The 223437-nt window shown below is 48.7% G+C and overlaps 7 protein-coding genes, 1 non-coding gene and 1 pseudogene across 27 annotated transcripts in view; 5 read left to right on the top strand and 4 right to left on the bottom strand.

Moving 5' to 3' along the window:
* B4GALT7 (beta-1,4-galactosyltransferase 7) overlaps window positions 1-5806 on the top strand; it is a 9701-nt gene extending 3895 nt beyond the window's left edge. For 5 of the 9 annotated variants that reach the window (XM_067732656.1, XM_067732659.1, XM_067732663.1 and 2 more), the window contains 5 exons: window positions 1-293; window positions 3147-3390; window positions 4079-4162; window positions 4429-4533; window positions 5056-5806. The exon at window positions 1-293 is cut by the window's left edge and continues 70 nt beyond it. In XM_067732656.1, the coding sequence (XP_067588757.1) occupies window positions 1-293; window positions 3147-3390; window positions 4079-4162; window positions 4429-4533; window positions 5056-5211 (882 nt within the window). In that variant the 3' untranslated portion in view covers window positions 5212-5806. Of the gene's footprint in view, window positions 294-3146; window positions 3391-3794; window positions 3898-4078; window positions 4163-4428; window positions 4534-5055 lie in introns of those variants that run through there. The other 4 variants (XR_010942251.1, XM_067732658.1, XM_067732661.1 and 1 more) reach the window with 4 other exon arrangements.
* Window positions 5807-19321: 13515 nt separating this feature from the next.
* On the bottom strand, window positions 19322-62124 carry LOC137222026 (glycine cleavage system H protein, mitochondrial-like; annotated as a pseudogene).
* LOC137222866 (small nucleolar RNA SNORD58) lies at window positions 19552-19616 on the top strand. The gene has a single exon (XR_010942643.1). It is a non-coding gene; the product is annotated as a small nucleolar RNA SNORD58 (small nucleolar RNA).
* A 68-nt stretch (window positions 62125-62192) lies between the features above and the next one.
* N4BP3 (NEDD4 binding protein 3) lies at window positions 62193-74306 on the top strand. Of its 2 annotated transcripts, none has more exons than XM_067732654.1 (5): window positions 62193-62349; window positions 67575-67925; window positions 68424-68939; window positions 69384-69611; window positions 69736-74306. In XM_067732654.1, the coding sequence occupies exons 2-5, from the start codon at window positions 67605-67607 to the stop codon at window positions 70261-70263; spliced, it is 1593 nt and encodes a 530-aa protein (XP_067588755.1). In that variant the 5' UTR covers window positions 62193-62349; window positions 67575-67604; the 3' UTR covers window positions 70264-74306. The 2 variants fall into 2 exon arrangements, with proteins under 2 accessions (XP_067588755.1, XP_067588756.1); XM_067732655.1 differs by having other exon boundaries at window positions 62213-62349; window positions 67578-67925.
* Window positions 74307-77635: 3329 nt separating this feature from the next.
* RMND5B (required for meiotic nuclear division 5 homolog B) lies at window positions 77636-92143 on the top strand. 3 transcript variants are annotated; one of them, XM_067732650.1, is made up of 11 exons: window positions 77636-77653; window positions 77812-77933; window positions 82095-82257; window positions 85253-85398; window positions 85527-85667; window positions 88152-88252; window positions 88435-88601; window positions 89559-89724; window positions 91141-91243; window positions 91335-91489; window positions 91577-92143. In XM_067732650.1, the coding sequence occupies exons 3-11, from the start codon at window positions 82119-82121 to the stop codon at window positions 91638-91640; spliced, it is 1182 nt and encodes a 393-aa protein (XP_067588751.1). In that variant the 5' UTR covers window positions 77636-77653; window positions 77812-77933; window positions 82095-82118; the 3' UTR covers window positions 91641-92143. The 3 variants fall into 3 exon arrangements, with proteins under 3 accessions (XP_067588751.1, XP_067588753.1, XP_067588752.1); XM_067732652.1 differs by lacking the exons at window positions 77636-77653; window positions 82095-82257 and adding an exon at window positions 77662-77683; XM_067732651.1 differs by lacking the exons at window positions 77636-77653; window positions 82095-82257 and having other exon boundaries at window positions 77818-77933.
* An 898-nt stretch (window positions 92144-93041) lies between these two features.
* On the bottom strand, window positions 93042-97045 carry NHP2 (NHP2 ribonucleoprotein). Its single transcript, XM_067732653.1, has 4 exons — window positions 96746-97045; window positions 96464-96533; window positions 94059-94164; window positions 93042-93396 (listed from the first exon to the last, which is right to left on the bottom strand). The coding sequence occupies exons 1-4, from the start codon at window positions 96903-96905 to the stop codon at window positions 93271-93273; spliced, it is 462 nt and encodes a 153-aa protein (XP_067588754.1). The 5' UTR covers window positions 96906-97045; the 3' UTR covers window positions 93042-93270.
* Window positions 97046-120821: 23776 nt separating this feature from the next.
* Window positions 120822-127431, top strand: HNRNPAB (heterogeneous nuclear ribonucleoprotein A/B). Of its 3 annotated transcripts, none has more exons than XM_067732647.1 (8): window positions 120822-120918; window positions 121162-121398; window positions 122136-122304; window positions 123029-123187; window positions 123362-123493; window positions 125609-125729; window positions 126402-126542; window positions 126826-127431. In XM_067732647.1, the coding sequence occupies exons 2-8, from the start codon at window positions 121184-121186 to the stop codon at window positions 126894-126896; spliced, it is 1008 nt and encodes a 335-aa protein (XP_067588748.1). In that variant the 5' UTR covers window positions 120822-120918; window positions 121162-121183; the 3' UTR covers window positions 126897-127431. The 3 variants fall into 3 exon arrangements, with proteins under 3 accessions (XP_067588748.1, XP_067588747.1, XP_067588750.1); XM_067732646.1 differs by having other exon boundaries at window positions 120830-121078; XM_067732649.1 differs by lacking the exon at window positions 126402-126542 and having other exon boundaries at window positions 120831-121078.
* On the bottom strand, window positions 127132-153130 carry PHYKPL (5-phosphohydroxy-L-lysine phospho-lyase). Of its 7 annotated transcripts, none has more exons than XM_067732639.1 (13): window positions 153021-153130; window positions 151859-151977; window positions 150547-150706; window positions 147234-147308; window positions 146381-146468; window positions 146187-146303; window positions 144550-144632; window positions 144070-144295; window positions 131837-131991; window positions 131341-131430; window positions 129352-129482; window positions 128257-128334; window positions 127132-127796 (listed from the first exon to the last, which is right to left on the bottom strand). In XM_067732639.1, exons 1-12 carry the CDS (start codon window positions 153077-153079, stop codon window positions 128285-128287), a joined length of 1353 nt encoding a protein of 450 aa, XP_067588740.1. In that variant the 5' UTR covers window positions 153080-153130; the 3' UTR covers window positions 127132-127796; window positions 128257-128284. The 7 variants fall into 7 exon arrangements, with proteins under 7 accessions (XP_067588740.1, XP_067588741.1, XP_067588744.1 ...); XM_067732640.1 differs by lacking the exon at window positions 144070-144295 and adding an exon at window positions 139601-139751; XM_067732641.1 differs by lacking the exons at window positions 127132-127796; window positions 128257-128334 and adding an exon at window positions 139601-139751.
* Window positions 153131-157672: 4542 nt separating this feature from the next.
* Window positions 157673-223437, bottom strand: part of COL23A1 (collagen type XXIII alpha 1 chain) — a 352859-nt gene continuing 287094 nt past the window's right edge. The window contains exons 4-27 of the mRNA XM_067732638.1: window positions 203961-203968; window positions 202361-202387; window positions 183164-183190; window positions 181710-181736; window positions 180320-180346; window positions 176853-176969; window positions 175966-176001; window positions 175523-175549; window positions 173747-173800; window positions 172693-172737; window positions 171184-171261; window positions 169082-169135; window positions 168410-168454; window positions 167436-167525; window positions 166067-166129; window positions 165710-165766; window positions 165420-165446; window positions 164444-164506; window positions 164306-164359; window positions 164088-164114; window positions 161496-161549; window positions 161117-161203; window positions 159142-159180; window positions 157673-158739 (exon numbers count right to left, since the gene is read on the bottom strand). Of these exons, the coding sequence (XP_067588739.1) occupies window positions 158737-158739; window positions 159142-159180; window positions 161117-161203; window positions 161496-161549; window positions 164088-164114; window positions 164306-164359; window positions 164444-164506; window positions 165420-165446; window positions 165710-165766; window positions 166067-166129; window positions 167436-167525; window positions 168410-168454; window positions 169082-169135; window positions 171184-171261; window positions 172693-172737; window positions 173747-173800; window positions 175523-175549; window positions 175966-176001; window positions 176853-176969; window positions 180320-180346; window positions 181710-181736; window positions 183164-183190; window positions 202361-202387; window positions 203961-203968 (1136 nt within the window). The 3' untranslated portion in view covers window positions 157673-158736. The remainder of the gene's footprint in view (window positions 158740-159141; window positions 159181-161116; window positions 161204-161495; window positions 161550-164087; window positions 164115-164305; window positions 164360-164443; window positions 164507-165419; window positions 165447-165709; window positions 165767-166066; window positions 166130-167435; window positions 167526-168409; window positions 168455-169081; window positions 169136-171183; window positions 171262-172692; window positions 172738-173746; window positions 173801-175522; window positions 175550-175965; window positions 176002-176852; window positions 176970-180319; window positions 180347-181709; window positions 181737-183163; window positions 183191-202360; window positions 202388-203960; window positions 203969-223437) is intronic.

The raw sequence follows: 223437 nt of genomic DNA, 5'->3' as shown, positions 1-223437 counted from the left end.
CTGGGCTTCCTCTCCCTGCTCTGGCTGCAGCTCAGCTGCTCTGGGGACGTGGCCCGGGCAGCCAGGGGACAAGGACAGGAGACCCCGGGCCCATCCCGGGCCTGCCCACCAGAGCCACCCCCTGAGCACTGGGAAGAAGATGAATCATGGGGTCCCCACCGCCTGGCAGTGCTGGTGCCCTTTCGAGAACGCTTTGAGGAGCTACTGGTCTTTGTGCCCCACATGCACCGCTTCCTGAGCAGGAAGAAGATCCAGCACCACATCTATGTGCTCAACCAGGTGGATCATTTCAGGTAAGGACCACCTCCTGAGCCAGCACCCACTCACCTGGGCCTGCCCTGGTCTCTTGGGGCCTGCTCCCTTTCCCGACAGCAATCCAGTACCAGGTGGCCCAGGCCCATGAAAGGCCAGCCAGGGCAGCAGTGAGAGGGTGGGAGGTGCTAGACCCCTCTCACTGGGTGTGACAGGAATCTGGGGGGAGGGTTTGGGGCTGGGGAGGCCCCTGATCTGGTTTCCATTTCACAAAGGTCCCTATGGCTGCTGTATGTATCTGGGCCGTACCAGGACAAGAGGGGAAGCAGGGAGACCTGTTGGGCAGTCATTGCAGTCACCTGAGCTGATGGGGGCTCGGGCAGCTTGGCAGAAGGGGTGGAGAGAAGTGATGTGGAGGAAGCGCAGACAGGGCTTGCTGATGGATTGGCTGCGGAGATTAGGGAAAGGGAGGGTCAAAGCCACGGCTTAACTTGTTCTGGCATTAACCTAAAATCCTTGCCCTCACCAAAAACTGCTCCCCTCCATGATCACAATCCAAGCATCTCACACTCCACCCCCACCTCCTTTCCCTCCAGCTCTCTCCCACTGGGAGACGTGGACCCAACAATTCTTGGACCCTGCCAGGCCCTTTAGTCCACGATCCTCCCGGTGTTCTCCATCCTCCTTGTCCTTACTTTCTCCTGATCTAACTTGGATTCCATGGTCCTTGGTGAAAGTCACTCCCTCACATGCACCTCAACTCCCTTCCACTTTCTCCCTGGCACAACTCCCACCGGATGAAACTCGACTCTGCCTGCTACACACCTGCACCTGGCAGCTGGATGTAGCTGGAGACACTGTTCATCTCCCTGACAATGAGCTCTGGCCCAGGAGGGCTCTCATTCCTCTGGTCTGCTGCCTCTCCCCTCCACGGCAGCCTTGCACACCCGCTCCTCTCCTCACTCCTCCCTGTCTTCACCTTCAGCCAATTACTTTGCTTCCTATTTGAGAAAACAGAATCAATTGGAAGAGAACTAATCCAGGTCCCCACGCCCGGACTCCTTTCACAGCTTCTGTGCAGGTGTCCTCAGTTTCCCACCGCCTTTCCCGAGGATGACCCTCCAGGGCCAGCTCTCCTACTCGGGCACTGGGTCCCTTTTCTGCTCTTCTACTCAAGGACATCACTCCAGCCATTGGCTCTCTTCTCTCCTGCATGATCAATTTTCCCCCCTCCTGGAGTATTCAAATCAACAAACATACTGAAATAGCCCCCATCTAAACAGAAAAAAGAGAACCCCGCTTGATCCCCTATCGCCCACATCTATTGCCTCTTTTCTTTGCTCCCCTTTCTAGCAAAACTCCTTCCCTTTCTCCCCCCTCGCTCTCTCTTGAACCTATTCCACTCAGACATTTACCCTCATCATGACATTGAAACAGCTGTTGTTGACATCACCAATGAGCCCACCTTGATAATCCAAAGCCCAGTTCCCAATCTTCATCCTATCGACTTCCCGGCAGCATTTGCCAAGTGGATTACTTCTTCCTTCTTAAAACACCTCAGTTTGACCTTTGGGACAGTGCTCTGCTTCTCTTTCCTCTCTGGCCACCTCTCCCCACCTCCTTTGCTGGTTCTGCCTCATCCCCCTGATCTCTCAGCCTTGGTGTTCCTTGGGGGTCAGTGCTTGGGCACCGTCTTTTCTGGCTCCAGTCGCTCCCCAGGGGATCTCATCTAGTCTCAAGACATCAAATCTCATTTCTACCCTGATGACTCCCAAGTCTGTATTCCCAGCCCAGACCTCTCTCCTGAACTCCAGACCCATATATCCAGCCAGCTGCCTGTGCAGCCCTCTGTTTGGTGGTCTCAAGAGGCATCTCAAGCTTAACATGATTAAAACTGAATTCCTGATTTCCCACCTGTCCCTGACCTTCTCCTGCCCCCTTCCTCATTTCAGGAAATGGAAACTCCACACTCCCAGCTGCTCAGGCCAGAAAGCCTTCAGGTCATCCTCAACTCCTTTTCCCTCACACAACACGTCTAGTCCATCAGCAGAATGCATCTAGAATCTGCCCTCTTCTCACCGTCTCCACGGCCACCTCCCTGAGTTAAGGCATCATCATCTCATGCCTAAATTATTGTAACAGCCTCCCAACCTGTCTCCCTGCTTCCACCCCTCACCTTCCAGTCTCTTCTCAACACCCCAACTAGAGTGATCCTATTAAACGCTGAGTCACAGCACATGATGCCTCTGCTCTAAGCCCTTCAGTGGCTCCCCATCTCATCCAGGGTCAAAGCTCAAGTCCTTCAGGGGCCTGTCACCCTCTGACCTCATTCCCTGAGACCTCTCACTCACTCTGCTTCATCACCTTGCTATCTGCTCCTGCCTCGGGCCCTGGGAGTTGCTCTTCTCTCTGCTCGGAGCCCTATTCCCCTGATTTCCATAGGGCTCATTCCCTCAGGCCTTCAGGTTCTGCTCACGTGTCACCCTGTTACACAGGCCCTCCCTGACGACCTCCTCTAAAAGGACAACCCCCACCCCACAGCATGCTTTATCCTCGTCACCCTGCTTTACTATTCTTCTCAGCACTTACCACTCCCTGGCTTGTTACATATTTACTTACTTGTTTATTTTTGTCTCTTCTTATTAGAATGTCAGCTCCTTGAGGGCTTTGATTTCTCACTGCTGTATCTCCAGTGCTCTGAATAGTTTCTGGCACATAATAGGGTCTCAGTAAACATTTGTGAGATAAGTGGAGGGGCAGATGTGCAGCTGGGAAGACCCACAATGAAGTCAGTGTCAGGCTGGAGGGCAGCATGGGTACTGGGGGTGGGTGCTGTGAAGGATGGGCTCTCATGCAAAGATTGGGGGAGAGCAAGCTCACTGCCCCTGGCCCAGCCTCGGTGCCCTGCACAGGTTCAACCGGGCAGCACTCATCAACGCGGGCTTTCTGGAGAGCAGCAACAGCACAGACTACATCGCCATGCACGACGTGGACCTGCTCCCTCTCAATGAGGAGCTGGACTATGGCTTCCCAGAGACCGGGCCCTTCCACGTGGCCTCCCCGGAGCTCCACCCACTCTACCACTACAAGACCTACGTCGGTGGCATCCTGCTGCTTTCCAAGCAGCACTACCAGCTGGTGAGGCCTGGCGCACCTACTCTGCTGAGAGCCAGGGAGCACCCACCTGGATGGGGGCAGTGGCAAGAGGAGCAGCATTTCTAGGGCCCAGCAGATGGAGGGTCCTGCTTGGGGAGCCCAGGAGCAGCCAGAGGCATGAGAGGAGCAGGACCAAACAAGCCTGTTAGGGAGGGTTCTGCCACAGCAACAGAACCCCTGGGCAAACTGGCTTCAGAAGCCCTGGGGTTTGTTGCCTCTCAAAATGGAAAAGTCTGGGTAGGGCTGTCTTGCCCAGCCTCTCAGATGATGTCACCAGGACACCATTTCACCTTCCATCTCTCAGCTCTGCCTTCTCTAGACTGGCTTTATTTTCAGACGTTCAGGATGCAAGGTGGTGGTTGTAGCTGCAACCTGCATCCGTCTAGGCCCAAGTCCAGTGGAAAATGGAGCTGCCCGTTTCCAACAGCCCAGACAGGAGACCCGCAGCTGCCCCATGCTGGCTCTTGATTGGCCTGGCTTGAGTCACAGGTCTATCCCTGAATCAGTCACTGTGGTAGGGGGTGGGAGTGGGTGGTGGGGTGGGAAGCTGGGGAGGAGGAGGAAAGGGGGTCTGGCCTGGCCCAGCTTGGGCTAGGGACTCCCAAGTGGTAGGAGACCAAAGAGCACCCTGGGAGGATGGGGCAAGTGACATTGCTTGTCTTTGTGTCAGTGCAACGGGATGTCCAACCGCTTCTGGGGCTGGGGCCGTGAGGACGACGAGTTCTACCGGCGCATCAAAGGAGCCGGGCTCCAGGTAATGCTCCCCCGCCGCCCCACCTCTTCAGCCATCATGGCTGCCCTGAGGTTCCTCTCTGCCCTCAGATGAAGTTCCTGGGGCTGGGAGATGGCACCCCTGGTTCTGATCCCAGCCCTGCCCCCGACTAGCACACCTCTCCTGAAGAATGGGAATGCAGGCCCCTGCCTGTGGGCTATGGCAGGCAGTGGGACCCCAGAGGACTAGAGGTGAGGGCCAGGGCTCCAGGAGAGGCAGCCTGATCCAACTTCCTTTGGTCTCTTTAGCTTTTCCGCCCCTCAGGAATCACAACTGGGTACAAAACATTTCGCCACCTGCATGACCCAGCCTGGAGGAAGAGGGACCAGAAGCGCATCGCGGCTCAAAAACAGGTACTGGCTGGTCCCTTGATCGGGGATGGATAGGTGGTATATGGGGAACCACCAGGCTCAAGCATTTCATCAAGTTCTCCTTGGGCCCAAGTGGCCCCATCCTCCCCTGCTTGGCCCAGGTCAGTCGTTGGCATTCTGCTTGGGCACCATGCCCTCCTCTGGTGGCTGCCATGGCCCCTGGGCTCTGTGGGTCAGCCGAGACCTCAGGGTCCACGCAGGCTGTGTGTGTGGGGGGGAGTGGGGATGGGACTCAGCTGAAGGTGCCAGAATCCTAGGCAGACCTGGGATACAGGAGTCCCCATCCCTCAATAGCCTCTTCTCTAGGAGCCAGATTAGTTCAACTGGAAAACCCCTGCTGACGAGGATGTGTAGCCATGGGCGAGAGACTTCCCATCTCTGAGCTTCCCTTTTCCCTCTCTTCTGTGGGGATCACAGGACCTCTGATGACAAGGTCGTGGGGGATCAGTGGACAGCTGGGACCCACAAAGCCCTGAGTACATGCTCTCCCCCTTTCCTTCCCAGGAGCAGTTCAGGGTGGACCGAGAGGGAGGCCTGAGCACCGTGAAGTACCGCGTGGATTCCCGTACAGCCCTGTCTGTGGGCGGGGCCCCCTGCACTGTTCTCAACATCATGTTGGACTGTGACAAGGCTGCCACCCCCTGGTGCACATTCAGCTGAGTTGGCTGGACAGCAAGGAAGCCTGTGCCTACAGGCCATACTGCTACTCAAGCCCAGGACAAAGCCTCAGGCCCTGGGCCCAGCTCCAATAGGACGTGGAGTGGCCTGAAGCAGTGGACAGCAAGCCACGTGTTTGCAGCAGCCCGGCCCCCAGAGGCAGGCTTGAGCCAGGAGAGGACACACGCAGGGTGCCTGGGACGCTGCCAGCAGTAAACAGTGATGGAGAGAGGCTGGGACATGGTTTCCAACTGAGACTCTTCACTCTGCCTTCCTGCTTGCCCTGCCCTACCTTCCTTTGTGTGCTGAGATCTGCAAGATCTTGTTCCTTCTCCTGGACTGCCAGGCCACTGATGTGGGTGCCAAGGGCCATCAGGAGGGTTAAAACTGCAGAGACCAGTGTGCAAGCCCCACAGAAAGGGAGCAGCTGAGACCAGCTCTAGCTGGTTGTCACCCTGAAGGAGTGTGGGCCTGGTGTTGCCAGATCTTCTGATTTTTCAAAAGAAAGTAGAATTCTGGATTCTTGAGTGAAATTGGTTAATTTAAAAATGATAGCAACTAATTCAAACTTTTAACAAGTATGGTAAGCCAAACCAAATGTGTTTTGAACCACCAGTTTGTCACCTGTGGCTGAGGGGAAGGGGATGGGGCAAAAGATGACACTTCTCTTAGTTATAAGCTGGCAAGGAGTTGGGGCAGGGCTAGGGAAGACGAGGCCAGGGGAAGCTCAGGTGGGAGAGAACCCCAAGGCACAAGGTCCCTACTCCCTCCCTCAGCACTCCAGGCTTTTGCTGCCCTTCTGGACAGTCTGACCACTGCCAGGCTCTGGTGGGCTCCGACTGGAAGGGGTGCTTCATCCTGCCTCACTGAGATGGACAGAAATAGATTGCAGGACTGGACTTACGGTAGGCAGGCTGCATCTGCAAAGACTCACTGGGTCATGGCTCAGGGAGGGAAGACCATGTTTCTGAGGCGGGAGGAAGATGAGAAGTAGGAGAACCCCTCGAGTATTCCCACAGCACGAGGGGAGACTACCAGTGGTCACCAAATGCCACAGAGAGGTGAGGGAGGGGAGCCAAGGGAGCTGGTGGAACTGGGGAGTCATCTTGGAGGAACCATCTGGAGGTAAGCCCAGGGCCAATGAGAGAGGGAAGTGATGGGCCCTGAAAGGTAAATCACTCCTTCAGGGCATCTGACTGCCAAAGATTTGGGGCAGAAGTCAGAGGAGACTGGGACCAGTTATGGTTAGTTTGTTTAACAATAAATAGGACACCTGAAGTGCAAGAGGAAGGACTGAGGTCCCCGATTTCAGGAGGGTAGAATTCAGCAGCTCTGCTCCAAAAAGACTCCTCCAAGGATGATCTTAGGGCTGCTGTGTGCAGTTGTGTGGGTTGTGCACTGTACAACCTGAGCATAAACCAAGAGATTTAAGCAAAGATGAGTGGAGGGAGTGAAGAGCTTCAGGTTCCATGTAACTATTCAAACTTATAAGAGAGGGTCCTTGCGATCCTCGCCCAGCAGTTCAGTTTTACTCTCTACGGTGAAGGGCAAACAGACCTTGATTACAGTGCAAGGGTATTCAAGGGACTTTCTCAACTTGAGGCCCAGGAGAGGGGAATGGTGTACTTTCTGTTTGCTGGTCTCCTGAACAACCCTGACTGTCATCTTGGACTTGGAAAACATGAAGCCTCTTGGAGATGGTGGGAATAGATGTGACAATGCCTCCAGCTCTGTACTCACCTGGTAGGTATGAAGACCAAAAAGATGGGGGATTCCTTCCTTTCCATGTGCACTGGGAATTGGGATGAGCAGGAGAAAAGCAGGATCAGCCAGCTCAGCCTGGGCTGGGGTGCATTCCTAACCCTACGCTCTCACACTCCCCCACGGCTGCTGCCACCACCTCCATCATCCAAACACCAGAAGGCACCCCAGGCCAGGCCTGATGCAGCTTGAATCTTCAGCCCCCATCACTCCCCAGTGCGGGCCTCCCCCAAGCCACTCTGGGAGAGTGGGAGAAGGCTGAGAGGTGGTCAGTAATGGGAAGAAGCAGACAGCCCTTCTGCCTCCTCAGCACCGTGGCTGCTTCTCTGTGGCATGGAACAAATGTCCCTGCCTTGCTGGTCAGAACCCAGGATCTAGAAGCACCTGGCACACGCTTGGCCAATGTGGTTGTAATGATAACAACCAGCACTTGTTGATCATTCACATATACAAAATTTAATATATTGCTTTATTTCATGTAGGCCTTCACCTAAGAGCTAGGCCTTATTTATTGACCTGTTTTTTAAATTTATTTATTATTTTTGGCTGCGTTAGGTCTTTGTTGCTGCCCACGGGCTTTCTCTAGCTGCGGTGAGCGGGGGCTGTTCTTCGTTGTGGTGCGCATGGTCCTCATTGAAGTGGCTTCTCTTGTTGCGGAGCACGGGCTCTAGGCACGTGGGCTCAGTAGTTGTGGCTCGCGGGCTCTAGAGCACAGACAGTAGTTGTGGCGCACAGGCTTAGTTGCTCCGCGGCATGTGGGATCTTCCCGGACCATGGCTCGCACCCATGTCCCCTGCATTGGCAGGCAGATTCTTAACCACTATACCACCAGGGAAGTCCTATTAACCTGTTTTATAGATGAAGACGGTGAAGCACAGAAAGGTAAGAAACTTGCCCAAGGACACAAAGCTGGTAAGTAGTGGAGCTTGGGATTTGGACCCCCAGAATCTGCCTTCTGAGCAGAAGAAAACATAGGAGAAAATCTAGGTGATGTTTGCTTTGGCAGTAAGTTTTTAGATACAATACCAAAAATAAGATCCATGAAAGAAATAATTGATGTTAGACTTTATTAAAACTTAAAACTTCTACTCTGTGAAAGCAACGGTTAAGAGAATGAAAACACAAGCCACAGACTAGGAAAAAAAACTTCGTAAAACATATATCTGATAAAGGACTTGTGCCCAAAATATACAAAGAATCTTAAAATTCAACAAGACAACAAAAATCCAAGTGAAAAAATGCGCAAAAGATCTGAACAGACACTTCAACAACGAAAATATACAGATGGCAAATAAGCATATGAAAAGATGCGCAACATGATTTGTCACTAGGGAATTGCAAATTAAAACAACGACACACCACTACATACCTGCTAGAATGGCTAAAATCTGAAAAATGACAATACCAAATGCTGGTGAGGATATAGAGCAAAGGGAAGCATTCTCACCATTAGTGAGAATGCAAAATGATACATCCACTTTGGAAGATGGTATGGTAGTTTCATACAAGGCTGAACATAATCATGACATATGATTCAGCAATCTCACTCCTAGGTATTTACCCAATCGATTTGAAAATTTGTCCTCACAAAAACTTGCATGTGAATGTTTATAGCAGATTTATTCGTAATCACTAAGTACAAGAAGTGACCAAGATTACCTTCAATAGGTGAATGGATAAACAAACTAGTGGTACATTTATACAATGGAACATTATTCAGCACTAAGAAGAAATGAGCTACCAAGTCATAAAAAGACATGGAAGAACCTTAAATACATGTTGCTGAGTGAAAGATGCCAGTCTAAAAAAGCTATATAGGGAATTCCCTGGTGGTCCAGTGGTTAGGATTCTACTCTCACTGCCAAGGGCCCGGGTTCGATCCCTGGTCAGGGAACTTAAATCCCATAAGATGTGTGACATGGCCAAGAAAATTTAAAACAAACTTTAAAAACTGTATAGTATATGATTGCAATTATAGGACATTCTGGAAAAGGCAAAACTATAGAGATAGTAAAACTATAGAGACAGTGGTTGCCAAAGGTTTGGGGAGAGGGAAGGAATGTTGAATAGATAAAGCACAAGAGATATTTAGGGTGGTGAAACTATTCTGTGTGTAATGGTGCACACAGGGTAGTTGATGTGCATGACATTATGCATTTGTTAAAACCCACCGAACTTTTAGCATAAAGAATCAGCCTTGGGAATTCGCTGGCTGTCCAGTGGTTAGGACTCTGCACTTCCACTGCAGAGGGCATAGGTTTGACCCCTAGTGGGGGAACTAAGATCCCGCAAGCCACACGGCGCAGCCAAAAAAAAAAAAAAAAGTGAGTCAATGTATGCAAATTTTAAAAAGTCATTTAGTAGGTAAGGGGATCCCAGGAAGGAATGCAGACTATGACAAGAAAATCTAACTACATTACAATGTACAAAACTACCTCACTGAAGGGGATGGGGGATTAGGTGCTGACCTAAGTAACACTAGAAACAAGTGGAATCTGTAAGACTAAAGTCAAAAGGAAGTGCACATATGCACTATCCTCTAGTTGTTTCCCATGGGGATATGGGGTGTGGTATAACAATTCTGTATATTAGGATTGAGCAATTAAGTGAATGGATGGTGGGAGCCAGGTTTCTTACTGTTGGAGTGGGAATTTATGAATAAGCAAAGGGCAGAAGGCTAGAATGAAGAATGTGATGATGGATTAGAGTTGGATAAACCAGTATGAGTTTACATTAAGCTTAATTATACAGAGAAATATTTACATATGTGTGTATACACACGTATCACACACACATATATTTCCTTGTTCTGTCAGCTGAGAGGACCTAGCAGCAATGACACTCCAGGGCAATGAGCACAACTAGTGCCCAGATCTTGGTTTCAAATACCATCCTCCAATGAAAGGAACCACGGCTCCTTAGACAAATGGTTGAGTCAAGGACTGGGGTGGAAAATATACAAGATGAGTCTGGAGCATCTTTTAGTTCCAGAATGTAAGGAAATGTTTTTTAAAAGTTGATGGGGGGCGCTTCCCTAGTGGCACAGTTGTTGAGAGTCCGCCTACCGATGCAGGGGACATGGGTTCGTGCCCCGGTCTGGGAGGATCCTGCATGCCGCGGAGCGGCTGGGCCCGTGAGCCATGGGTGCTGAGCCTGCACATCCGGAGCCTGTGCTCCGCAACGGGAGAGGCCACAACAGTGAGAGGCCCGCGTACCGCAAAAAAGAAAAAAAAAAAAGTTGATGGGGGTATTGTCAAAGGAACACAGGAGCCAAATTAAAGAGCTCTCAATGGCCAAAACTGGAACAATTTGAGAAAAAAAAAAGAAAAAAGAAAGTAATATTGGGTTATAACCCAATGCATAAAATAAAAATACATGCATCCATACTGATAAATATCAGTAAATAAGTGGAGGAGAAGAGACAAATGTCTTATGCAGAATTATTCCAGATAATTTATGTCGATACTCTGCCCTCAAGGAAGGGGAGCATAACTCCCCACTCCTTACCTGTCAACTGCGTATAGTGACTTCCTTCCAAAGAGGACAGTGTGGAAAGGGGGTGAGGTGGGGAGAGTAACTGTACAATGGGAAAACGTGACAAACACTACCCCAGCCAGGTGATCAAGGACAACATCAAGTGATAAATCATCTTGATAGTATGTATGCTTGACATGTTGTGATGAAAATGATACTTTATGCCTGTGGTCTTCTTCCCCCAAATCCATAACTCCAGTCTAATCATATGAAAAACAGCAGCCAAATTCCTATAGAGGGCATCTTACAAAACATCTGACCAGTGCTTCTCAAAACTGTTGAGGTCATCACATACAAGGGAAGTCAGAGAAACTGTCACAGCCAAGGGGAGCCTTAGAGACATTGCAATAAATATAATACGGTATCTTCAATGAGATCTGGGAGCAGAAAAAGGACATTAGCTAAAAACAAAGGAAATCTGAATAAAATATAGTTTTAGTTAAAAATACTGTGTTAGCATTGGTTCATTATTTGTAGTAAATGTACCTTACTAATTGAAGTTGTTGATAATAGGTGCAGGTAGATGGGCACTCTGATTAATATCTTTGCAATTTTTCTCTAAATCTAAAAATGTTCTTAAAAACAGTCAATTTTTTAAAAAATATTTATTTATTCATTTGGCTGCACCGGGTCTTAGTTACAGCACATGGGATCTTCGTTGCTGCATGAAATACCTTCTTTGCAGCATGCGGGATCTTTAGTTGCAGCATGCAGGATCTTTTTTAGTTGCAGCATGCGGGCTCTTAGTTGCGGTATGCGGGATCTAGTTCCCTGACCAGGAATCAAACCCAGTCCCCCTGCATTGAAAGTGTGGAGTCTTAACCACTGGACCACCAGGGAAGTCCCAAAAATAGTCTATTTTTTTAAAAGGGGGAAACAAAACTGTATGGTGGGAACCAAGAGGAGGCAGCTTTTGAAAAGTCTAAGTAGCCCTGTTTCATGGAGGTTGGGGTAGGGGTGGTCTCAAAGGCACACGCTTTCCTCCCACTGGTTTCCTCTATGTGTCTGCCCAGCCCCCAGCCCCAGCCCAGGTTTTACTGTGGCTCTAGAGTTCAAGCAGAGAGACTTTAGCGCAGGGGGTGTTTGGCAGTGTCTGAAGACCTCTTTTGTCATCACAACTGAGGTTACAACTGGAATCTAGTTGGTAAGAGGCCAGCAATGTTGTCATAGGAAACTCCCCACAACAAATAATTATCCAACCTTAAGTTCAATAATGCCACTGTTGAAAACCCTGGGTTGAGGAAAGGGCTTCTGAGGATGCTGGGATGCAGGCAAGGCAGTGGAGAGATGAGTGTGAGGAGGCCTTAGCAGGTGCCTGGGGATGCTGGTCTCCCTCAGTGCAGGAACTTCTGAATCAGAGAGGTCCTCCCTGGGTTGAGGGTGGAAGGGAAGGTGGCTAAGTCAAGAACTATCTAATTGGATTACTCATGTGGGTGAATGTTTAGTTCCAGAATTTCAGGACCAAGCACAGGAGGCTTCTAGAAAGAAGCTGCAGAAGGACAGCCCAAAAGCTTCAGACAAGATACAAAGCAAGGAGTACTGGGGGCCAGCAGGAATGGCTGCCCTGCGGACACTGACAGGTTATCCAAGGGCTCCCCAGCTACGGGACAGGCCTACTCCACTTTGGGAAGAAATATTGTTACTGGGTCTGGAGCAGGGCCAGTACCAGTCCTCCCAGAGGTTAAGGAATCTTTAGGAAGAGCAGACAGGCAAGTTTGAGATGGCAGAATCCCCCAGAACCCACAAACCATACAGAGATGAGATGGTGGGTCTATTCTTGAGTATTGGTTGGGGTTGTTACTTTCACTAGAGAGCCAGCTGCCAGTTGGAGGGACTCCCTGATGCCATGTCACAGGTCCCATCACCTCATGCCGTGGCTGTGTGAGAGTAGTTCTTCTACACACCCAGAGGTAAATTGGAGGCTTAGCTCTGGACTGAACTGGTTCTTCTGGACCTTCCCATGCTCTTCTGGGTACATTTCTCCATCCAGCCTACAGTTCAAGTGTGGAGTTTGATGGCAGAAGAGGAAAAGGAACCCTATGAGATACTGTGGTCAGCCTTGACAGTGAGTAAATCAGGTGTAATAACCAGGTGTAATGTCTGGGTTAATCCAGAGACACAGAACTAATAGGAGATATATATATGTGGAATTGACTCATGTAATTATGAAAACAGGCAAGTCCCAAGATCTGAAGGGTGAGTCAGCAAGTTGGAGACACAGGAGAGTCAATTCTTTTGTTTCATTCTGAGTTTGAAGGCCTGAGAACCAGCAAAGCCAATGTTGGAGTTCCAGTCCAAAGGCTGGCAGACTCAAGACCCAGGAAGAACCAATGTTTCAGTTCGAGTCTGCAGGCAGGAAAAAGCAGGTGTCCCAATTCAAAAACAACCAAGCGGGAGGAATTCTCTCTTACTAGGGGGAGAATTTTTGTTAGATTCAGGCCTTCAACTGATTGGATGTGGCCCACCCATATTAGGGAGGGCAATCTGCTTGATTCAGTCTACCAATACAACTGTTAATCTCATCTAAAAACACTCTCACAGACACACCCAGAATAATGTTTGACCAGAATGTCTAGGGTCCCTGTGGCCTAGGTCAGGTTGACACATAAAATTAACCATCATTTTGGGATTCCTGAGCTACCAGCTCTGCCAGGGAGCTGGTAGATCCAGTAGGGCAAGGATCCTTCACTTACTCACCTCCTTGGATCTCACCCTTCTGATCAGCAATCTCCTCCATGAGGAGACCTGAAAGGAAATACAAAATTTCTCTGCATTTCTGGCTGTGGCAGCTATTAAACTGTACTTTGCTCAAACTCCTACTACCAGAACCCTTAACTGGCTGAGGGCTCCACCTGCCACACTTAAAATCCATCACATGGTTTACTGAGAGCCCACCTCCCACAGGTTGCTCTAGTCATCCACTCAGAAAGGATTCCTTTGCTGGCACCCAAACATCTTTCTCCCTCTCACTCAGAGTCAGACTCTCATGGAAATCTGACAACTCTCCCTACCTCTTCTGGCTCCCTCCCTATTTCAGGCATTTCCCCCAGTAAAATAATTGCATGGTTAATCACATGGTTAATCATGTCTTGGCGTCCACTTCTCCAAGGAGCTAGACTAACACACTGACCTCCTCCTTCAAAGAGACAGCATCATCTAGAGAGCACACATTTCAGAGTCAGACAGACCTGGACTGCAACCTGAATTTCCCCCACTTACTTGCTGTATCATCTTCTTCAAGTCACAATGTCTCTGAACTTCAGTTTGGCCAGTTGTTGGATGATTAGATAACATATTAAAAGATAAGTAACATGAAATCCAAATTTCTTTCAGGAATTTAGTATCTTAGTGTCTGTTTGGGCTGCTTTAACAAAAGCATCATAAACTAGGTAGCTTAACCAACAAACATTTATTTCTCACAGTTCTAGAAGCTGGAAGATCAAGATCAAGGTGCCAGCAGATTTGGTGTCTGGTGAGGGCCCTCTTCCTGTTTCATAGATGGCTATCTTCTTGCTGTGTCCTCACATGTCAGAAGGGGCAAGGGAGCTCTCTGGGGCCTCTTTTATAAGGTCACTAATCCCATTATTCAGGGTTCCACCCTCATGACTTATTCACCTCCCAAAAGCCCTCATCTCCTAATACCATCACATTGGGGGTTAGGATTTCAATATATGAATTTGCGGGGAGAGGGGCACAAACATTCAGTCTATAGCATTTAGTTATGAGTATTGTACTACTGTCAACTTCTTAGTTTTGATAAATGCACCATGGTTATGTAAGATGTTAACCTTTGGGGAAGGTGGGTGAGGGGTATACAGGAACTTTCTACAATATCTTTATAATTTTCCTGTAAATCTAAAATATTTCCAAAGGAAAAAAAATTAAAGATAAGTTACAAATGAACAATGTAGTAGTTCCTCAATAAGTGATAGAATCCTCCCCTGCCCTTCAGGCTGACAGAATTGAGAACTGCCTCTGCTATTGTATCTGTATGAGCCATGCCCCCTCACCCACAAATAAGGTTTAGTTGTGGACTCCCCAGGCTGTGATACTGGATTAGAAAGTATTGTTTTATTTAATAGAAAGGTATTTTGTTGTCTGAAAGTGCAGCACTGAGTATTTCCTCACCTAGGAAGGGAGGAAGAAGTTTGTCCTTGATGACCATCCCCAGTGTGCCCCACTTCATAGGGGCCTCCCTGACTACCCATTCCAGAGTTCACACATGTGCACACACATACACATCACCCTGTTTTACTGCCCTCACAGCTATTACCATTAACTGAAATCATATTTATTGTCTCTCCCCCTCCTCCCCCCATCCCTCTAGAACATTGGATACCCCAGGCTCAGAGCTGGGGTATCAATGCTATAGCCTCAGTGCCTAGGACGGTGCCTGCTGCCTTGTAGGCTCTCAGTTTTTATGGAATTTAAGTTCTCTGGTGCAGGTTCCAGCCCCCAGCTTCAGCCACTGTTGTTCAGGCCTCCTCTGCCCTAAAGGCTGATGTCCTGCTCTTCTGTCCTGCCCTGAAGACTGGCACCACCCCTTCCCCACGCCTGGGCTCCATCTTTGTTCACTGGCCCTTTCCACCCTCTTTACCTGTCTGCCAGCAGCTGCCACGCTCCCTGCCAGCCTTAATTCTGCTTAATTTAAGCTCATTTGTACCAATTTCCTTTTTAAGAACAACCATCACAGCCCCCTGAAGAGCAGCACCTGTTCTGGGCAGCCCATTTCCCTTTTCCTAATTAGCCCAGAGCCTCATAGAGAAGGTTCTCCTGAAATGACGGTTCCCTCCCCTCTGGGAGATCGCTGGAGCAGAGCCCAGTTCACAGGCCCAACAGCAGGTATCTCCTGGGAAGCCTCTCTGCCAGGACAAGAGGAAGCCTAGAGAGACTCAGAGATGCTCAATTCCTACCAGGTTTGCAGTCGGTGGAACATTCTGTGAAACTTCTGAATGTAAGGAGACGGGAAGTCCAAAGTGCTTTGGGGGCTGACCTGCCTCCTGAGGTGACTTTTCCTCCCTCACAGTTATGACCCACCCTATATACTCACTGCAGGGGCTTTAGACCTCAGACAGTCCTGGGGGCTACAACACAGGAGGAGGGTCAGTTCTACTCTCGGGAAATTGGAGTGAGAAGGAGGTTCGGGAACAGCGTCCCTGTCCCAGGGAATATTTTTGTTTCACCCTGACAGCTGGCAAAACCACAAGGCCTCACTGACATAAATTTTTGCCCAACCAGAACTACCCTTTCTGTGTAGTGTTCTAGAACCTCACCTCAGCATGGGATGAGGCAGGAGATGGGTGGGCCCCAAGCTAGACATCTACAACTGGCCTCCTGTTCACACTTCTTGGGGTGAGAAGATGGGCTCCAGGCCGGACATTCATTACCAGCCCCCTGTTTACATTTACTGAGGCAAGAGACAAATGGGCTCCGGACTACATATTTATGACCGGACTTCTATATTTTGGGATCTGCACTTCGATATAAGAAACAACAGTAATAGGGTAGATAACTGGACATGGGACACTTTTATGGCAGGAACAGAGAGGGGCTAAACCCTTGTTTGAGGAAAGGATCAAGAGGTCACATATTTCCCATCCTTGGGGAAAGGGAGACACTGCACATGCACAGAAAGCCTCCTTGAGGGTCAAAAAGAGGGGGCATCACCCCAGAATATGTGATGCTGCCCCGCAGGCCTCTGGGCTGGAATCCATCTTGGAAAAAAGTTGTGCATGCATGTTGGGGAGGGCCCTAGGGCAGGTCAGGTGTGGAAAAGGAAACGAGATAATTGGCCAAAGGAAAACAAAGACCGGGAAGAACTGCCCTATGTAAATGACTTCACCGCCTCTTTACTGCGCTCCCCCTCACTAGTGAGGATGCCCACACCCTTTCTCTGCAGGTGCTTCCATCTTCATTAGAAGGAAGGTGCTTCCTTCTGCCTTCTGCAAGGCAGAAGGTATCTCTGCCTTGCTTCCATCTTCATTAAACAAACTGTTTCTCTGTGTGCTCTCCCACTTGTTGTGCTATGTCTCTAATAATAAAGTTTGTACCTGTTTTTACAGTTTTTGCCTCTGTGAGAAATGTATTTTTCAATGGGGGCAAGAGCCAGGGGGTCTGGTGGCTAGGATTCCTGGTTTTCATCCAGGCTACCCAGGTTCAATTCCTGGGCAGGGAATTAAGATCTCGCTTCACGCCACTTCTCACTGCTGCCTCTCCAAGATCAGGGAGACCAGACTGTCCTAGCACATTGTCACATCCCCCTCTCACTTTCTGCTGCAGAAGACTCATTAGCATATAATTAATTCATCTTGCATTTCATGGAAATGAAGCCAAGGTGGGAAGTGGGGAGGCAGAAACAAAAGGGCCCAGGAGAGGGCCCTTTTTCTCCACCCAGAAGAGGAGAAATTGCTGGGGCTAGGTCGGCCAGGGTGACAGGACTGGAACTTTGGCCTCAGCCACATGAGGTGTGAGTCCCATCTCCACCATTAATAATTCACTGTGACCACTGGCAAGTCACTGAACTCTCTGAGTCTTGGTTTGCACATCTCTAAGGTAGAACTTTTAATACCTGCCTGCCTTACACAGCTGCTGAGAATAAACAAGATAATGTCAGTATCTGGTATAGTATATGGTATTGATATCTGATACATAAGGAGTACCCAATAAATGGTAGCTTTTATTACCACTGGAAGGCTTCAAAACAATGAATGAGGCCACCTTTATCTTATTTCAGAGAGCATCACATTACCTCATCATGTCAACAATTCTAACCTAAAAGTCCACTGGAGCTTGCTGAGGATTTGGAGGGCCTCACAGATATACCTTGCAGAGAGATACAGGCCATTTCCACAACTACACATGAGGGACTTGGCCTCAGACCTTGAACTCACTGACTTTTAAAACTAATTGCTATTAGCTAGATTGTGTTCCCTATAACATTTGTAGTGGTCTAGATTCAAAAGCAAAACAAAAACAAACCACCCACAACTAAAAAAGAAATGGGTATTTTCTGGGCTCTGCAAGTGTGACACAGAGAATGGGGGCTGTGTTCCAACCATACAGATTCCAGGGTCTGTCTCCTCCTAGGTAGTCTACATGGGGATGGCTTTCTGGTGCAAAGGAAAGTTGATGGCAAGATTTGAACAAAAGCAGAATGTAGGGCTTAGAATTAAATAATGCATTAAGAAAATAAGCTCTGTCTGAGAACTAATTCAACCTGGGCTTTACCAGTTCACCAGCCAGTGTTTCTCAACCTTGGCTGTGCATCTGAATGTACTGGAGAACTCTAAAAAATAGTGATTTCATGCACTCTTCCCCAGCCAGGTAAATTAGTCGGGGGTAAACTCTGAGCATCTTTATGTTGTAGAAGTTGAGAACTACCGCTCCTGGAGGGTCAGTGTGCCCACCTGCTTCCCAGCTCCTCCTGTCAGAGCCTGAGCTCTGAAGGCCTAGTCAGTGGCCCTGTTGGTTCTTCTGGGAAGTATGAAAACTTAGAGTCAAAATCACACAAAGTGGAGAAATCACATGAGACTAATGTCCAAAAGAGATCATCACAGGGGAGCTGGAGGCCTAGCGGGACAAATTCTAGATTCCCGAACTACAGCAGTGGTTCTCACCCTGGCCACCCACTAGAATCACCTATGGAGCACTAAAAATGATAGTGCCTGGTTCCACCTCCAGAGGTTCTGACTGAGTTGGTTTGGCATAGTGCCAGGGCCGCCAATTTTTAAAAGCTTCCCAGGTAATTCCAATGAGCAGCCATGGTTGAGAACCCCAGGTCCAGAATGTCCTTGGCCTCTATTTCTTTGTCCCTGGAATAAATTTACAAAGGACTGCAGAAGGTTGGACAGGGAAAGAACAAGCTTCCTCCTCTATGGAAATAGTACACATTTCAGAAGACAGGAAGTTAGTTGTGGTCGTAAGAGCCAGTCTTTACCAGGAATGTGAGTGACCAAGTTCAGTTAAAGTCACAGCTCCAGACAAAAAGCCTAAACAGCGAGGGCAAGACTGGTAGCAATTGTGGAGGGCCCTGCCATTCGCTTAGTGGCTTTCATGCCCTGCCGTACGTCCCAGAGGGTGTCCTGGAGAAGGGAATCTCAGGGAGGAAGCGAATAGGTCAGAGCGGCACTGGGCAGCATGCTCTGTTGGACTGCCTTCTTGCCTTGGTCTCAGAAAAACTCCAATCCTGGGCTTCCCTCTCCCTTGGACACTTTAGGGTCCTTGTGGGGGATGGGATCACTCCCCTCACCAAGTCTGGGGGTTCCATGGGAGTTGGCAGGGCAAGGGAAGGAGGGAAGGTTGGGTTGGACTTTGAAAGCCAAGTTGTCTGGCAGAAGTCGTCGGGGTGTTGGTTTAAACCTTGGAATATCACTTGGCTGGGGTGTTGGAAATCCAAGGAGCTCTTCTTCTCTGGTGTTCCAGTATCTCTTTCAGAATCCTCTATGACCAATGATGCTGATTGGTTACAGAAAAGGAAAAAAATTCAAGGAGTGGGCTAGAACAATGAGAAGAAATTTCTTCTATGAGAAGAAATTTGCATCACAGTGTTTGGTTTGTGTTTACTTCCTATGGAAGCTTCTATTGAGGTTATCAACAATTCTGGGGGAAATGATTATGGACAGAATGATCATTACAATGATCACTACACTTCTTTTTTTTTTAAGTAACAAATTGCTTCTATTGCTGAGAAAATCTCAAACATTCTGAATTGAATTCTTAAAATGTATGCCAGTGTGCTCTCAGAGAAATATAGTGTGAGCCACTTATGTAATTAAAAAAAAAAATTTAGTAGTCACATTGAAAAATATATAAAGGCACAGTTGAAGTTCATTTTAATAATATGTTTTACATAACTCAATATACCCAAAATACAGCATTTCAATATACAATCAATATATACATTTCATTAATGCAGTATTGGAAATAACACACGTGCCCAGCACATGCACCACAATACAACAGTACCTAACAGGATGTAATGTTAAGGTGAAATGTAGTCCGACCAAAACTGTACATTCCTTCAGTTTTTATATTAAAATTAAAAATTCACTGCAGTGATGCGTTTCTTAGGACACCTTTGGATCTTCTGTGAAAATAAATCGATTCTGAGCAGCCACATTTTGGTCAGTGATCAACAGTATACAATGAACACTCTGCATTAGGATTTGTGGAATTGGGTAAAACTACCAGAGAACTGCTTGAGAACCTAGCATACAAATCAAGAACACTCATGAAACTGCCCAGGCCATTAAGGGTATGCATCTCCAAAAAGCCACCAAGTATCTGAAGGATGTCACTTTACAGAAGCAATGTGTACCATTCCGCCGTTACAATGGTAGAGTTGGTAAGTGGTCCCAGGCCAAACAGTGGTGCTGGACACAGGGTTGGTGGCACAAAAAAAGTGCTGAATTTTTACTGGACAATGCTCAAAAATGCAGAGAGTAATGCTGAACTTAAGGGCTTAGATGAAGATCCTCTGGTCACTGAGCACATCCAGGTGAACAAAGCCCCCAGGATGTGCCACAGGACTTAGAGAGCTCACAGTCAGAGCAACCCATACATGAGCTCTCCCTGCCACGTTGAGATGATCCTCACTGAAAAAGAACAGATTGTTCCTAAAGCAGAGAGGAGGTTGCACAGAAGAAAAAGATATCCCAGAAGAAACTGCAGAAACAAAAACTTACAGCACAGGAATAAATTCCACAAAAAATAAATGCAAATAAAAATTAAAAAAAAAATTCGGTCCTTCAGTCATACTAGCCACATTTCAAGTACTCAATAGCCACCTGCAGCTAGTGGCTACCATATTAGATAGTACAGGTCTACACTAAGACCCATAATCCATTTTCTTGTTCGCAAGTTTAATGCTGTCGTCATCACTGTCATCATCACCACCACCACAAGGGCTTACTGAGCATGTAAGTGCCAGGCATTGTGCCAGGTTCCTTTGTGAGGGATGACATTCTCTGGGATTAGACTCACTGGATTTGCACACTGGCTCTTCCATGTACTGTCTGTGTTACCTGGAGCAAGCAACCTCAACTTCTTCGCCTGTAAGATGGGGACAGTAATGGCAGCGCCTTCTGAGGGCTGTTGTGAGGAAGACAAGGCCATGCTGGGCCGGGAGTCAGCTCCTGATAAATGATAAGGAGCTCTGACTCATTTTCTTGCTTGAGGGGTCCTACCACGGCTGAGATAATGTTTAGGCCCTATCTCAATGCAGGGACGCATCTCTTCCTCATGAGGGTCTTACCCTCTCCCTGGAAGCGTATGTCCCAAAGCACCAGAAGCAGCCACCACAACTGACTTCTCAAAGTCAGTGGCCTGAGTGTAGGTGGACAAAGGACACAAACCACAATTTGACAGGTGGTTGTCTGTGTCCTTCCCAGCTCTTATTTGATCTCAACTTTTCTGTCCTAAATTCATTAGTCTGGGGCTGAAATCTAAAAGTGCCTAGTGTGGGAAAGTGGCTTTCATTCAGATTTTAGTCCTCTGAGATGTTTTTTTGAAAGGTGACACTGTGGTACAGCAGAAAGGAAGTGAGGAGGCCTGGATAGGCAGGTTACTTTGGCCCTCTGAGCCTCAGTTTCCTCATTTGTGAATTGAGGTTAATGACATGTACCTGGCAGTGTTGCTTTGAGGTTAAATGTGAAAGTGTATTTGAGAAAGCCTCTAACACACTCTGTCGTCCATGTTCAATAATCAATAACTGATGATGAATCTATGTATTAGATAATTTATGTTGGGATGCTTTTATTTTTAAATATATATTTGTTTATTTATTTATTTAGCTGCATCAGGTCTTAGTTGGCACGTGGGATCTTCGTTGCAGCATGGGGGATCTTTCATTGTGGCACGTGGGCTCCAGAACGCGAGGGCTCATAGTTGCAGCACGCAGGCTCTCTAGTTGTGGCGCACGGGTTCTAGAGTGCGAGGGCTTAGTTGTCCTGTGGCATGTGGGATCTTAGTTCCCTGCCCAGGGATCGAACCCATGTCCCCTGCATTGGAAGGTGGATTCTTAACCACTGGACCACCAGGGAAGTCCCGGGATGCTTTCTTTTAAAATTGAACTATAGTTGACTTACAATATTATATTAATTTCAGGTGTACAACATAGTAATTTGATATTTTTGTAGATTATACACCATACAATGTTATTATAAAATATTGACTATATTCCTTGTGCTGTACAACACAGCCCTGTAACTTATTTTAAATTATTTTATAATTGGCAGTTTGTACCTCTTAATCCTCTTCACTTATTTTGCCCCTCCCCCCTTCCCCTCTGGTAACCACTAGTTTGTTCTCTGTATCTGTGAGACTGTTTCTATTTTGTTGTATTTGTTTGTTTTGTTTTTTAGATTCCACAAATAAGCAAAAACATACAGTATTTGTCTTTCTCTGTCTGACTTATTTCACTTAGTATAATACACTCCAGGCCCATCCATGTTGCTGCGAATGGCAAGATTTTACTCTTTTATATGGCTGAGTAATATTCCATTGTGTATATATCCTACCACATCTTCTTTATCCATTCACCAGCTGTCGATGAGCATGTAGGTTGCTATGTGGGATGCTTTTGAAATCTCTGCTGTGGTGACCTCAAATCCCTTGTGCATAAAGCCCAGACCCTCCCATAACTGATAACCTGCTCACTTTGACCTTGACTTGGGTAAAATTTTTCATAAACTTTATGATTATCACAAGATGTATATTAGCTTAAGCATGGTAAAAAACAATGAGGAAGATGAAATCCTCCCTTAGTGTTTTCTAATAGGATTATTAGCTACTCCTTAAGTAAAATAATTATTTACCTGTGGTACAGCAGAAAGAAAATAGGGTTTGGAAGTCAGAAAGACCTGGGTTTGAATCTGGCTCCACCCCCTGACTAGAGCACAACCTTGGGCAAGTTACTTAACCCCTCTGAGCCTGAGTTTCTCATATCTAAAACTGGGATGATAACCATCTCAGTGTTGTTATGAGGCTCTCAGGACATTTTAATAGTTTTTTGTCCCCTACAGATATTCTCAAGCTTGTCTTTTATTCTTTTAAACATATTTGTGTTGGGACTTCCCTGGTGGCGCAGTGGTTAAGAATCCACCTACCAATGCAGGGGACACGGGTCCGATCCCTGGTCCGGGAAGATCCCACATGCCGCGGAACAACTAAGCCCATGCACCGCAACTACTGAGCACATGAGCCACAACTAGACAGCCCACGTGCTGCAACTACAAAGCCCACATGCTCTGGAGCCCGCACACCACAATGAAAGATCCCGCATGCTGCTACAAAGATCCCGTGTGCCGCAGCTAAGACCCAATGCAGCCAAAAAAAAAAAAAAAACACCACACAGAAACAAACAACAAAAACCCCAAAAGACACAGGAAATCCCACTAGAAAACAAAGCACAATTTAAGCATCCAAAAAAAAATGCACAGCATAAAACATATCAAGTAGATAATCTCTGACACTTAGGATGGTTCAACTTAGGATTTTTCAACTTTATGATGGTGTGAAAGTGATACACATTCAGTAGAAACTGTACTTCAGGTTTTGAATTTTGATCTTCTGGTTTTCACATTCAGTACAGTGTTCAATAAGTTACATGAGCTATTCAACACTTCATTATAAGATAGGCCTTGTGTTAGCTGATTGTAGACTAATGTACGTGTTCTGAGCACATTTAAGGTAGGCTAGGCTAAGCTATTATGTTCAGTAGGTTAGGTGTTTTAAATGCATTTTCAACTTAAGATATTTTCAACTTGTGATGGGTTTATCAGAACATAACTCCATTGTAAGTCAAAGATCTGTATACATAACATGTGAACTCATACTCCAATGCAGGGGGTGGGGAGGAGTGGGGAGGAGAGAGAGAAGGAGAAGTTGATCATTGGTTACCATTGGAGATAACCAGAGAAGGCACTGAATCTTTAAAAAATTGGCAAGTAAAGGAAAATATTTAAGCATTTATTCTGTGTGTCTTGTATGATCAGTCTTACGTAGTAATCAAATAATGCTAATTGATGAGGGAGAGGTGATCTTTACAAAGAATGACAGAAAATCATTTTGCAACTCTTCATGAAGTAGTTCATTAAGGTAAATCCATCAGTGGATGAAACCGTTGGACAAAAGTTTGTTATGGAACTTTTCTTTTTTTAAAAAAAACTGTGCTTCCCTGGTGGCGCAGTGGTTGAGAATCTGCCTGCCAATGCAGGGGACACAGGTTCGATCCCTGGTCCGGGTAGATCCCACATGCCGCAAAGCAACTAAGCCTGTTCGCCACAACTACGGAGCCTGCGCTCTAGAGCCCGCGAGCCACAACTACTGAAGCCCACGTGCCTAGAGCCCGTGCTCCGCAACAAGAGAAGCCACAGCAATGAGAAGACTGCGCACCGCAACAGAGAGTAGCCCCCACTCACCGCAACTTAGAGAAAGCCCGTACGCAGCAGTGAAGACCCAACTCAGCCAAAAATAAATAAATAAAATATTTTTTTTAAAAAAGAAATAAATCTAACAAGCAAAAATTACATAACTTCATTGTAAATATTAAGAAAACCTAAATCAATGGAGAGATAAACTATGTTAATGACTCAAATAATACCATGTTAACAACTCAGCAGGATAATGAATTAGGTTCTCCCCAAACTCATCTATAAATTCAGTGCAATTCCAGGCAAATTTCCAAAAGGGCTTTTCACAGAACTTGATAAGCTAATTCTAAAATTTACATGGTAAAAACAAGGCAAAGAATATTCAAGGCACTCCTGAGAAAGTACAGAGTGGGGAGTTTGCTTACCAGATATCAAGATTTATTATAAGCCATGGTATTACAGTGTAGTATTGGCACAGGGATAGACAAACAGACTGATGGAACCAAAGAGAAAACCCAGAAACAGACTCATAAATGGAAATATGATATATGACAGAAAGGGCACTGCAGTTCAATGAAGAAAGAAAATTCAATAAAAAGTCTTGGAACAACTGGTTTTCATATGGAATAAATGAAAGTGGATCTGTATCTCACATACTATATAAAAAATAAATGACAGATAGCTTAAAGATTTAAAGTGAAAGGCAAAACTTTAAAAGCCAATATGGAGAAATATCTTTAAGATCTTAGGGTAGGAAATAATTCACTAAACAAGATACAAAATGTAAAAACTGCAAATGAAAAGTTTGATAACTTTGGCTATATTAAAATTAGAAATATCTAATTCATCAAAGATTCCATATGTGTTCTTCTTCGTTTTATTCCTTTTCTCCTTCTTACCACTTCCTTTCCCTCTTCTTCCCTTCGTAAAACATTCAGTACTAAAAAGTTAGGTGAGGACAAGTCAGATAGTTTATCCCATTGGAGGGTGAAGGGAGAACAATCGTGGCACAGAGGGGACATCAGAGTCCAAGCAGCATGGAGGCATCTGCACAGGCGATGTATCAGAGCCTGAACAGCGTAAGCAGGGGAACTGTACAGGGGCAGAAGCCTGGAATGGGCAAGCACAAGGCAAGTTAGAGTACAAGGCAAGTGGGGAAGGCATCCAGACAGGGGGTGCATCCTTTCAAATATACATATGAAAATATATGATGTCTGTGATTTGTTTCAAAATAATACAGGAAGTGAAGGATGTGTGTGGAAGAGGCAGGATCAGCCAAGGGTTACAGTTTGGTAAGTCTGGATGATGGGTACATGGGCTGTATTAGTCTATGTTTTCCTATGTCCAAAATTCTCCATAATAAGCATTTTTTCAGTGTAAACACACACACACCATAATGAAAATGAAAACATAAGCTACAAACCAGTATAAGAATTGTGCTACGCGTATAACTGATGTAGGATTAGAATCCATAATATATAAAGAAAAAAAATCCCTCTATGTCAACAATAGACAAATAATCTGCTTCTCGGAAAAGGAAATATAAAGGCCAAAAAACCTGAAAAAATTCCTAACTTCATAGTAATCAGAAAAATGCAAATCAAAAGCACAATTAGATACTAGTTTATCTTCATCAGATTGACACAAATTAAAAGCCAATGATACGCTGTGTTGTTAAGTCTCATGCACTGCTTGTAGGAGTGTAAATTCATCAACTGTGTTTTGGCATCATTTAGCCAAGTATAAACTCTTACACGTGTGCACCAGGTCATGGGAGTAAGAAGACTTAAGGTAAACTTGTTTGTAATTTAGAAAACAAAAGCAAAAACTGGAAACAAGCCAAATGTCCAACGGAGCAATGGATTAGTAAACTGTGATACACAATGAAATGCCATAAGCAGTGCAAACGTACTGCATACATCAACATGAATGAATCCTGCAAACATAAGGTTGAGTGAAAAAGGCAAATCACAGAAGAATACAAAAAATATAACACCTTTTTATAAAGTTCAAAAACAAGCAAAACTAAACAATGTATTCTTCAACAACACACATACATACATATGTGGTAAGATATAAAGGAAAGCAAGGAATGATAAAAATTCAGGGCAGGTTTGTCGTGGAGGGTGAGGATGGAGAGGAGGGAGAGGCTTCAAAGATATTCTTAGAGTTCCATTTCTTAAGACTGGATGTTGGGCACATAAGGGCTCATTTTATTATTTTTATATACATATAACAATACACACTTATACATATATACACATTTATACATATATAAATGTGTATATATACATTTATACACATTTATACATACATATGATTTGTATTGACAAAATATAAAATCTCCTAATAAAAATTTTTAATCGAAACAGAAAGAAGACTATTGATATCTGTAGTAGTTATGAGCAATGAAGATGTTTTTGTCAGTGCTCCATGACAGCCAGGGCAAACACACATGCAGTTTATGCCTGTGGTCTCAGCATCCTCACATGCACCCGCTTTTCACTCAGAAGTTCTGCAGATGGGATATACTAGCAAGAGGACCCTGTGCTCTTGGTGATGGCTGCTGTCACCATTGCTTATCCCAAGATAAACAGAAATGCTAAGGAGAAACAAACGTGGTCTGTGGAATCAGGTAGGTAAAACCTTCCGATTAAATAGTCACTTCTACTTATTTGGAAAGCCTCCCTCAAACTTATTTTCATCATCTGTAAAATGGGCATAAATGTTACCTTGTTAGGTTGACATGAGAATTAAATGAGATTATCTATGCTCAGGATGCAAGGAATGGAAATCTCCTTTTTCAAATTACATTAGAAGAGCTCCAGCATTTGGTGGGAATCTGCTATTACCCTGGGAGGAGGGGAGCCCCACCCTGTTTCTACATCATCCTAAGACTGTCCCAGGCTTACACAGTTATGAGCAATGAGATTTAAACAGACCTAAGAGAAAAATAAATACGATACTATAGCATGTCAGATAGTGAAAATGATAAGAAAAAGCAGGAAAGATGGATAGGAAGTTGGGAGGATTATGGGAGAAGTGGTGGTAAACTGTATCTTCAAATTATGATGTGTTCTATGTAAGATAAGCTTAGATAGGTCACTATCAGTCAATTTTTTTATTCCTTAAAGGGAATAAAGATATTTGAACTATTTGAATTCAAAATCAATTGAATTCAAATATTTGAAGAGTGAATATTAAAACACAGATTAATTGTAAACAAAATAAATCTTTATTCACCTTCTCTCCAGATGGACAGGAAATACTTACATAAAGATGATCAAGAAAATCTGCACTTTGACCTGAACCAAGTATCTTGCATGGTAGTTGGAGTGCTAAATGTGCCAGTTGGCTGAATTGTCCAGCTAAATTTATTTTTTAAAAAAGAAGAACACATCTTTGGAAACATTGTTCTCATCAAACATTAAAATACTAAAATGTTTTTTAAAAAAGAGAGAGCGAGACCTAAGAGACATATCCACCAAATGTAAAATGTGGATTTTAGGTGGATCCTGATTTGAACCAATCAACTATAAAAATATACTCTTGAGAAAATGAGGAAAACATGAATAAGGACTGGGTATTAAAAGATGCCAAAGTGTGATAATGGTATTGTGACTGGATTAAAAAAATTCTTATCCTTTAGACATGAAGCCTAAAATGTATGGATAAATGTTATAACAGCTACAAGTTGCTTTAAAATAACCCAGTGGTGGGAGAGGAGGGGAGGGATAAAGATGGAACAAGAGCAGTCCTGAGATGCTCACTGTAGCTGACTGGTAGGTACAAGGGTGCATTGTTCTCTTTGCGCTACTCTTATTCTGTGTGAAATTTTCCATGGGAGAAGGGAAAGATGGGAGAGGAGGATGGAGGGAGGGAAGCAGGAAGGAAGGAAGATCCTTGGAACAATGCCTCGTATCTCTCAGAGCAAGGGTCCAGCTCTGAGAGTGGTTTCTGCTGCCCTCCTGCAGGAGATAACATCACTGGCCAACGAGAACTTCAGAGGAGGGTGGTTTCACACACTATGCCAATTTCACCATTCTGTTGGGGCCAAAACCTACCCAAAGGGCTGCTGTATCAGAATGCAGGGTCTGAGCAGGCCCAGGCATCCATCCCTCGTGGGTTTCACAACCCTGGCCTTTCTCAGTCCCAGGAAACCATGCGCCAGAAGTGGGGCCACTTTCCTTTTTAAACCTCCTGAAAGATCAAACCAGTTCTGATCTTGGGTAGCCTCGACCTGCAGCGGCTTGAAGCAGGATTTTGGTTCCCTGGACAGACCACCAGGGCCAGTGGCCAGAGACAAGGCCCTGGTCCGTCAGCTTTGTAGAAATGAATTCCCACAAAGAGGTGGAAAGTAGTGAAACAAGTAAAGTGTTTATTAGGAGGAAAAATGGTACGTGTGGATAGACACACATGCAGGCTCAGAGAAACAGTCGCACCCTCGTGGTAGTTTGAATCACTATTTATATGGGGGCATTTCTTCTGGGTTTCCTCTGGCCAATCACCTTGCTTTGCCTGGCTCTGAGTCCACATTTGGTTTATCTCAGGGTCCTCCCCTGTGTGCGTGCGCATCCCTTAGCCAAGATGGATTCTAGCGAAGAGGGCTATGGGTAGGTTGACATCACCTACTATGGGGTGGCGCCCCCTCCCTTTTGGCCACCTGAGGAGCCTTTCTGTACGTGTGTAGTCAGGAAGGTCTCCTTAACCTCGAGAATGAGAAATATGTGGTCTCTCTATCTTTTTTCTGGGCAGGGCTCAGCTCCTCTTTCACTCCTGCTATTATCTTCATCTTGGAGTATCTGTCCACAGGGGACAAACTCCAGCTGCTCAGCTTGGGGCCCATCTATCTCCTCTTGAAAAACACCAAACATTTTCATTCCACTCCTTCTGGCACAGCCTGACATCCCTTGAGAAGGAGTTTGGAGCTAAGAACAAGAGCCTGGCCACCCCACACCCAACCCCAGGCCTCTGCCTCCTCCTGGGAAGGGGAAAGACATGGTGTGGACTCTGGGTGGGGATAATTTTTCCTGATAGTTCCTGTTCCTCCCCTATTCTACTTCCCCCAACCAATACAGACAAGGAGACATCTCACTATAGACGTGCCAGGATAAAAGTTAAGTGCCCTTGGGTCCCTGTGTTATAAGTAAAGGGAAACTTTCAGGGAGACTCCAGGTGCTGAATGGGGGCTGTTCATTCCCCCTCCCAACAAGAGCTCCTCACTCAGCCACTGGCTTTTACTGCCCCCTTGTGGTGATTTGCTTCTTATAGACAATCCTGCATTACAGATTTCCCACCCACAAAGCCAAGTCGGTTGGTCCCCTGCAAACCTTGCATTGGGGCAGTCTTCATTAAAGATCAGACATTTCGCTCAGTAGTGAGAAAACTTTCTTCCAAAGAAAGTAAGTACATGAGTATCTTGCAGACAATTTCTTTGCTTCTTTTTTGGGGGGGACCATGCCCTGCAGCTTCTGGGATCTTTGTTACCTGACCAGGGATCGAACGTGGGCCCACGGCAATGAAGGCGCCGAGTCTTAACCACTGGACCGCCAGGGAATTCCCTCTTTGCTTTTTAAAAACGTTAGCGGTTGAAATTTTTTTTTTTTTTTTTTGGTGGTACGCGGGCCTCTCACTGCTGTGGCCTCTCCCGCTGCGGAGCACAGGCTCCGGACACGCAGGCTCAGCGGCCATGGCTCAAGGGCCCAGCCGCTCCGCGGCATGTGGGATCCTCCCGGACCGGGGCACGAACCCGCGTCCCCTGCACCGGCAGGCGGACTCTCAACCACTGCGCCACCAGAGAAGCCCAACAGTTGAAATTTTTTAAAACAAAAATTTGGGGAGAAAGAAACCTCATGAGGTGGCTATAGGGAAAGGGGATCAGGAAAATGTTCCCTGCCTCCATATGGGTGAAGGAAGCTCTGTAATTCCTGTAAAAAAATGATGCCCCTCTGGACACTGTGCTTGTTCCTGGCAGGGTCGTGGCTGGATCTAACTTAAACTGAGTCCCCCTAAAACCAAGTTTCCCTGTCAAGTTTATGATTAACCTCTCTATCCAAAACAGTATTCCCTTTCTTGTCCTGACCCTGTTCCTCTCAGGACTGAAGAGTATCAAAGAAAAGGGGAGACTGAAACTGAGCAGGACCCAGCAGGACCCTCCCAGGTACAAAAGGCCCTCTGTGTCCCCCGTTTCTTGTTTGTAGAAAAAGGCTTTAGTCCCCTACGCCTTCCCTGAGTTCCAAAGAGCAGACTCAAACAGTTACTAATTAGGGAAGTGAGGGAATGCAGAAACAAAGGAAAAGCAGTAAAGAAACAATAGTTCAGTGATAAAGCAGAGTCCTAGCTTCTTCTCAAGGGATATACATAACAATCTGACACACACCTTTGAGCTGTTCTGTAGAAACTAAGACCCCTCCCCCAGGTGGAGGATAGTGACTACTTGCTGACCACCAGCACTAGACTCCAGACTGGTTGGAACCAGAAGGTTGATGATTAACATTCCAGAAACATCACCCTATTACCTCATCACCAACCAATCAGAAGAAAGTCATACACCCTAGAGCCCTCACCCCAAATGTTGCCTTTAAAAATCCTTCCCTGAAAGCCATTGGGGAGTTTGGGTCTTTTCAGCACAAGCTGCCCCTTCTCCCTGCTTGGTGTCCTACAAATAAATGCTGAACTTTCCTTCACTACAAGCGGGTGTTGGTGATTGTCTTTGGTGAATGTCAGGTTAAAACAGGAGGGAAGGAGGCAGGATACAACCTTTAAAAGAATGACATTACCAGAGGACATGACATAAACTGATTAGAACCAAATAGGTCCAAGATGGCGGACAAGTCAACTTCCACTAGACTTTAAGCCTCAGGATATGCTCATTGTAACACATCAGCAAGCTAAATGACACACCCACAGGCAACATGACAGTTCCAAGGCCAACCATAAAGGTCAAAAAGTAGGCAGTGGGGACATCCCTGGTGGCACAGTGATTAAGAATTCGCCTGCCAATGCAGGGGACACGGGTTTGAGCCCTGGTCCGGGAAGATCCCACATGCCGTCCGTGCACCACAACTACTGAGCCTACGCTCTAGAGCCTGCGAATCACAACTACTGAAGCCCGCGTGCCTAGAGCCCGTGCTCTGCAAAGAGAGAAGCCACCGCAATGAGAAGCCCATGCACTGCAACGAAGACCCAATGCAGCCAAAAATAAATTAATTTAAAAAAAAAAAGTAGGCAATGGCCTAATTTCTGGAAATCCCCACCTCTTCCCCAAAATAACTGGAATACTCCTCCCACTCATTAGCATATGAAATTACCCACCCTTATAAAAACTGACAACCCCATACCCTGGGGCCACTCTCACCTTCTGAGAAGGCCCACACTCTGTCTGTGGAGTGTGTTTCTCTCTAAATAAATTCACTTCTTACCCATCACTTTGTCTCTCACTGAATTCTTTCTGACAAGACATCGAGAACCTGAGCTTCATTAAGTCCTGAGACCAGGTGTGTGATCTCAGTTAAAAGACCGTGGGTTCAAGTCCCAAAGTGAGTTACATGGTTTCAGTTTTAGACCCCAGGGTGAGGACACAGACAAATGATTTGATGAAACCTGTTTATGGTTTGCTGCTTTCTGTCCTGTGTGGGCTGGTTCTCAGAACACCAAAGAGCAGGACTATCCCCGACCATTCCATACGTCTTACGCCTGAGCAGATAGTGCCAGAACATTGCGAAGTATTCCAATTTACACCCAGAGGCCCTCAACTAGAAACACATCCATCTTCTTCATAACCGTAAGTTTAAGTATCTGATAGTTGGGTTCTTTTTATTTTATTTTATTTTTTTGTTTCAAACTAGTTTATTTAGGGGTTCCATTTTCACTCCTCAATAGATTTTATGTATTTCTCACATGCTTTTTCACTCATTAGTTCATCTAGTTCTGAAGGGTTACTGAGTGTCATCTTCATCAGCCAACCATCTTCATAACAAGATTTGTTGACAAGTCCTGGATTTTCTGCTAGAGCTTCATTAATTTCAGTTACTTCTCCTGATAGAGGAGACTAGAGTTCACTAGCAGCTTTCACACTTTCCAAAGCACCAAATTCCTCTTGTTTGTTCAATTTTGTCCCAACTTCAGGCAGACTACAGTAAACAACATCTCCCAAAGCTTCCTGTGCAAAACTGCTGATTCCTACTGTTCCAACACCGTTTTCTGTTGTTACCCATTCATGTTTGTCTGTGAATTTACGACCCGACAGCAGAACGGGACCGGTGCGCAGCGCCCGGACGGCGCCCGCCCGCAGTCCCCAGGGCCGCGGCAGGCAGGGCGCGTTGGGCACAGAGATGGCGCGCGGGCTGCAGACAGCAGACCGCGGCCCACACGCTCCGCGCCCCTCGCAGCGCCATGTTCGCAGGGGTGCAGAAGGTCTCCGCACAGCATCTAGAGCACCCCCGGCTGGAGGGGGCGGGGCCCCCAGCTGGGTTCTTTTTAAGTTGTAATGCAAGTGCCTGACTTAAGCTCTTGATTGCATCCACTCCAAAGACTGCCATGTGAACATATTGCCAGCCACACAATTAGATGAAGATCTAGGCTGACCCCATTAAGTTCCTCTGTTTTAAAGATCTTTGGTTTGGCCACTTGCTTTTCTCTCCCTGAGTTTTAATTCCTGCTCTTACGTTTTACAGTCACTACTAGGCCCCCACCTTCAACCCCAATAAAAGCAGAACAAGCCCATTCTCTCTCTCTTTCTCTCTCTCTCCCCCAACGACCTTCTGTGGCCTCAGGCATGCTGTGTACCCTCCAGAACTTGTAAGTAATAAACTTGGTTTACTTGTTTCATAGTTTCTTGATGGTTATGGCTGAGGGCGTCTTGCACTCATAATAAGAACCACAAGGGCTGGTCCAGCCACATTAAGGATAGAAAGCAGAGACCTGCACAAAACAATAGCTTTGCCCAAAGGTGACTTCTCTCTAAGCTTCTGATATTCACTATGAACACTGTGTGCGTGTAAGCAGTGCTTATCCATGACTTGGAGGAAAGCTTCCCTTTCTGACTCTTGCTGCCACAGCAATCTTGGAGAGACCAAGCTAGAGAGACTGGAGTCTCAGGAGGGAGCCCAGTAAAGTGGAAACACTCAGGCTGGGCAGCTGGAGAGTCCCATATCATAACTCCATGTCCTTGGGAAACCAATTTAACCTCAGAAGGCTCTTTCATCATCTCTAAACGAGACAAGACACCAGCACCCACCTCAAGGAGTGCTGGGGTGATACACGTGAGGATGGTTGAGATCTGCTCACACCACTGCTTAGACATGCAGAGAAAATGTGGTCAAGTACATCTTCTACACAAGTCATGGGGGTTGGGGTGCCAAGACTATAGTTTGGCATCTCAATCTCCTCTGGTCCAAACCTTCTCTTCCAAGTTCCTTTCCAAGTACAACTTTGGGTTTTTTTGTTTGTTCGTTTGTTTGTTTTCCAAGTGCAACTTTGAATCAGGAATTGTTTAACAGTCTCTTTTGAACAACAGTCTGTTTCAAATGAATTTTCTGTCACTTGGATGGAAACGATACTGTATCCCATCCTTGTGCACCTCTCCAAAATGGTACCTGGGTACACATGAATGTGGGAGAAGGGGCAGGGATCCACTGGAGGTCCCCGGGTCCATGCTGACTCCTGCAGTAAAGAGTCAATCTGGTTTGGTCTGGCCGTGAACAAGTGACCACTATAGGGTGACTGGTCCCATCTGATCTTTGGGCCACTACTGAAGTCTCTGTGTCCAGTCATTTGCCTGTGACAATGAAGGCCATGCGCCTTGCAGCCCTTCTGTCCTCACCCCAGACCTTTGCTGACCCACTTTGCTGACTATCAGGCTCCCCTATTGTGGTTTCACCCTGAAAATGAATTAAACAAAACATATGCCTCTTAAGTCCCTTGCCTCTCTCTGCCCCTCTTCGTCCCTCATTCTGTGGGGGCGGGAGGAAAGGACATCCTGGACCTCCCTGGTTATAGGCCCTTCTGCCCAGGAGTCTTAGTGGAATCTCTGTGCACCATGGAAGAACCTCTATGATCTGGCCCACCGTTTTCTAAACTGAGACTGTTCACTAAGTATTCCCAGCCCTCTGCCTTCCAGGAGCACACTTCCTGCCCTCTGTGCTGAGTAGGCCATGTGACTATTCTGGCAGCAGCAAGACCAAACATGTGTCACTTCCCCTCACAACTCAGAACCACCCACCAACCCATAATGGATGTCAAGTGTGAGTGAGAAACCTTTGTTACAAGCCACTAAGTCATTGGGATTGTTATTATAGCATAGCCTAGATGATCCTGACTGATACACTTATATAGCTCCTAAAAGAAGCTTTTAAAAACGGTGTGTACCCTCTTGCACACTTTTAAGATGACATCTAAAAATTTCACTAAACATTTAAATGGTTGCAAGGGATATAATTTCCATCTATTGTAAATACTAATATTTTAAATAAAAACTGTTACATCAGCCTTCTAAAATATCCAATGGAATCTAAATATTGAAACACTTTCTTACCCACTATCATCAGTTGTTTAAATCCATGAACAAGCTCTTCTTCAACATTTGGAAATTTTACATTTTTTCCTTCTTCTCCTTGAATTCATGTTTCCATTCCACATCCTCTGTATATCTTCACCATAAGGCAATATATTTTTAGGCTTTAAAGTCTTTTATCCACCACCTTATCAAACTTAGCTATAACAAAAAAGGCATGTAAATTGAAATTTTGAAGTTTACTTTATTCCCTGTCAACCATAAATCCTAAGTGTTAAACATATCTTCTGAATTGAATTATTATTACAAATAGAATTAATACAAAATTGACCAAAACAATATAAATATAAGTTTTGATGAATAATTCTTAAACATAGAAAGCATCTTTTAGCAGGGAGGGGCAAGATAGATGGAGGGGATTAAGAGGTACAAACTATGTGTAAAATAAATAAGCTACAAGGACATATGGTACAGCACAGGGAATATAGCCAATATTTTATAATAAATGGAGTATAATCTTTTTTTTGGAGTATAATCTTTAAAATTTTTGAATCACTATGTTGTACACCTGAAACTTATATAATATTGTAAATCAACTATACCTCTATTAAAAAAAAAAGAAAGCATCTTTTGTTGATGTATATACAGTCATCCCTCAGTATCTGTGGGAAATTGGTTCTAGGATGCCCACAGATACCAAAACCTGAGAGTGCTCAAGTCCCTTATATGAAATGTATTTGCATACAACCTACGCACACCCTCTATCCTCCCTCCCATATACTTTAAATCATCTCTAGATTACTTATAATACCTAATACAATGTAAAGGCTATGTAAATAGTTGCCAATGCAGCAAATTCAAGTTTTGCTTTCTGGAACTTTTTGGAATTTTTTTTACCCTGAATATTTTTGATCAGTAGCTGGGTGAATCTACAGATGTGCAACCCTCGAATACAAAGGGCTGACTACACTGCAAAAAACTAATTGACCTAGTGCTAAAATTCTTTCTTATAATAGAAATAGAAAATACCAAACATTTTATAAGATGAAGACTGTAATAAGGCTATTCTATATGATTTGATAAAACAGGTGGACTCCATTTTTTAATAACACAAAGAATCTGAAAGAAATATCATAGAAATATCATCCATGAGTTTCAGCCAATATGTCCTGAAAATGTTGGTATTCCCGGAGAACATGAGCATGGCTCAGCATCACTGCCCCCTGCTGTGCCCGCTGTTCACAGGCTTGTCCACCAGCTGAGGACGCTTCTAAGGATGAGCACTGAGAACACAGGAGCTGCTTCCCAGGGAGGCGTAATTCCTACTGTGCTCTCTTTGCTTCGCTCCTGGGGGATTCCTTCAAGTGCAAAGCATTTTTAGGCAAAAGGAGAGGTGGATAAGAGATGGAGAGATCTTAAATGTTCTCATCACAAGAAAAAAGAAATTGTAACTATGTATGGTGACAGATGTTAACTAGACTTGTGGTGATCATTTTGTAATATATATAAATATTGAAATGTTGACACCTGAAACTAATATAATGTTATGTCAATCATATTTCAATTAAAAAAAAGAGAGAGAGGGGCTTCCCTGGTGGCGCAGTGGTTAAGAATTCGCCTGCCAATGCAGGGGACACGGCTTGAAGCCCTGGTCCAGGAAGATCCCACATGCCACGGAGCAACTAAGCCTGTGCACCACAACTACTGAGCCTGCGCTCTGGAGCCCACGAGCCACAACTACTGAAGCCCGTGTGCCACAACTACTGAAGCCTGCGCGCCTAGATCCTGTGTTCCGCAATGAGAAGCCACCGCAATGAGAAGCCCTCATACCGCAACGAAGAGAAGCCCCCACTCGCGGCAACTAGAGAAAGCCTGCTCACAGCAACGGAAGACCCAATGCAGCCAATTAATTAATTAATTAATTAATTAAATCTATTTAAAAAAGAGAGAGAGAGAGGTGGAAAAAGCAAAGAGATTAAAAATCGCCACAACTCCCTGAACCCCAAGCTCGCATACATCTTTCTCCAGAACTTCCCAATATGACCAAAATTCCTTACTTTATATTTAAGAGAGGTATGTGTAAGAGAAGAAGCCCTGCAGAACCCTTGAGTAATCATCAGAGGAGCAACCCCACAGAGGGAGATCTGGGGTGGGTGTCACATGTGAGAGGAGTAGTCACCTCAGAGGCTTTTACAGGCAGATCAACTTTAGGAAAGAAGTCATATGGAAGCTGAGATTCTGAATACTGACTCCCTTGAAACTATCTATGTACCTGGGATACAATTTAGGTACATAAAATATGATGTGATTGGAACATTTTCTGGCACTACCCAAATTTTCAAGATACAATGACTAAAAACTCATGGATATATCTTTTACAAGAGTTTTTTCAGATTCCACGTATTAGTTGAAGTAGTGAAAACTATTTTCTGGTTTCCCTGCCCACACTCCCTCCTGGAAAGACTCTGTGCACCCCAGGAGTTTTGTGCACCTTGTTTGAAGACCTCTGAACTTGTCGACCTGGCCTGGGAACTAAAGAAATTTACAAAATCCTTTTTCCTTTCTACCTGCTGGCTCTCAGCTCCGGGCTGGACTTAAAGCTTTGCATTCCAGCAGCAGGACCAAGGCAAAAAATGTCTTTGGCAGTTCATATTCAAGGGAATGCAAGAGGAAAAAAATCACAATGATACAATTCAAAACTCTTGTCCCCATTACACCTGTAAAGTGCTTCCTGCAGTGAGTGACAAGTAGAAAGTAGTAAATAAAGGACAGCGTCAAGCAGACACATCTCACATGCATGCACCTCAGTCCAAGCCTGGCTCTAGGTTCAAATGCTATTGCAGGCATTTAGGAACTTGGTGCAGAGTTGCTGCTGCTGAGCTAACAAAATAAGGCTCATAAGGAAAGCCTTTCTCCCCAGATATGAACTGTGTACCTACCACATGCCAGCCCCAATGCCTGTTCTGTCGTCTAACTGCTCAAGGACATCACTGTGGCTTCAGGCTCTATGACATAAAGGTGGAAGGTCCATGGTGGGTGGGCTGGGAGGCTGCCAGCCATCCTGGGTGGTTGCTCAAGTCTTCCTTCCCAGGTGGGAAGCTGAAATCTAAAGAAAAGGCAGAGAAAGGTTCAGAGAAGAGGAAGACCTCCCTTCTGCCCAATCCAGCTAGAAGTCCCTGGAGAGCGGGCCACCTCTTTGCTAACCCCCAGCATCCAGCAGGTGAAGGAACTCAAGATCTGGAGTCAGGCAGACCTGGGTACCCACATGGCCCTGCCTTGCCCATCATCATGACCAGGCCAGTCACTGACTGCTCTGCCGTGGAGGTCTGCACTGGCACATGGGGATTAGACACACCTTGTCTGATTATCACAGCCATTGACCCAATGATTAAGCAGGACACCCAACAAAGAGCTGCCACCTGGCTCATCCTGGCTGCTCCAGATTTGTGGCCCCCATGCCCTCTCACCTTGGTTTTATAACCCAACTCATGTTGAGACAGCCTCTTCCCATATCTGATTTCATCCTCACCACCATCTGGAGAGCTACTTTTCCATTATCTCCACAGGATGAAGGTGGGACTCTCCCAGGTTAAGACATCTGTCTGTAAACTATTAAGAGGCAACTCTACCCCTCTAACCTCATTCTGTCCCACTGTGGAAACTGTCCTTTCCATTGGCCCATAACTGAATCGTGAGAAAGACAAAGACTTTATGAGTACAGATATTTTCTCCCGTAAAATCTGGGGGAAGGAGGAGGATCCGAGTTTTGGTGTTAGTAAAACTGTAACTTGTAATAAATAACACAAGAACTGTATGAGGGGGTGGGGGAGGCAGGCGCTCAGCAAACATCATCCTGCAGGAGGCGCTGTCCACTCAGGGACATGCAACCGCCTTGCGGCCGGCGGTGGGGGGCTGGCGGTGATCAGGCAACCCAAGTGCTGCGTTATTTGGTGTGTATCTACTTATTAAAATGTTTGCTTTGCTATAAACAGTCCCAGAGAGCTCAAGCAAATAACACTCCTTTAAAATCACAAGATAATACATGTATCCTGCACACACACAGAACCCTTTCAGAAATACACCCCAAATCACTCCTTCAACAAGCCTCCCAAGCAAAGGTGAGAGTTTCTGGTCACTTCTTTTTAGCCTTAGAAAATGTCCTGTTATTGGCTTCAAAGTTGCTTAAGTGTGTGGTGGTTGGTTATGTTATTCATTTGATACATAATTGGGTGTAATTTTTATTCGTATTGTTTCAGGTTTGTTTTTTTTAAATCTTTTTCAGTTTAACTTTACTTTTTGAATATCTAAAACATTTTCATGATTCAGAAGTTAAAACTATATAAAAATGTTAGGGGAGCCACTGACCCAAACTACCTGCCCTGGCCAGGCCCGATGGTAACCAACTTCATGAGTTATCTTACAACAGGAGGTCCTGGTAAGGAACCCAAAACTAACAAGTTACCACCAACTGGAAGAATTCAGGAAAGGTCAAAAGGAGAGAGGAGACACCAGTCCATATGTCCTACCAAACCCCCAGAATCCTTCTCGCTGGAATCCATCTTGGCTGAGCTATGCGCACACCACCAGGAAGGACCCTGAGTCAGAATGATTGGCCAGAGAGAACCTGTAAACTAACCCCATTACCATAAAACCCAGACTGTGAGCAATGTGGCAGAGCAGTTCTCCTGGGTTCCCTTATACCCTGCTGCTCTCTACTCTGGTTCCCTTTCCAATAAAGTCTCTTGCTTTGTGAGCACGTGTGTCTCCTCAGACAATTCATTTCCAAGTGTTAGACAAGAGCCACTCTAGGCCCCTTCCTGCAACAAATGGCGAGGCTGGTGGGACCTCTTCTTTGTTATGAGTCACATCCTGTCTTGTGAAATGGGAAATTCTGGTTCTGTTCCACTGTGAATCCCTCTTGGGCAAATTCTGACTAACTGGAAACATTTTAGCTATGAGCCGGCGACTAAGAAAGAGATGATATTTTATTATAACATTGTGTGGCCACCATATTGTTTAGACTCCAGAGAAAATTGGTGTAGGTAAAACTCTTCAAAATTCCAAAACTGGTTCTTCTTGCATATACAGTTACAAAAGGCAAGCTTGATAAAACGTCTTTTCAGAATTCCGACCCTGAGGGAATAAGTCCTTCTAGGAGAACTTGCTTTTCTCGCTCCCTGCCTTGAGACCAGGGCTCTCAGGATCACTTATCTTATCTAGACCATCTTTAATTTCTGAGACTGAGGAAAAAAAAAAAAAATGGTAAGAAGCCTTTTTAAATATTGCCTATTTCAACTATTATTTATAAGCTAGTGAGTTTTATATTTTAATACCTGATTCATGACTAAGTTTAGAAAATGAAGCTATGAGATCTCTGGTATTTGTCTATATGTCTGTGTGCATTGTATATATGTCCTTTGGACGGTATTATCAAAATTAATTCAATGAGCTCTACTTAATTGGCTTAAAGGAAGTTAAGTGCTTATACAAATTCTCAAAAATATAGAAGTTAACTGGCCAGAATTAATTTCAGGTTCACATGAACTGGGAAATACTCTGTATTAAATTAATATCTGGTATTAAACTTATAAAGTTTGTTAATTTAATTAATATAGACACATCTTTAGGGTCATCAGCATTAAGTATAATACCTTTATTGTAACTAGGTTTAATAGAAGTCAAATAAAACCTTATTATATCTGTTACAAATCTGTCAACAAGAAAAGTTAACTCAAGAAAAAACTTTTGAGGAAAGTAAATGTAAATGAGATAAGAACTTTTAGGTAAACTCTATGGGAATAATTATGTTTTTGGAATGCCTACTTGACAATGATCTCTCCAGATATTTGGTAACATAAAATTTTAGAGTAACATTAAATTAAGTTAAATGATGAAAGTTTGTTGAATAACTGGGTCATTCCGAAGTAAAATAAGATACTGAGACATCAATTACTAAACAGAAAAACTAAAGGCATTTAGGACTACTAATTAATATGTTTGGTGCCACCCTGAAATGTTTTCTGTAAGAAAGCAAATGTTTCTAGAAATTATCACTGGTATTTATGTTCACCAATCTACGGAATGCTAATGTAAAAAACAGTACATAATTGCTTACTACTTAGTTTTCACTAGAAATGATGGTTTTTAAGAGTTGAAGACTCTAAACAGGTAATTAAAGCTAATAAAAATAATAAAGGAAACATTTCAGTATACAGTAGGGAAGTAGGATGTGTGTTTTCAGTGAAGAAGGTATGAGGGATGGAATTGCATTTTAATAAGGGAAAAGAAAGTGAGTCTGCCATAGAACTGGTTGTTTCTGGACGGAGACGAGAATGGGGGACAGATTAATATGGATACAGAAAGGGATGGAGGGTTTGTGGATGGTCAGGACTGGCTAGGTTTAGATTGAAGTTAACTGAATAAATGAATTTTAAAAGTAAGCTGGTACAAAACTTGAATATGGCTTTTTTTTTTTTTTTGCCGTGCGCGGGCCTCTCACTGTTGTGGCCTCTCCCGTTGCGTTGCACAGGCTCCGGGCGCGCAGGCTCAGCGGCCATGGCTCACGGGCCCAGCCGCTCCGCGGCATGTGGGATCTTCCCGGACCGGGGCACGAACCCGTGTTCCCTGGTGGCGCAGTGGTTGAGAGTCCGCCTGCTGATGCGGCGGGCCCCGGTCCGGGAAGATCCCACATGCCGCGGAGCGGCTGGGCCCGTGAGCCATGGCCGCTGAGCCTGCGCGCCCGGAGCCTGTGCAACGCAACGGGAGAGGCCACAACAGTGAGAGGCCCGCGCACGGCAAAAAAAAAAAAAAAAAAATACTGTATGGATAAATGTTATTAATATACGTATTCTAGAAATTACATGGAATTCTTAAAAATATAGTATGTACTAGTAAAATGTTATCAGTCAAAATTCTAGCTATTTTAAAATGTTGCATGTCACAGCAGTAAGTTTCTTTTGTCAATTACATTGTGATCAGATGTTTAATAACCATGACTTTTTAAGTCTTTCTGTCATTTATAGACAGTTATTGTTGTACTTTGATAAATCTCAGATTGTACTGGGGAACTGGGTAAGATTTGTTTTTTTAATATTTTTTTTATTTATTTATTTTTGGCTGCATTGGGTCTCTGCTGCTGCGCATGGGCTTTCCCTAGTTGCTGCGAGCGGGGGCTACTCTTCCTTGCCATGCGCGGGCTTCTCATTGTGGTGGCATCTCTTGTTGTGGAGCACAGGCTCTAGGCACGTGGGCTTCAGTGGTTGTGGCTCGCGGGCTCTAGAGCGCAGGCTCAGTAGTTGTGGTGCACAGGCTTAGTTGCTCCACGGCATGTGGGATCCTCCCGGACCAGGGCTCGAACCCGTGTACCCTGCATTGGCAGGCAGATTCCCAACCACTGTGCCACCAGGGAAGCCCTGGGTAAGTTTTAAAGAATCCTAAGGAAAAACCTGATGGCTTCATAAAACTATTAACGAAAGGATTAGTTACATACGACTGAGTGAACTGGTGAATACTGATATAATTTTTATGGTTTCTATCTGAAAAATTACTGGTTTAAATCTGTGTTTTCCAGCTGTAAGAAAAACCCTTCCCTTCAAACTAATTATGACTTACAGTAATTTGGTAAATTATACCTTTGTAAGCAGAATTGAAATATTTATCTTTGCTCTCTATCTGTACCCTCCAGAAACTGGAAACTTTTAGGTTCCCAGCAGCTTTATCAGATAAATTAGGAAGGCCACCTCCTAACAGGTGTAAGAATCTTGATATTTTTGGGGACCTCTAAAAGCGAGAAATTCACCAAGGCAAAATTTGATGACGCACTCTCGGCATGGATTTCCTGGCCCAGAGAGGCCTTTTGGGGAATTCAGTCTGAGACTCCTGAGAAATTACACCAGAGTCAGTGTGGAAGAGCCTATGTGGTTGATGGACCAGATTTACTTTAGAAACAAATTAATCTTAATTTGGCTATATTTGACAAAAATGAGGGTAATTTTAGAGAGAGAGAGAGATTTCAATGGATATCAAATTCTAATTCTGTTTATTGAGGTCTATATTCACTAAGACTCACTTCTCAGATAATTCCTTGCTATTATGTTATATTGTTGCAAAGTTAAATTGAATTATTAATAGGCCACTCTAAGTTTGTTTTTGAAACTTAACTCAGTAATCTGTCTTTGGCTGAAGATCAAATGGTCCATGATCTGCAACCAGGAAGTTAATACCAGGCTATGGTCATTTAAATTTAAAGGCTCCCTTATTTGGGGAGCCAAATAAGGGAGTTGGGGTTGGGTTGGGGACAATTAAACCATACTAGGGATAACCAGCCTGGTAACACTAGGAAATTGGGCTGGGTGCCTCATGGACAATACCAATATAAAACTTCCCTTAAAGATAAGGATTGGTACAGAACAGACTAAGTCAGATGACCTGGGATATACTGGGCTGCACCCAATGGAAGTTCTTGACTTATACTCTTGCTTATGACCTTACTAATACTGCTAACAGTACTATATTTATATTGCCTGTTTTACAAAATTGCTGTTTCTTGAATTACCAAATGTGTGACTGAGCCTCTGATAAAATGATGATATATAGTTCCATATGAGATCAATGATTGTAACAGTGTAACTCTAGATATGGAAAGAAGCAACAAGAGGGAATATTTTCCTGGACCATAAGAAACTAGTAAGACAGGTGGTCCAGAGACTTTTGGCTACTGTTAATAAGGCCTAGTCCAGTAGTAGCACATTGAGTGGCCTATCAGCAAAATCTTTGCCAGACCTAGGAATGAACATTCCTAGCACCATGAGATGAAATGGTCATGAAATGCCCCCTAAACCATGGTCAAATTTATGACCCTGAAGGGGCCCTGCCAACTGAAAATTGGCACTTGCCATCTGCCTCTGCAAGGATTAGGTCAATGGCCACTGCAGCCACTGACCTTCAACACACTCTGAAAGGAGTTCACGGTGGAGATCAGGAATGAGGCACTCTGTGCTCTGGAAAAACTGGCAGAACAGGCCTTCAGATAGTTAGATACTTTCAGGAAAAGACTTTATGAGTCCAAATTCTTGCATCTTCTCATATCTAGAAAATCACTAAAATCATTAATGGTGACATCTGCTTTGGCCATTAAGGAGAGAAATGCAATTGAAAGTCAAAATGCAGTAGCTGTGGTTCAGACATCCAAGGTAATACTAGGTGGCATTATGGACGTGATTTCAGACAAGTCCTCGTATTGCTAAGAACTTGAGTTTTCTGAGCTGTGTCAGACTTGGGATGCCACCAGCCATTCTCAAAACAATGTCTGCTGGCAGCTGGTAGCTGCAACCTTATGGTTTCAAGATATCCTGTTGTAACTGTTAAATTTTCAGAAAATGAAATTGCTTTAGATCAGATAGTAGGAAAAGGAGACGTGTAGTGGCCAATAGCTCCTGTTATGTATATATTAATACCACATTGGAAGTTAAACCTACTTAGATAAAAGCAAACAACTGGCTACCTGGCTACAAGTCTCCTCAAGGTGTGCGGTTCCAGACTGGGTTTCAGACTTATTCTTCTGAATTCCTCAGGGAATGAGATTTATTTTGTCTATTAAAATTCTAGTTGTCACTCCTCCAACTACTTTTAATAGGGTCTGTTACACCAAAATGGCAGGCCAAGGGATTGAGATTTTGATCATACAAGACTCAGATACAGGACTTAGAACTGAGAAATATTTCCAATTCAGTGTCTATTCTCCAAATTGAGGCAGCACTATGCCCCATTTTAGCAGAAAGTGGCCAGAGCCGTTGTCATCTAGTTCCCTGAATTGAAACTGAGTGGGACTCTGTGGGGCTCCGGAGTACAAATCCTTTCGGTGTCCCCTGTTTCCTGTTTGTAGGATATAGGCTTCATTCAGCCTCTTTGACCTTCCCTGAGTTCCAAAGGGCAGATTCAAACAGTTGCTAACCATGGAAGGGAGGGGATGCAGAAACAGGGGAGGAGCAATCAAATGGTGGTGCACCCTTGTGGCAGGGTCCTGGTTCCTCTTCAAGGAGTATGCATAAGAATATCTTTGAGCTCTTCCACAGAGCTGTGGCCCCCACCAGGTGGAGGATGGTAACTTAAGGCTGAATTCAAGGTTCCTGGAGCACCACTCTGTTACCTCACCACCAACCAATCAGAAGAAACTCACATACCCTGAAGCCCTCACCCCAAATTTTGCCTCCCTTTTCTGGGCCCAGCAATGACCATCCTGTTAGGCCTCATGTTAGGCCCCTGTCTATTTCAACTGCTTACAAGGTTCATGTCCAACAGGGTCCAACAGTCTCAGGCTAAACTGCTGTTATTACAAGGGTGAATGCCAGTTTTGGACACAGAATACCTCGATTTAGATCAGGTGGAGAGAGACTTCTACTCTACTAGGCAGGACTATCTCCACTCTCGGCAGGAAGTAGTCACAGAAGAAAGAGACCTCCGCCCCAATTCCCAAGAAGTATCTTGAGTATGAAGTCTCTTAGCAAGGAGTCGGGGGAACCACTAACTGAAACTGCCCGCCCTGGCCAGGCCGACAGTAACCACCTGCATGAGTTATCTTACAACAGGAGGTCCTGGTAAGGAACACAGAACTAACGAGCTACCACCAACTGGAAGAATTTGGGAAAGGTCAAAAGGAGAGAGGAGATGCCAGTCCATGTGTCCTACCAATCTCCCAGAATCCTTCTCGCTAGAATCCATCTTGGCTGAGTGATGCATGCCCCACCAGAAAGGACCCTGAGTCAGAATGACTGGCCAGAGAGAACTCGGAAACTAACCCCATTACCATAAAACCTGAGACTGCGAGCAACGTGGCAGAGCAGTTCTCCTGGGTTCCCTTACCCTGCTGCTCTCTACTCTGGTCCCCTTTCCAATAAAGTCTCTTGCTTTGTCAGCACATGTGTCTCCTCAGACAATTCATTTCCAAGTGTTAGACAAGAGCCCACTCTAGGGCCCTGGAAGGGGTCCCCCTTCCTGCAACAAAAAGATGAACTTAGGGAAGTATATGCTCCTCCAATTCTGCACCCCAGTTCCAACGTGTGGGTTTTTCTCCCACATCGCCAACCAATTGATAAGAGAAATGTTCACATATTGAGGTATGGGGAAGTCATTCTGGCTTGTACATGAGTTAACTTGAATTTTATGCTAACTAGAATAACCTGTTTGTGGCCTATCAAACATACATTGTACATCTGCTTTAATTATTAAAGAAAAGGGCACACTGACCAGAAGTAAAGAATGTTCATGTTAAAAATAAAGATTAAATGCCTCCCTTCCTGGGACGCCAATGCTGGTACTCCTTCATGATAAGACTCCCCTCCCAGGTGCTAAGGCCATACTGACTTGCTGTGTACGTGCTGGTCTGGTTTTTTTGAAACCTTCAAGAAATGTATCCCTGACTTGTTTAATGTTCTTTGTTCTGCCAAGAAGTAAAGCTGTGCTGAAAACCATGCTTCTCTGGAGCAGTTTCTCAGAGTAATCTGGGAGGCTGGCTTCTGGTTTATAGTCCTCAGTTTGGCTCAAATAAATCTCTTTTTTTTTCTTTTTTTTTTTTTTTCCACCACAGCTTGTGGGATCTTAGTTCCCTGACCAGGGATTGCACCCAGGCCCATGGCAGTGACAGCACAGAGTCCCAACCACTGGACAGCTAGGGAATGCCCCAGGGAAGGGTTTTTAAAGGCAGTATTTGGGGTGAGGGTGGCAGCTCATGGACTTTCTTCTGACTGGTTCATGGTAAGGTAATAGGGTGATGTTTCTGTAATCTTAATCACCAACCTTCTGGTTCTAACCAGTCTGGGGTGTAGTGCTTGTGGTCAGCATGTGGTCACCATCCTCCACCTGGGTGGTGGGGGTGGGTGTTAGTTTCTGCAGAAGAGCTCAAAGATATGTGTCAGATTGTTATGTGTATCCCTTGAGGAGCTAGGACTCTGCTTTATGGCTGAACTGTTTTAGCTATCTTTACTTTCCTTGTTTGACAGCTTTTCCTTTGTTTCTGCATTCCCTCACTTCCCTAATTAGTAACTGTTTGAGTCCCCTCTTTGGAACTCAGGGAAGGTCTAGGAGACTAAAGCCTTTTTCCATAAATAAGAAACAGGAGACAAAGAGGGGCTTTTGTATCCAGAAGGGCCCTGCAGGGTCCTGCTTGGTTTTGATCCCCCCATTTCTTTGATCCTCCTCAATCGCGAGGGAAACAAGGGTGAGACAAGAATGGGAATAAAGTTTTGGATAGAGAATTTAATCATAAACTCAGCAGGGGGGCTTCCCTGGTGGCGCAGTGGTTGAGAGTCCACCTGCCGATGCAGGGGACATGGGTTCATGCCCCGGTCCAGGAAGATCCCACATGCTGCGAAGCGGCTGGGCCCGTGAGCCATGGCCGCTGAGCCTGCGCGTCCGGAGCCTGTGCTCTGCAACGGGACAGGCTACAACAGTAAGAGGCCCGCGTACCCCCCCAAAAAAACAAAAAAAAAACAAAAACAAAACTCAGCAGGGGAACTTGGTTTGGGGGGCATTTGGTTTCACTTCTGACCAACTGGCTATATCAAGAGATTCCCAAGAACCTCTCCTTGGATTCAATTAATTTGCTAGAGTGGCTCACAGAACTCAGAAAAACATTTACTAGATCACCACTTTATTAGAAAAGGATATAACGGACTTCCCTGGTGGTGCAGTGGTTAAGAATCTGCCTGCCAATGCAGGGTACACGGGTTCGAGCCCTGGTCCGGGAAGATCCCACATGCCTCGGAGCCACTCAGCCTGTGTGCCACAACTGCTGAGCCTGCACTCTAGAGCCCACGAGCCACAACTACTGAAGCCTGTGCGCCTAGAGCCCGCACACCGCAAGAAGAGTAGCCCCCCCACCCGCTCACCGCAACGAGAGAAAGCCTGTGTGCAACGAAGACCCAACACAGCCAAAAATAAATAAAAAATTAAAAAATAAAATAAAAATTAAAAAGAAAGAAAGAAAGAAAGAAAAGGATATAACTCAGAACAGCCAGATGGAAGAGATGCACAGCGCAAAGTATGGGGAAGGAGCTCGGAGCTTCCACACCCTTTCCGAGCACGCCACTCTTCCCAATCTCCAGGTGTTGACCAACCCAAGAGCTCTCCAAATCCCATCCTTTTGGATTTTTATGGAGGCTTCACTACCAAGGAATGATGGACTAAATCACTGACCAGTGCAACTGACCAAACCTCCAGCCCCTCTCCCCTCTCCAGAGGTCAGGGGGTAGGATTGAAAGTTCCGATCCTCTAATCACATGGTTGATTCTCCAGGCAAACAGTCCTCATCTTTAGGTGCGACCAAAAGTCACCTCATTAACATAACAAAGGACACTTTAAATCTCTCTTATCACTTAGGAAATTCCAAGGGTTTTAGGAGCTCTGTGCCAGAAACAAGAAGACCAAATATATACTTATCATTTTAAATCACAACTCCCTTTCCCATTTAGGAAGTACGCTTACAGCAGCTGCCTTCAGGAACCCCCAACACCCACTACTCCGACTCCTACCCTGTCCCTCTTGGACAGAGGGCCTAGCCATCCAGACTCCTATCAGGGCATCGGGTGGCCTAAGCAGGCAGGGTCCCTGGAGGTCATCCAACATGCCTCTCCTCTTACAGACCCAAATGGTCTGACCCAAAGCTTTTCATGCTGCACCACAGAAAATGTACTATCCTGCCCCTCCTGCCACTCAGCTGCAGCCTAAATTCCCCGCTTCTCCCAGCAGCAGCAGCAGCCACATTCAGGCTTCCAGGACAGCTACATAGGAGCCAGTTTAGCTATTCCCTCTCCCTCACCCGGGCATCCAGTCTATGGGCACAGAATCCAGCCCTGAAGGGCTGAAGAAACCGTCAAGAGCATGCAGTTCAGCTACACACGCAACACTTGGATACCCTCTGAATGGCTGAGGCGAAACGGTTGTCCAGGCTCAGCCTGTACATTGCTCCCACCTCCACTCAGGGAGTTGGCCACTTCCTGACATTACCTGTTACATCTTGAAACAGTTATGATGCTGAAAAACGGCCTTAGGTTGAGCTGAAAATTGCTTCCCACACACACATTTTCACTGGTCCTAAGTTTTTTCTGGGGTTTCACAGAACAGACCTGCCTCCTCCGCCTGCACCTTAGCCCTTTAAACATGAAGGCTACAATCACACCTCCAGAGGGTAAATATCCCCCATTGTTCTGGCTGGTCTTGTATAACATGTTTCAAGTCACTAACTGATCTGTCCCCTCCTCCAGACATGCTACAGTTTATCCATATCAGGTGTTGCAAACTCAGTGCCTACAGGGGCCAAGCCAGTGACATCAGTGTGTGAGGTGGATGGAGCACAACAGAGAGTGGCAGCGACTGCAGCAAAGAGAGTATGTACCTCGGTTACTGGAAACAATTGGTACCTCAGTTACTGGAAACAAGCCGGTTGTTACCATGCAGAAGTGGGGCCCCATTATTGCCATTTCTCTCACTTTCCAGTAGAAACAGGAAATCTGGATTTGTATTTGAAATGTCCTGATTTTTTAAGTTGGTAATTAATTAAAACAAAACACTATATGAGTCAATACTGTGCAGGCATGGGGCTTTCCTGGTGGCGCAGTGGTTAAGAGTCCGTCTGCCGATGCAGGGGACATGGGTTCGTGCCCCAGTCCGGGAAGATCCCACATGCCGCGGAGCGGCTGGGCCCGTGAGCCATGGCTGCTGAACCTGCGCTCTGGAGCCTGTGCTCCGCAACGGGAGAGGCCACGATGGTGAGAGGCCCACGTACCGCAAAAAAAAAACAAACCTATGGACACCAGTATGTAATCTCTGGTCTACAGGCATCTATTGATAAAAATGTGTCACCTAAAACCGAATGTGACACTCAGAGGTGGTTGCTGACCTATCCCATCCATCCCTCTTGATGTCTGCTGTTTCAGGTCTTCACCATCTCTTACCTGGACCAGGCCTGCAGTATGCTGACCAGCAGCCATCTCTCCCTCTCCTGCCTCCTCCTCACCACTGCCCAGTGCACGCCCATCACCCCAGTCCCCGCCCTAGGACCTACTGTGGCCAGACTTCAATCAGCCAGGTCTGGTTCCTCCAGAGAGCCGACAGGCCAGGGCCTTGGTTAACATGCCCCCCTAGCCTCTGCCCCTCTTCTGATGGAAGCCCCACACTTTTTTGCCCAATTCTCCACACCTTTACTCAAACCAGGCCTCCCTCCAGGAATGCCTTCCTCCTCCCCCACCCACAGGCTCCTCCCAAGGCCTTCCCTGGCAGTGTCAGCCCTTCCCCATCCCTTATACTTTACCACGTCTGTAATATGGAGAGAGTGACAAACCAAACTCAGAGGGTGTTTGAGGAATAAATGAGGTGACTCATGTCACCTTGTTACTGAGTCCAAGCTCACTCTGCTGGCCGCATGACAGGCCAATAAGTTGGGAGATGAGGTGTTGAGACAAGGAATAGCGGCTTTATTCAGAAAACTGTGTGTCCAAGAAGATGGCAGACTAGCGTCCTAGAGTACCATCTTATGGGGTCTGGATGCTAATTTCTTTTATAGAGCAGAGTGGGGAGGAGGTGAGGAAGTAAAGTAAAAAGGCCATAAGTCTTGCAAAATATCTCCTGGTTTTGGCCAGCCTGGGGGAGGGGATGTGTTAAGTTCTTCTTTTCTGCAGCCATTCACAGGTGGGCAGGGTCAGGGTGTTTCCCTGTGAGCTGAACAAAGGCACTTTGGTTTAACATTCAGGCAGAGGGGCAGGGTTCCCTGAGGCAGGCCATTATGTATGCCTATAGCTATAGGCAGAAGAAAAGTAACAGAAAGCAAAGGTCAAAGTAAAAGAAACAGATCCAACATGGAGTCAGATTTTGTTCTTCCCTGTTACAACCTGCTTGGAGCAGTACCGGGCACTCAGGAAGTGTTCAGTGAACATAAGCTGTGACCATTAATACCTGCTCGGCACAGAATCCACAGGCCGCGGTGTGCCTTTTCACATTTGCTACTCACATCTTTCCAGCTAAATGATGAAAGAAGCCTGGATGTGGACACTGGCAGACCTGGGTCTGAATTCCATCTCTCCCACGTTTTACCCTGGTGAAATCATACAACCTCTCCTGGCCTCTGTCTCTGCAACTGTGAAATGGAGCTAATGGTTCCCACTTCTCAGGGCTGTGATAAGGATCAAATGAAGCAATGTCTGCAAAAGCTCTAAGTAAACTGGGAAGAAATGTTGTAAGAATGACCCGTTTCTGGAGGAGGAAATTCCAGACCAGCCACCATACTGCTGGAGACAAGAGCACGTGGCTCTGTCTTTGAGTAGACCTAGAACATTCTTTTGTTGAAAGTTCAACAAATAGTTCTTGAGCAGCTACTCTGGGCCAGACACCATGCAGAGTTGCTGCAAAGATGAAGGCCCAACCCTCAGAGTAAAGGCAGTTAAGTCACCTTAGAGGTGGCCCTACCAGCCCTCTGCACATTCCCCCTGTCCATGCAGACCCTCACCTGGGACCTGGTGCTCCACACACCTCCTGACTTCCCTTCCCAGGCTCTTCCCATTCCTGTCAGTCCTCTCACTGCGGCCAGAATGACCTTCGTGCAACACATTCATTCACTCATTCACATATTACATAAATATTTATTCAGTAGTTACCAGCCTTCTGAAAATAAATCAGACCAGAATCCCTGCACCTCATGGGTTTTACATTCTAGTAACTCTAGTAACTCATTACCTAATTTCTTTGCTTTAAAAGCTCCACTGGTCTTCAATTACTTATGCTAGAGTCAAGTCTTGAGCTTGGCTTTTGGGACTGCTCACATCCGGCTCCACTGCTTCCAGCACTTTCCCCCTTCCCCATGAAGTCGCTCCCACTGGCTCCAGGTGGGCCACACCCCTTCAGGCTCAGTTTCCTGAGTTTCCTGGTTGTTTCCTCAGTCTGGGAAATTCCTCTTCCAAGTTAGAGGCAGCTGAATGTTTTCTTGGTAGGAGAATCTGTTCTCAGCCCTGCCCATTGAGCTCTGCCACACCTACCTGGGAGCTTGCAAAGGTCATTTTCCTTTTGTTTCCCCAGCATCTACAGAGTGGATGCTCAGCCATGGGGATCTATTCGTGTGTATGTGTGTTGAGAAAGAAGCTGGCAATGAACATAAATGGTTTTGTGGATGGCCAGAGAAGAGACGCAGAGAGCACCTTTCAGTGGGGAGGTAACAGAGGGCATCTCAGGGAGGCTGTCCTTGTTGCCCGGGCCAGGATGCGACCACAGGAAGGGGGATCACCTGTTAGGCAGACGGGTCAGTAGGTGCAGGCACAGTGTGGCCAGGAAGGGACAGGCTAAGGAGCCATCCAGTGTTCCATGGGCCAGGAGAAGAAGGTAAGAAAAGGAATGGAGGAAGAAAGAAGGTGGGAGAGAGATGTCTTCTGAGTTGGAAAGGTCTTGAATGTCAAGCTTGGTAATCTGACTTTAGCAGATCAGGGGTCAAAAGCTCAGATGGAACAAGGGCAGGTTAAGGAAATGAATGTGGCCCACGAGACGCAGGGGAAGTGCAGACTAGGGCCTTTCTGAAAGGGAGAGGCATTCTTGGCTCCCTGTGATAGAGGCAAAGGTGGAAATCTGGGCTCAGGGCTGCCATAGCTTCACATTTAAAAAAAAAGAGAAGCCAAAAATCCAGTCTTTATAGTGAAATGTTATGATGGAAAACACCACCACCACCACCAAACATGTTTATGGGTCTTGAGTTTGCAGCCTCTGGGCAGGGTTTTAGGTGGCAAGATCAGAGATGTGTGTTGGGTGAGTAAACTGGTGACTGGTGTGGAAAATGGCCCAGGGAGGGCCAGAGTAGAAGCAGCTACAGAGGATTCGAGGGGGCTGCAGTAGTTCAGGTGGGCCTGAGTCAGGGGTGGGGATGGAAAGGAGGGGAGAACTGCAGGAGGAGTGTAAGGTTGCCAGACAAAACACTGAAACCCCCAGTTAAATTTCAATTTCAGACAGATTATTTTTTTTAGTATTAAAAAGTGGTATAAAAAATAACTCATTGTTTACCTGAATTTCCAATTTGCCTAGGAGTTCTGTGTTTTCATTTGCTAAACCTGGCTGCCTTACAGACAGGTCCCAGGTGGCTCAGGGCAGGGCAGCAGCACCTGGCTGGGGGGCCTGGTGAGGGTGGCTCAGCCCTATGAACCCAGACCCGACCCACCATTCTGGATCAAAGAGCCGGTAGAATCCCAGACACCTGCACCCCTGCTTCCTTGCTCCAGTCCAGTCTCTGCAGGGTGACCCTCAGGCTGGGCTCATGAACAGTGAGGAGATCCGGGGCGCCTGGAGTTGCGGAAGAACAGCAGGACTCCGTCCTTGCAGGGGCCTCTCCCTTCAGCACAGCAAAGCACTCGCACCACGCGTCTTCCCATTAGGTCAGCTGAGCGGGGCTCCCTGTCACTCTACCTTCCCGACGGACTGCATGACGGGCAGGGCAGTGTGTGCACACCTGGGCCCAGCCAGAGCCGGAGGGCAGGCGGGAGTCCGAGCCAGGTTTCCTCCTCCCTCTCTGAGGGTCTCGCTGGCTCCTCATCCTCCTTGACTTGCCTTCACATCTGGTAGTCCCACCAGCCTTGATCTTGAGCCCCGTTCTCTCTCCAGAGAATCTGAACCTCAGGGCTTCAGTGATATACAGAGGGCGACAGCAGGGCAATTTTTTACCCTGTCTGTTTAAACCCCAAGGGTATTCTGTCCTGCTGTACCCTGCATGCTCTGCCGTCTCCCCAAATCCTCCGTTTCTCCCTCCCCCTCTCTTTCTGCCCCGCTCTGCCCTTTCTCCTCTCTTCCTTCCCTCTCTCCCCATGTCCTGGTATTCCTCAACTATTCTATTCTCTCACTCTCCATTTCTGTCTTGATCACAAAACTCCTCAAAAATTTCTCCTGGATTCCCTAAGAAACAGAGACAAACTATCACCCTTCCACTGAACACCACCAAATAAAACTGACAACAGCTGAAACTGCATTGGCAAAATGTATGATTGGCTCTAAAATGTTGGAAAAATTCAAATCTTCTTGACATAGCTTAGATCTGCAAAACCTGATCCAGGAGATTGGACTTGATAGACATAACAGTCGCAAAAGGAAATGCTAACTGATTGATGAAGAAATTGATTTTATTTTAAAATTAGATTGAATAAAAAATTGAAAAGCAGTGATAACCATGAAAATAATTTTTTGCAAAATAAACTTTAAATGCAAAAAATAAGAAGTCGTTTGACTGTTCTGTATTTAAATTTTTTCATCAAAATAATTTGCTTTAATGCAATTTATTCAAAAAATGCTTTACTGACCCAAGAAAAAATCATTAGTGTTGGCAAAAATTCTAATTAAAATATTTCCATTCAAGAAAACCACAGGGTCAAAGTGCCCCCTTCCTACTGAAGACTCACAATGTTATATATCACTGCCTGAACTCCAGACCCAAATATGCAACTGCCCATGGAACATTCTCTCTTGGACATCCCAAAGCCTCATCAAATATACATACCCAAAGCCAAACTGTTGATCTTCTCTTCCCAAATTGTTCTTCCTCTCAGACACCTGTTTCTGAGACTGGGACTATTACATTCAGTTACTCATGCCAAACACAACAAAAAACCAAGCCCATCATCTCAACATCCAGAGTAGCTCTCAAAATCTGTCCTCTTTCCAGTTCTGCCTCCAATGCCCTCATCCAAGCTTACAGCATCTCCACATGGATTAACATGACTTGTCTCCCCAAAACCACTCTTGAACTTTCTGATCCACCCTCCACACTGATAGTTTAATAGTTTAAAAGGCAAACCAGGTGGTCCAGTGGTTAGGACTCGGCGCTTTCACTGCTGGGACCGGTTTCGATCCCTGGTCGGGGAACTAAGATCCTGCAAGCCCTGCAGCGCGGCCAAAAAAAAAAGGCAAACCAGGACCTTTCTTCCAGTAAAGGCAGTCTAGATATTTTGGACAAAACCTCCTGCTGAAGACAGCTAAAGGAGCTGGGCAAATGCTCATACAATTCTTACACACACACACACACTTTTTTTTTTTGGGACGGCCCCGCAGCACGGCTTGCAGGATCTTAGTTCCCTGACCAGGGATCGAACCTGGGCTCCATGCAGTGAAAGCCTGTAATCCTAACCACTGGACAGCCAGGGAATTCACACACACACACACACACACACACACACACACACACCACACACTCACTTACTCACTCTTAAAAGCATCAAAGAGCTAACGAGATATTGAGGAACTGCTACGCTGAGGTCCCAGAGAGTACAGGATTCCAAAGAGGTGACCCTGATACCTGATGTTGTGGTTGCCCCCAGAAACTTTTGGCAATTGGAAAGAAGTGGCTGAGAGGTCAAGCTCACCTCTAGTGGCCTTGCATGCCTAGAGACAAAAATCAGAGTCAAGGGCCTGCCAAGGCCAGGGGGTGGGGGGGACTGACAAACCAGCCTGACACTGTATTCAGCTCCAAAGGACTGCACCCCAGAAGTAAGGGTTAACTGAAAGCAAACCAGCCCTGCCCTGAATGACAGTCAAGCTCTGATTCATCCAGGTGCCCCAGGAAACATCATGCCCTAAGTATGAACTAACATGATCTCAGTTTGCTAATCCCTCCAGGCACCTGGCAAAAGCAACAGCAAATTCTCCTTGAATGACAAAATCACCCCATTTCAAATTATCTCTACAAATAATTTCACAAACACAATATTCAACATACAAAAGTAACCAGACACAGGAGGAAGCAAGATTCCTTGAGCAAAAACCTTTGGAAATAATAATCAACAGAAATAGAGCTGGAGGAACTCCAGACTATAAAACAAATTATACTATGTTTAAGAAATTAAATACTAAAATTGAAAATTTCAGCAAGGAACTGGGAACTCCATAAAATTATGTATCATATGCAAAAACAGAATAAATAGAAACTCAAAACTCGAAACTCAAATTATAAACTGAACGGATGGGTTTAACAGCAGATTTGACATGGCTGAAGAATGAATTAGAGAACAGGAAACCTGCTCAGAAGAAACGAACCAGAGAGAAATATGGGAAGGCAAAAAGATGGAAAATACAGAAGCTACGGAAGTTACAAGATCTGACATATTTCTAATTGCAGTTCCAGAAGGAAAGAAGAAAGAGAGACCAGAACAGAGGCAACATTCAAAAGATGGGTGGAGGGGACTTCCCTGGTGGCTCAGTGGTTAAGTGCAGGGGACACGGGTTTGATCCCTGGTCTGGGAGGATGCCATATGCTGCGGAGCAACTCAGCCCATATGCCACAACTACTGAGCCTGTGCTCTAGAGCCTGCAAGCCACAACTACTGAAGCCCATGCACCTAGAGCCCGTGCTCCGCAACAAGAGAAGCCACCTCAATGAGAAGCTCCCGCACCGCAACAAAGAATAGCCTCCACTCACCACAACTATAGAAAGCCCATGCGCAGCAATGAAGACCCAACGCAGCCAAAAATAAAATAAATAAATTTTTTAAAAAAGATGGGTTGAGAATATTCCAGAACGGATGGAAGATATTAATCTACAGATTTGAGAACTCAAATGGATCCCAACCAGAATAAACAGAAATCCATGTCTTGACCCAACATAGTGAAAATGTAGAAAATCAAAGACAAATAGAAAAATAGTAAAAGCATCCAGAGGAAAACAGGTAATAATGCTGGTTATTTACCTCTTGTCTCTCAGGTCTCAGCCCACCCTTCCGTAACCTCCTCTGTGATGTTGGGGCGAGGGTCTGAAAACCATATTTCCCAGGCCCCCTTGCCAGCTGACTTTCTGTTCCGTTCGGCCAACGGGAGGCACTAAAGGGAGATTAACAGGTGGAAGAAGGGGATTCCTTCCTGTAGCTTCGCTTCAGCAGCCCCAGCTCCTTTCAACGCTCCCAGCACCAGCCACACCAAACCCCCTGCCAGGTAATAGCCCAAGCCAGCAGGGTCCTTCTCATGGTCAGAGTCCCAGCTGCAGGTCCTCCTTCAAGCCCATAGGTCCTGCTAACCCTGCCTCTTCCCTTTTATCCTCCCAGGCCAATGGGTGGCAGCTGCTTCCTGTAATTACTAATATCTGGGTAAACTCAGCATCCTCTTTTGCTCCTGCAGCCTTCAAAAATCTGTGTAAACAATCCACCTTGTGTATTATATTCCCTTGTTTGAAAAAACAAACATAGTTTATATTTTCCTGGGTGTACCGTAAGTGCTACAGAACTCTTCAAAGAAGCCACAGTGTGGTAGATAGCATTACTGTCCCCAATTACAGTCATCCCTCAGTATCCACAGGGGATTGGTTCTAAGATGCTCAAGTCCCTTATATAAAATGGTGTAGAATTTGCATATAACCTACACACATCCTCCCATATACTTTAAATCATCTTTAGATTACTTATAGTACTTAATACAATGTAAATGCTAAGCAAATAGTAGGCAGGCACAGAGCAAATTCAAGTTTTGCTTGTGGAAGTTCCTGGAGTTTTTTCCAAATATTTTTGATCTATGGTTGGTTGAATCCACAGATGCAAAACCCTTGGATATGGAAGGTCAACTGTATTTGCCACCAATCCCCATGGCAGGTTAGTATTTTTCCACCCTGCTGAAGTCAGGCATTGACCAATAACATGTGTGGATAAACGACATGTGCCACCACTTCTCAGCAAAAGCTTTACAAACCATCACATGATTTTGCCATGGTTCTTTTCCCTCTGCTAGAAGACTAGCATGTACCAGGTAGGAGCTGCAGCCAACACTTGCAGGACATGGAAATGAAGCTAGAAACAAACCTATGTTGTTGCAAACCAAGGAGATTCAGGGGCTGTTTGTTACTGCATCATACTCCAGCAAAACCTGACTGATTCACAATATTCGACTACATCTGGCTCCTCAACAGCAAAAATGGAAGCCAGCAGATGGCTGAACAATAGCATCAATGTACTAAAAAGAAAACTAGTGCCAACTTAGAATTCTATACACAGAGGCACTATCCTTTAAGAGGAAACATTAAATATACACATTGTCATAAAAAACTGAGAGAGTATGCCACCAGGAGACCATTATACATTGAAGGAATTCTAAAGGCTGTTCTGCAGAGAGAAGGAAAATTATCTGAGATGGCAGATCATGGATGCAGGAAGGAATGAAGGACAAAGACCATGGTAAATACGGGGGTCAATCGAACTGAAGATTGGCTGAGTGAAAGAACAATAATAAAGTCTGTGGAGGGACTTCCCTGCTGGTCCCGTGGGTAAGACTCCATGCTCCCAATGCAGGGGCCCCGGGTTTGATCCCTGATCGGGGAACTAGATCCCTCATGCATGCCGCAACTAAGAAGTCCACATGCTGCAACCAAGATGTCCGCATGCCGCAACTAAGACCCGGCGCAGCCAAAATAAATAAATATATTTTTTTAAAAAGTCTTCAGTTATACAGAGAACAGTACCTCGGAAATCAAAGGGTAGTAACTGGAATTTAAGTGTTCTAAGGTCTTTGCACAGTCACCAAGTCAGGAGATACACTAATATCTTATAGCCCCTGATACGCGCTGAGAAGGCACACATCTCTGTGGTACCCTTCCTCATGCTGCTCAGCCTCAGATAAACACAAGCTGAGGATATTCTACAACACACCTGGCCAGTGCTCTTCAAAAAGTGAGGTCACAAAAGATGAGGAAGGATTAAGGAAATGTCAGAGCCTGGAGGAGACTAAGAAGACATGACAACTAAACGCCTTGTGGGGTGCTGGGCTGGATCCTGAACCAGAAAGGGGACATTAGGAGAAAAACTGGTTGAATGCAAATGAAGTCCACAATTTACAGTACCGAACCGCTGTTAACTTCTCAGTTGTCAACACTGTACCTGGTTATGTTTGACATTAACGTGAGTGGAGGCTGAGTCAAGGGTATAAGGAAACTCCACTATTTTTGTAACTTTTCTCTAAGACCAAAACTATTTCAAAATTAAATCTAAAAACAAATCACCCAGAAACACTGACTGTTAACATTTCTGGTGTATTTTCTGCCTGTCCCTTATCTTGCACGGGGTGATGTTCTACGCTCCACATAAATAAGATCATGTCAGACACGTGGTTTTATTCTAAACCAGGCTTTCGGAGATGTTACCATGTTACAAATAAGGAAATTAAGGTCTAGAGCAGGTTAAAGGTCATACAGTTAATAAAGGCCCAGACTCAAGGTGAGTGCAGGTCCCCTGATGCTAAATTCCAGAATCGCACTAACCCAATTTTTGAAGGGTAAGTTCATCCACTTGTTCACGTATGCATTTGACCATACCCCGCACCTGCTGTGGGGAGACAGTCTAGGAGACCATGATCCCACCATTAACCTGCTTCCATGCTAAAGGTTTTATACTGCAGCCCAGGGCTCCCAGCCACACAGCCTGCCTGGTGTGACTGGGTAGGACAAGGTGATGTGCCCCTGCAAGAAAAGACTCATTGGGCTTCCCTGGTGGTGCAGTGGTTGAGAGTCCGTCTGCCGATGCAGGGGACACGGGTTCGTGCCCCGGTCCGGGAAGATCCCACATGCTGCGGAGCGGCTGGGCCCATGAGCCATGGCCGCTGAGCCTGCGCGTCCGGAGCCTGTGCTCCGCAACGGGAGAGGCCACAACAGTGAGGGGCCTGCGTACCGCAAAAAAAAAAAAAAAAAAAAATTCTAATTGTGGTAAAATACACGTCACACAATTTACCATCTTAACTATCTTCAAGTGTGCAGTTCAGTATTAGGTACATTTATATTGGGGCACCGATCTCCACAACGCTTTCATCTTGCGATGGACTTCCCCAGACTTCTCTCAATCCTTCCCCCTCCCTTCCATACTTCTCCACTGCCTGCCACCCATAAATCACTATAACCAAGGGACTGGAGCCCAGGTCTCACAAGTTCCAGGGCAAGATTCCCTGCTACCACCCTGGGTGGCAGCTGGGCCTGGGCCTAGCTGTGGGGCCAGTGGGCTGGCCAGGCAGCCTGGACTTCCGGACAGCTTTCACACTGCAGTCCTGCTGCCTCCTGCAGATCGGAGTTCTCTGCCCCAGGGCAGGCACCAGAGCAAGCCCAGGCAGCTCTCAGCTTCCACCTCCTGTTTGCCTGAGGTTGCTCCAGGTCACCAGGGGAGGGTGGGCAGGGAGGGCAAGAGAGGTGAACTCAGGCTCCTCCCGAGCACGAGTGACTCAAGGAGGGGAGTCCAGGTCCCAGGAGTCCACTTTCATCCCAGGGCGTGGGGTGCAGGCAGGTGAGCAGGGTCCTACTCCCTCCACCCCGACAGCCACAATGCCCTGGTCGTGACACAGCTCTCAGGTTTAGAACAATCTTGGACCTGGCAGAAGCTACAGCGGGCACCAGGGGTTACCTGTTAGCCTGCTCTTGCTGTGGTCTGAAATCTTCAGTTGCTGCCTCTCCAGGAATGGCCAGCTCTCCTCCCTCCTCCCTTCACCCTCGGGCTAGGGCCTGGCCCCAGTGGACAAGAGAGGACAAAGGAGGGCAAGGAGTGAAGAGCGGGTGGGCGGGGGCCACACAGCTGTGAAGCCTCTGTAAGTGCCAGGTTCTTTCCCATGGGTTAAGCCATTTCATTTATGACCTGGTTCTGCCTGTTTACAAGTGAAGAAACTGAGGCTCAGAGAGGTCACCAGGAAGTTACAGACTCGGGATTAGAGCCAGGGCCGCCTTTCTTCATCCTCTTCCTCCTGGTTAGAAAGCAGTCATGAAGTGGCTTTTTTGCAGATGGTGGGTTCGAGCTGAGCATGGTCAACCGTCAGGTTTGGGGAGGCACTGGGGGACATGGCCTGGAGGCTCAGAACTCGCTGTCTCCTGGGGGTGACTGCCAGATGACCCACAAGTGCCAACGCACTGCATCAAGCACACTGCCCCAGTGACAGAGGATGGGGGAGTGGTTTTGCCTTGGCGGTGGGAGGAGGGGCCTTGGGCACAGTGGATGCCCTTAATGGATTTTCCCAACAACAAGCACTCACAGATGAGGACACTGAGGCAGTCCCCAGCACAGAGGTCTGTGAGGCAGGGGCCAGAGCTGGGCCTGAAGGAGCTGTGGGACCAGTCCTGAAGATGGGACGCCACCTCTCAAGCAGAGGAGAGTGGAGACATAATGCATAGGCTGGAAAGTGCCCTCCAGGGCAGAGTGGGGAAAGGCCAAGAGCAGGCAGTAGGGAGCCCAGGCAGACTGCTGCAAAACTCAAGGAGAAAGGTGATGAGGCCAGAGGTGGCAGCCAGAGAGAAGGGGAAAATTCCAAGCCTCCATTGGTGGCTCCAGGGTTTTACAGTCTTGGCCACTCACAAGTAGCATGGATGCACATACTACCCAGCCCAGGGAAACTGACCCAAGACAATGTGAGTGCGTGCTGGGTGCGGGTTAACAGCCTTCCCAGCCACTTTAAGTCAGGCTCTGTGGCAAGCATTCTGACCTTCTGATCAACCTTCCTCATAAAAAGGAGAAGGACAAACTGACATTTACAGATGCCTACTATCTGCCAAGATACTGTGCTGCGCATGTGCTTCACAGATGATACTTCATTTAATCCTCCCAGCCAAATTATGATCCCCTTTTTGAGATGAGAAGACCAAGGTGAAGAGAAAGAAATGAAGTTGTCCAAGGCCAGCCGATTCAGGAAGTGGGTGCACCCAGGGAGCTTCTTTCCCTTCCCCAGCCTCAGGCATTAAGTGCCTTGCCCCTTGACATCTGGGCAGTGTGGCTCCTGAGCCAACTCCACAGGGATGCCAAGTCTGGGGGCAGGTGGCCCAGGCAGAGGTATCTGCCCTGTGAGCCCAGGAAGGTGAGCAAAGTTCACTGCATACAACCCCCACCCCCGCCCACTCTGGCCTCTCCCACGCTGTCCAGGCAAGCAGGTAGAGGGGGACAGAGGCCTGGTTCCTGTCCAGCCCACCTTCTTTTTTTTTTTTTTTTTTTTGCGGTACGCGGGCCTCTCACTGTTGTGGCCTCTCCCGTTGCGGAGCACAGGCTCCGGACGCGCAGGCTCAGCGGCCATGGCTCACGGGCGCAGCCGCTCCGCGGCATGTGGGATCTTCCCGAACCGGGGCACGAACCCGTGTCTCCTGCATCGGCGGGCGGACTCTTCAACCACTGCGCCACCAGGGAAGCCCCCACCTTCTTTTTTTGTTTTGTTTTGTTTTGTTTTGTGTTTCACTGAGGCTGCTGGCATTTATTTTTTCTGGCATTTATTATTTATTATTGTAACCACATCAACTCTGTGGTTACCCATTAACCTTGGGTAAATGTCTCCACGCCTCTCGGAGTACTGTTTTGCTCAGCCTTCAAAAGGGAATAATACTGCTTACCTAAGAGGAGGCGGCGAGAATCAAGGAGGTGATGGACGGAACGCGCCTCTTCCGAAGCTGTCGGGTTCTGGAAACCGAGACGGGCGAGCGAGGCAGGAGGAGAGGAGACGGCAGCGGAGGAGCGGGACGGGCTGGGCGCCCTCTGGGAGCATCGGCCACGTTTCGGGCTGCGGACTGGCCCGGGTCCGAGCTGGCGCACACCGGGCGGCCGCGGCGCCCAGCGCAACCGGCAGGGAGCTCAGGCGCCACCGCCGCGCGGGATCTCGGCAGGCTGGGTTAGGCTGGAGCCGAGAGCCCGGGCGGGGCTCAGGTTGGCACGCAGTGGGCGGGGGTGGCCCCTGTCCCCGCCCCCCACATCCGGGGGCCTGGGCCTGGCTGTGGGCCGGCCGCGAGCCAGTGAGTCAGGCCGGGTTTTCCCTCCGCCTCTGGGGAAGGCTAGGGAGCGCTGCCGAACGAATTGGCGTCCGTCTCTCGCCAATCCGGCTTCGGCGCCCGCCCGCCCGCGTTTTTCCTGCGCCTGCCGCCTGGCCGCTCCATCCTGGTTCGCAGTCTCTGCTGGAGCCGGCGCCCTGGAGGGAAGGTTCAAGTCCGCGCAAGGGAGCTGCAGCGCGCGAGAGGTACAGAGCGGAGCCGGCATGGTGAGTGGGGCGCGTAGCGGCCTGGGGCCGGACTCGGGCGGGTGGGGCCGGCCGCCGAGGTCTAGCTTACCCGGCGACCTTGGCCAAGCCGGAGCCCTACGCCGGCCGAGGTTCACGGCTGAGAAGTGAGCGAGGGTGGCAAGATGCAGTGTGCGCCCAGGTACCCCTTGCTTCCAGATACCGAAGCACTGAGGTGCGGGATCGGGGACCGTCCGCGAGCAGGGACGCTCTGCTGGGAGGGCGGGCGGCAGGTTACGCTGCAAACGCGCTTTCCTTGGGGCAGCTCCTGGGACCCCTGCACCACTGCTGGGGTGGTGCAGTTGCCCTTGGCGCTGGAGCCTGACCTCGGCTTCCCTGCCCCCAGGCTATCCGCTCGGGGCAAGCCTTAGAGAGGAGCCTGGAAGAGACATCCCCTTCCGCCCCTCAGGTAGCTGGAGGACCTCCCGCAGTTCTGGGGGAGCCCTCGCCTCGGCCACAGCCTTCCCCGGGGAAATTACATGGAGATGCCAACCTCGCCTGCCCCTCCACCTTACCCACGAGACCCCTCTCCTGCCCTCTCCCGCCCCCTCCGGGGTCCCCGCTTCCTCCGCTAACCCCCTACCCTGTACGAGCGGCAGCTGCCAGCCTGCTGCCAGGGGTCCCATGAATAGGGGACGCTCCCAGGTCTTGAGCACCATCCCAGTCTGGCCACAACCTTTGGCCAAAGTGAGGGCCCGCCTGGGGTCGGGCGGAAATCGGGGCCCTGACTGCGTCCAGAAAAAGGACTGGGACCTGTCATCTCCCACCCAGCAATCTCCCCGCCTCCACGAGCAGATCGGGGCTCTCCTCGCTTGCACCAGGAGCTCAGCCTGTCCCTCGGCCTCGGTGCTCCCTGCCCGGCCTAGGGAGGGACAGAGGCAGGAGGCTATCCTGGGCCCGGTGATCGGCCTCCTCCCAGAGCCCTCTTAGGCAGGGCTTCTCTCTCTATCGGCTGGCTGTGTGTGGGTGTGTATGTGCGAGACTGAATGAATGCAGCCAGCCTGCTCCCGCCACCGCCTATAGAGCTAGCAGCTTCCAGGGCTCAGAGTCCAAATGCAGCCGTGCTTCCACTATTTCTTCCTGACCCAGGGGCAAGGAGGGGGGATTACAGGATAAGGGGACGGAGATCCAAACCAACTTGGTTGCAGGTGCCCTTGCGAGTGTGGGGAGCTGAGCAGATATAATACACAGCAGTGTGTGCCCATGGAGGGCAGCTGGGACAGCCTGGAGCAGAAGAGAGGGCCTTGCCTGGGCAGTTGGGATTGCTCTTCGTGTGGGATCTTAGGCAGCTCACCTCTTTCTGGGCCTCAGTTTCCCTAGCTGTAAGATGGGGTAAGGGTAACTACTGTCTTCCCCGCCTCCATGAGGCTGTCGTGGAGATGAGATGATGAAACAAAAGGGCTGATAAAAACTGTAGAGTGCTGTGCAACTGTAAGAGACCATATAGTGATACTAAGAATCACTCCTGCAGCATTTAGACGCTGGACTCTGCCTTTTCACAGGTCGAAGTGGGACTAGGGAATGCCAGCCTCTCCCATTCCCTCCTTGGGCCCCTCTTACTGACTGCCGCCTCTTTTGGAGCTGGGACATTCCAGTCCCATTCCTCAGGGGCAGCTGCAGTCATGCCCCTCAGCAAAGCTGATTCCAAAGCAGGTGGTGGGACCCTCCCCTGGGGCCAGGGCTCAAGAGGGGCTAAAGGCAGCCAAGGCCAGACTGGGAGCTTCCTACCCGAGTACTCTGGGTGCACCCCAGAGGAGATGCACAGTGGGGTCAGGGCAGGCTTCTAAACGTGGGGAGCCTGTGTACAGTTTCCTATGCAGCTGAACGTGACCTTAGGCATGTTTTACCTCCTGGGCCTCAGTTTTCTCTTCTGAAGTGGGGGATGACAATATTCCCTTCCCATGTGTGTTGTGAGCACGTGGTAGGCCCAGCAGCAGGCTGACTCAACAAGGCACCCACCAAGGGATACTGGGATGCCTCCCTGAGTGTCCTCTCTTTTTCTGCTTCATGGCCAGGGTGGTCCCCCAGCCCTGTTCTCCTGTCTCCACCAAGGGTTCGTCCAAAGGAGATGCTCCCAGTGTCCAGGCTCTCCGTGTTTCTGGCTAATCTTGGAGCGGGTGGAGGGGGAGGTGGAAGCAGGAGTAAAGGGGCCCTGTTGGGGCTAACCGGGACCTGTGCAGAATAGGACCTATGTGGCCCAGCCGAAACCTTGCTGGCAGGGTGGTGGGGTGGTGGTGGTGAGGTTCAGCTCTGTGCAGAGCTCTGGTCCCCAGGCACATAATGAGTTCTGGGCGGGGAAGCCCAGGCACTTGGAGGAGGAGGCCCTGTTTTTCGCTCTGGCGGTCCCAGAGAGGCTGCAGGGCACTTGCTGTCTCTCTCTCCCTCCTCCCCCCACACATCCTCTCCTGCACAGCTGCTCTGGCCTGAGTGGACCAGTCCCTGGGCTTCCAAGCAATGGGAAGGCATGTGTGTATTGGGGGTGTGGGGGAGGCAGGGGAGGTGGATGGACTCCTTTAGGAAAAAGGACTGTCCCCAGACTGAGACCTGGGCAGGGTGGAGCCTCCCAAAAGCCAGGGGCCTTGGCCCTACTGGGGGGGCTAATAATATAGCCAGAGAAGTTATCTAGGAGGGGTGGAGGGTGGAGGGTGGGGGTCTTAGGGAAAGACAAAGGGAAGGGCTGTTTTTGCCCCTCCATCTAGCTCCATAGTTATTTCAAATTGCTCAACTCACTTGTGGAGAAAAGCCGATCGTGTGTGTGTGTGTGTGTGTGTGTGTGTGTGTGTGTGTGTGTGTGTGTGTGTGTGTGTGTGTGTGCGCGCGCGCGCATGCGCACACACACACATACACACACTCCCCTACATCTAGCAGCCTTGGGGCTAGGGAGGACAATATGTATTCGTGCGTTATGTGTGTGTCTGGAAGGTGATCAGTGCTGTGTGGATGACCTTGAGCGTGACTGTGTCTGCTGTTGGATCCTCTCTGTGTCCTCTAATGGAGGAACTTATGTGCCGCTGGTGGCACTGACTGGACTGCCGTATGTGTGTGGTGTATGTGCTGTTTTGGCCCATGGCTGCCTCTCCCCTGGACCTGAGACCCTTTGTGGGGATTATGGAGTGTCGGTTATTGCTCCCTGAGATAGGAAATGAGGCTCTGGCCAGCAGACGTGAGGCACTGTGTGTTTGGGATAAAGTGGGCATATTTGGCACCACTGCCACCATCCCAGCCACCATGCTCTCACCAGGTTTACAGTTCACAAGCCCTTTCACCTCCCCATCTCTGTGACTGTCACAGCAACCCTATAAGGATGGCAGGGCAGGTAGAGTCTTTCCTACTTTGGGGAAAGGTGGGGAAACTGAGGCATGGCGAAGGGAGGTGCTTCGTGGAGAGATGGTGTGAGAGTGTGCTGGAGACCACATTCTCTGCTGTCTACCTCCCCAAGAAGCAGTGACAGGAGTTCAGTGGGCTGTGTGACACAGCGGTGTCTGTTGCTGGGTGGGCTTGTCATGGTGAGGGGGTGTCAGACTGGGGGGCAAGATGCTTCAATTCCAACTCTTGGGCTGTGGGTGACATCCTGGGTCCCCACTAGACATTTGGCAGTCGTGTTACTAGAATCACAGGCATCCTCACTCTGACCAGCTCTGTGACCTTGGGCAAGCCACTTCACCTTTCGGAGCCCCCAGTGCCCTTACCTAAAAAACCAGATAGTTAACCATATGCCAGGGCTCCGTGAAACCCCTACGCAGGGCCATGTCACTGTAGGTGCCCAGCACCTGTCATTCCTTATCTGGATGACTCTCTTAACCCTGTGTGGCTTGTGACACCCCCAGAGAGGCTGAGCTGTCTGGGGGCTGGTAGGGGAGGGTTGGGAAGGTTGCTTTTGCCCGGAGTGAGATTGAGGGCCACAGGGTGTGGGGGCAGGGCTGTGCCCTTCCACCCCCCTCCCTCCTTCCCACTCCCTGTGAGCTTTGTGTTCTACAAACACAAAACCTGGAAATGGTTGAGGAAGATGGAACCTCCTAACCATTGTTTGGAGTGGGAGTCAGTGTCCCGGAAGCATATTGGGTTGTGGGGCAGGGCGGGGGGATGGACTGGCAGCTGCATTGTGCCTGCTGGGTGTCTGTCCGTGAATGGGAACAGCTGGGTGGGAGGCAGAGAAGGTGGCATTCATTCACTTGGCAAGTCCTTTCTGAGCACCTACTGTGTGCCAGGTGCTGGCCTGGATCCAGCGGGGCACTAGGGACAGGCCCTGCCCTCCACAGTGTGGTCCCAGCACAGGTGGGAGACCTGGTCGCTCAGGAACTTGCTGGCGGCGTTCACGTGTCTACCAGCTAAGCTCAGCTTCAGCCAGCCTGTGTTGATCCTGGCTGTAGGCCAGGCCCTGGACTGGGCGTTTTGTCCTCTAATCTTAGTCAGTCCTCCCAGCATCCCTGAGTGATAAGAGTTGTCATGGCCATTGTCCAGATGAGGAAGCCAGAGCCCACACACTGACTGGTTCCACACATTGGGTCAGGATTTGGGTCCCGCTGCCTGGTGGTGGGCTTTGGAGGGGCAGCATATACAGGGGCTGGCAGGGCTCCAGCTGCCCCTTCCCCCTGCCTCGCACCACTGCCCCAACATGGACACCTGTTCCGGAACTTGTGGCCATTGTTCCCACCGTCCTTCCCCTCGGGCCCTTCCTGTTTGTATCCGTCGTGCGGTAGCCCCCAACCCCACCCGTGCCAGGTGTTTCCCTTGGGAAAACTCTGACCCTCTGCAGGAAGAGGGGTTGAGTGGGGTTTTCCCCCTCCCAAGGGAAGAAGGAATGGAAATTCTGAGGCCACCAGCCCTGGTTCTCTGGTGCCCTCTGCCCACCCACAACATTAGGTGCCTGGCAAGAGAATGAACAAAGTTAGAGTCAGACAGCGATGGAGTCCTCAGCTGGCCCAGTCCTGGGAGGGGCCCCTATCCTGCTGCTTCAGGTCCTGGTCCCCCGTGACCCCAGTCATACCCTGGCCCCTAGTTGGAGCTGGAGCACTAGACAGGTGGCCTTGGGACCTCTACTCCTTTCTCTAGGAATCCTGTCCTGGATTCTCTCTGGAACCCACATCTGCCACTCCTGGGTGGGCCAGGTGGGGAGCTGACACAGAGAGCAAGCACTTGGTTTTAGGGCATCAGGGGAGTTGGGCAGCAAGCGCCTACCTGCTCTGATGGAGCCTCCCGACCCCCAGAAGCAGCCGCCTGTGCCCTGGTGAAACTTCATGGCCACAGCCCCAGGCCCTGCTGGCATTGCCATGGGCAACGTGGGCAGCCTGTTGGAACGGCAGGACATTTCCCCTGAAGAGCTACGGGCAGCACTCGCAGGGTCTCGGGGCTCCCGCCAGCCTGATGGGCTGTTCCGGAAAAGCTTGGGCCAGCGCGAGCTCTTCAGCTACCTGCACCTCCCCAAGAAGGACAGCAAGACCACCAAGCGGGCCTCTCGGAACGAGCCTGCCGACTATGCCACCCTCTACTACCAGGAACATCCTCGGGCCGGTGACTTCAGCAAGACTTCGCTGCCTGAGCGGGGTCGTTTTGACAAGGTGTGCCTCTGCCGTGCCCCTCCCTACTGTGGTAGTGTGGGGATGGGGGCTTCCTTGGAGACCCTGATGCTGGGATGGGATGTGAAAGTCTTTTTTTTTTTTTTTTAATAACATGCGGAATTTTTTTAAAATATATAATTTATTTATTTGGTTGCACTGGGTCTTAGTTGCGGCAAGTGGGCTCCTTAGTTGCGGCACATGGGCTCCTTAGTTATGGCAGGTGGCCTCCTTAGTTGCAGCATGCCTGTGGGATTTAGTTCCCTGACCAGGGATTGAACTGGGGCCCCTTGCATCGGAGCGCAGAGTCTTAACCACTGCGCCACCAGGGAAGTCCCATGAAAGTGTTGCTATGGGCAGGCTTGAGACTTGGTCACTGCCTCTTGGTGACATGTCCCCCATGTTCTCAAAGAGGATTCCCAGGGGCTGCGGGAGGGAGCATCGGAGGGCAGAGCAGAGCAGTCAGCCCAGGGTCTCATTCCTGCCCTCTCTTCCTGGCAGTGCCACATTCGCCCATCAGTATTCAAGCCGACAGTGGGCACCGGGAAAGGCTTCCTGTCCACGCAGAGCCTGGCGGCCCACAAGGGTCAGAAGCTGTGGCGCAGCAATGGCAGCCTGCACACGCTGGCCTGCCACCCTCCCCTGAGCCCAGGGCCCCGGGCCAGCCAGGCCCAGGCCCGTGCCCAGCTGCTGCACGCCCTCAGCCTGGATGAGGGTGGCCCTGAGCCCGAGCCCAGTCTGTCCGACTCCTCCAGTGGAGGCAGCTTTGGCCGCAGTCCCAGCACTGGTCCCGGCCCCTTCTGCTCCTCCCTGGGCCACACTAACCACCTCGGGGGCTCCCTGGACCGGGCCTCACGGGGTCCCAAGGAGGCTGTGCTGAGCTGCTTGCCTGAACCACCACCCCCCTACGAGTTCTCCTGCCCCACTGCCGAGGACATGGTGGCCGTGCTGCCCGACACCTGCGAGGAGCTCAAGAGGGGCCTCAGTGATGAGAATGGCACCAACCCCTTCACGCAGGTGAGAGCAGCCCCTGCCTTGGTGTGCTGTTCTGTCCCTTGGCATTAGAGTACAGGGCAAACAGAGGGTCACCAGCCAGCTCTCCCACATGGCTCTGGGCACAAGAGAATAAGGAAGAGAGAGGTGATTTGGCTCCTCTCCCCAAGCCCCACGTGGTGGGGATGTCATGGCATTGGTGGTCCTTGCTGGGAGTTGGGTGGGAGGGAGACTCCCTGGGAGGGCCATGTGTTGAGGACACTTCACCTCTGGAGGACATCGTGGGTTAGGGCACATGTGTGGCCAGAGCATTGGACCCTGGACCCTGTGGTGTTGAGGCACAGGATGTTAGAAGCAGCTGGAGTGTTGGATCTGTGGGCCAGCCATGGGAGTGCAGGCAGTCGGTGTCCGGGAGGCAGGGCCGTGTGTGGATATCAGGGCATGGCAGGTGCCTCTTCCTCTTGGCAGGTGCTGGAGGAGCGCCAGCGTCTGTGGCTGTCTGAGCTGAAGCGCCTATACGTGGAGCAGTTGCATGAGGTGACCCAGAAGGCCGAGCGTAGTGAGCGCAGCCTCCAGCTGCAGCTGTTCATGGCCCAGCAGGAGCAACGGCGCCTACGCAAGGAGCTGCGGGCACAGCAGGGCCTGGGCCCAGAGGCCGATCCCAGTGCCCGATCAGAGGAAGAAGCCCGATGGGAGGTGAGAGACTAGGCATTCAGAAACTCCTGCCCTCATTACTGTCATCCCATCCTCTAGCTGCCTTCCAACTGGTCCCCCCTTACCCTGCTTTGCTTGGCTCTTGCCCATCCCTGTCCCCCTTCAGGTGTGCCAGAAGACAGCAGAGATTAGCCTCCTGAAGCAGCAGCTGCGGGAGGCCCAGGCTGAGCTGGCACAGAAGCTTGCTGAGATCTTCAGCCTGAAGACGCAACTTCGGGGCAGCCGGGTGCAAGCCCAGGCCCAGGACGCAGAGCTGGCCCAGCTGCGAGAGGCTGTGCGGAGCCTGCAGGAGCAGGCCCCTCGGGAGGAGGCCCCAGGCAGCTGTGAGACCGATGACTGCAAGAGCAGGGGGCTGCTGGGGGAGGCAGGAGGCAGTGAGGCCGGCGATGGTGCCGAGCAGCTGCGGGCTGAGCTGCTGAAGGAGCGGCTCCGGGGCCAGGAGCAGGCGCTGCGCTTTGAGCAGGAGCGGCGGATATGGCAGGAGGAGAAGGAGCGGGTGCTGCGCTACCAGCGGGAGATCCAGGGGGGCTACATGGACATGTACCACCGCAACCAGGTGCTGGAACAGGAGCTGCGGGCACTGCGGGAGCCCCTCGCACCCTGGAGCCCTCGGCTTGAGTCCTCCAAGATCTGAGGCCAGCGGAGTGAGCTGACAGCAGAAGCACTGTCAGAAGATGGCTTGCACAAGCCCACTCTGAGACGGCCAGCTCCTTCCTTACGTTGGTCTGGGGCAGAATCTGCTGTGACCAGCCAAAGATGGAGAGGCTCGCTGAGAGGAGGGATCCAGTGGGGCTGTGGGCTGGATGGGTGCCAGCAGCAGGAGCCAGGGCAAGGCCCTACTGGCTGAGGAATACCCAGGCAGAGCCCAGCCCTGCTCTCTGAAGTAGGTGTGGCCCAGGAAAGGAGGTTTGGGAGTGAAGAGCCCTGTGATGCAAAAGGGCCAGTGTGAGGGAGGGAGACTGAGGTGGGAACATTGGCCTCCCCAGAATAAAATCACATTTTCTACGAGGAGGCACCAGGTGATGATGTTGGGCCTGTCCCTGACCTGAGTCCAGAGGATCGTGGACGGTCAGGGTTAGGGCTGTTGTCCCAGGCTGTAGCTCCACCATGTTCATGGTCAGTGGGGAGGGTATGCCTTGTGCCTCTGTGTGCAGCTGCTGGACATGCACGTTGGGGACTGGAGGAATCCTTGCCCTGGCACCACAGAGTTCCTTAGCTGCCATGTGGGATGAAATTCCTTTCTTTCGCATCAGTGGGACTTTTCAGAAGGCAAGTCAGCCAAGGTATTGCTATAACATGAAACAACATCCTCTTTTTGGAAAGGCTGGGCCCCAGGTTCCCAGGCCCAGCTGGATGCGGGGCCGGCCTAACACAGCTTCTGCTGGAGAACCTTAAGCCTCCAGGAGGGGCCCTGCCCCTCCCAGAACATACCTCCCACCTTTCTCTCTGGCTTATGCACCCCTCCCTCCGTTGGGATGAGGGCCCTGGGAAGGTGCGGGAGATGAGGCAGAGAAAGCTTGGTAAAGGGCCAGAACCACAGCCCTTTACCACAGAACCACAGGGAATGTGGACATTTCCCTGTAGGCATGGGGGGCCATGGGGTATTCTTGAGCAGGAGTGAGATATGATCTGATTTGTATTCTGGAAAGTTCTTTCCTGGAAGGAAGCACCCCCATCCCTGGCCCTGCATTTGGCTCCGTGACCCTTGCTCTTAGCCAAGGCTGGTCCTTGGCCCCTAAAACCCACTCCCATCCTTGCCCTCTCAGACATCTGGCTTCCCCTCTGGCCCATTGCTCCGTCCTGGGTGGGTGATCTGGAGCGCAGAACAAGTCTGGCTGTGCAAGAGGCATCTCCCTAGCCCTTGCTCTGGAGTTTGGTGTCCTTACAGATGCATCCGTGTAACTGCTGCCATGCGTGGAGCGCTTCCTGCCTGCCTGGTGCTGTGTTAGGCTGTCAGGGCATGGGGGGGTTAGGGTTGAATGAGATGTGCTTCCTGCCACAGGGGAGCCAGCACACAGAAGTCTCCCTCCCAGGCCCAGTCATGGTGGGGCAGTGGCCACGTCTGAGATCTCTGCAGAGACCCCCAGTTGGTTCCCTAATGGCTGTGATCAGCTCCTTCCCTGGCCACGCCTGGCGGCCCCCTCAGGCCCCAACAAGTCGGTCCTGGTGGTGGAGTGGAGTCGCTGTGCAGGGGTCTGGATGCAGCTGTGGAGTGTGAGCCAGTGTGCCCCGCCTTTTTAGGGCAGAGCAGGGTGTGTGTTGTCTGCCGTGGGGGTGGTGTGTTTATGTGTGTGTCAGGTGTGTATAGTAGAGATGTGCTGTGGGTGGTGGGTGTGTCTAAGGGGGTGTGTTTGGGGTTCCTGGGTTGGAGGCCTGGAGGGCTGCTTCCTGGTCCCTCCCTCTGTTGCATTCTTTCCCACCAGTCTCAGCCCCTTTTAGCACTGACCAGGCTTGCCTGGAGCCTGTGGCCAGGGCAGACCCCTGGGCCTAGCTGAGACCCATCTGGGCTCACCCCTGAGCCCAGGTCCTCTGCCTGGGGAGGGAAAGCAGGGACACTTGGGTTAGGCTGGCCTGTCCATGACAGGCCTTGATACCCATTTCACACACCCCTTCTAATCGAGGTTTCTGGGTCAATGGTTCCTCCGAAGGGCCCTCCAGAGCTCAGTGCTAGCCTGAAGACTGAGTCACCCCCAGGGCCTGGAGCTGGTCAGGCTGGGTGCCCACGTGCCCCACAGTGGCTGGGGTCCACCTTTTGGTGTCCCAGCTCTGCAGAACAGCTCCCCACCCAGCAATTAGGGAGCTGGGCTGGCCAGTATAGCCAGCGGGGAGTGGGCGGGCGGTACCAAAACTTGGCAGCTGTGCCAGAAACCAAAGCCAGGCCCAGATGTAGGGGGAGGGCACGAGAGAGCCGAAGCTGGGGTGGCTCAGAGGGAACCAGATCCCTGTGAGCTCATCCCTGCTGGGAAAACCAGTTCCCTGTCCCCAAGCCGGCTGGGTGGCTCTGGGGCCAGCCGATCACAGGTGACACTGTAGTGGCTACTGCTTGGGGCAGCCCCTCTGTCCTGCCCCTGGTGGACCCCTCAGCTCCCCAGCTGTCCTCAGACCCCCTCCCCCAGCAGACTAGGCCCAAGAGCTAATTCTCTCCAGACTGAGACTAGCTCCCTACACTGGGCTCCCTGCCCTTGGTCCCTCTTGTTCTCAGCTCAGATAGCTTCACACCCTCCAGTGGCTCCCTGGGCCCCTTAACCTGTCACTTGAGGCCTCTGACAGTCTCCCTCCAGGGTCACTGATAGTGGTGCCTCTCCTGATGCCAGCAGCCCTCTGGGCCCTCATTCTCCAGATGCCCCCTCACAGTGCTCAGATCTTGCCTCCTTAGGAAAGCCTTCCCTGCACTGACACCCTGCCTAGGCAATTCCTCATTCCCTATGCCCACATCCCCTCCGTCTCTCCACCAGCTTTTTCTGTGCTGTTGGAATTGTCAGTTTGCCTCTGTTTCCACTGGGCTGTGGGCATGGTTGGGGCAGGGCCGGCTCTTCTGTTTTCATCCCCAGAGCCTGCCCTGGTTCCAGCCCAGCAGACACTGGGGGGCTTTGGAGTCAAGAGAGACCACACCCCTCCCCTGACTAGCATATGGATTCAAGCTGGTGGGGCGGGGGGAAGATGGTGAAGGCTCCAGCTCCAAGCATTCATTCACCTTTCGTGCCACCTGGTCTGAACCAGGTCTGTGCCAAGCACTGCCATTCACTGCACAGTGATGTACTGAGTGCCTCCCTCGGGGAGGAAGCCAAGGTGCTCAAAGCCTCTGCCCCCGTGGCCCTTCCCGGAGGGTGGGGGAGAGAGACAACACACACACAGGTCCACAGTAGTGACTGGGCCAGAAAAGTGCGAACATACAGAGGTGGGGACAACAGAGGCACCTCCACAGTGGTGAGCAAGTCAGCAGATCTCGGAGAAGGCAGAGGGAGCCCATCTGGGGGATGGAGAGTAAATTTCTTTGAGACTGGGGGAGCTGCAGGTATTAGGGAAACTTTTTCCAAAGAGGGTGCAGGTGACAATTCAGATTGCATAACCCACCACCCTAGTAGGTGGGGGCTTTACCCCTCTGTATTGGATTCAGGAAAGAAAAAGAATGTGCTGTTTCTTGAAACAAAAACAAAAGTGGAATAGGTCATGAGAGGTGAAGGTTGAGTGCCATGGGAGTTCAGAGGAGAGCTGGCTCACTTATCACTCCAGGTCATAGTGGGGCAGGGGGACAGATGTTGACCAAACTTTGGTCGGCCACTTCCGAGCTTTCTTTTTCACTGTGCCTTCCTGTGTCCTTATGCAGTCCAGTTCTAGCGAGAATCCTGCTAACTTAGGTTAGACAGAGTTCTCCCATCCTCCATATCTGATCACCTTCCATATCTAATCTGGTTCCTCAGCCTCCACCATCTCCAGGGTTATGTCTGGTCACTCTGGCCTGCCTTCACTGAGAATCCTCTGAAGTTGTTTAGCCAGTTCCCCCTGCACCTTGAGGTTTCCTCTTAGTAATTTTCCATCTGCTGAGCTCCACCCTCCTTGGCTATGAATTCAACATTTCCTGGTTATATTTGGAGTTGAGGCCACTCTCTGGCCCCTACCACAAAACCCCATTCCAGTAGCCCCCTTGAATAAAGTCTTCCTTACCATATTCTTTAACACGTGTCATGAGTAATTTTTTTCTTTAACAGGGGTAATCTTCTCAGAGGAGGGGAAGTTGTGGGTATTTCCTCTGGAGTAGGGTGAGATGAAGGCATTCCAGGATGGGCCTGGATTTGGTCACGGGGAAGCGTGTGGCAGGTCTATGAGAGGATCTTGTCTGGAAAGGGGTGAAAGGAGGGAAGCTGGACAGCCTGGCAAGCTGGCACAGAAGGACTTCACCTCCTGTGACTGTGGGTGGGTCCCTCAGGCAGCCAAGGGGAAGGGCCAGAACCAGGACCGGCTTTGTGTGTGTGTGACCTGTGTAGTCACCAAGGGCCCCACACTCAGAAGGGCCTTAGACTTGGTGCAATGCTCTGCTGTCATCATCCGGAAGTTAATGATGTTTGAACAAAGGGCCTCGCATTTTCATTTTGCTCTGGGGCCTGCAAATGATATAGCTGCTCCTGGCCTGAACCAAAGCTTTGCAAGGAATGGCAGGGGTAGGGAGAAACAGGAGACTGGTTGGGAGTCACCTGGAGGGTGGAAGGAAGAGCAGAGCCTGAGCGGGCAACTTGAACTGATGTTGAGCCCTGATGCTCCCAGGTTCTGCAGAAGGCAGGTGGTGGCTGCACTACCCGCTGTTGCCCCCCATCCCCCCAGCTATTCATCTTTTCCTAGCCTGGCCTTCCTGGACACACTCTGGGAGGCAAGGAAGGCTGTTTTTCAGGAGAGCACTCCAGGGCTTGTCCTCTCTATCAAGAACCTTTCTTCCCTCCCTCCCTCCCTCCCTTCCTTCCTTCCTTCCTTCTTTGTTATCTAGTATGCTCTTTGTGTACTGGCCTCCCTAACCCCTGCCATTTTTTTTTCTTTTTTTTTTTGGCGGTACGCGGGCCTCTCACTGTTGTGGCCTCTCCCGTCGCGGAGCACAGGCTCCAGACGCGCAGGCTCAGCGGCCATGGCTCACGGGCCCAGCCGCTCCGCGGCATGTGGGATCTTCCCGAACCGGGGCACGAACCCGTGTCCCCTGCATTGGCAGGTGGACTCTCAACCACTGCGCCACCAGGGAAGCCCACCCCTGCCATTTTTAAGGTATAATTTACATACAGGAAAATTCACTGCTTTGACAGTACAGAGAATTGTACAACCAGCCCTACAGAATAGCCAAGATACAGAATAGTTCCATCATCCCCCCCAAATCCCCGTGTACCTCTGTAGTCAGCCATTCTACCCCACCCTCAGGCAACCAATGATCTGCTTTCTCAATAACCTTGTGTTTGTTTTTCTTTTTTGCCCTTTTTGTGAGCAGTGTTTAATCCCACCACATATTAGAACATATTACAAAGTAGTGAGTAAAACAGTATGACATTCGTATAAAAATAAAACTGTGCCTCAGTGGGAAGAATGAAGAGCAAGAAATAGATTTCATTTTGTAGAAAAATCTTAATATTATGGTAACGGGCTTCCAAATGAGCGGGTAACGAAGATTATTTTTTAAGCAGTTCTGGGATAACTGGACAAAAATATGGGAAAAAAAAAGTCATATTTTACACCACCCCCTGCAAAATAAAATGGACATGCATTGGGAATTAAATTTTAAAAATCAAATCCTAGGAAACTAGCAAAAGGTAAAAAGACTGTTACTGAGTTAGTGGAGAATAGCTAAGTTTTTCTGCTTTGAAGCAGCCACCCTCCAACAAAATAAAACAAAACCAAACCACACAATCCCAACAAGGAAAGATTGACAAAATCAGCCATGTAAGAAAACATGGTGCAACCTGAAAAGTAACGAAACCATGATGTAAGAAGAGCCACATACTGGGGGAAACAATGACAGACAGAGGTGAAGGAGCCTGACGTATGAGCTGGGCATTCTAAGTTCTGGCAGAAGCTAGGCTTTGCTCACACCCAGTGTAGCTGAGAGGCAGGCTTCCCCAGAGGAAGTGGGGAAGCCTGGGGCGTTCGCGAAACCCTGTGAGGTCCTGCTGGCTTGGACTCAGCCGCAACCTCGGACTGTAGCCCCAGGCAAGGTTCACTCAACCCTCCGACCCCCACAACTCCCGCCTGGGCCAGGACCACCCAGGCTCACGGTGCACGGACAGGCCTCTTCGCCCCCGCGGGCTGCTGGACGGGCTGTGGACCGCCCTCTTGCTTGCGTGTTTCATCAGGTTTGAAACCGGGGTTTCCCCATTCATAAACGGAGGATATCGGCTACTTCAGACTATTTCTGCGCAGCTACTGTGTTCCAAGCACATAGTGTTGGGGCTACAGCAGCGGTGAGTACAAACTCCTGGCCCCAATGGAGCTTTTATCCTAAAAGGGAGGGGGGGGAGGGGGGAGGTTAGGGGCAGGAAGACAGAATAAACAAATAAACGCTCAAGATAATTTAAAGTCAAATATTATAAGGAAAACAGGGCTGGATTGTGCAAGGGTGTTTTGTGGAGGTGGGGAGGAGGTATGGAGGGTTGTAGGGTAAGATGCCCTGGAATGAGACTGGCCCTAAAAGGAAGCTAAAGTCAGGGAAAAAGAGACAGAGTCTTTTTTCTTGGGCTGTTTCTAGTCCAAGTCCCTGAAGCCTGAGGAGGGGGCGGGAGGCTTCTCTGCCCCTTCCCTGCAGAGCAAGGGGGCCTTGGAGGGTCGTGAACTCAGCCCTGGCCTGGGCTTGGGGTCACCATCTCCTCTCACCTCCTTCCTAACTCTTACCCTTCCTCCTTAGGGCGGTTGTGCAACCCCTGTCTCCCCTCCATTCTGGAAGGAGAGCGACAAATTTAGGGCAGCAGGGCAGGGCCGAGTCCCTCGCAGCAGAATTTAATTGCCCAGTGTGTTAAGTATGGACTTAGGGGAGCAGCAGGGCTGGGGTAGAAAAAAGGGGACTTCTCTTTTAAACATCATTTGATGTTTCAAAAAGGGCATCAAGGAGCCATCGCGGGAAAGCCTAACTGTTGGACCTTACATGCATTGTGTTGTTCTGTATTGTCTTTACTTTGAATGAGGGTGGGAGGGCGCGGACCGGGGGAGGCAGAGTTATTGCTGGTCTAGGGCTTCTGAACGCGGAGCCGCCGCGCGCACCCCCGCTAGCCAGCGAGTGGGTCGCTCCGATTCCTCCCATCAGACGTGCAGAGTCGGGGCCGGGCCGGCGGCCTCGGGCTCCCGGGGGAGCCCGGGCGCAGCCCCGCGACGGTCGGAGGTGCGGTTTTCAGCTGCCGCCCTGACCCTGCGGGCGACTCCACTCGTGCGCAGGAGGGGGAGGCTCGGCCACCCCTCCGCGGAGCCGCGAGTGGGCGAATCCAGAGCCTCGGAGCAACTGTCGCAGGTTCCGGTTCCGTTGACAGCGGCGCCGGAAACCAGGCCACGGGCTGCGGGACCAGGTGAGAGCCGGCTGGCTTCCCTGCCGGGAGGTACGGTAAGAGGGCGGAGCGCGGTGGGCGGCTGCTCGGCTACGCAGGCTCCCAGGCCCCGGGTCTTCTGTAAAGCCGCGGGACTAAGCCCCCTCACCAGTCCGCCCTTGGGTTTGTTTTCTCCTCAGACGTCGGCCAGGGCCGGGAGTTGGACTGCTACATTCTCAGAGACCCTTCGGGGAGCCGCCCCTACCTGGGGAGTGGCTCGAACTCACACGTCCCATCCTATTGCGACCCTGCCGAGCCGGAGGTAACCGTTGCGGACGTGGGAGCCAGGCAGGGCATTCGACTAAGGTCTTTTGAAGGATGAGTAGGAGTTTGCCAGTAATATGCATGCTAATGAAGGTGAAACTCCCAGCAGGGGCTGTAGTCCAAGAAGATTGGTGGGCTTTTTCCTCCTTCCAGGTTTGGTTAATGACAGAAGAAAGATTTGAAAATTGAAATAAAGATGTGCAATGAAGAAAAGGAACAGGGTGATATGATAGACTAATAGTTACGGGGTGGGGCAGAGGGGGCAACATTAGATACTGTGGTCTAGGAGAGCATCTCTGAAGAAATGCGTTTGAAACCCTAACAAGGACCCAGTCATAGGGAGATCTGAAAGAGTGTTCAGGCAGAGGGAAAAAGCCCTGAGGTAGAAATAAACTGATGTTCAAGAAATATTAAGAAAACTAGTGTGGTTGGAATATGGCCATTAAGGAAGAGAGTGGTAGGAGATGAAGTTGGAGACGTGGTTGGGAGTTGACTCACATAGAGCCTTGCAGACCCATCTCCCATACTTATTCTGAGTATGTGGAAATCTATTGGATTTTAAGCAAAGGAGTGATGTGTCAGGTGAAGACTGGATAGAGATGGGGGGTGAAAAGATTAAGTGTTGGGTCGGTGGAGGCTGTCCAGTTCTGTGTCAGGCAAAGGGGACCTTTCTGTGATTTGCGCAAACTTCCCTTCTTCTCCCCTGGCCCCAGAAGGGGCCCTCTTGTGTTAGGATGTTGAAGACTGGGGACAAAACCCCGATGCATGCCTTGGTGGGGATTTCAGTATTGCACTCATGTCTCTTCCTGCCCAACTGAGACAAGTTTGAGCTCAGGGCCCCCTAGTTAGGAAATGGATGTACCCCCCGTGGACCAGGCCCTGGGCTGGGCACTGAGGGGACAGAGGATGAGATTGGACTCCAGTCCTGAGCAGCTCAGTCTAGTGCGGGGAGACAGACGTGTGAATAGGCAGTTTACTGTGCCGCAGTGCTGAGAACTCAGATGTGTGTGGTATAGGCGCCCTTGACAGAGGTTTGGTTTGTGAAGCAGAGGAGGAGGCAGGGAGATTTCATTGAGAGCTTCATGGGCTTCATGATTAAACAGCATCTTGTGTTCTCCGTGCAGAGAAGCATGGAGGGCACTCTATACACAGGAATAGCTTGTGCAAAGGAAGTAAATGTACAATTGCAAAGGGCATGTTATGTCAAACCGTGGCAGTGATGCATAAAGGGGTGACAGGATCTGATGTGTTGTATTGGGGTGATCACCCTGGTAGATAATTTCTGTCCATGTGAGACCTTGGGGAGGAGGGCTTAGGATAATGGAAATGAAACTCCCTGGATTAATCCTGAAGACAAACTCACACTCATCCATCCTTGTGCCTGGTGAAGATGACCGGCTGTGATTAAGGGAGAGTGGCTAACCCTGGACAGGCCGAATTGGCCTCTTGGGCTTTTCGGATGGAATACCTGCAAGCAGTTCTGTTTTCCCATCTCGTTTATTTTATTAAAAAAAAATTTATTGAGGTAATCACATTTATCAGTTCAGTGTACATTTAACTGGTCCACACAGGCCCTTTTTCTCCTTTGCATTTATTTACATATTCCCTTTTATCCCCATTTTCCCCATTCCCTCCCCCCCCACCCAACTGCAGCAAACCACTCTGATGTGTTTGGTACATATCCTTTTATTTGCGTGTGTCCTTGGTTGTATGCATATATTTTTTAAAAACATAAGTGGTATTCTGCCTGGACTTCATTTTGTTTCTTTTTTTTCCCTTCAGTACCGTGTTTTGGGATCTTACTGATGTTGCTGTGGGTATATCCGGAACATGGTTTCTCAGTGCTACCCAGGTTTCCATAGGTGCATCTCCCACATTTTACTTGACTTATCACTTCCCGTAGGCCCCTGGGTTGTCTCAAACTCCCTGCCACAACACAGCACTGGGATGAAAATTCTTGTACCCATCTCCTCCCTCAGCTTTTTAATACAATTTCAAGATGCTGACTTGGGCTTCCCTTTGATAATCCTGGTATTAGTTGATGCCTGACAGGGCCATACTGTTTGACCTTGGTGAGGTTGTAACCTTTCTTGAGCAGTGTTTATTTTCAGTAAATTGTGATTCTGGTTCCCACTCTTGGCAAACATTCTTTTGTACTGCCATCTTTCCTAGCTGATCATCTCACAGGCTCTGTGGTTACTTTCCTGTTTCTTGTCATCATTAATCATTGCTGTACACTCATTCCAACCACAAATATTGGCTGCTTTCCTTTCCTGGTGAGATGGTGGCCTGTTAAGCTGGTCCAGAGAGGACTGTGCTTCAGAGAAGGACTCTGGAGCCTGGAGCCAGACTGCCCAGCTTCGGTTCCAGGTCCTCTACTTCCCAGCTACGTGACCTTGAGCAATTTATTTAATCTGAGTTTCATTTTCTCATCCGTAAAGTAGGTCTAATAATTGTACCTACCTCATAGTGCTTTTGTAAGAATTAAGTGAATTAATGCATGCCAAGTCATTAGAACAGCACCTGTCACATAATAAGCCCCTATAAAATATTAACTATTCATAGCAATAATTATTATTATATTATTTCCAACAGGTATCCCTGTTATATTTTGCCTGTAGTGGTTCATATTCCAGTTATAGGGTATTTCCTCAGGGGGCATGAAGAGGGGGGCATGTCTTCTAGACACCATGATTAACAAATTCTACTGTGATAGTGTCAATCATAGGAGGGAGGGCATAAATACATCTCAAGGCCCTGGGTACCATTTCTCCATTACTCATCCCCTGTCTGATAAGGAGATAGTGGCTATAGGTTGGACCAAGATGATGGGGCCAGGGCTAACAGTACTGGTGGGAATGGGAAGAGAGGCTGGTGAGACTGGGAGAATCCCAATGGTCACTTTGGACACAGAATTCTCTTTGTGATGTTACTCTGTACCCTTCTTTGAGAGAATGAACAACTGGCTAGATTTGAACGTTTGAGAGATGCATTTGACAGAGCCCTCTCACTTTAAATCCCATAGATGGAAAGATGGGGAGCAAAATCAACTCTATCACCAGCATTTTAAGGATTGTCCATGTGTTCAGTGTCAAAGGCTGCTCTGAAATGGAGGGGAGCAGTGGCCCAGTGTTGAAGGGACTTAGGAATGGGACCTTAGTGGTAGGAAAGGTGGGACAAGAAAAGTCAACTTTCTTCAATGGTACCATGAGGAGGAAGAGTTTTACAACCAGAGATGTTCTAGTCTAGTGGGGGAGGCAAGCCCTCAAACAGATCGTTACCCAGTGATCAAAACTGAAATAGAAGGGTGCCAAGTGAGAGTGGAGGGAGCCAGGTGAGAGCAGGCTAGGGACAGCTGCAGAAGGAGATGACCTCTTAGCTGCCTTGGAAAGGATGGGCCAGATTCTCAAGTAGTCCAGGAAGTGAGGGGTGATGGAGAGCATACCAAGGCACGGAGCTGTGAAGGAACAAGGGAATATGAGCTGCCTGTCTGTGGGCAAGCGGCAGGGAGGCTGAGGTAGGAGTGGTGGGCAAGGCCTCTCAGGCCATTGTGGTCAGCATTTGTTCCATAGGCTGTGCTTTCAAGCATCAGCCATTCAAGGACTGCCTTCATGGCTTCTATCACTATAGTATATGGAAAACCAAATCCACTAAGTGAAGAGGTGGCCATAATGAACATATGAAAATACATGAAACATTAGAATATGCGATGTATGTATGGATTTCTACTTAGATAGCATAGATAGTATTGCCTGCTGAGGGCTCTGCAAGGCCTGCTCTCTTTTCCGATTAAAAAAGAGATGAGGGGAATTTCCTGGTGGTCTAGTGGTTAAGACTCCGCGATTCCACTGCAGGGGTCATGGGTTCAATCCCTGGTCGGGGAACTAAGATCCCTGCATGCTGTGGCACAGCCAAAAAAAATTTTAAAAAGAGATGAACAAGGATTCTAATGAAAAGAGTTGAAAACAGAGTAATTTTCTCACCATGATTCAGAAGACCCGTCCTCACGCCTACCTGCACCTCCAATGGGCACCCTGGCTGGAGGTGATGGAAGCTGTGTACAGATATGTTAAGCTGGGAATTTCTAAGCATTGATATATGATATGGGAATGGTGAGGTGGGATCTGGGAGCCCTCCTCACTGTGCCCCTCTGGCCCAGGTGGGGCCTGACACAGTGGCTGCCATGGAGCAGTGTGCAAGTGTGGAGAGAGAGGTGGACAAGGTCCTGCAGAAGTTCCTGACCTATGGGCAGCACTGTGAGCAGAGCCTGGAGGAGCTGCTGCACTACGTGGGCCAGCTGCGGGCTGAGCTGGCCAGCGCAGGTGGGTGTCCCCCCACTAGAGCCCCACACCTGCCTCCCTTGGGGCCTAGGAGACCCCAAGGCTGCTTGATAATAGGGTTCTGGAAGGACGATGGTTAGGGCATTGATACATGGATCCCTAGGCCTCTTCAATGGGGAACAATGGAAGTCTCTGAGCTATTTCAAAAAGCCCAACGGAAATTATTAATTTACCTGAGATTATTTTCACTTTCATTTTGTTTTCAATTTGCTTTTCTATTTTGAGTCTTTAAGACACTTTAAGATAATTTCAAGTTTACAGAAAAGTCCTAAGAACAGTATAAAGAGCTCATATATACCCTTCACCAAGATTCACCAACTGCTAGTATGTTGCCGTATTTGCTTTATCAGTTTTCTTGCATATTCTTACTTTTAAAACCATTAGAAAGTAAGCTGCAGATATCATACAGCTAAGCCTTTGGTGTGTATGTCCTAAGATCAAGGGCATTCTCTTACGTAAGTACAGTATAATTATTAAAATCAAGAAGTTAGACATTAATATTATGACCTAATGAATATAGCTCATATTTCAATTTGCCACTATCCAATAATTTTTGTAAAACATTTAAATTTTATTTTCCAGTCCAGGATCCAATCCAAGATCAAGCATTGCACTTAGTTTCTTGTGTCTAATCTTTAGTTTTTTAAATCTGGGACATTTCCTCCACCTGCCTTTGCCTTTCATGACATTGACATTTTGGAAACATTAAAGCCAGTGATTTTGCAGAACGTCTCTCGATTTGGATTTGTTTGCTGTTTCCTTATTTTTTTGCATTTTGGGCAAGAGTACTTCAGAACTGATGTGTTTCTCAGTGCATCACATCAGGAGGTACAAGGTATCAGCTTGTTCCATTATGGGTGATGTTAACTTTGATCAAGATCTTTGGTTAAGATGATGTCTGCCAGGTTCCTACACCCTAAGGTTAATATTTCTTTCTTTAGAGTTAATCAATAAGTAATTTGTGGGGAGGTACTTTGAGACTATATAAATTTCCTGTGCTTTATCAGACTCTGCCCACTGGTTTTAGCATTCATTGATGATTCTTGCGTGAACCAATCATTACAAAATTAGTTGCAACATGGGTGATTTTTCCTGGTCTATCATTCCCTATACACTTATTAGTTGGCATTTAACTATAAGAAAGGAGCTTTCCCTTCCTTCTTTCTTCCTTCCTTCCTCCCTTCCTTCCTTCCTTCATTCCAAGTTCATACTCATAAATTCTTACATTATTCAATGGGTTATAATCCATTACTGTTATTATTTATTTTGGTGATCAAATTGTCTTAGATTTGACCAGAGGTAACCCCTAGTTCCTTTTTTTTTTGATTGAGCTATAATTCACATTAAAATTCACCCTTTTAAAGTGTACAATTTAGTGGGTTTTTAGTATATTTCCAGAATTGTACAGTCTTTACCACTATCCAATTACAGAACATTTTCATCTCTCTAAAAAGAATCCCCCACCCATTAATAATCACTCCATTTCTCCTTCTCCCCCAGCCCCTGGCAACCACTAATCTACTTTCTCTCTATGGACTTACCTATTCTGGACAGTTCATATAAACGGAATCATATAATATGTGGCCTTTTATATTCTTTCACTTAGCGTGTTTTCAAGGTTCATCCCTATTGTACCATGTACTTCATTCTTTTTTTATGTGCTGGGTCATATGGTAACTCTCTGTTCAACTTTTTGAAGAAAATGTTGGCACACTGTTTTGTGTGCACACTGTTTGGCACACTGTTTTCCAAAGTACCTGCAACATTTTATATTCCCACCAGCAATGTATGAGGGTTCCAGTTTCCTCACATCCTCACCAACACTTATTATCACCTGTCTTTTTGGTTATAGCCATCCTAGTAGGAGTAGGCCCAGCCACCACCTCCTGTTTGTATTTGTCAGGACTCATTCAGTTACAGGTGACAGAAACCTAGTTCAGACTAGCTTAAACAAACAAAGGGGGTATGGTTGCTGGATTTATAGATTCAGGTAACTGAAAGGTCCAGCCCAGTTGGATCTAAGTGCTCATGTGATACCTTCAATCTACACTGGCTTCATTCTCAGAGCAGTGCTCCCCTGAGGTGGCCATGGTGCTCCAGCAACTCCAGTTCACTTTTGTTTGTTTAGCAACCTGGCAGAATGCTTCTCTCTTCCAGGGCTTCTGGTCTTGGAGCTTGAGACGCTCCCTGGCCCTATTGGGTCACGTTCCCTTCCCTGGGTTGTGTTTTCTTCCCTGAACCGAGGTGCTGCCATCTAAAGAAGGGACATAGATGCTGGGCTGGAAGAAGGGACCCGTGCCCTGTCTGCCCTCTCTATTCCAAGCCCCACGTGCTCTTGGTAGTTCATGTGGCTCATCCAGCCATGGGGGGTGGACACCACTGTAAACCTGGCATCCTGAGCCAGAAATGTCCTTGTGCTTCCCTGGAGGACGCTGGCCTGCCTGGTGTCCTCTGGGTTAATTAGAGGCATTAACATGGGAACAATACTTTACGGTTCAAAGCCTTCCCACAGGGTATCTCCCTCAAGATAATAAGGAGCCATCTGGGTGGTGGTGAGGAGCCTGGGCTTCAGATCACTGCTGTGACATCTGGCAAGTTACTGCCTCAGCTTCCTCAGCTGTAGTACAAGATACTAACAGTGCCCACTGCATAGAATGGTGATGAGGATTAAATGAGCTAAAACCAAATACTTGCCCACAGTAAGTGCCAAATCATCTTCATTTCACAGCAACCTACAAGGCCAGTGCTATCACCCCCATTTTGCAGATGAGGAAATGAAGACTCTGAGAGATGAACCGGCTTGTCCCACTTGACCAATTCCAAGTCATGTAGTTAAAAAGTGGCAGGACCTGTAGTAGAAGCTTTCACTTTCGAGTTCAGGGCTGCTTCCCGGCCTCCATGCTGGCATTTAGAATAAGGAGGCAGGGACAAGGTCTTCTCCTCTGTGTCCTGACTCATTGCCAGTGTTTCTCTGCAGCCCTCCAGGGGACCCCTCTCTCAGCCACCCTCTCCCTGGTGATGTCTCAGTGCTGCCGGAAGATAAAAGACACCGTGCAGAAACTGGCTTCAGACCACAAGGACATTCACAGCAGTGTCTCCCGAGTGGGCAAAGCCATTGACAGGGTGAGCATGTGGGTGGCCCCGGACTGGGGGCGGGAACACCTGCTGCTAGTGTGTAGCAGGGCTTCTCAGGAAGCCAGTGTGAGAAGTGAGACCCTGAGTCACAGGGCCCTGTCTCTTATCCTCGTCAGAACTTTGACTCTGAGATTTGCGGTGTAGTCTCCGACGCAGTGTGGGACTCTCGGGAGAAGCAGCAGCAGATCCTGCAGATGGCCATCTTGGAGCACCTGTACCAGCAGGGCATGCTGAGTGTTGCTGAGGAGCTGTGCCAGGTAACGAGCCCGCTGGGAAGGCACTGGTACCTGCCTGTTCTGCTTTCTACTTGGTAGTTTTCTTTATATTAGGACCCCGTTATTATTTTTTTCTTGTATCCAGACAGGTCGGCTTATTTACATGACTCAAATATGTATGTCATCAGCTCTGATTGTCTGATAGGGATACCTCTTCCCAGAGACCTGTTTCCAGTGGACAGTTGGCCTGGCAGGGCATCCTCCCCTCTGGACTGCACATGGGAAGTCCAATGTTTCCTCTAAGATCGCCCCTTAACTTTGCTTCCATTGTAGACCAGCTCCTTTCTGTTGATGCATTCTTTCCTTAAATGGGTTAATAGCTATTTTAAAAATTGTATTTAATTTATTAAAACTAAAAAAAAACAAAAACAGTTCACCCATTTCTCCCACACCCTACCCTGCACCTCTGGTAACCACCAATCTGTTCTCTGTGTTTATGAGCTTGGTTTTCTTAAAAAAAACTTCTTTAGATTCCACATATGAGTTCATATGGTATTTGTCTTTCTCTGTCTGACATTTCATTTAGCATAATGGTCCATCCACAATGTTACCACAAACGATAGGATTTTCCTACTTTTTTAATGGCTGAATAATATTTCATTTTACACACACACACACACACACACACACACACCATCTTCTTTATCCATTCATCCATTGATGGGCACTTATGTTGTTTCCTTATCTTGGCTATTGTAAATAATGCTGCGATGAATATGGGGGTGCAGATATCTTTTCAAGTTAGTGTTTTTATTTTGTTTGGATAAGTACCCAGAATTGGAATTGCTGGATCATATGGTAGCTCTATTTTTAATCTTTTGAGCCATACTGTTATCCATAGTAGCTGCACCAATCTACATTCCCACCAAAGGTGCACGAAGTTTCCTTTTTCTCCACATCCTTGCCAACACTTGTTATTTCTTATCTTTTTGATAATAACCATTCTAACAAGTGCAAGGTGATGGCTCACTGTGATGTTGATTTGCATTGCTCTGCCCTGATGATTGAGGTGGAGAATCTTTTCATGTGCCTGTTGGCCATTTTGATGTCTCCTTTGGAAAAATGTCTATTCAGATCTTCTCTCCATTTTTTAAGGGTTTTTTTTTGCTATTGAGTTATATGAGTTTTTATATATTTTGGATATTAGTCCCCTATCAGATACACAATTTGCAAATATTTTCTCCCGTTTGGTAGGTTGCCTTTTCATTTTGTTGATGGTTTCCTTTGCTGTGCAGAAGCTTTTAATTTAGTTTGATGTAGTCCTGCTTTTTATTTTTTGCTTTTGTTGCTTCTTTAAATAAATTTTAGAAATCAGTGCCCCTGATATAAAAAGAGAGTAGCTATAAAAATATATACAATGGGGCTTCCCTGGTGGCGCAGTGGTTGAGGGTCCGCCTGCCGATGTAGGGGATGCGGGTTTGTGCCCCGGTCCGGGAAGATCCCACATGCCGCAGAGCGGCTGGGCCCGTGAGCCTGCGCATCCGGAGCCTGTGTTCCGCAGCGGGAGGGGCCACAGCAGTGAGAGGCCCGTGTACCGCAAAACAAAACAAAACAAACAAACAAACAAAAATATATATATACATATATATATATATACACACACACACACACACACAATGGGGGCTTCCCTGGTGGCGCAGTGGTTAAGAATCCGCCTGCCAATGCAGGGGATATGGGTTCAAGCCCTGGTCCGGGAAAATCCCACATACTGCGGAGCAACTAAGCCCGTGCGCCACAACTACTGAGCCTGTGCTCTAGAGTCCGTGAGGCACAACTACTGAGCCCACATGCCATAACTACTGAAGCCCGCGCACCTAGAGCCTGTGCTCCGCAACAAGAGAAGCTGCAATGAGAAGCCCGCGCACCACAACCAAGAGTAGCCCCTGCTCGCCTCAAGTAGAGAAAAGCCCACGTGCAGCAACAGACCCAACGCAGCCACAAATAAAATAAATAAAATAAAATTTAAAATATAAAAAAATATATATATATATATACACAATGAAAAGTGAAGTTATTAATTTCTAGGTAGAGTTGGTTGCCAGCCAGAGGTCTGAGTGCCTGGTAATCCCTTTCTTAAAAAGGAAGATTAGTAAAATGACGAAGTAGCACTTGTTAGGTGTTAAAGACACACTAGAAGTGAAAATAAAGGATACTTTCCCTTAATGTAATTAGGGGGATTGAAAAGGAATAATTTTCTCTCCATGCTACTCAGTGTGGGTCTCCAGTACCCCAGCAGGTGGGGTGGGGTTTGCAGTCTGCTCTCTGGGAGGCCAGCATGTAGCACTCAGCCTCCCAGAACTGAACTGGGAATAAGAGGGGTCCAGGTGTCTGGCAAGAGACCATGGCTTCTCATGTAAAACCTGGCCCTCTCTAGCTTGTCTTTGGTGGATGAGGTTTTATTAGGTGTAGAGCAGAGAATTTTGGAAACGCTGTCCTCCAGTGGTGAGTTGTTCTCTCTCCCTCTAGGAATCAACACTGAATGTGGATTTGGATTTCAAGCAGCCTTTCCTGGAGTTGAATCGAATCCTGGAAGCTCTGCATGAACAAGACCTGGGGCCAGCATTGGAGTACGTTGGCCCTTGGGTGGGCCCGCGGGGGACAGGGCTTGTCTGTGCTCTTCACCTCACTCAGCGTACTTGACACGTCTCCAGCTCTGTCTCACGGGCCTCACATAGGCTCTTGGAGGCTTTTCCAGGGCCCCTTCTCTCGCCCCACCAGCTCCACACTCAGCTGGCCCCTTTCTTCCCAGATGGGCCGTCTCCCACAGGCAGCGTCTGCTCGAGCTCAACAGCTCCCTGGAGTTCAAGCTGCACCGACTGCACTTCATCCGCCTCCTGGCAGGTGGCCCTGAGAAGCAGCTGGAGGCCCTCAGCTACGCCCGGCACTTCCAACCCTTTGCTCGGCTTCACCAGCGGGGTACGTGCCCCGAGTTCCAGGGTGGGCAATGCTGGGCTCTGGCGGATATCACGTCTGGGATTGCCCGTCCCTGCCCCACGTGGGGCTGCGTGGGAACCCCTCCCCAATTGTCGCCCAGGTGAACTACAAACTCAAGGCCCTTCCTCACCGCCTCTGCCATACCCTTCTAGCTTCATCTCACACCACCTCTGGTCCCCAGCCACGTGCCACACCCCCACCCAGAGCTCATCAGGCCTGCCCACGACACGCGTGCCCTCATGCTGCTCTGCCTCACAGTAGGAATTCCAAACCTCAGTTGTTTGAGCCTCACCTTCCAGATGTTCACAATTAGTAACCACCCGACTACTAGTAACTTTTTTCTTTAGCTCCCCTCACATTTATTACTTCACATTTTATTTAGAGATAAACAACATGAAAGCCCAGCAATGTTATGAAATCTTAGCTAGATACTGCTGCCTCCTGAAAGCTTTTTAAAAAGGGAGATTAGGGAATTCCCTTGGAGTCCAGTGGTTAGGACTTCACACTTTCATTGCATGGGGCATGGGTTTGATCCCTGGTCAGAGAACTAAGATCCCTCATGCCGCAAGGCGTGGCCAAAAAAAAAAAAGGCGGGGGTGGGGTGGGGGGATTAGCTAGTGTTGGAGAATAGAGACATGAGCGCTGGCCTGAGCTCACTCCTTGATGCAGCTGAAAGGATGGGAAGGAAACTGAAACCCCTACCTACCTCATGCTGTGGGGTCATGATTGCCACAGAAGCAGGCCTGAGACCCCACTTCCTCACTGGATTTTAGGGAAAACTGGTTTTGCCAGAGGGCATTTTAACCCCCATTTGGTCAGGTCTCGGGCCTGGAAGCCATGGGGCTCATACTGCCTCTGCAGCCCTGCCACCACAGGGCTGGATGCGGAACCCTGGGAAAAGGCTGCCTCCTTGTACCCTGATGCCCCCTTGCCTTGTAGAGATCCAGGTGATGATGGGCAGTCTGGTATACCTGCGGCTGGGCTTGGAGAAGTCACCCTACTGCCACCTCCTGGACAACAGCCATTGGGCCGAGATCTGTGAGACCTTTACGCGCGATGCTTGTTCCCTGTTGGGCCTTTCTGTGGAGTCACCCCTCAGCGTCAGGTACAGCCAGCCCTGTGGGGGCAGCACAAGTGGGTGGGTTGAGGGAAACCCAATTTGCCAAGGCCCTGCCACGTCCAGGAATGGTGCTTGGTGCCTTCACAGACCTAAACTGGCTGTCTTAGTCATTCTTCCAGATAGGAATTACCTTTCTTTCTACAGTTGGAGAAACAGATTTAGAAAGAGTTGTGGCCTGGGATCACCACAAGGTCAATGGCAGGGTCAAGGTTCCCATTTTTTTTTTTTTTTTTTTTTGTGGTACGCGGGTCTCTCACTGCTGTGACCTCTCCCGGAGCACAGGCTCCGGACGCACAGGCTTAGCGGCCGTGGCTCATGGGCCCAGCCGCTCCGCAGCATGTGGGATCCTCCCGGACCCGGGCACGAACCCGTGTCCCCTGCATCGGCAGGCAGACTCCCAACCACTGCGCCACCAGGGAAGCCCAAGTTTCCCATTTTATAGTCTCTTGAGTGAGGTCTGTTTCTCCTGCACCTCACCCCTGGATTATCACAAGACCCTCTGACAGCCTGGCCTTCTTGCCACCTCATCTCTCAAACACAACTTCCCTTCAGGGAGACTTGAGTGGCTGAGTCATATGTGCTGAGAGTTTTCACTCAGAAGACTCCTTTATAGTTAATATTCTTCTCATGGCTTCACAACGAACCAAGGAGTTAGAGGTACTGTTATCCTCATTTTACATGAGAAAACAGGCTCCTAGGGCCTCACAGGGACTAAAGGTCACCTGGACCTGACCCCACCACATACCGCACCACAGTGGTGTATTTTATTTAGGCTGGCTGTGGAATCTCACGCCTTGCCCCACTGTGATAGGCTGCACCCTCCAATTCGTTACCACAGACTCTGGTTATAGAACAGTCTTTCCCAGTGGGAACACCGGTGCCTTAGGACGGTTCTGTTGCACACAACTGCCCTACGTGTTGTAGGCGTTTGGTACCCAAGGCTCCAGCCAGTCGGCTCCCCACCCCCCGCCCAATCCTTGTGAGGACTGAATCTGCTTTTTCCTGTATCTAAGTGCCCTGGTTGACTGCAGTTACAGAGGTGCACTGTGACAATGGAATGGGGTAGACAGGCAGGATGGGGCCCTTCCAAACATCACTGTCCCTGTCACACCAAGGACTTATCAGTGCTTGGGATGAACAGATTATCTCTCCCCTGGATTTTCCTTTTGTGTTTATTATAGATTCTCAAATTTGGGGGTGCATTAGAATGACTTTTTAGAGTTGGACGCATGATTACATATGTGGCTTTATGTGTTACCTGAGAGATTTTTAAGTACCGGTTTGATCAAGTGCCACTTTGAAACCTTGTCCCAAGTCACATTCCAACAATGTGCTGGTCCTTCTGTCTGTCTGCTGGGTTCTTGGTCAGGGTCACTCCAGCCCCTGCTCTTTGTTCTGCAGCTTTGCCTCTGGCTGTGTGGCGCTGCCAGTGCTGATGAACATTAAAGCTGTGATCGAGCAGAGGCAGTGCACTGGGGTCTGGAGTCACAAGGATGAGTTACCGGTGAGGCCTGGCAGGGGGAGGTACAGCAGGAGGTGCTGGGGAGGACAGCCGCCATGGGAAGTGGGACTCACACCTCTGCTGGCCTCCCCAGATTGAGATCGAACTAGGTATGAAGTGCTGGTACCACTCAGTGTTCGCGTGCCCTATCCTCCGTCAGCAGACGTCGGATTCCAACCCTCCCATCAAGCTCATTTGTGGCCATGTCATCTCCCGAGATGCACTCAACAAGCTCATTAACGGAGGAAAGTAAGTTCCATGTGCTCTGCTCCACCTTGGCTTGATCCTTCTGCTGGCTGGCCCCCTGAGACATTCTTGGTTCTCCTCCCTTTGTAGGCTGAAGTGTCCCTACTGTCCCATGGAGCAGAACCCAGCAGATGGGAAACGCATCATATTCTGATTCCTGCCTGGGAGGAACTTTGCTGAAAGAGGTTTTTCACCCATGAGCCTTGGTCTGTCTCCGTGGGGGTGGTTGGCTTCTGTGGACTGTGGTTCATTTCAGAGCAACTGGCTGAGGAGTGCCACCACAGGCAGGGGCTGGAGTGGCCCTGTGGCAGAGGCCAAGGAGGGAGATGAAGCAGCCTACATCCGGCAGCTGGCTCCTTGGCTCTAAGGGCAGGGAGACTCTGGCCTCTGTACTCCTGCTCTGTCTCCCCTTCATTATATTTGCTGTTGACTTAGTAGCAACTGACAGAGAAGCAAAGGACTTGGCGGGCACAGCAGATGTCCTCCATCCTGCCCTCAGCCAGGTCTCTTACTGCCACACCAAGGCTTGTGTCCATTCCTCCCACTGTACAGCCTCACAACTGTATGCATCAATTTCCCACTGTAAATAGTCTGGGATAGAACTGAATGCCGTTGTTTTATAACTTTGAGCAAATATATTCACGGGCCTTCTCCTTACTTTGCCCACCTTTAGCTTCACAGGCTAAGAATTACCACGTGCCCACTGCACACAGGTACTGGGCATGGCCTAACTATTGCTGCTGGTTGGGAGCATGGCAGCCACAGAGCCCAGTCTAAAGAACCCAACCTGCATCTGATTGGGAGAAAAAGCTAGGAGATGGCAGACCCTGGGCAAGGTGCTTTTACATATACACATATAAAATCGTATTACCTCCTTATTAGAGATGAGTGTGAAGGGATGTAGGAAGATGAAGTGACTTGCCCAAAAAGGCTCACAGCTTATCAAGAAGAGAGCTTGGAGTTTAAACCAGATCCAACCCTCAAGCCCAAGGTCCTTCCAGTTTATTCCGGGGTGCCTGAAGCTTGGCTGCTGTGTGTACTGGGTCCTGTGCTGGGCCTTTGAAAACAGGAAGGCACCATAAGTCTAAAATGTTTGAAGGGATTAGGTTATGGGGCCATTATGCCAAGCAGGAGAGATGGCCTGGGGTTCTGCAATTAACTTCATATATCTATTTAAAATTTACTGTGTGGGTGGGTACATTCCTTCTGTCAGCTTCCCAGTGGCATTTAAGTCTCTTGGGGAAAAAGAAAAGAGGAATGGGGGTGTCCCCGACATAGGAGCTACAGGCTTAGGTGAAGTGGGGCCTGGGCTCAGCTGGCTCGTCCTGCAGCTCCCAGCTACTCTGGAAGCGGGAGTGGAAAGCTCAGGGTGGGCAGTAGGGTCTGTTCTCAGCTTGAGTCTAGCACTGGCTCTGGTGGCCAAGCACTAGCACTGAACATTCTTGAAGTCCTCGGGTCCTCTGAGGAGAAAGGCTGCTTCTGCTCTTTCCTCCCCACCAACTCCTCAGCCCCACCAGTAGCTGCTGCTTAAAAAAACACCCACAGACTCAGCACATTTTAGTTTTAGCATTTATTTCTCCCACGTCATCTTCATTGAAGCTCAACAGAAAATAGCACTGATGGAGAAGATGCTGGCTTTGCTGCCGTGAAGTAGCTGTTGGAGCCACCTGGGAAGAACACGTGCCTCAGGGTACCAGAGAGATGCCATGAATGTGGGCAGCCAGCTGGTGCGCTGCCAATGCAACAGCTTCTGGAGCAGGTGCCCAGGTTGCTGCCTAAGTCCTTCACATGGGCGGGGGCAGGGCCTGTACCTCCTCCAGGCACTCGTCATAGGCCTCCTGGTATTCCTCATGGGGCTTGACCATTATCACACAGGTGGGGCGCTTAGAGCCGGCGGCTGCACCCAGGTCCTGCAGAGAAGGAAATAGAAGGGCTGTTTGGAAAGAAGGCCGCACAACCTGTATACCAGGGAGTCACAAACTGATGATCCACCAGCCTAATCCAGCCCACAGACTAGTGCTAGTGTCAATGTTAAGACATGTGCTAGTCAGTCAATGTTAACATTTTGCCACCATTTAAACTCAGCAAACTTTCGAGTTGTGGTCCAGCAACACTGGGCCTACAGTTTCACATGGCAACTGTGAAAGGGCTCCAGCCCAGCAGGGGCTGTCCCCTTGGGCAGTGCCTATGCTTTCCAGGTCCCTGCCATCCCCCACTCCCTGGACCCCAGACCTGGCCTCTGCTGTGTAAGGGTAAGGACAGCTTCAGGTCCCTAGAACATCCCCTTTGAAACTGTACCCACCTAATAGGACTTACATATCCAAGTTCACCTTCTGTTTCATTCCCATAGTCCATGGAGAAGGGGATTCCCATTTTACAAGAAAGAAATGGAAGTGCAGAGAGGTAACTTATCTGCAGTCCCTCGTCTAGGAAGCAGCAGAGCCAAGAATCCATCCAGGCCTGTCTTAACTCCAAAGCTCATGCTCCTTCCCACTATGGCCTGCTGCCACATACCTGATCCCAGACACCCTCCCTCCTGTGCTGACCAAGATCAGGCACACGTGCTCCTTACCGTCTTAGAGGGGATATAGACGTACGGCAAATTCCGGTCTTCACACATAACTGGGAGATGGCAGTATACCTCAATGGGTAATGTGTCTCCTGCCAAAACCATGATCCTGAAATAAGAGAAACCACTGTCATTTCCAGCTTGCTTTTTCCCTCTTTCAGTCGTAAGTGTTGCCTCTGAGCTGGGCCTTGGGGGTACAGAGATGGGTAAGCTGCCCCATGACCTCAAAGAGTCCAATTATTAATGTGTGTCTCCCAACCTTTAGAAATTCATGCAGGTTGGTTTGGTGAGTGCATTCCTCTGGAGAGGTAATCTCTATTGCTTGGCAACAAGTAAATGCCACCAAGTGTGACAAAGCATACCGCGCTGGGACAGATGAGGTATGAGAGAGATGCCAAGGAGTAAGAGCTCAGCTCTCCTTGGAAGATCAAAAAATGAATCAGGAAATGATACTTGAGAGGAAAGCTGAATGATGAACATGTCAGGCAGCCCGTGGAGGGGCTGGAGACAGGGAAAGCATTTAAGGTCGAGAGAATCAGAAGGATACCAGATACACAGGGGCTGGCTATTGCTGGGGAGCCAGGGATGGCTTTGGAGTCCAGGATGGGGATGGGGCAGACAAGATGGCTAGAAAAACTAGTCACATTTAAGGGCCTTGAGTGCTTCCAGGATCATTCCCAGGAGTGACAGGGAAACAGATCCAATGAAAGCTTGCCAGAGAATCCCCAGCTAGGGCTCTTAGCTGGGAAAGTGTTGGGGTTCTGGGACAAGGGCCTCAGCAGCCCTGATGACACAGAGGGAAGGGTCTGTTCCCTAGGGGAGTGAGAGGAAAACACAAGGAAAAAGCTCTTGGTTCAAAGCACTGCATCCACACTCCTCGTTTTCCTTTTGCCTCATATACTCTCCTCCTCTGCAGGCTCCTCTTCCTTTGAGTAGCCTTTATTTTATTTTATTGGCTGTGCCTCACGGCTTGCGGGATCTTAGTTCCCCAACCAGGGATCGAACCCTGGGCCCCCTGCAGTGGAAGCACGGAGTCCTAACTGCTGGACCGCCAGGGAATTCCTCAGTAGCCTTTAAATGCTGCTGTTCCCACAGCCTGGTCCTTGGCTGCCCTGTCAGTACTTTCTCCCCAGCTGACCCCATCCATAACCAAGGCTTCAAGCACCAACTATGTGTTGACAACTCCCAAATCTATTCTTTCCAGCCTGACCCTCTCCCAAACTGCAAACCCTTATAGCCACTTGCCTGTTTGACATTTCTGCTAGGGAGACGGTTCATATGTCTAAAAGGCACCTCAAAAACTTGTCTAAAACCAAACTCATGATCTTCCCATACAAACCCAGCTCCCTCCACTATTCACTATTTCAGTGAGTGTGCCCTCTGTCCATTCGCCTGGAATCCACACCTCTTCACTCCATATCGGAAAGTCCTCTCATCCATCCACTTTAATTCTTTCCATCTCGCCATCACTAACCCAATCAAAAATTGCCCTCGCCTCTTCTATGCCACAGTAGCCTCCTATCTCAATTTCCCCATCTATTCTTCCACCTCTGATCCTTTCCAAAGTTGCCAGAAAAATCTTCTTAAGGTGTAAACATAATTATGTCACTCCCTGGCTTTAACCCTCAGTGGCCTCCAAAGCTCTGAGTACAAAAACTAAACTTACCATGGCTTACAAAAACCCCATGCGAAGTTAGCACTTCTGTCCACTACTACCCTCTCCTGCCCTGAAATCCACTTTCTTCTGGCAGAATGTCTCCCCTCCCCCCCAGCCCACAAACTAATTCCTATATCTTCAGACCTCAGCTACCCCACCTAGGTCAGACTCCATAGAGCATCAAATCCCCCCAGCATTATTTATCTCTGGAGCACCTACAATGTACCAGACACTTGTGAAAGTAAAGCAGTGAGAGGCTTTTTCCTATTCTCAAAGAGCTTACTTTCTGGCCCTAGTGGGAGATACAGGGAATAAAAATGCAAATAAGTTTCAGGTTCTGATAAATGCCAGAAAGAAAAGATGTAGGATAATAAAGTCATTCTCACTGCACCCTGTACTTTTCCTTCATGGTTACCTATGACACTTGTAATTTTGTGTGTATTTGATTACTGTCATTGTCTCGCCATAGTATAGTGCCTGAAAAAGAGGAGTCAGTAAATAGTCGCTGAATGAATGAAACTGGGATCTACCCTAAGTGAGCTGGCTTATACGATTCGCTTCCCCTGGAATTCACTTTCCCCATGGTGTCCCTTTGCGCTCGTGTAAGTGATGTATCAGCATCTGTACGGAAGGGAATTTACCTTCTGCACATGAGGGGGAGTCATAGCTCTTTTACCGACTACCTACTAAGTAGCAGGGATACCTTCGTCATCGTTTAGAAATGCAAAATCCGGCGGGAGGGGGTTCTTACCCTTTCTCGCCTTTGTTGATAAATTTCTGAACTTCCTTCACCCCGCGCCGAATCTGCTTCTGCTTTACGGCTGCAACGACAGAAGAATCGGTCGAGGGGACCTCCGCCCGCCACCCGCGCCCTGTCCCGACTCACCCCGGCGTCCACCCGTACCTTTTTTTTTTTTTTTTTGAAGACGCCACGCGGCTTGTGTAACTTCCCCACCTAGGGGTCGAACCCATGCCCCCTCCACTGGAAGCGCAGAGTCTTAACCATTGGACCACCAGGAAAGTCCCGCCGCACCTTTCTTGATGCATTTGTAGAGCTTCCGCGTGAGGCGGCGAGAAGCCAGAGGCTGCGCGATGGGGTTCAGATTAACCAGCAGCTCATGGTAAGTGCGCTCCCCGCAGCACGCGTCCGCCTGAGCCTCCGGCCCGTCTGGATCTGCCTTTATTTTGGTCATGGCAGCGATCGCGGCAACCGAGTGCCCAAAGTACTAATCCACGTGGCCGGCGCTTCAGGAATCACTTCCGGGTCATGCCGCTCTGCAGGAAGCAGGCAGTACACCATAACCAATTAGGAACTCAGGTCTCCGACTCTGACCAATTCTTGACGCTCAGCTTCTTAAATATACAGCACGGAGGGGCGGGGCCTCGGCCGTAGGGGCGGGGCCACTCCCATAACTGGGGCGGGGCGGGGCGGAGTGGATTAGGGCCGGAGTCAGAGGGTTCAGGAGGCAAGGGGCGGAGCCCTGAGGGATTCGGGGCCTGGAGGAGGTGAGGAGGCATTGGGACCCAGGCTTGGGCTCTTCTGAGAGTTCGGCGTCACAGAATAGGCGGCGGGAGGAAGAGGAGGAGGAGGAGGCTGTACCTGTAGGGTCGTGACCACATTTAAGGCGACAGGATCCTTGCCTAAAGCGCGGGGTCTGCGACCGGACTGGAAGAATGGGAAGGCTGCTCGGTGTGATTCCAAACCTCCTTAGAATCTGATCCCTTAGGCAGTGCCTAGCCCGGTCAGGTCCCAGGTCCTGAACTGGTCCTGGCTGGTGTAACCTAGGTGCCAAGGTTAAGGTAAAGCCTGACACTGCTAACGATTCCTTCGTTCCAGCACGATTTTTCACACTCTGCTTTCTCTTTCCTGGCAAGGGATGGACCCACTCACTCACTGATTGCCTCGGTCTTGACCGCTGTTCCCCAGAGAGCCGGTGGCTCGCTCCCACCCTTCCCGCAGGAATCTGCTCAGATGTTTACCACGGGAGAGGTTCTCCTGACCAAAGTATCTAAAATTGCAGTTCCCGCCGACCTCCCAACGGCATCCCCTAACCCTCTGTTTTCCTTGTAGTTCCTACCGCCGCCTGGCATCACGCCCACGCAAGGCATGGCGGAGACAGCTGGCGGGAGCTGAGAGGGAAGACAGCATGAACACTGGGGTTGAGACTTCGGGGTGTGGTGGGGCAGAGATCTGAGTAGGCGCCCGGTTTGCAGTTAACTCTAGAGGATTAATGGACTGTAACGCTGGGGAGGCGAGCAGGCCTAGACGGGGTGGATCTTGTACCTCTGACTTACTTCATGTACCCTGTCTTGGAACACTGGATGAATATTAATTAGATCATTGTTACAAATTAGTTGCCTTTGATTATAGGATTGACAAAGGCAACTAATTTGTCAATTAGTCTCGTCATTTTTGTGGTGGCCAAACAGGCCAGAAAGTGGAACTTTAGAAGCCTGCATGTGGCCTTGCCAGCACAAAGCAGTTAAGCCAGCTGAAAACTGACCTTTTAACCCTCTAACCAAGTGCAGTGGTTACATAAAAAACAAGTAGCTTTTAAAAAACTTAGTATTTTAATAAGAAAAAGTAGGATGCAATCCATACTAAACTTAGACCCCAAATAATTTCACAAATAGAAAAATATATCAGTTGAACAATGAGAATAGTTATATAAGCAACAAAAAATAATTTGAAAATAAGCAAAGTTTGTATGCACAATGTAACCAAAAATTGACCTTTTAAATGTTTGCACTTTGGAATTTCTTGAGAAAAGATAGTCCCTCCTGAGCTTTAGGACTGGTGGCTACTGTCAGCTTTGCCTTACTGTCCACCACTTTGCTGTACCATTTCTCACCCCAAACCCTCCCCCACCTTCTCCCTCCCCCTAGGTCCTGCAGTAGAAGTTCTGGCCCTCCCTAGGGAACCCTCCCCAAGTGGCACGTGAGGCTGTGAGAGCAGAGCTCCTCTGAACACACAGCTGGCAGGGCTCTGCAGGGTGGTTTTCTTTTCTTTTTCAATCTTAGTATTTTTTTTTGTTTTATTGGAGTATAATTGCTTTACAATGTTGTGTTAGTTTCTGCTGTACAATGTATACGTATATCCCCTCCCTCTTGGACCTCCCTCCCACCCACCCCCATCCCACCCATCTAGGTCGTCACAGAGCACTGAGCTGAGCTCCCTGTGCTATACAGCAGGTTCCCACTAGCTATCTGTTTTACACACGATAGTGTATATATGTCAATCCTAATCTCCCAATTCATCCCACCCTCCCCTTCCCCCACTGTGTCCACATGTCCATTCTCTACGCCTGCGTCTCTATTCCTGCCCTGGAAAATAGGTTCATCTGTACCATTTTTCTAGATTCCACATACATGCGTTAATATACGATATTTGTTTTTCTCTTTCTGACTTACTTCCCTCTGTATGACAGACTCTAGGTACATCCACATCTCTACAAATGACCCAATTTCATTCCTTTTTATGGCTGAGTAATATTCCATTGTATATATTTACCACATCTTTATCCATTCGTCTGTCGTTGGACATTTAGATTGTTCCATGTCCTGGCTATTGTAAATAGTGCTGCAGTGAACTTTGGGGTACATGTGTCATTTTGAATTATGGTTTTCTCAGGGTGTATGTCAGTAGTGGGATTGCTGGGTCATATGGTAATTCTATTTTTAGTTTTTTAAGGAACCTCCATACTGTTCTCCACAGTGGCTGTATCAATTTACATTCCTACCAACAGTGCAAGAGGGTGCAGGGTGGTTTTCTATTCCTCTTTTAGCCTTGTTGGTTGGGTGACAATGTGTCAGTGTTGCAAAGGGGAAAGGTGCTCCCAGATGTGTGCACTGGGCATGATGAACTCCACAGAGAATTATCATCCCCAGGAAACCCAATTCAAGCAAATGTGCTTGACTGACCTCACCAAGGTCTCAGTTATGAAGACCTCTCAGTTCTCAAATGGAAGGAGGAAGGAATTAACATTTATATGCCAAGCACATTACATGTGATATCTCATCCAGTGCTCACAAAGAATACCTTTATTATTCACAGTTTTCTGAGGCTCATAAAGGTAATAGCTTCATGCAGCTCACACAAAGCTGAATTTGAATCCTGGTCCGCTAATGTCCAAGCTCACGCTCTGCTCATCTCCTGTGACTCGGTATTCAACTTTAGCTCAAAGTTTGTGAAATGTGGCTGGATAGTGAAAGTGTGGGAATCTTGGCTTGGCCAGGTCACAAGTGTCAATTTTTTGAGCCATAAGACAATGAAGTGCCAAGAACAAATCTGTCCTCAGTAAACCACACCGTGTATTTCTAACACCAGTCTCAGAGATCTGTGCCAGATCCAAGGTGGTTTGTGTGACTTCACTGATTTTGTGTGAATGGCCACTCCCACTCACTTGAAGCAGGGTAGAATGGGTGAGAATGTAATGGCTAATGGGTAGTCAATCAGGGTTCTAAATGACAAATGACAACCTCTCTGGGCTTCAGTGCCTCATCTATAAAATGAGAAAGTTAGACCTAGATGGACTAAGGTCTCTTCTTTTAGAAAACTGGGGTAGATAATTTTTTTAAATTGAGATATAATTCCTGTATCATACAATTTGCCCGTTTAAAGTATATGATTCACTGGTTTTAGTGTATTCACCGAGTTGTGCAGCCATCACCACAGTCAATTTTAGGACATTTTCATCACTGCACCCTTTAGCTATCACCTCTGACCCCCTCATCCTCCCTAGACCTACGTAACCACTAATCTCCCCTTTGTCTCTATAGATGTCCCTGTACTGGACATTTCACAGAAATGGAATCATATAGTATGTGGCCTCTTGTGTCTGACTCCTTTTGCTTAAGATGTTTTCAAGGTTTGTCCATATTGTAGCATGTGTCAGTGCTCCATTACTACATAACATTCCATTGTATGGGTATACTATATTTTATCCATTTATCAGTTGATGGACTGGGTTGTTTCCACCTTTTGGAAACTGTGAACATTCATGTACTGCTGTGAACATTCATGTACAAGTTTTCATGTGGGCATATGTGGTTTTTTTAAATTAATTAATTAATTTTGGTGGGCAGCATTGGGTCTTCTAAAAAAAGTCCCTGTCTTTTTTTATAAATAAAGTTTTATCAGAAACTCCACACCCATTTGTTTACATACTGCCCATGGCTGCTTTCATACTGTAACAGCAGAGTTGAATAGTTGCAACAGAGATTGTGTAGCCCACAGAGCCTAGAATATTGACTATCTGGTCCTTAACAGAAAACGTTTGCTGACTCATCTAAATCAAATGGACTCTGACACCCAAGTTCTCCCTATCAAGCCCCAAACACTCTCAACCCAGTTTCCTCCCCAGTCTGCTCCACTCCAGCTTGTCTGCCCTCCTCTCTGTCCCTCTTGAAGAAAGAGAAAAATAGATTCCTCCTTCCATGTGTAGAAAAGGAAGGCCCAGATGAAACCGAGTATGGTCAGGTTTCTGTTCCTCCTCAGCAGTAGTGGGGGCACAGGACTAGGAAGGGGACCACCAGCTGCTCCCTGAATCCCACCTCTCTCCACCCCCAGCTAAAGACTGACTGAGGGAGAGGGAAGCCTGGTCCCTGATTTGCTCTGTGGTCTGGGAGAAGTCCCTGCCTCTCCAAGCCTCATCATTCCCCTCCTGTTACCAGAGGAGAGGGAATAGACAGATCCCAAAGATGATTCCAGTTCTCACATTCTAGGACTAGGAGCATGACCTCCATGCCCCTCTCCAAAGGCAAAGCAAGAAACCAGCTGTTAACAGAGCACGGTAATAAAAAGTTCATAAGCCATAGCTGGCCACAATCAATCCTGGTAATTCCTCACTTCTCCAGAGGGTAGGCATACACTCAAAACAGAGGAGATGTGAGCCTGGTCAGACAGGGCTGGACCAGCCCACTTGACAGACCCCAGGCCCAGGGGGTACAGCAGAGCTTGGGCAGTGGCAATGTCACCTGCTTTCTCCATCCTATCACATCCCATGGAATCAACAACTATGGGATAGGTTCAGTGTCTGGAGGCAGCGGCCCTTCTGCAGTAACTCCCAGATCTCCACCTACATCTGGGACCCAGGTCTCCCCACAGTTCCAGCCACACCCACAGTGGCCAACGTTTATCCAGCACTTACTTTCTATGCATTTGATCCTCTCCACAACCTGATGAGGTGGGGATGCTTATCATCAACTCCAACTCCTCCTGGGTGTCTTTTCTCAGCTAGCCTGTCTGACCTGCCCCTCTACCTGTGTTTTCAATTCAGTGAATGATTCCAGCAATTGGTGTGTTCATTTTCTATTGTTGTTGTAATATATGACCACTTAGTGCCTTAAAACAATATCCTTTTATTCTCTCCCAGGTTTGCAGGTTAGAAGTCCAGGATGGCATGGCTGGGTTCCTTGATCAGTGCTTACAAAGGTAAAAGTCAAAGTTTCCAACTGCTGTGATCTCATCTGGCACTTGGGATCCTCTTCCAAGCTCATTCCTGCTGTTGGCCTGTTTCTGTTCCTTGTGGTTGTAGGATTGGGATCCTAGCTTCCTATTGGCCAGGGATCCTTCTCAGCTTCTTACAACTGCTCTTTGGTCCTTGTAGATGGCCTCCTCCATCTTCAGGTGCTAGGTTCAAATCTGATTCCCCTTCAGCGAACAGCAGAGGAAGCTGCTCAGGCATACTGTCCATTCCCCTGTTTTCCCACAGTTGCCTGAATGATCTTCCAAAATCATAAAACTAACCAGGTGAACCTGAACTTAAACTCCTGCTCCCCAGTAGCCTCAAGATCTAAAGAAAACTCTGTGAAGTTCATTCATTCAGTTGTTTTCTGAGCACTGACTCCCTGCCAGGTACCAGTTCCACAGACAGTCTCTGCCCTCCTGGAGCTTTCTGTGTTGTGAGATGGAGGGACCCCAACAATGAACATGGCTGCGGTAAGTGCTGAGAGTGGCCATTCTATTGGGCCCTGCCACCAGGCTGTCTTCAGCCCTGCCCTCCCCCTTCTTCACCTCCAGGCTTTACCAGCACCCCCTTCCCCCAGCCATTCCACAAATCTCAGTAGGAAGCAGCTTTTTCCCAGATCTCTTCCTAGGTTCCAGTTCTTAGAGTTCCTGATGCTTCCCAGTCATGGAACACAGCAGTAGAGTTCATTTGGAACCCCTGGGGAGGCAAGGACTTTCTCTAGCTCCCTCTGATGCCTGGCACGGTGTTTGACACATACTAGATGCTCAGTACATTTTTTGGAATGAATGGAGAGTCCGATAGGCAATGGTGGAGACACAAACCTCCTCAGCATCTTCTCTACTCCTGACGGTCTGCGAACTCCACAGAAAATGCTGGCAGCAAAAACTCCAGCCGCTCAGAGTTCTAGCCCATGGGTGCCTACGCTGGCATCCTCTGCCCTGGCCTTAGCTGTAAATTGCAGCTGGAGCCCCAGGATGTTGCTGCTTGGGGATCAGCTATTTCAGGACCAGAGCTCACTCCATGGCACGAAGTCTGGCAGGCATGCCAGTGTCAAGTCCAAGGAGAGCAAGGGAGAAGGATGAGATTTTCTGGGCACAAGAACAGAAAATGTGCCCATCAAGCACTATGCTCAAGAATCCCGTTAAGCAGTGGGAGGCAGCTGGCACTGTGGAGACAGGGCAGGTTTTGCATGCACGTGCATGCACCCAGAAACACACACACACACACACACTCACATCAACACATCACCAACTTCTACCAAAACAGCAAAGAAAACAGGAGAGTCTCCAACAGAGGAGAGATTTCCCTGATTTTTGAGAGCATGCAAAGCCAATGGAAGAGGGTAGCAGATGAAGCGGGTTGGCAGAGCTGCAGCCCAGGAGAGGCTTCGGGGGTGGCGGGGGCACTGCAGAGGGAACTTGCCTTGCATGGCACCCACAGGCCCCGGGACTGTGTGAGTGGGAGTCAGAACTGAAACAGTGGCAGCACCGGCCCGCACCACCTCCTCCTCTCTCCAGGCAGCCCCAGACAAAAAACCCATCTGGGAAAAGCACGGGCTTTCAGTAGGTGTTGGTGGCCCAAAGTAGAGTCTGCCTCAGGCTGCGATTGGGGATCCAGGGCTGACAACGGACTCAGTGGCCACCCTCCCCCTCTCCCCACCACCAACTGGAGCCACAGTCCATGGCCCACAGCAGCTGCCTCAGCACAAAGTGCCCAACCATAACACAAAGTGTCTCGTGGAACTGTCTCAGCTTCCCATCTGTTAAATGTCTGGATTAGGTGGTCGCTAGGGTCCCTTGGACTTCTAAAAATATCATCCTCCCCACTAGTTTTATCCCTGCCAGAAATCAAATCCACATGCCACTGGCCGCCCCAGGTCACTGGCTGGGAAAGTGGGAAGGAGGGAGAGTCAATGCTGATGCCCTACATTAACCCTAACCCTAACCCTCCTAAGGGCCAGCATTCCCAGTGTCAAATTGTGTCCCCCAAAGCCATCTGTTCAAGTGCTAATCCTTGGTACCTGTGCACATGACCTTATTTGGAAATAGGGTTTTGTAGATGTAATCAAGTAAAGATGAGCTCATTAGGGTGGACCCTAATACAATATGACTGGTGTCCTTATAAGAAGAGGGAAAAATGCCATGTGACAATGGAGGCAGAGATTAGAGAGATGTGTCTACAAGCCAAGGAACACCAGGGATAGCAGTGACACCAGAAGCTAAGAGAAAGGTACAGAACAGATTCTCCCCTAGAGCCTGCAGAGAAAGCACAGCCCTGCGGATACTTTGATTTTGGACTTCTAGCCTCTAGAATTATGAGACAATAAGTTTGTATTGTTTTAAGCCAAGCCAGCCCTAGGAAGCTAACACACCGAGCCAGTCCCCAGGATATGCTTATTGAACAAATGAATACCTCTCCTCCCCACCCCAATCTATCATCATGAGGGAATAGAAAAGGAAGCAGACCCACCCCTCAGATTGGAAGGGTTCAGGGCAAGAGCATAGATGGAGTCCTGTTCCCTCCTCCTCTATTTCCACCTATCCGTCCCACCCTGTTCTGTATAGTGAGGGACCCACACTCTGTCCACGAATTCCCCCCCCCCACACACCTTGGCCTCCCTTCAGGGACAGCTCTCTCTCTGAATAGCAGATCGAAGGAGAGGTCTGGGCAGGCAGTAGTAATGGACTCAGGGCTGACTGGGCAGGGAATTCCTGGACCTGGAGGATTGGGGGTGGGGAGACACACCCCCTTGATCTTGCAAATGCCTCACCCCAGCCCACTAAAGCTCAGGCCCAGAAGTGAACAGCCACACATCCAGCATGCACCTAACAGCAGCAGGGAGCCCTTTCCTGGCAGCATCTCACTCAATCCTCATTCTGTTTTAAAGGCGAAAAAGCTGAAGCACAGTAAAGTTGAAGGATCTGTCCAGGGCTAAAAAGCTGATAAACTATATATCTGGGATCAAATCCTGATCTGTTTGACTCCCAGACACTTCCTTTCTCCATATAACATGCTTTTCCCTAGACCTGGTTTAATTGGTAAACTGCCAAAACCTTATAAAATAGTTTAAAAACAAACAATTTTTTAAAAAAACAAGCCATCAAAGTAACTTAGTACTAGAGAAAGAATAGAGAGGCTGGAAATAGACCCAAACACATATTAGAATCTAGTATATCACAAAAGCTTTTTAAATAAATGGATGGAAAGGGAAAGAATTCAATAAATGGCATCAGGACAATGGCAAGCCATCTGGAAGAAAGCAAAGCTGGAGCCCTGCCTTGTCGCTCACACTCGCCAGTAAAACTGATGATCAAAATTTTTCATATAAACAATAAAACCACAAAAGCACTAGAAATTTTTCCTTAAAATACAAAAAGCTTTTCCAAAGCACTAAGAGACAACTCTATAGAAAAACTGGACAAGAACAGAACAGAAAGTTCACAGAAAAAGAAACATAAATGACCTATAAAAATATGAAATGTCAGCCTCCTTCTGAACTAAAGAAATGTAAATGAAAACAGACACAACAACCTCCTCCCCCTGAAAAAAGATTGCTAAAACCCAGTCTTTGAAAGCGATGGAGAGACACTGTTAGAACAAGTGTAAACTGCCCCTCTTTAGAGGACAATTGGACCATACTGCATCCATCAAAACATAAATGTTAGGGATTTATCCCCGGAGAGACTCACAAAAGTACCAAAGATAGTGCACAAGATTCACTGCAAACTTGCTCAAAATAGCAAAAACACTAAAACTAAAGTCCTTCAGTAGGGGCTGGTTAAATACATTATAGAAATCCATACAACATGATATGACAACACATTAAAAGAATAAGATCTATCTATCTATCTATGGTGAATAAGATTTATCTCTATCTATGGTGAAATCTATCTAGATTTATCTCTATCTATCTCTATCTATGGTGATTTATCTCTATCTATAGAAATCCATACAACATGATATGACAACACATTAAAAGAATAAGATTTATCTATGGTGAAGTAGAAAAATTTCCCAGCTATATTGATAAGTGGAAACAAGTTGCCAGAACAATATGTTATTTAATGTACATAAACAAACAAATATATATGTATATATTTGCATATATACACGAAAACTTAATAGTGAATATCTCTGGAGAGCTTAAATCAGGGAAGAGGTGTTAGGGAGGAAAGACATTTAACTTTTGCTTTATACTCTTGTGTACTATCTGAAAATGTTTTTAACATAAATATTATCACCTTTAAAATAATACATTTTAAATTCCAAAGCCAAAATCCTGACGCTATAGAAACCCAACTTTCTGAAGAGCCAAGCTGACTTTTCTAAGCTCTCAGCTTTACACAGTAAGGTTTCTCCCAAGCAGTTGTGTTTGAGGAAGCTTCCATCCTCTGGAATCCCACTTGATGATCCCTCTCTCCTTAGCCTCTGTTCTGAAATCTCAGGCTTCACTTTTGGGGAGATACCAACTGCCGCTAAGGCAACTGAACTTCTATTTGAACTTCAGCTCCTAGAGTAAGCATCTAGCTTGATAAATAAAAAGTCAATTAAAAACTCATCCTTAATTTAAAAATGGGCAAGTAAACATTTCTCCTAAGGTATGCAAACAGCCATTAAGCACATGAAAAGTTGCTCAGCATCATTAGCCATCAGGCAAATGCAAATCAAAACCACAGTGAGATATTACTTCACACCCACTAGGATAACTATAATGAAAAAGTCAGATAACAGCCAGTATTGATGAGAATGAGGAGAAATTGGAACACTTGTACGCTGCTGGTACGAATGTGAAATGGTGCAGCCATTTTGGAAAACAGCCTGGCAGTTCCCCCAAAAGCTTAAGAGTTACCACGGACCCAGCAATTCTATTCTAGGTACATACCCAGAGACGAATCAAAAACATATGCCCATATACCCTGAGAAAACCATAATTCAAAAAGAGTCATGTACCACAATGTTCATTGCAGCACTATTTACAATAGCCAGGACATGGAAGCAACCTAAGTGTCCATCGACAGATGAATGGATAAAGAAGATGTGGCACATATATACAATAGAATATTACTCAGCCATAAAAAGAAACGAAATTGAGTTATTGGTAGTGAGGTGGATGGACCTAGAGACTGTCATAGGAGTGAAGTAAGTAAGAAAGAGAAAAACAAATACCGTATGCTAACACATATATATGGAATCTAAAAAAAAAAAAAAAAAGGTTCTGAGGAACCTAGGGGCAGGACACGAATAAAGACACAGACGGAGAATGGACTTGAGGACATAGGGAGGGGAAGAGTAAGCTGGGACGAAGTGAGAGAGTGGCATGGACATACATACACTACCAAATGTAAAATAAATAGCTAGTGGGAAGCAGCCGCATAACACAGGGAGATCAGCTTGGTGCTTTGTGACCACCTAGAGGGGTGGGATAGGGAGGGTGGGAGGGAGCCGCAAGAGAGAAGGGATATGGGGATATATGTATACGTATAGCTGATTCACTTTGTGATGCAGCAGAAACTATAACACACAATTGTAAAGCACTTATACTCCAATAAAGATGTTAAAAAAAAAAACAAAACATATGCCCTGAGGGCTTCCCTGGTGGCGCAGTGGTTGAGAGTCTGCCTGCCGATGCAGGGGACACGGGTTCGTGCCCCGGTCCGGGAAGATCCCACATGCCGCGGAGCGGCTGGGCCCATGAGCCATGGCCGTTGAGCCTGCGCGTCCGGAGCTTGTGCTCCGCAACGGGAGCTTGTACTCCGCAACAGTGCGAGGCCCACATACCTCAAAAAAAACCCCAAAAACAAACAAAAAACAAAAAACAAACATATGCCCTGGGACTTCCCTGGTGGCACAGTGGTTAAGAATCTGCCTGCCAATGCATGGGACATGGGTTTGACCCCTGGTCTGGGAAGATCCTACATGCCGTGGAGCAACTAAGCCTGTGCACCACAACTGCTGAGCCTGTGCCCTAGAGCCTGCGAGCCACAACTACATTTAAGCCCATGTGCCTAAAGCCCGTGCTCCGCAACAAGGGAAGCCACCGCAATGAGAAGCCTGCGCGCCGCAATGAAGAGCAGCCCCCGCTCGCTGCAATTAGAGAAAGCCCACACGCAGCAGCAAAGACCCAACGCAGCCAAAAATAAATAAATAAATAAATAAATAAATAAATAAATAAATAAATAAATAAATAAAAAGTTATTTATAAAAAAAAAAAGACAGCGGGCTAGATTTGGTGCATGGGCTGTATGTAGCTCACTGTAGTTCCTTGTTTGGATGGTGGTGGCGGTGCTGGTGGTGGCAGCAGCGGCTTCCCCTATCCTCACCTCCTTTTTATCATCAGTACCATTATTTGGAACCCAGTTATGGAAGGTTTTAGACACCTAAATAATTTGCTGACAACACAGAGCCATTAAAATATTTTTAAAAAATAGAAATATGATTGTTTTCAGTTTTAAAAAAATTTGAATAAGTAATATATTCACATGGTTCAAAATTATACCGAAAAGTTATACAGTGAGAAGTGTCCCTCCCACCCCTATTTCAGTTACCCATTTTACTAACCAGAAGCAACCAATGAGACCCATTTCCTACTTCGCCTTCTATAGATAGACCATATCTTGTCTATATACAAATGCTTTTCCCATTTTTATAGAAAAAGTAGCATGCTATGCGTAATATTCTGCACCTTGCTTTTTTCAATAAGAGAGTGTTCCTATTAAATGTTTGGTGTTTCTATTAAGATAGCATTAACAAATTATTTTATCACTGTTTACGAGAGGTTTGACATCTTCCTAATGTTGAATCTTCCTATTTGCTCAGATATTTTGTGTGCTCAATATTTCAAATTTTCTTCATCTTTATCTTGATAAGTATATTCCTAGGTGTTTTAGGTCCTTCTTTTATATCTTCTGATTGTCATTGGCATATACAAAAGCCACCGTACTGACTTCTTTTATACTTTAGAATAGTGTTTTGGGCTTTGGGTTTTCCATGTTTATAATCATATTATTTGCAAATGATGATGGTTTTATCTACTCTTTTCCTGTTTTTATACCTCTAGTTTCTTTCTCTTGTCCAATTGCATTGGTTGTACCTCCAGAAAAGGTTAAATAATGATGGAAGAAGACAACTTTGTGTTGTTTCTTACTTTAATGAAAGTGCTTCTGGAAGATGATGTTTGGGTTGTTTTTATAAATGTTTACCTTATTCTATTTTATCAAGAATGTTTACTAAAAATATGTGTTGGGTTTTATCAATTGCCCTATTAATATATATTGATAAGACTTTTCCCCTCATTTTCTCTATTAATATGGTGCTTTATATTAGCAGAGTTCCTAATATTAAACCATCCTTGTCTTTTTGGAATAAGCCTTCCTTGTTGATTTAAAATTATTATTAATGTGCTGTTAGATTGTGTTTGCTTACACTTACTAGCATTCGTCCATCACTACCCATAACTGAACTCAGACTGGTTCTCTTGTATTGGTTGTGTCAAGCCTGTTGCCTGAGATGGACAAGTGGAGGGAGATGTGGAAGACGTTGTGGGACCTGTGTGTCTGGAGCTCATGGGAAAGGGCCGGACAGAGAGATAGATTTGTGAGTCATTGCATATAGGTGGTATTTTGTGTCAAGAGACTGGATGAGATCACCCAGGAACTGAGTAGATAGAGATGAAGAGAGGAGGAGGGCTGAGACTTGGGGTGCTTCAACATTTTGAGATTCAGCCTCTGACAGGGAACCAGCAAAAGAAGTGGAAAATTATTTGGCAATAAAGAGAAATGAGGTACTGATACACACTATAATATGGATGAACATTGAAAAGATTATGCTAAGTGAAAGAGGCCAGACACAAAAAGCCACATTTTATATGATTCCATTTATATAAAATGTCCAGGCAAATCTATAGAGACAAAAGCAGGTTAGTGGTTGTGGGAGCTGGAGGGAGGGTTGGGATAGGAATGGTCAGGTTAGGAGTTTCTTTTTACATGATGAAAGTGTTCCAAACTGAGATTATGGTGACCAACTCTGTGAATATGCTAAAACCATTGAATTGTACACTGTAAGTGGGTAGGTTTTAGGATATGCCAGTTATAGCTAAACAGAAAATATGGGGGAGAAAAAGAAACTGAGAAGTGTCTAGAATGTAGAAGGAAAATCTGGTGACTGGCATGAGGAAGCTGATCCCACCATGGGTCAGGGCTCAAAGCATCACCAGTGGGAGGCTAGTTCTCACCTTTTTGGCAAAATGCAGGAACATTAATTGGGGACAAGAGTACTTGTTGGCAACATGTTCAATTCCAGGACATCGTTCTTTATTGCTGGAAGTAGTTCTGACCTAACAGCCAAAGGGAGGGTCAATTTTAGAAGAAACACTTCCCCAGGAGGAAAAGATTTACTGGCAGGATGTGACAAGGGAAAATATGTGGGCCCTGGGCTAGAGACTAGACTAGCCTAACATAAGCCGGTGACCAGAACGACCTTGACTGGTGAGAGAGCATGAATGGAGTTGGTTCTGGAAAAGCAGAGCCGTTAGGACTGGGCCAGATGGGTAGGGGTGTCCCTGGGAGGAGGCACCGCTGAAACAGGGAGACATCAGGATTAAGATGTCAGATGTCAAAATTGATGAGATTTGAGAATTGATGGAACTCGAGGGGGAAGCTGGCCCAAGCCTCACTAGGCCAGTCTGACGTATTTGTTGAGCCCTTGTGTGTGCAAAGGGCTACTGGGGCTGGGCCTGTAACAGGTCCTCACCTGGAGGGACCAGAGCTGTGCGCATGCCCAGATCACCTCTCGGGCGTGCCGGAAGTGCTGCTGTCAGGCCCGCGGAGGGGCAGAGCTGTGAGCCAAAGGGCACTGCTGGCCGTGCGGGGGTGTCATCTTGGAGGAGACAGAATTTGGTGAGGAAGACGGGAGGCTATTCCAGGCAGAAGGAGGTTTGTGCTGCCAAAGTGATTCAGAAGTCACCAATATGGGGCTCCTGCCAGTGGAGGTAGAGATTGCTGAGGATGCTGGGGGAAGGTGACTGGTGCAGGCGTCACCTGGACGAGGTACTGAGTGAGGTGAGGGGGACTCGGTGGACAGGTGTTGCAGCTGGAGATGTGAAGACTGGAAACTGGAATGAGACTGGAGGACTGGAAACGAGTGAATGAGTGACCAGCTCTATGGTTGGCGCTGGGTTTTCACCCTCTTTACACCCACTTGAGTGCTGACCCGACTTTCAAATGAAGAAAAATGAGGCTCATAAAGGGGAAGTGACTTGTTCTAAACCCCAGAATTGGGACACAGGGGAGCTGGGATTTGAGCTGGCCTTTTGATTCCAAAGCCAAATCTGGAGCTCCTGTATTGGAGTCTAGGGGGCAGGTGAATGGTCTAGAATAGAGCTGGGCAAACTTTCCCTGTACAGGATCAGATAGTAAATATTTCCTGCTGTGTGGGCCAAGAGGCAAAATTTAGAGGGTATTAGGAGATAAGTAAAAATATAAGAAGAGATGAAACATATTTCCATACATCTTTATTGACAGAATTAAAACATTACTTATGGACACTAACTTTTGGGTTTCATAGAATTTGTGTCATGAAATACTATTCTTTTGATTTTTTTTCAATCATTAAAAATATTAAAAAATCACTCTTGGGAATTCCCTGGTGGTCCAGTGGTTAGGAGTCCGAGCTCCCACTGCAGGGGACTAAGATTCCTCACGACTCGTGGTGTGGTGCCCCCCACCCCCCCAAAAAAGTCACTCTTTGTTGAGGAGTCATACAAAATCAGACAGTAGGCCAGCCGAATCTGGGCTGTGGGCCATGGTTTGCCAACCCCTGGTCTAGATCTGTGCTGCCCAGTATAGTGACCATTGGCTCCATGTGGCTACTGAACACTCGAAAGGTATGTAGTCTGGATTGAGATGCACTGCAAGTGTAAAATACACAGTGGATTTAAGGCAATCTAAAAAAACCAGCAAAATATCTCAATAATTTTTAATGTTGATTACATGTTGAAATTATAATATTTTGGATAGATTGGTCTAAATTAAATATTATTAAAATTAATTTCACCTGTTTCTTTTTACCATTTTACTAATTGTCTAATAGTCTTTTAATGTGGCTATTAGAAAATGTTAAATTATCCATGTGTTTGCATTTGTGGCTTGCATGTATTTCTGTTGTACAGTGTTGCTCAAGAAGTGAGACTGGGGACATGGGGTGAGATGGCCCCTCCACTTGTGTTGAGGGAGGTGAGAGGAAGTGCAGCCTGGCATTCAGGAGTGGAGTGTGGGGCCATGTTGGGGACATTGGATTTCATTAAGAAGAGGTGGAAGGGCAGGGTGAGGTGGATATGCAGACCAAGGAGGCTTCTGCAGGACTAGGTTGGAGGTGGTGAGGGGGCTTCAGGGAATAGTGGGGTTGAGCTGTTTGGGGGGCAGCTGTGAGAAGCTGGGGGGCAAGGCAGCTGGCAAGAAGCAAGAGGTTCCTGAGCAGTCAGCCAGGTGAGTGTGGGATGAGGACCCTGCCCTGAGGAGCTTCCAACTCTCAAACCCCCTGGATCAGGAGACAGTATGAACTTATCTTCCATTCTGAGCCTACTTGGTGAAGTGGTTTGGCTAGTTCACTGGCAGAATGTGGAGATAGAATGATAAGATGCAGCATTCACCCCCAAAATCCTTGCTTTTCACAGCTGGAGAGGGCTCGTGGCTAGAGATCATTCCTCTCTCCTCAGCTATGTGGGCCCCCTCTGCCCAGCATTGGGAGTCCTTTCTACTCTCGCCTTGTGCTGGGAACAAACGTGACTGTCAGAACCTTGGCTCCTTGCACTTGGTGTTCATGCCCAGGAGCTGGCTTTGCCTTGCCCTCTGGAAGGAGAAAGGGGTGGGAGGTGCTAAGGAGATGGTACCTGCCTGTGGATTCCTGTTTCTTGGCTCGTAGGAGAAAGGCGGAGTTTCTGTGTTCATATCTGTCATCTCTCATACTCAGCACTTGAGGTGGCAGGATGAAACCCTCAGCATGCCTGTTGTCTCTTGTTTCCCAAGTGCCCGGGGCTTGAGGGAGCGCTAGAGGTGCTGAGAGGACACGGCACATGGAGGCCTGGCTTCTAGGCCTGGTGCCACTGGACATGTTACTCCTTGCTATAGACTGAATGTTTGTGCTCCCCCTGCAAATTCATATGTTGAAATCCTACCCCCGCCACAAGGTGATGGTATTAAGAGGTGGGGCCTTTGGGAGGTGATTAGGTCATGAGGGTAGAACCCTCTTGAATAGGATTAGTGCCCTCATAAAAGAGGCCCCACAGAGCTGCCTTACCCCTTTTGTCAGGTGAGAAGAAGTAAGAGGGAGAAGACAGCCATCTGTGAACCAGGAAGTGGGTTTTGCCAGACACCCAGTCTGCTGATGCCTTCATCTCGTACTTCCTAGTCTCCAGAGCCATGAGAAATAAATTTCTGTTATTTATAAGCCATGTAGTCTATAGTAATTTGTTATAGCAGCTCGAACAGACTAAGGCACTCTCCCTTCTCTGACCTTTGGTTTTCTTCCCTGGTAATGAGGGGTTTGGACTTCATCTTTGAAATGGATCACCTCTTGATCCTTTTCTAGCCATTAGGGACTAAAGTACTAGAAGAAATGGACAAAATAAACTGCGCTGCTAGAGATAGGCATAGGCAGGAAGCGAAGAGGCCGTCACCTGTGGGGGGATGGTTTTCTACTTGAGAGAGGCAGACAGTGCTTCCCTCTGCCTTCCTTGTCAAGCTTGGCATTCGAGGCCTTCCACCTGGTGGTTCTGGTCCAACTTTCCAGCCTTACTGCCCATCCTGCCCCTATGCATGGAGTCAGGGTTGTAACCACACATGTTCCTTAATGTCTCTCATCACCCCCTCCTTTCATGGACCATTGCCATTGCAGTACTCACGGACTTCCTGTTTCCTGTGGATGAATGGAACCCTTTGTCGTGGCATGTAAAGCCCCTGCCCAGCGACACAATCTCAGCTCCTCTCTGTCATGTGGGGCTACTTGCAGTTCTCCAAACAGTCTGTGCTTTCTCAAGAGCTGAGCCTTTGCTCAGTCGGTCTCCTCTGCCCGTACCCACTTCTCTCCCATCCCTGCCTGGAGAACCCCCATTCAGGCTTCAGGGCACAGCCCAAGCGTCTGCTCCTGTGGGAAGCCTTGTCCTTCCTGCCCACTTCCCTAGCTTACTTAGTGTCTCTCCCATGTGTCCCTGTCCTCCTGTACTTCCCTGATACAGCATTCATCTCACCACGTGGAAAAGTAGACTCCACCCCTGGGGCAGGGGCAGGGGTGGCCTCTGATAGTGGTGGCACTTGGTGATGGTCCCTGAAAGGCACGTTGACTAAAGGAAAGCTATCCTCTATAGTCTCCCTTCGCTGTCATTAACATAGAGTTGTTGAAGCCTATTGTGAAAACTAGGCACCCAGTCTGTCCTTGCCTTCCCTGTGCAAGCAGCTCAGCTCGCTTCTCAGAGTCCATGGTAGTAAGGCAAGGCCACCAGAGTTCCAGCCAATGGAAAGTGAGTGAGAGTGACATGTGCCACTTCCAGGCCTGGGCCATCAAGACTCACACCAGCTCCACCCTGTATGTTTCCTTCTGCCAGCTGTGTGCGATGACAAGGCCCGAGGGGCTGGTGGAGCCATGGGAGGGGCCTGGGTCCCTAAACGACCCCATGGAGGAGAGCCACTTCTCTAGCCTGAACACCACCCAGGACTGTTATCTGTAAGAAACAATCTTCCGTGGCTTTTAGATATATTTGGTACACAGTGTAGCCTTCCCTGACTGATATTCCTGTAGTGCAAACCTGAGTGCAGGTGACAGTAATAAAGGCACGTTCAGGCCTAGGTGATGGATTGGATAGGGGAGGAGTGAGGAGAGGGGTGTTAAGGCTGACCCAGTCATGTTCCTGGCCTGCACATGTAGGGTGGTAGAGGCATTCTCTGTGGCCAAGAGCACCGGCAGAGGGTCTGGGCTCAGGGGAATGTAATGTGTTCTCTTTTAGACATGCTGAGATTGAGGTGCCTTGGGGACAGTTCAGGAGAGATGTTGAGGAATAGTGACTCGTGTGGGTTTAGAGTTCAAAAAACAGGTCTGTCCTGAGGGTCATGTTGATGGCAGGCAAAGCCCGAGCTGTTAGTAAATGAGTGAATATATGAATTGTCGTGTAATCAGAAACTGAGGCTCAAAGGGAGAGTTTCCCAGGCCCACCCTGACTTAGTGGCAGTGATAAACCACACACACAGCCCCTCCAGGGCTGCTCTGATGAGCAGGCTGCTGCCTTTCAGCAGGGAGATGGGCATTTCCTGGTTTCATAGGCTCGTCCCCGACCTGGTCAGCAGCAGTGCATCCTGAATCTGTCCCTATCCCAATGCCCCGTGCCCAGCATGCTGTATAAAAGTGAGAATCCAGCCCCAGGGACCTGGGAATCCGAAGTTTTAAAAACTACGCAGGAGATTGTGATATGAAGCCAGGCTGGGCCCCTCTGTATGCCATGTCCACTGAATGCAGCCCTGCAAGCTCCGAGGAGACTGGGAGGTTTAGGTCTGTATGTGAACCACATATTCCAATAAGGTCTGATTCCAGAAGGGTGTCCTAGGCAATTCTGATTGGCCTTTGCTGGGCAGAGGCTGCCTCTGAGACTCAAACTAGGCATGGGTGGCTGTCGCAAGAATGTGACCTTAGCGGGTGTGGGCAGGGCGTTGGCTAGTAGAGCTTCTCCAGATCTTCCACTTCTGTTTTGAGGATTTGATTTGAGACGCGATGGGGAGCTCATCAGCTGAAGGAGTCATCCCTGAGATCTTCTATTGTTACTGTTGTTAGCAGTCCTAGCAGCTGGCATTTATATCTACTACCCGCCTGGTGCTGTGCTAAACTCTTGGCAGACAGTCTGTGAGCCCTGCAGGAGTGCTGAGAGGCAGGTGTTGTCATCCCTGTTTTCAAGAGGAAGAAGCTGAGTTTCATGGAGGCCTAGTTAGGGACTGGCATCCCTAATGCTTTCAGTTGATGATGATGAGTTTAGAGGGCCCAGGAACAAGACATTAGGACCTTGTGAGGGCTGGAGTGAGCTGGACAACACCTGCTCCACCTGCTGGGGGGCAGTGTGACTCAGCTCCCGCTGAGTGTGGACACGTGGGACTGTGGCCCAGTGTGACTTTATCTAAAAAATTTCCAAAGTTACCTGGAAATGTAATGTTTTGTAGAAATATACTTTGTAAATGTTGGCAAATAATTTTTTACGATGTTCAAGACACTGTATAGGCAAGCAAGCACATCTGAAAGTCAGATTCAGCCCACTAGGAACCAGTTTGTCACCTTAATAAAGAGATCTTTTATTCAGTCTGCAGGTATTGGAGTGCCCACTGGAGGTGTCAGGGCAAAGGAGACAGACCTGGTGCAGGATCTCATTGAGCTCTTGGTCAGTGTCAATATTGTGTGATCTGTGCTCTGAGAGGGGCCCTTCCTTGGGGCCTGACAGAACACTTTCTGGAGGAAGCTGAAGTCTGATGGATGTTGGATTAGTCAGCTAGGGCTGCCATAACAAAGCACTACCAGCTGGGGGGCATAACACAATAAAAATTTATTGTCTCTGTTTACTTGATAACAGGGGCAAGGATAAAAATTGTGAGACAGTAAGTGAATAAATAAACTCAGCAGTACTTGTTTTTTTTTTTAGAAGTTACATTTGGTCATACCCAAAAAATTGCAGTATAAGAATTTGAGGTTATATATCAAACCCAGGTAACAGGAAATTGTACTAGCAAGACACCTAAATAAATGTCTGACAAAGCAGAAAAAAAAGAAAAGAAATTTATTATTTTACAGTTCTGGAGGCTAGAAGACCAAAATCAAGGTGTTGGCAGAGCCACACTCCCTCTGAAGGCTGTAGGGGGGAATCTGCTCCATGCCTCTCTCCTAGCTTCTGGTGTTGCTGGTAATCCTTGGTATTCCTTTGTGCTATGGACTGAATGTTTGTGTCCCTCCAAATTCATATATGTTGAAACCCTAATCTGCAGTGTGATTGTAGTTGGAAGTGGGGCCTTTGGGAGGCAGTTAGGTTTAGATGAGGTCATGATGAGGTTTAGATGAGGTCATCATTTAGATGAGGCAGTTAGGTTTAGATGAATGGGGCCCTCATGATGTAATTAGTGCCCTTTTAGGAAGAGACATGAGAGAGCTTGCTTCTCTCTCTGCCCTCTGCCATGTGAAGATACTATAAGAAGATAGCCATCTGCAAACTAGGCAGCAGGTCCTCATCAGACATCTTGATCTTGGACTTCCCAGCCTCTAGAACTGTGAGAAATAAGTTTGTTTTTTAAGGCACCCAGATCATAGTATTTTGTTATAGCAGCCTGAACTGACCAAGGCACTTGGTTTGTAGACTTGTCACTCCAGTCTCTGCCTCTGTTGTCACATGGTGTTTTCCTTGTGCCTTTGTGTCTTCTCTTTTTATAAGGCACCAGTCATATTGGATTAAGGGCCCACCTACTTCAGTCTGATCTCATCTTAACATCTGCAAAGATCCTTGTCCCAAATACGGTCACATGCATGGGTACCACGGGTTGGGAATTGAACAGATCTTTTAGGGGATACAATTCAACCCAAAACAGATAAGTAGAGTAGGCAGGTAAGATTTGGGGAAGAATATTCCAGGTAGAGGGAACAGTAGGTAGAAAGACAGAAGGGTGCAGGTGAGTTCCAGCAAATAAATCAGCACAGCTAGAATGGAGAGCTGGGCCTGAGATGTGACTGGGGTGGCTCGAGCCATGTGGAACGGTCAGGCTTGGCTAGGCTCCAATTAGAGATAAACCCCCAAATCTCAGTGGCTTGACCCAGTACAGGTTCATTTCTTGCTCACATCAAGTCTGATGTGGGCTGAACAGCTCTTCTTTATAATGTAGCTCTGACATGCAGAACACATGGTCTCCAGGGGAAGAGAGGTCTGGGGGAAGCGCCCAGTCTCAACCGCTCAGGCCTGGAAGTGACTCTTCCACTCAAGATGAAGAGAGGTTGGAGGGAGGGGGGCATGGATTTCTGTGAGCCCCATCTGTCCCTCTCACCTGTATTCAGGGTTAAGACTTCATCCTCAGAGTATTGGGAAGCCAGCCACGGTTTTCATGCAGAGTGTGACAAGGTCCAACTTGTGTTTTAGAAAGTTACCTCTAGCTGGAGCCCGTGGAGCTGTGGTGTGGGAAGTGGCCCCCTATGGGAGTCAGCCACAACAATCACAACATATTTGCAGTTAACTCCTGCAATTTCCACCTTGCAGGCTCAGCCAAAATAAGAAGAAAAAGAAAAATTTATGTAATTTAAAAAACTTTCAAAATGCATTTTGTGTCTATCCTCTGTATTCTAGATTGGTGATTGTACACATTCTTACACATATATTGCCTGACAGTCTGAATTCCCAAAGCCATGGGACTTTACTTTGAGGGCCTCTTAAGGGACTTTGGCGGGTAACTGGGCTCCTTGCTGATTTGAGAACCTCATTGTCATAGAAGATGCCCTCAACTCATGTCTGCAACTAGAACCAAATAGCAAGATTCCCTTGTGTCAAAGGGAATTACTGCTGCTTCCAAACAGCATGGTGCCCTGCCTCTGTCAGAAGCACCCTTGCATGCAGTATAAAAGCATTCTGTGCTAAGACTGACCCCTATTTGTCTGCAGTTCTTTACAGTTTATAAAGTATGTTCTAGGCCAGTGCTTTATTTGAGGTTCAAAGTCATTTAATCTCATATGAGATCTAATTTAGACCACGGAACTCAGAAGCTCAGAGCCCCCTTGTCCTAGTCAGGAGTAGTCAGGAGCCCTGGAGACAATGTAGAATTGGAAGTGCTGGCTTTGTGGCCACGATTTCAGCTGTGTGATTTCAGTGTTTTTGTGTATAAACTATGGATAACTGCATAGGAAGGTATTTTGAAGCTCCAAGAAAGCAATGTTGGTGAAAGTATTTTGCAAACTGTTAAGCACCATCCAAATGTTGTTATCCTCAGACTTGACATGTCATTGAAAGCATTTCCCAAATTGTGCTAAAGGAATCCATGTGGACAAGAGCAGGAGATTAAGTGAATGTATGCCGTCATTAGTTATGTCCTGTGGCTACACTTGACCTTGATTGCCTGAATTTTCTTCATGGCTTGGGCAGCTGTGCCCATCATTGCCTGTGACCAAAACCCTGGTCCTTATTTCTGTGGGTGGGCAAGGGCTGGGGTGGAGGTGGGGTGGTGAGTTTGTTAGGGACTTCCCTGCAAGCCTCACCACCAGATTTCAGTGACATGACCAAGGTTTTATGGAGATACGTGAATTCCAGTTTATGGAATCTAACCTGAAAGTGAAATGGTCAGGTGAGCCTTGGGATGAACCAGAGGCATTTGCTCATCTTGGGGTGGGTGCTCAGCTCTAGGGGGTTGATACCTTGGGGAAAATGCAGTGTTGTGTGCCTAAATCTTCAGATTTTTAAAAAATTTTTTTTTCAAAATGTGAAATTGTGACATTTCACATTCTCATGGCAACTCCACTGGCTGGCTGACTTAGGGAGTGAGCCTTGGGCTGGGGCTCTGGGCTTGTTTTCTCATTTATAAATTAATTATGGTACCACCTTCCATAGGATTGTTAGGAGACCAGATGAGAAAATAGAATGCCCAGCCTATCACACCGGGCCTGGCAGCAGGATTCCAGTGGGAGACGTCAGCTACTTGTGTTCTGCTGTTGTTTGGTAATCCCCAGGCTTCAGAGGTTTTAATCCTGGTTCATTTGGGGCTTGTCACCCATATGATTAAAAGGAATCGTGGGATTACGCAGGCCTTTCAAGCTTGGTGGTCAAGTAGATAAATATTAAGGGGTTTTGTATATTAGAAAAAGAGAACTATTCTTCCCTTCCCCCAAAACTTCATGATTTCAAGGAAGTGGTACATTTCTCTTAAAAATAGATTTTAGCAAAAATAAATGAAAGAGTTTAAGTAATCAAAAGTAAAAATTTGATGTCAGTCGTCAACGTGGTGCCAGGCGACCTAAGATTGGGGAACACCGTGGTCCCACCGTTTCTCCCGCCACATCCCGGCGGAGCACCATTGGCAACAGTCACTCGATGAACTCCGCCCCCTCCTCGCTTCTCACCTCCGGGGGAGGCGGCAGAAGTGGCGGGAGCGCATGGCTTTGACGGCACCAAGGTCAAGGGGGAGGGCGGGATCCGTCCCAATTTCTCCGAACCAAGCTGAGGGCCTTGGCGGGCACTGCGCGCCCAATCTCGGAAGGCCAGGCTCTGCACTTCCAGTTGGGGCGACTTCGGTTTCCGAGGCTTCCTTGAGTCCAGTTTCCTCTTTTGGGAAACGGAGTGGCCAAGGCTGCCAATGCTGGATTAGGTCGCACCGGGACGAAGGACTACGGCCTCAGAGGGCGAACGGTCAGTAATAAGCCTCTCCGCCCCTGGGCTCGGGCCGCCGGCCGCTCGGGACAGGGTCATCGGACCACCGGACCCCGCAACCCTCTGCAAGGCCCCGGCTCGCGCGAATTCTAAGAGGAGGACAAAGCCCGCCTGGATTTACCGTGAGCGCGCCGCCGCGGCCAATGGGGAGCCGGCGCGGGGTTGAGTGACCGGCTGGCGAAGCCAATGAGCATGTGGTTTGTTGCGAGGTGGCCTCGGCTCCGGCATTATAAAGAGCGCCACGAGTCGGCATTGTCAGGCGGCAGCACCGCGCGGGCCTGGAGGAGCTTCTGTGTTGGTGGCTTTCGTGCAGCGGCGGCAGCGGTAGCGGCAGCGCAGGCCGAGGGAGGAGGGCGCGAGGTCGCGGCGGCTCCGTCGGTAGACGGGGGAGAGGCCCGGCGGCGCAAGCGTGAGCGCGGCCGAGCCCGCGGTGCCTTCCCGGCGGGTGGGGACGAGCGGGCCCCGCGGCGTCATCGGCGGCGAGGTGAGCGTCCGGGCCCGCGGGTGGCGGGCGGGAACCCGGGCGGGAGCGGCGCCGGCCTGATGCGTCGTGGCTGCTCGTTGCAGGAGCCGCGCGCCACGGCCTAGCATGTCGGAAGCGGGTGAGGAGCAGCCCATGGAGACGACGGGCGCCACCGAGAACGGACACGAGGCCGCCCCCGAAGGCGAGTCGCCGGCCGGGACTGGTGCTGGCACCGGGGTCGCGGCTGGCGCCGGAGGCGGGAGCGTGGCGCCCCAGGCCGGCAACCAGAACGGCGCCGAGGGTGACCAGATAAACGCCAGCAAGAACGAGGAGGACGCGGGGTAGGTGCGGCCGCGGGCCGACGGGGGGCGCCGCCTTTGTTCCGGGGCCGCCTTTTGTTGGCGCCACGCGGCGGGGGGAGGGGCGGGCGGCCGGGGCCTGCTCGCGGCTCGCAGAGCAGCAGCCCCGCGCCGCCGGCTTTCCGTGCGCGCCGGAGTTTGCAGGAGTTTGTTGGGTCGACTTTGGCGCCGCCCCGGTGCCGCTGGCTGGCGCCCGGAAGCGGAGTGTGCTCGGACCCGGGGCCCGGCGGGTCGCGGACTGTCTGAGCTGCGTGGGCGGAGTTGGCGCGCGCCAGGGCCTTCCTCCTCCGCCTCTTTTCCAGGGCGGAGTCACGGCCTGAACTCCGACTCGGCCCCGGAAGCCTTGAGTTCCTTGAGAGCGAGTGCTCGGAGGTGGCAGGGACCGTAGCGTTTTGATACACGGTTGTTAGACAAACTAGTTTCCTTACAGTTGTGAGTGCCCAGGGCCTAGCTCTCCGGCTAGGTTGTGCTTCCTTTTCCCCCACCTCCTTGGGGGTACGGATCACCTGAGGCTTTGTTACGGTCAAGATTGGGTTTGGAAGGGAAGCGGAGATTTGTTAACATTTTCCAGAGGTAGAACCCTGTGGGCCCTAAGGGTAAACCTTTGTTCCGAATGGTGGCTTTATTTACAATCTTTTCAATGAAAGTTTTGCTAGGGCCAGTCCTTCCGAAATGAGTTTTCTAAGGCTTGTTTCCCTGTTCTCACCCCACCATTTCAGAAAAATGTTCGTTGGTGGCCTGAGCTGGGATACCAGCAAAAAGGACCTAAAGGATTATTTTACCAAATTTGGAGAGGTCGTTGACTGTACAATAAAAATGGATCCCAACACTGGCCGATCAAGAGGGTTTGGGTTTATCCTCTTCAAAGATGCAGCTAGCGTGGAGAAGGTAAGCTGGGTACTTTATAATCAGAAGTCTGTGTATTTTATGAGGATACTATTCTTAGACCATGATTGGCTTATGTGTTTTGCACATGGTTGGGTGCTTTGGGAAAAGCAGAGAGGTTGGGAACTCCTGCTCTCCTTTTTGAATGGATTAAAAGTAGAGATTAAATGGAGGAGTGAGTGGGCAGGAGTGGTCCAGGAAGATTATGGTTGACCGTTTATTATCTTGTGCCTATTCTGGACCCTGCTGAAGCAGACATTTCATTGAGAGGACTAGAAGAGAGTCCAGGGTTGCTAGGAGATAAACATTATTTTACTCATTTTGTAGAAAACAAACCTAAGGCTCAGAAGGTTAAGTAGAAGAGATCACATAGCTAGTAAGGGGTGGAGTGTGAGGATTCCAGCCCTCACAGCCTAGCTCTAGCCTGTGCTTTTAATTATTGCTTTACTTCCGGAGGAGATAGGCCTTAAATTGGGGCTGCCTGGGCAGGAAGAGGGGTGCACGGCATGGGCAAAGACTGGTGGGGGGGGTTGCGGATAGATTTATAGGTGTTTAGGTAAACCAAGTGAAGTTTGGAGATAGGGTTGGGAAGTCAGATTGGGGGTAGAGTTTGAAGGAGGTGAAGCACATTTTGTGTGCCTGTGTTGGAGTCTTGTGGTTCAAAGAGAAGGTTTTTGTTCAGGGTCATGCTGCTGAGTTAGAACCCAGCTCCCTTCTGTTGGAACAGGTTCTAGACCAGAAGGAGCACAGGCTGGATGGCCGTGTCATTGACCCCAAAAAAGCCATGGCCATGAAGAAAGACCCAGTAAAGAAAATTTTTGTGGGGGGTCTGAATCCTGAAGCCACTGAGGAGAAGATCAGGGAGTACTTCGGCGAGTTTGGGGAGGTGAGTGTGTGGCCCCCGGAGTGGTCTGCCAGCTGCACCGAGGTTGCCTTCTTCTTGGTCCTTGGCACCTTGGCTGGCTGGAGCTCTTTTTCACTCTGGTGTTCGTGGACGTTTTCTCCTGTGAGTTCCTTATAGGCTCTGCGGTAGGGTCCTGAGCTTTGCTTACGTTTGCAGATTGAAGCCATTGAGCTTCCAATGGATCCAAAGTCGAACAAAAGACGAGGCTTTGTTTTCATCACCTTTAAAGAAGAAGAACCTGTGAAGAAAGTTCTGGAGAAAAAGTTCCACACCATCAGTGGAAGTAAGGTAAGGTGTCCCCAGCTGTGTGTGCTTGGCATTCTGCTGGAGAGCTGGCCTTTGCAGGCGTGGATTAGGCATTGGGTTACCTCCAAGAGTTCTCCAGGGTATACGTTACTGTTTTCTGCACTGTTTGCTGTCCTCATAGGGGAGGGGCAGGTTGTCCTGTCTTTCACGGAGCTCCTAGGCTGGTAGGACAGGATATGAGGGAGGCAGGAGAATACTGGAGGACGGGAGGCTTATATGGGATAGAGTGTGTGCTGAGTAGCCTCTTCAGATCCTGACTTAAAGGTAGAGGTCGTGGTGTTTGGGATGTAGAGTGCAAAGTGTGTAAGTCCTACAGTTAAGGTCTCAGAAGATTCTAAAATTGCCATTTACTGTTTTCTGTGGAGAAGTCTTACCTGCTTTGGACGTTGTTGTAGAGCTTTTATCTTTACCTCCTGCCACAACCAAATCTGTTTTATCTCCATCCCCTTTGGTTACTGGTTAAATTAAGCCCCACCCCAAAGATCCTTTCCAGAGAGCTCCCAGGGTCCTGGCCACCTTAAATCTAGAGTCAGTTTTGACTTCAAATAAGCGAGAGTCCTGTTCAGTGAGGGGCAACTCTTCCCTCTGAACTCTGGACAGGAGAGAGGGTAGGTAGTTCATGCTCCCTGTGTTCTCCAGTGGCCGAGGCAGTGGGAGTTGAGGGTGTGGCCCACTGGCAAGGTGTGGCAGGCTCTGCCTGAGCAGGAGTGGCAGCCAGATAAGGTGGGACACATAGGGTGGGGCTCCTGGAAGCCTCAATCCTGGCTGGGAATTTTTGGAAAGATTGGATTTGGGATTGGGCCCCTAAATTTTATGTAAAATGAGATGGGATCATAGGGGCTGTTGGGTGAGACCTCATCCATTAATGGTTACCCCAGTGGACAGTGACATGGAAAGAGATCTTTATCTCTGTGCCATGATGTGAAATGGGCATGAAGAGCCTATTAGGGCACCATTAGTCAAACTGCTAGTGGTTGATCTTGAAATAAGTGTTATTTAGCAGGTTGTATTCAGTATTTTTAACTTAGTAGGATAGAAAACATGAGATTGCATCACTTGATAATTTGCTGATTTTTTGAGTATGCTTGTATGGGGACATCTTGCGTAAAATGGTTTGTTTGTTTTTTTTTTTTTTTTTTTTGCGGTTCGCGGGCCTCTCACTGTTGTGGCCTCTCCCGTTGCGGAGCACAGGCTCTGGACGCGCAGGCTCAGTGGGCATGGCTCATGGTCCCAGCCGCTCCGCAGCATGTGGGATCTTCCCGGGCCGGGGCACGAACCCGTGTCCCCTGCATCGGCAGGCGGACTCTCAACCACTGCGCCACCAGGGAAGCCCCCTAAAATGTTTTTTTAATTGGTCTTAATGGAGAGGGTTATGTGTCAGTGGACTTTCTTTTAAAAATATACTTAAAGCAGGAGCACTTGAAGGTCCATGACCCTCATGAGAGTTTTGAGCAAAAAGGAAATTGACTCTCTGGGCCCTAAGAAGACACAGATATCTGGCCCATCCCAACAGCCCACCAGTGGTTGGAGGAGAAAGGGGGAGCAGTATGGCCTTAGGGAAGGCTGCCTTGAGCTTCAGTGGCTTTCTTTATAAGATGGAGGTCAGGTTTGCCACCTCAATAGTGTATTTGAGTGGAATGCTTTTATTTCTTCTGGGGGGGAGAAAAGAACCTTTTTTCTCTAAGATCCCTTACCTGGGAAGCCTTCTCTGACTCCCTTGCCCAAGGTGGCACCAGATTGACACCTGGTGTGGTGTCTTGCTACACTGGACTGGCATTGGTCCAGCTGTCCTTCTCCCACTTGTTAGAGCACCCAAGGGTGACCATCAGTGGACCTATCCCATTGGGTGTATCCCATTGTTTCAAGCACTCTGGGGAAAGGCTTGAGCCAAAAAAGCCCATTGTGTGAGTTTTTCGGTCTGTCTAGATTTTAGTTGTGATTCTGAGCTAGTCCAAATGTGGTTTCCCACCCCAGCATGTGTTCTTGAGCAGATAGAGAAGATCTGCCTCCTGAACGTTTGTCAGCGAAGGCCTTCGTGCACAGTCCCTGCCCAGGGCTTGTTCCACTGGCATGACCCACTGTTCTCTTGGCTTTCAGTGTGAAATCAAGGTGGCTCAGCCCAAAGAGGTTTATCAACAGCAGCAGTATGGCTCTGGGGGCCGTGGGAATCGCAACCGAGGGAACCGAGGCAGCAGTGGTGGCGGCGGAAGTGGAGGAGGTGAGTGGAACCCAGATGAAGATGAGTCCTGTTTCCCTGCCTGCATGGAGCTTCTGTGCCTGTTTTGGGGGCTCTCTTGGCCTCTGGTGCTTGGTGCAGCAGGGTGGGCAGAATCAGGAATGGTTTTCCTGGGTTGAGGCTATGCTGCTGCTGCTGCTGCTTGGAGTAGAAGAGCCCATTTTTCTCATGTGGTCTGGGGCCCCAGGGCAGAGGGGGCATCTGCATCAAGACGGGGTGTACTTGGCTCTGTGGCTGTCCTGAGTCTTGGTACACCCATGGGTGGGTGGGCTGAAGGGTAGGGCAAGGCTGTGCCAGGCGCTTAACCTCCTTCCGTCCCAGGCCCCTCTGACTCCAAAGCCTGAACTCCATCCTTTTTAAGGCCAAGCTGCCAGGGAGGGTGGGGGTGAGCAGAGGGTGATTTGAATGAGAGTGAGCTGCCTCGGTTGCCCCAGTGAAGTTAGTTTTCCATCCTGGCCTGGCCTTCTTGCCCCCAGCTTGGGTCTCAGGTACAGGGCTGGGCCCAGGGCCCTCCCTCTACACCAGGACAGCAGCCCCTTGGCTTTTCTGAGTTGCCATAGTAACCTCGCCACCCAAAGGGCAGGATTTCCTCCATCCTAGCTCCTGCGTGTGCTAAATGGTCCATGGGCCCCTGTGCCCTGCTCCCCCCCACAGGTCAGAGTCAGAGTTGGAATCAGGGCTACGGCAGCTACTGGAACCAGGGCTACGGCTACCAGCAGGGCTACGGGCCCGGCTATGGCGGCTACGACTACTCGCCTTATGGTTATTACGGCTACGGCCCCGGCTACGACTACAGTAAGTAGGAGAGAGGGAGGCCCCCATCCACTCACCCACCCTGGGAGGCAGGACAGACAGTGCAGGGGCCACTGGCAGCAGGGGCTTTGGAGTCGGACAGGCTGGGCTTTGTGGCCTGGCTTGCTCACTGGAGCTACCCGATTTTGAGCTTTTGGGGCTCAGGAAGGTGGGGAAGATGTCCTATCAGAGTTGTTGGCTCTGGTGAGGATGCATATCAAGCGCCTGGCACAGGAGTAAATGCTCAGTAAGTTGTAGCTGCTCTCATTGTTGTTCTTGTCCCTAGGTCAGGGTAGTACAAATTACGGGAAGAGCCAGCGACGCGGTGGCCATCAGAATAACTACAAGCCATACTGAGGCTTTGGCAGGAGTGTCCGACTGACCGCACACGCTTTGTTTGGATATCGAGTGAACACAATTATGTACCAAATTTAACTTGGCAAACTTTCTATGGGCTGTCCCATGTGCGTCTTATTTAAAATTTCCCCCCTGGAAATCACTCTCCTGTTTAATATATCCAGAGCTCTAGTTGTTTTAGGCAGCGTGTGGTGTCGAGGCCAGAGCGGCATTATGGGCTCATTTTTATTACCCGGTTACCCGGAGCCAGATTGGAGGGTCTGCTTCCTGCGGCCGCTCTGCAGCCTGGACCTGTGGACCCTGGTTGTAAAGAGTAAATTGTATCTTAGGAAAACAGTGTCACCTTTTTTCACCTTTAATTTTATATTATTTGTGTCATACATTTCCTATAATGGAAGTGTTAATTTTACTGTACTTTTTGGTACCTTTCGGGAATCTAATGTATTGTAAGGTATTTTACACGTGTCCTGATTTTGCCACGACCTGGATATTGAAGCTATCCAAGCTTTTGAAATAAAAATTTAAAAACCCCCAAGCCTGGGTGAGTGTGGGATATACTGTGAAGGGGGGGGGGACAGGTGCTCCAGAGCTCCAGTATCCTCCAAGACCACCTAACCTGCATCCTGTCAGGCATAAGCACACACTCTCCACATCTTTGGTTAGTTTCCTTTAATGACTTGGCCCTGCCTAGGACTTGTGCCCCTTTAAAGAAAGTGGAGTGGCTCAGATATTTGGGGCAGCTGTTCAGGGGGGTGAAAACAGTACAGTGAGGGTTACCACCCTCAGTGGGGACACTGCCCCAGTGTCCCCAGGGCAGTTCGAGTCTGGAGCACCTTGGAACACCTGTCTTGACTTGCCATTGGAAATGGGATTCTCTCTCCCAGCAAAGACAGTGTGAACCTAAAGATAAGAGCAGACACACAAAGGGCCAGCTGGATCTGGGCAAGATGGTGCCCCTCCTGGTTGTAACGGCCCCCTGTGGCAGGGCCTATCTGTTGGCCTGATTGGAGCACCCCAAGTCTAGTGGCTGAGGCCTAAGATAGCTAGTTGTAAGACACAGCACTTGGCTGGGGGCTGCAGGTGGATAAAGCCTGCCAGAAGCTCTCCCGTAGAGGAACCCGCTGGAGAAGGGAGGAAATAGCTATATTCTTTGCTCAGCCATCAAATGCAAACTTAAGTACTTTGGAGATTTTTCAGAGATGGGGGATGGGGAGAGCCCAAGGCAGCCAGAGCCTCCCAGTATTAAAACTAACCTGTGGGAAGGGGACATCACTTGGAACAAGAATGTTGAAGGAGCTACTAAATAGGTGGTAAGGAACCCAGTTCTGGTTCTCTAGGAACAAGAAGTAAGGCCACTTACCTAGAGGACACCCCTCAGCAGAGCTGCCTCAGGGCTGGAGCCTCAGTGTCTCGCAACTTCTCACTTTCTCTTCCATGTCTGAAAAAGATGGTCAACCTTTCTCCTCTGCTAAAGACTTCTGCCTTCAGTGTCCAGGCTTCTTGGGTGGCAGTGTGGAGACTGGGCCCACTGGCCTGTCCAAGCCCATGTCCCACCCTTTACCCATGTGTACAGGCCACCACAGGGTCAGCAACAATTTCCCAAGAGGACAAAACCAGCCCTCAGATTTTCTGAGGCTTCCAGGCTCAACTGAAGTCCCTTCTATACAGTAACTCCAAGCCAATTCTGTGCCCAGTCAGCTTTTCCTCCGCAGGCTTCCCGAAAATACATTCCCTTCCCCCAGCAGGTTCCGTACCACCTCCAGTTGTGTCTAGTAGGGACTGACCTCAGCTCTAGAGACCTTGTGACCACAGTGAAATAGCCTGGGGGTGGGGTGGGGGTGGTTGTAGCTGGGCTGCTCTGATCTCTATCAGGAAGATAGCATTTTGCCTATTTTGGGGTCCCCCACTGAGCTCTGTACATGCAACATCACCTCAGTGCATCGATGTGTCCAATTTGGTAATTATAGATTTCCTTGTAAGTGGATTTAGAGAAGAGTTTGATTTTCCTAAATGATAAGGAACGTGCAGAGGGATTTCATTTTGTGTTGAATCAGTCCAGGGTGCAAATCTCATTTCAGCCACTTAGCAGCTGAAGAAAGCAAAGCTACTGCCACCTACATCTCAGGGAGGCTTTAAGGACACAATGGAACCTCCCACTAGTTCCGATAGTTGGGCTTAAAAGCCCAGCCCTGCTTCCCTTGTCCTGCATGCCACACTGGTGCCTGCCCAGGCAGGATGGGTGGTGGCTCATTTCCCATCTACCCAGGGCTCAGATTTTGGGGGACACAGGCAGGAATAGGGGAGGCCTTCACTTCAGCTCCCTACTCCCTGCACTGTTCAGAGGACACCTGGCTCAGCTGTTGCACCCCTGTCCCTGGGCATGCTGGGAGGTCCTAGCTCCAGGCTGGGTTGTAGAGACACAGTTATCAGCTGCCCCTTGGGTCTCCAGGCTCACCTGTCAGGATGGCATCCAGCTTTGCTACCACGTGTCGTGCGTTGTCCAAGCTGAAACACATCGGGGGCTTGAACTTCAGGACATTCCTTCCGGGGCCGTCGGTGCTCAACAAAATGTAGTTTTCTTTCAGCCTGCAAGGATAGGACACAGCAGGGCCTGCTGCCCACCAGCCAAGGGCACTTCACATGGGCCTTTCAGACCTTCCTCAGCCTGGCTTTGGCCTCGTGGGCGTGACCCCAGCCACACTGCCCTCAGAACCTTCCATAGGCCAGTTCCCACCAGGATACAGCACTGGCCACCCCCTGCCAAACTCCTGCCCAACTTTATGGCCCAGCATCAGAGGCCCCTGTCTGGGGTGCCCTACATCTGGCCCTGAGCCTGCTGCCTGCACCCCCCCACCCCACCCCCAAGCAGGGGTCTTGCTTCATCCCTCCCTGGAGCCCCAGTTGAAGCCGAGATTGGCCACGGGGCTACAATGTGGACAGCAAGAGTCCTTGCATTTTTCATTTTAACATGGTTTATGTGACATTGTATGGTTTACTTTTTACATGGAAAGTGTCCAACATTCACAAAGAGTAGTACAGTGAACCCATGGAGCCCTCACCTAGCTTCTAACTTCCCTGCCAACCCTTTCTCTACTCTGCCCCCAGGTTATGTTGTAACCCCAGACAGGACTATCCAGTTTTAATTTCCAGTTGTTTTTGGAAGTTATTTAACATCATCATTGGTATCTAATAATTGTTTTTAATATTCCACATTTACACTTTTAACCTAGGAAGGTATTTTGGCCTCTGAGAGAAGGGGTCTGATGTGACTGTATTTACACTCTCTCTGACCCCCCACTCTCATTCTTTTTTATTTATTCCTTTTATGTAAGTCTTGTCAGGAGCAGGGTGTCCTCAGCCTGCCTCTGGCTCCTTTCTCGCATCCCAGTCTTCCTGGCACTGACAGCATCTGTGCTAGAAAGATCAGGTTCTGGACTTTAAATCCAGCTCTGCCTTTAGCAGGGTGACTGCCACTGAAACACCGTTCCACCTGGTTACTGTTTCTTCACTGAACTGGAGAAACCACAGGGGTGGTTGTAAGGTGGAGGAGGTCAGGCTTGGCTGAGGATCTGACTCTCTCCTTCCCACAGACCATCCTGAATTTCTGAGTCTTGAGGCTCCCTGGGGGAAAGGGTGGGTGAGCTGGTGGATGTGCCCAACCAGCACAGAGAAGGCAGGGGCTGGGCAGCCACGCAGGAGGGGTCAGCTTCAAAAAACGTGTGGGGAGAACGATTTTTACATCAATACTGTTTACGTGAATTCGAAACAGAATGACACACATTTCACAACTTGAATAAGGACACGCATCAAACACTAGATGGGTTTTCCAAGGTGGGGGAAGGAGGTAGGAGTGAGGAATGGAAATAAAAAGGAAGTAACGAAACAAGAAGGGAAAGGGTCCTGCGGCTTGGGTCCTGCCTGGGGTTCAAGTGAAAGAACATGGGAACCAGAACTGGGAGCGAGGGCTCCTGAGTCCTGAGATGCTGAGTCATCCAGACACTCCCCACCCAGACAAGGAACAGGAGTCCTATTTGAAAACCCTCTAGGAATGGAGAGTCTGGTTCTGCCACAGCCTCAGGTATGGCTCTGGAGAAGCTGCTTCCCTCGGGCAGCCTGGGGCTATGAAATGCAGCGTTGGGGCTGCCTGGGTCTGAGAGCTTCTGCAGCTTTGGCATTTTTGGCATAAGTGTCTGCTCAGGCTGGGAACGGACCGCACCCATCTGAAGCCTTTGCTGCCAGGCACTGGGTACAGAGCTGATGGGGCCGCTTCCTCTGTCCGCAGAGCCCAGTCAAAGGGGTGCACAGATTGGCAGCCCTCTAACCCAGAGGCTAAAAGCCACCTCCTTCAGTCAACCCTGTGTGGGCCCAGCGTGCCTGGGAGAGGCAAGAGGGGAGCTCTTTCCCAGTCAGGGCCGTAGAAACAAGTTGTTTCAAGAAAAAATACCTGGACACCACATAGTCAGCCTCTTCGGTTGCTGGCATCCTTGTGGCCTCATCTTTGATCAGATCCACACCAATGAAGAGCCCAACGCCCCTGGAGCAGAAGGTGACATCTCAGGAGGCCAGGCCTGAGGGACCATAGTCCTTGCTCTCACCCTCTGCCTGGGCCTCAGCCAAGCCCCTGTCAGAAAGCCCACCAGGGCTTGCACCTCTGCCTCCTGGGGAGGCTGAGAGCTGTAGGAATCCTTGGAGGGTGCTAAAACAGTTCCAGGAAGTAACTGTGATGGTGAGGGGCCCTCAATGTGGCTAGAGGAAAGTTTGATCCTGGCTTCACCCCCCTCCTCCCTCCAGAGGTGCCATCTTGGGCAGTAGCACCTGTAGGTGCTTCAGTTCCTCTGCAGAGTGGAGATAAAAGTTCCCACCATCCCAGGTAGTGATGAAGTGAATGAAGGAACCACACCAGGCCCCTGGGAGGTGGTGACTGCTACCCTGAGCCTCACCTGATGTCCCCAAGGATGGGATGTTTGGCTTTCTGCTGTCCAAGGAGCTCCATCAGGAGGCTGCCCACAGAGGCAGCATGAGCCTGCAGCTGCTCCTTTTCCAAGACATCCAGGACGGCCAGCCCAACAGCGCAGGACACTGGGCTGCCCCCAAACTGAGCCAGGCGACAAAGAGCATGTCAGATGCTCAGCAGAGTGGGCCATGCCTCAGGGACTGTGAAGAGCAGCAGAACTGCCACACACAGTGCAAAGGCAGTGATGAGCACAGGCCTGAACCCCTCAGGGCTCAGCATGCTGGGCAGTAAATGGGGTTCTTCTGAGTCCCCCATGGGTTGTCCCATCTTTCCAGGTGCTAATGTGACTGTAATCCAGGCCAAGTAATAGGATCCCCAAGAACATGCAAAAATCAGAGGAGAGGATGTACTAGGCATTCCCACACAGCTGTTTTTTGTCAAAAGGCTTCAGGGCCCCATCTCATGGACTGGACCCAGACCCACTGCATTGCACTGCCCATCACCTCTTTCAAGGAGGGTCAAGAGCAGCATGCCAGAGCCACACCCAGGAAAAGTCACTCTGTGGTTCCAGCTCACAGCTCTGCTGGCTGAGCCCAAGGCAGATTTTAGGGTGCAGACCACAAGCTGCCTGTGAGCCAAATGCGGCCTGAGGATTCATTGTGTTTGGCTTGTGTGGCATAATTAAAAGTTTTGAATTAGGTGCTAATGTCTTAAGAAGAGACTTAACACAAAAATATGTTTGACTTAAAACAAACCTAGCCTATCTGGCTACATTGGCACTACCTGTCCCCTTCAGGCACCCTGAGTGCTTTGACTCACTTCCTCCACCTGGCCCTGCAGGTGTCTGAGGACCTGCACTGCAGAAAGTCAGAAGGAAGGGGTCTCCTGCAGACCATCTTTTTTTTTTTTTAAACTATATCTTAAAAAAACCACAAAACTTTATTGAGGTATAGTTTACATACAATAAACTGCATATATTTAAAATGTATGTAGTTCAGTGTGACTTGACAAATGTATCTACCTGTGGAACCTCCACTACCATGAAAATACAAAACATTTCCAGCATTCCCCAAAGTTCCTTGTGCTCCCATCCACTACTGGCCCAGGCAACCACTGACTCTGTCACTATAGTTTTGCCTTTTCTGGAATGTCATGTGAATGGAATCACAAAATATGTAACCTTTTGTGCCTGGCTTCTGCTCAACATGTTTTTAAAATTCATCTATAATGTTGTGTGTATTGGTCGTTTGTTCATTTTATGGCTGCATAGTATTCCATTATATGGACACACTACAATTTGTTTATCCAAATTCCTGTTGATAGACCTTGGGGCTTATTTTGATTTTGGGCTATTTACGAATAAAACTGTTATAAACATTTATAACAAGTCTTTTTGTTAACATACGTTCTCATTTCTCTTGGGTAAATACCTAGGAGTGGAACTGCTGGACGGCTTGATAAATATATATTTAACTATATAAAAAAGTGAAACTGTTTTCCAAAGTCGTACCATATTACATTCCCACCATTAGTCTATGAAATCCCAGTAGCTCCACATCCTCAAAAACATTTGGAATTGTTGCATTTTTTTTCTTTTTTGTGGTATGTGGGCCTCTCACTGTTGTGGCCTCTCCCGTTGCGGAGCACAGGCTCAGCGGCCATGGCTCACGGGCCCAGCTGCTCTGCGGCATGTGGAATCTTCCCGGACCGGGGCACGAACCCGTGTCCCCTGCATCGGCAGGCGGACTCTCGACTACTGCGCCACCAGGGAAGCCCTGTTGCAGCTTTTAATTGCAGCCATTCTAATGGGTATGCAGTGGTATCCTGTAGACCATCTTGAAAATTTGCTTGCAGAACCTCGTACTTGTGATCATAAAAAGCTTCCTAGGTGATTTGCTGTGAGGCAGCTTTCTGATATGTCCAAAGCAAATTATGTGTGGGATGGACACAGGGGATGGATTGAGGCTATTTATTGCATATTATTATCAACTGTGAACTCGTTAAGAGGTCGTGTGTTCTACCCATAGCATCTTTGGTTTAGAATTGTGGCCTGGCCAAGATGCTGAACTAGCATAATAGATAACATAGTTATCTGTTCTGAACTAGTTCAGAAAAGGCAATATACAAACAACAACAAAAAGCATCAACAACAAACCATGAGGAGGGAAAATGATTTCCAATGTTGCCACATTATATTATTTAAAAATGTCTAGTTCTCAACAGAAAATTATGAATCATGAAAAGAAAGAAGAAAGCATGGCCCATATATGGGGTGGTGGTGGTGGGGGGTGTGGATACAATCAACAGAAACTGTTATGGAGGAAGCCCAGATGATGGCCTTATTAGACAAAGACTTTTTCTTTTTTTTTAGACAAAGACTTTAAATCAGATATTATAAATATGCTTAAACACTAAAGGAAACCATATCTAAAGAATTAAAAGCTAAGCATGAAAATGGCGTCTTGCCAAATTTGGAAGATCAATAAAGAAATAGAAATTATAAAAAAGAACTAAATAGAAAGTCTGGAGTTGAAAAGCACTGTAGCTGAAATGAAAAATTAAGAGGCTCAACAGCAGATTTAATCAGGCAGATGAAAGAATCAGCAAACTTGAAGATACATTGATTGAGACTGTCCAGTCTGAAAATCGGAAAGAAAAAAGAATTAAAAAAATGAACAGAGCCTCAGAGACCTGTGGGACACAAGCATACCAACATATGCAAATAAGAATTCCAGAAGGAGAGGAAGGGGCAGAAAGAATATCTGAAGAAACAATGGTCAAAAACTTACTAAATTTGACTAAAAAAACACCCCAACAACAATCTAAACATCCAAGGAGCTCAATGAACTCCAAGTAGAATAAACAAGTTTCATACCTAGACAAAACATAGCCAAGGTACTAAAAGACAAGAACAAGAGGGTGGGTAAATGGGTGAAGGTCGTCAAAGGTAAAAAAATTCCAGTTGTAAATAAGTCACAGGGATGTAAGGTACAGCATGGTGACTATAGTTAATAATACTGGGGACTTCCCTGGTGGTCCAATAGTTAAACTCTGTGCTCCCACTGCAGGGGGCTTGAGTTTGATCCCTGGTCGGGGAACTAAGATCCCATGTGCTGCACAGCGCTGCCAGAACAAACAAGCAATACTGTATTGTATATTTGAAAGTTATTAAGAGAGTAGACCTTAAAAGTTCTCATCACAAAAAAAACTATGGTGATGGATGTCAAGTAAACTTATTGTGGTTATCATTTTGCAATACATACAAATATTGACTCATTATATTGTACACCTGCAACTAATATGATGTTGTCTGTCAATTATAACTCAAATAAAAAAAAAGGACAAAGAGAGAATATTGAAATTAGCAAGAGAGAAGCAACTCATCATGTACAAGAGATTCTCAACAAGATTAATAGCTGATTCCTCATCAGAAACCCTAAAGGCCAGAAGGCAGTGGGATGACCTATTCAAAGTGATGAAAGAAAAATACTGTCAGTCCATAATTCTCTATAAAGTAAAAGTATCCTTCAAAGATAAAGGAGACAGGAATTCCCTGGTGGTCCAGTGGTTAGGATTCTGTGCCAAGGGCCCGGGTTCAATCCCTAGTTGGGGAACTAAAATCCAACATCCCACAAGATGCATGGTGCAGAATAAAAAAGAAAGGAAAGAAAAGAAAGAAAGAAGGAGAAAGAAAGAAAAGAAAAAGAGAAACTAAGGTAGTTCTAGATAATGAAAAAACTGAAAAAATTTGTCAGCAGCAGATCTACTTTACATGAAATACTAACAGTATTTCTTCAGGCTGAAATGAAACGACATCAGACGTATATCAAATCCACATGAAGAAATAAAGAGCACTGGTAAAGACACAAGTAGGTTGAAAGCAAGAGAGTGAAGGTATGCCATGCAAACAGTAACCAAGAGAGCTGGTGTGGCTGTAGTAATATCAGACATAAAAGACTTGCAAGATTAAAATTGCTATTAGCAACACAGGAAAACATAATGATAAAAGAGTCAATCTATCAAAATGATATAACCACTACAAATACATATGTACTTAACAACAGAGCCCCCAAATAAGTAAAGCAAAAAATTAACTGAAAGGAGAACTACAGAATTCAATAAGAACAGTTGGAGAGTTCAGTCTCTCATTTTCAATAATAAACAACTAGGCCAACCAGGAAGTAGAAGGCTTGAGCAACACTATAAACCAACTAGATCTAATAGCTATATACAGAACACTCCACTTCAAAAACGCAGTATAAATACTCTTCTCAAGTGCACATGGAACATTCTACAGGATAGACTATATATCAATATATTAGGCTATAAAACAAGTGTTAAGATATTTTAAAAGTCTGAAATCATAGAAAGTATCTTTCTCACCACAGTGGAACGAAGCTAGAAATAAATAACAGAACACTGAAAAACTAAAAAAAATGTGAAAATTAAATAACATGCTTAAACAAACAATGGGTCAAAGAAGTCACAGGGAGATTAAAAAATATTTAGAGATAAATGAAAAAGAAAGCACAACATACCTAAACTCATGGGATGTGGTAAAAGTAATGCTTACAGAAAACTTCATGTCTGTAAATACTTCGTAAAAAAAAATCTCAAATGAATATTTCCACCTTAAGAAAGTATAAAAAAGAAGAGCAAACTAAATCTAAAGCAAAAATAAAGGAAATCATAAAGACTACAGTGGAAATAAATAGAAATATAGAAAAACAATAGAAAAAAATCAACAAAACCAAAAGTTGATTGTCTGAGAAAATCAACAAAATTGACAAACGTTAGCCAGACTGACCAAGATAAAAAGAAGAGTCAAATTACTAAGATCAGGAATGAAAAAGGACATATCACTGCCAATCTTATACAAGTAAAAAGAAGTATAAGGGAATAATGTGAACAACTGTCTGTCAACAAGCTAGATAACTTAGATGAAATGAACAAATTCCTAGAAAGATAAAAAATACTGACACTGATTTGAGAAGAAATAGAAAATCTGAATAGACCTGTGGCAAGTAAAAAGAATGAACTAATAATAAAAAAAATCCTCACAAAGCAAAGCCTAGAACCAGATGGCTTCACTGGTGAATTCTACCAAAATGTTGAAAGAATTATTACCAATCTTTCAGAAAGTCTTCCAGAAAACAGAAGAGGCATGAACACTTCCTGGATCATTTTTTTTTGCAGTACGCGGGCCTCTCACTGTTGTGGCCTCTCCCGTTGCAGAGCACAGGCTCTGGACATGCAGGCCCAGCGGCCATGGCTCACGGGCCTAGCCGCTCCACGGCATGTGGGATCTTCCCGGACCGGGGCACGAACCTGTGTCCCCTGCATCGGCAGGCAGACTCTCAACCACTGCGCCACCAGGGAAGCCCCTGGATCATTCTTTGAGACCAGTATTACCCTGATACTAAAACCAGACAACGATATCCCAAGAAAACTATAGATCAATATCTCTTAAGAACATAGATGTAAAAATCCTCAAAAATTAAAATAGCAAACTTAATCTAGCAACATATAAAAAGGATTATACACCATGATCACATGGGATTTATCTCAGCAATGTAAAGTTGGTTTGACATGTGAAAATCAAATAATGTAATAAACCATATTAATAGGATTAAGGACAAAAAAAATCACATGATCCTTACAATAAACGAAGAAAAAGCATTTGATAAAACCCAACAGCCTTCATTATAAAAGCTCTCAAAAATTAGGAAAAAAGGGGAACTTCTTCAACCTGATAAAAGGCTTCTATGAAAAACTCACAGCTGATATTATACTTAACAGTGAAAGACTGAATGTTTTCCCCTAAGATTAGGAAGAAGACAAGATGTCTACTCTTGCCATTTGTAGTCAATATTGTACTGGAGGTTCTAGGGCAGTTAGGCAAGAAAAAGAAATAAAAGGCATTCAGAATGGAAAGGAACAAGAAAACCATTTCTATTCACAGATGACATAATTTGGTACACAGAAAATTCTACAGAATCTATAAAAAACTATTAGAGCTAATAAATGCATTCAGTAAGGCTGCATGATACAAGATCAATATCCAAAAATCAACTATTTCTATACACCAGCAATGAAGAATCTTAAAGTGAAATGAAAAAAAGATTCAATTTATAAAAGCATGAAAAAGAATACAATACTTAGGAGTAAATTTAACAAAAGTAGTTCAAGACTTTTACAGGGACTTCCCTGGAGGTCCAGTGGTTAAGACTCTGCGCTTCCACTGCAGAGGGTGTGGGTTCAATCCCTGATCAGGGAACTAAGATCCCGCATGTGGTGTGGCCAAAAAAAAAAAAAAAAAAAAAAGAAAAAGACTTTTACAATGAAAATTATGAACATGATTGAAAAACAAAGACCTCCATAAATGGACAGATATCTCATGTTTATGGATTAGAAGACTTAGTACTGTTAAGATGGCAATACTCTCCAAATTGATCTACAGATTCAATGCAATCTCTTATCAGACTCCAAGCTGCTTTTTTGGTAGAAATTGACAAGCTGATTATGAAAATTCATATTGAAATGCAAGGGACCCAGAATAGCCACAACAATCTTCAAAAAGAAGAACAAAGACTGGGGGATTAACAGTTCCTGATTTCAAAACATACTACAAAGTATAGTAGTCTAGACTGTGTGCAACTGGCAGGAGGATAGATTTTTGATCAGTGGGACAGAACTGGAAGTTTACAAATAAACCATTAAATCCATATATTTGGGACTTCTCTGGTGGTCCAGTGGTTAAAGGATCCAATGCACCTTCCAATGCAGGGGACGCAGGTTCAATCCCTGATTGGGGAACTGGAACTAAGATCTCACATGCCATGGGGCAACTAAGCCCACGTGCTAGATCTAGAAAATGCGCACCACAACTACTGAGGCTGTGTGCTGCAACGAAAGATCCTGCATGCCACAACGAAGATCCCGTGTGCTGCAACTAAGACCCAATGCAGCCAAAAAAAAAAAAAAAAAAAAATCATGCATTTATGGTTGATTGATTTTTTTTTAATTCATTTATTTAATTTTTGGCTGCATTGGGTCTTCGCTGCTGCACACGGATTTTCTCTAGTTGCTGAGAGCGGGATCTACTCTTTGTTGCGGTGCGCGGGCTTCAGTAGTTGTGGCACACGGGCTTCAGTAGTTGTGGCTCGTGGACTCTAGAGTGCAGGCTCAGTAGTTGTGGCGCATGGGCTTAGTTGCTCTGTGGCATGTGGGATCTTCCTGGACCAGGGCTTGAACCCATGTCCCCTGCATTGGCAGGCGGATTCTTAACCACTGCACCACCAGGGAAGCCCTGGTTGATTGATTCTTGACAAGGGTGCCAAGACCATTCAATGGGATAAGATATAATAAAGAACAGTCTTTTCAGCAAAAGGTGTTGGGACAACTGGATATCTATATGCAAAGTTAAGTAACCCCACCTCATACCATATTTAAAAACTAGCTCAAAATGGATCCAATACCTAAATATAACAATAAAAACTATAAAATTCTAGGAAGAAAACAGAGGTGTAAATCTTTCTGACCGTTGATTAGGCAATGGTTTGTTAGCTATGACTCCAAAGTACAAGCAACCAAAGAAAAAATAAACTGGACTTCATCAAAATTAAAAACTTCTGTGCTTCAAAGGATACTACCGAAAAAGTGAAAAGACACCTGAAATAATGGGAGAAAATACTTACAAATTATGTATTTGGTAAGAATCTAGTATTTAGGATACATAAAGAACGCTTACAGGGCTTCCATGGTGGCGCAGTGGTTGAGTGTTCTGCCTGCCGATGCAGGGGACACGCGTTCGTGCCCCGGTCTGGGAAGATCCTACATGCCGCGGAGCGGCTGGGCCCGTGAGCCATGGCCGCTGGACCTGCGCCTCCGGAGCCTGTGCTCTGCAACGGGAGAGGCCACGGCAGTGGGAGGCCCGCGTACCGCAAAAAAAAAAAAAAAAAAAAAAAGAATGCTTACAACGCAGCAAAAACAGACAGGTAACCCAATTAAAAAATTTGCAAAGGATATATTCTTTGGAATATATATGTCACATATAATGGGAGATATATATATATATATATATATATACACATACATATGTGTGTGTATGTGTATATATACCTCAGCACCTCTAGCTATGTGTATATATAACTCAGCACCTCTAGCTATCAGGCAAATGCAAATCATAATGAGATATCACTTCACACTCACTAGGATGGCTATAATAAAAGAGAGAAAATAAATGCTGGAGAGGATATGGAGAAATTGGAACCCTCATACGTTGCATGTAAAGTGGTATAGCTGCTTGGAAAAACTTTGTCATTCCTCAAAAAGTTAAACTTAAGAGTTGCCATATGACCCAGCAATTCCACTCATAGGTAAGGTATACGCTCAAAAGAACTGAAAACACATTCCATACAAAAACATCTACACTGAATGGTCAACTGCAGCATTATTCATAATAACCAAGGAGGGGAAACAACCAAACATCAACTGAAGAATGGATAAATGAAACACGGTATACTCATACAATGGAACATTAATCATTCATAAAAAGGAATGAAAGACTGATTCATGCTATAACATGGATGAACCTTGAAAACATTATGCTATGTGATAGAAGCCAGACACAAAAGGTCACATATTGTGTGACTGCATTTATGTGAAATGTCAAGAACAGGCAAATCCATGGAGACAGAAAGAAGGTTAGTGATTGCCAGTACTTGTAGAGAAAAGGCAATGGGGAGTGATTGCTAATGGGTATGGAGTTGCTTTTTGGGGTGATGAAAATGTACAACAATGAAAATTAAGACAGTAATAATGGCTGAACAACTTGGTGAGTATACTATAAAAGACTGAATTGTACTTGAATTAAAAACCATTGAATTTGTATTTGAAAGAGTAAATTTTATAATACGTGAATTATATCTCAACTAAAAAAGAATCAGTGATTTCAGCGTTTTCAACAGCAACACTGCATGCAAGGTGACAATGGAATACACTTTTTAAAAAAAATGAATCCATCAGCACTGACTTTATTTATTTAGGCCTGCTGCATGGCATGCAGAATCTTAGTTCCCTGACCAGGGATTGAACCTGTGCCCCCTGCAGTGGAAGCGTGGAGTCTTAACCACTGGACAGCCAGGGAAGTCCCTGGAATATACTTTTACAGTAACTAGGACCTAGATTCTATTTTTAGCTAAAATAGTTAAATATGAGGGCCTGACACAAATACCCTTAGGCACAGAAGACCTCAGAAGGTTTGCAACATAAAGGCTTCCAGTGAAAGGAATTTGGGATGAAATACTTGTACTACAGATACTTAAATAAAATAGGAAGGATTAAAAGACACAGAAAAGTATGGTAAGCTGAAATTATAAATTAAGATGCTAGCAACAGGCCTAAATACATCAATAGTTACGTTAAATTGAAAGTCATTACTTTGAAGTCAAATATTAACAGATTTGGTCAAAAACCCAAATTCTAGATATATGCTGGTTAAAAGAAATACACCTAAAGCATGAGCACACAAGGTTGAAAATAGAAGGGTGGAAAATAATACATTGGGTAATTGATAGTCAAAAGAAAGCTGACTTAGCTTTATAATATCAGATAAAATAAACTTTAAGACCAAAAACCTTATTAGGAATGGAAACTATTACTCCATATAATAAAAGACTCAATTCTTGAGAAACTGCACAGCCACATGCAAAAGAATGAAACTGGACCACTATTTTACACCATACACAAAAAATTAACTCAAAATGGACTGAAGATTTGAATGTAAGACATGAAATCATAAAACTCCTAAAGAAAACATAGGCGGTAAGCTCCTTGACATTGGTCTTGGCAATGATTTTCTGGATTTGACACTGAAAGCAAAGGTAACAAAAGCAAAAATAAACAAGTGGGACTACATAAAACTAAAAAGCTTTGCACAGCAAATCATCAACAAAATGAAAAGGCAATCAACTGACTGGGAGAAAATATTTGCAAATCATGTATCTGATAAGGAGCTAATATCCAAAATATATAAAGAATTCATGTAACTCAGTAGCAAAAAACAAAGCAATACAATTAAAAATTGGGTAGAGGGACTTCCCTGGTGGCGCAGTGGTTAAGAATCTGCCTGCCAATGCAGGGGACACGGGTTCAAGCCCTGGTCCAGGAAAATCCCACATGCCACGGAGCAACTAAGCCCGTGCGCCACAACTACTGAGCCTGTGCTCTAGAGCTCACAAGCCACAAGTACTGAACCCACGTGCCACAGCTACTGAAGCCCCACTCGCCGCAACTAGAGAAAGCCGGCACACAGCAACGAAGACCCAACACAGCCAAAAATAAATAAATTAAATAAATAAAATTTTAAAAATTGGGTAGAAATCTGAATAGACATTTTTCCAAAGACGACATACAGATGGCTAACAGGTATACGAAAAGGTGCTCAACACCACTAATCGTCAGGGCAATGCAAATCAAAACCACAATGAGATGTCACCTCACACCTGTTAGAATGGCTATTATCAAAAAGACCAGAAATAACAAGTGCTGGCAAGGTTGTGGAGAAAAAGGAATCCTTGTGCATTGTTGGTGGGAATGTACATTGGTGCAGCCACTATGGAAAACAGTGTGGAAGTTACTCAGAAAACTAAAAATAGAACTACCATGTGATCCAGCAATTCCACTTTGGATATTTATCTGAAGGAACTGAAAATACTATCTTAAAGAGCTATCTGCACCCCTACAGTCATGGCAGAATTATTTACAATAGCCAAGATATGTGTCTGTTGATTGATGAATGGAATGTATATATATAAAATTCAGCCCTAAAAAAGAAGGAAATCTTGCCATTTGCAACAAGATGCTTTCATAACTTGAGGGCATTATGCTAAGTGAAATAAATCTGACAGAGAAGACAAATACCATATGATTCCACTTATATGTGGAATCTAAGAAAACCAAAAACCAAACACCCCAAAAACCCTGAACTTTTAGATACAGAGAACAGATTGGTGATTGCCAGAGGTGGGGGTGGGCAAAATGGGTGAAGGGGGTCAAAAGGTACAAACTTTCAGGTATAAAATAATTAAGTCCCAGGGACGCATAGTGACTGTAGTTAATAATACTGTATTGTATGCTTGAAAGCTGCTAACAGATCTTAAAAGTTCTCATCATCATAAGAAAAAAAAAATTGTAACCATGTATGGTGATGGATGTTAACTAGAATTATCGTGGTGATCACCATATATATATATATATATATACACATACACACATATATACACACACACACACACATATATACATACACACACACACAAGTACTGAATCATTACGTTGTACACCTGAAATCAATATAATGTTATATGTCAATTATACCTCAATCAAGAAAAAGATTCAATTCCCAATGAACATACAGAAAAAAAAACCATATATACTGGGAATTCCCTGGCAGTCCAGTGGTTAGGACTCCATGCTTTCATTGCCAAGGGCACAGATTCAATCCCTGGTCGGGGAACTAAGATCCTGTAAGCCAAGCAGCGTGGCCAAAAAAACTCAAAAGTATATATATATACTACTTAATATTATTAAGTAGTATATATATTACTTAACAGCCTCACAATATATGAAGCAAAAATTAACAGTATTACAAGAAAAAAATTGATCATTTTTCATCATAGTGTGAGATTTAAACACACAGTTCTTAATTATTAATAGGTTAAGTAGGAAAAAAATAAATCCAGTAAGAATACAGAAGATTCAAACAACACAATTAACAAGTGTGACCTAAGAGACATTCAGGGAGTCTGGCAAACAACATTTAGAGAACCCACGGACATGTAGAACAAGGACATGTAGAACATGTAGGACATGTAGGACATGTAGAACAATCACGTACCAGGTCACCTCAACACATTTTACAGAATAAGTATCAAAAGAATAAGTGGCAGTAAGTCAGAAGTTAACAAAAAGATTTGAAAAAACTAGAATTGAATGATAATGCAGTGGTTCTCAAACTTTCGGTCTTAGAATTCCCTTACACTCTCAAAAACTTGTGAGGAAGCCAACGAGCTTTTGTTTATATGGGTTATATCTATTTATATTTACTGTAATATTTACAATAAAACAACTATATTTACAAAAAAATTAGTGAGTAGTAGTGGCCTTGTTTGTACAGAAGCCACCATGGTGCTTCCTGGCCCTGGAGCCTTCACTCACCGTGTTGAAGTACTCGACGCCGGTGGCTTCAAATGCCCTCGCCACAGCATGTGTTGTGGCCACACAGGCTACAGGGTGGCCATTGCCAATAGACTTGCCCATGGTGACAATGTCGGGGACAAAGTCTTCCCCCTGCAGCTGGAAGGCCCAGAAGTGCTTGCCTACTCGGCCAAAGCCCACTTGAATCTCGTCTGCAACAAAGACCCCTCCGGCCCTGCGGATGTGCCTGTGGCAGAGGACACACGGCTGATGGGGGACTGTGGTGAGAGGGAGGAGACCAGGAGCTGGGTCTTGGGACTCTGAATCCTGGCTTTGCCAACAGTAAGGTGGGGACCTTATGCAGATAGCTGGCCTTCTTGGAGCCACTATTTCTTCAGGGGCTTTGTCTGACAATTCTGGCAGGAATTGCCAGGCTGAGGTTGGAATTTGGAACAAAGGCTGGCAAACCCCACCCTGGGGCAGCCTCTCCCACCTACTCACCCTGCCACTTCTGGGAAGTAGCCAGCAGGAGGAATGATCTGCCCTCCCACACTGGGCAGAGACTCAGCAAAGAACGCTGCAATCTGTGGAGGAGAAGGGAATGGCACTGCGGAGGGGCTGAGCTGCAAGCTGAGCGCGTCCGCTGATGCTGGCTCAGTGCTGGCTCCAAACATGATGAGTTACTGTCCGCACTGTGCCCCCACTTTGGGCTCCACATCACACCTGAGGGCCTGTGACATAGCTTTTTCAGGCCTTGAACCAGTTCTTACCACCTGGATGCCTTCAGACCCCCTGTACTTAGCATGCTCCAGATGAAATCCAGACTTCTCCCCCATAAGCCTGTTCCTTCCCTTCTCCCATATGGTGAGTCCCATCCCTCCCAACTAGGACAGAAATCTGGCCCCATCCTTGATCCAGCCTCCTTCTTCATCTATCAGTCAGCACAGCCTCTGACTCTATCCCTGTAACATTGTCGCACCCACTCCTTCCCCTCCCCGCTGGATACTCCTGCCTCCTGGCAGACCTGCCAGTTTCTGCCTTGGCCTCCTGCCTTCTAACTGGACACATCTTCCAATCCATCCTCCACTGGCCACCAGGGTGATGCCTCAATGTAGACACTGAGCTCATCACTGTCCTGTTTAAAACCCTTCACTGACCCTTTTGCTTATAGCAATGACTTTCAAACTGTGTTCTGCCTTGGAGCTGCTTCAGAGGCTACTGCTGGGATGAAGGAAGGACTGACGGGGTGGGAAACTGGTCACCCACCCATGCTGCCACCACAGGAATCTCTTTTTTGGTTTTATATAAGTAGGTGCAGAGCATCGGAAATGCATGGGCCAGGCTTCCTGGATCTGGCTCTGCCAACCTTTCTGGCCTGTCTTTGCTATATATCCTGTGTTCAGCTGTCACTCCTTCAGCAAAGCCTTCTAGAGAGCCCTAATACCAATCACCAGCTGCCTCCCCTCTACTGCTGCCGTGGCTGCTGCTCTTCCAGGGTATGACATATCTCTCCTGTCTCTGCCCCACAATCCATCTCTACTACGCTGCCCTGGGTGGGTCTCCCCATTGCTCACTCGGGCCAACAGGGCCTCCTCATGTCACCTGCCCTCAGACTGGCCCCATTCAACTGCATCCCCTGGTCCTATTACCTTCTCTCTTAAAACTCTATAAAACTCTATAAAGGTCTCCCATGGCCTCTAGCGCCTCAGCTAAAGGGGCACTTGCAGTCCACGGGCCTATGGTCCTGCCTGCTTCTCTAGGTTCATCTCCTGCCGGCTCAGCCTGGCCCCATACTCACATGGTTCCTGCACAGGCCGCCGCTCTGTTGAGGATGCCTTTCCTTGTCTACCCGGACCCCGCCTTGAATGGCTAACTCCTACTCACCTTGTATTACTAAAATCAGGCAGCACCCCCTCCACGGACCCACCATCACACACACCCCAGCCCAGCTTGGGCCCCTGGAGTCCAGTAACGCCCAGGACATATCTCTACCTAAACTCTCTGCTGAGCACTTAATCCCTCTACTAGACTCCCAAAGGGCAGGCCCTGGTTCCAATTTCTCTCAGGGTTCCCAAGATCCAGTCCAGGGCTGGCAACATTTGCTGTTTGCTGGACCAGACCTGCGTGGATGTGGTTACCTTCCTGCCCTTCTCCTGTGCGCTGCTGACCACACGTTTCACCTCGCTGGCATAGGCCACAGCTGGATTGGGGTGGTCCTCCCGGTAGGGGCCCCGGTAGGTGTCTGGGAGAGGTGCCTGTGGGGAGTGACAGCACCATGTCATCCAGGCTGAGGCGCAAGCACCGGCCTGTTGCCCACTTGAGCAGTGCATACCACGTGGACCCACTCCTTCTGGCCATCCAGGTCCCGGAACTTGTAGGGGCTGATGTCGATCAGGGAGCTCAGGTGACCATGATAAGCACTGGGAAGGAGAAGGGAGAGTGGGCTCAGACCCAGGTGGCATGTACTCCCTGGCCTGGCCCTGACAACTGTCTATTCACCTCAGGAAACACTCAGGGAAGACCAACCTTTCAGACACAGCCTGAGTCCTAGGGCCAGGAACGAGCACAGGCCTTGGAGTCAGCAAGCCTTCCTCCAAGGCCACTTACTAGCTATGTAACGGTGGCTAATCGTTAAAATCTTTGGGCTCAGTTCCCTCCTCTGTAAAGTTGGGGGTGGTGGTGTTTCTCCTTCATGGTTGTAATGAACCTTAAATGTGATAATGCTCTAACCCTGGGCCTGGGTCTTGTGCACAGCAGATACTCAGTACAATGGGAGCTACTGTTGGAACATTTTTTAATTTTTTTTATCTTTTGGCCGTGCCACACGGCATGTGGGATCTTAGTTCCCCGACCAGGGATCAAACCCGCGCCCCCTGCATTGGCAGTGCAGAGTCCTAACCACTGGCCCACCAGGGAAGTCCCTACAACAGTTTTAATACCTAATATGTGGGACCAACTCTCACCACCTTATAAAGCATTCTCTGCTCCCCAGAAGCTGCCACCACAGAAGAGACACCCGAGGGAAAGAGCCGCCTGGTGTGTGTGTGTGGGGTGTCTCTGTGGCCAGGTCCTCATGATCCTCTCCAGGCCCAGGCCCCTCATCTTTCCTGCCCAAGGCACCCAAAATCAGAGCCTCACTGATCCCCAATAAGCAGCAGGCCCACGCTTCTGGAAATGGCACTTACTGATCTAATACCACCACGTCCCAGTGTCCTGTGTATTGGCGCGCCAGCCTCAGGGCCAGGTCGTTGGCTTCTGACCTATGACAGAAAAAGTGGATACTGCTTGGACAGCTATCCAAGGGCTTTCCCTCCAGGATAACTGCTTTCTACAGAGAAACCTGGAGGGAAGGAAGAGCCCTTCCAGCAGCAAGAAGATTCTTAGGACACCATTCATTAGTCATTCACTTATTCATTCAGTAAACATTTATCAAATGCCTTCAATGTGCTAGGAGCTGGGGGCGAAAATAGTAAGTAAAACAGGCAGGCTCTGGCCCTCCTGGAACTTACATTCTACTATGCGTCACGAAAGCCAAAAAACAAAGACAGAATGATCATTTGGTAAGTGCTACAATGGACACAGGGTACCGAGAGAACCAGGTGGGGCCCTACCTTAGATAAGGGGTGTTATGGGATGAATCGTGTCTCCCCAAATTCATGTGTTGAAACCCTAACTCCCAGTATCTCAGAATGTGATTGTATTTAGAGACAGGGCCTTTAAAGAGGTGATTAAGTTAAAATGAGGCCATCTGGGTGGCCTTAATCCAATACAACTGGTCTCTTTGTAAGAAGATATTTGGACACACAGAGAGACACCCGGGGGTGTGCATGCTCCGAAGAAAGGCCATGTGAAGACAGTGAGAAGGTGGCCACCTGCAACCAAGGAGAGAGGACTCAACGAAACCAAATCTGCCAGCAACTTGATCTTGGATTCTGACTTCCAGAACTGTGGGACAATAAATTTCTGTTTAAGCCACCATGTCTACGGTATTTTGTTACGGCAGCCAGAACAGACGAAGGCCACACTTGTAGAGTCCTGAGGGTGAAGTTTCTAGGCAGAGTGAGCAGCACACACAAAGACCTTGTGAAGGAAAATTGCTCAGGGAACCACAAGAAGACAAGGGAGGCCAGGGGCAGCATGAGAGAGGAAGTGGGGAGATAGGCAGGGCTGCAGAAGGAGCCTGGATTTTCTTCTCAGTGCCATGTGAAGCTACTGAAAAGTTTTAATCAGAGAAGGGACATGATTCAGCTCCCATATGAGGAGGAAGCCTCTCTGTGTATATAATGGAGTAGAAGGGAATTAAAGTGCAAGTGAGGAGACCTAGAAGGAGGACACGAAGGTGAGAGCAGGTGGTGACCACGCAGACAGAGAGAGGTGAATGGAGTTAGGAGACAACCTGGAGACAGACAAGGCAAGCCTGATGCAGGACTGGGAGGAGGGTGCGTTTCTACCTTGAGCAGAGGCGCAGACGGTGCTGCCATTTGCCAGGACAGATAGGGTGAGGGAGGGCTGGTCTTCTTGGGAAAGTCTGGGGTAGGTGCCTGAGAATGTCAGGGAGAGCCAGTGCCATGGTCCCACACCAGGTGTTAGCGAAGACAACTCTTTCTTTTCTTTTTTTTAAAAATAAATTTATTTATTTATTTTTAGCTGCATTGGGTCTTCGTTGCTGCGCACGGGCTTTCTCTAGTTGCAGCAAGCGGGGTCTACTCTGTTGTGGTGCATGGGCTTCTCATTGCGGTGGCTTCTCTTGTTGTGGAGCATGGGCTCTAGGCATGCGGGCTTCAGTAGTTGCAGCATGCGGGCTCAGTATTTGTGGCTCGTGGGCTCTAGAGCACAGGCTCAGTATTTGTGGCTCATGGGCTTAGTTGCTCTGCGGCATGTGGGATCTTCCCAGACCAGGGATAGAAGCCGTGTCCCCTGCACTGGCAGGCGGATTCTTAACCACTGCGCCACCAAGGAAACCTGATGATCAACCCCTGATGTCTTTTGGACAGGTGATGTTAGACCTGTTCCAAAGTCAAGTGGGCAGTTAGAACCTTGAGGCTGGAACACATGGGAAACATCTGGGTTTAAGATACAAATTTGGGGGACTTCCCTGGTGGTCCAGTGGTTAAGACTCCACACTCCCAATGCAGGGGGCCCGGGTTCGATCTCTGGTCAAGGAACTAGATCTCACATGTCGCAACTAAAGATCCTGCACGCCGCAATGAAGATCCCGCGTGCTGCAACGAATTCCTGGCACAGCCAAATAAATAAATAAATTTTAAAAAGATACAAAGTTGGGAGTCACCAGCATGTGGATGATATGTAATACATGGGAATGGATGAGGTAAGGAAGGCAGAGGGCTCAGAGAGGACCAGCCCTGAGGAATAGAGTAGGAAGAATTGGCATAGGAGACAGGGGGAGTGGCCAGAAGCTGGCAGAAAACAAGAAGCGTGAAATGTTCTGGAAGCAAGACCAGAGAGAGTGGTAACTGTCAATATTACTGAGAAACAGGAAGACAAGGGCAGCAAAGAGACCAGGTCCCCCCACTGTTTCTATGCCTCATAATTCTCTGTACTTTTCTCTCCCAGGCACACTGGGCTGGTTCTGTGTACACGCCATCATCTGCCATTTCTGCCTCCACTGCTACTCCCAGTGTAGCATAACCTATCACCGGTCACTAAACTGGTGCCTAATGGTGTCCATTCTTGCTTTCCTCCAGTCCTGATGACATCACTTACCTGATTAAAACCCTCTGATGGCTTCCCAATGCTCTTGGGATACACAGATTCCTCACTTGACCAATAAAGCCCTGGGTGATGGGCCCTGCCTCCCTCCCCAGTGTCCCCAGGCTCCCACCCTCTGCCCTCCCTCACTGGCTGCCTTTCAGCTCAAGTGCGCTGGGGTGCAAATATTCTTCCTGCCATAGGACCTCTGTACAGGCTGTTCCATGTGGTGACCTTGACAAGAACACTTCCAATGAAGCGGGCAGCACCCTACCTTCCTCCTCATCTAGCTATCCCCTAGTCAGCTCTTAGCCTAACATCACTTCTTCAGGGACGCCTTCCCCGACCCTCTCAGAGCAGGCCAGGTCACCCCACTGCTTCTATGCCTCATTATTCTCTGTAGTTTTCCTCCAGACAATGATTCCTCTTTGTAATTTTGTATTTCTTTGAAGCATCTTTGATGTTTCTGTTCCTTACAGAGCAGGGATTTTGGCTGTAGCTCCCAGCACTGTGCCTGTGTATGCATAAAGCAGAAATAAAGGAACATATTACCTTGGTAAGCCCCAACAATGATCTTAGAAGAGAGGTAATGGCACTCCTTACAAAGAGAACAGGAAAGTGGATCTGACAGAGAAGCAGTGGGGCCTGCAGCTAGGAAGCGTGGGTGCCTGGCCCACTGAGGGCTGCCTCTCCCCACACTCCGTCGGCTACACAATGCTATGCCCATGTGAGCAAATCTCTCCATCGTTGTCTCATCCTTTTGCTGGGGGCTGGCCACAGTGCACTTACCCAGAATTCAGGAAATAAAATACACAGAGCTTCTCCGGTAGGGTCTCGGACAGCCTCTGTGCGTAATCCACGATGTTGTCGTGCAGGTACCGGCTGTTGGTGTTGAGCACCTGGTTCTGTTCATGTGCTGCTTGGACCACGAGAGGGTGGCAGTGCCCAACTGCAAGAGGGCCACCTCCATCACACAGCCGGCCCCACTCAGCCAATCCCTCCGGGCCTCTCCCAGCCCCAATCTGTGAACCCAACTAAAGGAGATGCAGTTATAGAGGCAGAGGTACAGAGGAAAGACGGGAGTCTGAAGACAGAGGGGGTGAGACAGAGGTGCCAGTCTGGAAAGGGAGACCTAGAAAGGAGTCCCTGAGATTCTGGCAGAAGGCAAAGTTCTCTGGCAGAAACCTGATCTCGAAAACCTATGCTCTTTTTTTTTTTTTTAACATCTTTATTGGGTATAATTGCTTTACAATGGTGTGTTAGTTTCTGCTTTATAACAAAGTGAATCAGTTATACATATACTTATAAAAACCTATACTCTTTAGGAAGCTTCTTGAGGCCTTCTGCTCAACAAAGACAGGGGTGTGGGATATGGGGGATGGACAAGGGGTAGGGGTGTCGTCAGTGGCTTGACTTCACCAGGCAGGGGGGCTGGAAGTAATGATGGCCAATGGCCAAGGATTATGATAAGAGAATGAAGATGATTGGGTGCTCACCAAGTGCCAGGCACACTCAAAGCAAGTTACATGAATTAACCCACTTAATCCCCCAAAACATCTGGAGGTGCATACCAAGTATTATCATGTTCATTTTGCAGATGAGCAAACTGAGGCACAGAGACTTAAACTTGCCACAAAGATAGCAAGTGGAGGACAGGGATATGAACCCAGGCAGTCTGGAACTCCCTTTCCTTCCACCAGCTCTGGTGGCCTCAACTGGATAACTAAATTCCTACTTCAGTTTCCTTATCCAGGACCTGAGATGATCACATGGGCTGAAGCCTTGCCATGACTGCCAGGGCTCGGCCAGGGTCCTGTTGGGTTGCTGGCCGTGGCTGGGCCGACTGCTGTTCTCTGAGCTCACTATCAGTCCCAAGTGGAAGTGGACCCTTAGATTTAGGTCTCTGACTCCTGCTGATTTAGCAGAGCTACTGCTTGGAAACTTCTACAGCTACCCCAGAAAGACCGGGTCTCCTCTGCACATGGATGCTGGCTAAGCAGAACCTGAGTTCTCTGTACCTCTCTGAACCTCAGGTTCACCCTTGGACCAGGTTCACAGTGTTGGCATGCTTTCCTGCCCCATCTTGAGGTATGATACTGACCGTGAGCCACATTGTTGATGCAATCGATGTATTCCGCCCCCTGTTCATCATACATGTATTGCCCTTGGCCCCGGACAATCTTAATAGGATCCTCAGGAAAAAAGAGTCTGCAGGAATTGCTGTGGGGACAGACAGCGAATGGACAGCCATGTCTGAAGACCGGAAGGGAGAAATCCACCCATCACAGGCCTCCCCCTACCCTTTCCCAGTTTCTGGAAAGGACAAAAGCTTGAAGGGCAAGTTGTTGCGTCCCTGCCTCCACTCCCTCCCCCACTCCACAGGTGGCTGGAAAGGAGAAAAGGATGGGGTAAGAAGTTGCTAAAACAAACTGTTTCTTGGGCTTCCCCGGTGGCGCAGTGGTTGAGAGTCCGCCTGCCGATGCAGGGGACACGGGTTCGTGCCCCGGTCCGGGAAGACCCCACATGCCGCGGAGCAGCTAGGCCCGTGAGCCATGGCCGCTGAGCCTGCGCGTCCGGAGCCTGTGCTCCGCAACGGGAGAGGCCACAACAGTGAGAGGCCCGCGTACCGCAAAAAACAAAAACAAATTGTTTCTTAAGTTATTTTAAGGCTATGTGGCTTCATTCATTCCCACATGTGCCCATTGAATCGCTCGGGTCCCGGGAAAGGTGGCTGCTCCAGACCCACACGGGCTCCCTAAGGCAGTGTCTCTTTGCTGGGATGAGTGAAGAGGGCACCACCATTTGGTGGCTGGCTCTCGGCCCTAAACAAGTCCTTGCCCTCCAAGCCTGCTGCCCTGGTGGGGGCCAGCCCCAAGCTCTAGCCCAAGGCTGCCTCATGCCCCACGTCCCACCGACAGCCCCTCAGACACAGGTCAAGGGTAGACTTTCTCTAAGGCTGCCTGTGAGCCGACACCCCACCCCACCCTTCGTCTGGACTTTCAGCCCCTTCCTGGGTCACTCTCGAGCCGGGCCCAGGTCCGGAGGGCGGGCCACCACTGGGCGAGGTCCTCCCAGGAGCCCGGCTGCGGGGGAGGCGCGGGATAAGACAGCCGAGACAGGCTGCGCGCGGCGGGGTCTCAGGGGCCAGAGGCGCCGGAACAGGGATAGGTCGTGCGAGGCCGCGGGGGCTGGGGCCTGTAGGCTCGCGCCGGACGTGCTTGCCTTGTGCGCGGCCCCCCCCCACCGCGTCGCCATCTCGGTACCTGAGTAGCCGCCTTCTCAGGGCCAGAGTCGCGGCCTTCCCGCGCGGATCAGTGGCCATGGCGCCCGCCAGCACTCGCTCTGAGACACTGCGCGGAGGTCGGGGGTGGGGGTGGGGTGGTCCCGGCTCCGCCCAAGCCCCGCCCAAGCCCCGCCCATGGCAGACCGCGACTCGGAGCTACCGTTTGCCCCGCGGCCCCGCCCCCAGGTGGGCCGTTTCGAGTTTGTTCCTTAATTAAGTTGGCTAAAGAGTCTGACGGGCTCCCCACCTCTGCGAAGTTCCTTAGACAACGCCGCGCGGGAGCCGGGTTTGTGCTCGCCTCGCCTAGTGCTGCCCCGGCCCTGGGAACGCACCACGGTCCTCGCCCTCCCGGCCGCTGCTGTTTCCCTCCCCGGGAAGTGACCCCGCCGCTGCTTCAGCACTCGAGGGGGGGTCTCTGAGCCTCGGCAGGGGCCTCGAGCTCAGTCCCTAAGTCGCCTTCCCCGTGCATAAAATGGGATGAGCCGTAAGCGTTCAGTGGGAACGTGTGACAGGCACCCAGCCTGGTGCACAGCTGGGGCCTCAAGTAGGCGAAGCCCAGGGGCAGGATCTTGGACTTCCCAGCCCCGTGAAGGAGCAGCAGGAAGGGCAGAAGGAGGGCACAAGGCCACTGCTGGAGCTGACTGAGGAGGTCCTGGCGTGACCTCCAGGACTTCTGCTGGAATCCAGGCAGGGTAAACACAAGCTATAGCAACACTAAGAGAATCTTACAGTGTTTAGGTGGGAGGAGAGTTAGGAGGCTTCCTGAGCCTTATACATGGCCAGGAAACGGAGGCTCAGAAAGGGAAAGGGCTTGTTCTTAGACACACAGCAAGTGTGCAGCAGAGGCTGGACTCTTAATTCCAGGGAGTGAGAGGAAAATGCTCCTAAGGGAATGGGAACCCGGGATAGCAGAGAGATATCCCCTCCTGGGACTTTCTGCCTCAGTGAACCCTAGAGCAAGGGTGTAAGACTGCAGCCTGAGCTGGGTGGCCTGGGCAGGCTGGGGAAAGGGAGGCTCCTGTTGTTGCTCCTGTCACTTCTTCATGAGTCTCAGCCCTCTGCTTCACCCCCTCATTGCTGATTTCTTCATCTTTTCCCCCATACAACTGTAAAATGCTTAAGGAATTTTTTTTTTTTTGGTTGTGCTGCGAAGCTTTTGGGATCTTAGTTCCCCAACCAGGGATGGAACCTGGGCCCTGGCAATGAAAGCACTGAGTCCTAACCACTGGATTGCCAGGGAATTCCCGCTTAAGGCATTTATTAAAGAACATTTGGAGTTTCTTTATTGTGGTAACATATATATAACATAAAATTTACCATTTTAACATTTTTAAGTGTACAAGTTCAGTGGCATTAAGTACACTCACGTGCACCCATTACCACCATCCATCTCCAGAACTTTTTCTTTATTGCACACTGAATGAAGTTTCTTTCTTTTAATTGTAAAGCTGAATTGAACCTTGATTCATGAAAAAAATTCCTCCCAAATTAACCAAGAGAGGTTGCTTGTGGTCTGCACATTTTTTCTGAGGGTCAAGCCCCGCTCCCTGCATGTGAAATGTGAGTGGGAGGTCACTAGTTTTCTCAGTGGATCTGCTCCTCCTCTTTGGTAGGGAGACCAATAGGTGTCTGTACATCCTGCAGTTCCAGCTTTTAATGTAATGTGCATGCTTTTGTGTGTGTGTGTGTGTGTGTGTGTGTGTGTGTGTAAGAGGGAGTCTGAGAGCTCTCTGTGGGGCCCATCTTTGGCCCTGTCTTGAGCCCAAACACAAGCCTGTCTTGTGGCACAGGCAGCTCAGAAAAGTCAGGTTGGCTCAAGAACTTTTCCTGCTTTAGGGTAGAGGGTAAGAAGGCCGCAGTCAGGCCCAGCTCATATCTCACCCACTCCCGGGATGTCCAGAGTCAGGAGGTTGGAGGTCAGACCAGGCTGGGCCATTTACTGGGCCAAGAGTATCTACAATAGGGGCAGGACAACACCAGGAAGCTTCCCCTTCTTCCTGCTCAGAGAAGCCCAGTCTTTCTTTCCTCTGGCTCTGTGCTAAGCACTCCTCTGTCCATTATCTCATGCCCGACCTTTGAGGTACCATCGGAGGCCAAGAGGGCAGGGGAAGAGAGGAAGTGGCTGAGTCAAGATTTGAAGCCAGGGCACGTCGTTTCTCAATGCAGGCAGCATTGGCATTCTCAGTGAGATGGTTCATCATTGGGCAGGACCGTCCCATGCATTTAAGATGTTTGATGTCCCTGGCCCTACTCACTAATGCCAGGAGTGTCCCCCAATCATTGTGGCAATCAAAAGCATTCCATGAATTTCTAGTAGCATCCTAGGGATTGGGAGAAAGGAGACCTGCGTAAGCTCACTCCTCTCTGGCCTCAGCTTCATCTGCAAAAGGGGAACAGTCATCCTTGTGATTAGTTTAGATGCCATGGCACACAGTGGGGCTCCATAAATGTGCTTTCTTTGCTTTTGAAAGGGGTAGTTTGAGGCATAGCTGCCCTTCTTGGCAGGGGGACGTGAGGCCCTCAGTCCTTAAGGCTCAGCTGTGAGGCAGGGTGCTCCCCTGTGTCTCAGCTGGGACCTTAGCAAGTCACTCTTCTATAGTCTCTTGCCCCCACCCCAAGCTCTTGGAGGACTCTGCAGACTAAATTTTGAAGTTTGCAGACCTGAGAATACACAGCATGAGGCCACAAGGGGGCAGCAATGGGCCATGAATGGCCCTGTCCTGCCCAAAGGAGCAGGAAAGGGACCCCCTTGGGTATCTGGGGAAGGGGGAACACGTGGCTTCTACCCTCATGAGGTTGTGCTCGCCAGTCACCCAGCATCATGGTGCTACCCACAGACTCCATGCTTTGCCAAGCAATTTGGGAAAGATAAATTGGAGGACATCCAAGAGCCTAGGTTCTGTCCCAAGCCTGCTACCATGCATCCTTGAACAGGGGACTAACCCCTTGGAGCCTCACTTTCCCCATATGTAAGATGGAAATAGTGACACCAACCACATAGGCCCTTTACAGGGATGGTGAGGGGATCCAGTGAGTTACCTGGGTGGAGGAAGGAGCAAATTACAAATTGCACAGTGCAGTAGATTTGTGCGGTGATGCTGGAGCTCCAAAGGACACCTGGATGTCCACTGGTCTCCATCAGTCATCACAGCCCCTCTGTGTTTCTGTTCCTTTTCATACTACTGACTTCTCTGGTGACCCACGTGACTGGCTGAGCAGCATGGCCTGCCATTTATTGCCAGCAACTGAGGGAAACAGAGGTGGAGACTTGACCTATTCTTTCTCCTTAGCCAGTGGGTGGCTGGGCCTGTTTTGTTAGTGAGGAGGCCACGTAGCAGTGTCTGGGGGGACTACCCATACTGTGGCCTCCTTAGGCCTCAGTTCTTGGAGGGAGAAGGCTGAGACACCATCACTGCAGGCCCCTTCTTGTCTACACCCCTGTGGCCCTTGCTTGGGCTTGGGGTCAGGAGGAGAGAGGGAACTTACAACCATGGTCGTTTCCGAGTGCTTGACCTGTCCTAGGTTCTTCGTGTATTCTCACTAAACCACAGTCAGCATGGTAAGCACTGCTGTCCCATTGTACAGATGACGTGGCAGGTTGAATTTTCTAAGATGGCTGTCCATCTCCTATTCCATTTTCTGCTTAAAATATGATGTCGAAAATTTTCCCTTAAATTAGGGTGAACCTCTGATTCTGGCAGGAAGTAACACCATATGACTTCTGAGGCTTGGCTGTAAAAGGTGACACAGCTTCCACCTGGTCCACCTGTGACATTCACCCTGTGAATCCACTAGCTTCCTTCTGAGGAAGCCCAGACCACACAGAGAGGTGTTCTGGCCATCTGAGGTCCCAGAGGACAGACAACATCAACTGCCAGGTGTGGGAAAGCTTGAGTGACAACCGCCCAACTGAGCCCATTACCCCCAGAACTGTAAGAGAGAAACAGAAAGGATCATTGTTTCGTTTGCTTGGCCATGCCGCGTGACTTATGGGATCTTAATTCCCTGACCAGGGATTGAACCTGGGCCCCTGCAGTGAAAGTGCCGAGTCCTAATGACTGGACTGCCAGGGAATTCCCAAGGATCACAGTTTTTTTGTTTGTTTGTCTTTTTAAATTTTTTAATTTATTTTTTTATACAGCAGGTTCTTATTAGTTATCCATTTTATACATATTAGGGTATACATGTCAATCCCAATCTCCCAATTCATCCTCCCCCGACTTTCCCCCCTTGGCGTCCATACGTTTGTTCTCTACAGCTGTGTCTCTATTTCTGCCCTGCAAACTGGTTCATCTGTACCGTTTTTCTACGTTCCAAGGATCATTGTTTTAAGGCAACAAATTTTAGGGTGATTTGTTATGCAGCAGTCATGGGTCATGAGTTCAGAGGAAACACAGGGGCTCACTGACATGGGTGACTGCACAGAAGTCTCAGCTGGTATGTAGCAGGGCTAGGCCTTGAGTCTGTGTCTTCCTAACTCTAAACCCCATCTTTGCTGTGAACTACTTCCTCTGGTTTCTGGGGTGGCTCTGGCCCAAGGAGAGTTCCCTTATCCCTCCCCACCCAGCAAAAGCCAGGCTGAAACCTCACCTAGGTATGGTGCTAGGGGCAGTCTGCAAGGACAGGCATATCCAAGACACACATTTGTTGTTTATTTCACGCAACAATTTCCATCTACACAGAGGGGGTAGGCAAGTGGTTGGGCTGGAGCTGGTGGCCGGGAACCCTTGTCAGAGGTGGGGAAGCCTCTTCTCAGAGCATCACTGGCTCAGGGCATAGGTGCCCTACTTAGGCAGGCCTGGAAGCAGCCCCGAGGCTCTCTTCATTTGCATAGCTCACTCGGAGGACTCATTTTTGGCAGGCTGACCAGAGTTCCCCTGGGTGGAAGCCTTGGGGTCGGTGAGACGCCAACTCTGAGCTTGGGGTCCATCTCCTCAGGCTGGCAAAGTCCCATCAGGTCCCTGCTGTGGGTGGTGGAGAGACAAGAACAACAGACATTCCAGCCTGGGACCTCCACATTTCGGGATCATAGGGCTCCCTGCTGCTGGGTCCATGTGGTAGTTATCACAGTGCTTGGCCTCCACTCCCGGCCAGAGGACACTTGTTCTCACGGAAGGCAGGCTGGTTCCTGAGGCCTACGGAACTTGGCGGGGGCTCAACCCCTTAGGGTGCTTCCCACAGCTCCCCGTGTCCAGCTACAAGTGGTGGGTGGGAGTCCTGTCAGCTGGCTGTGGCTGAGTGCAGAGGCCAGAGAGGCCAGGAGCAGCTGCATTTGCCATTCATGCCCTGAGCCTTTTTGGATGGTGTGGATCCTGGGCTCCAGAGCTTCAGAGGGCAGGCTCTTGCAGGGCAGCGGGACAGCCAGAGTCTCTGCTAATCAGGTGACTGAAGGCCCAACCTGACATCTTTGCAGCCTCTCCTGAGCCAGGCACTTTCACCTTCATCTTCTTCCCGGGAAAGCCAAGTCCTGAGGGTGCCCCTCAAGTACACATTGCCCCCAATGGGCCTGTCCACTTTCCTGGCAGCTTCACGTGCTGATCATTCTGGGGCTGGGCTGGGCACACTCTCAAATGTCAAAAGGCCACAGGTACGGTGGTGCATCCCGTGAAAAAAGATCAATATATTACTGTTTTGTTTTTACAAAAATTAAAAATGTCCACACGGATCTGTACAGGTTGTGAGATGCGTGCTTGGGGTCACTGGAAAAGGAGGGAAAGACTGAAGGTGAGGAGGGGACCGGGAAGCCCCAGAGGCCCTGCCCCTGGTCTGCATGCCCCCAATCCTCTCACCCCAATCTCCTGGATTCCACCCCCTCTCAGGGGGGCGGTATGGACAAAGTCCCAGGGGGTGCTGATGGCTTTGCACTGGCCGGGCCAGGCGTTGAGTGAGCCCTTTATGACCAAGAGGGTGGTCTGTGCACAACCACCTAGGATCACAGCCCTGGGCCTTGGGCCACGTGATGGGAGAGTCAAATCTAGGGTCATCTAGGGGAGACCTGGCTGTTCAGTCACTGTGTGGGGAGCAGCAGGCACCCAGCCCTGAGGCCCCCTGGGCCCCCCACTCCTCCCAGCCTGCCCTGGAGACTCTTCCCTGCAAAGTACCTTATGCCAGCAGCCAGGCACGGGCAGCCCATCAGGGCCCTGGAAAGGAAGAAGGTTTCAATGACAAGGATGGGGGGCTGGTCAGGGCCCTACACACTCCTGCCCCAGGTGTAGGGAGCTGCCACCTCAGGCCACCGGACCCCACTGAGGCAGGGCCCGAATGCCTGCCCTGTCCACCTGGGTAGTCAGGTCATGGGACATGGCAGCCCCTCTCTGTGCGTATTCCAAGTGTGCCCCCATGGGCTTTGCTGGGACATATGTGCTATAGGCAGAACCAGGACACCATGGAGTACAGGGCATCATGCCAGACATCCACAGGCCAGGAGTAGGGCCTGGCCCTGGTCCTTGCGAGGGGCTGCATGGCTTTCTGTCTGGCAGCTGTGACAGTGGCTCTAACAGCTCACACCGGGGGCCTGAGAGCTCTCAGTCATGTGTCCAAGAGTATTTGAAGGACAGTTTAGGAAATGGGATTCCCTTTTGGCCTGTCCTGGTGCCTGTGTCTGGATCTGAGTGGCAGACAGGGGAGGTTGAGGTCAGGGTGGACACTGGGCCGGGGTGGGGAGGTGTGTGTGTGGGGTTGGGGTGGGGATCGTCTGGAGGCACCAGACACAAGCAGGGGGGTGGGTTCCTTCAGGTGGTCCAGAGGTGGGGAGATGGAGACGGACAAAGGCTGACCCGTCAGTCAGCCTAGTGTCCCTGGTGGATGCTGTAGTGGACCACACTTCACTCCGTTCCAAAGCACACAGGCAGACCTCAGGCATGTGGGAGCACACCCCCGGCACTGCCATGCATCCACCAGGGGCAGAGGCTGGGACTCAAAGGGAAGTGGGGAGGAGGGGGAAGAATGGAAAGGCAGGCAGAATGGAGGAAGGCAGGGCAGAGCAGCGGGCACAGGCAGCTCAGAATGCCCAGCACAGCATGGCACACAGCACACAGCAGGCCAGGCCGCGTACCGCAGGGCAGGGTCTGCTGCCCCTCTCCAGGCCCCTGGAGCCTGGCGCCCCTCGCCTGCCTCCGCATTTAAGATTCTCCTGTTTCAAAGACAAAGGCTTAATGACTTGGAGGGAAGTCTTGGCCCAGGGCCCGAGGCTGCGGGGCTGGGCCACCCTGTTCCCCTGCTGTCGCTGGACCTTTCAGTGTGTGCTTGCCTCCTGCTCTGCTCTTTCTGTTTTTCCCATTGCCTCCTCAAAGCCATCTGGAGCTAGGGATTAGCACCTCCATTGCATGGATGAGGAGATTGAGGAACAGAGGGCCAAATGACCCACTAGAGGTCAGAGGACTGGGCTTCGGGGGTCCCTGCTCCTGACCCCCCTTTGGAAGGGGTACACCACATGGCTCCGTGTCCCTGGCGGGGAAGGCCAGATGTGAGTATCTGGTGAGTTTTAGTATGAGAACTCAGCTGTTTTGTTTTTCCTGTCTTTTCTGAGCTCCACTGGAAGAGTTTGACAAGTAAACCCTCCCTGCCTTCTAGAAAAAGAGAACCAAACTTTGGTTATTTCAGGTACTGAGTCTGGTGGGCCATGAGAGGCTGTTGTAAAGAAGCAGGAGAGGAGAAAGGCTGTGAAGTTCCCTTCACAGATGGGGCTTTGGGGAATGTGGAGGGGATGCAGGGGATGAGTGTGGGGCTACCCAGACCAGCAAAAGCCTCCTCTGGGACGGGAGAAACTCCCAGAGAGGTGAGGGTGGTCCCATCCCCCTTTAGGTCCAAGGAAGCTCTGTCCCTGACCAGGCCTCCCTCTCTATAGACAGGGTGGGTCCTCAGCCTTGCCCATGGAGGGGTCAGGACCAGAGCAAGAGGAGCCACCATGACAGCAGAGACAGCAGGGGTGGCCCTGCAGTGTGGGCCCCCCAGGGTGGGACCCATGGGGCCCCTGGGACTTGCAGCTGAGTTCTGAGTACAGGGAAGACATGGCCCCACCCTGGCAGGAGTCAGCAAAGACCTGGGTTGGGGCTCCCACGTCTCGCCAACACGTACCACTGGACATGGCTGGTCCAGGCCTGGGGGTCCCGGCTCGCCCTTCTGGCCTTTCATTCCTTTCCGACCGGGGACACCGCGCTCCCCCTGTGCAAGAAGGGAGATGGGGTGTGGCGGTGGCTGCCAGGCCCAGGGCACCCCCAATGCCCTTCAGAGAGATGGGCCTGGGGCCGGCAGCCACCCCTGCCCTGCTGCCCGCATCCCAGCCTTTTGGCCCTACCTCCTCCCGCCCACCTCGCCTTCTCTCTGCTTGCTTCCTGTCTCCCACCTCCTTTCTTTTCTGCCTGCTCTCTCCTTCTCTTCACTTGCCTCCCTCCTTCTTTCCTCCTGCCCTCACCTTCTCTCCAGCTGCCCCTCACTTTCTCTCCACCTCCCTCACCTTCTCTCCACGCTCGCTCCGGTCGCCTTTCTCTCCTCGAGGTCCAGGGAAACCCTGACAAAAGGATTAAAGGTTAAACCTGATGATGAAATTTGAGGTCTGTTCTGCTTATCTGTTCATCTCTGCTCCTCTCCGATCCACCTTTGCCCCTTCCCTCCACGCATATTCGTGGTACAAGCTGGACCAGCCCCAGCTCCTAGGTGACACAGATGCTGGGTACCAGGATGACTTAGAGAAAACATGCATTCAGGACACCAGCACTGCTTCCTCCAAAGTAGAACACTGTTGTTGTTTCTGGATGGAAGCCCTCAGGCAGAACCGCTAGCAAGGGGCTTTCTCTTATGTCAAGTCAGATGCAGCATGCATTGGCCCAGGCTTGGCTGGGGACAGAGACACAGGAAACCCATGTAAGTTTTTATCACCATCTTCAGCAGACCAAGTAATGGTGCCCTCTGTTCTCTACCTTTGGCTCAAACTCATATGCCCACCCACCCATCCATCCATTTGTCCATCTGTTCATCTACCCAACCAACATTTCTAAGCATCAACTAGGAACTGGGCTTTGGGCCGAATGCTGAGGGCAGAAAATCAGATTTGATATGTTCCCTCTTATATTTATTACATTGTTTTTAGAAATATGATACATTGATATCCTCAAAATCTTGCTGGCTAGGGAGAGGCTGCCTCTCCCAGGGGTAGTCAACTCTTACATATAGCAAAGGGCTAGGCTGGGAGCATGCCTTTCAGATGCAAACCAACCAATCCCCCAACTACCCACTCTATCTAACTCACACACCAAGTCAATATTTCCCCTGGCCCAAATCATGCCAGGACCAGGTAGCAGGCAACAAGAGACTATATAGCCCAAAGCCTGCCAGGATTATTTAAACTAGCTAGTCCTAAACTGTTTACTCTGCTCTGCCTTGCTTTTCCCATAGAAACACCAATAAAAGCCCTGGCCTAGGCTTTTTCCTCACTCCTTACTGCCTGCCAACGAAAACTGCTGCGTCTCCATGTGGCCCCATGTGGGACATGCCATTTCCCTGGGAAATGTAAGCTATAAGTTCTTCTGTCAAAGGCATTAGGCCACTCTGTGTCATCACTAAGTCACCCCCATAAATTAAAACCCTGCAGGTACAAAGGTACACAGTCTAACATGGCAGGCAGTGGGGTGCAGAAGATGATGATCAATGGTCAGTGACAGAGGTCTGAACCAGATACCATGGGGTCCCAGGGAGAGGGGCTCTTCTGTCCAGGTGTGAGGTCAGGTAAGGCTTCCGAGCAGGCTCCCCATTTCAGCAGGACCTGGTGGAGTGGGTGCCAGGAGTTTGCCAGGTAGAGCAGGTAGGTGTGGCTTTAAGATGCCACTCTGAGCTCCAGGCCTCCCAGAGAGCAGCTGTGGCCACGGAGTCCCTTTTGCTCCACCCCCACTACCTCCCTGGGTCCACAGCCTGAGCTGGATTCATCAGTGTCTTCTCCTGACCCTCCTCATCGATGTAACGTGGCCCTCCCAGTCAGAAAGTCAGTCTAGAGTTCTTCCTCTTCCTTGTCTGCAGGTGCTTTCCATGGTGACATTTTCTCCTTAAAGTCTAGGGTGGACGCCAGAGCCCTTGCAGCCCTGCCTGCATCTGGTCACCATTTCCCTTGCAATAGCTACCTGATTTTCCTGGGAACCACCCTCCCTTCTCACAATTCACCAACTCCACCACCAGCTCCAGGATGGAGCATGTGAGCAGGCTGGCCAGTCAGGGCACTGCATTCTTATGGCAAGTGACATTTCAGCATTAACCTAGCTGGGGCCAAGGAGAGTTGATAAGACTTTTTCTCAAAGAGTAGAGAGTGAGGCAAATGCCTTTCTCCAGGATTTGGACCGAGGGGGATGCAGGTCTGGAGCTCTTGGCTCCATCTCATCACCATGTGGAAACTGGAATGATGACTACACAGAGGAAGCAGAGACAAGAGAGAATGAGAGGTTGGGTCATGTTGACACACTTGAGCCCTGGATCTATGTGTCATACATCTGGATTTTTCAGGTATGAGTCAGTTTAAACCAGTTTAAATTGTGCTTTCTGTCTCTTGATCCAATCAACACTGGGTTAATACTTCTCCTTCTCTCCTTCCCACAGTACTGCACTAGCTGAAGCCTCGTCATCTTTCACCAGGATATTGCAACAGGCTCCTCACTGCTATTCCCACCTCCCTACTCCAATGGATCATCCATCCATTCTCTATCCTCCATCCATCCTCCACCATCCTCCATCCATCATCTATTCACTTACTATTCATACATCCATGATCCATGATCCATCATTCATTTACATCCATCATTTATTTATATCCATCGCTCATTTACCCACCATCCACCCATCCTTCATCCACCCATCCATCCATCCATCCATCAACAAAGCGCCTACTCTGGGCTGTGTGTTGGACTTAGCAATGGGGATGTGGGCAGAACGAGTCAGTTGTAGTCCCAGCCATGGGGAAGGGGAATACATCCAAGCTAACCAGATCAAGTTACTGTATGGGCAGCATGAGGGCAAAACTTACACATGGGAGGGACCCAGTCACAGTGAACGGTGAAATACTTACATCTAGTCCTGGCTCCCCGGGTCGGCCCTGAGAATAGACAAAGAGGAGATGTGAGAGGGCTGAGAAGGAGGTGCTGGGAACACAGCTGCTGGGAAGTTCAGCCCTGTGAATTGTCCACAGAACCTGAATTCTGGCCCCAGGGACCAGTGAAGTGCAGGGGTTGAGCCCCCAGGACTGAGTGACACGATAGTTGGGGGGCATTAAAGGAAGGATGTTACCTTCTCTCCTTTGGTTCCTGGCAGCCCAATAAGGCCTGGTGGGCCAGCTGGCCCCTGGGTGGAAAAGGAATGGGTCAAGAGGCATGACAGTTATAGAAATTAGCACCTCTAAGGACAAACAAGGCTCATGACACTCACAGGCAGGCCACTGGATCCTCTCTCACCCGACATGCCCTTCTCTCCCTTTGCTCCGTCCAAGCCCTGGAAGCAAAGGGGAGACACCAGTTAAGGGGGCCAGACAGATGGCAGGACAGGAAAGCTTGGGGCCTGTGCGGGAACCGAGGTGTAGAGGGCAGAGGGACAGACTCCAAGCTCTGACAGGCCTGGCCCTGGCTCCCTTCTTGTGCAAATAATCAGAATGTGGGTGTGCACATTTTACCTTTTCTCACATGTGGACTTTTTCAGTAATCATGGAAGGTGGTTATGGTCACACCCATTTCACAGATGAGGAAACAGAGGGACAGAGAGGGGCAGGGACAGGCCCAGTTGTACAGCCAGGGAGTGGCAGGGCTGAGTGGCAACTGCATTTCTGAGTCCCAGTCTTGGACCTCATCCCTGACAGCAGCTGCTTCTTCTAAACATGATCTGGGGAGGCCTCGGGACAAAACAGAACCAGAAGCAGCACATCTGGTATGGCCACATGCCCGGCCCTGCTCAGCTCTGGGATTCCATGATTCTGAGGTCCCATTCAGCATCTGAGCTTGGGAAGCAGAGATGTGCTCTCCCAAACTAGGGAGATGCAGGGAGGCCAGCTGGCCTCTCTGGGACAGGGCACATGGTCAGGCCACACTCACAGCTTTAATTTAAGAGCAGAGGACATGACTTTATGTAATATACACCAAACCCAAGACCTCATATCCAGGTGTGGGCAGTTGAAAGACAGATGTGCACTAGGGGAGGGGGCAAGGAATGGAGAGGCCAAGTGTTGGGTGGGGGGCATCAGCGGGATTATTCTATAGGGGATTGTGAATGGCCAGGCCCTGGGAAGATGCAGGGCTGGTCCAGGGCCGAGCATGGGGCCCTCGCTTTGCCTACTAGCAAGACGTTTTGGAACTGTCCAGGCTGTGAGCCAGCAGCAAGTGGGAGGGGCTCCTACCCATGCTTTAGGACTCACCTTGGGACCCTGGATTCCCTGAAGGCCCTGGAGAAGGAGGGGAAAGCAGGTCAGAAAGGCCATCAGGATGGGTCCAGACCTCCAGGTCAGGCCCTGTTGCAGTGGCCACATAGGCTTGCAGGCCACTCACTGGCCCCTGTGGCCCTGACCTCTGTGGCCTCCCAAGCCCAGACTTGGGCTCTGCCCTCCTTGTCTGATGTGCCCCCCCGCTCTGGGGTATCCTCTCTTCCCCTGGGCCTGAGCCCACCACCCTCTTCGTATCCCAGCTGCTTCAAGCCAAACATTCTTACCATGGGGCCTGGGGGACCAGGGGGGCCTGGGGGCCCTGGTTCCACTATGATCTGGGCCTAGGAAGGGTCAGAGGTGGATTAGTCACCCATCGCCCCGTCATCCCTCACTCACCCACACTTGAGTTCATCGGACATTGGAGGAGCACTGCCTGGGTATGGGCGCCGAGCTCCCTGCTGCCCCCAGGAGGGCTCTGCCTGGTGGGAGGCCCAGTGCTGGCCTTTGGGTTCAAAGACAGGCCTCAGGCTCCCCCTCCCCCTCCCTCACTGCCCTGGGCTTGGTCAGGCCAGGTGGCCCTTGTGTCCCAAGGCTCAGGGCCCCAGCCAGCCCACAGCAGAGATCATCAGCAGCCCCCTTACCAGGCTCTCCTGTAGGTTGTCAGATGCCGGATCTCCCTTCTCCCCCTTGGGGCCGTCGGCACCCTGCAGGATAGGATGGCCTTGAGCCTTTTCTGTCCATCACCAAAATCACCATCCATGGGGCTCAGCACCTCCCCTTCCTTCCCCCATAAGGCTTCTGGGCAGCAGCAATAAGTTGGCCATTGCAGCTTAAAATAGTTTTCCTTAAATCAGTGGGTTTGTTTCCTGTGGGGCGGGGGCAGCCAGGGGCTCTGGAAGTAAAGACCTGAAGTTCAAATCCTGGCACCAGCTCTCTAGCTGAGTAAGCCTCATGGATGGACAATGGGTATGTAGTGGTGGCAGCTCTTCGCACCTAGCCACGCATGACAAGAGCAGTGCTAAAAATGATGGTGACAGAAGGTATTTATCACATGTTAGCCAATCATTCTCAGCCCTGTCCATGTGTTCCCTTGTAGGAGTGGGAGATTATCACCCCCATTTTAATTAAATTAAATTAATTAATTTTTAACATCTTTATTGGAGTATAATTGCTTTACAATGGTGTGTTAGTTTCTGCTTTATAACAAAATGAGTCGGCTATACACATACATACATCCCCATATCTCCTCCCTCTTGTGTCTCCCTCCCACCCTCCCTATCCCACCCTTCTAGGTGGTCACAAAGCACGGAGCTGATCTCCCTGTGCTATGTGGCTGCTTCCCACTAGCTATCGATTTTCCATTTGGTAGTGTATATATGTCCATGCCACTCTCTCACTTCGTCCCAGCTTACCCTTCCCCTCCCCATGTCCTCAAGTCCATTCTCTACGTCTGCGTCTTTATTTCTGTCCTGCCCCTAGGTTCTTCATAACCATTTTTTTTTTTAGATTCCATATATATGTGTTAGTATATGGTATTTGTTTTTCTCTTTCTGACTTACTTCACTCTGTATGACAGACTCTAGGTCCATCTACCTCACTACAAATTACTCAATTTCGTTTCTTTTTATTCACCCCCATTTTAGAGCTGAGGAAACTGAGGCCCAGGGAGGTTAGGTCACTTGCACAGGGTTCCAGAGTCAGTAAGAGATGGAGCAGAATGCAAACGTGGGCTGTCAGAGCTCCCAGTCTAACCACCGGACACTAGGCGAGGCCTCCTTATTTCACCTTAAGGAGGCCTTGGGAGGTAAGTGGTAGGTCCTTCTACAGAGGAGTTAGTGGGGGCTCAGAGTTAGGGCAGCCCAGAGCTTCCCTTCAAAGGCTCGGTGGGCCAGGGCTGGGCTGAGACTAGGACCGTAGGGCCCCAGCCCCTGGCAGCCACCGTGGGGGACACGCATTCACCTTGGGACCCCTGCGTGGGGCAAGTAGGGTGAGGCCCACCCAGCCACATACCGGGAGGCCTGACAGGCCCATCTCTCCTGCTTCCCCTTTGGGTCCTATCGGCCCGGCTTCTCCTGGGTCTCCTTTCTGTCCTTTGGGACCCTGAAAACCACAGAACAAGGTACAGTAGGCACTTTCCCTCCCCCCAATGCTGGCAGGTCCCCAGAGCTTAGTCCAGGCCAAGCCAGATCCCCACCTCCTCCTTGTGGGTCCTCCTCTCCAGACCAGGTGATGAATGAGCAGAGGGGCCTGGTCGGAGACAGAGAAGGGGCAGCCCCTAGCGTGCCTCACTGCAAGCAGGGGTGCAGGGTGGCGCAGGGCGTGGAGGGGGTAGAGCAAGTGGGACTGGGACTGGGCAGCTACCAAGGGGCGCATATGGGGTTTGGGGCCAACCTTGTGCTCATATCTCAGGAGCCAATGGTGGGAGCCCCACATACAACCAACCATCCCTCAGTCACCCTTCCAGCCACCGTATTCCCTCATTCAACCAATTTTGTAACGTCCACTGTGTGCCACACATGAGGGACCCAGTGCTAAAGCACACCCATGAATGTTAAGTGGTTCTCATGGACACTGTCGAGTCTATGTAGGATCACACACACACATGTACACTTGGAATAATATCAATAACGACAGTGATACTTTTAGCTAACATTTGAAGACTCTTTGCTATTACATGCGGGCACTGCTCTCAGGTGTGTTCCATACACAGTTATTTAACCCTCATGGCAGCCCTGTTATACCATCTTCACCTGTGGGTGAGGAACTAAGGCTGCCAGAAAGTGAGTAGCTTGCCTGAGGTCTACGGGCAGAACCAGGATTTGCACACAGGCTCCAGAGCCCACTCTGTTCTGTTGCCTCTCTCCAACTCTGCGCACACGCACACGCGCGCGCGCACACACACACACACACACACACACACACACACACACACACAGTCCGACGCCAAGCACCGGCATCACCAAGGAAATAAAAGGCCCAGAGACCTTCTCTCCGTCGATTCCTGGAGCACCAGGCAATCCGAGTTCGCCCTGGAAGGGAATAGACAGCAAGGGGGGTTATGGTGTCCCACAGCCCCTGGCAGGAATTTGTGGCCAGGCTGCTTCCCCTGACCAGCACACCAGCCCTGGGTTGGGTCCCTGCAGTTGGAGCTTCAAGAAGATGCTCACTGGGTGTCCAGCACAGTGCCAGGCACCAACCACCCTCTCCTCCATTTCCTCAGCCCCTATGGGCAGGTGCAGCCCGTGGCTATAGTAGGTTGGTAGGTTACAGATTTGGAAGCTGAGGCTCCAGGCCACACAGCCCAGGGATGATGGCAGAGACCAGACCCTGCCTGATTTCAAAGTCTTGGGCTCCTTCTCCTGAGCCAAGTGGGCAGGTGTAAAGGATGCACGCAGGCCATAGGAATGCCTATGGAATCTACAGGACTTTGTGACGTCATGAGGGGCCGTTTATGGATTACACGTGTGAATGATCCCAGGGAGAACCCAGGGGCAAGAAGAAGGCACCCAGCTTGGTTAGGAAGGAGCAGGGCCACTTTCTCTGAGCCCCAGAAGCCAGGCCAGGGTGCTGGGAGAGAAGCAGAGGCAGAGGGGAGAGGGGAGGTGGGCCCTGGAGACAGGGGCCTGGGGGGACCACATAGCTACATCTGCACTGACCTTGGCTCCAGGGATCCCTGGTGGCCCGGGGGGCCCCTGTGGCCCAGGAGGACCCTGTGTGTGAAAGTCAAGGGGTCAGTATTCAGGTGGGGCCTCCCCATCACTCCCCACCCACCCCTACATCTGGAGGCAGCAGTGACCCTTATAGCCCCCTTCCCACCTAGTCAGGTCAGGCCTTGTGTCTTGGGGGAGGCCAGGCAGACCGCACCAGGTATCGGGTAAGACATCACAGTGTCTAATTGCCACGAAGGGCCCAGAACCCCTCTGCTCTCAGTATAGGTTTTGTCACAACACACTCCTGCTCAAGATCCTGCGATGGCTCCCCCATTGCCTCTAGAAACAAGTGTAAAACCCTTGCTGGCATTCAAGGCCAGCCAAAGATCACATTCCCACCAGTGGCCTAGCACCGTGCTCTCTGCCTCTCCTGTGAACTCTGGTGCTGTCTGCTGGTCCTGGGCATCCCTCGGTTTCACTGGGAGGAGATGGTGTCTTCACTCCCAAATTCCTGTCCCCACCCAGGTCTCCCACAGGCCCGCCGCCCACCATTACCCGCCATACTCATGCCCCTTCACAAAGGCTGCAACTGCCCAGCCCCCAGCCCAGCAAGTTCCAGGTCTCTTCCCTCCACCTCCTCTCACTAACCTGCCCCCACTTTTTAACAACTGAGGTATAGTTAATGTACAATATTATATAAGTTATAGGTGTACAAAATAGTGATTCAAATTTTTAAAGGTTATACTCTAGTTATAGTTATTACAAAATATTGGTTATGTTCCCTGTGTTGTACAATATATCCTTGTAGCTTATTTTAAACATAATAGTTTGTACTTCTTAACCCCTTACCCCTATATTACCCCTCCCCACTTCCTTCTCCCCACTGGTAACCACTAGTTTGTTCTCTATATGTATGAGTCTTATTTTTTGTTATATTCACTAGTTTGTTGTATTTTTTAGATTCCACATATAAGTGATATCATATAGTATTTGTCTTTCTCTGTCCAACTTATTTCACTTAGCATAATACCCTCCAAGTCCATCCATGTTGTTGCAAATGGCAAAATTTCATTTTTTTAAAATATCTGAGTAGAATTCCATTGTATGTGTGTGTATATATATACACACACATCTTCTTTATCCATTCATCTGTTGATGAACACTTCCAATATCTTGCAACCTGTGCCTTCTTGTTGGCTCCTCCATTGAGATGCCCCTGGTCTTGCAACCTTCCTCCATTCCACCCACCCTTCTCCAGGTTCAGGCCCAGCACATGCCTCCCTGGTGGCCTCCCTGCCTCTAGCTAACCCCACCTTTCATACCATTCCCTTCACCCATCTGTGTCTGCCCACTGCCCATTGAATCCAGTCATTGTCCCCGGCTGGCATCCAAAATCCACTTCCCGCCTCTCTGAGCTCATAGGGCTTCTCCATGCGGCTCATGCACATGCATGCCCTTGGGCCACGTCACACCACACCACGCCATGCAGGCCTGGGGTGGGCACATTACCATCAGCTTGTGCTTCCCTGAGGCCTGTAGGAGATAACTGAAATTGAAGCTCAGGTGGGATTAGGTGCTGACACCCAGTCTTGTCTCTGAGGACCACCTTTCCCCACCCTAGCTCCCCTCCCTGGTACCTGTGAGCAGCTGGCACCCAACCCCTCACTCTACCAGTGATGGGTCCCAAGTTTGCCCAGCACTGGGGCAGGGCTCAGAGGCCATACATCTCCTGAGCCTCCCAGTACAGGCCTTGCCACACTCTTCTCCCCCAGAGGTCATTAGAAGACCCAGCCCCCTCCAGCCTGTGTTCCCTAGGAAGGCCCCAGGGAGGCCCTGCCTCCTGCTTCTGAAGGGTGAGCTTCCCTTTTTGTCTTGGCCTCTGAGGAGCTCAGGGCCACATGGGCCCCATTTACAGTAGCTCTCTCAGCATCGTGTGGGTCTCCACACAGCGTTGACTTCCATATCAGGCACCTGGTGAATGTGGAGCCTTTTGTTAAGCTGCCACTGGTCCCTTGTGTAAAGAGGTGCAGGACTTATACACAAAGTAAATGAATATTCCCTCAGAAAACAAACAGCAAGGGTGTATCAGGGTCTACCAGGAACACTACCATAAGGGCATCCAAGATCCTGCCATCGTAGTCAATTACCACCGTGTCTCCTTGCTCACCCTTGAGGCCTGGGGCACCCTGAGGCAGAAAGAAGAGGAAGAATTTCAGGGAAAAGCATGGTAGTCATTTCTGTCTTACCCAGAGAACCTAGTAACCAGGGCTGCACACAGGCCAGTGAGCTGTGGGTCAGCTCTCAGCTGTACCCTGGGCGGCCCCAGCATGGTGTCTTCTTGCATTCTCTCAGGCACTGGCACCCTGACTGAGCAATCCAGGGGCCAGGCAGGGGGTGACACAAGGGAAGGGGGATGCCTGGGGCCAACTGAGGAACACACCTCCGCCTAGCCTGGGGGTGGCTGTGATTTGCCTTCACGTGGGAACTGAAGCCCACTGAGGTCCATCCCTGCGTTCTTGAGAGAAAATGGAGAGTCTGATTTTGATGTGAAGTGCTTCAGATTTTTAAATGTTGGCAAACAAACAAAAACACCCAAACCCTCCAAAACACTGCGCGGGCCAATTAAAGACATGCCGGCTGGATGCTGCCCTTGTATCTCAGTTTCTTAACCTCAGGTGGAGACTGCACACACCAGGCACTGACACTCCCATTCGCTCCTGGTTCTGAGCACACCCCCCCCTACACACATGTCCACATGTATGTGTTGCACATGCATGTGTTCACACAGGCACGCATCCTCACAGGCATGTGCACTGCTGCTGGAACCTCACCTTTCATCTGAACCTCACCTCCCCACTGGACTCTTCTCTGCTAGGAGAGCAGCGGGGTCTGTGAGCACTTTGGTCAGGCCTGAGGCCATCTGCGCAGGATGGAGAGACCCAGGCCAGGGCATCATTTGCCAGCTGCCTCCACGGTCATGGCCTTCACGGAACTGTAAGGTGTACACTGAATTCCCACACTCAATGCTTAATCCAATTCCCTGGCCACCTGCACGACCAGGCTGTGGGCTTAGACTTGTGTTTTGGAGGAGGAAGGCTGCCTCTGGGAGCATAATGGGGATGTGATTGCCCAAAATCTCAGGGCCAATAACAGGGGCTGGGATGTAGTTCTAAAAGGGTGTTGATAGGGGCTCATCACAAAAGATCTGGAACCAGCTGCGGTGGCTGTGCTCCAGAGACAGGGGTGAACGGTGATGTGGGGCTGGGGGAAAGGCAAGGCCCCACAGGGGGAGGGTAATGCCATATGTCGCAAATCGAGGTCTATGTTTGAATACGCCAAGAAAAGAGTCTGGGAGGGCAGACACTTTCCTGGGGAGGAGGAGAAGAGGGGAGAGGACGGGACTCTTATTTTCACATCCATAGTTGAACATTTTACCAAAAGCATGTATTATGAGACTAAAAGCAAAAAAAAAAAAAAAAAAATCACTAATGAATTATTATTATTAAAAAAAGACTCCCAGTTCCTGCCAGCTCTTCTGGGGTCTCTGGGGGACAGGGGGCTTCAGAAGGAATCAGGCCCCTGGATCCCACTGATGTGGCTGGGGGAAGACGGCTTACCCGCGGCCCTGTGGCTCCATCGGCGCCTGGCTGGCCGGGCTCCCCCTGTGGAGACACATGGTTGCAGCCAGGTGTGCAGGGCTGAAGCCAAAAGTTCCCCTGCCCACTCTAGTCCCCCCTTCCCCAAAGGACACAGGGCCGAGTGGACATGACTGGCATCCCAGGAATGGGGCTCCCTGAGGGAGGGCCTGTGAGACCTTCCTCTGACCCCTCGTTGTGTAGAGATGGGCCACTGAGGCCCAGAAGCCCAAGGCTACACAGTGGAGGCCTCATCACTCACCCAGACCCACTGCTACCCGCCCCCAGGTGGGCTTCTGATTGTCAATCAAACAAGACCCCTGGGCCTGGGACCTCCTGGACTCCCAACTTAAAAGGGCGAATTGGAGGTGAAACCCATCTCCCCCGTGATGGGCCTTTGGGAACCAGAGCAGTGGACTGTGATGTCACCTTGGGCCCCAGGGCTCTGTCCACGCCATTCTCTCCCTGAGGCCCCGCGCTCCCTGGCTTGCCCTGCAACAGAGGCGTGTGCTGTGAGAGAGCGCTGGGGGCAGGCTGGGGGCTGCCTGGGTCTGTGGGCTTCCAGAGTAATTCCTGAGAACGTGCCTGAGCCCAGCCGTGGGTTGGGGGGCATAGGCTCAGTGCAGCCCAGAGGACTCAGGACCAAGGCCCCTTCTGGTTTGGTCTTGGCGTATGGTTGGAGCAGCTCAGGGGCTCAGCCAGTTTGGAGGCAGGCTGGCCAGGATTTGGTGGTTGTCTTAAGGGGTTGGGGAAGCAAGGAAGATACCCAGTTCCTGCCTTGGGGACTGGGTAGAGTGGGGCCACCTAAGATGAGAACCAGAAGACTTGAGGGTGTGAGGGGAGGCAAATGGCTTGGGTGACTTGCCAGGCCCGTTGGTGAGTGGGACCCTGGCCTTACTGCTTGCCTCCCTCTGGCCTGTCCTGGTCATCAACCCATGTGCCATGATGTGAAAGGGCAGCGTAGGGCTTCACCAGGCAGGTGGGAACTGGGGAGGTGGGAGGCAGGGGGACCACTGAGGGAGGGACATGTACCTACCTTGGGCCCTGAGGGTCCTGGGAGCCCTGGCTGGCCTGGTGTCCCATCATCCCCCTGAGGAGAGAACAGTGGAGGCTGCAGCCCTCAACCTGCACACACTGGCTGGGTCCTCTGGCAGTCAGTTGGCCATCCCCCCTCTGTACTCCCCAGCACACCAGTCCACTCCTGGCAGCAGCACTGGTCATACTGGGTTGGGGCAGCACCCCTCTCCCCTCTTCGTAACTCTAGGGCAGGGGTGGGGTCAGATCCACCTCTGTCCCCTGTCCCCACTAGCCCAGAGCACACCTTAGCAGGTGTGTGCAGAAGGAATGGATGGGTGGGTGAAGGAGAGGGAATTCATTCCCTCCATCAGCAAACATCTCTGAGCACCCTCTGCAAGCCAGGCAGATGGGGTCCCTGCTCAATGAGTCAGAGGAGACTGAGGGCAAGGAAATATCCAGATAAATTCATAGCCCCATGCCGGGAAGTAGACAAGAGAATATAAGAGAATGGTGGGATAGAGAGGGACTCAGGGAGAGCATGTGTTTCAGTAGGTGGCTGCGGACGGTCCCCCGGAGGAGGGGGCAGCTTTGCTGAGCCCAGTAGGAGGAAGAGGAGGAGGAGGCCCAGCCATGGGAAGCAATGGGGGAAGATTAATCTGGGTCAGTGGTTCCCAAACTTGAGCACATGTCAGCACCACTCAGGGGGCTGCCTGAACAGAGCACGCCCACCCCCAGTGTCTCTGACTCGGGGCCTCCGGGATGGGCCCCGAACACACATGTCTAATGAGCCCCCAGTGACGCTGGTACTGCTGATCCAGGGATCACTTTTCGAGAACCAATTTGACATGGGAACAAATCTGATATGTTTGAGTAATTGTATGTGTTTGATGTATTTCTCTAAGAGTGAGTGAATGAGTGAATGAATGAATGAATGAGATCCTGGCTTCAGAGACAGAGGTCAGAGCCGCCACCCACAGTCAGGACTTAGGTTGGGTTCCGCCATGCCCAGCCCCTGCCCTTCTCTCCAGCCACTTCCCACATCCCTGCCAAGAAGGCCATCCACAGCCACCCCCACCTTCTTTCCAGGAACACTGGGCTCACCCTGCAGGGGAGACAGTGGGGATGCAAGAGATATCAGAGCCACCTGGACACCAGGTGCCTGCTCCTCTGGTAGAAGTGGCCCAGATGACCCCCATCCAGCGCAGCCCAGAGACCCCCGAGCCCCTCAGAGAGATGCATGTGGGTGCTGGGGCTGACGGTCTTGGACTCCACTCCGACCCTGACCTGGTCCCTCCCAAGCTGAGTGACCCTGGGCAAGTCACTGCTCCTGTAAGAGGGGCCCTGACTCCCCCAGCCTCAGAGGGTGGTTGTGAGATTAGAGGGAATGCATTGAAGGCCCTTGACTCCCAGCAGGCACTCACTAAAGGGGGCTCCTCTCCCACCTTTCCCTCCTGCTCAGTCCAGGGGCTCTGGCTCCTTCAGGGAGGACCATAGCCTGCCTTCCCACCCTGGCAGGTGCTGCTCAAGGAGGGAAGAAAAGAGAGCTGACAAGCTAATGGATTTTATTATTCGATCCTCACAACTTGCTGTGAAGGAAAGGCAGGAAAAGTTTATCATGACCCCATTTGACAGATGAGTAAACTGAGGCACAGAGAGATGAGGTCACTTGCCTAAGGTTACAGAACTTGGTCTTCTAACCCTGCCACTTTGGCTTCAGTGGGGGTGGGGGAGGGGAAGGTGGTGGGGTGAGGGAGCCCCCCACCCCAGGCCTGAGACAGAAGTGAGAGGAGCTTACCTTGGGCCCTGGGGGTCCACTCGGGCCCTGGAATGAGAGAAGAAGGGGTGTTAAACGTGATCCCAGACAGGGCTCCCGGGCTGTCTTCCTTAGCATCCTTGTTTTATAAAGGGTGACACCAAGTCCCAGAGGGCAGGCAGAGCTGTCTCTGGAACCCGGCTGTGCCACCCATTCGTATCTTGGACAGAAATCTGCTTTATATCTCAAGCAGTGACAAGTGGACTGCAGGCTCCCTCCCAGGGGTCTGGGTCTGTGAGAATTCTGCTGGGGCTGGAGTCCTGGCCCATCTGCTCCCCACAGGTGGTGGGGGGGCAAGAGTGCAGGTGTGCACACACATACAGCCGCACACCCAACCCCGATGTGGGTGTGTGTGGGAGAGGGGCTTCTGGGCCTGGAACCACGGTCCTGCCAGTCCGGACCTCTGAAATGCCCTGGATACTGACCGTCTCGCCATCTTGTCCAGCTTCTCCTTTGGCACCCTGAGGAGGCATAAGAGGAGAGCAATGAGGGGAGGCAGGGGCTCACAGTTGACTGAGCCCCCATCTCCCGCCAGACCCTGGGCTGGGGCTGCAAGTACATTTTGTCCTCACCAAACTTCTGAAAAGTGGGCATCACTGTCCCCACCCCACAGACAAGAAAGTTGAGACTCAGGGAATTATATGCCCAACATGATGAGGAATTGGTGAGACAATTGAGTAGCTTCCCTGACAGGGGACCCTGGTGGCAGTTTGGTGGGAAAGTACAGGTTGGAGCCCCTGGGTGAAGGAAAGAGGCAGTACAATGAGATTTGGCCTCCGGTATTGGGGTTAGGACTATGGGAGGACAACTGAGGCTTAGTTAGTAGGAGAAAGAGAGAGAGAGGTAAAGAAAAAGCAGAGAGATAAAAAGAAAGAGAGAGAGACTGAGAGGGAGAGAGAGAGAGAGGGAGAAGAGGTTGGTAGAGATCTGCAGAGACAGCAGCCTCATAGGGGTCTCCGGCTGTAGATTGGGACTGAGACTATAACCAAGGTTAGGGTTAGGGTCTATGAATCTATGTGGGGTTAGATTGTGGGGATAAGAGCTGGGTCAGAGTCTGTAGGGGTGAGAGTTAGGGTCTGGATAACAATCTGAATTGGGGGTGTGGATCTGGATTTGGGAGTGAGTTTGGGGTCAAGGTCTAAATTGGGGTTAAGGACCTGGTTAGTGTCAGATTTAAGGTGTGACTGGAGTAAGAGTCTGGGTGGGTGTTTGGGATAGGGCTAGGGTTGGCATTGATTCTAGGATCAGGGTTTGGAGTTTTGGTAAGTACAGAACCACGTCCTAGGTGGTCCAGCTCCGTGCTCTCTCTTACCACTGGGCCTGGTGCTCCCCTGGGGCCATCTTTCCCAGTGTCGCCAGGAGGGCCCCGGGCCCCAGGGGGTCCTGGGGGCCCTGGAGGCCCAGCAGCTCCATCTTGCCCTTGATCTCCCTGAAAGAGATGGGGCCCAGCATGACTCTGAGGCTGAGGGGAAGGGGTTCTGGCCTCAGAGAGAGGCCTCCTCAGATGGGCGGCCAGATGCCTTCACCTTCCCAGCCCTTGGCAGGCTCAGAGGAAAGGGGTTTGTTATTGGGCCTCTTGCCACTTCTTGGTGGCCACACAAAGGGACAGGTCCCTATACCTCTGCATAAGAGGCCAAGAAGATCTTGTACACTCCATGGCATGCTCCATGTCTCCAGCTCTCAGTGCCTGAAGCCCAGCTACGGTGTTTAGGTGAGAGATGAGACACACTAGGTGTGGGACAAAGCACAAGTGCCCAACCAGCGCCCTTCCTTCTGGAATGGGGACTGTAAGCCTCCTGAAAGACCTTCCTGGTTGGTCAGCTCCTGCTTTATTAAGTGATAGAGGCACACCCTTGGGCATTTGTCCCAGATAAACAGAAACATGTTCACACAAAAGCCCATACATGAATGTTCACAGCAGCTTTATTCATAATAGCTCCAAACAGGAAACAATCCAAATGTCCTTCAATGGTGAATGATTAAACAACTGGGGTACATCCATGTCATGGAATACTGCTCAGCAGTAAATAGAAAGGAACAAAGTACTGACACATGTAGCAACTTGGATGCATCTCAAAAGATTTATGCTGAGTGAAAAAAGCCAATCTCAGAAGTTGGCTACTAGATGACTGCATCTACATGAGATTCTGAGATTCTTGGAATGCAAATTTATAGAGATGGAGCACAGATCAGTGGTTGCCAGGGGTTAGGCATGGGGGCAGGGAGGGAGGTAACTACAGCTATAAAAAGATAGCAGGAGGGATCTTTGGGTGGTGGTTGCACAAATCTCAAGGGTGATAAAATTGCATGGAAATAAGTAGACGCACAAATAAGTAAAATGGGTGAAAATGGAATAAGGTTGGCAGATTATATCAGTGTCAATTTCCTGGTTGTGAGGTTGTACTACAGCAATGCAAGATGTCACCACTGGGGGAAATTGGATGATGGGTACACGGGGTATTATTTATTACAACTGCCTGTGAATTCTTAATTATCTCAAAAAAAAAAAAAAAAAAGAGCGACAAAGGACCACACCATCTCTCTCATGCAGCACCACATCCCTCACTCTTGGCAGTGTTAGTAATGGGTCAGACCTCAGGCAGCCAGAGCCCTCACCTTGTGGCCCCACCTGCAAGGAGGAGAGGAGGAGAGACCACAGTGCCCCCAGCACTTCCTGCTGCCTCAGTGGTGCCCGCCCAGCACTGGCTCAGGACACAGTAATGTGGCACATCTGGCTCAGTGCCAGCAGTTCCTAACCTTCCTGTCACCAAGAAAGGAAGAAGCCTTTTGTGGATTGGGCCCCTGCTGTGTGCCCAAGCTCTGAGGAGTGAGGCCTACCTGGAGGTTATCTCACCTAACCCTGCGACCACCTGGCCAGGGCACTGCTATTGTCCCATTTTACAGATGGAGTAGCCAGTGGTCAGAGAATGTAATCATTTACCCAAGGTTACAGAGCTAGGAAAGGCACTGTCTCCTCTGACCACTGAGGCAAGAGTCTCTTTTAGACAGTATTTTTCATCTGTGACCCCACGATATGAGAGAACTTGGTTCTCTAGACCACTGCACTTAAGACATAGCTCACTTGTTTTCCTAATTAAAAAATTAACTGAAGCTCGCAATGTCCACCATGCAGATCTTCTGATCAGTCTGACTCAGCCAGGGTCCTGACCAAGAAGATAGAATTCCAGCCAAAAGACAACTGAGTTTGGTAAGGTCACCCAACCAGAGTGGCAATAGTCGTGGGTCATTTCTGTCTCATTTTACACTGTGTTAGGAATCAGCTGAAGATACTCCGCCCACTGCTGCTCCTTTAATAGCTCAAGGGCTCAGGGTGGGAACCACTGGCCTGGAAGCTCCTTACCAAGGCAGAAAATGGGTGTAGATACTTGAGCAGGTTCTAGAAGAGGTTTAGGGTCTTCTCCTGAGTTACTTGGAATGAGGCTGGTCAGCCTCCTCCTCCTCCTCCCACCAGGATCGGATGGCTGAGGTCTCCCCCGGGAACGTGGGGTGAGTCGAGGGGAATGTACACACCAGCAGCCCAGACTCCGCCAGTCTACCTTGAGGATTCGGCGATTGTACACGTGATGGTCTCTACTTATAAATCCTGGACTGAGCCTCGGGAAAACCATCTAGTTGGCAAAGAGGTGTGTGATGAGAAAGGCAGGAGGGTGATTTAGAAACGACCAGGCTATTTCTGGAGGCAAAGCCACTTAACCCCACCTGGAGAGAGGAAGCCTGGTCATTGGAAGTGGCGGAACACATTCTCCAAACATGGGTGCTATCCTTGCTCCCATCCCACGGGCTCCTCTTCAATGGGACCTTGCACTCCCCCAAGAGCTGGAGTCCATTTCTCCACCCTCTTGACTTGGGCGGGCCCTGTGACTGCTGTGACCAGTAGAATGCAGTGGACGTGCTACTGTTTCCGTTCTGGAGGTAGCTCTTAACTGGTCTCGTGCCGCTTAGAATGCTGCTCTTGGGAAGCCCCTTTAGAAATGCCCCCACCAGCCTGGGGAAAGCCTGAGCTGCACAGAGATCCACGAGTGGGCATCCCCAGCTACGCTCCCCACGAAATTGCCAAGACCTGCTTTGTGGGGCCCAACCAGCAGAGGTCTCCACTCTGCTTCAGCCTCCGTTGAGGAGAACCCTGGTTCGGAACAAGGCACTTCTGGGTGCCTGGACTCAGGGGGCATGAAGGGCTAGAAGTGGGCTGGACAGAGACTCTGATCTACTGTTCCCACTTGGGGTGCCAGGTGCCCACTTTCCTGATTGCCATGAATCTTCACCTCAGTGGCTTGGGGTCAAGGATGTCATCCCCATTCACAGTTGGAGAAACTGAGTCTCAGAGGGGAAGGTGACTCACTCCAGGTCACTCAGCTGGTAAGTGGCAGAGCTGAACTCTGGGCTCAGGGCTGCTGGCTACATCCACAGTCTTCCCTCTTCCTGGGTGCCAGCTGCCCTCAGGAAGATCAGTCTCCAGTCTGGGCCCAGTGCCAGCCCCACTGTCTGCCCATCTATGGTGATAAGGGTGACTGGATGTCTGCCAGAGAGTCCCTGTCTGTGCAGGGGACGGCAGCCTCGGCCAAATCAAGGTGCTTGGGGCTTCCACCGAGCGGATGTTGAAGTGAAAACAGGCAGCGAGATAGACCACGGGTGGGGAGGGGCTGCTTGCTCACTTTTTTCTGTGATAAGCATAGGGATCCAGAAGAAACGCTAGGTATACCTTATTATGATATGAAACAAACCATGTGGGATCAGGGGAGGGTCTTGCTCAGTTCTTACCCGGGGGCCAAAGTCTCCTGGTGCACCCTAGGAACAAAAAACAGGGTGATACATCACCACTACTTTTATTACTACTTCACATGTGTGGAGCATTTGCTCTGTGCTCAGTGCTTCATATACACAGTCTCACTTCATTCTAAGAAAAAAAACATAAAGGTTCTATGTCATCTCCATTTCCAATGAGGAAACTGAGGCACAGAGAGGCTAAGTAACTTCCTCAAGGTCACACAGCTAGTAGATCCAGGGCTGGGAGCCAGGTGGTCTGTTATCTATTGGCAGCCCCCAGACACAGCAGAGTGGAACCCCCGAACCTGGGAATAATGAGGGATGATAACTGATTTACTGTTTTAAGCCACCAAGTTTTGGGGCAGTATGCTATGTAGCAGTAGATGCCAAGACTTCAATTTCTCTCTGTTTTCAAAGCCTCTACCTTAATCATTTCTATGACTCGGTGGCATCAGCCAGAATTGGCAAGAAGGCAATCACTGTACCTGCCAACTGCACGAGTGTCTCATCATCTACAAAGAACATTCAGACGGTTACCTCACGCAGTCTTCCCCATGAGAGGTTGGTTTTAATTTACAGATGGAGAAACTGAGGCCCAGAGAGCTGGGTAACTTGCCAAAGGCCACACAGTTGGTGGTGGAGCTGTAATGCAAACCTGAGGCTCTGAACACCAGATCCTGTGCCTTGCTCAGCCCTGAGGGTGGACCGGAACCCTGGCTGCCCTGACCTATGCGGGCCACATAGCAGTGGCGCAGCTCAGCCCAGCCCTGCCCTGCCCTGCCTTAGAAATGCCCTGTCGGTTCTACCACACCCAGGTCTGTTATGGCCCCTCCCTCCCCTGACTCCACTGTGGGACACACAGGTCTCCCCTCTCTCCTGCTCCCCTCCAAGTCACTTGGAGTTCCCAGCCCTCCAGGAGTCTGACTGTGACATTTAGTGCCAAATGTCAGGGAAGACCTTCTCACAAAGGGCTGCAAAGGGTTAGCTCTCTGCCATTTGTTTTCCTGGGGGGGTGTCCTCCCCACAAAGAATGCCATCAACAGTCAGTGTTCAATTCCACAGGCTCTTCTGGCACCTTCCCCTTTTCAGGATTGATTATTTTGGAAACTCATCATTCTGGGTAGACTGTGCTTTGAGTTTTGTTACACTCTGGTGCCAGGAGAACTCGGATTCAACCCTCCAGGTACTTTAAATTGTCAAATGTAAGCCTTGTAACCACTTTAGGAGGTAGGAACCACTAGCCCCACCTCACAGATGAGGAAAGTAAGGCTCCAGGAGGGGATGTAACTTGCCCAAGGTCACACTCTGGAGCTGGGGTTTGAAGGCAGATTTCTGGCCTCCTTTATCAGCCTACTGCATCTGGACAGCTTCCAGCATCACTTACCTTTTCTCCTTTGGGGCCTGGAAGTCCCTGGAGAAGGAAGATAGAGAAAGAACAGGAGTGAGTGAAGAGCACTAGGCTAGCCCCCTTCTATCCTCACTGAGGCTTTGAGGGCAGAAGGGCCTGTGAGGCTGAGCAGAGCTGTGGGCAGCTGAGTGAAAAAACATACACGCCTATCAGCCTTTATGAGGGCTGCCTGTGCTGGCCCCAAGGAAGCTCTGAACCTCAGTGCTCACCACAAGGAGGACAGGAGACTGGGGTGGTCACTGGCTTCCTCTCTGGACAGGGGCACATGTGCTAGTCATTTTCCCCAGAGAACAGAGCCCTCCCTGCTCAGCACCCGTTGTGCCCAGGTACCAGTGAGGAGGTCACTGTCTTCACAGTCTGGGGGTGTGTGGATGTGGAGGTGGCTCCCTGCAGGCCATGATGGCTGCCATCACTCTCTGGCTGCAGGGAAATGTGTCTCTTTCAGTCTTGCCAAGTTACCAGGACTTCTAGGGAAGCTGGTCAGGCCACACACAAGGCACCAACTGTGGAGCTCAGAGACCCTGGGGTGGGGGCCAGGCTGCAGTGGGCCAGCTTGGGGTTCACACTCTTGGTCAGGGACCTCGATCACTGGCCTTCTTCCCAAAACATCCATGTTCCCTTCAGGTAGTGATGGATTCGCTCATTCACTCATCCATCTAGGTAGTGGGTTCTTTCTTCCCCTTTAATAATGCACTCATCATCAGTCAGCTCTTCAATCATTTGTTAATTCACTCATTTTTTTCACTCACTTGTCTGTTCAACCATCATGCATTTATCCATCCACTAACTCATCTACTCTTCCATGCATCCAACTGTGTGTACAATTCATTACCTCTTTTGACTCTTCTTCCATCCACCCATCCATTCATCCATCCATCTGTCCATCTGTTCATCAATCTATTCATCCATCTGTCCTTCCTTCCTTCCATCCATATCCAATTATTCATTTTATTATGCTGTCTCTGTGTGCATCTTATTCATTCTGCTAAAGATGCCAGTGGACCATATGCTTCTGGTCCAGGTGTTGAGAACTCTTCAGCCTGATGTCCACCATCTAAGTCTTCAGACTGTATGAGGGGATGCTTTGTGCCTGGGGTCTGCTGGGAGGGCCTTCTGTGTTTTGAGGGCTGACTGGGCACCAGGGACAGTGCTGTTCACAGTTCTTTGCATCCCCAGCATCCCTGTGGGGAGAATTAATATGCCTGTTTGACAAACAGAAGCCTCAGGCTGGGGAGGTGAAGAGGCCTCCTCAAGGTTGCACAGTCAGCAGGTGGTGGAGCTGGATTTAAACTCAAGTCTGATGGTCAAGTAGCTTCTCTCCATGCTAAACCAGGTTCTTAGTGGCCCTTCTCTCTGGCATCCATGGTAACTCCCAACCCCAGGGGCAGCCCCATCCCAGGACCACCTACAACTGCCCTGTTATCACTTACGGGCTTGCCATCCAGACCCAGTGGTCCCTGGAAAACGAGAAAGAGAGAGAGAGAGAGAGAGAGTGAGAGAGAGAGTGAGAGAGCACAGAGGTTACACACAGGAAAGGCATTTCTTCTGTGTTTTACGACCCAGAGGCACAATTGAGTGACAAGAGACCAAAGCCTGCCCCGAGCCCATGGTCTTGGGTACATTCCACGTGGACTCAGGGTGGGGGCATCTCTGTGCTGTTTGTTGCCCAGAATCCCCTCCTCTGATAACAGAGCCCGTTTCTTCTCCAAAGCCACCCCCATCCACCCCATAGGGTTTGGACATGTGACCATATTCCCTCGGCCAGGGTGAGTAGTGCAGGTATGAGTGTCATGCCTGGGACTTTGAATGGTGGAGCTTTAGAAGAAAAAGGATTCTTTTCTCCTGATGGGGCTAATCCTGGAGCTCCTGGGGGCACCACATGGCTTGAGAAAGAGCCAACAGAGAGGAAGGCAGAGCTGAGAGACAGAGAGAAAGGCACGCAAAGGGCCTGAAGCTGAAACTACCTCTGCATACTTCTTTCTGTTTGTCAGCGAATACATTTCTTTCCTTAAGCCAGTTTGAATTGAGTTTCTGTCACTTGTAACTTGTTAGGGACTGAATGTGTCCCTCCCAAATTCATATGTTGAAACCTAACCCCCAATGGGATAGTATGTGGAGGTGGGGCTTTTGGGAAGTGATGAGGTCATGAAGGTGGAGCCTTCATGAATGAGATTAGTGCCCTTATAAAAAGGACCCCAGAGAGCTCTCTAGCCCTCTCTCCCCACCATGTGAGAACACAGTGAGAAGTTGAAAGTCTGCAACCCAGAAGAGGGCCCTCACCAGAACCCGACTGTGCTGGCACTCTGATCTCAGACTTCCCAACATCCAGAACTGAAGAGATAGATTTCTGTGGTTTATAAGCCATGCAGTCTATGGTACTTTCTTAGAGTAGCCTGAACTAAGACATAACAAGAAGAGTCTTGAAAGCTCTTTCAGCTCCCTGCACTGCTGTGGTCTTTGAAGGCAAAAGTCAAATAATACAAGGGTGGGTCTAGAGAGCTGGGGCCTCTCAGTGGTCTGGGGGTTTTGTGGTATCTTCAGACGGCTGGTGACCACTGCCCAAAAGCTCCCACTGTCCACCCACCTGACAAAGCCTCACTGGATTCCTCTACACCCTTGTGGAGGTGTAGAGGAACCCAATGGGGGCGCCATGGACTGGGTCCACCTGCCTGCTGGTTCCAGTGGTAAACAGCCAGTTTTCCTGGCTGGGTCTCCAGACTGCCCTGGCCGACAGCCATCTGCAGATTCCCCAGATGCTGTGAGAGCGACTGCTGCTTGGTGCCCTCACTCAAGGGCCTCACTCCAGGCAGGAAACCAGGGCAATTCTGAAAATTGGTCTCCTAAGTGCTTCTGGCCATTCCCTTCACATTTAGTTGAGGGTCTGGATGTCAGGGTGATGGCCTGGGGGCAGCTGGGGTCCCAGGAGAGGGGGAGTGGGGCCATTCCAAGGTCTTGGGGGCCCAGGCTCTGGGGGCTCCTGGTCAGGTGCAGTTTCGGTCCCCGCCATCTGCAGCTCATCAGAAGCTGTCCTAGCTGGCCTGTCTCCTTGGGCCAGCTCCTGGCTGTCCTGACCTGGATCCATATGAAAAGCCTTTTCCCTTTAGCAGTCCTCTAAAAGTAGGTCCTGCCCCTCATCTACCCCTCCATGCTCAGGCCCTGCTAGGCCTCCTCAGGGCCATGTCCCTCTGGGCATCTCTATGGGGGACCCCTCACCCTAGCCCTCTCAGCTGCCATAACACAGAGGGCCCAGTTCCATCCTGGGTCTCTTCTGGGGGCTATTGGTGGCCTCCACACTCTGCCTGAATCACAACAGAAGCCCTGTGTAAGGAAGGTGTTATCATACCCATCTTACAGAGGAGGAAACTGAGGCCCAGTGAGGGGAAGGCCTTGCCCCAGGCCATGCAGCCAGAAGAAGTGGGGGCTGGAGCCGACATGGCAGGCACTTCAGTTCTGTGTCCACACTACACTCAAGCCACGGCAGTGGTCTTGCCTGGCCTCTGGCCACTCTCCCCTCTTGTCTGCCCTTGCATGCTTCTGTTCAAACCTTCCCTGCTCTGTCCCATTGCCCACTGGATCTCGCCTGTCCACGGGCCCCCAGTCACCTTGTCCAGTGTGGTTGCCACTGCAGACTCTGTGCCCAGGCCCTGCATGTGTCTGTCCATCCTGCTGACGTGAGCCCAAACATAGTGCAAACTTTGCCCCTCTCTATTCTGCATGGATTAAAAAAAGCCATAATGCAGATGGAAATTAAAAAGAGACTAAGATGCAGTTTAGAACTAAGTAAAGCTCCTTCCTTTTCAAGAAGTAACAAGTGTTGGTGAGGATGTGGAGAAAAAGGAAGCCCTGTGTGCTACTGGTGGGAATGTAAATTGTGCAGCCACTATGGAAAACAGTATGGAGGTTCCTCAAATAATAAAGCCACCTTATGATCTAGCAATTCCACTTCAGGGTATTTATTCAAAGAAAATGAAAACAGTAATTTGAAAAGATATCTGTACCCCCACTGTAGCACTATTTACAATAGCCAAGACATAGAAACAACCTAAGTGTCCATCGATGGATGAATGGATAAAGAAGATGTGGTACACACACACACACACACTGGAATACTATTCAGCCATAAAAAAGAATGAAATCTTGCCTTTTGCAACAACATGGATGGAACTTGAGGTGCATTATGCTAAGTAAAAATGTCAGGCAGAGAAAGACAAATACCACATGATCTCACTTATATGTGGAATCTAAAACAAAACAACAGCAAAAAAACCCACGCTCCTATATACAGAGAACAGATTAGAGGTTGCCAGAAGGAAGGGGGCATGGGTGTGGGTGTGGGTGTGGGTGAAATGGATGAAGGGGTCAAAAGGTACAACATTCTAGTTACAAGAGTTCTAGGGATGTAATGTACAGCAATGAGGACTCTAGTTTACACTACTGTATTGTATACTTGAAAGTTGCTAAAAGAGTAGATCTTAAAAGTCCTCATCACAAGAAACAAAACAAAACAAACAAAAAAGGAGACTAAGGTGCAGCTTAGAACTAAATAAAGCTCTTTTCTTCATATGTCAGGAGGGAGAACACAGCAGGCCTCACTGCTAAGTCACCAGCAGCAGCTGCGACATGAGCAGGCCTTGGAACTGGACAGCGTGATGAGTCCAAGGTGTCCCTGATAAAGGCCAGAGCAGGGTTTGCTTTGGACTTGACTCTGCATCCCTCACAGGGTTTGCCCTTGCCACAGCCCTGGGAGACAGGTGCCATGCCCCCTCCTGCAGATGAAGAAGCTGAGTCAGTGGGATTGTCCAAGGGCTTGAAATAGGTTCCACTCTCTATGGAGTGCTCCCTCTTCTGCAGCACAGGGTAGTGGGGGTGACAGATGGCTGTCCAGGGAACCTAGGGAGAAGGTTCATAGGCTTTGCCTTCTTTCCAGGATTCCTGGTACATCTGTCTCCCTCACTGAGCAGACCCTCCCTGGGCAAGGGCTCCCTGGACCCTCTTTCACTTTGACCCTCTGCCAGGGCCAGTTCCAGCTGACGTGAAGCATGCAGCGCCATGGTGCCCTGCTTTTCTAGAAGTGTCCACTGCAGAAGGGAGCCTGGGGATGTTGCCTTGGCTTTGACTCCAGAGGGGAAAAAATCAGTGCCACCAGCTGTCTCTGAGAGCGTTAGACCTCAGCTGCCCCTTCCTGAGAGTGAATCCTGCCTTCCAGGCAGGATGCTCCCCTCTGCCAACTCCAAGACTGTCCTCGATGGCACATTGATGGTGCAGCCTTGGTCCCCTACTTTCTCGTTTGTGAGAAGCCCTGTAAGTGGCAGAAAACCAAGTTTCCCACCCAGGGCCCTGCCTGTATTTGGGATCACAGAGCCCTTGCTCCAGGTCTTGGAGTTTTAAAAACATGAATCAAATCTGTAGTTTCTGAATAATGGCAAGAAGGGGCATTAAGAGCAGCAATCTTGGAAACGCCCATCACAGGGCTGAAGGAAAGTCACCTCGAATTCCCTGGGAACCCAAGATTGGAGCTGTATGTGGCTAGATATGATGCCAAGAAGATTCCCTTGGCAAACACAGAATGCCCACGTGCAAATGTTTAGAGACCAGAGGGTGCTGGCCCAGCCTTGTGGGTGGAGCTGACCCACAGCCATGGCCTTAGTCTGAAGAGGTGGCTCTGGGCTCACCTCTGGTGACACCTAGGCAAGAAGGCTGTGCCCAGGCCCTTGAATTCTCTCTCTGGGGAAACAGCTGACCCTTGGAGAGGCTGACAGGTAACCAGTGGTGACTGGGAGTCACTGAAGAGGGGACTCACAGAAGGGTTGGGTGGAGGGGGAAACAACCTGGCTTTGGAGTCAGATGGACCTGCCTAGCTCTGGGGCATGATTCTGACCCCTCTTATCCTGGGGGAGGTTGGGCCCTGGGCTGTGAACCTTAGAGGACGGGCCCTGCCTCTACATACTGCCTTTCCCAAACAGGTGTCCAAGGAACAGTGTCTTGCAGGGTGTAACAGGCTTGCCTGGGGAAGGGAATACTATGGTCAAATAAGGGGTTACACCCTATGAAATAGGTTTCTTTCCTGCAAGATTTGCCTGAGCCATCATTCTGCTTGTGGGTCTCCCGGAGGGCAATGTTCCCAGCCTCACTGGACTCTCTCATCTCAGGGCCTGGCTGAGTCTTAGCAAAGCAACTCTGATGGCAGGCTGTGTGGACCATCTATGAACCAGGTGTTTCCATGTGTTGGAGGGAGGCCCAAGCCTGGCTCTGGGTGCTCTGAGAGGAGGGAAGGGTCAGGGGCTGGTCAGATGGGAGCCAAGGACAAACATGGGGTGGGTACAGTAGTCAGGCTGGACCAAGGCAGGGCAAGGTCTAGGCTGAGTGCCCCAGCAGCTGACAAACTGGTTCTGGGAAGCCAGGCCATCTGGACGAGCAGAGCCCCAGACTGGGTGGAGGTATGGCCTTGGTGGCATGGGGTCTTATTCCATCAAGGCAGCCCTCCCCTTCCTCGACCATCAGCCGCTCCAGCTGCTCCTCCCCCTGGGTCGCCTACCAGAGGAGCGGAAGGAACGACACTGGGCAGCCCATGGAGTGAGGGCAGGGCTTGGGCCTTCCCTGGGTTCAGATCCCCTCTCTGAGCCTCAGCTTCCACAGAATGGGTGATCCTGAGAGTCAGATGCCACAGCACTATGCCTGGAGGTGCTCGGTTCCTGCCGGCTGCCTCCCCTGCCTGATCAAAGCTGTGGAATTCACCAGAGGTTTTCATCCCCTTCTGCCCTCCACGGAGCCCCACAGCTGTATACAAGCCTGGGTTCTGCTTTAAATCACTCCTCCCTGGTGCAGATCAGCTGAGCTCCAGGATGCTTTCGGATGTGTGGAAGCAAACAAAACCCTGTGGTGCGCTGAATCGCATGCCAGGAGGACAGAGCCCCCGTGCTGGCCCATGCCCCTTGCCTCGCTCAGGGACCCGAGCAGCCCAGAGCCTCGGTTTCCTCAGCCATAAAATGGAGGTCTTATCCTTCTCTCAAATGACAAGTTCAACATGGGTCCCAGGTTAGTCTCCTTTGTCTCCTCTTTCAGACCAACCCAAGTCATGAGACCCTACAGGGAAGTGGACACAGAGGTAGAGTCTGCACTGGCTCTCGGGTGGGCAGTGCTGGGGAGGGACCTTTGTGTGGCCTTCCTAGTGGCTGGCAATGGGACGCCAGGCTGTGCCACTGCTGTCATCTCTTACCTTCATGGGTTTGCTCCCTCCCTCCGTCACCCTATTGGTTATTTCCTAAGCAGGGTTCCATGGAGCCATCTTATGAGAAATATTAACTATGGCAAAAGAGGGGAGGTTTCTTGGGGAAGTAAGTATGGGCCATGGAGTATGCGAACTCCATCACTGGAGCTTCTCAATGTTCATCAGGGAACAAAGCCTCGGAGGAACCCTGAGGCAATGAAGTTGTGTCAACCATTTCCTCTGCACAGGGCTGGCTGGTTCTGTTCCTCCCTGTCAGCTATGGCTCAGCCCTCCCAATTGGCAAGAGTATCTGTTGAACTGAAGTAAATCAGTACACTGGTTGTGTTTAGACGGAGACAGGAGTAAATGCTCAGACTGGCCGGAGCTGGGTGACTATCTTGTTTTCTGTTTGTAATTAATGCTGACAGCTCCCCTTGGGGAATGGAGCCCTCCAATGCACCAGAACAGGGCCCCTGGATGAGGGGGCTTACCAGGATTATCGGTCCAGGGCCCAGTAATTATGGCCCAGATGTTGACAATTCATCAAATTACAAGGCTGTTGGGGCCTGGGGTCCCAGCCTGGGACGTGCACATTCCTGTGCAAAGGCTGTCTCATTAGGGCTGTCCAGTGGGCAAGGGGGTGGGTGGGAAGCCCCCTTGGGCAGGTCAGCACCATGCGGTTCTGATTTCTCAGGCCAGGCTGTTTGCACACACATGGGCCACAGCAAGACTGTCCGGGCTTAGCAATTTCCCAGACTTGGATTCCACCGTAGGGTAAGGGAAGAAAGGACCCCCAATTTTTACGCCCAGCCTGGCTGCAGCTCGTGCCTTGGTGGTGGCACAGGGTTCCTCCTGGGGATCCCCTTCCTGGGAGCTGGGGCCCTCTGTAGAGTGGGCTCTGCAGTCACCTACTGCATCTAACTCATAGCAAGCTGTGAGGGCTTTAGCTTGGTGGGGACCTAGGAGCCTGCTGAGGTCAGAGCCCTGCCCTTCACTTGCTCCTTGGCCTGCCCACGCTGCCCCCTTCCACTCCTCGTCTGTACAGGAGAGGGCAGGGCTGGCCTGGAGCCAGGTTTGGTTTGGTCCATGCACTTAAAAAAAAAAAAAGCAAAACTAACCGAATTAGTTGCAACATTGAAAAATTGTGACATTTCACATAAACATCTGGAGTATGGACTTTCCTTGAAAAGTTGAAGATCTTGCACCCTGGGTCCACGTGCTTGGCAATACCTGCTGGGTCAAGTGTTCCTTTAGCTGGGCACTGCCCCAGGGCTACAGGCTCCACCCCACCCTAGTGCCTCACACCTGGCCTGCTATCCTGCTGAGGTGACCTGCCAGCTCTGTAGGGGCATCTGGGTTTGTAACCCTTGGCCTAGAAAATCTCTAGGTCCCTTTAGGTCTATGATTCTGTGAGGCCAGAAAGCCAGTTGGCTTCTATTTTGCAGAGAGGGCATGCTCAGTGAATATCTTGCATATGCACTGGAAGCAATTACACGTATGTCCGTTATACATCGTGGCTAGAAGAGATGGTGCTATGCCTTTGAATTGATCCCAAACTACCTGCTTAAATTACACATTTGCCTGTTACATGATTACCCTGTTAGGTATCATGAAAAATTGTTCCAGGGTGGGGTGAAGGGTAGTGATGGACCTGACTCCCATTGGGTGTGGGATGATGGAAGCTGGATCAGTGAATGGAGCTTGTCTGCTGAGAGCTGCCTCTAGCCTGGTATCTCCAGCTCAGGCACATGGGGCTGGTCTGATGGAAGGCAATGGAAATAGCAGACAGGCTGAGGCACCCATTTTGGTGGCAGCCTCTGCTAGGGTGAAGATCTAGCAGGATGGATCAGAAGGGTGACGGTCCCATTGTGACTGGAACTACATGATGGAGGCAGTCTAAAGGGGAGTGGCCTGCCTAGGACAGCCCAGCTCAGGCGGTGGGACTGAGACACAGCATTACCAAGACACCAGGGGACAGAGTGACTGAGAGAACTCATAACAGACACAGAGGCGACAGCGGGTGCTCTGCAGGGACCCCTGATGCCCCAGGCCACACTCCTGATCTGCCCTTTTGCCCTGAGCCTTAGTCTGTGGTTCCACTCGCCTGCTTCCTCCCATCCTCACTCATGTTTGAATTTCCAGCCTCTCTGAAACCCTGGGCTTTGGGGTAGGCCCTGTTTGGTTTCCATGGATGACACAATTGTCACCCACTGTTCATGGATTGGTTGGAATCCTTAAGAATCCAAAGATTTTGTATAAAACTTGTATTTCTATCTTCTCTCTCTTTTTTAAAAATAAACTTATGTCTTCCTTCCTCCCTCCCTCCTTCCCTCCCTCCCTCCCTTCCTCCTTCCTTCCTTCCTTCCAGGCTGCGTTGGGTCTTTGTTGCAGTGTGCAGGCTTCTCATTGCAGTGGCTCCTCTCGTGGAGCACGGGCTCTAGGTGCACGGGTTTCAGTAGTTGTGGCACGTGGGCTCAGTAGTTGTGGCTCGCGGGCTCTAGAGCACAGGCTCAGTAGTTGTGGCGCATGGGCTTAGTTGCTCCGTGGCATGTGGGATCTTCCCAGACCAGGGATAGAACCTGTGTCCCCTGCCTTGGCAGGCGGCTTCTTAACCACTGCACCACCAGGGAAGTCCCTCCAGCTTCTCTTGATATGTTAGGAGATGTGGTAATGATCGACCTGCTTGGGCTGAGCTGCAGCACCCCCTTTAGATGGGGCATGTATCCCCCCAGTTCATCCCAAGCCCAACTTTTCCTTACACTCTCCTGCACCCAGCCAGTTTCCCCTATTTCTTCACCTGGCTGGCCCCTGGAATGTATCAATGAGCTTGTGAGCCTGCAATTCTAGCTCTGAACCATCTCTCCAAACCACGTCCACATCCAGTCCCCCACTCACCCCTGCCTAGGACTTGGCCTCTCTTCTGGACCAGTCTCCACCAGCCTCCCTGCCTCCTATCCCCACATGCCCATCCTTCCTACACAGTGAAGGAGCGGGGGTCATTCTGATTGTTTTGTTTTTACCTGGCAGACCTTGGAGTGAACTGCTTAACTTCCCTGGAGCCTGTTTCCTCCTCTGGAGAGTGGGTGTGGTGTGGATGGAATGGTTTCCTATAGATGACAGTGCCCAGCCTGGAGCTTGGCACACAAAAGGGTTGAATGAGTGTGACTGTAATGTGCTGGGCCAGTTTTGGGGTAAGAATCCAGGAAAAGGGGTGGAACTAAAAGACATACACATTTGCCTTCTCATCTGGATGTCACTGACCCTGAGCACAGCCCTGTTAGGCAGGTGCCATTATTACCTCCATTCCACAGATGAAGAAACTGAAGCTTGGGGAGGCCAGGCATGGCCATCTTGGCCTGGGCATAAGCCTAAATCTCCTGCCTAAACCCCGCATGCTTCCCACCTCACCATCCCTCTCTGGCTTCATCAGCACCTAATACAGCCTCACCCCCACCCTCAGGGCAGAGCCGCAGTGCCCCTTGGCCTGACATTCAAGGACCCCTCCTCTGCCTCCATGGTCCTCCTTCCAGACTCATGTGTAACCTCTGAGAAGTCTTCCTCAACTCCCCCTCATCCCACATAGTTCCTCCGTTACTGACCCTCTACTCTGTCTTCCCAATGCCTCCCCTCCCCACTGTGACTGTCCCCGAGGCTCCAGTGCCCACTAGAGGCCTGGCTCTGAGGGATGTCTGTGAATCTTTGAAGTGCCACCTTCCCCGGCTGGGCTCGTGCCACCCTGTCCCACTGAGTTTGGGTCTAAGTAGCCCAAAAGGGAGGACCCATTAGTGGAAGAACCCGCTCTTGTACGGAAGATGACCCACTGGGGCCAACCTCTCCCTAGATGTCCCTCCTGAAAGGTGGGTATGCAGCCCTGGCTTGTATACCTCCAATGACGGGGAACTCACTGCTTCCTGGGCAGCCTGATAGGTTTGCAAAGTTTTTGTTTAAGCCTGGACCTTCCCAGGTTGGATGCTACTGCAAGTTTCCTCCACCCTGTGGTCCCTTAGGGAGGCAACCACTTGCTCAATGAAGTTGGGTACTCCATGGCTGCTGGCCCCTGACCCCACTCTCCTGTTCCCTCCCAGCCAGGCCTGTCTTGGGTGTACCCTCTCTCTGGACATTCCCCCAAAGCTCCCATTTGTCAGCCCCTACTTGGCCTTCCGACCTCGGCTCACATCTCCCTTCGTGGGAGTCGGTACCCCGACTCCCACCAGGCCAGGCTCAGGTCAAATACACTCGCAGCAACCTGTTGTTCCTTCCTGGCCCTGAATTTTGATTCTCTCTCCCACTCAATCACAGCCTCCATGGGGGGAGGGACTCCAGATGTATTTCTCACTAATTGTATCCCAAATGCCAAACAAAGTGCCTCATAAATAGTGAGAACACAGTAAATATTTGTTGAGTGAACCAGCTGTCAAGGGAACTCTTCTGTGAATGAATGTCCAGTTTCCTACTGATGCCTGTGCCTGGCCTGGGAGCACCAGAGGGCACTCTTGACCTGTTGACGGCTGTCATAGCCACCCGCTGACTCCTGCCCTCTGGGCCACATCCTGGGAGCTGGGCACTGGGGACACTCAAGGGCTCCCCCTGCTGGGGTCAGTGATCATCACGGTGGCAAGAACTGTCACTGAACCCAGCCTGTATGCCCAGTGTTAGGGCTCTCATGGAGTCAATTACCTGGCTCCCCCAATGGCTGAAGAGGGGTTAGGGACATGCCTGAGATCACACGGTCTGCGGAGCCCCACAGCCCACTCTTTCTTCACTGCATGGGCAGGACAGGGGGCCAATCCCTGATTTCAGGAGGAGCTGGGTGGACCAGCTTCATACCCCAAATAACTGCTTTCTCTCAAATCTATTTACTTGGAAGACCTGAGTTTGTCCCAGTGGCTTAGTGCAGGTCTGTGAACATGCTCTTCCTGTGTGTGGGGGGGTGAGGGTGCTTTGCTGCCTGGGGGAAGTGGGAAGAGGGGCCAGCAAAGATGTTGTCACAGTCACACCTGCAAAGGGCAGGACGAACTTCTGCTGGCCCTCCATGGCCTGTCCCTGCTGATAGCAATCCCAGAGCTGGATGTGGGAAGATGGCACCTCCCTCGGAGCTTTGTATCTGGGGCTGGGGGCTCCCGGGCCACTGCCAGGACGATGCAAAAGGCTGCCGAGGGTAAGCAGGGCATCTGGGAACTGGGGGCAGGAGTAGCAGCTCAGCCCTCTGGTCCTTTGGTTGCCCCACATGTGACACTTGAGGGACATGGGATAAAGCATGGGCCCAAGGCAAGGAGCCTGGGTGAAGGAGCACCTGTCCTGGGCTTTTGAGGGACCCTGGGGAGGAGGGAGGAAAGGCCAGCACGGTGGCCTTTCCCTAGGGCCCGGCTGTGGCTCCCCAAGGTTCCAATCTGGGGGCCATTATTGGGGCTTGGAAAATCTTCTTTCATCCCTTCCCTGCTCCACCCAGAATCTGGGGAGATGGGGAGAAGCACTGCAAGGCTCAGATGAAAATGAGATGTAGGATGTTGAAATCTAAAAACAGATGAATTTGGGATATTACAGATGAATCATTTAACTAATTATATTATTACAATCAAAGCTGTTTTTGAACTATGAGAGTGCAAAACAGCATATGAATGTGTGGTGCCCTGTGGTCCTTTTTTGTTCACTTGATTAACTCCAAACAGTCTGAGTTATTCATTGCAAAACTGGTCCCAGGCAGAGGCCCTGTCTCATATCCCACATTTCTGCACAGAGCTTATGCTGTCCCCCGGGGCCTAGGCTGTCGATGCCCCCATGACTGATTCTGGAGACAACGTGCAGCTCTGCCTGGCCCCCGCCCCGCCCCAGATAGGTGGTGCTTGGCTCTGGTCCCTCAACTGTCAGAGCCAGCCTGCAACTCCCGCCAGCCCTCATTTCTCCAGTCTGCCCCTTTTACTCCATCCTTACTGGGACATTCTTATTTCAGTGCCTGATATTATTGTAGCTGCCTTCTACCTGGACCCCCTTCCTCCAGTCTCTGCCCTGTAGCCAGGGAGGCCTTTCCAATATACACTTCTGCCCACACCCCTCTGGGTGGGTGGGGGCCCCTCACTCAACATCATCTTCCCGCCTTTCCCTGCCCTCCCTCAGAGTCACTGTCCACTGGCACATGGGACCACATCTCACTCCCTGCCGTTTACATTGTGCCTGTGCTGGTGCTGCATGGAATGCCTCCTACCTTGTCTTCGTGCCAAATTCCTACTCATCCCTCAAGACATGCCCCAACTGTCCCTCTTCTATGAAGCCTCCCCTTGTCCCAGGCAGAGTTAGCTCCTCCTTCCTCTGTGGGGTCCGAGGCCCTGTCTGGATGCATTACAGGCTTACCCACTGTGCCATAAATGTCTCTGTGTGGGAAGGTCTAGGGAGTCTTCAGGGGGAAGCCAGGCCCCATGTGCTTGTCACTGTGAGATCTGGAAAAGTGGCATGGCCACTCTAAGCTTCAGTTTTTCAGTCCACAAAATGGGCACAAATCATCATGTCCAGGGATATGATGTACTTTGAAACTGTGAAAAGCTGCACAGATCCAATCCCTAATGTTTTCATCCAGGCCAAGCCTCACACTGCAAATGTGGACAGAAGGGCTAAGTGACTGCCTACCAGCAGGGGTGGAAAGGGACTTGATCATGGCTGTGGTCTCTTTGCTTCACTCAGCTGCTCCTGGCCAGGGAAACGGAATTGGACATTTCACCACGAGGGGGACCCTAATTTCTAATAATCACTATGATACAGACACATGGATGAGGAATAGGAAAGAAGGTGGAATGAAGAAATTTTCTTCTTCATCTAAGTTAGAACTGGTTTTCTGTTTTTGTTTGTTTGTTTGTTTTTTTAATGGAAAGCAGGAAAGGGTCTTAACAATTTGATAATGGGGAGAGAGCTCCAGGGCCAGATAAAAATAGGGATGAGGAAGAGAAACAGAAAATTCACCCCAAATAATCTGTTTCTCTGGGTGGTGAGAGGAGAAAGACCCTTCTGCCAATGCACAGACAGTCTGAGCCCTGGTCTGCTGCCACAACCTGCTTACTGATAGGGTGGCTGGTGTGATGGAGAGTCTTCAGGCTGCGTGCTAATCCGGGCTTTGCCATGCAGGTGGGCCTCGTCTCTTGGCCAAGTCCTATCAATGTCTGAGCCTAGCTTCCTCCTCTGTCCAGCAGGGCCGAGACCATCAATCTCCCAGGGTGGGAATGCGGGCAATCACGCCCCCAGCAAGCACTTGGTCTGTGCACTTGTTCCCAGGCCCATTGGAAAGGCTTCTGGGGGATGAGAGTGGACAGTCCTTTTTTCTAGCTCCCTTGGGAGGAGAGAGACTCCCCACCCTTGTCAAGGCAGCTGTCTCTGTGGACAGGTAGTTTCTGTAAACACAGAGCCAAGTTTCCTTGGCCTCCTGCCTGGGTCAGCCTCTCACCGTGGCCTATAAGATTCTATCCCACAGAGCCTTGGAGACCTCTCTGACTTCCCCTTCTACCATTTCCTGGCACTTGCTCGCTCACTCGAGCCACATTGGCCTCGCACGTACCCTGGACACACGATGCTTGTTCCTACCTCATGACCTGTGCACTTGCTTCTTCCTCTGCCAGAAGCATTTCTCAACACCCCTCAAAGATTGCTACATCTTTTCATCATTTAAGTCTCACCTCAAATGTCATCTTCCCCAAGAGACTTCTGATTATTTAATCCAAATTATACCCACCCATCCACCCAGTCAGCCCTCTCATCACGTCCCCTGCTTTATTCTCTAGCATATTTTACTGCTTGAAGCTATCTTGTTGGCTTATTACTTGTTTGTTTCTCTCTTCCTCACTACAGGGAGGGGCCTTGTCACTCCTGTTTGGTGCTAGTCCAAAGACCCAGAAAAGCACCTGGCACAGAGACAATGACCGATAGTGTTTCTGAAGTGGGCATGCTCCCCCATTCCAGGGCCTCTGTACCACTGGCCCTCACTGGGTTTCATCATTTCTATGTACCTCACAACCTAATACTCTCCTCATACATTCAAATACACAAATCTTAAGCCCTGGAAGATTTACCAAATACACATTTTTCAAAAATGTTTGAATTGTATTCTGAAGGTGTAAAACAAATGCGAAAGTCACTAAAGCTCAATGCTGAGTCAAAAAAGTCCAAATACCAAAAAAGAGGAAATGTGAGGATTTCGATGTTGTAAATAGGAGATGATGAGACTTTTTCTGTGCCAAAGTCAAGATGTAGGCAATACTGAGCCTTGCGTGACAGACAGGTCTTTTCATCCTAGACAGAAGCCACATTTTGGAGTGCAAAAAAAGAGTTTGTGAGAAGAAACCTCTAGGAAGGTCACAGTGACCCCAAGTAGTCCCTCCCTCTCTATCCCATGGTAAATTGGCTGTTGGTCCCCCTCCCCCATAGCTCCCCAAAGGCTGCAACTGGGTCTGATTCTTTTTGTGCTACCCTAGTACACAATACACCTTCTGTATTTGTTGAACAGAGCCAAGCCTGCTATTTATGAGATGGCAAAATCACTTTATCAACATAAATGCTGATTACTACCCCCTAATGTAAGAATGCTGGGCCCAGGGCTCCTCTGCAGGTCCCACCTTGGACTGACAATGTTCTGAGTTCAAAATTCTCCCGTGTGTGTCTGATTGCATGATATCTGCTGTCCCTGGATCAATTGGAATCTGAAAGCTCTCAAATGCTGGTGATCTCTTTAAATTCTATACCTGCAATTCCAAGTTCTACCACCAGATGGCAGTTAGAATTACACAATATTTATCAACACTAGTTTAATCTCTGAGACTGTGCTTCTAACGAAAATACACCCTAAATTAAAACAAGATACATACGTATATCCATAAATTTTTAACTTATGTTGTCATAGATTTAAAAGTATAATACCCATGATTGGCCAGGGCTTGGGGCAACATGCAGCATTCATGTGCTGTTGGTGTGAATGTAAATTAGCACAGCTTCCGGGGGGGCAATTTGGCAGTACACATCAAAAGCCTTAAACATGTGCAAACCCTTTGGGCCAGCAATTCAACTTCTAGACATTTATTCAAAGGAGATAATCATTTGGCTTCCCTGGTGACGCAGTGGTTGAGAGTCCGCCTGCCGATGCAGGGGACACGGGTTCGTGCCCCGGTCTGGGAAGACTCCACATGCCGCGGAGCGGCTGGGCCCGTGAGCCATGGCTGCTGAGCCTGTGCGTCCGGAGCCTGTGCTCCACAACGGGAGAGGCCACAACAGTGAGAGGCCCGTGTACCACAAAAAAAACACCAAAAAACAAAAAACAAAAGAAACAAACAAAGGAGATAATCATGGAAATAAGCCTAGATTAATTCCCATGACGTTGACTACAAGGGTGAAAGATGGTCAATATAAATAATATAACTTGGAGACTGGTTAAATCAATTACATATGTGATAAAATGCTATGCAGCAGGCTTCCCTGGTGGTGCAGTGGTTAAGAGTCCACCTGCCAATGCAGGGGACACGGGTTCATGCCCCGGTCCGGGAAGATCCCACATGCCGCGGAGCGGCTGGGCCAGTGAGCCATGTCCACTGAGCCTGTGCGTCTGGAACCTGTGCTCCGCAACGGGAGAGGCCACAACAGTGAGAGGCCCGCATACTGCCAAAAAAAAAAAATGCTATGCAGCTATTACTTTCTATAAGAATTCTTAATGATGTGGAAAAATCTCATGCTATGTTAAGTGGAAAAAAATAGGCCACAAAAACGTATGTCCACTGTAATCCCATTTTTAGAATAATAACTATAAAAACAAATTTGTACACAAAAAGTATGGGAAAAACAAATGCCAAAATATTGAGGGGACTTATCTGTGGGTGGTAGGATTATGGACGATTGCTTTTTCTTTTTTTGTGCTTTTCTCTATTTTGGGAAGGTTTTATAAAAAACATGCTTCTTTTGTCATCAGCAGAGAGCTATTCATGAACGCTTGGCAGCAGAAAAGGACAGGCTGGCCTCTGTACAGGGAGGCTGTGGACAAGGTGACTGAGGCCCTTTTCAGTCCACAGCCTGCCCCACAGACATGCTTAGCTCCTATGGCCCTGTCCCCCTACAGCCCCTATCGGGTCCATATATGGACCTGGTTTCAGCTGGTCTCCTTACGGGGTGAGGGGCCACACTGGATTAATCCAGAATATGAGGCCGGCACAGTCTCTACCACAAGCATCCTGCTTGACTCTTTTCTTGCTCTTACTTCCCTTTAGGAAGTGACATGTTTTTAGCACAAAGGAAAAACATAACAGAAAACTGCCTGAAGCTGGTCTTGAAGTTTAGTTCAAGAAAAAGAAAGGAGCCTCAAAAACTTTTTCTAAAACTGACTGTTCAAAGCCATTTTCTTTTCCAAATGCTGCCAATGTGTGTTGGTGGATCAGAATGATTTCCTAAGCCTGTCTTTCCTTCCCTCGAGGTTTTGTGGGGTGAGGAAAGATAGAGGTATTATCAAGGGGCTGCCACCTGCCATGCTGCACTTGGGCTCTGCGTGTGTTCCCCCCTTTAAGTCTCCAACTCTGTAGGTGTGATCTCCCCAGGTTCTAAGAGGCCAAGTACCCAAGACCGCACAGCTGAGCCAGGATGGGACTGGGGTCAGACAGACTCAAAGTCCGTGAATACTCAGTACACGAGGTGCCTCTCAGGTGGCCAGGCCCCTTGTGCTGCAGGGGTTGCCCTAACCCTGGGATAAGCGCATGGACCCGTCTGTCAGCAGAGCTTGGGCTGGGAGCCAGGCCCTCTACAGGCTGAGAGAGCTGAATTTCAGCTTAAAACACATGGGTGCCCTGAGCCTACAGAATTCCCTCCCAACCTCCGCCTGCCCACATGGGCCTGCTTCCCTCCTTTGGGGAAAGCCAGGCGGAGTGTCACTTCCACCCTGTATCCCTCCACCGAAGGGACAGCCTGTGCGGCCTGATGGAACAAGGGTGCTTGGAGGCACACAGCTGGGTGAGTCGGCTGGCTCCTGGCACTGGAGGCACAAACACCTTGAACTCAGCAGCAGGCAAGGCCAGCCCAGTCAGGGAAGATGCCCAGATCTGTGTGGAAGTGGAGTTGCATGCAAACTGGGGTGGGCGACCTCAGGAAAAGGGGCAACCCAGCCCTGGGGTAATTGTGGGTATGATACCAGCTTCTCCTCACCCCTCACCGGGCCCAGCCTTCTCAGGGCTGCCAAGTGATGAGAAGCTTAAGGGGCCAAGGGCGTGGGCTGCCAGTGCTGTCTGCAAACGGGCAGTGGGGAAGGCTTGCTGGGCCCTAACCTGCTCCCTTCCCAGAAAGCTCCCAACTTCATACCAGGTGGACACACTACATGCACATCCCTCCCTTGGCCTCCCCACCCCAAATTCACAGAGCCCTGTCTCTGACCCAGGCTCAGTGCCAAAAACCTCATACACTAAACACCAGGCTTAATTCCCTGACAGCCCTGTAATGGCCTTAGTCACCTGACCACCATTTGCTGTGACCTCACTTTACCTAAATCCCAGCTCTCTTCTTCACATGGAAGGAAACAGATTTTAGGGCTGCTGAGGGTCTTGCCGCCAGCTTCACAGCTTGTGAGGGGATTCAATTCCCAGCTGCCTAACTCTGAAGGAGGACTCCTACTCATCACCCACAGAGCCTGCTGGCCACCCCCCAGCCTGCTCCGTCCTGGGAGGAAGGGCTGGGATGGTGGCAGAGGGGAAGAAGCTCTGTGGGAGGTAGACTGGACCCCTGGCAGCTGGTCTGGAGTCCCCTGACCCTCGCCCAAGGAAAATGATTCCCACAATCAGCCAGCAGCCTCTCCGATGCTCACAGCCTGGGTCATGTGTGCTCAGAGGAGACAACAATGCGCAAGAGGGAAGAAATCCACTCACCCACCCACTCCCCTTTGGACACGGGCACCTACAATCAAGAGTAACCCTGGAGTATAAAAGGTAACTAGGTAATCCCAGGAGTGGTTCTGTCATGAAGTTTCCAATGCTCCTGAGCTAGTGAAGCGAGCAGGCCCAGGACACGAGGCTGAAATGTTCCAGCAAAAGCCTGTGGTTCCCCAAGACTCTAGCTGCCATGTCTAGGAGTGTGGGCCAATCAGGAAAGGCTGCTGGGAGGTGGCGGTGCCCTGATCCCCTGTGTGCTCCTGTGGGGTGAAGGTGGATCATGGCCGGCTTCGCATTTCGTTCTTACCCCACACAGAGCAGGATGTTTCTGGTCTGAGGGGCTGGGCTGCTTGCTGCTGGGGGAGCTGCCCTGGCTGCCTGGGTGGGTGGAGCACAGACCACTCGAGACATGAGGTAAATGCCCCCCAAAGTTTCCACCAAGAATTGTAGGCTGGGTTTGTGACCCATTTTGCGTAGCCATCACCTCCTCAGTCTTAATTAATCCCAACTCCAGTGCTGTTAGGGAGGCCTTGCATGACCCCATTTCACAGAACAGGAAACTAAAGCACAGAGAACGCCAGAGCCTTCCCCAAGGTCACCCAGCTAGGAGGCAGCAGGGTTGGAATCCATGCCCAGGTCTCCCTGATGCTCAGGGCTGGATGGCCCTCCACAGCCTTCTGGGAAGGTGGCTCCTGCAAGACTGGGGACACCCACCCCCTGACCCCGCCCTCCACTGCCAGCCAATCCTGACTCTGGACAGAGCTGGCCACTAGAGCGTCCTCTGAATCCATCAACATTTCCCTCCCTGAATCCTCCTGGCCTGTGGCACAGAACAAATCTCCCAACAGGATGGTCCTGCCATGCTCTCCTTCACCAGGCTTACCCTCTGCTCTTTCTTTATCAGGATTTCTGCATGCTGCTATCATGGGCCTTAATCTCCGTGCAGGACTGGACAGTGGCACAGCCATATTTCACCTTGCTTCTGACGTGGTGCTCACTCAGCCCAGGCTGGGAAATCCATTCCAAGTATAAGCTAACTTTTAGGTTTAATTGTAAAAGATCTGAGAAGTAACGACACCAAAAAGGCCAAACTGGAACTAACCAGTCTCTCGTTCTCGAGTGGTGACAGGACATGGTGGGCTGGGACAGGGAGTCTTCTGTCCACTGGAAAGAGTCTGGCAGCCACGCCCACAGGAGGGCACTCACTCCACAGCCAAGGGCTGGACCCTGGGCTCAGGGCTGACACACTGGCCAGGAAGAGCAGTGTTGGGTGGACTCAGCGCGCCAATGAGACTCTTTCTTGGAGGCTATTTGATTTGTCTGCAAGGCAGCTAGAGCTGCAGACAGTTCCCTCCAGGCCAGGGCCCTGCAGATCTGCACATCCTGCATCTTCACAGAGCTAACGCTACTCCCTCCACAGAGAGACCACAGCCACTGAGGAGCAGAGGAGGAGGAGGAGAGGAGTGCAGACAGGTAAATAAAGGCACAGAGGAAGAATACTGGCTTGAGAGTAAAGGGCAAAGAGAGCAAAAAAATATATGGCAAATTACCGGGTAGCCATCTCGTCCTGATTGCCCCTGTGGTAATTAATACGTCATTAATAATTAGACTTTCGGCAGAAAACCATATGGCAACACTTAGAACTCAGTCAGGGCCCCAGATCCCCCCAATATCTGCAGGGTTTGCAGCAGAGGCTGCTGGCTAGTAACTGACTCCTTCAAGCGGGGGGATGCAAGGCTCCAGTGGGTTTGGGGGATGGCGCACCCATTCCTCACCTCATAGGGCCAGGCTGGAGGGGCCCCCAGGGCACATACCACATGTGTCCTCCCCACGTCAGCCAAGGCACATGGCAAGGACCTTGTGGGATTGTGGGCTTCTGGAGGGTGGCATCATAGTTACCATGGAAAATGCTCCTTAAATGGGGCCTGATCTGGGGCCTAGTGAGCAGGATATGGGTTTCCCGTCTGTTGCCACTGGGATGGGGTGACCTGAGGAAGACAGCCTTGGAAACCAGAGATATGGGGGCACGTTTACTGCTACTGGATGCTTCTCTGACCCCATGTGCTCGGAGCAGTGGCTGTCCCGCCAGTGTCCCATACATTGGCATCCATCTCAGGTTGCAGCTTGAGAATTCTGCATTTGTTTAATCCACTTAGTCGTTTAAAAGCCAAGTTTAAAGAAAAAAAACACAAAAAACCAAATTTTCTCCATAGCCCTCTGCATTACACACTTCGGCAAGTTCACGCAGGCTAGCCTCCATGTGACAGTCAGGAAGGACTCAACTGTGAAAAACTGCTCGTAGCCCATAAATCTAGACATTCTCACTTTCTGGCTAAATGTGGTGCTGCTACATGCATCAAGAGGTCCAGATTCTGAAGGGTGCTGATCGGGAAATGAATCATGGTAAGTGGAAGTAAAACGAAGCTGCTCATCTGAAAGGAATTCCTTTAGAAGGTTAATTTTGGCTCAAGAGGACTGTCAATGCGCTTTTTGAATTCATTCATCAGGATTTATCAGGCTCTGAAAAACTGCCAAGATGAATCAAAGGCAGACTTGTCACGTGTCTTGGAGAAGGAATGGGATTTCCGGGGCTGCTGTGGATTGGGCACCAATCACACGCTTCTCAAACTCAGCACCCTCACTGGCCAGCTGTTCTCTCAAGGTCTCTGTTGCCCAACCCAGAGAGTCAAATATTTTGGCAAAGAAGGAAAACGGACCCCAGGATCTAGTGGTCAGGCGCAACATATTCCTGGCATAACTGCCTGACTCCAGAGCTCTTTCTGCCAAAGCATGTGAGACGAAAATGTTTACACAGATCAACTGCTGCTGAACATTTAGGAAATATGGGCATGGTGCTTGCATTGCTGTGCATCAAGCTGAGCCAGAGATTTGGTGAGGAGCAGCCAGGCTCATGTCAGCTCTCTTGCAGGGAAAACAGTCACAGGATGCTTCACTGGGCAAGTCAAGCCCATGGAATCCTGTGCTTGCATTCATCTACAAATCACAAAAAAATATGGCCCTGTCTGGGACTGAATTTAACTTTAAGGACAGACCACTCTAATCAAATATTATTTTCATGAAAGTGCTACACAGAGAGAAAACAAAATGTCTTATCTTTCAGGAGCAGAGAGCATAATCCAGGACACTTACGGGAGGACCTGCAAAACACAAGCAGAGAAGCCACAGTCAGCATCAAAGGGAGAGAGGGTCCCCTCGCCCAGGCCGGCCACTCTCTCACACAGCTCCTGGCCACCCCTCCTAGCAAGGCTTTGATGCTGTCATTGGCCCCAAAGCCAAGTGGCAGGGCAGAGGGAGTGCCTCTGTCCTTGGAGTGGCTGGGTGGGCGTGTGCCTGGTAAAGACAATCCAGCAAGTTTTGATTCCTGCATGCATTACATGAGGCTGCTGCTGCTTCTTGCTTGGGGCCCATCCGTGTTGGGTTTTGGCAGGCAGTGTAGGAATCAGACCTGTTCCTGCTTGAAGAACAAATTTTGGAACTCACTAGGGGTTGGTTCATTTCCGTGGAAAGGGAGAGACTTGAGAAAGAAAACATTCTGGGCGGAGGTGAGAATACTCCTAGGTGCACTGGATGTGTGAGTGTGTGGCTGAAGCTGACATGTAGGGGGGTCGGGGGCCCATAGCCCAGCTCCAGGGTTAGCGGTGCCGAGCCTGGCTGCGCATGGGGGATTTGAAGGGGGCGAGTCTGGAAGCACAGGTGGCTGCTGCAGGGAAGGCTGGTGCAGCAAGCTGAGACTTGCCCCATGGAGAACACTCAGGTGTTCCTCACCTTACAGTGTGCAAACCATATTGCACATCTATGACAGCATTTGACCTTCTCAACAATCTTTGAGGTATGATGAACATACCCATGTGACAGATGACCACACAGAGGCTCAGAGAGAAAGAAATGACTGGTCGAAGGCAACATAGTTGGTTAGGGGTGGAATTTATCCCCGAAGGAAATCTCCTGACTCTCAAATCCTACACATTTTCCACTAAAGCCATGTTGCTGCCAAACAAGTGACTCCTCTGCTCTCTCCTGGCAGGCCCCAGACCTCAGTCTGGAGAGTGAGGCCGGCACAGGGAGGCGGCCCTCGGCAGTCAGCCAGCCCACACATATTTACGGATCGCCACTGGGTGCAGGTTAATGGGACCAATGGTGAAAGGCAAGATCTCTGACTCACAGAATTTTCCTTGGATGGATCAATACTTAAGAAAACAACGACACAAGGAGGAAGCACAGGAAGCTCCCAGCACGTAATGAGGGGCCAGAGCCAGACTGGGCCGACTCAGGTCGGGAGGCTAGGCTGAGTTCAGAGGGTGAGGAATAGTTATCGGGGAGAGGAACAGGGAGGGAAGCGCGTGGCTAGGAGGGAAAAGCTCTGAACACGCCAAGGTCACTGGGCATCTAGGGTCCAGGCGAAACTGAGCGGGCTGCAGCAGAGGAGAGCCTGGGGAGAAGGCAAGCCAGCCAGACCACAGCATCTCGTTTCCACGTCACTGTCCAGCGGAGCATGATTTGAAGGACAGTGGCGGCCACTGAAGAGTTTTGCACAGAGGACTGATTTGAGGGAGTGTGAGTGGGCATGAGGATGGGTTGCAGTTGTCCCCCTGTAGGTGACAATGGCCTGGACTTGGGGGCTGGCAGTGGAGAAGAAGAGAAGTGAGTCAGATGGTACTTATCAGTGAGGACAGACAGGACTTACTTGCTCATGGATTTAATGGTGGAGGATGAGTGGAGAGGTGCATCGGGCATAGAGGAAGGAGAGAGATGAGATAATGATTTTTCGCTTGAGAAACTAATGCATGATGGTGCTAATGCCTGAGAACGTAACGTGGCGGGGGAGTGGGCTGTGTGTTCCCTAAGCCTAGACTAGGGGCCGGGCAGGTTGTTGGCCACGTGGACATCCGTACAGCTGGCATCTCTCTTTCAGCCTGCTCTCTGTTTTACAAAAAAGATAAAAGCCACCAGATGGACTTGCCATTGCCTTTCTGATGCCACACGCCCACACCTGCCTGTACCTGCACCTGTGCCTGGCCTCTGCTCTGTGCCCCTCAGGTTAACTCTGATAGAAGAAATGTTCACATATTGAGGTATGGGGAAGTCATTCTGGCTTATACATGAGTTAACTTGGATTTTCTGCTAACTAAAACATCCTGTTTGTGGCCTATCAAACATACACTGTACACCTGCTTTAATTATTAAAGAAAAGGGCACATTGACCAGAAGTAAAGAATGTCCATGTTAAAAATAAAGATTAAATGCCTCCCTTCCTGGGACACCAATGCTGGTACTCCTTTCATGATAAGATTCCCTTCCCAGGTGCCAAAGCCATACTGACTCACTGTGTACTTGCTGATCTGTTTTTTTGAAACCTTGAAGGAATGTATCCCTGACTTGTTTGTGGTTCTTTGTTCTGACAAGACATAAAACTGTGCTGAAAACCATGCTTCTCTAGAGCAGTTTCTCAGAGTTATCTGTGAGGCTGGCTTCTGGGCTATATTCCTCAGTTTGGCTCAAGTAAAACTCTTTTCTATGCCTTTTATAGATTGTTTATTGATTATTTTCATTGACAACTCAGAGGAGATGACCCGCCTCCTCCTTTTGGGACCCTGCCGCCCCCAAGCTCCCCTGGTCAAGCCTGCCCTTCAAGCATATCCTTTCCCACAGCTCTGAACACGAGAAACCATCCTTTGTTCCACACCCTCCTCTGTTCCGGCCCCAGCTCCTCTCTCCCTCACAGCTGCACTGCTGGAAGGAGGGGGTCTCCTCTCACTCACCTTCCACTCACCTCATGACCCTACGGTTTGGATTCCATTCCTATCCTTCTACCAAAATGGCACTCACCATGTCTCCAACGACCTCCTCCAATCAATAAGCCTGACAGGATTTCTTCTCCTCCTTGGACTCATCTTCTCCCTCCTTCTAGAAGTGCTCTCCTCCTTTGGCTTCCAAGATGACAGACACGTCCTCCCACCTCCCTGGCTATTCAGCTGACTCAGTCTCCTCTCCCAGCCTCACATGCCAAGGTTCCTCAGGGAGCAAGTCTAAGCTTTCTTCTTTTCAGTTCCCTGCTCATCAGTCTCCTCTCTCCATCTTTCCCAAGGAGCTCTTCCATGCTCATGGCTACAATAGGTGGAAGTGTCCCAAATGTAGATCTCCAGTCCTGACCATGCCTTGAGGCCCAGGCTCCCTTTTTGAGCTGCCTGCTTGATTTCCCCTTGAATAATCCCATGATTCCTCAAACAGGGATGCACAGTCACACTCACAATCTTCTGCCCACAAATGTGCTCCTCTCCAGCTCCTGGTCTCTGTGGATGGCATCCCCTCCTGCCCAGCTGGTGAATGGGAAAATGAGGAGTCCTTCTCGACATGCTCTATTGGCACATCCACTGTTTGTTGCTCTGAAGCCCATCCCCTTGGGCCTCTCCCCAATACCACAACCTCATCCATGTTACCAGCATCTCCTGACTTGCAACAGCTTCTTCACTCATCACCCTCTTCACTTGTCCCACAGACATTCACTGAGTGCCTACTGTTCTAAATGCTGTTCTGGGGAAAGTGGGATACAGCAGTGAACCTGACAAACATCCCTGTCCTAAGCATCCCTGTCCTCTTCTAGTGAGAGGACAGCTGAGATACAATAAACATAATAAACAGTACATCACCTGGAAGGCGATAGTGTCATGGAAAGAGACAGGCAGCAGAGCAGGGTAAGGGGCACTATTAGTGCTGGGCGGCAGATTGGGGGGGCCTTGTAGGTGATTTGTAGGACTTTATCTTCTTTCTGAGATGGGAGCCCTTGCAGGGTTTTGAGCAGAGATAATATGACCTGGTTTATGTTTTAAAAGGGTCATACCATGTGGGGCAGCTATTGCAGTGATGTAGGGGAGAGGTGATGGTGGCTTGCAGCCAGTGGAAGCGGTGTAGGGGGTGGAAGTGGCTGAATTCTGGATTGATTCTGCAGGTAGAGCCAAGAGGATTTCTCTAGACTGTGGAGTCGAAGAGACATGAGTCAAGGAAGATTTTGGCTTGAGTGACTGAAAGGATGCTGTTGCCATCAACAGAGGTGGGGAGACTGTAGGTTGGCAGGTTTGGCTGGAAGCATCAGGAGCTCAGCTGTGCACCCCTGGCCCTCGGGGGCACTCCAACAGTTACAAGGGGGTGCAAAAGAGAAGGAAGTCCTGGAAGCTGAGTGGAGGGAGTGCATCAAGGGGGATGGCAAAATCCCCATGCTGATCAGTGCTGACAGTCATGTGAGGTGAGGACTGAGACCTGATGGCTGGGCCTAGCAATGCAGAGGCCACAGACAGGAAGGGTGACAGGAGTGGACATCTGATGGGAAGGGGAGGGGAGGAATATGGACAGTGAGAGCTTTCTAGGAGTTCTGCTGCAAAGGGGAGCAAAGATGGAGTAGTTGCTTTGGTGGCGTGGAGTCCAGAGAAGGGATTTCTTCAGGATGAGAGGCACAGCAGCATGTTTGCACAATCAGCTGGAAGGGGAAGACTCGATATGTTGGAGAAAGGGGGATTCCTGGAGTGATGCCCCTGAGGAGGCAAGAAGGACTGGCCCTGGCATAAGAGGTGGCACTGGCTGTGCTCAGGAGCCTAGATAGTCCATCTGTGGCAATAAGCAGGGAGGCAGTGCATGCAGGTGTGTGGCTGTGCAGGTGGGGTTTGTGGAAGTTTTCTTCCAACTGCTCCAACTGTGCCAGTGAAGTAGGAACTGAGGCCGTCAATCACGAGTGAGGTGTGAGAGGCCAAGGGTATGAGGGGCTTCTATGCGGATATCAAGATCCCTAGGAGTTCACCCAGAAGTGGTGTTGGAGAGAGGACTGGAGACCCAGGAGCTGAAACCCACTAGCAGTGAAAGGGATGTACCTGGGATCACAGATGGCTTCCAATATGCTGGCCCAATGCTCTCCAGTCTCCATTCGGAGGCTAGATGCAAATCTGATCATGGCACTCCCGTCCCGCCACTCCTCACTTTCCCATTGTTCTTAGGACAGAGGCTCAAATCCAAAGCCCCATCTATGCTGTGATCTGCCCTTGCCCCTCGAACTGCTGGGATGAGAGCTGTTATTAATAGAGGGTGGTGGGCAGGCCGGTGGTTATCAGGACAAAGTCAAGTTGGATTCATACCTCCTCATGAACCACGATAAATTCCAAGAGGATCAAAGATTTACATGCCTCAAAAAAATCATAAAAATCCTAGAGGAAAATTTCCTTTCTAACCATGGAGAGGGGCAAACTTTCCCAAGTACAGTTCATAATCTAGAAGCTATGACATAAAGTCTGATCCAACCATACAAAAACAAAAATGTCTGGAAGGCAGAAAGCACTGTCGACAAAGTCAAAAGCCAGAGTGGAAACATATTTCTGACTCATGTCACAAAGGCTAGATACCTTGATATAAAAGTGCTCCTACAAATCAACTCTAAAAACATCAACAATCAAATAGAAAAATGGTCAAAAGATATGAATAGAGAGTACACATAAAATACAGCCCTTTAGGTTGCAAAACAAAAGGAAATCTTCATTCACAATAAAAGAAATGAAAATTAAAACTATAATCATATCAGATTAGAAAGAGTGAAAAAAATCTGATGACATATCAAGGGAAATGAGGACAGTCACCTCACACATTGGTTGAAAGGATAAATTGGTACATTCTCTACAGAGAGTAATTTGGCAATACTAATTAATATTAAAAATTTTTGTGCCAATTGCTACAATGATCCTCCTAGAAACGTATTCCATAGATATATTAACAAATATATAAGACGACAGGTGTATAAGAATACTCATTGTAGAACTAATTGAGATGATAAAGACATTAGAAACAGTACAAGTGGAATTGCTTAAAAGAAGGGATGGGGCTTCCCTGGTGGCGCAGTGGTTGGGAGTCCGCCTGCCGATGCAGGGGACACGGGTTCGTGCCCTGGTCCGGGAAGATCCCACATGCTGCGGAGCGCCTGGGCCCGTGAGCCATGGCCGCTGAGCCTGCGCGTCCGGAGCCTGTGCTCCGCAACGGGAGAGGCCACAACAGTTAGAGGCCCGCGTACCGGGGTTGGGGGGGGGGGAAGAAAAAAAGAAGGGATGGGAGGCTTATCTAAATGGGATACTATGCAGCTGTGAAAAAGATTAAAGTAGTTCTGTATTTCTGATACGGAATAATCTCCCAGGCATATTGTTACATTTTTAAAAAGGCATGTCTTTTAACTGGCAGCCATTTGTGCTAAAAAAATAGGTAGACTTTTGTTTGTATAAACATGGAACATCTCTGGGTGTGGAGAGAAGAATGTGGTCATCAAGTTACTTCCGAGTAGGGGAACGGGATGGTGGGAGGACAGCAGTGGCAGGGGAGACTGACTTTTCACCATGGACTCTTGATGCCATTGGATACACGTGTATAGCTACCAAGTCAGACAAGGCAATAAACTTTAACTTGAAAACAGCTGGAGTAAGCGCTGTGTTTCTGTCTGGTCCTTCAGCTTTTGCTGCCTTTCCTCACACTCACTTCCAAGCTCTCTCCAAGAAAGCTCAGACTGCGATTATCATTCTGAGGACCTGGGGTCCTGAGAGTGGAGTCCGGGGCCTGGTGTGAGGTGCAGCTCAGGAGATGAAGGAGGAGCTGCAAGAGTAACCATCACTCACTTAGGGCTCATCACGCACTGGGAATTCCACCATCAGCTTTCATTTAACCCCTGCTGCAACCTCACCAGCACATTTTACAGATGAGGAAACTGAGGCTCAGAAAGGTTACCACGCCCAGGGTCACGTCCTGCTGAACCCAGGCATGACCCAGGCAGTTTGACTTCAAGCCTAACAAAGTGCAAACTATTTTGGCAGAAAGAGCTCTGACATTCACCGAGTGTCCCCTGAGGTCTCCGGGAGGGTGCGTGGCATGTCTGAGGTCACCTAGCTAGTGGGGAGCAGTTCAGGATGGAAGCAGCGCTGTGGGACCCCAAACCTTCCACCTTCCACTTCCCCAGAGGGGTGTTCAGAGTGGGAATGGCAGCATTCCAGAGACTGATCCCATCACTGGTGGGACAGGACACATCTAGCCCATCTAAGAAATTCTAAAACACACCAAGCCACCACCTCTCTTGAGCCCTGCTGGCACCATATCACCAGTCACCATCACTTGGCATTGGCACCATCCTTACAGCCTCCTTCTTCTTGGTACCTCAACCCCACCAACCAGAGGGGCCTTTTAAAGATGCCCACCCCTTCCCAGGGCTTCCCATTTAAGTGGAATAACATCCAGACTCTCAGGAGGCACAGCGCTCCCATGTGGCCCTGCTCCTTGCTCCATCAGCCTCGGCTAAGCACTGGGTCCCTCTTGTCTCTCTCAGTTCCCCAAGGGGCCAGCCCTCTTCTGCCCCAGGACATTCACACCCCCCCCCTTTGTGACTGCCCTCATGACCCTGAAACTGAACACATCTCCTCACCCTTCTCACGCACTTGTTTCCATCACAGCTGGCTGCTATTTCCTTCCAAGCACGTATCAGTCTTTACTCCTGAAATCCACTTATTTGTGTTTTGTTTATTTTCTGTCAGCCCCACCAGTACGGCAGTTCCCTGAGAGCTGGGGCCCTTTGTGCCTGGCTTCCCGCTGCTTCCCCGAGGCCTAGAACAGGGCCAGGCAGGCACAAGCACTTCGTAAATTCGTGCTGAATGGACGAGAGGGGAGAAGGGAAGGAGTGCTGAGCCCTTGGTTTCTGGGAAATCGGTTCCATGACTCCCCAGGATACCCAAATCCAAGGATGCTCAAATCCCTTGTATAAAATGGTTATATTTGCATATAACCTATACAATCCCCTGTATATTTTAAATCATTTCTAGATTACTTATAATACCTCACACAATGTAAATACTATGTAAATAGTTGCTGGTGCACAGCAAATTCAAGTTTTGCTTTTTGGAACCTTCTGGAAATTAAAACAAAATTCTTATACGTGGTTATTTGAATCCACGGATGTGGGACCTGCAAGTACAGAGGGCCGACTGTACAGGGTTTGTGCTGTGGCTGCCGGAAGCCTCCGGATATGGACTCCCTGGCCAGCCAAGAGTGACACATGGGACGGAGGGCTTGGCTCAGGTTGTCCAGGGGTTCCCTGCTTAGAAAGTAAGGCTGGCTTCAGGGCCTCCAGGAGGCCACGTGGTGGTCTGGCCATGGCCCGCCCCATTCTGCACACAGCTTTCAAGCATGTGTTCCAGGCACTGGCTGGATCTGCTGCCTTTGCTGTCAGGAATGTGGGAGCAATTAAATAAGAGCCAGATGACTTGGAAGATAAATAAAATGGGTCTGAGGGAGTAGGGGGTTCAATGATTCTGGATCCTCTTTAACTGAACTGATGTGGCCCGACAAGGATAGCGGTTCCCAAACTGGGAGCCAATCCTCTCACACCTCAAGGTTCGGAGGGTGCATGAGCTGCTAGTTGACAGGTAAGCAGAAGTGGGTGGAGGGTCTGGGGCCTACAATGCCTCCCTAGAGCTCTTAGTTCTTCTGGGGATGATCTTTTCCTGAGTGTTTCCCAAAGCCTATATTCCTGGAAGAGCAAACTGGGAAGAATTCCCACAGCCTGGCTAGTTTGCAGCCTGCACTCTTGGAGTTGGGGGCTGGCCTTAGTGCCTGAGGCTGCTGGGGTCATTGTCCCTGCTCACAGCCCACACCTGCCCCTCTTGGGCTCTGCCTGGACTCCTGACTCCACTGTGCCTGCTCCCTGATCTGCCCAACAGGCCCTGGCTCAGATCTAGCCCTTTGCCTCTTCCCACTCAGCCAGCTTGGGTTACAGGGTCCTGGCTCTTGACCCTTGGAAACCCACTCACCCATGAGGAAATGACCTTCAGCCATGCTTCTCTGGGGTTTCCCCAGTGGAGCAGAGTAGGCCAAGGCTTTTCAACTGAGTTTGCAGGTAGATGAAATAAGGCTTAGAGGTTAGCAAATCCAGAGCCAATACTGAGTCAGCGAGCCAGACACTTAGGTCAGGCCTCAGGCCCTGGATTTAATCAGGCCGATACTGCCAGGGAGTGTTGAGGCCTTAGAACCTGGCTCTCCAGCTGATGAGCTCTAGACCTTGAGCAAGTGCCTGTTCTCTCTGATGCAAAGTCTGCTTCTGGGAAACGTGGGGAGTAACAATCTCTGCCTCTCTGGACTGCTATGAAGATTGAGTAAGATATTGTGTATACATAAAGTGCCTGGGACAACAGTGGCACATAGGAGGCACCAAAACCCAATGCTGGCTGCAATCACAGTATAGCATTCTTTCTCTTTCTCTGTTTCTAACGCACACACGCATTCTGTGCAGACACACACACACACATGCAGAAAGAAGAGAAACACAGATGGTGGCTTTCCATTGTTTGGCTTCATGTTGCTGAACAAACCCTGACTACACAACAGGTTTGAAGAGTCTCCTTTTGAAACGGCACCTCAGATGGGCCTCCAGCATTTTGGCTGTGATGACTCTCAGGTACAAGGCTGTATCCCTGGAATTCTGGGTCAAGTTGGCCAGCCTTGGCATGGAGGTTTGCTCTGGCAATCACCCTACTCAGACACTGCAGGGTAGACAGTGGTGCTGATTAGAAGCCTAAGTGAAAAGTAAACTCATTGGATTAAAAAAAACCCCAAAAAACTAGTTCTATTGAGATGTAATTCACATACCATGAAATTCACTCTTTTAAAAGTATAAACTTCAATGATTTTTGGTATATTCACAGAATTGTGCAACCATCACCATTATGTAATTTTGTTTATCCTTCATTTTTGAAAGAGAGTTTTACTGGACATAAGATTCTAGGTTCTTTTAGTCCTTTGCATAGGTCAGGTCATCCCACTGCCTTCTGGCCTCCATTATTTCTGGTGGGAAGTCAGCTGTTAATCTTATTGGGGTTCCCTTGTATGGATGAGTGATTTCTTTCTTGCTGCTTTCAAGATTTCCTCTTTGTCTTTGACTTTCAGCATTTTACTGTAATGTGTCTGGGTCTGTATCTCTGCATTTATCTTACTTATAGATCATTGAGCTTCTTGGATATGTGGATTAATGTTTTCAGCAAATTTGGAAAGCTTTCATCCATTATTTCTTCAAAACTTTTTAACGCTCCCTTCTCTTTTCCTGTCCTTCTAGCACCCCCACTGTACATATGTTAGTGTGCTTGAAGGTGTCCTACATTTCTCTGAGGCTTGGTTTATTTTTCTTCATTCCATTTTTTCTGTGTTCTTTATATTGCATACTCTCTATCCATCTATCTTCAAGTTCATTGCTGGTTCAAGTCTACTGCTGAAACTCTCTAAGGAATTTTTATTTTGGTAAAGTCCAATTTATTTTTTTGTCACTGTGATTTAGGTGTCACATCTGAAAAACCATTGCTTAACCCAAGGTCATGAAGAGGTGATGTTTTCTTATAAGGACTTACAATTTTACCTCTTACATTTAGGTCTATGATACATTTTGAGCTATTTTTTGTGTATCGTAGGAGGAAGGAGTCCAACTTCATTCTTTTGCATTTAGTAGTCCTACCGCTATTGAATTGTCTTGGCATTCTTGTAAAAGAAATTTGATGGTAAAAGTAAGAATTTATTTCTGGAATCTCAATTCTGTTCTGTTGATCTATTTTTCTATCTTTATTCCAGTACCATACTATCTTGATTACTGAAGCTTTGTATAAGTTTTAAAATTGGGAAGCATGAGGCCTTTACCTTTGTTCTACTCTTTCAAGGTGTTTAGACTATTCTGGATTCTTTGCATTTCCATATAAATTTGAGAACCAATTTGCAATTTCTAAAAAAAAAAATCCAAGTGGGATTTTAATACAGATCGCATTGAAACTATAAATTAATTTGTGGAATATTGCCATATTAACATTTTATTGTCTTCCAATCCATGAATATGGATGTCTTACCATTCATTTAGGTCTTCTTTAATTTCTTTCAACAATATTTTATAGTTTTCACTATACAAGTCTTACACTTATTTTGTTAAATTTATCCCTAAATATTTTATTATTTTCCAAGCTTTTATAAGTGAAACTGCTTTCTTAATTTCATTAAAAATTCTTCATTGCTAGTGTATAGAAATATGATCGATTTTTATATATTGCTCTTGTATCATGCAATCTTGCTAAACATCTTCATGAGCTCCAATAAATTTTTTGTGGATTCTTTGTGTAAGTAAATAAATAAATAGCATAATCCAAAAGACATTCAACATCATTAATTATTAGGGAAATGCAAATCAAAACCACAATGAGATACCACCTCACATCTATCAGAATGGCTACTATTTGAAAACAGAAAAAAAAAAGACAAGTGTTAGTAAGGAAGTAAAGAAATTGGAAACTTTGTGCACTGTTTGTGGGTTTACTTCTGGGCTCTTGATTCTGTTCCATTTGTCTATGTGTCTGTTTATTACTATAGCCTTATAGTACAGCTAGAAATTAGGAAGTATGATGCCTTCTGCTTTGTTCTTCTTTCTCAGGATTGCTTTGGCTATTTGGGGTTTTAAAAATCCATTTACATTTAATGTAATTGCTCAGAAGGTAGGATTTATGTGTGCCAATTTGGAATTTAATTTCTATATGTCTTATACCTTTTTTATTCCTCTATTACTCCATTACTCCTTCTTTTTTTGTTAACTAGATCTTTTCTAGTGTAACATTTAAAAACTTTTTTATTGGAGTATAGTTGATTTACAGTGTTCTGTTAGTTTTAGGTGTACAGCAAAGTGAATCTGTTATACAAATACATATATCCACTCTTTTTTAGATTGTTTTCCCATATAGGCCATTACAGGGTATTGAGTAGAATTCCCTGTGCTATACAGTAGGTACTTATTAGTTACCTAGTTTATGTATAGTAGTGAGTATATGTCAATCCCAATCTTCCAATTTATCCCTCCCCCTGTAGTGTACCATTTTAATTCCTTATTTCTCTTATATTTTTTGGAGTTATTTTCTCAGTCGTTGCTCAGGGGTTTATAATTAGCATCTTAATTTAAAATAACCTGGTTTGGATTAATAGCAATTTACTTTCAGTTGTATACAAATACTTTGTTCCAATATAGCTCCGTTGTTATCTCTTCTTAGTACTATCATTGTCATAAATTACTGTTTTATACATTATAAGCCCATCAACACAGTTTTATCAAAATTGCTCTATGCAATTGACTTTTAACTCAGAAGAGAGAAAAGAGTTACAAATAAATACATATTTTGGCCCTGAACCAAGATGGAGGAGTAGAACGATGTGCTCTCACTCTCTCTTGCGAGAACACCAGAATCACAATGAGCTGCTGGAAAATCATTGACAGGAAGACACTGGAACTCACCAAAAAAGATACACCACATCCAAAGACAAAGGAAAAGCCACAATGAGATGGTAGGAGGGGCGCAATCACAGTAAAATCAAATCCCATAACTGCTGGGTGGGTGACTCACAGACTGGAGAACACTTATACCACAGAAGTCCACCCACTGGAGTGAAGGTTCTGAGCCCCACGTCAGGCTTCCGAACCTGGGGGTCCGGCAATGGGAGGAGAAATTCCTAGAGAATCAGACTTTGAAGGCTAGTGGGATTTGATTGCAGGACTTCGACAGGACTGGGGGAAACAGAGCCTCCACTCTTGGAGGGCACACACAAAGTAGTGTGTGCATCGGGACCCAGGGGAAGGAGCAGTGACCCAATAGGAGACTGAACCAGACGCAGCTGCTATTGTTGGAGGGTCTCCTGCAGAGGTGGGGGGTGGCTGTGGCTCACCGTGAGGACAAGGACACTGGCAGCAGAGGTTCTGGGAAGTGCTCTTTGGTGTGAGCCCTCCCAGAGTCCTCCATTAGACCCACCAAAGAGCCCAGGTAGACTCCAGTGTTGGGTTACCTCAGGCCAAACAACCAACAGGGAGGGAACCCAGCCCCACCTATCAGCAGTCAAGCGGATTAAAGTTTTACTGAGCTCTGTCCACCAGAGCAACAGACAGCTCTACCCACCACCAGTCCCTCCCATCAGGAAACTTGCACAAGCCTCTTAGATAGCTTCATCCACCAGAGGGCAGACAGCAGATGCAAGAACTACAATCCTGCAGCCTGTGGAACAAAAACCACATTCACAGAAAGATAGACGAGATGAAAGGCAGAGGGCTATGCACCAGATGAAGGAACAAGAAAAAACCCCAGAAAAAAAGATAAATGAAGTGAAGATAGGGAACCTTCCAGAAAAAGATTCAGAATAATGATAGTGAAGATAATCTAGGAGCTCAGAAAAAGAATGGAGGCAAAGATCGAAAAGATGCAAGAAATGTTTAAAAAAGACCTAGAAGAATTAAAGAACAAACAAACAGCGATGAACAATACAATAACTGAAATGAAAACTACACTAGAAGGAACCAATAGCAGAATAACTGAGGCAGAAGAACGGGTAAGTGACCTGGAAGACAGAATGGTGGAATTCACTGCTGTGGAACAGAATAAAGAAAAAAGAATGAAAAGAAATGAAGACAGCCTAAGAGACCTCTGGGACAACATTAAACACAACAACATTCACATTATAGGGGTCCCAGAAGGAGAAGAGAGAGAGAAAGGACCAGAGAAAATATTTGAAGAGATTATAGTCAAAAACATCCCTAACATGGGAAAGGAAATAGCCACCCAAGTCCAGGAAGTGCAGAGAGTCCCATACAGGATAAACCCAAGGAGAAGCACACTGAGACACATAGTAATCAAATTGGCAAAAATTAAAGACAAAGAAAAATTATTGAAAGCAGCAAGGGAAAAATGACAAATAACATATAAGGAAACTCCCATAAGGTTAAGAGGTGATTTCTCAGCAGAAACTCTACAAACCAGAAGGGAGTGGCATGATATACTTAAAGTGATGAAAGGGAAGAACCTACAACCAAGATTAAACTACCCAGCAAGGATCTCATTCAGATTCGATGGAGAAATCAAAAGCTTTACAGACAAGCAAAAGCTAAGAGAATTCAGCACCACTAAACCAGCTCTACAACAAATGCTAAAGGAACTTCTCTAGGTGGGAAACACAAGAGAAGAAAAGGACCTACAAAAAAGCCCCCAAAACAATTAAGAAAATGGTCATAGGAACATACATATCGATAATTACCTTAAATGTGAATGGATTAAATGCTCCAACCAAAAGACACAGGCTCGCTGAATGGATACAAAAACAAGACCCATATATATGCTGTCTACAAGAGACCCACTTCAGACCTAGGGACACACACAGGCTGAAAGTGAGGGGATGGAAAAAGATATTCCATGCAAATGGAAATTAAAAGAAAGCTGGAGTAGCAATACTCATATCTGATAAAATAGACTTTAAAATAAAGAATGTTACAAGAGACAAGGAGGGACACTCCATAATGATCAAGGGATCAATCCAAGAAGAAGATAAAACAATTATAAATATATATGCACCCAACATAGGAGCACCTAAATACATAAGGCAACTGCTAACAGCTATAAAAGAGGAAATCAACAGTAACACAATAATAGTGGGGGACTTTAACACCTCATTTACACCAATGGACAGATCATCCAGAATGAAAATAAATAAGGAAACAGAAGCTTTAAATGACACAAAAGACCAGAAAGATTTAATTGATATTTATAGGACATTCCATCCAAAAACAGCAGATTACACTTTCTTCTCAAGTGTGCATGGAACACTCTCCAGGATAGATGACATCTTGGGTCACAGATCAAGCCTCAGTAAAATTTTTTTTTTTCCTGTACACGGGCCTCTCACTGTTGTGGCCTCTCCCATTGCGGAGCACAGGCTCCGGACGCTCAGGCTCAGCCGCCATGGCTCATGGGCCCAGCCGCTCCGCAGCATGTGGGATCTTCCCGGACTGGGGCGTGAACCCATGTCCCCTGCATCAGCAGATAGACTCTCAACCACTGTGCCACCGGAGAAGCCCAAGCCTCAGTAAATTTAAGAAAATTGAAATCATATCAAACATCTTATCTGACCACAACGCTATGAGATTAGAAATGAATTACAGGGAAAAAACGTAAAAAACACAAACACATGGAGGCTAAACAATACATTACTGAATAACCAAGAGATCACTGAAGAAATCAAAGAGGAAATCAAAAAATACCTAGAGACAAATAACAATGAAAACACGATGATCCAAAACCTATGGGATGCAGCGAAAACAGCTCGAAGAGGGAAGTTTATAGTTATACAAGCCTACCTCTAGAAACAAGAAAAATCTCAAATAAACAATCTAACCTTACACCTAAAGGAACTAGAGAAAGAAGAACAAATAAAACCCAAAGTTAGCAGAAGGAAAGAAATCATAAAGATCAGAGCAGCAATAAATGAAATAGAAACAAAGAAAACAGCAAAGATCAATAAAACTAAAAGCTGGTTTTTGGTTTTTTGGTCCAGAGCACAGGCTCCGGACGTGCAGGCTCAGCGGCCATGGCTCACAGGCCCAGCCGCTTCGCGGCATGTGGGATCTTCCCGGACCGGGGCACGAACCCGTGTCCCCTGCATCGGCAGGCAGACTCTCAACCACTGCGCCACCAGGGAAGCCATAAAAGCTGGTTCTTTGAGAAGACAAACAAAATTGGTAAACCATTAGACAGACTCATCAAGAAAAAGAGGGAACGGACTCAAATCAATAAACTTAGAAATGAAAAAGAAGTAACAACTGACACTGCAGAAATACAAAGCATCCTAAGAGACTACTACAAGCAACTCTATGCCAATAAAATGGACAACCTGGAAGAAATGGACAAATTCTTAGAAAGGTATAACCTTGCAAGACTGAACCAGGAAGGAATAGAAAATATGAACAAACCAATCACAAGTAATGAAATTGAAACTGTGATTAAAAATCTTCCAACAAACAGAAGTCCAGGACCAGATGGCCTCACAGGTGAATTCTATCAAACATTTAGAGAAGAGCCAACACCCATCCTTCTCAAACTCTTCCAAAAAACTGCGGAGGAAGGAACACTCCGAAACTCTTTCTATGAGGCCACCATCACCCTGAGACCAAAACCAGACAAAGATACTGCAAAAAAAGAAAATTACAGACCAATATCACTGAGGAATATAGATGAAAAAATCGTCAACAAAATACTAGCAAACAGAATCCAACAACACATTAAAAGGATCATACACCATGATCAAGTGGGATTTATCCCAGGGATGCAAGGATTCTTCAATATACGCAAATCAATCAATGCGATACACCATATTAACAAACTGAAGAAGAAAAAACCATATGATCATCTCAATAGATGCAGAAAAAGCTTTTGACAAAATTCAACACCCATTTATGATAAAAACTCTCCAGAAAGTGGGCATAGAACCTACCTCAACATAATAAAGGCCATACACGAACAAACCCACAGCAAACAACATTCTCAATGGTGAAAAACTGAAAGCATTTTCTCTAAGATCAGGAATAAGACAAGGATGTCCCCTCTCACCACTATTATTCAACATAGATTTGGAAGTCCTAGTCATGGCAATCAGAGAAGAAAAAGAAATAAAAGGAATCCAAATTGGAAAAGAAGAAGTAAAGCTGTCACTGTTTGCAGATGACATGATACTATACATAGAGAAGCCTAAAGATGCCACCAGAAAACTACTAGAGCTAATCAATGAATTTGGTAAAGTAACAGGATACAAAATTAATGCACAGAAATCTCTTGTCCTTCCTATACACTAACAACGAAAGATCAGAAAGAGAAATTAAGGAAACACTCCCATTTACCATTGCAACAAAAAGCATAAAATGCCTAGGAATAAACCTACCTAGGGAGACAAAAGACCTGTATGCAGAAAAGTATAAGACATTGATGAAAGAAATTAAAGATGATACCAACAGATGGAGAGATATACCATGTTCTTGGATTGGAAGAATCAATATTGTGAAAATGACTATACTACCCAAAGCAATCTACAGATTCAATGCAATCCCTATCAAATTACCAATGGCATTTTTTACAGAACTAGAACAAAAAATCTTAAAATTTGTATGGAAACACAAAAGACCCCGAATAGCCAAAGCAGTCTTGAGGAAGAAAAAGAGAGCTGGAGGAATCAGCCTCCTTGACTTCAGACTATACTACAAAGCTACAGTAATCCAGACAATATGGTACTGGCACAAAAACAGAAACATAGATCAATGCAACAAGATTGAAAGCCCAGAGATAAACCCACGCACCTATGGTCAACTAATCTATGACAAAGAAGGCAAGGATATACAATGGAGAAAAGACAGTCTCTTCAATAAGTGGTACTGGGAAAACTGGACAGCTACATGTAAAAGAATGAAATTAGAACACTCCCTAACACCATACACAAAAATAAACTCAAAATGGATTAGAGACCTAAATGTAAGACTGGACACTATAAAACGCTTAGAGGAAAACATAGGAAGAACACTCTTTCACATAAATCACAGCAAGATCCTTTTTGATCCACCTCCTAGAGTAATGGAAATAAAAACAAAAATAAACAAATGGGGCCTAATGAACTTCAAAGCTTTTGCACAGCAAAGGAAACCATAAACAAGACGAAAAGACAACCCTCAGAATGGGAGAAAATATTTGCAAATGAATCAAGAGACAAAGGATTAATCTCCAAAATATATAAACAGTTCATGCAGCTCAATATTAAAGAAACAAACAACCCAATCCAAAAATGGGCAGAAGACGTAGTCATTTCTCCAAAGAAGACACACATAGGGCCAAGAAGCATATGAAAAGCTGCTCAACATCACTAATTATTAGAGAAATGCAAATCAAAACTACAATGAGGTATCACCTCACACCAGTTATAATGGGCATCATCAGAAAGTCTACAAACAGCAAATGCTGGAGAGGGTTTGGAGAAAAGGGAACCCTCTTGCACTGTTGGTGGGAATGTAAATTGATACAGCCATTATGGAGAACAGTATGGAGGTTCCTTAAAAAACTAAAAAGAGAATTACCATATGATCCAGCAATCCCACTACTGGGCATATACCCAGAGAAAACCATAATTCAAAAAGACACATGCACCCCAATGTTCATTGCAGCACTATTTACAATAGCCAGGTCATGGAAGCAACCTAAATGCCCATCGACAGATGAATGGATAAAGAAGATGTGGTACATATATACAATAGAATATTAGCCATAAAAAGGAATGAAATTGGGTCATTTGTTGAGACGTGGATGTATCTAGAGATTGTCATATAGAGTGAAGTAAGTCAGAAAGAGAAAAACAAATATCGTATATTAACGAATATGTGTGGAACCTAGAAAAATGGTACAGATGAACCAGTTTGCAGGGCAGAAATTGAGACACAGATCTGTCTCAGAGAACAAACGTATGGACACCAATGGGGGGAAGCGGCGGGGGATTGGGGATGCTGATGTGATGAATTGGGTGATTGGCATTGACATGTATACCCTGATGTGTATAAAATTGATGACTAACAAGAACCTGCTGTGTAAAAAAATTAATAAAATAAAATTAAATATATATATATATATTTTGGGACTTCCCTGGTCGCCCAGTGGTTAAGACTCTGTGCTTCCCCTGCAGGGGGTGTGTGTTCGATCCCTGGTTGGGGAACTAAGCAAGGGTGCAGCCAGAAATTAAAAAAAATAAAGACATTTATACTGTCTTTCATATTTACCTGTGTAGTTACCTCACTGAAGCTCTTTATTTCTGTGTGTGGATTTAAATTACTGTCTAGTGTCCTTTAATTTCATACTGAAGGAGTCCCTTCAGTATTTCTTGTAGAGCAGGATGCTAGTGATGAATTCTCTTCATTTTTGTTTACTTGGGCATGTCTTAATTTCTTCTTCACTTTTCAAGTATAGTTCTTCTGGCTATAGATGTCTTTTTTGACAGTTTTTCTTTTTTTCATCACTTTGAATATGTCATACTAACTGCCTTTTGGCTTTCATGGTTTTTGATGAGAAATCAGCTATTAATCTTATTGAGGATCCTTTTTCTGTGATGAGTCATTGTTCTTTCGCTGCTTTTAAGATTCTTTCTTCTGTGCGTGTCGAGAAGTGGGAGGATCCAGCTCTCGGCCATGGAAGTTGCCAAGGTCAGTGGTGAAGTGGCCACCATGGTGTTTTTTAAAAAAAAGATTCTTTCTTCATTTTTTTCCTTTTGGTAATGTGGCTATGATGTACTTAGATTTGGATCTCTTTGAGTTTATTCTACTTGGAGTTTGTTGAGCTTCTTAGATGTGCAGATTAATGTTTTCTTCATATTTGGGAAGATTTTGGCCATTAATTCTTCATATATTCCTTCTGCCTCTTTCTCTTATCCCCTACTGAGGCCCCCATTATATAAATGTTGGCACACTTGATAGTGTCCCACAGATCTCTGTGATGCTGTTCATTTTTCTTCATTCTTTTTTTCTTTCTCTTCCTTAGACAGGATCATCTCAATTGACCTGTCTTCAAGTTTGCTGATTCTTTCTTCTGCCAGCCCAAATCTGTTGAGCCCCTTTAGTGAATTTTTCATTTCAGTTATTGTACTTTACAGCTCCAGAATTTCTATTTGGTTTCTTTAAAAAATACTTTCTATCTTTTTATTGATAATCTCCATTTGGTGGCACATAATTCTTATGGTTTCCTTTAATTCT

Source organism: Pseudorca crassidens, chromosome 3, assembly GCF_039906515.1.
Source record: "Pseudorca crassidens isolate mPseCra1 chromosome 3, mPseCra1.hap1, whole genome shotgun sequence".
NCBI lineage: Eukaryota > Metazoa > Chordata > Mammalia > Artiodactyla > Delphinidae > Pseudorca > Pseudorca crassidens.
This window is presented reverse-complemented; position numbering and strand designations above follow the sequence as displayed.

What these genes read in the sequence shown, in the direction of transcription:
- N4BP3 (XM_067732654.1), top strand. Translation starts at nt 67,605, where the DNA reads ATGGCCACAGCCCCAGGCCCTGCTGGCATTGCCATGGGCAACGTGGGC. An exon ending in GCACCAACCCCTTCACGCAG is followed by an intron (nt 68,940 to 69,383) that starts GTGAGAGCAGCC and finishes TCCTCTTGGCAG; the next exon opens with GTGCTGGAGGAGCGCCAGCG. An exon ending in AGGAAGAAGCCCGATGGGAG is followed by an intron (nt 69,612 to 69,735) that starts GTGAGAGACTAG and finishes GTCCCCCTTCAG; the next exon opens with GTGTGCCAGAAGACAGCAGA.
- RMND5B (XM_067732650.1), top strand. Translation starts at nt 82,119, where the DNA reads ATGGAGCAGTGTGCAAGTGTGGAGAGAGAGGTGGACAAGGTCCTGCAG. An exon ending in GGCTGAGCTGGCCAGCGCAG is followed by an intron (nt 82,258 to 85,252) that starts GTGGGTGTCCCC and finishes GTTTCTCTGCAG; the next exon opens with CCCTCCAGGGGACCCCTCTC. An exon ending in GTCACAAGGATGAGTTACCG is followed by an intron (nt 91,244 to 91,334) that starts GTGAGGCCTGGC and finishes TGGCCTCCCCAG; the next exon opens with ATTGAGATCGAACTAGGTAT.
- NHP2 (XM_067732653.1), bottom strand. Translation starts at nt 96,905, where the DNA reads ATGACCAAAATAAAGGCAGATCCAGACGGGCCGGAGGCTCAGGCGGAC. An exon ending in CTACAAATGCATCAAGAAAG is followed by an intron (nt 96,534 to 96,745) that starts GTGCGGCGGGAC and finishes CTGTCGTTGCAG; the next exon opens with CCGTAAAGCAGAAGCAGATT. An exon ending in ATCAACAAAGGCGAGAAAGG is followed by an intron (nt 94,165 to 96,463) that starts GTAAGAACCCCC and finishes CTCTTATTTCAG; the next exon opens with GATCATGGTTTTGGCAGGAG.
- HNRNPAB (XM_067732647.1), top strand. Translation starts at nt 121,184, where the DNA reads ATGTCGGAAGCGGGTGAGGAGCAGCCCATGGAGACGACGGGCGCCACC. An exon ending in AAGAACGAGGAGGACGCGGG is followed by an intron (nt 121,399 to 122,135) that starts GTAGGTGCGGCC and finishes CCACCATTTCAG; the next exon opens with AAAAATGTTCGTTGGTGGCC. An exon ending in ACTTCGGCGAGTTTGGGGAG is followed by an intron (nt 123,188 to 123,361) that starts GTGAGTGTGTGG and finishes TTACGTTTGCAG; the next exon opens with ATTGAAGCCATTGAGCTTCC.
- PHYKPL (XM_067732639.1), bottom strand. Translation starts at nt 153,079, where the DNA reads ATGGCCACTGATCCGCGCGGGAAGGCCGCGACTCTGGCCCTGAGAAGG. An exon ending in GACGTGGTGGTATTAGATCA is followed by an intron (nt 146,469 to 147,233) that starts GTAAGTGCCATT and finishes TCTCCTTCCCAG; the next exon opens with TGCTTATCATGGTCACCTGA. An exon ending in GCTGGATGCCATCCTGACAG is followed by an intron (nt 128,335 to 129,351) that starts GTGAGCCTGGAG and finishes CATCTTTTTCAG; the next exon opens with ACATGGAAGAGAAAGTGAGA.